A 274,866-nucleotide genomic window follows, 5' to 3' on the forward strand; every position below is an offset into this window, starting at 1 on the left:
ACCAGTAACTTTGGATCAGGTTTACATGTCAATAATATTATTTATGCTATCAGTATACTATTACGAATTTGATAACTTTATATTCACAACATGTATGCATATATTTTTCGCGTCTTAGTTCTCATGATGGGGCCTCTGTAGAGATATGCTCATGAGTACGGATCAAGGGTACTTAGATGTAGCAGTATACCCTACTTGTTTCTACACGATCTGTGAAACTCGGTAACCTGTACTAGCCCTATAGAAGAAGAAGGCGCTGTTCAGGTCCCATCGTATAAATTTACCTCTAGATCATGTATGGCTCCTAGTCGAGACGGAACCGTGGCCTTAGCAAGATATCATTTGTTGTACATCACGGGTAGAAGTTTCTATCAGAGCGCTTGAGCTTTTACATGCACCGGTTACTAGACTTAGAACGAGCCTGCCATCATCAATCACAGACATTCGGAGAGGATCTCTTCAGATGTCACTATCTCAGGTGACAGGTTTTTGGTGACGGGAGTTTTCCTTCTCCCTGAATAGATAACAAGTACCTAAGCTAAGGGTAAACATGACGAGCTTTTTTGTTTTCGAGGAGTTTTCCTCTCTCCCCGCCAGATATGCACCCCCGTTAAGCATCACTATCGTGGTGTGACCGGTTTCCTGCGCCAACGAGAGTATCCTTCTCTCAAAAGGTTTTTTACCCAAGGGAGTTTTCCAACTCTCCCTTATACCACCATCCAAACGACATCCACCAACCAACAAACGAAACCAGGGCTTTTTTATTTTCGAGGAGTTTTTCCTCTCTCCCCGCCAGATATGCACCCCCTTAAGCATCACTATCCTGGTGTGACCGGTTTAACGCGCCAACGAGAGTATCCTTCTCTCAAGAAGTTCTGTTTGGGACCAGAGCGAAGGTTTTTTGTCTTCAGGGAGTTTATCCTACTCTCCCCGCCAGATATGCATCCCCATTAAGCATCACTATCATGGTGTGACCGGTTTGACGCGCCAACGAGAGTTTTCCTTCTCTCAAAAGAGGTTTTTTATTATCGAGGAGTTTTCCACTTCTCCCCGCCAGATAGGCACCCCCTGTGAGCATCACTATCTTGGTGTGACCGGTTTGATGCGCCAACGAGAGTTTTCCTTCTCTCAGGGAGGTTTTTTTTTCACACAGGGGAGTTTTCCACCTCTCCCCTACACCACACCGCACCCGCACCTCACCGAGATAAATAAAGGTTTTTTGATGAAGGGGAGTTTCCTACTCTCCCCTGTGTCAGAGGACCAAAGTTTTCCGGGGCACTGGACAACTTCAACCGTGACAAAAAGGGCTTTTTTGTTTTCGGGGAGTTTTTCCTCTCTCCCCGCCAGATATGCACCCCCGTTAAGCATCACTATCATGGTGTGACCGGTTTAATGCGCCATCGAGAGTTTTCCTTCTCTCAAAGAGGTTTTTTGATAGAGAGGAGTTTCCTGCTCTCCCCTATGCTCTCCCCACGCCCCTTCCTCCCGCCATCACACCACAAGTTCCTCCTCTTCCTCACCCGCCATCTACTGCCTTCCAAACACTCCTAACCTGTGGTTTATTAACGAAAGGGAGTTTTCCTTCTCCCCGTGCCCAACTCCAACCTCAGACATCCGCTTAGCGTCACTGTCTGCTGTGACGTGGTTTTTTTGTAAACATGAAGGGAGTGATCCTTCTCCCTTAGCCCACCTCCAACCTCAGACAATATTTTAACGTCACTACCTGCTGCGACGGGTTTTTTTGTCGGTAAAAGGGGAGTTTTCCATCTCCCCGAGCCCAACTCCAACCTCAGACATCTGTTTAACGTCACTGCCTGCTGTGACAAAAATTCATCCCCTACGAAGCCCACTGCTTCAACCGACTGCGACTCAGAACTGGCCTTCCGCCATCCCATCTCGTAATCAATCCTTCATCCCCAAGACAAGTAAGAATATCGTCCGACAATATCCCAGTTGTCTTGGAGAGATCCCCCAAGCTGATGGTCTGAGTGCCACGAGTGTCGGTTACCCCGATCGAGATGTCGCCGGGTCGGACCCGGCTGTTCGGGGGCTGTGCCTTGGTCGAGTCCTTGCGAGTTCTCGACGCCGCTCGTTTACTCGAGCGAGCGTCTGTCTTGCGGGGGGCCGTCTTCCCCAAAATGGCCGCCGCGACCGACTTTCTCCAATACCGATCGTAGCCCCTCTGGCCAAGTTTCGAAATTGGCTTTTCGGGACCACCGATCCTCCCAGTTGCCTGGGAGATGTAATAGGAGAAGTCGATCAACGCGCCTCCTAGCCCCCCACTCCTATACTGCGGAAACAGTATAATGCAAGACAGGTTGTTCTGGTCCCAAGAGACCTTCTCTTTCGAGAAGAATCCCGCAACCGAGAACTCGTGCTCTTTGCCTTGCGAGCCCTCCCGCTTCTCGACAAGGACATAGAACATGTAATTGTCGAACTCGTACCAGATGAACTTGTTCTGTATAAAGAACTTTCCAAAAAGGCACATGGACTGGAGGAACAAATGCTCACTCTCGTCCGCCCCGTCCACCTCGTAAATCTGGTAGCGGCCGCCCTCGAACTCGTGAACGAGGGTGCCCCGCGGCCGCTCTTCATCCCCAGACAGACGCTAAAGGAAAAATGTCAGCTTCCGGGGTTTCGTTGTCGGGGAACAAAGAGCCAAAAAGAAAAAAGAAAAAAAAGGGTACACTCACCTCATGCTGATAGAGCTCTGCCGGGTTACAGGTGTACTTAAAACACCTGTCACACACAAACAAACGGTCGGCCTGATGCCCCGAGGCCGTGAAAACATCGGCTGGGTAGCCGGTGTTCTCATGCTCGGCCTGGATTATCAGGCCACCGTATACCACCTGCAGGCCCGGCCCCTGCTCACACCCTGTAAAAGTAGCCCTGTGTCAGCAACGTATATTTGTGTTGTTTTTGGAAATCTGCAACAGGATGATAATGTGTTGTGGAGGTCCGAAAATACTCAATCGGGAAGGCAACACAGGGTTCAGGGACAAACAAATTGGGCGATAAGTAAGAAACAAACAGAGCAAACCACGAGGCCCAGCATCACGAAACTAGCCCTGGAATGGCTAAACGAAACCAGTAAGAAAGACTAGGAGGGGAAATGCTGTGTAACTTACCGGCAGAATGCCTGGGATCCTTCGAACGCGTCGCCACTCCCGAACGGGAGGGTTCGGCGGAAGGATCCCTGGGTGCAGCGTCCGGCACCTGCAAATTTGCTCCATGCTGGGAGCCCGAACTCCTCGTCTGTCGACCGGCCCCCTCCGGCGACTTCGACTTCGATCCGTCCCGTCGCCTGCTTGCCCCACTGGCACCAACAGGAGGGGTTCGACGGCTGCTCCTCTCTGTACGCGTCGGCGGCATTGTGATAATGGTGATGGTGATGGTAATAATGATAATGATGATGATGGCGATGGTGAGGTGATGAGGTGGAGTGAGGATGAAAAATGATGGTTGTCGGTGGTGGTCGTGAGGGAGGTCGACAACACAGAACAGTGATGAAATCAAAACCTTCTGGGATCCAGACTGGACCACTCATACTAGTCTGGGGGTCACTTCCTGGCGTTCACAGAGTACGCATATAATACATGGTGACCAATAGGCGCTAGTCTTGTGCTATTGATACGATGTTACTTTTGTAATACGAACTTCTACTACAATACGATATATCGATATTCCTATGTATATATGTTATGTCTGAAGTCTGTGTGATAATGGTATATGAGAAGAGGTCTCCTGGCAACTTGAATTGACCAGTCTATAGATCTATAAATTACTATCGAAAGAGTCCGTTCCCGAGGCGCAATAGAGAGCACTTAGGCCGTTAAGTATACTAGGCAGCTACACAGTTTTTCAATCTCGTCACTAGAATTATATAGTACGTAATACGAATGTTCGGTCCAAATACCAGGTTTTTAGTTTCGTAAGGAGCAATCCATTGATAATCCAAGTACTCAGATCACGAAGTTGAAGTGTAGACGGCATATACATTATATAAGGATATCGACAATTTTGAATTTGGCCAGACAATGTCAAAGATATGGAGGCCCGCAAGGGAGCAATGGATCAACCGGTTAGAAAACTGGAGAGAGAGAAACTTCCGTACTATAGTTTGTTTATTATCATACGCCTTTCCTCTCCTCCTCCTCCTCCTCTCTTCTCTAACTCCATTATTCTATATTAAGCTCGATCATAGCTTTCGTTCGAATAAAAAGAGTAGGAACAATGGCAGAAAGACAAACAGCAGAAACCTCGATCCAAGGGAGCAACAGACTACAGGCCACAACGGAGTGTCTATCAACACAGGTCAGTCCTCCTCTTCTTTTCCCTTGGTCTCGTGACTGGGACAACCTATTTAATCTCCTCCTGTTCCTGCTCCTTCTCTTTCTTTTCCCATCATCCTCTTCCAAACCCACTAACCACCAGCCACCAACCACTAACCACCAACCTCTCCCATCATCTCCATCATCTCCATCATCTCTATCTTTTCTACCTTCTCCATCTTCGTCATATCCCTTATCTTCTTACTCTTTCTCCCCAATTATCTTTTTTATATTCGACATCTTCATTTTCCCCTTCGTCTTCCTCCCTCTGTCTTCTTCTGGATCCAGCATCTGGATTTAAATATTGAAGTAGGTACAATCTCAAGTCTTCACCCTACTCACGTCCTTCATCCTATTCATCTTCAGCCTGTTCAGTTTCATGATTCTGCTTCACCTTCTCATTCATCTTCTTCTTGTTCATCTTCACCATCCCACCCCACCACCCTCGTACTTCACCCACCTCTTGCTTCAGCTTGCTCGTTGTCTTCTTCCCCTTCCTTCCTTCTTTTCGTCTCTTTTCTTCATCTTACCTATGTTCTTCATCTCTCTTCTTCATCTTGTTCGTGTTCCCCATCTCTTCTTCAACTCTCTACCTCACCTCCCTTCTCCTCCCGCCTTATCATTCCTACTACTTTCATTCACCTCCTCTTCATTTCTTCTTCTCTTCCTTAATACATACCTGTCATCGATCTCGAAAGTCTTCCATCACCGACTACCAAACTCAATGGATCGGGCTTATCCTCTCATGTGACACTAGGCTCGCTCTCATTCTCTTCGACCCTCGAAGCACCGATTCTCTCGACTCTCGCATACGAGATTTGAAAGTAGCAGATCACAGACAATATTCCCATTGAACCCTCGTGTAAGCTAAGTTTCTTTTACTCCATTCTCTTTATACCTTTCCAGTCTCGAAACTAGAACAGCCGAGCAAAGATACCTTTCTCCCACAGTTTGGTTACGAGACTGCCTTTCTCCCTCCATCTTCCATACAAATTTACAACACTTCGCCTTCCATACATCGATACCACTCCATTCTAAAATGCAACAGTTACCGTACGAGATGGTATCAAGCTTCGGCTTCGTCGGCTCATCATCGAGGACCCAGACCTTTCTATACTCATCAATGGCAATGGACCGCTTCTTTTTATTTTTGACACTCGCTAATTGATACTTAGAGACCTTAGAGATCGATTTATGTGCCGAGCATGCATACGCAGCAACGAGAAATTTGTCCACCAAAGAGGTGGTGCGCAACACATCCTACCAAAGGGGTAGTGTACGAACAAGAGCATCCTACCAAAGAGGTAGCGGACGGACGAACGAACAAACGTATACCACGTGATAATTTTCGACATCAAAATCCACCAATTCGAGGTAACTATGATAATTGTGGGATGCTAACGAAACTAATGACGGTGCCTAGCTAGATTTTCCCGATGACTGTCTGGATGTTCGACACCAGCTTGCCGGCCCTGGTATCTATGGCAAGTCACCCGACCGAACCGAGACTACCTAGATGTTCGGCACTAGTTTGGCGACACTAGTATCTATGGTTAGTCACCCGAACGCGAACGAGTTGAACCTGGATGTCCAACACTAGTTTTTCGGCAACTGGTATCCATGGTTATCGAGGTCACCCTTGGGCAGTGGGGGATTGGTGAGGCCGCGGGCCGGTTTAGGTAGCCTTCGGGCAGCGGAGGATTGGTAAGGCCTTCGGGCCGGGTTAGGGGGTGGCCTTCGGGCGGGGGAAGAGAGAGGCCCTACCACGGGTCGGGGAGTGAGGCCTTCGGGCCGGGGGCCTGCGGGCCAGGTGAGGGGAGGGGCCGGAGGCCAGGGGAAGGGGGAGGGGGAGGGGAAGGGGAGGTGAGACACAAGGTGGGAGAAGGGGGTGAACTTACGAGGGAGGGGGGGACCATATCAACTACCGCAGCGTCCAGGAGGGTGCAGGTGCCCTACCATTCTGACCCACAGTGCCCAACGCGCTGCCTGGGCGGGGCTAATTAACACCTGCACCCGAGGCCTCCTGGACCTGTGTCGCAATAAACCAACTTTGCAACTTGTGACATCTTAGTCACTATGCGATCAACATGAACAAACGATCGCGCCTCCAACGGCCAGTGGTGCTCCAAGCACTATCACACATACTATACACACCATTAAATTGGGTCTGTCCCACCCCATCCCGAGTACCTATATCCAACCCGATCACCTTTCGAACCAGAATATCGCCGTTTACGGCAGATTGATCCTCAAGAGACCCGGGCCCGTTATAGCAGCGTGGATGAAGAGAGCTCGCTATAAAAAGAAATCATATACTAGCCTTGGCTAGCTATATATGGTTGGTGAACGAAATTATCGTCACCAACAAATTTTTGATTTGAAAAAAGTCGATCAATTCGACATCAAAGCTTAAATATAAATGATTTTATGGTCCTAACACCGTGAAATTGTGGATTGGAGAGTCTACAACCGAGATGCATGTATTTTCTTTTTTTTAAAATAAAAAATATATAAAAAATCATTGAGTAAATTTTTTGTGGACCCGTACAGGTGCTAAATGTTATCGATAAGGATAATATACGATGAAATGTGTTTTCTATACATATGAGTATCGGTGAGCCATTCTAGGTGATATGGATATCATGGTCGAGCTTGAGATTCACCGATATAAGAATACAGAAGTCGCCTGATGAATCGACCTAACAAAGTCATGCTCAAGTAGGTATCTATCAATATACTCCGGTTTAAACCTACTTTGATAATGGAGGTTTCAAAACGATCTGTGATTCTAGAAAATTATTGGTACACGTTACCGGCAGCATGGGTATTCCGCCTGTGGTTCACTCATTCATCTGTGGCCTAAGGTGGATACAAACGAATGCCCCTCTGGTAGAATAGCAGCTATAAGACATAAACGCCCTCCCAAAAGAACTACCATACGAGACAACCCTAGTCCCATTGACTCCGAAAGTCCTAATCCGATCGATCTCGACAGAAACCAAAAAAAAAAAACAAGGCGATCGAGTTCCAGCTAGCTAAAGGACGAAAAGCAACCAAAGAAAAAACGGATAATGATAATACACCTATTCAACATTTCAGTTGATGCCCTTAATCCGTACTTATGATCATGTTTTAAATCAAATTAACGCCAGCCCTTCCATGATTATCCGCATGTGCTCGTTGAAACTGTCGTAGCAGATCAATCACACCTCCACCTTGTAAATCATCTTCATCGTCTATTCGTTCGATTTGTAAATTGTCGTTCTCAAGGGTGGTTGATACAAACGATTCGCCCAAGTTACTGATATACCGTCCGTCCGGACTATCTACCTCATCTTCCTCTTCTCGTAGAATACTTTCTTGACGAGGGAATCCCGGATTATGGTATACCGATTGACGAAGTGTTCTTGCGTGTGAGGGTGCAGGGTGGTGATGGCGGTCTAGGAGGCCAGATGCCTGTCCACGGTACATCGAATGGCTGATTTGTTGAGATTGTTGGACTCCAGGGTTGGTTCTATTTCGGCGTTGGGTTATTGTGCCGGTCATGTTCTCTGGTGCTGCGACTGGTGATGCTAGAGGATTTGTGTAGCCCGGTGCATATGCGATTCGCGAGGCGGTACCAGCTTGTCGATTTCCATAACTGTCGAGAAATCCCATCATAGAGGCTTTCATCTTGTTATCTCGTGAATCGTAGTATTCCTCGCGGCCGGTAATACTCGTAGACTTGATTTTCTAGTTAGCAAGGATATCCCTTCCGCACCCAACAATTCTAGGAAGAAATGGGATTACACGTCTCACCTTCTTAGGTCCAGTCATATTGAAATCAAATTCTGCAAAGCTACAGACGTACCCGATCCCATCAACATGTACCGTAAACTCACGAAAGAAATCAATGATCCGGTCACTACACTTCGGCAGAGAAAACCACATTACAAACGGCGTCAAGATGATACTCGCAACTTCCCAGAAAAAGATTACTATCTTAAGTTCATAAAGTTTCGAGAATTCCTTCTTGACTTCGTCAGAGTGTAAGCGACCTTTCCATTCTGGCGGGCTGTAGCGTGTGTGGTACATAACCCAGGAAAGTTCGTATGTAGGGTCGAAGACGTCTGTTTCTGCGGGAATGATTCCTCTTGCTACCGCAGTGATGGATCCGAATAAAGTAATATAGAATAGGACAGTTCGATCCTTTGTGATTTCGAACTGGAGTAGCTCTGTGTCGAGCAGAGATGCAATTGCTAGAACTGCGGCAAAGGATCCAAAGATGAATGTAACAAACCTATGGATATCCGGCAAGTATATTAGCGTCACTGCTACTTCTGGAAGAGAACATTCAACTCAAGCCAACTTACTTAGCTGCCTGAACGAACTTTTCCTTCGGGAACTGCTCGAGGTACTTAACCGCAAATGGATAGCTTATATTCATTCTGCGATGGAAAAGATGAACTAGCTCATTGAACTCTCGGAACTTCCACTCTGCGAGGGGAGTGTATCGACGAGAGCCAATTGCGCTTGGGTTTGTTTGGTATTCCTGGTTTCAAGAGATTAGTATCCAGTGCGCCTAGACGGTTTAGAAAGAACCCTACATTGAAATATTGGAAGAAATAGTGGATCACAAGATAGGCGACAATGAATGGGGCAAATAGGAGATTGAAGAACCCGAAAACGACAAATCGTGTTCGTAACCTGGAGTTAACGGTCAGCCTTTGAGCATAATATACGTGTAGGGGTATTAGTTCATACGCTTGTGAGAGGCCTTTCCGAGACGACTCTTTAAGAAAAACAGGGTTGAAATTATCGCCATCATGGAAGACAAAATCTAATATGGCTAGCCCAAGGTTCCACTCCACAGTTTTCGTTAATAATTGATGGTCCCTCAGGAATGGTAGCGGGATTGATAGATCGAGAATATCCTTGTTGAACAAAGCGATAAGATAATTTTCTTTTCTCATCAATCGATTTGCGATGTCGTGGGCATCCATGCGCTGTTTGGAGCTATGATTCCGAATGTATTTTCTCGTGGTGGCTAAAGAAGTGACGGGATTCGAGTCTCGCAAAGCCATCAATTTTTGAACAACGTCTTGCCATTGGATAGTTTGCATATCCAGCTATAATTTCGATAAAATTAGATAATATAAACAGGGCCCACCGGAGACGGGGTCTTACATCTGGGATATCTAATAGATAATGGTAGAATTGGTGGATTTCCCACAGTCTCCATATATCATAAACGTATGATACCAGCTTTATCATCCATACCAGGCAGAAGATCCACAAAATCAATGTTGACCCGAGAGACATTCTAACGATATGTTAGCTCTAGCCCTAACCTCTAAACTTATATAGAACGATCGGAGTTTAGGGGTGTATTACTTCGCCATGCAGTGCCCAATAGTAATTTCACCAAGCGCTTTACTGGTCCTTAACTTAGTAAAATCAATACAGTTGAAAATATATGTCGAAAACCCAACGACAAAGGCAACAGTCCTAGACCAAGAACAGTCAGTATATGCTAGCAAGGCTTTGGACGGCGGATTCACTGATCTTACAGCAACCCGATGAACCTTTCCAGGCAGATACAATATATCCCCTTTCCAAGATAGTACTCATAGACCTGAATACTGGTTAGCATCCAAACCACACCCAACACATGAAACTACGAACGCCCCATACCCTGTGGAGAAAACAATCCAAATCCTCAACATTCGCCCATTTATACATAGCGCGCTGCTTGGGGTCAATAAACCCAGGCGGGAGCCTTTGGGCGGCCGGTGGTGGCCTTGATTCAACTTGTGGAGCTATATTGTTTTGAACTGCAGCCCAGCGTTCTTCTAGCACTCTTGATGGAGGTGGTGGGAGATTCCCGAGTTGCTGGTCAAAAGTAGTCGGCTGGTCATGAAAGCGAGAGAATTCTGGAGGAGGGGGGCTTGAAATATCCGAACTACCCGTTCCGACCATTCTCTCGTGACGGTTGCCTTCGATAATTAAGGACTCAGGAACATCGCTATCATTTCGGTCCCTCGGGGAAAGAAAGGCTCGGGTAGGGCCATCAGACTCCTCACTCGTCCTAACAGCATCGTGATCACTAGCTGAAGGTTTTCGAAGTCCAAATCCACTACCGAGGCCATACGGCTGGGTACCAGTTGTATCGCCGCGGGAGATCCCGCCTCTACCGGCTTCTAGGTTTGCGTGAAAGTCGGCCTCATCTTCGAAGGGCTCAGCTTCATCGTTGTAACCGTCATCAGATCTTCGGTCGTGCTGCCGGAGGCTTTCATAGATGCTCTGTCCTCCGAAGAAGCGACTGACTAGGTTACTAGCCATATTGCTCTGCACCAGAGGCCAGTCACAAATACAAGCTCATCGAAGGTGCAAACAGAACGTAATTTCGGGTCTATCGGGTATCGTGTAGCTGGAGTGTATAATTCCTTATCGATCCAAGTTACTCGGTGCTAATTTCGGGAATACAGACGGTGGTTGGGAGCTATAGAGGATAGGATGAATGTTTAGGAATGATAGTCCGAACTGGGCTAATAGTGTCTGGAGCTTGTTTGTCGTCAGCGCCATTAGCGAAGTCAGTCACGTCGCACTAGTCCACACAGCTAAAAACAGGCACGTGTGGCCACATCGGAGCTTATCATCTGGACATGAGAATTCATACGAGATGGAGGTGCTTTATGGTAATGCAAGTTAAAAGGCCCGAGATACTATCACCTGGGCGCGTCCTGGAGTGTCACGAAAGTTCCGATGTCTTGAACATCTCGTAATCCAAGTTGTGCTTTGCTTTGTCTTATCGCACTGCATCGGTTGGTATCTGCACCCTTGACAGGGCGACAGGGGTATGTCATCGGAATTGTTGCATTATTGAAGCTGTCTGTGTTGCTGCCCCGGTCTCGCTTTTTCCTAGTCTGCTAGGTCAGGGCTGCATTGCAGGGCCTTCGAATTCATGATTACTTATTCCGCTTTTACCGGTCTTAAATCGGACTTCATTACTTTAACTCGTTCATTATTTCTATAATATATATATCTTCCATTCGACTGAATTGACTTCGCCGATATCCGTGACCGGTTTCTATATCCAAAATGTTGATCAAAGAGTCTTTCGAGGATGTCAAGACCTCCGGAGGCACCTCCATGAGTAAGTTATAGCCCCACTATATATATGGAGTGGACATCGATACGGAAAAAAACTATCCTGCTCCTCATATAGGCAAGAAATTAATCCATATTGCATAGGAGTGTTTCTCTTCGAGCCCTCGATCCCCAATTACCCAAATGCGAAATTCCCAGGTGGGTAGCTAGCTTCCCTGTCACCATAGGCTCCCAGTCATACATGTACAGGATTGTCAGAAAATACGAGACTAATGAAGCATATGGTAGGGGTTGTTGTTTTTTCCGAAATTTATCAAGGTAGTATTCATTAACATTCCAATGGCGTTATATTAATGACGCTTCTATGTCCGTTGTACTAAATCTGCTACAACGTGGTAGTAACCGGACCGGTCGCACGGTTTGCAAGGCAGATATGTAGCCAAGGGTTCGTACTAAAAATGTCCTACATCGACAGTATAGTTCATACTAACGGTGCTTAACCACTAGCTATGTGTGCGCAGCCCCATCGTCCTACCATGATTTCGAGGGGCCAGAGCCTGTACGTTCCACAAACAAGTACAACTAGTACCGTCTTTTCATAGATAGGCACTAAATATTTTAGTTCCCCTATGATGAGCCTGGAACAGACCTAGGCAACAAATTGAAAATCACGAAAACAGTGGAAAGCTATGATGAAGACGCCCGGCTGTGCGTCGACCTCCTCTTGTCAAAGAAGAATTCGAACGGCAAGGTTGGGGCGACTGGGTAAGCTTCATGGAAATGCGACCTGCAGGAAAATATAACTCCAGAATTTAGCTAATAGTTTAAAGTATGTGCTTGGGTGGTCACCTCGCGCTACGTTGCGCATTCGACACGAGAGTAACCGCTAGCGTTTGCTATTTCCCCACTGATATCCATTCTTCGTCGTTGGGGTTGGGTAAGAACGATAACTCCCTTTCCGTCATGACGACTATTAAAGGTGAAGTTATCCTTATTTTCGGAAAGAAGGATAACCACGTTAGTCCGGAAGGCAGGGTATGTATACTTTCGACACAAGCGAATAGAATTGAGCGTATCAAATATTAACTGGGTTCGAATCTAGGACTTGATTCGCAAAACACTACATGATGCTGGTGTCGATTTCACTTTCTTAGAAATCTCTGGGGCAGCCCACGCATTTATCCGCGATGAGAGTAGCAAGGGACGATATGATGCTGCGACAACCAAGTACTGCTTTGAACTCCTCTCGGAGCTGTTCAATCGGAAATTGAAATTGGATCTTGGAGAGTATGAGGATAAAGTACATCCTATCAAAGATGTTTGTTAAACCTCCAGCAACTCGGGAAGACCTACTCTATGGATTCTCTTGGGTGTACATGTATATGTATACCTGTAACAGATAGAAAGACTGCCTGTATGAGCGATTGGGCGATATTGCCGAAAAAGCGAAGTGGTATTTAAAAACTTGGTGGTACAGACTCCTAGCATACCCTGAAAAAGAAAAAAGCAAGCCAAAGGAAAGTACAAAGCTGCTCCATCGATCCTGACCCAGTTTTCGGCTCTCATTTATTGTATGATTCGAAAATTTCAACGAATGAATCCGGCTCCTGCGCGCCCCCCAACTCATGTTTCCCATTGATTGTGAAGTGAGGAACTCCTTGAATGAATCGCAGCTGTGCATCCGCAACTTCTTTGTCGACTTGAGGTCCTCCCAAATCACTTGTCAGATAATTGTCAACATCCTCTGGTTTAAGGCCTCCCTTGACGGCTGCTTCCTTGAGAACTGTGTCATCGGTAATATCCTTTTCATCCTCAAAGTATGAAATAAAGAGCTGTTCCACAACCTCATTCTGCACACCCTTCTCGCCAGCGAGGTGTATGATTCTATGAGACTTTCTGGTATTTCCAGTTTTTCCTAAAAAGTTACATTAATTGTTAGTAGACGTCCATGATTCTGTCAGATTAGTATATGTAATATTAGAGAAATAAATCGAACTCACCTCCGAATGCGAACTTGATTCCATCTTGAAGACCAACCGCTGCAAGGCGCCTCTGCATCATAGCGACTCGATCACGTCCAAACTTTTCTTCATAGACCTTTTGTTTGTCCACACTAACTTTGGGAGCGCTAGGATTGAGGTAGTATGGATGCCATTTTATCTCGAATGTAGCATCGGAATGCCTCTGCTTGAAAATGGCAATGGCTTTATTTAGTCTTTTGAAGCCTACATAGCACCTGTATCATTGTATCGATTTTCAATTATTAGTTCGCAGCTCTGACATTCATCTAGTCTGGTTGTAGGCGTGTGGCTAGTTTTTCTGTACTAACCATGGGCAAACAGTGTCGGAAACAATATCAATGGAGAATTTCGCCATTCTGAGTGTCGGGATTCCTAGCATGAACCTTTCGAGAATTGTAATTTGAAACTACCAGTTATAAATTTATGTTTGAAGAAACTGCATTAAAAGCTGGGGGAGGGGTATTGAGGTTTAAATTGATCGTTCATAGACATACAAAGTGCCTAGATGTGGTTATTTAATTAACCTGCCATGGCGGCGAAATTAACTTCCGAGGCAGTTAAGAGCATCAAATCCAAGATCAAGCTGACTAAGTAATCTATATAATCTACAAAACCCGTCCTATCTGAGAGCTCATAGACCAAGCCGGGCGAAGGAGCTTAAATTCGGCAAGCAGGGAAGCTTCTTACAAATCCACCTAATTCCATATCGCGTGCTACTTTTCGGCCGAACTTCCGCACGTTACCCGGAAACCCAAAACCTGGTTTAAACCCACACCCACGCGGATGCTAAATGTTCACCGCACACCGACGCGATGACCGGACCTCTAGAGTCCCTCAACGCCCGTTTTCCCTGCCGTGAGCGTCAGATAGACGGCCTTGCTGCTCTTCTTGGCCAGGTATGGACTTATAAACATTTTCTCGAAGAAGTAGCAATATTAGATCATTATATCGTTACTTACATGTTTTCGCGGTAGCTAGGATGACATCCCGGCGCCCCCAGTACTAGTGTTATATGGCACGGAAGCCACTGGAAAATCAACAATCGTCAAAGCAGTCCTAGAAGAATTCGAAATTCCATATGCATACGTATCATGCAAGGAGTGCATTACTGCTCGACATGTTTTCGAAAAGGCGTATACGAGCTGCGATGCTCTAATCTCCAATGGCGAGGAAAAGGGGAGACAAATTCGGCCAGATTCGGTAAATGCCTTAGCAGGCCAGCTTCAAAAGTTAATACCCAGCTCTGGAAAAATCGTACTAGTACTTGATGCTATTGATAAACAGAGGGAGGTGACACCGACAATGCTGTCGGGATTAGCAAGGATAGGGGAAGTCGTAGGTTGTCCCTTTGCATAGCGACACCCAACTCTGCAATGATACTGATTCTCCTATAGATTAGAAACCTTACTGTCATCATGATTGTTACCGTGTCCAGTACCCGTCTGTTGAACATCTCAGAACCTCCATCAATCTACTTCCCAGCTTACAATAAGGAGGAATGCGTCAAGATCCTCTCCCTCAACCCGAAATCCATCTTCGAAGTGGACGAAGAAGACGAATACTCCGAAGAAATGGAGCAAGAAGACCGATGGTTATGGGCGCAGTGCTGCTCCGCCGTATGGGATATCATGGGCAAATACGCAGCCAGAAATTTGAATGCATTGAAGGATGTAGTGGATGAACTATGGCCTTCTTTGATCCAGCCGATCGTGGACAATGAATACGGGACCCGCGATTTCCCAAAGCTATTTAACAGGTTGAAGAATGAGAAGCTACGGAATAGCGAGGAGTCATATGTTAGCATGCAAATTACGAGGGCGCCCGTAGACACAGCTACCGACGCGACACCCTTAGTACCAAATCGTAAGTTCCAAATGACTATTTGAATTGAAGATACTCGAGCAAGTGAGCCTAGATATTAATGAGTCGAGTAGGTGCCCATGATCTTCCATATTTCTCGAAGTATTTACTTTGCGCAGCTTACTTGGCATCTTTCAATACTGCACGTTATGATGCAAGATATTTTTCAAAGCTTGCTGAGGGTCTGAGCAAGCGAAAGCGTGGAAGAAAGAAGAAAAATACATCCCGCCAGGTACGTGGTATAGAATGAATCTGGTTCGAACTTAACCCAAAACTAAACATAATAATTTGCTCCAAAGTTGAATCGCAAACACCTTGGTCCCCGACCCTTCCAGCTAGAGCGTATGATGGCTATCTTCCAGTCCATACTACCCTCGTCTGTCCTTTCATCGGTGGACATCGGGAGCCAGGTTGGTAGTATCCTCTTTCCTAGTTCTGATAAATTCATTAACCCTTCCGGATATTTAGATTGCGACACTGAATTCCTTACGACTCATCCGTAAGGTTTCCAACGTTGCTTCTGCAACCGACGCATCATCAAAGTGGCGGGTTAATGTTGGGTACGAATATGTGAAGGTTGTTGGAAGAAGCGTAAAATTTGATCTTGAGACTCATCTTGAAGAGTGATGTGTATGATACGGCGATACCCCTCAAATAATCCGAATACCCTATATGATAGATCTACACAGCATGAATTTTCATCGGTTTCTACTGATTCCGATCCCCAAATTTTTTTTAGATTCGTCTAGTTTCGTGAACCAGGTTCGCCATCGCTCGCTATCATACACTCAGAGATAATACAATGACCAATACTGGAGTTACTGGAGCTTATTCGGAAACTCATCCTCCAAAACAATTCTCGCAAGCACGTTCATAGACAATAGTTCTTGTAGCAGCAGTTTTGCGGCATAAGGAATCTTCATCCTTGTTACAAACTTGCTGCTTTCGCAAGTCGTACACCAACTTGAATACCCCATCAGTCCACAGTTTTCGCAAAGATCTATTTCGTGGACATCCGACGACAACATTAGACGCTCCAACAATAATTGAGAAGCTAGGCGGTTATGAAGTGTTAGCGTTTTTCTTTTGCCACTTATGGTGGTGAGCTCTGTGGGGAATTTACCTCCGTATGCAATTAAACAATCTCTCTCCATCTCTCCCAATCTCAGACCACCATCACGAGATCTACCTTCCGTCGGCTGTCGAGTCAAAACCTGTAGGTGCAGCATCATTAGTATAATGGCATGGAAATCACACAAACATATATACGCTAGACGCCACTTACAGCTCTCGGACCCCTTGCTCTGCTGTGCATTTTGTCTTGGACCATATGCTTCAACTTCTGGTAATAAATTGGCCCAAAGAATATGTACGCCTGTAGCGACTCTCCTGTAATCCCTGACGTGACAAAATCTTTCCCAGAGTAGTTGAACCCGTGGGATATCAATATTTCGCTCATGTCTTGTACTTTGCTGCCACCGAATGCAGTTCCATATTGCAAATTTCCGCTTAGGACACCCGCTTTACCCGCTAACAATTCAATCATTTTGCCAACCGTCATTCGAGAGGGGAAACCATGCGGGTTCATGATAATATCGGGACAAGTGCCAAAATCATTAAAAGGCATGTCCTCCTGTTGCACAATGATACCGCAGACACCCTTCTGTCCGTGACGGGACGAGAACTTGTCACCAAGTTCAGGTCGCCTCGTCTGACGTGTCAAAACTTTGATGATTGTTTGTTCAGACTCCGAGCATGATATCATGACTTTGTCGATATATGCAGGGTCGGTGAGCTTGTAGTTCATTGCAGCATCTTTATAGTCGCCGAGGCGATTTTGTGGGCCTTCGGCAGGATTATTCGCGGTATGGGTGGGGACCTGTTTGAGAATATAGGATTCGCCTTGTTCTATTCGTTCACCAACTGCAGCTAAACCGTCGCCTTCGATGATGCGATGCTTCTTAATGGGATTGCCCTCTTCGTCCGACTTACGGTCTCCGATCCGATCCATTCTTTAAAGTTGTTAATGCAACATTCTCAGTCGATTTGATAGGACGTACTCACGTTTGGTTAGGATGCTTTTTGAGCGTGGTGACATATTTACGTAGAACTTGGCATCTTCCGAACCCACGATCCACGGATGATTTGTTCAGAACTAAAGCGTCCTCAATATCGTACCCAGAATAACTCATGACAGCTACAACCGCATTCTGTCCTGCTGGAAGCTATATTTGGTGTAAGAATGTATTGTAAATCTAGTAATGGGTATCTCTTACCTTATCGTATTTGATAAGTTCAATTGTTCTTGTTTTAACCATTGGTTGTTGAGGGTATACCATCAAGTACAATAGGGTGTCGATGCGCAAGAATTGGTTATATGCAATAGCTCCAATTGCTTGCTTACCCATAGCACATTGATAGGTGTTTCGAGGGGATTGGTTATGGTGGGGGAAGGGAATTAATCCGGCGACAGCTCCGAGGATTGTAAACGGTTCAATTTCAAGATGTGTCGTTGAGGCTGATATTTCATGTTCATATATCGCGATGTGGGCATCATTCTCCTCGTTCACATCGACATACTCTACTAACCCTTTCTTCAAAAAGTCCTCGAAGGTCATCTTGCCAGCTTTTAATGACTATTTAGAAGAGTTAGATTGCTTAGCCACACCCTATCAGCGCTTTGTGAGAGTATTACCTTGATATGTCTGAGTGTGACCTTCGATTTCTTATTTTCAACAATAATCAAAGGTCTGCAAATTCTTCCACCATCGGTCGCAATATGTACACCGCCCTGGTGATGATTGATGAATATACTAACAAACTCGCTAATTTTGCCCATTCTTCTCATTTTACGAAATCTTGTAAGGAATCTTGCGGGATACCTCGTTATTCCGAAAGGTGTACCATTCATAAAAATGACATAAGCACCCGGTGCGTATAGCTCCTGCCCGCTGACCGCGAGGACATCTATACCGGTGTTAGCATATGATTCAAAAAATACACCGTGGAATAACAAGTACCTTCCGCCCCGAGCACCATCGCAAGCCTAATAACATGTTCTTCATCGTCATCGGTTGTAATGTGGGTCATAAGAGCTAAATTCTTGACAAGACCGCAAGCTTCACCTTCGGGCGTGTCGGACGGACAAACTATAATAATTATCGATGATGAGTAAGAACATCTCGGTGAGAAGAGCCATCGTGGAACTTACGCATGCCAAATTGGGAGGGCTAGGAAGTTATGAATTAATCAGCGCGTTCATATTAACGAGGCAGGGCAGTTTAAACTCACCTGAAGCGCTCTAGGACCGCTGACTTTTCTTGTCTTTTCAAACTGACTGGATATTCTAGTCATCATTCCGAGAGCGCTTATATAACTAAGCCGGCTAAGAACGTGAGTGACACCAGCTCTCTCCATCTTAAAACGCTTGAGGGACCAGTTTCCTGTCGATATAGCACGGTTCATTCCCTGCGTTATGGTATGGCCGTGACCACTCAAGATATTGTATGCATCAAACTCTTCTGTCCTGTTGGGCTTCTTAAGGATCTTATCAATGTTCATTTTCAATTCGCCGTTGAATCTTTTAAATAAGTCCTCAAACAGTAAAGAGAGTAATTGGCCAGCTCTAATAAGTTGTTAGCAACAATGTCTATGCATAATTTAACATCAAGCTACTACTTACAATTCCAGACGCTTATTGCCGACGTAATCCCTATCGTCAACAAGTTGCGGATTCGCCATAGCCATGAGAATTCTCCTTGTCATCACCGCGATATACAGAGCCTTTGGTCTGAAGTTCAGATTTTTCACGGGTACATGAGCCAAAACGATAGTTGCCAACGCTTCAAGGGCTTCATGGGCATATGATTTCCGGGTTGTGAGGATCTTTCGACTAGTTCTTACCCTAGCTCCAAAGTAATCTAGAGCTTGCTGTTGAGTAAAAACACCAAGTTTCGAGCACTCTTCAAAATTGACAGAAAATGTGTCTTGATAAACGCTATCTGTTCCAGCTACCATCAGGAGGATCTCGTGGTCAGATTGGATACCAAGGGCCTTCAATACTAGCACGATAGGAACGTCTTCAGAAACAGAGTTGTGTCGCAGATATATAGCACCCTTTTTACTGAGAACGTAGGTATTTGATTTGCGCTCATGTGTAGAACTGTCCACACAAGTAGTTAGACGCATATACCGGAGGAGTAGCTCGATCCCAAACTTACCTGGTGACTGATGCCTGAACAATCTGTTTCTTTGTATCCGCCTCAACGATTATACGATTCTTGCTTAGCTGCTCTTGAACTAAGATAACCTTCTCTGTCCCGTTGATAATGAAATAGCCACCGGGGTCTAGTGGACATTCTTTTAAGACTGCCATCTCATGTTCGCTTTTATTTGTGAGCACGCACTTGTTGCTCCTCAACATAATCGGCAAGCGACCAATGTTAACACCATTTCTTGCGATTACAGCTTTCCCTCGAACATATTGAATATCGACGAAAACCGGAGCAGCGTATGTCATATCGCGGAGACGGCATTCGTTGGGGGTAATGTCTGCGTCGCTGTCGCTGTCCTGCCTCTCGGGTAGCCCAACTCGGATGTCCACATATCTAGAAGACGTATAGTAGCCTTAGTCCTGCTGTTCCGTCCATGCCATCCTTCTTAGAATGTAAAATAGTTCTTCGTAGTACCTGAGAAAGAAATTCGGGTCCACCTCGCTAACCACCATCTCGTTCGCCTTGATGATTTGTTTGAGTTCGACATCGCAGAAGTAATTAAACGAGTCGAGATGCTGTTTTACGAGTCCCTTGACCTTGAGGAAAGCCGGTAGAAGAGCCCATTTATCCTTGGTAAAAGAAAAGATCCATTAGATGAGGTGTCAAGGGCCGGTGACGATAATTATAACCGGAGAACGCACTTTAGCAGTTGTGATCGGGTCTGTCAACTTTTTGCCTTGATAGATCGGTTCGAGGAGCTTTGCGAAAGCCTGGAAGAGCATTAACGTAAGATGCTGTCCTATTGAGAGTAAATAGCGAATGATGATTATACCTCATCCTGTGCTGAATGATGGTGGTGAGAGGACTTCGCACTCTCCTAGATTTCATAATTGAATATATGGGTTAGATTGGACGATGCAATGATCATGAACGAAGGCTTCAATCGAGAACATAGGCATACTGTTACAGCCATTGCTTAATTGGTTGACTACCGCTGTCTTCCGACTTAATATCACTTAGGATATATTCGGCAGGGTATTAGGAATGAAAGGTAGATCAAAGCTACCGAGAATGTTCTAAGGATGAGCGACACATGTTCTGCCGCAGACGAGTCTTGATGTCGAGTTTTGTTTTAGCTTTAGTCATAGCAGAGCGGAAGGTCTGTCTCCAATAAAAAAATTCGCTACTTAGGTGGTTCGCTTGAGGACGCAGCTTTCGGTGCGACGCGATTTGACAAGGTTTGCATCTGAGACAATTTCCTTTTCGGGGGAAACAACACCACCCGCAACACATCTTGTCTGGTGGTCCCCACACCTGACTGCACCACCAGGCACCATCCGAGTGAATAGCTCGCAATGACGACCTTAATTGAGTGAAATACTCTGGTCTTACCGAGCCAGTGGAGTGCCCGGGAAATGCTGCCAGGAGAATAAGCCGCTGCTAGCGCCTGTATCCCGCTGTCGTTCGATACCGATAACATGCACGAAAGCCCAATGCTATCCCGCCAAAGATAGACTGAAATTGGTGATGCTGATGATGTGGTAGCTGTGCGTTGTTGCGTCTCCCCTCCACCCCGCTCGCCGTACTGTACCGTACCGTACTGTTCTGGAGTGTCGAGCCTCTCCGCCGCCATCACCAAGTTAACCCCTCCGCCATCGTCGCCTTATCCTCAACATCCTCTCCCCTCTCCCCTCTCCCCTCTCCCCTCTCACCATCACCCTCTCCTCCCCCCATCCTCAACCTAATCCTTCGTCTTCTCCAGCATCTCTCTCTACTATATCTCCATTGTCTCTGCCGTCGCTGCCTCGCCACTGCGGTCACTATCACCAACAGCCTAGCCTGCTTGAGGGTCGACAGCATCGATATCCCGCTCTCCTCGTTATTCAACCCGGCCATCCGACACCATTCAAGTCCTAGCTGGCAGAGGCTCATATCCTCAAGCTATTCGTTTTATACTCTATACTGTATTAGATATAACTGGCATTTTTCAAGAAGGATCACGCCAACAGCATCCATAACTCTCGCTCTTTCTCCAAATTACAACAACTGTCATCCGCCTTTTGGTAAGTTGTCTCCTGCTTTCCTTGGGCGTGCAAGTGTACCCCGCTGCCGTAGTCCAGTGAGCGAGCGAAATAATCATCCGCCCCGTCATCCCGCGTTCCACGCTGTGGGTTTGGCCCTCCTGACTACTTGCCTACTTACTTACACCTCCTCTTTATTCCTGTCTTTGCCTTTCTTATATCTCTTTGATATCTGCTCTTCTCCTTCATTTTTCTTCTCTTTTTTTTTGTCATTTTTCCATTTTTTGATCCCGATTACCCTGTAAATCAGAACTCGCTCCACTGCCTCACCCCGATCGTTGGGATGGTCTCATCGTTTCTCTGATCCGTACCCCACTTTGCCTGCAGGTGGCATATCTTTGAATAGCAGCTTGGAAACCCTCGCTTCTGATCAAACAAGAGCAACACACCACTTCGCACAACATCTTGCATCTTGCATTTGTGGATGCAAGTTATCCGACATCTACCATCCACATTTAGTAAAACGTCTGGACTAATATTTTTTATTTTTTATCTTCATTCTCTAAAGACCCACAAAACCGGCTTGGATGACATTGTCTCCGACTTCTGGATATATTCAATCTGAGAGGAAACTCTTTGGTCCAGCAATGAATGACCCCAAGTTCGGCCACTATGGCCACGAAGCCCCCACATCTGCCGACTCGTCCCCTATTACATCGCCCGGTGCTGCGAGAACGACCCTCCACCGTCGTTTTACCAGTGAAACCATACGTCCGACATACCCTCAAGCTCCTATGGTCCCTCAAACTTTGGGGCCTCCAACTTTGGTGCCGGCTTCTATTCTACCTCCAACGCTTGGAAACCCGATTCCTTATAATGTGCCAACCGACGTAAGATCCATTTCGAATGTCAGTCTATCTACTCCCAATAATTCAAACTATGGTATCATTGCTAAATTCTAGTATTTAGGACGAAAAGCACCGTCAACTCCAAAATGAACAGCGGGACCTCGCACATCAAATCCAAAAGCTACAGCTTCTCTCACAGCAGAATGAGCTAGCTTTGAGAGGCCTGAGTATTCAAGATTCCACAGGATCTGTGTTCCAGGGTGCTCGAAACTTTGGAGAGCCTACAACCCCTCCAGAACATGACTATATGTATGGAAGTGGGTATGGGAATAAAGCCAACGGTGGATCCTTCAAATCGGGCGATGGGAAAACTGGAGCGAACTATCAACTGATGACTCCTCCTGCTGATGATATTATCCCGTCTATGTCCTCATCTCGTAATGTATCCGATCAGAGGCGAGACACGGAAGATGGGAAGCGATCATCTCATTGGGGTGGCTCTGCTAAACAAAGGTATACTTTCATCCTTATCCCCCTTCTCCTCTAAAGCGCCCTAACTCATAACACTTATTAAATGAAAAATTAGGGGTGTCCTGCCGTTCCTTGATAGTTCTCCTATCTTAGGAGTATCCGACCGAAAGGGTTTCTCGAACCTAGGAGCTCTAAACCAAGGGAGCTTTGGTTTCGAGTCAACTCCTGGGCCTTTGCCATCTCGTGATGCTTTGGCATCATCCCCATCGGATTCTACCCAAGTTTTCCAAATGAACACGGCTACGGATGACTTCCCTGTCCTTCTTCGTCGTGATGACTTGGCTTCTAAGGTTAGTACTCCCATTGATGGAATTTTCTAAGATGATGTTGTACTTATTCTCATAGCGAACCGTTTCCTCCTCAAAGGCTATGGAGGCCATTCATGGCTCCGGAATCAAGACTTCAGAAGATAGCCAGGGCTGGCCAAGTTTCCCTCGCCATAGACCAGGACAACAAAGCCTCCCAGCCAATACTCTACCTTTCAATCCTTCCAGCACTTTCTCTTCAAAGTATCAGGTTGGTCCAGCCGAGTCTGTCGGGACTTATCATCAAGATGATTTGTTTCTTGCCCAAAAGAAGGCGGTTGCCACTTTGGAAGATGAAGGCTTTGGGAACTTGTCCTCCTTAGCGGCATCGACCCACGGATTGAATAGCATGGCGCCAAAACTTCAATCTTCGCTTTCGACTTCCGATATTCCAACCGTTCGAACCTTTAACTTCAACGCTGCTTCACCAAACGCTGGGAAACCCGTCCTTGGCGGGGCAGGACGCCGTGACTCGGCGACTGACTTCGGCGTATGGCTTCCAAACCATCTTATTATGAAAAATTACCATTAACTAAGTGCCTAATTAAATAGGTTACGGGAACTCCATTTGGGCCTCCATTGTACAATGTTGGCCATTCTCATTCGCCAATATCTCCCGTTGGGATGTCGCCTCTCCCATCCCCTAGGTTTCCTACCTACAACCAAATGAGCATCGCCAACAAAATCTATGCTGTCCCGACCAACCAGTTCCATGGTCTAGGACAAGTAAGTGCACCGGCGAAGACGACTGACTTTTTTCATCCCACCTCTCCTGGCCGAGGACACTCGCGTCGTGGGTTTGAATCTGACGGTAACTACTATAAAAAACACATATCCTACAGGTTCCTTTTAATCTAACTCATTCATAGGAAATCGCTTCTCAAACCTCGACATTGAGGCTTTGGGCAACGAGATTTATCTTCTGTGCAAGGACCAGCACGGGTGCCGTTTCCTACAGCGAAAGCTGGAAGAGCAAAATCCCAAGGATATCGAAATAATATTCCGGGAGACGCAGGCATTCATCGTTGAACTCATGACAGATCCCTTTGGTAATTATCTTTGCCAAAAACTCCTTGAGCATACCAACAATGAACAGCGATCGAAGCTCGTAAATAATGCCGCGCCGCACCTCGTTGAAATTGCTCTCAATCAGCATGGTACCCGAGCCTTGCAGAAGATGATCGAATTTCTTTCGACTCCTGATCAAGTATGTATTTTACACTCCAAATATGTTTATTCCTTTGCTAATAATGATGTGCAGATTCAAACAGTCATCAATGCGCTCCGAGGCAAAGTAGTAGAGCTCATCCAGGACTTGAATGGTAACCACGTCATTCAGAAGTGCCTGAACCGCCTAAAGCCAGAAGATGCCCAGGTAATACTCCAGACATTGCAATTGAGATTCCATATCATTAACCGGCTCGCTAGTTTATCTTCGATGCTGTTGGCAAAAATAGTGTCACCGTTGGAACCCATCGCCATGGCTGCTGTGTGCTCCAGAGATGCATTGACCATGCTTCGACCCCCCAGCGTGCTCAGTTAATCGCCCATATCACAGAAAATGCTTTTGCTTTAGTTCGAGATCCCTTCGGGAACTACGTTGTTCAATATATCTGTAAGATTTTCACAGACCCTTATTCTATACTCCCTATCTAACGAGCTTTTTTAGTGGACCTTGGAGAGCCTGAGCTTGCGGAGCCTATGATTCATAAGTTTTTGGGCCGCATCATTGAACTCTCTATGCAAAAGTTCAGTTCTAATGTCATCGAAAAGGTTTGTCCCTTCCAAATTCAACGGCCGATTCCTTCAGGTCTAACTTTGGCACAGTGTATTCGTGTCTCTTCAAAGGAGACTAGAGCTTTGATGGTGAAAGAAATAGTCAATCCTCCAGAACTCGAAAAGTTGATCCGAGATTCATATGCCAACTATGTTATCCAAACTGCTGTATGTCATAAGTTTCCATCCTGCCCCCCAAGCTCACAACTAATTTACCCTCTTCCAGTTGGACTACGCAGAAGCGGACAGCAGGACGATGCTAGTGGATAACCTTCGACCCATTATGCCATCTATCCGCATGACGCCATACGGCCGCCGAATTCAATCGAAAATTCAGGCTCTCTCGGGTATGTCACCTGACGGGCTTGGTGCCGTTTTCGAGACAAGTTATCGTTTGGGACCCATTCCACCCCTCCAAACGCAACCACGCATGCCATCCGCCACCTATGGGCACTACACCCCCCAGGTTTCCCGCTCCCACAACATCCCAAATCAAAGCGGTTTCCCGATCGCCTACCAACCTGATATGGTTTCTAACAATTTCATTCTCTAAATCTACACTCCGCCAATGTTCGGTCCGAGATATATCCTTTTCGGGACCCACAACCCCTCATCGCCTTCCCCTAGTGTTCTAGAACCATTTGTGGGACACGATTTAATCGGTAGATTTCACAGCATTGTCAACTTTCCTCGAAGCAAAATGTATTTATAGAAGCAAAAGGAGTTGGTTATGCGGGTCAGGGTGTTCATCGTATTTTGTCTTTTCCTTTCTCTTTCCCAATTCTCTATCGTTCTTTTCCTGGATGGGTTTTTCGTTTTTCAAGTCGGGTCTCATGGTTCAATTTCGGTATTCGCATCTCCATCTACTTCTCGCTCTTCATTGCATACAGCTGGGTTGTCTTTGTCTTTCCCTTTCCCTTCCTTCTCTTTCATTCCAATGTATCAAATCACTCTGCCTGTTTGTTGGATGATCGCATTGCTCATTTGGCACTTCCTTTCCCATTCCCATATCCACATGTAGAGCAAACCGACTACCCCTAGATCGCAGTCCTCGTCTCTGTTTTGCTATCGTTCGTCTTGATATCCCCAATACACTAACCCCACAAAGCATGTATTATGAAAAAACCATTACTACCCCATTGGGATCTCGGTCGACGAGGACCCTTCAGTGTCTACACTCCTAATCACCTACTCGGGTGCACTACCCTAGCTCCTTCGCGCATTATTCTTACTCCATGTTCGCATGCTGCATGTAAATGACTTTTTATTCTTCTTCTTTCTTCTGTGTTTAACATTAATCCCTCCTTGATTTTTCTGTGCTCGCCGGATGCTTTACAAATAATGTTATCATGTTCGGCCCTACGAAACCTGTAACTCTTAGTACCTCCCCTTTCACGCTGCAAGCTTCATGGTTATACCTTTCTTTCCTTCTTTCCTTCTTTCCCCTCTTCTTATTTGTACTCTGCCTTTTATGTGGGTTTCTCCACTTTCTTGCTCTGCTGTTTCGTTTTTCTCTCTTTCACTTTTGTTTAGTTTCGGGGTTCCCTTCCTGTACTATATCTTTTTCTTGCCATGCTTACATTTTTTCTTTATTCTCTAACAATGGTGTAGTAGTCTTCTTTTATATTACTTCTCCCTTTCTTTTTTCTCTTTCTTCCCTTTTCCTACTCCCCTCCGTGACACAGACCCACCTTTCTTCTGTAAGCACTACTGTGACATACCTACTTATACCCCTTCTTCCCATTCCTCTCCTGGCAGGCTGTATTGTAGAGATGCACGATATCATATTTTCCCCCATAACGAAGACGAAAAAAAATGCCGAAAAAATACCAAAAAAAAATACACACGATACCGTATTATAGTTTCCTTTTTCTCTCCGCCCTCCTTCTCTGTCTCTGGGTTGTATTTATTCAGTTTTTACTATTCCTGTGTACTAGCTAACTTACCACCACAAAAAAAAAAACCTCTAATAGAACTTCATGATTTTTTGGGGCCAAATAACAAAAAATATCTGACTTAATATATATAAAGTACTCGGATTGTTCAGATAATTTAGAATAATTGGGTATAGATATCTGTTCCCGCTTATATACATAGTTAAATTATAACATAACCTGTGCATGTGCGGGTCTAGATGATAGAACACCCCCCTTATATTGTTAATTATACCTGAATCCGATGTACCAGTACTGCGTAAAATACAGGTAAGTACATTCTAAATTTAGATATGCATATACGGGTAGATAATATGCTTAAAGCTGCCTAAGTTGCCTAAGTACCTAAGTATCTACGAAAGACTTCAAAGGGCTGAGTTACTAACGGTGTAAAAAAAAATGAATGAAAAGAAAAGAAAAGATATTTTGGTTCGCATTAAGTTATATTTATATCAAAAATAGATCCCTCACGTGCATACCCTTTAGTAAAGACGATAATAAAAAAAAGAAGGGGGGGTGGCACGATAAAATAATAATAATAATAATAATAGTAAAGAAAGGGACATTCGAAGTTATCTCGTAAACCAGATTCAAAGAAGGGATAAGATAGAGAGGAAAAGAAATAGAAACCATCCCAACCTGTGGTACAAGATTCAGGCTGAGTATTTTTGATTTAGGAAGACAACGAGAAGAAGAGAAGAAGAAAAAGGTAAATATATGAAGGAAAACAAATGCAGGTTAAGTAAGGCATTAGCGCTGATATTAGTAGAAAAGATAAAAAAAGAAAACAGGATTGGCAAGCAAGCCGTTATAGACGGAGAAAAAAAAAAAACTTTAATAGAAATAAATCAGAAGAAATCAGAGAAAAAAGACTGATATCGTAAATAAAAAAAACATATTACCCTTGATAGAATCGCTGAAACCCATAGCTATAAAGTGAGGAAAGGCAGAGAAACAGGGCGTACTATGCGACAGCCGTTTATGCAAGAAAATTTTTAGAGCATGTTAAAAGACAACAAAAATCAATTGTTAATACGCCGCCGTTCTGTCGTAAATGATCAGTAAAAACATGATCATGGAAAAGCAAGACTATCGCCCCATTTTTGACTAGAATTGATTATGCGTTACGGCTGTCCTTCTTTGGCCAAGTAAGAGCGAGCCCAGTGTCAAGCGAGAAGTCCGCCTTATATGCCCACTCCTGGGTAACCATCCAAGCAAAGCTAGCTGCCTCAAAAGCAGAGCTGCCGGAGTATAAGGGTAAATAATATGGTGTCAAGTAGTGACTAGGAACCAACGATTTACTCCCGGGAACACGCGGCGAGCGTTTGGACCATGTCTTCCTGTAATCCGCTTCGATTTTGGACCAGGGTAGTCGTTGATGACCTAGTTTCCACCAATCCTGGTTTTTTTGTAGAATCTGAATAAGGCCGTTCCTGCTCCGTTTGATAGAGTCTAAGAATTCCTTTCTGTTGCCGTCAGTCAGACGTGTTGGGTCTGCAAGCGATATTGACATAAAACGCTGTTGTTCATACGCCGATACTCGTTCACTGCAGACGCCACCCATTTGATAACTATATGCTGGTTAGAGTAATACTTTAATATGGGTAATTCGGGAGTCTCGTACAGTAGCGCATGTAGTTCCGTATTAGCCCTGAGCCTGCTGTTAAGGAGAAATTCTATGTAGGCTAGTACCCCCCTCCAGCCCTCGGATGTACTGGAACGGTTGTCTCTCCTCCGAGCTTCGTCCTCGAGTCCGAACGAAAGAAAGTATGCACTGCAAAATATCATTGATTAGTTATAATTGTCCACTGCTAACAGATGGCGCAAACTTACATTACAGAATGGCATGCGTATATTGATGCATTTCTAAGATTCTGCTCTTCACTGGAAGTTTTAACTCCGAGGGCGCCATCCGCTTTGTGTTTGAGTTTGATACCAAGGTCCAAAAATCTGGCGGCCTCTTTCTTGAGCACGTCATAATCACCAGATCCACCAGATTCTGGGCCTTCGGGCGATTCTACTGACTGCCGGGGTTTTGGTTCCCGTTCGGTGGACCTTGGTCGTTCAGAAGATGAAGCAAGTCGTCTAGTCGGGGTCGCGATCTTTCCATTCACAGCGTTCTTAACACCGGGTGCCGATTTCAGATTATTGATGGATACCCGTGTCGGGAGGTGGGGCGATCTGTCCCTAGCTGTCCCCCTCTCTGATGTTTGGTCCGTAAGATAGCTGTCTTCCCTCACGTACTTGGAGCCTCTCCCTTGGTCGACATCTGATTCCAGTATATCCGTAACCCTGTCCACATTATGAACACCGTATTGAAGACGGACCACATGCCGTTTAGGTTTTGGTAGCACCATGTCTGCCGGGGGACGTTTTGCTGGGACCTTGAAACCAATTCTCGGGGACCGACTTCGAGTTTCTGTATCCCGTTCACTCGGTTCTAGTCTGTCCACCCTACGGTCGGCCTTTGAAGGTCGGCTATCACTATCCAGCTTGGAGCTTTTTGATGAGGCATGTGAAAGCGACTTCTCCAGACCCTTTTTCGAATGCTTCGGCGGTTCGTCGTCCATGGAATTCCAGTCTGTGTCCTTCTTCCTTTCCTGCTCCCACTCGTCAACAAGCCGATTGATCTCTTCGGGGAGAGGGCTAAGCATCTTTGGTAGTACGGGTGGCCGAGGATTGTCTTTAGCGGCATGCCGTTCGGGTTTCCGTGATTCACGCTCCTCTTTCTTAGTCGGCCTTCCACGAGGCCTATCTGGGGGGCTCGGTGAACGTCGATGCTTGACATTGTCTTTGGAGGTTACCGGAGGGGATTTATGGCGGGGATTTGCAGCTTCCCTTTTGAGTGCTTGTGTTTTCGAGGTTTTTTTCTCGGGATTTGGTACAGGTTCGTCATTCGTCGGTGGTCGCTTCGACGGAGATCGAGGGTGTGTGTTTTTGGAAGATACGTTCAAGGCTGGCGAATCGGCGTTATTTGAAGTTTTTAGCTTCTTGGTCGGTCTGTCATTGTCAGGGTGGCCACCTAGAGAGTCAGAGAGGGTATGAGTGTTGGATTGAGTAGGTTTGGATTTGGCGGATTGGTCTTTGGATCTGTCACGAAAAAAAAAAGAACAGGTCAATACACTACTATGGGGAAGTGACATTTGGAGGAATATCTCGTACATGGTAGCTTCGGCCGGTGATGGAGCATCTTTGGGCGTCGAAGAATGGCCGGCACCGGGGGCCCCATCTTGCATTCGCTTTTTATTCTTATATTCGCTCAAGGTGAGCTTTTTTCCGGTACGCGACGCTGGTGTGGCGCCCAGTAACGAAGCGGGAGCGGCTCCTTGCTTGGAGGAAGTTGATTTAGAAGGAAGGGCATTGTCCAAGCTCGTGGCCCTGTCCGGGTAGGTTGTCATCTCCTCTCGTGATAAGAACGTGTGGTGGGCATAACAAAAGCAGGTGTCTTTGTTTTGATAGCAATATTTACAGGTACCCTGGTGTCTTCTAGCATCCGTGTTTTCGTTTGCCTGGGTGAGACGGAGGGGATAATCTGGAAGGAATTTTTGTTTGAGTTCTTTGAGGCGAGTGTCGACAGCGGAGTGAGTTTGTGAGGAGGCCGACGCGGTTGTAGCATGCGCCATTACGCTGCTAAGCGGCGGCCGTTGTGTAGGGAACGAATCCCAAACAGAATCGGCAGGGGAGAGCTTTAAACGGAGGAAGAAGAGGGCGCCAGAGTGGATTCACGAGAGAGGCGAGAAAAAAAAAAAAAAAAAAAGAGGAAACGGGCCGAATGGAGGAAGGGATGGAAGGGAAGGATAGTGGGACGGCCGGCGCCGTAGGAAGGGGGTGATGTTAGCGGTGGAGGTGGAGGTGGAGGTGGAGGTGGGAGAGAGGGTGTGACGAGAGGGGCGATATTGTGCGAGTTCGACTCGAATCGTGAGAGGCACTCTGTGTTTGGGTCGGAAGGAGCGCCGATGGTTGAGGACTTAGACCGCGAAAAAGGGAAGGATAGGAGTGAGGCGAGACCAGTCGGAGACACTGATGAGGATTGGTGAAGGATAAGTTGGAGGGTGGCAGAAGAGGGAGAAAAGCGGAGGATGTTGATGGTTGGCGATGGTTGATGATGATGGTTGACGATGGTTGGTCGGCTGGTTGGTAGTGGTATAATATAATATAATCTAATGGAAGGAAGGAAGAAAGGAATGATGTTTGGTTGGTTGGTTGATGATGGCAGTGTATGGGTGAGGTGGGTGATTGGCTGGTGGAGATGCGATGTTTGGGTGCTGGTGCCAGCGGTGGGGAAGGGGGGCCTTGTGTTGTGTGGCATTACCGGTATCCCCCATGCTATGTAGGTACTTAGTATGTATGCTATGCTGCCCTGGCTAGTCCATTTTCATTCTAATTCTCATTCTACGATAGATAATACTTTACTCTACTCTACTTTAACACTGGAGGAGCACGTATGATAAGTGATTACTTAGGTAAGTACATACATACACTGAGTAATTATAACTCTTCGTCGTCATCATCGGTCGTGCCGCCTAGAGTGTCTTCGTCCGTGGTCTGGCGGTCCTCCGCCTCTGCATCAAATCCACCACCTGAATATTTATATTTGAGGCTATCCTCCTCAAGACTATCCCGGTCAATAACCATTTCGTCCCCAGTAGCATCGTCGTCGTTGTCGTCGTCGCCCTCCTCAGATGGGGGCTTTTCCTCGGGTTGCTTTCTTTTCCTCCCAGTGATTGTTTTTGACACTGTTGCCTTCTTCTTTGGTTTCGATTCCGCCAGCCTGGGTTTCGGATTCGATTCCATAGGTTCATCTTCCTCCGCTTCTTCATCTGAAACATGCGCTCCCGGTACTGCTGTTGCTGCAACGCTACGTTGGCCTATATGTGCATATTAGACGTCAGAGTTGCACAATCGAATAGAGCAGAAAGAAAGAGAGAAGGGAAATTTTACCCTGTGACAATTCTCTGATTTTCTTCTTTTTCTCATTTAGCAGGCGTTGAAACTGCAGGATAAGAGTATCCTCGTGCTTCTTCTTCGCCGAAGACAAATCCTGGATCTGCCTCTCTAGCTTTTCCAACTTGGCCCGAGCTTCTGTGGCTTCTTTCTCTGCCTTGGCTGATCTCACCTAGTATTTTTTAAAAATCAAAATTAATATTAATATCAATTAGTGTTCAATCCAGTCCTCTTTCGAGAGTGGGTATAAAAACGTGGGTATAAAACATACGAGGGCGTCATCCTTCTCTTTACAAACAGCATCCAGCCAATCCCAGAGCTCGATTTCCACATCCTGGGGTGTAAATTGGAGGACACCCAGTCTCCTCTGCACAGCTTTTTTGTTAGAAAGGAAACGTATATATATAAAGATCATTATGCAGGAGATAAAACATACTCGGATGCCTCCGACATCTTCCCTCACGCTGACCTAAATTAAATAATAAAAAAATAAATCGAATAGCTTAGCACATTTTCAACTCTCTTTTTAATTGGTACGGGGTGGAGAGAGACATACAGATATGGAGTCCTTCTTGACGAGAGCCGAGAGTTGAATGTTATTGAGCAGATGGAGCTCTTCTAGAGGAGCATCAGCTAGCAGAACAGCTCTAAGAACAGCTTTCCAATCATCGTCGCTTTGTTCAGACGAAGGGTCCTTGAGTGCCTTCGTCTTGCTGTCCTTTACTATATCCTCATAGAAAAAATTAGCTTCATCTAAAAAATAGTATGTACTTACCTGAGTAAGTAAGTAAAGTAAAAGTAAATAATAGATGGGGAAACATACGCGTCAAACCATAACCTTCGGAGCCGTCGGTGGCGGTTATGGAGACATTGAGGGGAATGGTGGCAGCTGTTGGCTGGACGTGGAGAATTACGGCTGATTCTTCCTTCTCATCGGACCGGGCGACACGGAGGATCTTTGACGGACGCATTTTCTTTACACTACCATCCCTTCGATAGTAATTGAGTAGAACGGAATCTGGCGATGCGGTTTATATATATTTGTACAAATCGGTATTTTATAATATAATGATAATAATAATAGGGTAGAGTCATGGGCATGGAAGTGCAGTGCATATACCATGAGATGGCCATCGAATCAGACACTAGTACAGGTCAACACCAAACCGGCCAGGCCAAAGTGGCAGTCAGTTCCTTCTAGCGGCCTTCTCTGCAGGTGTTTTTTTTTTTTCTCCCTTCGGTTGAAGCTCGGATTCAGCCCAAGCCCAAGCTGCTGGGTTTTTATTCATGCAACCTTTGGAAGTTAAAAAAAAAAAAAGAAGAGAGAGAGAAAGAGAAAAAAGAGAGAGGAGGAGAGAGGAAGAAGTGCCCGTCGTCTGCAGGGAAAGGGGCCCATTCTCTCACACATAGAGACAGAGTCCCTCCCTCCGGTGGGTGGATGCTGTCCTGTCCTGTCCTGTTCGGTCAACAAGCTAGCAACTGGGCTGCACTGCACGTTACTGCAACTACTGCACATTCTTCTCTCTTCTCTTCTCTCTTCCTTCTTCTCCTTCTTCCCTCTTCCTTCTCCTCAACATCATCATCACCATCATCATCACCATCGACATCATCATCACCGGCTTCATCAACTTCAACTTCAATTTCGACGTTTTATGCTCAGACGATAATCGACCATTATAATCACGACCATACTACCACTAATAATACTCTTGCTTTTTCAAACTCCGACATTCTCCTCCATCGTCTAGCGGTATCAAAAATTAAATACCAGGCACAGAATATATTAACTCCGACTAATACCATTCTGGCCTTTCCATTTCACCTTCAACATTTGTACCAATCTCGACTTCAACTCCGAATATAGCTTCAGTTTCAGCTTCTCCTGGATCTGGCATCCACCGACCAACTATTTAATTACTAAAAAGCGAGAAATACAAAAGACAAAATTCGGAGAAAGGGAGACTTTGTCGAATTTTTTACCAGCTTGAAGGACCATTTTCCACGAACCTAACCGCCAAGCTGCCCCGGACAATTCACTCTCCCGAGGGATGGAAACATCACCTCTGAAGAAAAAAGGTGCTTCTCCGAGCTTCGCTATCGAATCATGGGACGATGACGATGACTTCAAAGATGTCGGCGACCTTCGCATGTCGAAACCTTCCTCTCGCTTCAGCGACCGTGGCTCGACTCCTTCCCGTCTCTCGGTCGCCAGCGATACTCTCCACGACCTCGCATTCATGGATGATATGGAGAAGGACTTTGTATTGCCTCATTTGGCGTCTATAATCTCACCTGAGGATGCCATCCGTTCTGCCAACAAAGCCGGCATCCCCTTGCCTAAGGATATTCCTGCTTCAGCTCTCACCGGGGGTTCTATCAGAAAAATTGGTGCTTCCTCTAAGCGCGTAGTCAAGGTCGACTGGACCGAGGATCTGGAAATCGACACTTCTGTTCCCAAGTTTTTAACCGTCAAAAAGGTTCGAAGCAGCGAGTTTCCTCTTGACGCCTTCCAAACCTCCTCTGAGGATGAAAGGAGCCAATTCCATGACGAAGATGACATTCCAACTATCAGGGCCCACAAAAGATCCCCTAGGAGAAGTCCCCTCATCGATGCTTTCAGATTACCAACTCCCGAAATCCCGTCTGAACAGGAACTCGCCGCTAAGTTGCCGCCTCCCACCGATCCTTTCGATGCCTTCGATGCTATTGACGACCTCCCGACCGATCTACCGGTTGTTCCAAGTAGCGAAAGGAAGTCCGAAATTCAAGCAAATCTCTCAAATTTCATGGATAGCGATACCGATGAACTGGCAGAGGGCAGCTTGGGTACCAGGCACGGTGGAAGATACCGATCCAACTCCATCATGTCCACAATGAGTCCGAGTTTGGCAAGCACTTTTACAGTAGAAAGCGAAGACGAGAGTTTCAACTGCATCGAGCTGCCCCAAGCCGATTTCGATTTCCAATACGCGCTTGAGGAAAAACGGAAATCCAGATTGCTCGCTAGAACCGCATCCGACCTTCGAAATGCTGGCGAACAATCCAAAGATGATTTCTTAGATGACATTGAAATCGGAGAAGGTGGTCTTCTGAGTTCAAAAATCAACCGCAACAAAAATATTCTCTTAAAAGCCACTCCCACGAGTCCAAGGAGGAGCGCTGTCACGTTAACGTTTACGAGAATTGGGGAACAGAAAATGAAGAAATCCCACGCGCGGAGGCTCTCCATCAGCTCCAATCATAGCACGCTAGAATCGGTTGACGAGGGCACACCGGGCCGCCCAGCTTCCCTGGAAATTAGCATCGAATCCCAGAAAGGAGATAACCAAAAACGGCCCCAACCCACTCTCAAGCGTACCGATCCCAGCAAGCAATCACGACTTCTTCGACCCCAGAGATCAACACCCAACCTCAAAGCCCAGAACTCGGCCCCTATGAAACTCCCCCAGGCGCTTCCTCCTCCCGTGCCCCCAATCCCTCGAAGTTTCTTCACCGAGAATGACACAATCCCTACCATACCGACAATGCTACCAGTTCGAGCAGGATACAAGGGTTTACCAATTAATAGACCTCCTTCCCGTACTATGCCCAACCGGCCACCGTCCCGAAACAACAGTCGCGCTGCGTCTAGATCAAGCAATCGGTCAGAGTCTCGCGGACCGCCTCCGAAATCACCATCCGCGGAGCATAGTCATTCGATAAACAGATACATGAATACGTCCCGACCTTCTTCCCGCGCTAGCATTGGTAGTCGTTCCAAGTCTCCAGGCCGACCATCAACACCCTCACAAAGGCCACCGTTCCTTCCAGCAGGCGCGTCTCAGTCGCAATCACAACATGTTCTCAGTAAACTCCAGCGAAAGTCGTCTGCAAAAGCCCTACGGCCTCCGTCCGCCCAAGATTCCCGTCCTCCAAGTAGGTCGTCAAGGATTAGGGAACGTTCCCCGCTTCGTAATGCTCAACCGGTGGCAGTTACAGCTTCACCCTCATCTGCATCCGGAGTTATAGCACCGGAACCTCTCCGAAAGGAAGCTGCCTCAACAAATTTCATGCTAGCACCAGTAAAAAAACGGCACTACGGCATTGGTAACGAGCTCGATGCTTTCGATGATCTTCCGACAAGCCTCAAACTCGAAAGCAAATTCACTGTGAAACCTGTTGGTCAAGGAGCTCCGCGAGCCCTAAGGTCCACCAAAAGGGCAACTCTCAACACCGTTGCTCCTCCTGAGGGAACTCTACCCGTCAAGGAAACTAAGCTACCGCGCTCCAACCGTCGTAAGTTTTTTTTCTTTTCTTTTCTTTTTTTACCCTTTTATCCCTGCCTAAATTCTCTAGGGTTCGGCTTGGTGCTAACTAAATACTAGGCCTAATAACTCCCCCTTCAGCACAGCGAGGAGCCCTTCCGCTCGTAGGCGAAATCGAGCAGAAGAGGCCATCCTGGCGAACCAAAGCTCCTAAGCGCCTTAATCATGATATGCCACAAAGACCACAGCTCATTACCGCCGCAACCTTACCAAATCAAGCAAAGGGTAGGTAGAAGTCTTGTTTAATGTTCTGCTTGCTTAAACTAATGTTTGGTATTTATAGCCGTCAACGATATGGTTTACAATCCAACAACCTTCCGATGGGAAGGAAACGAACACGCAGTCCGCGGATTTGAAAAAGAAGAATTTCTCCCCACCGCTCTCCCACGCCCAGCTCTCATCTCCAGCGTCAAGTCATCTAAAAACATCCAGGTTGTTGGGAAGATGGTGTTTGATCCCAATCATATGTGCTGGCTCAAGGTGGATGACACCGGTTCGGACGACGAAGCCAACGCTTTAGCCGACATCGACGATCTGAAGGATACGAACTCTATGACTGAAAGAAGCACCCGAGATAGTGCACATGGCGCATCTCTTAACGATCTAATGACGGCGGAGGAGTTTGATGTCGGACCGGAGTTTACTAGAAGACAGAGGGAGGAAGAGCAGCGATGGCGAAGGAAAGTTAGTGGCTGGATATCCTCTAATGACGCCCGAGATCCCAATCGGTCTTGGGAGCTACGCGACATTGCTCTCTCGAAGACCGACTCCGACTACAACTGAGACGTTGATGCCATCCTTTCCATTTTTTGCCTCGCCCAGCTTTCCAGCATGCCATCTATTCTTTTTCTATTCTTTCCACCTTCATCCTTTTTATTTTTTCCTTTTTTTTATAACATTTCTTCATATCTTTTCTTTGGCCTGATATATACTACTGCTTTTCGCACCCGCCCTAGATTCCCAAAAAAGTTTCTTTTCCCAGATCTTGTTATCTACCCGCACGACAAATACCCCAACTAACGAATATAGAGTTTACGACCCCTTTTTCTGATGTTATTTTCTTCTGAGTTCTACGGTATCTTCTCTTTCTTTGTTTCTGTTTTACACTTCACGAATCTGGTTTTATTTTTGGAGCGATCATTTTGTATGGGGTTTCAATGCTGCAAGAGACCGACGCAAGAAGGATTTCGATTGGCGACAGCTCCTGCAGGTACCAACGACCATCCGACCCGCGTCAGGGACATAGCACCGATGGGCATGAAGGATAAGGTAAACGAAAATTGGCGTTTACACTCCCATGCAACCCATATCTTTTCTTTTTGAACTTTTTCTTTCGGATTTTTTTATATATTTGGAACGGTTTCAGGAATTTGGAAGGCTTAAAAAAGTTTCTATGCAATGATAGAGAGGGACCTATTCTTGGAAAGGGAGCATATCCCGACGGCGTCACACCAGTCTTTCCGCCCAAAAGGTAATTGTATTTTTTCATCCACTATTATTTCCATTTGATAAATTTTGCTGTTACTTCTCTATTACACATCATTGGGCCTGTGGTTTTTCGAAAGATTTTTTTTTTTTTTTTTTTTTTTTTAATCAGAAGCGACTGGTCACCTTTGAAAGGGCTGTTCCTGGAGAATAGTCGTTGTGGATGCCAGCGCTTGTAATATCACTTGCATACCTTCACTCACATATTGATATATTCTTTTTCTCCCCTTCTTTTAAATTTAAAATTTCACCTCAAAGTCTTCGAATTTGCGAATTGAAATTCGAAATCCACAGTCCCTCTGTTGATACCGAACTGCAAGTATTGTATCCTTTTTTTTTATATCTTATTATTTTTATCCTCTGTACATGCATGAATCCCCCTCTCCCATCCCCCCAGCGTAATGATTGTTATTCATTATAATTCGTTATAATGATAAGAAAATAGAAGCCGTCGATTAGACTAGACTCAAACCAAACCAAACCAAACTAAACTGTAAGCTATTTGCTTAAATACCTGATCGAGAACTCGAAACCTCCTTAATTCTCTGCATGAATACTTAGGTAGTACTTAGCAATAGTCGAAGTATGCAACATTCCACGAGGGAGTTTCCGTGCGTTGCGTGAGCGAGGGTATAGTTCCTACTTAGTTACCTGCAATTGATGTACCGGCCAGGTAATGAAGATGAAGCTTGGCTGTCCCAAAACGTGTCCTCATTGCAGATTGAATGATATTACCTCCCGTCCCTTTCTTCCTCTCCTTCAATCCACCAAATCGAGCTCCTTCATGACCCTTTAAAACCCTCTCCAGGCCGTAGCGGTAATCGAATAACCTCCGTTCGGTTTTACAGTCTGTCCATGTCGAATCTGCCGTAATTGCCAGCCAGCAATCCGTCGACCTTTCAATTCGTTTTCTGCGCGACAGGAGATAGGCACACAGCTTACCCATTCGACAATCTAGAGAAAAAAGATTCCGCCTCCCAACGAACCAGGTCGCAAGGAAACCGACTACCCCCTCGAAAGTAACGTTTTTGGCTCTGATCGCGTGCAACCTTCAAGTTCATCCATTGAACGACATCATCTATATCATCTACACCTCGAAGCTCTACCATCACGATCGGTGTGGGTTTCTTTTGTCCACAACAAGGGGAATCCAGGAGGAAGGGATATTATCGAACATTAGGAGGGAATCTGTCGCCTTTCTCGGGCTGAATCTCGTTCAAGATGAATATCTTCCGACTTGCTGGTGGGTTATTCATCCTATTCGACTTTTTCAGGCTCTAGATGAGAGGCTCATGCTGACGGGTTTCAATCGTTAGGTGATCTATTTCACCTGATAAGTATCTTCATACTTATCCACAAGATGTCGACGAGCAAGGTAGCTTCACGCCCTCTCGACTCCCTGCGGAAATGATCCCAATAACTAACTCGCCTCTCAGAGCTGCGCAGGCATATCCTTCAAATCACAAGCTCTGTACCTTCTAGTATACGTCACAAGATATTTAGGTACCTACTTATCATCCTCTTATAGCTTACCCCTGGAAGAAACTCATAAATTGCGTCATCATACAGATCTCTTCTGGACTTTCGCCTTATACAACTCCACTATGAAGATCATATTCATTGGTTCATCGGCCTATGTCCTTCATCTTATGACTGGTCCCTTCAAGCCCACTCATGATCCTAACATCGACACTTTCAAGGTCCGGTACCTGATTGGAGGTGCTGCGCTTCTGGCATTGTTGTTCCCTTATAAGTGGACTCCTGCTGAGGTACTTCATACCCTTGCCCCTCTCCCCGTTTTCTTTCTAAATAATTTAAAAGTCGACCGGTTTCTAATGTTCTTTACGCGGCGTCTCTCCGTGAATTAGGTTCTCTGGACTTTCAGCATCTGGCTTGAAAGTGTCGCCATCCTGCCACAGTTGTTTATGGTACAACGGACCGGAGCTGCCGAAACTATCACTACCCACTATATCTTTGCCTTGGGAGCGTACAGAGCTTTGTACATCCCCAATTGGATTTATAGATACTTGACCTCGACCTTTTGGGATCCATTGTCGGTTATTGCAGGTGTTATTCAGACGATTCTATATTCTGATTTCTTTTACATTTATTATACCAAGTAAGTTACTTTCCTCCCCTTTTAAAACTGTTTCATTCGCATGTTGGCAGACTATTTGGGTTACTTTTTTTTTGTTGGGAGGTGCTAATGGTTGGGGGGTGTAGGGTTCTACAGGGAAGGAAGTTTGAGCTTCCAGTTTAAGTGGGCGGGATAGTTTGGTTCCTGGAATTGTTAAGAACATAACTCGGAGACGGGAATGCCATGTGGCAAACTTCCAACCACCACCACCACCAAAAACGTCTCTTTTACGACGGAGAGTATCATTATCCTAAATTCTCAAGAACAACCTTTCTCATCCTTGGTGTTTTTATTCCTCTTTTTTGTGTGTGAGGATGGCGGAATGAAAAAAATGAAATATCTGAAGACACAGAAAATGAACAACGAAAAAAGTTTCTTTGAAAGAGAGAAGGAAAAAAAAAAAACACAAAAACCCCTTTCGTAATTACAACTTTCATTGTAGGTATTTAAATACTTCTTTTCTCTTTTCTGTTTTTTTTGCTTTTAGTGGGATGGGGATTTATTATATAGGATGGCAAGTGTATGATCGGGATGAAAATGAATTCAAAAGGCCTTAAGGATGAGAGAAAATAGAGGACTTTTTAATTTTTCTATATCCAATCCAAAAGTAATACTATCGATAATCTTAATATTCTGTCGAACGAAAGTTATTTTTATAGACATTCAACCTCCATTTATTTATTTATTATGCTCTTAACGATGAAACCTCCCTCTGTTTAACAATATATAATATAAAGTGGAAAAAAAAAAAGAAATCAAGAACTACAAGAACATTGCATCCCAGCATCTTGAGGTGGTACATCCCCACAAAGTCTATCCTCTTCTGCCCATTCACTCTCGGGCCCCCAGTGGTCTTCAAAGGGACGTAACGACATATCTAGGATTTTATGCAGAATATCTCTTTCTCCGTTTCTTTGGACGCGGTTGATTAATTCTATCGTTTGACCTTTTCGTTAGTATGATCTTCTGGAAATGTATGTATGAATTCACAGTAACTCAAGTAAGCAGAATAAGTAGAAGAAGAAGAAGCGCAGTGGGGTTCCATACCATCCAACACCCAATTCTTTGGCAAAAACCTAGGATTAACCTTCTTCATCTCCCTCTGCCTCCGTTCATCATCCAACCCCCCATCCTCCTCCGCAAGTCTCTCCCTCCACTTCCCCAACCACTCCGCAATCTCCTTCTTCGCCTTCTCCTTCTCCTTAAGCTTATCCCTCGCCGCCAGACCCGGCATATTAACCGCCGAATTCTCATTAAAAAAATGTTCAGCAGCCATAACCCTACTATCTTCATCTCCCATATGACTGATAGGTAAATCCGCCAACCTCCTAAAGAAATGATTAAAATCCAACCCCAACTTCTCCATCAAATCCAAGGCGGTAGTAAAATGATTTTCCATGTCGATTTCTTTGTTAGTTTGGAATCCCAGACGTTGGGACATGAGGGTTTGGTAGGTTGATATGAAGGTTGTTTTGTATTCTATACCCGCGCGGTCGATTATGGATTCTGCGCGTTTCGTTAGGGGTTCGACTTGCGAGGGTTGTAGGCCCGAGGAGAGGTATTGCGGGGAGTCGACGAGAGAACCTAAGCCGAAGAGTTCGGCGAGGGATTCGCCGAGTCGGACCATGTTCCACCAGATTATTGTGGGTTGGTTGCGGTAGGAGTAGCGGAGGGAGGAGTCGTCGTGGTTTGGGGTGAAACTTGGGTCGAAGTTCTGGATGATTTTTGATATTGTTAGTTGATTATTTTACCCTTATAATATAGATTTGAAAGAGAAAAAAAGGAATCTCACATCCATAAAACTGAACGGTCCGAAATCCAGACTCAATCCCAAGATACTCGTGTTATCTGTATTCAAAACCCCGTTCATAAACCCATACGCCTGCCAATACGCCACCGTCCTTGCATTCCTCCTCACCACTTCTCTATAAAACAGTTCATATCTATTAGGTTCTCCATCCGGTTCTCCACCGTCGCTTTCCTCCCTAGGACCTCCCAAATTCTTAACCCCACCATAGACTTCTTCAATAGCGTAATCAGCAAGTTTTCTAGTGAGGTTTCTGTCGTTCCTACTATAAGGTAAATCAAAAGTTCCGACTCTTAGCCATGATTGTGCGAAACGAGTTACTATGGCGCAGGACTCGATGGTTTCCCTTTGTGCCTTCTTTTTGGGTAGGAGGGTTAAGGAGAGTGCTCTAGTGGTGGGGATTTTTAGACCGTGGAGGGCTTCGGAGACTATGAATTCGCGGATTGAAGAGCGGAGAACTGCTTTGCCGTCTCTGTATATGTATTTATCAATATAAAGTCTTTTTAACTTCAGAAGGAAGAGTATGTGAAAGAAACCTACGCAAATCGAGAATAGGGGGTTGTTCCGGCACCTTTGAGCTGCCATTCATATCGTACACCGGTGGAAGGGTTTGTACTCTCGAAGAGGCTTATTGCTCTCTGTTATTTCTGTTAGCTCATATACTATGTATTAGCTAGTATTGGGAAAGAGACATACCCCATCACCAAGTTGGCCTGCCCAGTGGCCACTAAGAATAAGTATCCCATTAGCTATCAGTCCCCTAAGAAAAGAAGCACCCTTCATTCCCTCACGAAAAGGAAGAAATCGTACAATTGATACCCTAATAAAAGCCTATCAACAATCAAACTCCCTCGCCATACCATACCAACAAGAATTATATGAAAGAGAAAACATACCCCCATAACACTGAGCCCAAGGATAATGTTCCTCAAAGATTTTATTCCCACTAACCAACTTCCCAAACCCTTCTTCTTTTTCCTCCCCTCTCTTCAATCCAATACTGTCAAATGCAGCAGGACTAACCGCGAGTAATTCATAATCCGGCGTTTCTTCGGGTTTAATCCATGTGAACGCTGCATTTTTTACCAATCCCGGTTTGGGGCGCTGGTTCGAATCCGCGACTTGTGGGGTTGGTACGTTCGGGTCCGCTGTATTATCATAACAAGTAAACATAAAACATCATTACCAAAATAGGTTTTTTTAAAATATATATATAATGGGATGGGGACACTTACGAGGTAATTTATCAGTGAAAACATGTGACTTTGGAAGTTCATCTAATGTAACTCCACCCTTAGAACTCATACCCGAATACCCAGTATTGATATCCATCAAACTCGAGAAATTCCTAGAAAGTAATAATAACCGCGGTAAAGCCCGAAGAACCCCCCTGTTCGAATGTGTTGCTGCCTGTTGGAATATCTGCTGCGGCGGGAACATGCAGCTTTTTTTTTTTCTTCTTTTCGTGTCCGCAGTTTCGGGATTGTGAAGCTCCGATTTAACTATTTTGTTCCTGCTCTTGTTCAAAAGACTAGATTAAGACACTATGGGATTGGTTGGAAGGGAGGGGGGGGGTTATTATGCATGTGCGATTTTGGAAGGGGGGAAAGCTGCAGGATATCATATGTCAGGCGCAGGTTCACTTTATAGCATGCATCGGATAGGTTTGCGGGTTTATAAGCTGTCGGTTCTCGCCAAGGCGGGTTTGGTAATGACGTTAACTTAACTTCCGCGCGCCGGTGTCTAAGCTAATATAATGCATGGGTGAGTGCATGGGTGGCGCAGACGCAGGCGAAAGAGAGCTCGAGTACATCGTATCAGACGACTTGATTCAATCCTCGCTACAAAAAAACTTAACAAGGTTGAATCTGTACTTGCGATTTGATTTATCCTTGCCGGGTACCGACAGAGTAGCTGCCTATCTAATTAGCCGCAAGTTACTCTATAGATCTATCGCCTATGAGAGGCGGGATGGATAATCATATGACATGCAGTTTTCATGCACGAACTTGTTGGCATACCAAATCCGAGGACCATGCATAGAGGAGTGTCGGCGTCTGTTAACGCTTAGCTTCCGACATTAATTCCCCCCGACTTCTCTTTCAGTGGTCTTTAATGCAATGTCGATATCATATATCATGTTGAGAATCCAAATGTTTATATAAAGCCAGCCTTTGAGCCTTCAACATACCATCTTCATTACTATAATACCTCCCATCAGTCTAGAGCCTCAATTTGATGCATCTTATGAACTCTTGCATATCCATCCACTTAGGAATCCCACTCTGATATACCTACTTACTTGAGTACTTACTTAAGTACTTACTTAGTATATAATACAATATGGAAATGCCCACCTTCACCACCTTCCAAGGCAACAAAGTCACCTCTCCAAACCCCTCCACGACCCTCACAGTCGGCAAACCCTTCCTCATAACCTGGACCAACATAACCGGTCCCCCCACCACCCCTCAAGTCACCATCTACCTCCTAAACTCCCTCAACCCCGCCGCCAAAAGACCCTCAGACCTAAGCCGGGCTCGTCGAATAGCCACCGTCGAAAACACGGGAAGTTACAGATGGATGGTACCGGGGTCTCTTGCCGATAAAGAAACATATGTCATCGAGATGAGTTATGATTCTTGGATGGGGAATTATAGTTACTCCCAACCGTTTGCGATTATGGGCGCCGGTGCGAATCCGCCTACTTTGCCGGATTATGATACGAATGTAGGGCTTAATTGGGAGAATTCGAAGGCTGCGGTGGCGGCGATTTTGGCCGGGGTGGGATTGTTGGTTGCGGCTGGGACGGGGTATTGGATTGTGAATAGGAGGAGGAATAGGGCGGCTGAGAAGAGGAGAGAGGAGGAGAGACGGGTGCGAGAGGTTAAGTTGGGAGAGGTGGAGATGGGAGGGGTGTCCGGGCGGACCAGTGTGGATGGGACCGTTTAGTTTAACTTCGAAGCTTCGAATCGGTCAGAGGTTCAATTCGATATATTCGTGGATATGGTTTTCGATTGCTCTTTTATTCACCATTTTAATTAACCCGCTTGCAGTAATATTGATTGTTTAGTCATATGTTTGATTCATGAATGAAAGTATCGTTAATATTATAATGCATGTTCGTTTGCAAGACTCGATTGAATCTCTTTGGAATTATATTATTTATTCACAATACAATCCTTACTAGATGATATAATTAATATATACACTTGATCTATCTAGCCCTTCTCTCCTGTGTGTCTCCCAATATAATATTCAACTTATGTGACTGGGAATACAACGTTAACATACTGACACCCAGTCTTTACAGAGCTTAAGCATACCCGTATATAATAGGCTAGGATTGAACGTAGAATTAATTAATTTATGAATGAATGTATCGAACATCCGCGCAACACGTTTAACTTGTTGGATATTTTCGAGTTCCAAACTCGACTCGACTCAATCGATTGCATTTTGTTTGAAATCGATACAAAGCACCTTCTTGATTCAATCTGTTGACACTTACTTACTATTTACTTACTCACGTTCGGCAATCGGCATCGAAACTCGGCCTCGGCAAAGCCCTATCATTTTTTTAAAAAGTAGATTAGTAATTACAAGGTCAAACGCGAATCTCCGGACAAGTGACGTGATAGCTAGTTTCCAGCTTAGCTACTAGCTATAGCTAGCAAGCCCACAGCCGAACCGCATTCGAAAGTCTGTTGTTGCATTAATGTATTGGAAGATTAACTTGCATATAAAAGAACACTGCCAGACCTCTAGGATTCAGCTTTTTCTCTCTCTCTCTCTACAGACCATTCAAAAAAAGATCTAGATTCTCCCAAGTTTTTCTTCGTCCGTGCTTGGTTTGACATTGGCGCTTCAAAATCGAGATCTAGGCTGTGCTTGAGAAGACGGATATAGAAGTTTAAGGCGTTCCCGCTAACTATTATTTCTGTGTCTTCCAGCCCTTTTTTTTGTTGTTGTTGTTGTTGTTGTTGAGACGAACTACGAATCTACAACATATATTTCTACAAGCTCTCCCACTTCTCACGTTCTGACAATCTTCAAATTTAACACAAAAGGAATTGGATATTTAAATACAAAACTCGAATATTCCTTCAAAGAAATAACCAATTCATCTACTAGCGGAGAAAGAAAGAAAAAAAATGGCAACCGTTCCAACTATCAAATTGAACCATGGCGGGGTTGAAATCCCAGTTATCGGATACGGCCTCGGAACCGCTCGTAAGTACCTACCTACTCTACCCTCCAAAATACATATATATAAGTATCTTCAAAAAATATTAATATAAACCCTATTCATAACAAAACCAGACTTCAAAAGAGCCGGCGACGAAACCTTAGACCCAGCCATCACCACTGCCACCCAAACCGCCTTAACCGTCGGTTTCACCCACCTCGACGGCGCCGAAGCCTACGGCAACGAACCCGAACTCGGCCTCGCCCTCTCTTCTTCCTCTTCCTCTCCAAAAACCCCACGTTCATCCCTCTTCATCACCACAAAACTCTACAAATCCATCTCCTCCCCCTCGGAAGCTCTCTCCACATCTCTCAAAAAGCTAGGAGTCGATTACGTAGATTTATACCTAATCCACGCGCCATTTTGGGATGAAAAGGAAAAGGGTATAACAATCGAACAAGCTTGGGGGGAATTGGAAGGATTGTACGAGAAAGGATTGGTGAAGGCTATCGGGGTTAGTAATTTTGGAGTCGAGGAGTTGGAGAGGATTAGAAAGGTTGCTAGGGTGCTGCCGGCGGTTAATCAGGTGGAGTATCATCCTTAGTATGTATTCCCCCCCCTCACCTTTATAAATATATACACTACTGGCGTTCCTTGCTAATGATATATTGTCCGTGTAACAAAAAATATAGTCTACAAAACCCAGAACTTAAGGAATACCATAACAAACATGGAATAGTAACGGCAGCCTACGGCCCTCTGATCCCGATTACGAAGGGTGCACCGGGTCCTTTGGATAGTGTTATCGAGGATCTCAGCAAGAAGTATAATAAATCAGCGACACAGATACTTCTGCGCTGGGCTGTCGATGATGGGAATGTAGTCATCACTACCTCCTCGAAGGAATGGAGAATGAAGGAAGCGCTTGCGATCACGGAGTTCAAACTTGAGGATGAAGATGTGGAGAAGATTAGAACTGTGGGGAAGGAGAAGAGGCATAGGGTTTTTTGGAACAAGGAGTATAAGGAATAAGATAATATTGTTATTGTATTGGGGTTGAAGCTTAGAGCGTCACTTATAAGGCCTTAACTCGTAGGGTCCCTTGATTATGCAAGGTAGTTGGTTGCTGTTCAGGAATAGACAGGTTTTTTTTCTTCTACTTTTTGGACCCAGATCGGTAGAGCTACGATAATTAATCGAATAATCATGCAAACGTCGACTGAGTCTATTCGTAACTAATTTCTGCAAAATGATAAAGTGAAATGAAAGAAAATGCCAATATTAATACATCCTCCAGAATCAAGTCCAAACCATCCAAAATGCCACCGCCCAAGCCATTTTTGAGTCTCTAATATCTCATACACTCCATTTACGACCCTCCTCTTAGGCTCATGAATGTATCTTCCTTTATTTAATCCTCACCGGTAATCAATGGTCTATAATCACTTGAACGCCGTTCTTCCCTTCTAAATATTCCCTTAACCCACCCAAATATACCGGACTCCTCATCCCTATTCTTCCCGTTATGCGGGAACGGGTTGTTGATATCCAGAGTAGGCACCGGGCTCGTCCTACCCTCAGTATTCAACAACGATCGTCCCGAAGGAGTCGGGGCAGCCGATCCATCGTTAAACAATACTCCCATATCTTCTAGTGTAAGACCCTTAGTCTCAGGGTAGAAAAAGTAAACTATCAAACCGAGTTAGTACAGAAAATCCAAGGAACTAAAAATCGTTTTTAGACCAACCTAAAATAAAACTGCAAACGCAGAAAAATGCATGAATAAGGTATAATCGCCACTCCACCACTTCCTGGAGGATGGGAGTCAACTCCCCAACCAACCAATTAAACGCCCAGTTAGTAGCAGTTGACAACGATGCTCCCTTGGCTCTAATCGATAGCGGCAGGATCTCTGGTGGGTACAGCCATGGGATGGGACCCCATGAGTACCCAAAGAACGCATTGTAAATGACCACGAAGACCACTACCAGCGTTGGAGTCGACGGAATACGAAGGTACATGAAGTACGATATGAGCGAAAGGGATATCGCCATAATGATTGCTCCGGAGAGGAGAATTTTTCGTCTTCCCCATCGATCTACAAGGACCCACGGTGGTATCGAGGCAGCCACGTATACTAGCGCGTTGATGCCCGTCATTAGGAGGGCGTCTTTCCCTTCCCAGCCAGCTTGTTCGAATACTAGCGGGGCATAGTATGAGATAACATTGATGCCGTTTAGTTGGGCGAATGCTTGGGCCGACATGGCGATGAATACCCTTCGACGGTAACGGGCGAACATATCCTTGTACGATCGTTCTCCTTCTTGTCGTTGGATGATAACCGATTCTTTGATGTCTCTGAACTCATCTCGCACCCGCTCGTTATAGACGTCACCACCGCCGTGGAGATTAGCTAGCACCGTGAGACCATCTTCGTCGTGGTCGTTGTCCAACAGCCATCTACAATCAAAATGTTAAAGCTAGTCGAAATCATATATTTTGCCTGTCTTACCTCGGCGATTCGCATATGGCCAAAGAGCCAACGGCTAGTAACGTGCCCATGGCAATTTGCATCGAGAGTGGTAATCTCCAAGACCAGTCGTTCGGAATCGAGTAACAGAAGTAATCCATCCACACGCTCGAACAATAACCAACAATGTTGCCTGTGAATTCGATACAAGCAAGTAGGCCTCTATTGTGCGACGGTGATATCTCAGATTGGTAGACGGGGACGATAGTTGATAGCAGACCAACACCAACACCAGCTATGATTCTTCCGATAATCATCGTGCCGATACCGATCGAGAAGGTTTGGAAAGCGCCTCCGATGACGAATATTATAGCACCATATAAGATCGTTCGTCTTCTTCCGATGATATCTCCAATTTTTCCAACCAACAGGGATGAAAAGAATGCGCCAACCTAAGTAGCAAGTAAGCAAAAGTAGATAAATAAATCTAGCTAATATTGTTGGATTTTTACCTCAAGAATTGCGACCATAGTCCCGATTTGGGCGGCCGTGGGGTAGTTAAAGTATGCCTTGAAATTTTCTCCACTGGATAGACATATCAGCACTAGAATATGGAGACGTAGACGTCGCGTGACCTACGTTAGGAGACCGCTCATAACTCCTTGATCATATCCAAAGAGAAATACCCCTAGACTCACAAATATACTTGTGAAGTATAGAAGCGGTTTCCCCGTTAACCCATACATTTTGTCGGATTGCCTCCCTCCAGTTAAGGAAAATGATATTAATCTTCCAATAGCCGTAGGCCTCCTCGGTTCCGGTTCAGGGATCGGTATGTCCTTCCTTCGAATTCGTTTCCTCCGGCTCTCTGTGTGCTCTTCGCTGTTGCCGTCGTCGCCGCCGTCGTCGGCGTACCTGACCTTTTTAGTTTTCTTCGACTTTCCGTCCTTTGTGAGATGCTGCTTGACCGGATCCTCGTCGTCTGGCGCTTGATCCGCTATGTCACCGGTATCACTCCAAGAATCCGAATCATTGGATTCAGCTGTGTATTCTGAGTCTCGGTCGCCGTGGCGGTACTGACTGCCTCCTCCGGCGACAGACGACCGGCCAAGTAACGAAGTCTCCTGCTCACGAGCTTCGGCGTGTTTGTCGCCAGCTTGACTTCTGGATAAACCACTTGTTGAGAGTTGTTGGAGGGGGATGGTAGACGGGGGGTTACGTGAGGACGCAATCTTGTCGGTTGTGGAAAGTTAAAGGGTGGTGAGGGTATATATAATCTGATCGCCGGAGCGTTACCGGATGAGAGTGTTATGTGGTCGATGAGGTCCTTTTTCGACGGGAACTCTATAGCTCTAAGCTGGATCCCACCCCTTTCTCGGCCAGGGGAAGAGATGTCCTCCGAACAAATTGACCGCCCTGATTATGTGGCAAGCTGCAGCCACGTTTTTGTCGATGTAGTGCAAAAATTTAGAAAGCCGAGGGAGGGTTCCTGCGCGAGTGGGTTTGTATGTGTATTTATATTGTTGTGTCTCTCTGGAGGAGTATAGTCTACCTTGATAGTGTATAGTTAAGTTCCGTTGGACAACAGTCATGTAAGTACATACATGTATACGTACACCTGACCGAGGCGGCGAGTATTCCGAGGAATGTCTTTAAGTTTGTCTTAGTTGTCCTTGTCTCTTACTACTAGTGAGTATTGTATTTGTTTGATTCTCTCGGGTTCGGCAGAGATGGGCGCATGTCTTGATCAGATGTATCAACAGCTTGTGTAGATCGGAATCCACTCGGGACAATGCTCGGGCTCCACTAATGCAATGTCAAGTGCTACTTATTAAAGAGCCAAGATCTCGACAAAGACGACTCATGATGCATGGTTTTATGTATGTTATGCATTTTGTTTCTCGACTATGATATCTCGGTATTGATGGTTAACGAGAAAATGGGATGGTCGTTAATTTGACGCGCGACGGGACGAACATCCTCCTACGTAATTGTGCAGAGCTCGTCCACGCCAGTGCACAGGAGCAGCTCGGACCCTGACCATCGTGACTGTGGCTGGTGAACCATCAAGCCACATACATAACACCCACACCATCACTAGCCACATATCTCCGCGAGGAATGGTGAGCAACCACTCAGATACCACAGCTCCAAGGTCTCGCCGACGGGTTGAAACCGCTATCTCTTCACAAGCGCTTATAATTCATACTACAAGCCCAGGCGACTTTTTTTTATTGTTTTTTTCCCCCTTCTCCCTCCTTTCATACCTCCCCGCTACCCGAGGAAGGGATTCAATACGCAGTAGTATAATACAATACTATAAAACTTGCTGATATAGGAGTAATTAATATACGAAGAGATGCAAAATGCAAAAAATTCAAATGGCCTCATCCCTGCGAGTTGTATACTTGTAACAAACTCACCCGCCCAATGAACCTATATTTGGGCGTCCGTGAGGGAACGATTCCCGACAGAAGGGAAAAAAGGATTGATTCTAGACGTCTTGTGTTAGATTGCAATGTATTGGACGTGTACAGTACTTCATCCATGTGCAATTCTAGCCTGCAGTGGAAGTATTTTGTTTTATAATACCGGAACAATAGACGTTGTCATCCTGCGGCTTTCGAGCGCCAGGCCCGTTCTCCCCTGCTCGTCCACTATATTACATATGTACTTACTCGGGTACCCTTCTCTTGTATGTCAGTACCTAGGTAAGAGGAAAGTACTTGGCCACGGTTATGCGTATTTCTGCCACAATCCAACGGTGCGGTGTGCTGCCTGGGCATCTGTTCGTGATACTGAGCAGGGTTCTTGTTCGCTTCAAACAAAGCCGCCCCCTCCGTCCTCATTTCCCGTGCGGGAGTCGTGAGATATGCCTGATGACCGCTCGAACCTGTGAATCTGCTTCATCTGGTCTTTTGACCATGGTTAATTTCACGATATGGATAATAATGACCCCATTTCCCGATAATGTTAATAGGTATTGACTCGAAGTCTTGAATTGGATTGAATCGAATTCAACCTGTCCGCACATGTGGGCGTCCACTCATTAATTATTAAACCTCTCATTCGAAATTCCCCAAATTCCCCAAATTCCCACCCGTTCGTTTCTTTAGCAGCCGTATATTATCGATCTTTGAAAGATTGCTGGATAACAAAATACCAACTATTACAATACTACTCCGTCCTTCAGGGTCAGAAATTCCTCGGTTTGTGCTATTGAATAGTCTCCGCGAGCCGTTGGACGCAGCACAACCGGTGTGTCAGGTCGATTTTTAATTGGAGCGCCCTTCGAGTCCATTCCTTTCGATCTTGCACGATACCTATTGCCTTGACGGCCACCCATACGACTGTTTTCTATTTGATCAAAAGAGAGTAAGTATAATATAAATCGATCGCATATACATACATATACAGACAAACATACCGTGGGTACGGAGAAGAGTCGAGTCCTTGTGGTTGATCTTCTCTTCCAAAAAAAACAAATTCCGTTATCGTATTGTTGAAATCGATCAAAATCCCCAGCCCTTCGAATATTCCCGTTCGTTTGTTCGTTTGTTCTTGCACCCGCACTTGCACTCGCACTTGCACGTTAGTTCAGTTCAGCGCTGCAGTTAGTTAAGAGTAATTGTGCCAGCCGACAAACGGTCGCATCAGGTTCGTCTCACCATTGCAGACTGACAGTAAGTGCTGCTGCTTGCATCTCTTCCCTCTCTCACACTCCTCTCTCTCCTCTTTTCTCTTTTTTCTCTTTCCCCTCCTCCCCACACCTTTAGAGTTTCTTCACAGTTTCCGACTCTTTTCGAGAAGTTCGCTCTTCTTGATCCAATTGGTGGAGATCGCAGATTTTCGTGGACTACGGGTCACCGCCTCGCTTTTCCAGCACCGGTCATTGCATCGCTGTTGGTCCTGTGCTGTCTGCACCGTACCTGTTTTCGCCCCTTAAGTCGAAAACTCGGGACAAACCTTGCATACGTCCGACAGGGCCGACGTAGACACGACCCCATCATCGACGTTGAGAAGAAATAGAAGAAGCTTGAAGAAGAAGCAGAAGAAGAACAAGAAGGTATTTTTCTTTCTGATCTTGGTACATCGAGTACCTACATTATACCTATACACCTATTCCTGTGGCGGTGGATCTGGATATCACAGCCAGTCTTCTAGCTTGATCCCGGGAAGCTGTTTCTATTAATATAGAGAGTTTTTTTTCTTGTTCTCGTTCTTGCATTTGCCGTTTGGTGTCTGTCGTTCTGTCGTTCGTCGTTCGTAGACATCTCTCGTTATTCGAACAGGAACTCGAAGTGGAAGCGACTGTGATGAACCAGATTGACAGCGCAGAGCAACCACACACTCTATATTATATTAACAACTACAACTACATCTACATCTACAACGACTTGGTATCATCTTATCATATCATATCATATCACACGCGTCAACCTGTTTCTCAAGATCCCTCACTCTCACACACTCTCTCACTCACGTGGAGACAGTTTAGCTCTTTGCCAGACTGTTGAGGCTGGCCGACAACGTGGAAACCATCCATCAATCCCAGCGCTCCCGATTCAAAAGAGCGAATTTTTACCACCTCCTCGCTTTTCCCCTGCTGCCTCCCGCCCTCTTTCTCCGCATCGCATCGCCATTGTTACTTTATATCTATTGCTCCCATCTGTTTGAGAATCATTTCTCTTTTCCCATTAGTGCATTGCATTTTGATATTATTATTGTATTTTATTTCGCTTTTGGTGTCCAAATTGTTAATATCATATCAGCGCCAGTAAGACATCTGACAGTTGCACAGTACAGCCTCTTCGCTCCTTCCTCTTCGCCTTCCACCAGCCAAAACCAGCTCGAAAATTATTCGCCCAATTTTCTTCTTCGAATATAATTTAATTCCCAACACCATCTCTGCTCTCTCAAATACCCTCTGTCAGCAGCAGCAGCAGCAGAAGCAGCATCATCATCATCATTATAGTGTTCCGACCTTACTCCTGCCACCCTGCAAATTACCTTTTCATCCCGACATTTTATCAAAAAGGTCCATTGTTCGTCTGAGCTTCCGCTGGAGTCCTCGATCGGGCCGGCGAAGGTACAATGTCCCAATTCGGAAAGTTCCATGTACGTAGCCCGATGCCCTTCACTGCATTCCACTGCATTCCATTCCATTACTGTTGCTATTGCTGTCTCTATCGCAATCGCCGAACATTACTAACAATCATCTCTTTTTTTTTCCTCCATAGGATTTTTGTCGCGATTCAACACTACCAGTAAGTAAATTTAAAGTATTCCTTTGTTTTTTTGTTTAATCTGCGACAATCACTAACTGTTGTGTTTCTAGGTGTGTAATGTAAGCCAACATCTCAGACACGGAACAAATCTCCCTACCCGTCCGGACATTAGCTAATCTATACATTTTATAGTTATTCTTCTTGACTAGCGACAACAGCACTGCCGGGCCCATCGACCGTAGCTGCGAGCTGAGGGGCTTCATAGCCAATGGTGAACCTTTAAGAAACCTTGGTTCGATAATATTGTGCGGCTTCGCACTCGTTGCTGTTGTCTACTTAGTATGGAGATCGGAGAGAAAACAAGCTGCCGTCGGTCGGCGAGAAATGCAAACTTTCCTGTTGATGTACGGGATCGTTTCGCTTGCTGAAATATTCTCTGTGGGAGGATTTTTGAACAATGCTACAGTTCTGAAAGTATGCTGCCAACAACCTTAGGTCTTTTTTTTAGTCATATTGCTAATTTTTTCTCTCTCCTTTGCCTCTAGTGGTTTTCGTCAATACATATCGCAGCGATCGCAACCACGTGCTGGATACTTCTCTTGAATGCAATCGTTGGATACCAGCTTCTAGATGATGGAACTATATTATCACTGAGTCTTTTCTTCGTTTCGGGGGCCATGATATTCATTGGCACAGGTATGTTCGGTCTTTTCTTTTAGATACTTATATATAGTATATATATATATAAATCAAAGGTCGATACTCACAATTTTAACCTAGGCTATATTGCTCTCGATACTGGATTCGGCTACACCGACACATTTAAACCCGATGCCGACTACAAAAACTATGGACTCTATGTCCTGTATCTACTCTTCCCGATCGTCTGCTTAGCCGGCTACTTTATTCTCGAGAGCATACTCGTTCTCAGAGTCTTGGGTGAAACTCGGCCCATGCGTATGTTCCCCTTGAAAGCAACAATATGATGTTCAATACTAACTTATACAATAGTGCTACTAGGAGGGGCGGCCGTACTCTTCGCCATCGGACAAGTTTTCACATTCGTCATCAGCGTGCACCTCTGCAATGCCGCAGACGGAAGAATCGACGGTGCCCTATTCGAAACCCTATTCACATTATTGGCAGTGATCACACTGTGGGCTTTCTGGTCGAGCATTACAGAAGACACATGGGTAGACGAACCCCTAAATCCATCGATGTCAGATGCAGATTACAGCACACATCGCTCCGGGCGATTCGATTCTCAATACGCCTGAGAAACCAACCTAAAAGTGCGCGCTTGTAATTGATATGGCATGATTGCGCTTCCTTATGAATTCTTGTTTATTAATTGTATCATCTTTCTGACTCTCATTTACATATACCCCTATTGTTTGTTCCCTTTTCCTTTTCTCATCGCGGGCTCTTCTGCATCGTTTCCTTTGCAATTTTGCAAATGAAGCATTACCCGTGTTTTTTTTCTTTCTCTTTTCTTTTTCTTCCTTCCCCCTTTTTCTATTTTACCTTTGATTCGGGATCCTTTCCTTTCACGAAGGATATTCGGATTCGCCTCTATCTAGATGACGGATGCGAGAATAGACCTGGGTTTTTTTCTTATTTTATACACCAGATTCCAGGATCATATGTTTTCGAAAATAACTTCCGCCTCTCTGACACTCACTTACTTCTACTCACCGACCCATACACTCATTTCTACACAACAGTCAAAAATCACACTAGCTTTACGGGTAGATATATATATCCTACTGCCCTCATCAGCGTCAAACACCAGCGTTGAGCATCCAAAAGAAAAAGAAGAAGAAGAAATAGCATAGGAAATAAGAGAAAGAAGGAGCAGAGGTGGGCTCAGACGAATTGATAATGTTAATGAAATATTCGCATTTTATTCCCGTTCCCGTTTTTTTTATTTTTTATTTTTTGAAGCATCGGTATAAGATAGCTGTTGGCTCATACAGAGTATGTACATATACATAGTGTTTATATATCAGTAATCTACTATTATCAAGAACATCTTTAATTACTTACTTACTACTTGAATTAACCGAACCCATTTCATCTTAATAAATTTTGGTGCCAATCAATCACATGGTTGTAATGCGGTGCATGTTGACGAAACCCCCCATGTGAAATGAAATGAAATGAATCTCGTTGTTGTTCCACAGATACACGACAGATCCTTTTTGCGCCTCACCCGGTCTATCTTGAAGATGATTCGACATTCACAGCCACCAACCATTCAACCTCACCTGTGGCATAAAACAACACCAAAAACCCGCCAACGAATTCCAACCTTTCTTTCTCTCTCTCTTAAGATAACATAACCCCCCCACCACACGTGCCCACAAAAATAAAAATAAAAAATAAAATAAAAAGAAACTCCACAAAGAAAGGAGGAAGGGGAGAAAAGGGAAGAAGCAGAAGAAGAAACAATGGCCGACTCAGACGAGGACTTCGTCCTCTCAAGCTCTGGTGATGACCGGCCAAAAGCTAGAGGAGCAGGGGGAGGTGGTGGTGGTGGTGGTGGTGCGGCAGGTTCCTCCCGTCGCTCGACGCGTAAGTCGAAAAGAGCAGACGGTGCACCGGCACCTGGCGCGACTAAACGTGAGAAGTGGGAGGATATCCAAAGATCTTGGGATAATGTTGTTGAAGGTGCCGATGGGAGTATTGCCGGTACGGTTATTGGATTACTCGAGGCTACGAAACGGAAGAGGTATGCTTTCTCTCTCTTTCTCTCTCTCTCTCTTTGTGCAGTTCCATATGCATGAAAAAGATCCCATATGTATTAAAAAAAAAAAAAAAACTACCTTGACTAACTTTCAACCTCTCTATGATATCCACATCTACATGTTATAAACAAAAAGACTCTTAAGAGACACAACTCCAATCCAGCGCGGAATAATCCGTCATCTGGTCTTAATCCTCGACCTCTCCTCCGCCATGTTAGAAAAGGATCTCAGACCGACTAGGTTCCTCTTAACCCTTCGTTACGCTCGCGACTTCGTAACAGAATACTTTGAGCAAAACCCTATAAGTCAATTGAGTATTATTGGCATGCACGATGGGTTGGCATTAAGAATCAGCGATATGGGTGGAAACCCTGCGGATCATTTGACGGCGTTGCAGGAGAAGGCGTTTACGGTTGAACCGAAGGGGGCGAGTAGTTTGCAGAATGCATTGGAGATGGGGAGGGCGGAGTTATTGTAGGTTTCTTTCTTCTCCCTCAATACCTTCATGACCATGGAGGTCTTCACATATGATGGCTTGGAAGAAGGGGCTAACCATAAGATCCCTCATGGGGATCAATATAGCCACACACCAACCCACGGAACCCGTGAAATCCTTCTAATCTTTGGTGCATTATCATCATCCGACCCCGGTGATATCCACGACACAATAAACTCTCTCATAGAAGACAGGATCCAAGTACGAATCGTAGGATTGGCCGCACAAGTCGCAGTATGCAGGGAACTAGTAATGAAAACTAACGATGGAGATGACTGTAAGCAACCTTCCCCCCATTTATCCTCTACTTTTCATACATCTGTTGTTGTCAAAAGAATTTGTCGATATTTTTTTTCTAACAAAAAGATAATGCAATGAAATACAGCCGCCTACGGTGTCATCCTCGACGAAGGTCACTACCGCGAACTCATGATGGCAGCTACAACCCCACCGGTAACAAAAACCGAGGAAAAAAGCGTTCCAAGTCTCCTCATGATGGGGTTCCCATCAAGAACGGTTGAAAAACATGAATCGCTTTGCTCGTGGTATGAAGAAATCATCCATCTATCCATCTATCACTTTACATAAAATAAACATCACTAACTTAAAAAAATTGTCCCTAACCAGCCACTCAAACCTCACAAAAGGCGGCTACATCTGTCCTAGATGTACCGCAAAAGTCTGCTTCTTACCCACGGAATGTCCTTGCTGCGGGTTGACTTTGATCTTATCCACACATCTGGCAAGATCTTATCACCACCTATTCCCACTAAAGAATTGGGTAGAGGTCCCCTGGTCAGAGTACGTACCAATCCCTCTTCCACATATTCACCTAGTACCATATCCCTCTGCCGCCCTTATTTTTTTTTTTTAAAAAAAACCGAATCCAAAACTAATAAAACGTAACCCCGAAAACAGAGCACACACATCAACCCACTGCTGGTCCTGCCAATCCCCATTCCCAACAAACCAATCCCAAACTTCATCCATAAAAATAAAAATCAGAAACCCAAGTACCACCGCCGCCACCGCAACAGCAAGTAGATCAAACGGCGCTACTACTACCTCCACCGCCCCAAAAAACGATCATCAACAACAACAACAACAACCGCCCCAACCGCCAACCCAACGCTACGCCTGCACAGACTGTAAAACCCACTTTTGTATCGACTGCGACATCTTCACTCACGAATCATTACATAACTGTCCCGGCTGCCAGTCCCTCTCCGAGGAAAGGGTAAAAGCCCGTGCGAATATGTGGCCGCCGAGTATTGGAGATGGAACTGCGGATGCGGCCGGTGAGCCGACATCATCGAGTATGAGGACACAAGTGGCCGAAGCTACGAAGATGTTGGAAAATTCAAAGATTGCGCCGGGCTCGTCGATGGAGGTCGAAAACTAAAATTTGCCCATCTTCATCAATATCACGGCATCTCATATCTATATATGATACAACCGAAGGCAAAAGCAATGAATAGTAATATGCCATGGCAGATTGCGTAGCATACGGAGGAGTTGCATATTATGGCGTTCCGGTAGAATTACGACAGGATTTTGTTATGGCTATGTTTTACGAACCCAGATTTCAGACATATTAGACCCACCTTGCCCACTTACGAATTTAGACTGATACAATTTCTACGAGTATTTACCTAATCGACTACAGGATATATCTTCAAACTAAACGCATCTATGGTGTATCCCATTCCATTTGTTGTATTCCATAAGCTAAAAGACATGTCGACGATTATGTCGAATTGGCCTCGCCTTTTGGTAAAGGTAAAAAAAAACATAATAACAGAGCATTCAGAGGATGTTGAGGGGTGCGATGGGCAGACAGGGCTGAGATACAGGAAAACAGGTAAGGTAGTCGCAGAAGAACAAAACCGTATATGGTTGGATATCCAGCATATTCGTGGATAGTGGTGATAGCCGCGAAAAGAAACAACAGAAACGAAATAGGTGCTGGTTAGGCTTGTGTGTAAAGCAGAGTGAAAAAGTCGCTGGAGTCGATGGATGAAAAATGCGGTATAGTTGGATATAAGAATCCCAGCATGAGTAAAGAATAAACGTATGCGACGCTCCCTTATCAGAAACATTATACTAGGTTAATAGCAGCACAACGAAAAGTAATTTAACGATACCCTTTCCAATGGCTCCGATGACCACCGCCGCCAGAGTGCATATGACCTCCATGACCAGCCCCACTGCGGTTGGGATTGGGGCTTGGTTGGCTGGAGAAGTTGGCAAAGTTGTTGTTGATGCAGAGCATTCCGACACGGGATCCGAATTTGCTCCCGCGAAGAGACACCATGTGCTTTCGAATATGGCCGGCTACGAACTCTCTCTGATGCATTGGAGCCGTTCCAAGGATCAACTGAATCAGGTAGTTGCCATATTGATCGCTAGCGACTAAAGAGATCCCTGTTAGCAACACAAGCCTGTTGCCAGAATCCAACAAATGCATATAGCTAGAAGGCAGTAAGACATACTATCGATGATAGGAAGGCGTGGGCGATCAGGGCGTCCCTCACAAACACGCTCGAGATAACGTTCAAGGAACCCTGGAGCGACACTAGACTTCAGGCACTTCTCAACGACCTTACTGGCGTATTGGTCCATGCTATATTCGACAGCATTGTGAAGAACCATATCGAGAGCAAGGCTTTGATCCCTTGGGGCACCGTGCTCGCTATTACAGATACTTAGCATCGGTGACTGAGGGGTGAAGAAAGAGTATGATGGACCTTACCATATGTGCTGAATACACCAGTTTCCAAATTGTCCTCGGGCGATCATGTCAAGGTTGGCGAGAACTTCATTGACACAAGGTCGCTAAGATAGTAGTGTTAGTGGGGCACACCCACCTAGGGCTCCTAAAGCAGAAAACGAGATAGAGTATTAAAGTACCTTGTCCTCTTCTAGGCAGTTCTCGAAAATGTTCTGGACCACCAAGCTACCGGTTTCACCCATAGCGATCTCAGGCCACATACCTGCCAAAGCTTCGTTCATGAATTTCATGACTTGGGGTGGGTTTCCAACCCATCGAACCTCGAACAGCTTTTGCCAGACGTGGCAGGCATCTAGGTCGACTATATTAGCTCCAGGCCTATGATGGCAGACCAGGGAATTGGTAACTTACATCGATGCATGACAGTCTCGGGGATGCGATGCAAGAGCTCCTGGATGATCATAACTTTGAAAGGTTCTGGGACAGTGTCCAAAGCACGCTGGATCACATGGCATCCGAAAGCATCCATGCTTAGTTGAACGACTCGGTTCTTTATCAGTTTCATCATGGCCTCAACATGATAAGGTTCGCCGTATTCAAAACAACGTTGAACAAGGAAGTTACCAAAACGGTTGGTCATGAGGGGAAATGCCTTGTCAACAATAGCGTTGATGATTTCAATTTTGTGTTCAGGGTGATCAAAATCTTTAAGCTTATGTTGAAGGAACACGGATGCTCCTTGGTCATTCTGCATGACGACCCTGTCGACAAGATAGCCCCAATCGCAGGCCACGCCTCGTTCCATCAATCTCTTCCAGTTAGGAGACTCCGTAGAGTTTCCGTACAGATTAGCACCTAATGGTTGGGTCTATATGCTTGTTAGCTTTGAAAATGTGGGAAGAACATTCAAGAGAACTATGGAGCCTACCGGCGATGAATTGGAAGACTTCGACCAGTTATTGTGGTTTCCTCTGAACCCGGACGAATAATCTCCGTGGCTGGGCTGGGGATACCCACCGGTATATGGCATTGATCCTCCATAGCCACTGGACAAGGAGATACTGTTCATCGAGCTGGATGGAGTGTTTGGGCCAGGGGCCGAGTTCCAGGTCGCGGCTGAGCCATTCGGAACAAACGGCGGGGAAAGAGGACTCGGAGAGAACCCTTGACGGACGGGCGTGGTATGGAAACCGCTGGGTGGTCCAGAAGGACCTCGACGATAGTCGTTACTACCAGCCTTCCAGTCTTGAACAGGATCTTGTTCTGGAGCTGGTCGGTTATAACCCTGGCCGGGGTTCGGTTGCCAGTATGGAGGAGCAAGAAGCCCGTTTGATCCTGTCGGAACAGATTTTGGCTTTTGGTCCCACATAGGAGAGCTAGAGTAACCTTGACCACGGGGGAGGGGAGAGTGGCGGAAGAAATTCGGGGCATTATTACCTCCATCATTTGGTAACTGAAGGGAGACTCCTTCATCATTGTAGAAATCGGCATCAACTGCTTGGGCAAAGGTATGCTTATTGACCTGTTCCTGAATGAAGTCGTCATCACCCGACTCATACAAACCAACACGGTTTCCTGGAGAGCTGTTCATGCCTCCGTGACGTCCGTCGAAGGCCGACGAATAATCGCGATTCATATTGACAGAGCCTGATTGAATAGTACTTGATTTATCACCAACGGATCGGAGATCAGTAACCTCTTTTTGTTTGGAGGCGAGTTCCACTTTTTGTTCCTGGATGATTTGCTCTTGAACCTCGAGCCGAGCAAGCAATGTATCTAGATCTTCGGGGCGTTGGGCCTTTCTTGAACGGTCAGAATCATCCATTACTATTGATTTAAAGTCAGTAACTTGTTTAGAAATCTTGGGTTTATGAAGCAAGGTTCGCATTTAAGAGAAAATTAGAAAAGAAGGGTGCAACTTGGAATTTCAATGGTGGTGTTGGGTTGGGATTAGTTGAGAAGCAGAAGAGACGGAATCAATTGAATGAAGAGAGATTGGATTATGTAAGAACTCGCAGAAACGTACCTTGCTTCAAGTTAGGGCAAAGTAAGTTTGGTAATCTTTGATATTACCTATCATATATATACTAAGAGATACAACCTAGCATCAATCAAGCACCATCAACGTTAGTATCGAGAAAATTCGAAATGTAACCAAGACAACTATACACGAAGGACAGTATGAGGAGGAGGAGGGTAAGATCAAATAACGGTAAGAGTAAAACTATCGGAGAATTTGAGATAGCATCAAGCTAATGCTGATGATTTTTACGTAGGGTTCGTTTCCCGGCAGGTTGCTCTGAAGCCCATCAAACCATCTAGAGAAGCTCCAAACGGAACACCTAGAAAGAATTGGGGGTATACAAGCTACCTGCAGCTCCTCCGAGCCGAGATGGGAAGTAAAAAAGAGTACAAGATGCTACCCACACCCAGGCAACTGGAAAGAAATGATGGAAACAACTTACGTAGAGTAGCTAGAAGAGAGGTTTTAAGGAATTGAGAATAGATGGGAGCAACTGGAGCAATTGACCAGAGCAGAGGAGCACCGAAGTACCCTTGCGGTCGGATTAGACGAGAGAAAGAGGTAGCAGGGTAATTGATGAGAGAACGGTGATGGTAGATGATGACTTGGGATGGGGAGATGATAGGTGAAGGAGGGGATTCGGAGAAGGTGGTAAAGAGATAGAGGAGGGAAGAGACAAGAAAGGAAATTATCGAGAGGCCTCAGGGAATGTGGGTTAAATAATCAACTCGACAGTCGCTTAGTAACTGCCTGATGACCTAAGGTGTAATTATGGACGTATTTAGGGCTTGGAGACGGAGCGTCTACTGTTCAACGCGGTCGTCATAAGGACTAGGACATAGCCCCTGCATGTCTTATGAGCTATAGGAGCGTATATTAGCACTTCTACAATGTGGCTCTATGGCTGAGAAACCACAATCTATCAATGGCAAAGGGTGGTGATATTAGGCATTACTTGCAGGTTATCTTAGATATCTTTAGCAAAGAAGGTAATGCAGCCATTCTTGATTGCTGGAGGTCTCTTAGCTTAGTTGTGATGTGGTATTATATTTGTAGCATAAAAATCACTATTATCCATCATACACCGCATTCCTAAATTTCTATTACTAAGGAATTATAACAGTGTATACACCCAAATCCCGCTTTAAACCTCCCTTGTTTCTCATCTTGATAACATTTTCCAGCCAATTCATCTCGAATCCCGGCTTCAAATTGTTGTTGCTTGTTGCATATTTTAGCCATGCAAACCTTAAGCCTTGTTGGGCGGTCCTCCAACGCGAGGACGCCCTTCACGCCAAGGTGGCGCACACATGATGCACATCAGCGACATCACAGATAAGGTACCCGATGCCGCTAGCGTGTGCACATGCCTAACCATGCAGGCGAGGGCTTGTGGATCATTGGTCTATCGATCTACAGTCTTTTTTACCATTACAATGCTAGTTGATAAATTCATGAATCAAAAGTTGTATATTATAAGACATACTAAATAATAACCGACTCTCGTTACACAAGCAGATCGACTCTATATCGATAGTGATATAGATATAGAAAGATAGGACGATTAGATCCCGCCAAATCTGCTTTGTCACACAGAGAGTATAGTAGAAGAAGAAACACTAAATACTATTTTCTTTCCCAGGTACCCCCAGGTATAAAACTTTTTTTTCAGAGGGCAAATCCCAAAGAACGAAATCTAAAAAAACCACCAAAAAAAACCATGTTAAATATCCTCTGTTGCATCCTGTATAGAACGATGACTCGGAGGCAAAATTAAGAAAATCGTAAATCCGAAATATCAAAACGCTCGGAAATATGCAAAAGGGTCCGTTAAAAAAAAAAGAGCATACTCAACCCCGACACATGCAACTGTATCAGGAGGTCATTAAAAAAACTCGCTTGCTTTATTTCAATCTTATTACCCCCCCAAGTGCTTTTCACACAGCGTCGTCAGCGGGTACTTGTGCTTGCTCATTCTTCTTCTTCTGCTGCTCTCCCTTTGCTGCTGCTTCCTCACGTTCATCTTCTTCTCTCTGCCTCTTATCGAGGTCATGGTCTCGATCTCTCAGCTCCGATTGACGGATCTCACGTGCCAAAGCTGGGTTGGCATGACGAAGTGGCTTCTGCTTAAGTTCTGAGCGAATCTTCTCGATACCCTTGGCCTTCCATGCCTTGTAACCCTCGTTCATGTTGGGGAACATGACGTAGTTGTCATCACGCTGAATGAAGTCCGAAGGCTTTGGTGGAGCAACAGAGAGGATCATATCGAGTTCGAGGGCGATAGAGTCGCAATAACGGTCAAGGTTCAAATCGTTAACATCATCACCGAAGGGGTCTTCGATTTCACGACCGATGGCAGCGAATCCGAGAATGATGTAAGCACCGATCAAGGTACCAGGGATGGAAACCCAGCCCAACTTGGAAACGAGCTGGAATGGCAAGAAGAGAACCTGTTTCGAGAGAGAAAAAATCCGAGGTTAGTTTGTGAACATGTTTCATATTTAAGGTTTTTGAGGTGAGCACATACGTAGAGCCAAGTGATTTGACTGATCACAATGTTGTAAGCAAGTGGGAGAGGAGTCTGAGAGATACGTTCGCAGTTGGTGAGGGAGTCCATCATTCCACCGAGATAAGTCATAGCCATGCTCTGGTAAGCGGGAACCTTAAGCTGCTCGCCCTGGACAGCTGAATCAAGGTAAGAGCTCAAATAAGTCATAATCTCAAGTGGCAAATTTCCATGGTTCTTTCCAGCCTTCTTATAGGCCTTGTAACGTCTGATGGGGTTCTTCTCGAAAAAGGTGATTCCGAGGTAGGCTGAGATTCTCTGTGGGGTGGTAAGAGCCTTGCGTGGTGGGATATCACCGTCCCGATGAGCTTGCTTGGCGAAACTTTGAATGTTGACAATGAGACCTTGGAGATCCTTGTAGTCGTACTCAGGCTGGTGGCGGAGCTTATGCTTGAGGGCGACGCAGAAGGCCAATAGCAAGTTCATAGCGGTCAATTTGGCGAGAACGTCATCTTCTTTAGAGTCGTCACGTTCGCGGACATGAATCCAGATAAGACGAGCGATGTTTCTGTTATTAGAAAAGAAAAATACTTGATTAGTGATCATTCACATCTGAGTCAAAAAAGCGCGCTACTCACCGAACGTTCAATGTAAGATTGGCCCAGCATTTTCTACCGTCGTTGTATCGCTCATATGCTGTCGATGATCTGAAAGACAGTGCCAAACCGACCAGGAAACCCAAAACCGTAAGCAGGAGGGAGTCGATAGCCAACGGACGGACGAGCTTGTGAACGCATGTAATCCAAACACACCATGCTGCCACGAAGAGCATAGGTAGAATCAGTCCCGGAAGAACCGAACCGCGAACACGCATAAAGTATGGAAGCTTGGAAGATTTGGTGGCATCGATAGGACCAGTCTATTATATATGTGCCGTCAGCAAACTGCCATCTGCGGGATATATATGCAGTAAAATATAATACTTACGAAATAACTATCTAGATCACTGCTCAAATCATCAAAGAAGCTCTCTCGAGCGGTGCTGCCCGCCATTTTGTCGGAATTGATTATGGATTATATATTCGTTCTTTGAATTATCTGGCGGGTAAATATTTACTTCGGAAGTACCATGCACTGGGTATATCGATAATGTCGTTCAGTGTATTGGAGGCCAATCGACAAAGCAAAGAGAAAAGGCTTTCACTCAATGCTCAAAGAGTATGAATGATTATTACGACTACAATGGGCCGGCCCAAAAAGAATGTTGATTAGGAGGAGGAGGAAAGGGTTAACGGAGAAAAAAGATGATGCGAGAGCACTGGTTTTATGAGCTCTATTGGGGATATATATATACATTGGGCAAGTATCCGCTCCCCCCAGAAAAACTGAGATTCGCAAACAAGGTTCCAAATTTATTTCAGGGAGAAGTAATAGTCATGGGCTGACGTGCATGGGAGGAAGAGGACCCGCTCGTTTAGTCCGTGTACATACAATGAGGAAAAGCAAATCCTCGAAGGTTAAAAAGCCTTTTAGCTTTCTGCTGCGACGCTATTACCATACACTAAAAGGACGGGTTCTCTTTTGACGTGTCCACCGATTCCTAAAAATCGAACTACCTGGCGGCATCGTGAACAGTAAAGCCTCATGCAAACTTTGCTTGCATATGTATTAGTGGAGTGGGCTTGCGAAGTCCAGTTAACTGGTTTTCGTTGCTTTTGTGAGCATAAAATTGCGCTAAGAACTTGGCTACGGTAAGCACTTGCTCCCGAACTGGTAGATCCCCCTGTTTCGCAGTCTTTGACCCATCGTTTCAATGGAAGGCCATCCCAATGAAACCTTGCTGGGCGGTTCATAAGTGTCCAAGAATCTTGGCTAATGCGGACGGTCTGGCCTGCTTTTGTCAATTCTCACAATTTCGAGAACAAGCACCCTGCAAGCCAGTAAGAAAGTTAGTTCCCGCAGGAGGTGCCGTCAGAAAACGGGAGTGAAGGCTTAACTGTTTAGCGCATGCCTCTTAACTTCCCATATAATATAGGACAATCAAAGGTATTTCCAACCGATCATATACATACTTAGATAACAGTGTTGAAACAATGTAGCCTTTCATGTATATGCCGCAGAGAAAATCTCTTCGCGTCCACCAAGATATGTATTGTATGTATGCACCATATCGCCTCCAGAACGTGAGACAGGGGAACCGCTTGCGGGAAGCCTAGCCGGAAGATGGACTCAACGGCCCTGGTTTTTTTACTTCGCTGCCCTTGAAACAGGGCAAAAGGCTTGAGGGGGCGCGGTGCAGTGCAGGTGGAGCGATGGGCTAGCGTACCAATCAATGGAACCTTCCAACAGGTACTTCTATTTTCAGGCCCCTCCTATTTCGATATTTCGCACTTGTTCAAAAGAAGGATAGAAGGTCATTGGCGGAAAAGCGTAATTCGCAGTTTGCGAAGTTGATGTAGTAAGCTGGCACAGTCGCACAGATGTCTACTACAAAAGTGCTTAAGTGCCGACCATCATGGCCACTACCACATTCCCGCCATCGCGAATTCGGACTGAGGCACAGCCAGCTGGCGGTAAATTCGACGAGGTTGGAACAATCTCAAGGTCAAAATTTAGAAGCATTAACACATGTCTAGACGGAAGTGGCTAACGTTAACTTAACTTTGGATTAAATTTGATCAAGTGGAGCCTATGGATCCATGGAGCTCCGAGGTTGATTTTGAAGGTTGAAGCCCCGACACAACACAGACACACGCGAACAACATGCCACATTATCGCCACAAACGTTGTTGACTTCAGAATCAAATCAAGAACCAACTGTGTCTAAATTTGAGCATCTCACGTTCGCAGCGCACGAACAATCACATTAATTAACAAAGAAGATCCTTCGATCAAAATGCAAATACCGTGGTCACCTGCGTGGGACCTCCCCGGTAAAATCCCAACTAGCTCTTACTCTCACAGCTTGGAGAGCTTGTATGTGCAGCCGCAGCGCAGGAGCTAGAGCCTCCTATTAGTAATACCCAACATAACAAATACCTACACCACCAAGCTATCGGATCGGAATGTCCCAAAAATATCCAACAAAGCCTCGATATGAAAGCTTACATGCCTACAGATATGTAAGTGGATAACCACAATCGATAAGAGATAAAAAAACAAAAACAAAAAATAACAATCGATTGTCGCGTGCCAAACATGCCAGCATTGCCTAACAAACATCATAGCGTGCTTCAAGACTTTCCCCCCTCAAATGGCGAAACAAGTATTATATCGGCTAACCAACACTCTCAAATGCACCAACCCCTTGCTAGTACATAACTACTACAGTAAGTACGTAGTCTTGAAGCCAGACTAATCCCCCCTCATATGTGTTAAACGTGTTGGATGTTGCATTTCTGCAACGAACGAATGAGCATCCATTAATTCGTCAGCCCCCTCGTCTTCCCAAGACCTTCCTAAACATAGCGTAACACACACCCAAAAACGAAAGAAAAACGTGATCTGAGATCGGAATATGCCATCAAACATGCCTTGAAATGATCGGATGCCCCATACTCCGCACGTGGGAAAGCTTCAGCTCGTTGACCTAAATTGACTCTCCGCATTAAGGCCAGAGAGTCTTATGTAGTAGAACAGAGTAAAACGTAAGAGAGGCTGAAAAAGTAAATGGATATTTCCACCTCCATAACATACTTATCCCGCTCATACATGCACATGTAATATCTATATACATCGATACATAAGAACAAGTACCCCCCCTGCAGATCGAAAGGATCCAAAAATATTATGGCTTCAAAGCTCAAAAAACTGTTCAATAAGAGCCCCTCTGCAACCGACAGCAGCAGCAATAGCAGCAGCAACAGCACGGCAGAACCCGCCCCTCAAAATGCAACACCGACAACCCAACCCACACAGCAACCAGTATCAGAAGAACCCCCTTACGACCCCTCCCTCCGCCCTCGCTTTCTAATCATAGGAGCCGGCCACCGCGGAAACGCCTACGCCCGTGCCATAAAATCCTCAACCAACGGAATCGTCGCAGCAGTCGCAGACATCCACACTTACAAACGAGAATCCCTCGCAGAACGCTACGGGATCCCCGAGAACCTATGCTTCTCGGATTGGCGTGACATTTTGAAACCCGAATCTCAAGAAATTATCAAGTCCTCGGGTGGCATAGACGGCGTCTTAATTTGTACTCTGGACCAAACTCACGCTGAAATCGCAACAGCGTTGATTCCATTCGGTTGGCATGTCTTGATCGAAAAACCCCTTGCCACTACTTACCTCGATTGTCTGAAAATTCAGTCTGCAATTCAATCTACTAATGTAGTCTTTGCAATTGGCCATGTTCTTCGCTATTCCCCTCACAATCGACTTCTTCACCGTCTTCTAACACAAGACAAAATAGTCGGCGAAATAGTGGCAATAGAACATAAAGAGCCAATAGGATGGTACCACTTCTCTCATTCATACGTCAGAGGGAACTGGCACAAGGAATCCGAATCCGGTCCATCTATTCTTACAAAGTGCTGCCATGATTTAGATATCCTACTATGGTTTCTATGTTCTCCTCAGCCATTTGATCCAGATGATACAACTACTAGGCCAGATGAGCCGAGTAATGTCTATTCGACGGGTAAACTAACATATTTCCACAAGAGAAACAAACCGCAAAATGCGACAGACAACTGCATTACCTGCCCGGAAAGTGTCGAAAGGGCGTGCATGTATTCTGCCAAAAAGATATACTATGAAAACCCATCTGGTCTAAGGGGAGGATTTAATACCGGGTGGCCCGTCGATATAGTGTATCCAGAGATAGAAGATGATCCGGGGAATTTCGAGACGAAAACAAATAACCTGCTGAAGAGATTGGAAGAAGGCCCATATGGCAGATGTGTATACGACGGACATAATGACGTGGTAGACAATCAAGTGGTAGTAATGAGTTGGGATGGAGACGACAATGATACTAAAGACTCAGGAAGAGGTCCAAAAACAGCTACTCTCACAATGACAGCAGTATGTCTCCTTAACTTCCTTTTTTTTGTCTGATACGATCGCAATTAACTAACAAAAACCATAGTTTACACACGCGATCTGTCAAAGAAAAACAGTAATTTATGGCACCAAAGGTGAACTCCACTCGGACACCTCTTGGCCCGCCGCCCCCGCCAGCCAAACAAAACGCCCAATGGGACAGCCACAAACATCACTCCACTCGATCTCATTTACAGATCCATATGCCCAATGGGTATCCCACACACCGGATGAAGCCGACAGATTTAGCGGTCACGGCGGTGGTGATACAGGCCTGGCTAAGGCGTTTGTTAGCGCCGTGGAAGCTGTCAAGGTTCATGGTTGGGACGTGGGAAAGGCGCAAAGGGTGCATATCGGGGCGGGTATAGACGAGGCGGTCAGGGCCCACGGGATGGCGTGGTGTGCCGAGGACAGCAGGGCATCTGGGGAACGGAAGGGTTGGGCCTCGTGGGATGCAGAGCAGCGGGAGATGCTGTAATTTTGTAGATCTGTACAACTTTGCAAATTTGGCTTTGTGCGACCATGTTTACTTTTCCTGGGCCGTGCGGTGGCTGTCTAATTTTCACGACGGAGCTCTCTCTCTCTCTCCCTCTCTCCCTCTCTCCCTCTCTCCCTCTACCCCCTCACCTTCTTCAGAAATGGCAATAGAAAATAGAAAAATCCAGACCTGACGGGAAGTCAAATTACGCGTAATATTGATGCAGCAAGGAACTTTTTGTGTATTGTCCGATTGACTCAATGATATCTTCTCGTACACAGTTTTTCCGAATAATATCCAAGAAAAAGAGCAATCAAACAGTATACTAGCCGATGGTATTGTGTACCCAACCCTTCCCATCCCAAATGATATCCATAAAACCCTCCATTAATTTACCCATTCCATATCCCAAATCCAACCTGGTACCCAAAAATCCATTGAAAACCCCCCCTAGTCCGTAACCCAAAAGGAATGTAAAAGATTAAATAATAAGTAATACAAATAATGAGAGAAAAGAATAGCTCTGCACGCTAGAAACTTCATCAAACAAAGCGTTCGCTCAGTGAAAATTTATGCATGGCTCGATGAATTATCGGTCGAGTTGGTGTGCATTGCAACGATTGGCATTGGTGGGCTTTTCGGTGGGATGGAGGAACCCATCTCGACATCCGATTCTTTCGACCTCGACCAAGTAGGACGAGGAATCTCCTTGCCCTCAAGTCCCATTCGCTGAGCGGTGCAAGCGATACGGCTCGAGTCCTCTTGAGCCGAGCAGCTAAGATCGACATCCTGGTCTGGATTGGCACCCTCATACTGCAAGAACTTGAGGAGTCTGTAGAAGCCGGCCGCGAGGAAGGAGCCCAAAAATGGACCAGCCCCTAGTATATCGTTAGAATACCGTTTTAGACCCAAGAATTCCTTGGCGAAGCTATCAACTTACAGTAAACCCACTGATCGCTATAAAATTGACCAGCAGCAACGGCGGGTCCGAAAGATCTGGCCGGGTTCAATGATGCACCGGTATAGTAGATTCCGACAAGATGCCCAACAAACAAAGCAGCGCCAATACCCAACGGCGCGAGGAATGTAGCCTTGGTTTTCTGCGGTCGTGGGAATAAGGTTAGGAATGCTCCGTAAATGTTCGGTAAGGGGCCGATGATTCGGTTTCTTACCTCAACGGCTAGCATGAAAATGGTTATGATGAGCTGAGCGGTCAAAAACATCTCAAGGAACATGCCTTCGACGTTTGACATCCCGTCTAGAACATTGGTTCGGTTAGTTTTTTTTCTTATTCGGCGTATAAAAGCATTCCAACGGGTAAGCAGCGACATACGTTCAACAGTGGTTTGAGCGTTCAACGGGCCCGGGAAAAGACCTTCAGCTACTCCAGCGGCCGCAATGCCACCCAAAATCTGTGCCAAAAAGCAAAATAAGGCCCTAAGAAGAAAAAAAACCGCTAGTTAGAATGGCGGGGCACTTTTGGGAATTTGTTGTTGGCCGTTTTAGGAAACTAACCTTGGAATGGGCATGCCGTTACCCAACACCAGAGCAAGTGTAACCTATCTCTAAAGTCAGTATCATGTGTCTTTTTTTTTATCATTCATTTAGAGCTTGGGCAAGGGAGAGGGTTGTAGGAATGTGGGGGAATTTAAAGGTGAAACATACAGCAGGGTTGAACATTCCACCGCTGACCCGATAGAAGATCCAAACATTAACTCCCAAACTGACAGCAAACCCAAGGGCGATATATACTATCAAGGCGGGGTCGGATCCACCAGCTGGTGAGGCTCCTTCTTGAGTATATAGAGCTCGGTGACCAGTAACCGATACAACACCTAAGCTTTAGTGTTAGAAGTGGTATTCTAGAAAAAGTGGCTATCCGAGTACGTATGGCATGGGGCCTATATTTGGGATGGGTATTCTTACTAAAGGCCATGAAAAGAAATAAAAAGGTTCCTAGTTGCGCAATAAGATTAGCGATATGTCCGATCATGCAAGCATGGTATCCATAAGGGGAATTTCGTACCGACAAATTCACCGGTCTTAAGACATAGGAGATTTCCGTTAGATATCGGTCCAAACAAAACGATTGATAAAGCCGAACATGTGACGAAGGGGTTGGTTTGATATCGAGGGTACTCACAGCAGCTACCAGATCTACAAAGAAACAGAAACCCTTGTTAGAATATGTCTACTCCAAGTTATGTAATATAACTAGGGGTGGGATCCACTTACGATTCTTCACCTTTGCAGGCATGTAGTTTTCCCAAGATACCATCTTGTCGTATTATGTATATGTATGCCAATATCGACTAATATAAATCGAAATCTGATCCCTTCAAGTCCACCACTGGGGATAATAATAACAATAATAACAATAATAATATATAAAGATATCGATACAAGAGAAAAGAAAAAAGGATATGGAAGAGCCGGGTGGGCTTGCTTTATATAAAGAAGAAAGAGATCCCAAGTGAACAGATATTTTCCGGATGGAACAATTGTATGTATAGTAAAGTAACGGGCAGACCGAATCAGAGACTAATCGACAATGGCGGGGAGGGTATGGATGTCTAATATAAACAACTACCGTGGGTCCTTCGTTCTGGTGTGCATTAGTGGTCGGAGTAGGACGAGCCACGGTGAAACAGAGAGCGTAGTAAAAGTATTATGATATCCTATTAGCATTATACCTTGGGGCCCGGACCACGCCATATGGATATACGGGTCAGCCTCTTTTCGTCGAAATCTAGTTCAGGCTATACACCTTAAAAGACCCCCAATTTTAAGGTTATGGTCAGCTGGAGGGCACCGTGAAGAGACGGAACCTTGCATTTACCTTCTTCCTGAGAATTCTCGTTCTTTTCTTTCTTTTCTTTTTCTTTTTCCCTTTCCTTTTACCGATTATTTCAGATTTTTATGTTTTATTTTTTAGGCTTTTCCTGCATAACTTTTTTCTTCTCTCTCTCCTCCTGTCCCGGATTCTGTTAAATTTTTTTTTTGGCTGTGCCCCGACTGCAGAACAGGAGGAGGAGGGTTTTCTCTTTTCTCTTTCTCTTACATATCCCAATCCGATGTTGGGGGATGTCAAGAAGTTGCGTGTTGGATTAAGCAACAGGTTGACCAATCAGTCCGAGCCGGGGTTGTTGCACAGTGCAGAGCAGTGCATGCATCCAGGGTCAAAACAAGCGGTACATGCGTGCATGTAATTGCAATGTCGACGTGATCAATGGCAACCTGAACTCGGACAGAACAGGACTCCTGTGTGCGCATGGGTGGGCATGGGACATGGTGGGATGTCCCGCGGTGGGCGATGAAAATGGAAACGACGGCAAGGATGGGATGCAAGCAATCAAGCAATTGGGAACGTATGTAAGTACTTACATAGGTAGAGTACGGAACCAAGGGACTCACTGATAGCATGATGCATCTATTCTGTCTGACGGACAAGGGTGCGGACCGCCAGACGGCCGATGGACGAATAATTTTTGCCATTACGGCTTTTGGAGTAGAGACCATCGGTGTTCGACGATACTAAGAAGTAGTTATTCTGGCGAAATGACCGGATCCACAATGGTCACAGCGCCGTCGGTTCCACCGTCGTCGATAGTGCCCACATTAGTATCTGGATGCGGTGGCTGCAGACGCAGAGTCTGATTGTAAAGCTATGCATTCAGCCAGTTTCGCCATTCCCATTCTCGTTCATTCATTCATCCATTCATTCATTTATTTCGTTAGCTCCGGCCGTTGGGGATTGTACTATGTATGTTTGTACGTATGGGTAAAGTCAGTCCTGGAATGTTTTGATTGATCCCTTTTTTCCCCCGTTTTTTTTTCTGTCCTTTTCTTTCTTACAAAAAATCCAACAGTCATTTTACCCTGCACTGCAACCAGGTGATACCTTGCTTGCCCCAGCATTCTTAAAAAAAGAAGAAGAAGAAGAAGAAAAGAAAAGAAAAAGCTTGAGCCTTTCGAAAAGAAAAGAAAGTAAGTAGACCCTTGCCGTCCGTCAACCAAAGACAAAAATACCAAAAGTACCCTGAGGGTAATCCTGTAATTTGATGATAAGCGAGACCCGATAACGTCTAAACAAAAAAAAGGGTTCAAGCTTAAACTCTTCGAATGCGGAACGGATCCTCCACAACCTGGAGCATTCTAGCCTTGAAGCGGTCGTCGTCGGTGTTAACATGCAAAATGTTCTTTTCTTGTCTGCGTCTGCCCTCTCTCGTGAGGGTACCGTGAGGGTACATGTGTTTGGGTAGCCTTCCTCGATGACGGGATCCAGGCAGCGCTGTCTGCATCAGGTAAGGTTCGAATTCGGGTTCTTGTTCGAGCTGGGTTCCCGACGGTCAGGCAGCTGTAAGATCGGTAGCGGCAGGGATTGCTGCCAAAGATTGCTTGGATGCCATCACTTCAATATCATCATATCGATCATCGATTCCCTCTAGCTCTGGCCGTGGGTCCCAGCGGCATCGTCACGATATTTGCCCACGGCCCTCACAGATTCTTTAAGATACTAAATATTTTAATCTCTACTAGCATCGGAATCGAGCGGCAACATTAACATCATCAGTCTATCATATCGTCACTATCACAGTATACGTATATCCTTTCGATCACCGCGATCGCGTCGGGAAAAGCCCAATCGCTTCGGAAAAAATAATCTTATGCTTCTATACTTATATATTCACTAAGACTAATTCACTTCATTGTCACTGGGTATGTTTTTTTTTTTCTCCCAAAAAATAAGAATAATATCACGATCACACAAGACACGAATAATAATTAGACTTCTCCCGCATATGTATCATGCCGCATGTGATTGCCTGGAGCCCGCACGGCAAGTTAACCCTCGAAGGGGGTGCGTGTGTGTCTCCACAAACCATCTTCCCCAATCAACGCCCTTACTTCCCGCAAATCATCGTCTGCCAGATTGCACAGACAATCCGTGCTGTGCCTAATGTTAATGTTAATGTTAATTTTTAATGATAAATGATAATACATCTTAAATTTTAAGGTGTTCAATATATTTCTGGTGTATCACAATTGCCGTCCCTGCAGTTCTACCACCAAATTTACCACAGTTTTGATTTACTTCCAAGATTAATTCCCAATTCTAAAATTCATTCCGCCCGGGACCTCAGATATGGTTACCTGAAACATAAATCTTTTTTCTTCTTTTCTCTCTCTCTTTTTTTTTTTTTTTTTTATTTCAAAAAGAAATAGAAATAAAAATAAAAGAAAAGATTAAAGCCGATTGCAACTTTGTATTCAAGACCCCTCCGAACCAAAACGGTTCCCGGAACAATCTAGGCCCAACACCTGTCACACCACATAACTAACCCGCCAAAATGTTGTATTCACGATCAATTAACATGACATTCTGTCTCTTCTTCTTCTTCAATTCTTCCTTATCAAAAAAAATAAAAATTTAAAAAATTTAAAAAAAAATAAGAAATGTTGCAAATTTAGATCAGCTCGCAGTTAGCCTTACAGCCCATCTTTTCTTATTCCCCCTCCATTCCCATCAAATCCACATTTATTCCTACTTCAAACCGAAGCTGCAAAGAAAGAAAAAAAATAATCATCAAAAAACGCTACCGTCGCTTCAATTTACCCGAGGCCATTAACCAAAAAAAAAAAAAAAAAACGATCAAAAACTAACAACCTTTCCAGCCGACCGACCGGAAAACAAAGCCACAGCTAATCAAGGCAATTACCCAGCTGCTGCTGTCATGTTACAGCGCCTATGTATGCACGCAGGAAAACCTCACAGGGTCTATAATCTCGCACTTCGCAATGGCTGTCGCTACGGAACCGAATACAACGGTCCAAAAGATCCCAAAAAGGGTTTAAACTTTGCGGGACCCCTACTGCGTACAGACGTGCGGGTCTCAGCTTTCAGCTTGGTTCACCTCACATCACATATTTTCACCAGCTGCCAGGCCAGGGTTCCTCGGGGACCCTCTTTTTTTGGCTTTCCCAATCATGTCATCTTTGTGAAATACGTCAAGCCACGCGGAGCTCCCGAGTAGATATGTAGTGTGTAAGTATAAAACCTCATCACCTTACATTCCATCCATAAACCCGCGCGCATACCGGGGTCGCGATCGGAAGCGGTTCAGCCTTCCTCGAGCTCTAGAAGTTTCTCGGGATCCCGAAAGCCACCAGGACCCCGAAACCGAGAAAGAGAAAAAAAAACTTCCAGGCTAGATAATCGCCATCTCATTTAATCCCGTGAACTCTTACGTTGATCGTATGATCAAACTTATCTTCGGGATAATTTTCTCTCTCTTTCTTCTTGTTTTCCTTCGTTTTTCAAGAATGAAAATTTTTCTTTGAAAAACTCTAGATATCTAAAGCGAGCTTTTGCTTCATGAAACCGTTTTGTTCGCCACCACCGCAGCTAGCTATGCAAATCTCTTTTTTTTTATCTTCCCCGATTTCCAACGCCCGCGACTTTTAATGGTGATGCATGCATTGCTTTTAGTTATGCTAGAATACTCAATGGCAACGATAAACCCTCAACCTTCTAACAACTAACAAGCTATCACCCATCCCCACGTTGGAGTCGAAAACGTACTACGACCCCATTCCACCCCTTTTTTTTTCATCCCTTCATCTGAATTGCCAATCACTCAAAAAAACAGACGCCATAAAATCGCTGTGCCAACACCGTGTTTTCCCCAAAGTACTCTAAACCCGATCCTGACCCAAACGCCAGGTAAAGTTGTGATGTGATCGTGATAGTGGGTGACTGTGCGTGTGTTATATAATACCGGCTCCCAGGCGGGGGGGATAGATGGAACGAGCTCCTATGAAGTATAGTATCTGTACGTTCTATCCCCCAAGCGGCCTGCTGCCAAACCCGCTAATGAGCTGGCGAAGATCCCGAGCCACGATTTAAAAATGGAGAAATATCCAAAAAAAAAAAAAAAAAAAAAAAAAAAAAGGCCCCGCAAAATGATCTGAAAGAGTCCACTGCAGGGCCACTTCATTTTTGTTAACTCCCGGTTGTTTTACGGTTTGCCTGTCGGATCCCAGAACTGCTAGATGAGTCTTCCGTCTTCCAAATGCTTCCATCGGAATTGTCGTTTATTTTTTGCTCATCGAGTGATAAATTATCGTTTTGGACGTTCGCTTGGGCTTCTTCAAGAGGGTGTTCAGATAGAGATTGTGTGAGTAGACTTCCGTCTGGGTCGCTATGGAAGGGGACGCCGTTATGTCCTCCGTGAGTCAGGCAGCCGATACACTGACAGCCGTCGCCGCACATGCACCCTCCGTTGTGCTGAGAGCAATTTCCTAGGTTGTAATCAAGTTGAATAAATGCAGAAGGTGAGAGCTGGTTCCCCTGCATGCTTAGCATATCTTTGTCATCCAATATATTATCTAGCACAGCATCACCAAACATGCCGACACCTCCAGTAGATGGGAACTCGGCCCCGGAAACGGAGTGCGAAAACCCTATGGTAGAAGGAGAATGCTCTTCTGAGCTTTGCTCCGGTGTTTGCATGGTTTGATGTATATTTCTAATATACTCGACAGTGGCGTTATTATACGGATGCGTGATACACATGACGCAGCTGCAATTGGGACCACAACCACAGTCTTGACCATGAGGTAGAGCGTATGGCATTGCGGGATCAGGGGGAGCGCAGCAACCCCCGCTTATCTTCCTTGCATGCTCACTAGCCTGACTGGCTCTTCGAGCATTGTCTGCCTCCTCCTGTAGTTGCCTTTCATGCGCCTCCCTTATAGCGTTCATATAATTAACTTGTCGTTGATTGAATCGGCGAGTCGAGTAAATCGTGTAATCCGGGTCCTGAGTGTCAAGTGATATGGGATCACCTTGTTGTGGTCCGTACTGCATACCGGGGACCATCTGAGCGCCCATTAAAGGGACATTTGGAACACTAGTACTGCGTCCATCCGGCCCGTGGGGCCCAAACTGCCTCATATCGCCGTCGGGGTATGTTCCAACGGATGCTCGTTTACGAGGGTACATTTCAGTAGTATGGCGACGGGTCTTTTGCTCTTTTGGTATTTGGAAATCCCCATATTGATTATTTGGAGGTAACTGCGTAGGTTGAAGACCAGGAAATCCGGCCGCTGCGGCGTCCATGAAGCTCTGTGGATCCATACTCCCAGGTTCAGGCTTGCAACAACTCTTTTTCGATGATGGGGCCTTGACGATGGGAACTGACGGAAGACCAGTTGGTTGTGGTGGGCCGGGTGGGAAGAATTGCGGGGTACCGAGGTCTAATGGTGCTGCAAAAGGGTCTAGAGGGTTCATGCCATTAAAACCTCCCGGTGGCCACATCTGAGGATCTATACCAGACATAAAATCGTTCGGGTTTTCGATGCCGGGCGATAAAAAACCACCCGGGAAACCAAAGCTTGGGGCCATAGGAGCCTGCTGGACCGGCGTAGAGGGAATGGATGAGAGGTGTGAAACACCCCTCACCTTCGGGCCTTTGTCCTCTTTTTTTACTCTTCCGTCAGGTGTTCCACAAGGACAACTATTTGATGATTTCGGAATAGCCACACTGGCAATTTCGCAACTGCAGGTGCCGGCCTCATGCGGACATGAGGATAATGGTCGGCCCGGTTTGCGGACTTTTATTAAAATTCGGTCCGAATGGGTACATTTTGACGATCTGTGGCCCCTCATGCACGGCTCACTAGATTGTGTCACAGCCAATTTAGTATCTATGCTTTTTATATGATTTCGTTCGAATAATTGATGAAGAACAAAGAGGGAGGGCACGTACCAGGCAAATTTGACACCATTTAAGATAGGCATTTCTGAATAGAGACTGTTTATACAGGCTACAACTATATACGTATATATATATATATATATATATGATTAGCCGGTAGTATACAAGCCCGAAGGCTTGTATCGTGGGGTAGGGAGTGGACCTCGCAGAGGCTAGAGGTTGATTCCGGTATAGAATGGGCGAACTTGAACGGTACGGAGTACCGTGTTCGTGGTTCTAAATAGTTCTATAAAGAGAACAAGAAGAATAAATGATGCCAAATAAAGCGGGTGTGTGGCTTTATAAAAATAGAACGATGTAACTGGATAAAGCAATATTCAATATTGCAATGCAATGAACTCAATTGTGATTGCTGGGCGATCAGAGAAAACCAGTAACGGTAATCGGACAGGCCGATCACAACGCCCCGGAGGTCAAAGGAGGATCGGTGCGTCGATTTCGTGATATATATAAAGCTACCGACTAGACGTAGGGAAAAGTCGATGAGACAGTAAATTGAGCTGGTTAAGAGAATGTTTCTACTGCGCTACGAGGCGTTTGTTCGGCGCGAGGCTCCCACGAGGGTTGTTACACGCCGCCGGAGTCAGCAGCAGCGAGATCGTCGAGTGTCCGAAATGCTACGAGGCAAACGGGGTCTGGATGAGAAGAAAAGTAGGAGAAAAAGTGCTCTGGCGACTGAGCAGGTTGACAGGTTGGTGAGCTTGGCGCAAGAGAAACCTGCTCCCAATTGGACCAATCACAGGCGGTCCAGGCTCAAGATTTGGGGGAGGGGTAAGCGGCAGAAGGAGTGAAGTCGAGAGCGTTAGTTCGAGCAGAGTGGTTGTTAAATATAACACGACGAGGTATTAGCTATACTGTAGCGTGAGCTTGAAGCCGCCCTATCACTCGGCCCCGATGTCGATCTGTTCGAGGGATCAATGTACTTCTAGGAAGCTCTCGAGATAGGTTGTATTCTGGCTGAGGGGATCGATCTTTGGAGTCGCAGATATAATTGGAGAGAAAGAAACTTAAGAAAGAAAGCAAGTAAGAAAAAAAAAGGAAAAAGAAAAACACCAAGTGGTATTTTCGGAAGGGCCACGGTTAGGTCAGATGGAAAGTGCAGTGAAGTGAGCAGCAAATATACATATGCAGTCTAGCGTCTAGGATTGTTCAGCCCTTGCGTCTAGCAGATGCTGGTACCGGGAATCGGATGTCTAGGCTGGTCCTGGGAGGGAAGAGCCTCGTCGGATGCGATGGATGTATTTCACTGCCAATGATCGAGTATACCGCTGTTGTATACTATAGCCAGTTGGTGGGAACCAGCCGTGGGGGGGCACTGTTTATTTATCCTGCGATTGTCTGGCCATCCCGCCCCTCTCAGCGACGATGACAGTCTTATATATCAATCAATCAATCTATGCGAAAAAGATTAAAAGTTAATTCAAAAGAGGCATCGTCAGAGTGAACGTATTTGCGTATACAAACACTGCACTGCAAGTTGCAGAGTCGTCGGGTGTTTGGAAGGGCTCTGAAACATCACCCGCCTATTGACGGTGGCTTGGCAGATATTAAAAAAATAATCTGAACCACTCTGAACGCTATTTGAACTGGACAACATGGATAGTTCGAAGTGCCTTGCAAAGCGCCATCTTTTGTGTCTTTAGTGAGAAACAGAGAGACACACACACAGAAAAAAGAGAGAGGGAGGTAGATGATGCTAGTACTAGAGTACTAGAATGTTCTGTTGTGTGGTGTGTGGTGTAGCTGTGTAGGAAAGTGTACTTACTTACTATACTAGACCCGAGATATCTAGATCAATACCATTCATCGATCTAGACAGATCTCAACGGATTTGTCGTGGCTGGGCTAATTATAAGTTATAGCGCGGGCACATGAGGCTATTTCTGCAAGTATTCGCATCCTAATTAGCCAATTAATATAATCAGTACCATTCAGTGCCGTCCGACTGCTTGTATACACGTATACTTACTACCTAACTATCGGATTCTTGCTTTGGTTCGCTTTGATGACATATTTCCTTGCTCTCATAGGATCTCTCGTATACTTCTTATATAAGGAGCTGTTGTAAAGATGTAATCCAACCGCTATTACTGGACCTCTCGATGGATCCAATATCAGGAGATATCAAGATGATCCCGTTGGTATTGGTAATTGTGGCCGGGTGCAGCCAGCCCTCCTCGAGCTTGGCCAAGCTTAGCTTCCAAAGCTGGCTAAACGGAACTTTCCTGCGTTTCCGCCACGCCGTTTTATCGATAACTCCGCCAAGGAATCCCACCACAAAGAAATAATATTTTTTTTTACAGAAATAAATAACCACACTTCGTAAAAATACATATCACCATTCACCTCACAGTCATATTCTGTTGTTAATTCTGTCTTTTTTTTATATTCTCTCTTCTACGCGCTTCTATCTTTCCAAAATCAAAATATATCATAAAATGCTACTCTCTCCTCATATTCAGCAAGCAGCGGGACGTTTCCGTTCCTGCCTTGCACGCGACTTCAGATCATGAAGGTCAAAAAATCTTGACCGAGACACAAATAGATGTTGACTCGCCGCAGGTCACGAGGATATGTCACGATGATGTTTCGATTGTTCTTTGAACATTGATGATTCATCCTAAACAAAGCCGATGGACATGATGGACGACATAAGGGAAAACAAAAAACAGTTTCAGCCACCGCACTGATCAAAGAAAAACGTGGCACGACTGTGGCAATATGAATTGTCTAAGACCTTTCAATCAGCATGCAATGTCGATTGGCAATGTTTTGAATCTTAAATGAATAAAACGTCGCCGGTCCGAATTGCCATAACTCAATCTTTTGGGAGCCGCAAAAATCAGATATATGATGTTGACGATGCTTCTGGAAGTATCTTGGTCATCAGAAAGCTATCTTTTGCAATGTATCATCAAAGTTCTCTTCCACCCTTCGCAAGGCCCTCTCCGTTGAGGCCAAGTCAGGATGGCAACAGAGTTCTTCGACCAATATTCCCTCAGCATGACAACATGCCCGACCCATCAGCCAAGATCGGTCCGTCCAAACTTCTGAGCGCGTACTTGGATCTACCGGCAGCAGGGCCTCGATCAAGAAGAGACTTCGAAGTCTACAATGATGGGCAATTCGATGCTGCTGAAACTTTACATTCGAAGGAAATCTTTGCCGGCAACCAAATTAAGCTTTGCGTGGGCGTAGATCCTGCCGTAACCGAAGCACTTCGGTTATCCAAGGAAGGTGGCGAACTTAATCGGCGGCTCTTGAGAGACAGGGAAGAATACCTTACGAGGCATCCTGGCGAGGAAAATGTGGCGCGGAGCGTCTACAAACAAGTGGAGTATCAAGTCATTGACTTGCTCCAGAAGCAAGATTTCCATTGTCTATGGCCTTTTGCTATGGTGTTCAGTTGCTACGAGTTTACGAGTCACAGACGTAACTTTCAACATGGACATTGTCTCTACTTGATGGTAACGGTGCCATCGCAGGAGTCATGGAATTCCGTGGAAGCACTCCGCAAGCTAGTGATAGACCTGATACGCTGCAAAGGCCCAGCATATCCTCTGCACGTTATTATCCAAGAAATATCTCAGCACGGTATGTTGAGTGATGAGCGGCCACGACTTCTAGAATCACAACGAGGACGATGTTTGCCCAAAAACATTGATTACCATGTTCGACCGCCAATGGGCTCCTCTATAGGACCCCCGGGCGCAGATCTAAGTGGTACAATTGGCGGCTATGTGACGACCCAATCCGGGAAAGTTTACGCCGTGACAGCAAGTCACACCGTTGGAGATCAGCACGAGGCAGTTGTTTCACCGTCGACTGTAGATCTTGATACCTGTTATATGCAGGCTTCTGCCAAAGAACAGCTGGCATTGCAGGAATTGGAGTTCCACCTCAGGAGCATCGGCCCAAACTGCAAAGAAACTTTCGATTCCCGTCGGAAGTGGGAAATAGCGCAGGAAGAACTACTTGTCTTCGCGGATGCCGGCAAGGCTACCGGAACTGTCTGTGAGTTCGGTACCGTTCACAAAAAAAGTCAAGGAGCGTTATATGTGTCACACGAAGGCACGACAATCAAGAGTTACTTGGATCTCGCCCTCGTGGAATGCCACGGGCTGCGAACAGGGTTTAACACGGTTCCGTGTACTTTGTGGAACGGTTCTTCTGCAGTATATGAGGTTAATGCGGCTCGGAGTCCCCTCCATGGCGAACGTGTCGTCAAGAACGGACGTAAGTCTTAGCCCGTCGATCCGAATTCCCCTGCGATTCCGCCAGACTAACAGGGGCAGCTAGGATCGACGGGTTTGACACATGGCAATATTTTGTCAGAGTTGGCTGTCGTTGGGTACTTTGAGACTGAGCTAGTAACGGTAATATGGAGTGGTGTTACAGCATCTGTTGAGCCTCGGATCATCAAAAATTGGTGCATAACTTCAAGCCGTTGTACTCCAGAAGACAATATCTTCGCAGGCCCCGGCGACAGCGGTGCCTGGGTTCTCTCAGAGCCCCAAGTTTCCGGAGAACGGCATGGCCCGGAGGTGCTTGTCAGTCAGATTCCTGTACTTGGTGCAGTTTTACACGGATTCGTGTCCGTGGAAGGTGTTGACTTGGTGATGTTCCAACCCTGGGAATTTATGGCAGAGGGCTTTAGACAGCTTACAGGAGAAGAATGTGTACCATGTCTTCCGCTGTCAGACAACGTAGCTCTTTTTCGTGAGCTTCAGGGCACTGTCAATGGCTGTGGGGTCTGCCTTCTAGAGGGCCAGGTTGACCATTCCATTGACCAATGCCCGGAACGCTTTCAACCAGAAGGCTCTCGGGCCCTTTTCGTGAGAACGAACGGAGGCGTTAGAGTGCTAGACCAGGCCGAGGATTCGAATGACCAGTATCGGCCACATAAGTTGTCCAGGGTACCGTTCAGAACCCAGCAAGCCGCTCCACTGACAGCTCCTGCACAAGAAAATACCCTGTCATCACCCTTCACCATGTCGCCAATTCCGGCGCTAATTGACATCGACGCGCTAAGCAGCTATTTCATTCCAGTCAGCGACGACAACTTGGAAATGTAGAATACTTCGGTAAGCACCTCAAAGCTCCATGACCTTTATTCTGCCTACCCGTCTCTCCTCTTGCTTGCCAATTTCATGATGATTCAAAATTTTCAATGCATAGTTCACCTGAGGGCCCAAAGCCTAATGAACGAAGCAAAATTATCCATCTTTCGCTCCTATCTGATTTCAAACAAGCAAGCCTGTTACATTTACCAATGTTATAAATACACACTCCTATATTTGGATTGAAGCTAACTTTGGTATTCAAAGACTATCTAGGGATGTACAGCCGCGACACGGTGTTAATAATGTCTGAGATTATTGAGTTCTAAATACTACCCTAATTCTAGATAGAAGTTGAACTTAATGATGATTTAGAGATTGCAGCAAGAAATATATACAGAAGTGCAGCGCTTTTCAAAGAGTAATATTGACAAGTAGTAATAGTAGTATGACGTAGTATTTTTCATCAAAGTGAAGAATTCAACCTTCTAAAGCCACTTTTATTAAAAATCCTCTGAGAATCTCACCCCCTAAATTATATACTGTAACCCCCACCCCCCTCCTAGCTTACAATACGATAAAAAAAAAGTGTGTGGGATTATCGAGAATTATTCGTGGTATGTCTGGCTACGTGTGTGTGTGTATGCTCGCGGGCATAGTGGAAGCGAGAGACGGAAAATTTTTGAAGTCCCCTTATGCCCGAACACTCCTCGAACCAGCAGCACTCTTGAAGCTGGCATCACACTCCGCATATCCCCTACCAGCACCGAATCCAAGACCGATCCATGCAGGGAATGCTCTTCGCTTGAACAAAAGGACCGAGAAAACGATGCCGAATCCGAGGCCGAGGCCGGATTTTATGATGGCGTTGGAGAGGCAGAGATCCCACTATACCGAAGAATTTTAAGCATATTAGCCTTCTGTTTTTTTCTTTCTTCTAGCTCCTGTTATGTAATAATCCACCGGGTGCATTCATCAATGCCAATTGGGTCTAACGAACCTTATCATTGAGAAGAGTCTCTGAGACAGGAGCAGATACTCGGCTGACGACCTGCGATGAGGAAGTCGATGGTGTGGAAGTCTCGGATGTGCCTGTGGTTGTCGTCATTGTGGCGGATTAGATTATTTTCGGAGGGGTTTTACGAAGGGATATGATATCGGATTAACGGGAGTTCGTGAAGAGTTCGAGGATCAATTGTTCGAGAATGTTTCGACAATCGATTAGGTTCTGGCCTGTTCTCGGCGCTTAGGTGGCTCTGAGGTCGGAAAAAGGTGGGATGGTGGGAGCGGTTGAGGTTCGAAAGAACGGATTTTGAGGTTTAGCACGAGCGTGATTTAATAATCTCTGTCTCCGAGCCGAACTGGACGCTGCAGTGTGTCTAATTTTTTATTTTTCGCCTGCGGCCAGACTTGGAACCCGCATTGGCAACTCATCCCAAAGAAAAACCCGTCCTGTAAAAAAAATACGAACTACAACAGGACGAACAAAAAACATCGAATTCTATCGCGCAGCTCGGCACCATGGTGCTTTCAACGGCAAATTTCACGAAATCCCTTCGCGACAAGTCAAAACCGTTATTGGGGTTATTACCTACTGCGCAATCGGTTTGTAGGGGCGAGGTTGCTTTATTTTTTCCTGGGAAGGAAGAATGGCTGGTGGAATGGCTGGTTGAGCGGTTGGAGGATGGGACATCGTCGGAGTATGTCTTTTTCACTCTACATTCTTTCAAAATGACACTGTTGATAAGAATATGAGAATGCTAACCCATTGTGGTGTTTCGTAGTGGTCGATTATCCCCAGATGCCTGGAATACCCTCTACGACCTATTGAACACCCCAGACCTAAGCCTGACTGCTGCTTCCACGACACTGCGAAAGCACAAGTTCGCCGGAATAATAGCGAAAACTTTGTTAGATGCTGTCGCGACATACTCAAGTGAAGAAGAAGAACCGATATCAAGCAACAATGACGCTGAAGACATCGAAATGCGAGATTCTGCGTCTTCGACAAGCTCGTCAGCTACCGAACCTGGAAGTCCCCTCCTTCGCACGACATATGCCCGCGCCAATCGTCATAGGATAAAACGAGAATGGACAAGGCGAGGTCAGCAAGTTGAGGTCTTACTTTCTGCTATGTTTAGAGTTGTGGAATACCTGAAAGTACGGTTCGAAGGAGGGTCGGGTCGAGATCAGACGAATCCGAAAAGAAGAAGACTGGATTTGACGACACCGATTTTCAAGTTTTCGCCAGAGACAGCCGCTGAGCTCTGTGAATCGTACTTCAAGCTACTATTTATCGTGGTCCAAGGCCTTGGTTGGGTCGATGGTGTGGTCAACTGGACGGTTTTGTGTCAAATGATCTGGAAGTCGTGCTCCTATGGGGTGTCTGATACCTCTAAGGTAATATCAAACACTTTCGATTTTTTTTATAAAAAAAAAGATATAATGCTAATAAGGAATATAGCTCGCGTCTCTCGTATCAGGAAAACTACTACAGCCTATGTCCATGATCCTCAGTGTACCCTCCTTGCCTCACGATATCAGAGAAATAATCGCCGGGTTTCTAAGCAACTACATCTTCCAACCTATCTCAGCACCGAAAGAGAAACGATCTGAATTTCTTAATACTTTTAAACCTCTTGCAGATGCATTTGCAGACCAAAAATCTGCGTCAATCCCGGAATCTATCGCTTTGTCGCTGCCTGTCATTTTGGAATTGGCAATTGAGAAGGCAGATAGGGACTATTCGGTTAAGCAACGGCGGCATGCTGATGGATTCGTCAGTATCTTGTTGTCCTGGATGCTATCCACCACGAAAAACCATCTGACGGTTCATACCGAAATTTTGGATATCGCCATCAGAAATAAGGTCACCGTGGAGGAAGCAGCATTGAAGAATTCAATCAAGTTGGCATTACGACAACCCTCTAATGTGGATTGGGCGGTTCTACAAGCAGTTGCTAAGATCGATTTAGACGTCCTACTGTCTACGGAAGGGGATACGGTATTTGATATGATCTCAGGGATAGATACGAAAGTCTATGGAGAGGGTGTTTGGCGATTTATCCAACAAATCGTCACTGTTTCGGTGGAAGCCCGAGACCTAGAGAGCCTTTTCGAGAGATGGTTCACATTACTTGGCCGGGATGCAGAAAATCAAACGACAGTCTGGCGGTATGATCGGTTTCAATTGCTTATGGCATCTAATGTAGAAATCGGTTTGACACAGAGCCAGATCCAGAACGTCTTCAAGAAGTACTCGTCGTCTGAAACTATCAAGATTTCTTTGCCGATAGTTGATAGTATTCTACGGGGGGTCACTCGGATAGAGACGATTGATAAACTCGGGTCCGAAGGGTTGGTTATATCATTATTCAACGATCTCAGCATTATTCCACCGAAAATTGATGAGAGTAAAAGTCAATGGCAATATTGGAGGGTGCTACTAAGAGTATTAGATATGTGGCCAGGGCTAGAGTTCTCCAGCAAGATTGGAGAAATCAAAGATATATTGATTAAACGTACAACGACACTCTTATCTGGACCCAAGCTTAAAACAGACATGGCTAAAGAACTATCAATTCTCCTTACGCTTGTCTTGGTATTCCGAGAGCACGAGTATATAGACGTTGAGGAGCTCGAAGGGGTCCTAAAAGGAATCACACCCCGAATCAAATCAACCAAAAAGGTTTCGTGGGATGGCAACTTTGACAAAATATCTAGCTTCCCTGATGTTGCTGTGTCTTTTGTCCATACAATAACGTCTCGGTTCGTGACTTTGCTAAGGTAACACCCCCTGTGTTTTCCTCGATACTACTTAAACTCTAACTAGCAGCAGACAGTTAGATGATAATCTCTTGCGGGAATTCTTCTTGTCTTTCTTAAGGAAATCTTCCGAGGCAACCGTCGAAAGCAATGTCGTGAGCCTAAAATCGGCTTGGAGTTCTTTTGTTAGAGGAGACTCGAAAGTCTATGAGGACGTAAAGGTCAAAGGTAATCAATGGAACTTGATACTAGAAGCCACATTTTGAATACTAATCACCGGAACTAGATGTATTCTTCACAGCGATACTAGAAGTTCTACGGGTGGAAAAGCCTTCGGGCCGCCAGCTTTCCGCTATCCTCGATGTTTTCACTGAATGCCCCCTAGCTACACTCAGGAAATCGCAACGAGAAGGTATTATTGACGAATTATTCTTGGTCATAAAGCAAACGATAGACCCTGAGGAGCGGCGAAAGGTTCTGGAGGTTATGGTTCGGCTAGCTCGGTTATCGACCAACTCTTCAGCTCTAGCAACATCAATAGGTAGTCCAGACGGACTCTATGGGCTATTTATAGCTAGTGATACAAACCTCAATGCTATTACTGACCTTGCTAAGACGGTGATAAGGTATGCATGTTATCTTTAGTGTGGGCGTTATCAGAGATTCTAACTGGATACTAGACATCTTGCAGAATCTCGACATCATGAGAAGGCAGAGACGCAGCTGTTAGAAGCGATCGTTCTTGCCGATACCATGCTAGATAAAACTGGGGCAGCTGATATTAGAATTCGCGCTTGGTCGCATGCGGTCGTGCAAGGAGTCATACATATTGCAAATGATGACAAGGAAGATGCCGTCAAGGAAAAGATATACTCGTTGATAGACAAACTATCCGCAATCTTGATACGGCTGATCACGGACCCGGCGAAGGATTCGGAGACTGAGGGCGGTTTACAACAACGGAGCCTAGATCTAGAGTTTTTGGAGCCTTTGGTTCTCCTGGTCAAGAACCGTGGTGAAAAGGGTATAACTGACTTTGTACCGGCGAATAAGGTCGCAGGGCTTCGGTCCCGATTCGATTCCATGCTTTTGGGTCATAGAAAATCTTCTTCGGATCAGTCTTTAATATTTTATGCCCGTGCCATTTCGACAATTGCGAGCGATGATGGGAGGCAGGCTACCGATATAGCGTTCCTACTCGCTCATAAAGGTCAGTTCCTCACTATACTTTGGGGGACCCGAGACATAAAATCTAACATTCATATTTGGTGTAGGCTTGTATGAACCCTTCCGCTCCAGTTATACGTCCACCATCTCCAGACTAGAGCCCTTAGCCATATTTGATCTCCTCAAATATGCCAGCGATGCTGTTTTCCCAGCATCTTCACAAATACCGTCCTCCTTCTATCTGATTTTACAGGATATATTGGGTATTGCAGTCGGTGAGTTTTCGAAAAACATCAAATCTTGCGATACCAAGGAGCATGGCTAACATTTCCCCTGAAGCCAAAAAATCCAGTGACGCACAACTTGACTCTCAAATCTCGTTCATTTTCTCTCAGTTGGCATTAGCAGGTCCTGCTTGCGATGATTTTGAAAGTCTACGTGTCCTTCTAAATACCACCAGTATACTCATTAAAGACAAGGTGAGTTCCTCTTACCCCATTGAGAAATCTCCGAATCTAACAGTTTCTCTAGGGGCTCTCAATCTCACAATTAAATATAGAGGAAACTCTTGCAAGTATTTCTATCACGGTTTCATCACACGGCCCGCAATTCACTTGCACCATGGCTAGCACGGACCAAATCTTCATTCCCACTTGTGGTATTATGGCAAGCATTCTCAGCGGCCAAAGATTTAGAATCAAAAACCGACATGGTCTTGTTACTGCCACTCTAGAAGCCCTCATGAGTCTCCTCTTCATTCCACGAGTTACGGGCAGGAAGAAGTCAGATACCGAAATCCACCCCCCTTGGCTAGCCAACGCCAAGAGCTGGACGGTAACCAAGGAAGCCGCAGTCTCATACTGTCGACTACTAACGATGCTTTGCGATCCGTCTACTTCAAGCGTTAGGATGAATCGCAAATCTGATAATCTTTCCTCAGCCACAGTGGCAGCAAGGAAAGCGGTAGAGCCGCATGTCCCTGGGATATTGAAACGATATATCAACTTGAATCTTACACACCATTTAACGCCAGATGTCAGGGCAGCTTTGACGCCAGGCTTGTATGCTATGTTTGACGTTATGCAAGAGTCTACCCTGAGATCTTTGAATATGAGCCTGGACAATCCAGGGAGGGTAGTATTCAAGGCTTTGTACGAGGATTGGAATAAGTTTGGAAAGTGGGTTGATTAGAACCCAAGGTACTCAGGTATATATTTACTCTATAAACTTGAGCTCCTGTAGTATATATGTGTACAATAAATCAGATACCCAGAGCACCAAAAAGCCGATTCCATGATCTTCAAAATACTTGTGTTTAGAGCTTCGCCTTGTGATCTCCGGTGTCTGTTACTTCCTTTGCTGCTCTCTCCCTCAGCAATTTCCTTAAGATCTTACCCGATGGATTCTTCGGAATTTCATCTACCCAAACGATACCCCCGGTAAGCTGCTTATAGCTCGAAACGACCTTTGACATATATTTCTTTATGTCTTCGCTTGTTACTTTAGAACCCGCATTTCTAACAATGTAGGCTCTAGGACGTTCGTTATCCGCCCATTTGATGCCGATGACGCCGACATCTGCGACATCTGGGTGCTCCAGGAGTACTGCTTCCAGTTCAGCTGGTGCTACTTGATAACCTGAAGACTTGATGAGTTCCTGTACCGTAACCCAATTAGCATATACAACCTTCCAAAACAAAGTAAACGCAAGAAATCTCTTTACCTTCTTCCTATCTACAATATACCATAGGCCTTCGTCATCGACGTATGCAACATCACCAGTCTTCAACCACCCGTCTGGAGTAATTGTATCCGCTGTCGCTTCCGGCTTGTTATAATACCCCTTCATAACATTGGGTCCGCGAACCCATAGTTCTCCTGGTTGGTTCCTTCCTAGTTCTTTCCCATCTGCATCGACGAGTTTTGCTCGACAGTTTGGTGCAATGTGGCCAACGGTCCCTCGTTTGGGATTAACATTTAACTTGTTCTCTCTTTGCACAATAACCGCACAGGTTACTTCGCTCAATCCGTATCCTTTTTTCCGAAATTTTTTAAAAATCGTACATTTTTAGCTTAGTTTTCCCCTTTGACATAGAGTTTTTGAATGTCGAAAGTTTATGGAAATTTAAAACTCACCTTGGAGAATCCTCACATTGTTGAATTTGGCTTCGGCGGCGATAGCTGTCTCTGCACTCAGAGGCGCAGCACCACAGCCAATAGACTTAACGGATGATAAATCCGTCTTATCGACAGCTGGATGCTTCGCGAATGCCACGATAATAGGCGGTACAGCGGCAATCGACGTAACTCCATACTTCTCGATGCATCTATACACATTTTCACCTCATTATATTAGCATAAAATCGCCCACCTAAATCCACACGTTTCCCCATTTAACGGAGAATTAGAGCATAAAAAAGGGGGGAGGAACCACATACTTTAAATACTCCACAAAGTCAAACTTCGGCATAACATAAACCTTAGTCCCCTGTTTCGCAGACTGGAGCACAAAGGCCGCCATACCATACGCATGGTACATCGGAATCGCCGCCAGATTCACGGGTGTATAATCTGGCACATCCTCATCCATAGTGATCGATTGCGTAGTATTCGATACAAAATTCTTATGCGTAATCTCCACTCCCTTCGGCATACCCGTTGTACCGCTGGAATAATTAATAGCAACGGTAGTATTTAATTCATCCTTGCTTAACTGTCGCCATCTGAAATCTTCTCTGTCGGAGAGAATATCTGTCCAATATCCTCCAATGGGGTATTGAGCCCAAGCGGAACGATTGGGGTTCTTGATGTTATCGTCAAAGACAAATATCTTCCTCGTATCTAATCCGGTTACCTTCGCTGCTTCTAACGCTGTAGGTACTGCATCTGGCGCCACGAAAAGTACTTTTGCGTGAGCGTCTTTGATTTGGTACGCCAGTTCTCTAGCTGTGAATGTGGGATTTGCGCCTGTGAATACACATTCAGAGCCCACGATTCCCATGAGCAAAACGGGGAAATATATGTTATTGCTCGAGAAGACGAGAAGTTTGTCTTGCGGCTGTAACCGGAGTTTAGTCTGGATGCCGCTAGCGACTCGGCGAGCCAATGATCGGTATTCGTGGAGGGAGATATGTTTCTCCTCGGGGTTGATGGAGTCTAGGTATATTGGCTCTTTGGAGAGCGGCGCATCAGGCGACCCGAAGAGCCAGGTGAGAAGGTCTACTTCTGGAATGTTAATTTCTGGAAATGGTGAATCGAATGGCATCTTTTCTATATATAAAAGAGGCTACTCTTATACGCAGGTTTTATCAAGGTAAAAAAAAGTATATTGAGACGAAGTTATAGGCCTAGCTAGATACCCCAGGATTCAAGATATATATAATAAATGAAGCCGGATATTAACAAGAACCGATACCGACGACACGGAGTGAGGAGGAGGAAGCGTAGAATATATAAGCACGAAGAACCGAGGGTATGGAACATGGAAACGCACGGAGCGGGTCATCATCTTGCTTTTACATGCTTTATTAGTGTGCTCACTACATTCTTAATTGGTTTTGAGTCGGGAAATACTCAGAGTGCGACACTGTTGAGGGGCATATGTGGATCTCTTGATGCCCTTTTAAGCCGTGGCTTCCCCGCAAAAACGCCTAAAAGAATAATACTGGGCGCCAATATATTTCGTCTCGAGACCCGGGTTCGTCTAGACCCAACCGAAAGTGGGTAAAAGATATCGGAAGGAGCCATCTGGAAGCATATCCGTGGGGGGTTGAATGCAGTCTTGCATTTTGTCACAGACCCAAAAAGTTTAATGTTTTTTTTGAATAGGCCAACAAAAGGATCTGGCACAGCAAGCTTTGCTCGCAATTTTTTATAGGTAGCTTAAGCGGCTTCGTTCTTAGCTTAGGATTAATTTCCTGGCCTCAAACTTGATCTGCTTTCCACTTTTGTGGTGGCGAAATTATCAAACCGAAACCCGCGATCCCGAGCTATTGATATAATTGATAATGGAAAGGGCCAGAGCATGGAAAGAGCATTCCTCGTGGACGAAAACAGGAGTTGTTCAAGCGAATCCAAAGATATCGAGCATTTTGAAAATGCAACTACCCGACGGAATATTTACCTTGCGCATTCTTTGAGAAGCAGCCTCAAAGTGCCCGTAAATACACGTGGTTAGTGCTGCAGCTCTTGCATGGCAGTGGCACACCTAGCCCGTGTTGATATTTGTTGCATTTTTTGCCCCCTATCATACGCCTCAAGCCGAAACGACAGCGGCTCGACAACCACGTGAAATCCAATATGTAGCCTCTACGCATGGCATTCATGCAATCATCTTCTGTGTAACGTAGGGACAACCTTCGGCCTTCTCCAAAGTAATGCATAATGTTACTTAGGCTTGAGGGTATAAGTAGGGTTTTGACATGATAGTAGCGGCTGACAAGAATGAAAGAAAAGAAAAAAAAAAATAAGGAAACGAGAGTCTTAGCAAGTTATCACTCTGTCGAGGATAAACCAGCTATCCTTTGTAACCCTTTCAAAGAAAAGCCCCTGGCCTTCGAATTCTAGCTTCTGACAAAAACGAAAGAAAGAGAAGATACCCCAAAGCGCAATGTTTCATGCAAAACGCCAATCAATAGGGACTCGGCCCTTCGCAGGATCCGCAATCATGTTAAACGCCGCTGGTGATAAATCTAGATCATACTCGGCACACCCTCCACACCTGTCAACAACAGTAATGACGACCTCCTGCCGCTTTTTCAAGGCGTGATCATATTCATCCCGAACAGCCAGTTTTCCTCTGCGCTACAAAGGAACTTCGCCTGGATAATTATGGATTTTCACGCCCCGTGTGCTATTGGAAGAAGTTGTAGCTTCCAAAACGCCAGCCCTCGTCCTTGTTCTTGTTGCAAACGTCGTAACAGGATCATTTATAGGGCGAGTGTCATTGAGTTCAGTCCATCTTCGGCTTAGAGTTCCAGTATTGGAGCGTCGACTGAAGCCTCCCTTTGGCCGCACAACTATCTGTCGTCCGCAGAACGGATTGTTGTTGCTGTTGGCAGTTGCCATCGAATCAAACAAAGCATGTCCGATTGCTGCAATGAGATCGGAAGCTGAATTCGTAATCCCACAGGAACCCAGCCCTGGGTCATAGTAAGTTGCATCACCAGAGTAAGTCTGTCCGCTGCCTCCGCCCCTGCCTCCCCCACCGCCTCCACTGCTTGATGTTGGTGCAGGAGCTGACGAACGTGAGCTTGCCGGAGTGGAACTCTCAGAGCGTGAACTAGCAACTTGGCTGCTTTCAGCGCTAGCAGAGCTTGACGAGGTGGATGCTTGTGTAGAGGATGTACTGGATAAAGTAATGATTCTCCGAGAAGATGAACTGTTCAAAATACCAAAAATAAGTATGCATATATATTATCTATGGTCATTGTTACCCTTAAGTTTTTCACATGAACTTACCTTTGCTCAGCCGGAACAACAATTACACCTCCACCGGGGTCGTTATAGATTAACACTCTCACAGAGGAACTTGGAGCACCAGACGAAGCCGTATTTGTGACTGTATACGGAACACTCGTATAAGTTGTACGAGTACTCCCGCCAGAAATCCTTGTTGAAGCCCCAACGACAGTTGTCAAAGAACCCAGAGTGACTACTCGCCCGCGCGAAGTTACAGTAGCCGTAGGACTAACGACGGACGTAGTCCCACCGGTAACCGACGTGGTTCCTCCCTCGACTGTAGTAATGACACGACCGAATGTAAAAGTTGCCGGACCAACAGTACTCAGAGGTAAATAAGAAGTGGCAGGTATAATAGAGCCTCTCGAGAGCTGATACGTGATACCTTCCGGCTGCTCGTATTGAATAGTAAAAACTCGATCACCGACTCGAGTAATTTCTGTAATGGTGCGAGTGGTAGTAGGGACAAAGATCTTGCCTCCGGCAAGAGTGATACCCGGTCGAGACCCATTGGCACCGACGACTCCATTTCTTTGAGCGCGAATACGTCTAACTCGTTTTGAAACACCGATTCCGATGCCTAGAGCGATGCCCAATACAACCAAGAACAGAAGGGCCATTAATTTGTAAAAGTTTTTGCGGCGGAATCCACATATATAGAGGCTATGAGGTTTAGAGGTGCCAGCGAAGGTTCGTGACCGAGCATATTGCCGCAGCCCAGCGTTTGGGTGGAACTTTTCGAGAATACCGAACCCCATCTTTGATTTGACCGATTGCGCGAGGGTGTCTATAGTAGGAGCGATAGATAAAGCGAACTGGTGGCCTTTTCCTACCAGCTGGGGGCAGGCTGGAATGAAGACTGAAGAACTTTCTGACAAATAACATACAGACATAATGACGATTCCCGCGCGGCGTGGTATTATTCTCGCAATTGCAAGTCTTATTGTCTCATATGGTTGACTCAGAACGGAGGGTCGGGGTAATCCCCAAAAGAACATGATAATTCACGTTCATCTTGTCTCGTATCTAGACCTAGAAGACGTTCATCCAAAAATTGAATTTTATAATTGACCCGAACGGAGTACAGAACAAAGAGGGACGCCAATATATGTATTATTGGAATTTCAAGGGCATCTCTCCGTTGTCACACTTCCCACTACCCGCAAATCTAAGAACAATTGCCCCTACCCAGTTGGACACGACCGACTAACATGCATTTCCCAGACCTGTGTACAGAACCATAATATTGCTCTGATTTATACTACAGGCCTCCTACGACAGTATCGGAATTATGGAGGTCATTAATCTCCATAGCCAATTTATTTCCCGCCTAAGCCGAGCCCCTTTTGATGGAAGGCTTGAAATATCATATCCACCCTTCGCGTTGCAAATGAAGTCAATATGTTGTATTTGTTCGGGCTGGGTGAGAGGCCAACCCTCCCATACCAGCTATACTACCATCCCGTTACCATGGGACATGATTGGTCGATCCAACTTCATGAATTCAGAGTCGACTGGTATCATATAGTTCGAGGCGTTGGGGTATCCTTTGCATCTTGAAAGGCTCCAGGTCCTAAGTTCTCAACCTAAGTTAAGAGGAAGCCAATCACAAAATTTTGGCTGATCCGCGCGTGTTTCCAAAAAGAATTCGGATGAGAGGTCCTCAATAGTTTTATGGGATGGTACCATCAAACTAGCGCCTGGTTTGCAACGTTTGAGGAAGCTTCCGAACTAGCGATTGGCGGCCCCTTCAAACCCAGCTTGTATGCAGATCATTGTGTCCAGTAAAGACTTGCTAGACATCCAAGGTAGAAAATCTGGATCTAGATTTTGCTCTTGGGAAATGGAAAAAGGTTTGGACTTACGCCAAGCATCGGCTCCAGCTTGTTAATTCAAAAACCCACGGTATCCACTGATTGATCACAATTCGGAAGCATAAGAGGAAGGTTGCATTCTCTTCCACATCGGCTGTTGAGACAAAGTGGTTCGATAATATCGCATGAAATAAGCCAGTTAAACATTAACTTTTTGAGGCTTTGCTTTCGAGCTCACAAGGTACTCCGGGCATTCGTATGTTGTTGGAAGCCCACGCGTTCACGACAGCGTCATTATTTTTGTACAGAATCGGTGCGCACGTAGAATATCAGCCGGACCGGTCCACGTCGTGCCCATTATTAGTCAAGATGCTTTAAAGTGCGTGCCCCTCGCTTCGACGACAACGTAGCACGGATTGTTGACTAGTCAGGTAGCCCAACGGTGGTACGTACCACAGCGGTGTCAACTCTGCCATGCTCGTTCACACTTTATAACGCCAAGCTGGGCTGCAAGGCGGTTGCTAGCCATTAATGCATTTTCCTTTCGCAGCTCGGTGGCGCAGGTACCATCCTTCTCGAATCCTCGAAGGCGTTCGTTCACTCTGTTCTGATCTGGATCGATATCTGTCATAAAACGTAGCTAAGGAAGTTCCGTCGACGTACAGGCTGTCCATTCTGTTAGGCTTTCCCGTTTGCATAAAGTCTGCAAAGACTAGTGCACATGACAAGGATTACTCGAAAGGATCGAATAATGATCGAGTAAGAAACGGTCAACCTGCGTAATCCTTAACCAATTTGTCGAACTAAGAAGCTTGTTTTGATCTTGAGTCTGTACGAGCTCTCCTGTGTCCGTCCCGTCACGCTTAATTAAGCTCTAGCTTCTTTTTCGTTTGCCGCCTTCTTGTCTTTGACAGACTGACAATGTTGGGGATGTCGACCTATATATAAAAACCTCGGTCGGTAGTTTATGCGCCATCCTGTTTTATTCGAGCCAACAGAGCACGAAACACCCAATCGTTCGCCTGCCATCCCACTTGGCCGGGGTTCTTGTAACAAGCTTCCCGTTAAATTTCTCTGATCTGGTTCTTCATCGGGTTGGGTCCATTTTTGGCTCGGGTCTTTGGAGTTGGCTACTTACATACTTTTTACTTGACTAACCACTTGGTTAATTAAGTAACTGACTGTTGGCATCTTCCTGCCTCCTCACTATTATTAATAATAATAATTTCCCATCACTTTTTTTTTTTTTTTTCGGTTCCGCAATTTCTTCGACTATTAAATAATTCAGCATCGACTAGTCCAGTATAATATTATTTTTATGTGTCCTCAACAGCTTCTGAGTCCCATCTGTCCGATCGAGTCTCTCCGAACTTCCAGCTTCCAGTAACGATTCTATACAAACCTCAAAGAATAACCCCAATATAATTATAATACGAAACAGTTGGTTGGTTGACCCGACACAGACTTCTACGCAATTTTATATCAATCGACGTCGTCGCCATCGCAAGCGGAGTGAGAGGTCTTGGGTCTGGTCTTCTCCCCGCCAACCACGTTTCCCAGCTCATCTCTAGCGCGCCCTCTGATTTCCAATGCTCATTCCTCCCGCATAATTAAACCCCATCTCATCAACCTCCCGATTATCGATATCTCTTCCTCCCTTTCGACCATATCAATATCTTCGACAAACCATCTACCCCTGGACGCCCACTAATAGGACTTCTCCTCTTCCTCCTCATATCAATCACAGAGGCCTTCTCCGAAATAATACTCCAGGCTCTACAAGACCCCAATTGGGTTTTTCCTACTCTTGCAAACATGGCTCAAGTACTTTCTCCTATCCCTTCCGTCTCTACAACCAACGGCATGCGAACCGAAAACCGTTCCCTCTCCATCGATATCGCGACAGCATTCTCCCCTGTCGACGAAAGAGGTGCCTTCATGCACGACAAAATCTTCAAAGAAGGTTGGTTGCATCAAAGGACGCGAAAGACAAAGGTATGTTATCACTTTCGATATCTAACATTTGTAAATACCGTTGCTAATATCCTCTTTTTTTTTCGTTGCTAGAACTGGAAACGCCGTTGGTACGTGCTCAGGGGATCAGCTATTAGCATCTACAAAGACGACAATGAAAAGAAACTGCACCGCCAGATTCAACTCAGCGACCTCACAGCATGTGCTCCACTCAAAAACGACAAACGTCCTCACATATTTGGTTTATTTTCACCTACCAGAAACTTCCATTTGCAAGCTTCAAGCGATGTAGAAATGAACGAATGGGTCAAACTAGTTCGTGAAATGACGGCATTGGAGGAATCAGATGAGCCGTTGGTTATGAGCCCGATCTCAGAGTCACATCCGATCATAATCCCCAGAAGGGCTTCACAACCTCTCGGTCCATCGAGTCCTACCGCTAGACCACAAGATGGCCATGTTGGTTCATTTACCCTCGACTATTCTGGTGCCTCCATGTCATCAACCTCTGAACTCGGTGGAGTAATATCGCAGACATCACTTGCAATTCCCACAGGTGAACCCAGTACGTCTGCATTGAGACCAACATCACCACCAACAACTGCTGCCAGCGGTGCAACTGGAGCCTCAATGGTTTCCCCTATCTCAACAAATGACCATCAAAACGCCCCGTCAACAACCGGCTTCAAACGCCAAGAATCGGAACTTTCCAACTTAGAAGGACAATTAAATGAATCTAGGGTTGTCTGGCACGGGTATCTGTACGTCCTAAAATCCAAGTCGGGAATTCGACAATGGAAGAAAATATGGGTTGTCCTTCGACCGCGAAATATCACATTCTATAAAAACGATGACGAATACCGAGCCCTCAAGTTGATCCCTCTCGAGACAGTTGTCGATGCTGTCGAAATTGACCCGGTTTCGAAAAGCAAGAAACACTGCATGCAATTGATATTAGAAAATAAATCATATCGATTTGCTGCTGGAAACGACGAGGGTCTCACAAAGTGGCTCGGCGCAATTAAGAGTACACTTTCAAAGAGCCGGCGGTAATAGCACGGGTTTCTTTCGGTTCCTTTTATTTCATTTTCTCCTTCTCTACTAGGTGTTTTCTTTTTATGTTACAAAATTCTACGGGAAGCCTCTTTTCTATTAGTAATTCACGAAAACTGCTTTTTTTTTCATAACGACATTCACTACGATACATGACATACGGCCGCCTTCCTAACTCTGCTTTCCCATGAGCCTTTTTATCTCTTTTTTTTCTTCAGACGACTATCACGAATCAACATGAGCGGGGTTTTGGTAATTTTTTCTTCACTGGTTTATTTTACTCCCGTGCGAGGGGCATCGACTTTCTTAATCGCAACCTCTTTCCTCATTTTTGTTTCTGTTCCTTCCATTCCCTTTCTAGCGTCGGCTACGACCTTCTTTCCCTAACGCTTCCCGCCGGTCGAACCTGGGTATGGATGGGAACCCCTGTACTACTACACACTGAGCATTCAAACCACTTTTTTTTTGTTTCCTGTTAGTGGCATTACCGACTCGACTTCAAATAACAGCGACTGGTTTCCTTTGTTTTTTGTTTTTGTTTTTTTCCTGTTGAGGAGGACATATTTACTCGATGAGCGGAAAACGCAGGCCTTTTCGTGTTTGGCGATTGTACTTCTACGGTCTTATTGGAAGCACATTTCACTATTTCATCGGATTCACTTGTAGCCAACTGTTTTATCAGTACTTGGTCAAAATATTAAAATGAGGGGTGGATGCAAATACGTCAGAGATGGGAGCATCCGGAAGCTATCTTTAGTTCTATACCTATATATATACCTGAAATCTTCGTGTATATGGTTTGCTCATCATTATGTCGGTAGTCGACCTTTAGATCCATGATCTATACATGTACATACATACTTCTTATTTTTAACACTTTGGAAGAAATTTATGCTTATTAACGCCTTCCTTTATATTATAAGCCTGCAGATTACATCCTGTTCGATCGTGAATCGAATCTAAGCCAAGTACGGACCTTTTATATATGATAACGACAGTGCAGGTCCACTATTACTTACATCAAGAGATTCTAATTCGTCGAATGAAATTTAGCGTCGACGCCTGTAAAGGAGCAGTCAGCAGTTCGGGTATCTGCCGGTCATGAATTTCTACTAGAATCCCTATTAACGAATCTAGATTTTTTCTTCTTTCTTTTCTAATTCATGTGCGCAATATTATCGATCTTTATAACTCCCTTTCTAGCTAATTCTGTATAAGATCGATGATCTGTCATTAGCTTGCATCGCATCATAGTATATATAGGTATTTAACTAGTAGCTATAGTATCCCCAGAAATCTAAAACCACTGAACTACATACTAAGTAATTGCTGGAAAAGTTACGAGTCCAACCCCTTTCGTTTCTTCCTATGACATCGATATGACGTTAGTATCCAAAAAAAAAAAAATCTGAGAACATCTTTCGGTTCGGGTCCGATATATATTGCGGCTGGCCAATCCGGAGCTATTGATTTATAGATGCTCCGTGACCCGGTCGATCAACTTGGTTTGTCTTTAGCTATTTGTATCAAGATACCAAATATGCAAGCTCGATCGACTACGGGGTCCTGATACTTCAAGATAAAAATAAGGATACAAATGCTAAATAAGTAAGATTAAGAATGAGAATGAGAATGCAGCAAGAATTATAGTAACAAGCCTAGCTGGAGGTACCGGCACTATATCGTGCCATCATGATTATTACACCCTTAGAAGGAATAGAAAAGGCCGATAAAAAAAGAGGATGGCACTGCAATATCTAGCTGATCGACCCCGTGGAAGTTCCCATCATGATATCAGCCCATCGACCTCGATCGTAAAGAAAGTTCCTAGGTGGAATGGATGATCTAATATCACATCCCATAGCTGGGCGAGGAAGTATGTAAGTATTCACCTACCACATACCGCAAGCTTAAGATCCTCCAAGATCGATCTTGATTAAATGTCGCCATCGAATCTTTATGGAGTCATCCAAACGACCCTATAGGATTGATTTCCGGACGGGAAAAAAGAAAGAGAAGACATATCTTAAGCGACTAGTTAAAATAAGTATGAGCGAGATTCTTTTTCTTTGCCGGGATTGAAGCCTCTCAAGCCCATCTATATATATCTAGTAAACTAGACCCGTTCACACAAGATATCTAGATGGATGTGAGGATTTAGTTATATAAGCCATAAAGGATCAATTTAAATTCGCCTGATATTATGACTTAATCTCGCAAATCGGAGGAAATTACTTCTACTTCTACTGATCCTGCTGTGATGTCGTGAAGAATGTTGGATCTCAAAACATGCATTGCATATAGATAGCCAATGCAATCTCGGCCCGCCACATACTACATATACATACTAGTATATATGCACACTAGAAGAAGAAGAAGAAGAAAAAGAAAGAAAAGAAAAGAAAAGAAAAAAGAAAGCCACAAAAACGGCGCCTTTGAGAGGAAATATCAGCCCTGGCCGAGATAAGTGTGCTAAAATCTTGGGATATCGCGTGGGAGGAGAGAGAGTTCTACATATTAGTGCTTCTCACGTTATTTCCACACATGCACACACGCGCACATCCACTCAAATCCAACATCGCAATCAAAAAGAAAGAAAACCACATAGTACATAGTGGCGGCAACCATTTTTAGAAAAAAAAGGGAATCGGGTTGCTGAAGAAGTAACAACTGCATGAATTGTTGAACTTCAACCCTTCGTGAGTGCATACATACACAGTACATACGACAAGATGGCGTTCTAACGCCCGGATCCGTGCACCGCCGCCATTCACATGAAGACTTCCAAGGAAGCCAAAAAGAATTCAAGATATCTAAAAGGAAAAAAAGTGTTGAGTCTATGGGTGTCCAGAACGTTTAACTCCTTCTTATCGTCCGTTTCGAGACCTCGGGGCGGCCAGTTTCGGGACGGTGTGGCCCTTGCTTCGGGGCGCGAACCTCGAACAGAGTCAGTTCGTCCCGGGCGACTTTTTGACTTTAACTACTAACTAGCTTCAGGGAAGGGGGGAAAAAGAACGCCACGCAGTCTCTGAAACTTTAATATAACTGTATCAATTATCGAAAGTCCGAAATTCGCCTGAAAGGAAAAAAAGCTTCAAGGGCAAAAAAAAAGAAGAAAAAGAAGAAGAATTAAAATTCTCCATCCGAGAGTGCCGTTTAGGCTGCTATTTCTTCCAGACCATTGTGGGGCGATGTCGCTGTCAATACTGCAAGTAAGGCGATATCACGCACGATGACTACCTCGGTCGCCCGTCTGCGTTCGATACATCGAAAGTCATATAGCTGGTATACGGAAAAGGAATATCAAGATACTCCTACTTGAGCACATGCATATATAGATATCCAATTCAAACGCTATGATATCAATGAAATGAATATAAAGAAAGAACGGAAATCAATACATCACCTGATGATCATAAATCAATATACAATCCCTCCGCGATATCGGCATCCCGGACTATATCATACATGCCCTACAATTATAATACACAAACCACATTACCTCTCTTTGACAAGCGACTTTAGCCAATGCAAGGGGGCGCGAAAAAAAAAAAAATAAACCGAACGGAAGGGGTCAAAGCATTGCGTGGAGCCACTATTACTAGTTAGTAGTAGTAGAATGCAGTAGAAACAATCTAACCTCGGGGTTTTAGATAAGTTTTTAATCCATTACCAGAGTGTGTCAAGCGATACGAATGTTTGCATCAAAACATCCATCCCGCTCGTTGTCTCGTCCCATGGATACCCTTGGTTACAGATATATTACATACTCTGTACGCTGAAAGAAAAAGGGAAGGTTTAGGGGTGATATTATATATTATTCTTAATATACCCTGAAGATTTGATTGACAGTGATCATGTGCAGCCGACTAGCTACTAGTTCACGTATTTTATATGTTACATTCGAACGCGGTTGGGAAACTCGAATCTGGATTTAAAGTTAGATGGGAGATATGTATTTTGTGATATAATACTAGTCACAATGTAATTTTATCAATTATCAAGATAAGACTTTCTATTATACATGATATCGGGGTTGCCTTCTCCAATGCAAGCTTTACCCCAGCTTGAAAAGAAAGAAAAAGATAATTATACGAGTACGTACTCGAGTTATAATATCTGCTTTAGACAGCAAAGACATTTGGAATTAAAGGACTTTTTTTTTTGGGTCGGCGTATGGGTCTTTGTAGATGTGAAATACGACGGGAGGAGACAACAGGTTGGGCTCTGAGCGGGAAGCAAAGCTAGGATAAAAATGAAAAATATTCCTCTAATAATTATAACTCCACTTGCAACGTCATCAAAAGAGCAAAAGGTAACTTGGGAAAGGGGACGGGGTATAGGTTTGTTATCAGAAAATCGAAAAACCCAAGACTACAAACAGAATTCAAAGGAAAACACAGACGGGAATGATATTAATAATACAAAGTGATGTGAAACGAAAAGAAAAAAAAAAAAAAAAAAAAAGGAAATAAACATTGCAAGGAAAAGTTCAAGTATGAAAGGAGTGTGACTTTGAATCAAGGAAAGTGACTATCGCTAAATAAACCACATATTCATGACGGACATGAAAGGAGCGTAAGAAAAGAAAATTATATTTTTTATAGTTTTTGCATTTATTTTTTTATTATTATTCGAAGACCGCTAAGCAGCGGCGATCGAGGCCGGGAAACTCAATTGCTGGAGCTTGAACGAGCGAATCTGGGTCTGTATGTCGAGTAGGACTTCGCCGCGATCTTCTGAAGACTTGGTAGTGCTGGTATACGCGGCCTCTGCCTTCTTCAAAGCTTCAACGTAATCGGCTTCGGCCATAGAACCTTCCTTTGCAGTAGAAGGCTCAAATGTTGGCTCGAAGGTCGGCTCAAAGCTGGGTTCATGAAGAGGCATTGACCTGATGCTGCCACCAGACGAAGCCGATCGCGCGGTTGTTAAACTCGGCGAAACATCTGTGATAGGCGTAGACACATCTCCAAGGAAGCACGGGGTGCGCGGGGTACCAATGAATGATGGCGAGCGCGGTGGTTCCCCAGACATGTTGACAAAATGGCGAACAAGGTTTTCTAGTTTGAAGAGAGCATTGATGTTGGTTTGGATGACCTCCTTATGGCGGGCTTCGAGTTCCTGTAGCTCGGCTTCATAGCCAAGTGAAATCGCTTGCTTGAGTTTCTCGCCAGCGGATTCTTTGTCTTCAACGCCAGCAGTGGCAATGGTGGCTAGCAGGGATTGTTTTTCATCATTCAGGGTTTTGATTTGGGATTGGAAATCTTTGGTGGCTTCACTTGCGGCCTCCTTCTGCTCCCATAGATTTTTTTCAAGTGAAACATTGCGTTCGAGGATATCCTTGAATTTGCCTTTTTCGGACTCGAGTTGAAGTTCAAGGTCAGCAATGATCCCGGCTTGGCGTTCAATCTCTGCATTCTTAGAACCAAGCTCTGTGGTCAATTCTGCGATCTTCTTCTCGTCCTCCGCGACCTGGGCATTGATCTTAGTCTGAAGCTTTTGGATGGCTTGAAGTTCAGCCTTTAGTATTGCTGTCTGTCGTTCATATTTTTCTGTCGAGTCCTTCTGCTGGGACTCGGAATAAGCGGTGACTTTTGCAACCTCTGCCGCAATCCGCTTCTCAGCCTCATCTTCTTCAGAAACCGGGGCACCGGATTCGCTAATGGTGTAGCTCCGGCGAGATCGAGTACTGGCACTACCAATGCTATCCCTCACCCTACGGTGTAGAAGCTCCTCGCAGTTGTTCGACATTCTCTTCAAGTCGGTCTCAAGGGCCTCCTTCTCAGCATTGGCGAGTTTTTTATCCCTCGTCTGTGCGGCTACTAGAATAAGCCTTTCCTGCGCAAATGCCTCCTTCTCCCTGTCATGAGCGGCTATAATATCCGCTTTCTCGCATTCGAACCGCTTGCGATCTTCTTTCCTAGAGGACTTCACAGTTTCTAGCAATGTGTCGTACTCTGCCATCTTGGCTTGTTCAGCTACAATCCTTTTTTCCATTTCCTGAAGATCCCTTTCGTGTAACTCAAAGATCGACTCCTTTTGCAGACGGAAAAGTTCTACTTGTTCCGCATTCTTCTGCTTGAGTTCCTTTAATTCGGACTCGTATCTGTCGGAAGCCGCTTTTCGTCGGATGTTTTCTTCACGAACTAGACGTTCGTACCGCGCTCGTTCGTGTTTTAAACACTCCTTGCGTTTTTCATCAGAGGCGGCTAATAGTTGGGCTCGGATTCGCTGTTCGTGTTTCTGAAAGTCTTCCCGCTTGGCGGATTCTTCCTGAACGGCATGTTCGAGTTTCTCTTTCTCGGTCTGACGGGAGAATTCGGAGGCATCGAGTGCAACTTGCAATTCCAAAGAACGTTCTCTTTCGGCCGTTAGTTCCTCGATATGCTCCGATAGCGAACTTTCAAGATCGGCGATCTTCTGCGCGACAATATCTCTGTCGACATCGTCGGATAAATCGAGAGGTCGTGTGATGATGGATTTTTTGAGTTCTGCGATTTCCTTCTCATGTTCCTCCCGTAGAGTTTCCAACTTTGCCTCGTAATTCTTTCGAAACTCGGCCTCAGTTGCAACAATACTTTCTCTCAGAGATGCGAGATCTTTCTCAAACAATTCCTCCCTCTCCTGCATCCCGATTTCATGGGATGCAATTAGATCCGCCTCCCTTCGTTTTAGAATGTCGATTTCCGACAGTAACTTTGACTTCTCGTGGTGGCTTTGCATCTCTTTGATCTTCATCTTCCCCTCCAGTTCATTTCGAAGATTTGTTATCTGCAAAAGATTCCTCTGATGCATTTCAGAAATCTCCTTCTGATAGGCCGTAACCATCTTCTGTATATCAGTTTTGGTAGCGGCATGGAATTCTTCGATCTGTGTGGCATGCGTCTGTTCGAGTTGACTTATGTGGGAGTTTCTTTGGAATAAAAGTTTCTCGCGGAGTTCAAGTTTCTTCTGGAGTTGTTCATTCATGACCCGCATGACATGTGCAACTCGGTGGCCCTAAATTCTCGGAGGGTTAATTTGGGTGTAAACAAAAAAAACCCACGAGGGGGGTTTGTTTGGGTAAATGGTTGAATACCTCGGTGGCCAGCTCTTCGGATGGGATGTCTTTGAATTTCGCCCTCGATAACCTATCACCGATGATTAAAGAAGAACGCCTCGAATTCGACGTTGGGGCCGGTGGTGTATGCTGGCTCATTTGTATGATTTTCTCCTGTAGAACTTCACACATCTACAGAAATCTATTAGCAATCTCTCCTATATATCCCACCGTTTGAACCCGCGCCATTTTTTAAAGATCATGTTTTTCTTTCTCTCTCGTACCTTTCGAAGCCGTATAACCTCAGCATCCGTCGACTCCTCCTTTAACAGGCCACTCTTCGATTCGGAGGGCATATTTTTCGGCGACATTTCGATATCACAGAGTTCTCGATTTAAGAGCGGTAGGTCGGTGTCGATGTGCTGTTTTTCTTTCCCCTTTTCTCTCTCTTTGCCTTTTCTTTCCTTTGTCGGTGTGTTAAGTGTGGTGCGGGATGATGCTCGAGAACTGGATCTTCGAGGGGGAGGAGGAGGAAGAACTGGAGGCATTGTTTTTCTGACTTCTTCAATCGGATGGAAATCTTCTGGGTTACCGGGGAACAGAATCTCCTGAGAGGGTTTCTCATCAAACCCGGTGGTAATACTGGTGGTTGTGGATTTGGTGGTGGCGGCGGCCGTTGTGGAGGAAGTCGAAGCCGCCGCGGCACCGTTCTCATACACTACCAATCCTGGGGTAGCCTCCTCTGGAATCGAATTTGCAAATTCATCAAATGAAGGGATAGGTCTGCGCAGGGTTTTACTACGAGTGGCTGACTTTAGTTTATTCTGCCGCTGAGAGTTGGAGTCGTATGAATTATGTTTGAGAGCCTTCCCGCTCTTTTCTTTAATAGCAGAGTTTACGATTTCATCATCATCATCATTATCACCATCTTGGTCGGAGTCGGGTTCAACCCAAGGCGAAAGGGATGCTGAACCAGGTGTAGTAGGGGTTTGGGGTTCTGCTGAAGGAGATCGAGACGACTCAAGGGATCGAGAAAGTCGAGGACTCCAGGGCCAGGACGGCATCTTGAATGGTGATAGGCCAGCGAGAGTGGTGAGCTGATACTGATATTGCGGCTTAATATTACGCTAGGATATCAAATATCAGATTTTTTTGGCAAGCCCGGATTTCGAATTTGTGAAAAAAGGCAAGACTGGGCTTGGAAGGGGGGGAAAACGAACGTCGGGGTGCCCAAAAGTGTATGGAGTGTCGAAGAGGGGGGCATATCGAGAGTTTTAATACCCTCTCAACGGCTCAAGCTGGTTAAGCCTATGGTGAAGTCTTTCGTTACCCCATTGGAGCATTTTGCAAGGTAAGGCAAGGCAGTCAGGTCGAATAATCCTTGGAAGTCCGTGGGACTGGCAAAGTCTAGCCTGCAAATATCCCTCCACAGGAACCTGTCCTCCCTCCTGGCCCCCAAGGTACTGCCGTTAACTCGCTGTTGTGCATCTTGAACTGTAAAACCCCCCAGTTTCAGTCGCACGGAACAGCAGAGAAACCCGGTCGAAGGTGATTTGATGGTGTGTGGGATGTTCAGATGTTTTCCTATCCGGCCCACCCATGCGATGAACCCATGCACCAGGGTGGGAGATCCGGGTCCCCTGCAGGCCAAGCTTCAGGAGAGGAAAAGCAACGATCCCATTTCCCACCTGTCAACCGGCCAATGATCCATCCTCCCGACGTCCAATTGCATGGATTTGGGGGAAACAGCGGCCGTTTCCCCACCTGGCACCCACACGCTTCGTTTTGCAAACGATACGTGCGGTGTAATATTAAAGTGGCGTATCGTTACGTTCCGTTGAGAGGAGTGCCTCTCAGAGAAAGGGACCATCGGTTGGAAAAGAGTGTTCGTGGTCAGATCGCAAAAAGGTACAATGGGTGATATATACTTCAATACGCAGTATATATATATATCGACGTGTGCCATTGCAATGCATGCATTGCATCTCGACCTGGGCTGGTAGATGCATGCGGAAAGCCACCCTTTTCCCTCTTTGAATGATATGTCTCCGATATTCGAATTCGTCAATGTCAATTTCCCCATTGTCAGCTCGCTCGCTTGCGGCTTTGTGACAGCCAATACAGCAGCAGTCTAGAAGTGTGCTGAGAATCTTGCATCTTGCATAAAATTATCCCGACGTTGATCCAGCTAGGTAGGCTCCGACGGGTTCCCCAATACCAGCACCCACTGGTAGGTACCTATCAATATTAATTCATATTAGCATCATCGACTTCGAGGGCTAGGCAAACTTTTCTGTTAAGATAATAAGTAAATAAATAGGACCAAAAAAATATTAATTCCATCATAGTTGCGCACTTTCGCATCCCGAACTAGGCGACGACATGGAGAACGTGACCAATTGAACTCCCCCTAGCTCTCGCAAGCATCTTCAATCCATGCAACATCGGTAACACTTGATTTTGTACCCGAAGGTAACTTTTTTTTTTTTTTTTTCGTCTTCATGGGGTGACTGGGTCCAGATAGATGTAGTGGCGTATCGGAGATCTGCCCCGAGGAGTGCGAGGGAACCGCTGACGGACCAGGTGGACTGCTGCATGTTAAAACTAGCTGCATGGCTAAGGACAAGCTGCAAGGAACCACCTTCCACGGGACTTTTTTTGCTGCATGGTACGATCGATAGCTGTGGTACCGGTAGAACTGTTTTGGTCGCTCAACAAGATTTGTCAAACCCTTCCCCTATAGCTAATAGGAGGGGACTCGGTAGGTAGGTTAGGTATTGTAGCTTGAAGTATACTTCTGTATACTGTATCAGTAGATCTGAATAGGATGTCGAGGGAAAGCGGGAGAGCCCCACATCAAGATCCATCAAAATCGAGCCGTCGATACACCTGTATGCACAGCCATCGACGCTGCAAACAAAGCACAAGGATCAACCCGTCGACTTTTGACCTGAAGATTCCTTGACAATCCGTGTACGCATACAAGTGCAAAAGCGCAGAGATTTTTGAGGAGTGGGTCTAATTCTAGACTCTTTTAGCTCTAAATCCATAGAGCACTCCGGGAAGCAGGCCGCCTACAGTATACTTCATACATATGACTTCATAGTTAACCAATTCCCCCCAAACCCATCGATCATAATAATAATATTATGTCCCCGACGCGGATTTGTTCGGTAAGCCGATCGCAAAGGCTCAATAAAGTGCCTTAATTCGGGTTTCAATCTAACAAGGCTATGAACCAGTCTGGCGATGATTTTCAGGGTTGCAACTGACAAAGCGGCAAGGTCTATGCAAGTAGAGATGCTTGAGTGCTTCGGAACTTCTTGGTTCTTTTCTTTCTTTATTTAATACAGGGACCATGTAGCATTCATTATATGTGTAGTATAGTTGCCTAGCTATCTCCAAGCTCATTCTGACCAGCTGGATCCATGGAGGTTATTCATAAAAGAAGCTTATACTTCGATACACAGTTGTATACACATATCAATATCAATATCAGATCCCAAACCCTTCCCCGCCGGTCCAATCCCGTACAGAAGAACCCTTTATTATGTATCAACCCTGCAGCCTTCCCAAAGAAAACCTAACTAAGGGTCTCAGAGTTACAAATAATAATAAACCAAGCCACGGAAGCAACCGAAAAACAAGCAAGCTAACAGAACGTTTCACTTAATTTCGGATAGATGGTCTTTCTAGCTAACGTACTAACATACTCAATACCCACTTCAGGACGTCCCTGTTTGTGCTCAGATAACAAAACTGTTACCGGGATCCCTCTTTTTTCCCTTTTCTTTCTTTTCTTTCTGCTAAGACAAAATAACAGAAATACCCTTTGTCTTTTGCCACAGCCACTAGCCAACCAACCTGAAGTTTTGAGCTCCACAGGGGGGTTGGAAGTGGTGGCAAAAATACTTGATATCTAACGGGGTAGTAAGCTAGCGAATCATACCAATCTAACGGAAAAGCAACAGGCTTGTACGGAGTATGAAGTACGGAGTACATACATACATACATACCCGTATACAGGTATATATAGATCTTTGGTCGTACACGCACATACATGAAAAAGGAACCAGGGAGGAGAGACGGGAGGATACGTTCGGGTTGGTTTCAGTTGGATATATCCCGTGTTACCAACTTTCTAGCTAGGGTCTCTCTTGTCTCCCGCTCGTCACGAGTGCCTTCCGTTCATTCCATTCCATTCATTGCATTCGATGGAGGGGGGGGGTTAAAAAAAAATGGGACGTAAGATATATGTACACCTATGTGCTTAGGTAGCTAGTCTCGAGGATGTACCACGGCATCAGATCTCAAAAGAGAGAAGGGGGGGCCTCTGGTCCATGACGAAAAACCCAATTATGCATGTACCCCACCCGGTGAGCTTTTAACCAAAAAGAAAGAGAAGTCCGGGTCGAAATTTTATACAAATCGAATGGATATTGAATAGAAGTCAAATCCCCACCTTCTAATAGCCAACATGAAAGAAAAGAAGAAGAAGAAAAAAATCTTCTAATTCGCCGGCGCAACCCTCGCATGTCTAAAATACTTCATCCCAACCCAAGCAATAATCACCCAAACCCACGCAACCACCCACGTCAATATCACCAACGCCGGATAATACCCAGGAATAGGTAAATCATCATCAGGATCATAGTCCTCTCCCCATAACCCTCCTCCCGTAGTAGCATTGGTAGCAGATCCATACCACGCCCAATCCCATATCCCAAGTACACTCCCCATCCCCACCACGAATACCACCCAAGTAGTTATAAGCATCACCCACCCCCACCACACCGTATCCGCATAATCCACATGACGCGACGAACTCGTCCGTCGGAAGGACCGTGATATCCTCGAAGAACTGCGGGATGCCACCGATGCATCCCTCATCATCAGGGGAGGGGGTGATAGATGATCGTCGTCTTCGGAGTTATTCAAGCTGGAAGACGCGCCGCCGCCGTTTACACCCGCGAGTCCGGGATTTCGACCATTACTACTACCACCACTACCATTGCCATTGCTGTTGCTGCCGCCGGCGGTAGTAGCAGCTATATCCGTAACATTTAGAGTTGAGCCGTTATTCTTGACGGCTGATTTTGTGAAGGACGAGGAAGAAGATGCGAATGTAAGCAGTGATTTTCGGAGAGATCGAGCTCGTTGCCTGGTCTTTCGGGGTAGCTGCTTGCTACCAGTATTGCCGCTACTGCTGATTGTTGGTCCACTCATCATCGCGTCATTGGGATCAAATATTGTAATTGTGATCGCTGTCGTATGTGCGCGGATATGTGTATGTGTGTGTGTGTGTGTGTGTGTGTGTGTGTATGCACTCGTGTAGTAGTAGAAGTGTGCTACATCGTCAGATCTAGATCGAAAGGTTTAAGGCAGGGAGTGTGGGAACAAGGCTGCTGTTGCCTCTTGACCGATGTGCGATGTATGCCTAATCCCAGCATCCGTCCCAATATTTTGATTCGTTTCCCGTGATTCTCCCCCCAAGTTTCCCGAAGAAAAAAGTTGGGACCTTTCTCGGATTCCGCTCGTTGGGCAGAAAAGGTCTGCTTGGATGATGTTAAGAAGCTAGTGTCGCAAGTTTGAAGTTGAAGAAAGGTGCGGTTCGCTAAACTTGGCACACATACACATACACAAGGTCGCTCGCTAACTTAAAAAACTTAATTAAAGAGGCTCTCGAATTTGATAGACAAAGCTTTAATCTCGCCAAACTTCGCTGCCTCGTGCATGGGAAAATATAGTTAGAGTGCCAATACTATCATATTCTAATGACAGGTCAAGATCGATTTCGACAACAACCCGATTGGAAGAATAATGGCAAATGTCACTCTTGTAATACTAATGCATCTCTGCTGCCTATTACCGGCACATGTTCAGCCCTGCAGCCTTGTCGCTTCCTACCGAAAATCATATCTCGATACCGTTATCTAGGATGCAACCTACTCTTCCCTAAATGGTGGGATATCCGGGTGTAATGTACAGAAGTACTTGTATATATACTACGCAAATTTAACGACTAGTCGACAATGGACCGGCTCACGAAGGTGACATATGCCTCTTAACGCTGTTTAAGGGATCTAGATCTAGCAAGACCCTTTAGCTTAAAGAGGGCTCTGTAATTTGAGATTTATGTTTCGATCGATCAATCTACAGTTAACAATAGCCGCCTACTTTCTATCCCGTACCGATGTCATAAGAGCGCTAGATTTGTATCGTAGCAAGAAATGAAGCCGCTAAGGTGACATTTGTGAGAAGCCGATCTCATGACAGGATGAACCCCAGAAAGAAAAAAGAAACCTATCTGCAGTGCAGTAACAAAAATAAAAAAACGGGAGTATGAGTGGAAGGGGGGTGTGTGTGAATGGGGGGGGGGGGGCTTTGGATATCGTTCCCCTATCCAGTTTCAAGCCATCAACCTAGATGTGCAATATTACGAACCTCAGCTAATGTAGTACCCTTTACTCATTGCTCCAGGTTCCGATAATAGTCAACGTAAGCATCGATGATGGAAGGATATGATCCTAATTTCAAACACAATATTAGTCTCCTCAAGTGTTCAACAGTAAATATCAACCAAGTGGCCTTCTCCTTACCATTTTCATCGTATCCCGTCAAAGTTGGATCGGCTTTCGCAGATAAAATGAACTCGTAGAACATATTCCAAGTATCCTTTGGAATACTCTTCTTCCACTTTTCATTCAAGAATTCCAACCATCTTTCCAAGTGCCCGTTGTCTCCAAACCTGCTCTGCAAAAGAAGTCTCCACCACTCTGTCGCACTATCGAGCGGCAAGGCCTTCGACCCCGCTGGCTTCGCCCAGCCAAATGCCCACTTGTAGACTTCCTTGAAGTATTCTTCATTAGTATCTAAAGATTGTCTGAGTTCTTGAAGCTTCTCCTGCATCTTAGGCAAGGAATCGGCGCTATATAAAGATATAGAACGTCAGCTACATATCGGAATCGGATGAACCATTCCAAAGGATTAGTATAGAGTACCCTAGCTGCATCCACCCATCTGTAAACCCCTTCCGGCTGATCTCTCCCATAGATTCGGAACCCAGTACTTTACTGAGTGGAACGAGGGTAACATCATCGAGTTGCAGTCCCAGTGCGTCAAAATAGGCCATCGTCGCATCTATCGAGAACTCATCGAGAGGATCACTAGGCTCTGTAAGAAAGAAAGAAAGGAGGTTGTCCAAATTTAGTGCCCCATTTTGTTTCTTGATTTTTATTTTTCCTTATAGAATCTATGATTTGAACGTACGTCTAAATTGATCGAAGACAGAATTGATCGCATTTTGGTTTGTTGGACCCGATGCCGAAGGTGTGCTTGGATTCTGATAGTAACTATTGAAAGAAGAAGAAGCCATAGGCATGTTATTCGTCTGCGGACTTTGAAACTGCGTAAGAGGATTTTGTGCTTGATAACGGGATGGTAGCCGAAGGTTTGGCAGTTCAACCTTCAGCGGAAGAAACTGTGCTCGCGCTTGGTAATAATTATATAATTGAGAACTCGGCGGCACCTGGTGGTATCCTTGAGGGGTGTGAAATTGAAAACCTTGCATTGGATTATAACCGGGAACTTGCGCTTGATAATATGAATAGGGAACCTGTGCTTGATAATACGGGTAAGAACCCTGCGCTTGCTGGTGCTGTGGAACGCCATAGCCTTGATAGTACGGATAGGTACCCTGCGCTTGCGCCCGTTGATTCTGTGCATAATTCCGCTGCGGAGCATAACGCGCTTGAGAAGATGGTTGACCACTCGGCCCTGGATAATGCTGCTGAGGACTTTGCGTCTGCGCTCGATGCTGCGCCTGAGGACCCTGCGCCTGATCTTGGTGCTGTACCTGAGAGCTCTGTGTCTGCCCTTGATACTGCGCCTGTGTTTGATACTGCGCCTGAGAACTTTGCGCCGGATCTTGGTACTGCGGCAGAGTATTCTGGCCTTGATCTTGACGGTGCGTCTGGGTACCCTGCTCTTGATACTGCGGCAGAGTATTCTGGCCTTGCTCTTGACGGTGCGTCTGGGTACCCTGCTCTTGCGTTTGGTAGGGATATTGAAAATAATCTTGCAAGGGATTTTGTGATTGATAAAACGGATAAGGGGTCTGCATTCGAAGCGCTTGACGATCTTCGAAGCTGTGTTCAGAAGGCAATTGTGGACGCGGATTTTGATAAGGCAAGTAGGTAGGTTGGTTATAATCCAGATTCAAGCTTTGAAACTGTTGATGTGTTTGGTGGGAACTACCACCTTCTGTGCTGGCCCCTTGCACTGGTCTTCCACGAGGGCGAGGGGTAGACCCGCTCGATGTGCTCGAGTTTTGATCAGGTTGGTCCCCCTCATTGTTAAACATTGCAGGCGATTGGGATGTTTATATAGATATAAACATATGTATAGGACTTGACCAAGGAAGTAAAAGGGGGAAAAAAGAGACAATAATAACGACGAAGGTGATGTTTATGGTGATAAGGATGATGACGGTGACGGTGATAATAGGTGACAATTGTAGTAGAGTTTATGATATGAAGGGAAGGGAAGGGGAGGAAATGGGAACATACGAGTCAATGGCAAGTTCCAGGTTCCAATTATTCGCCTGGAGGATCTATAGGGAAACGGAATCCGGTCAGCAGTTGCCGTATTTATATTTATGGCTTGATTCTTGACACGCCCGCCCGCCCGCACGCACGCACCTTCTTTGCTGTTCTTTCGGGTGTCTGTGTGAATTGCATAAACTGCGTGAGCGCAGCGCGCTGGGAAGATGAGCTACTCTATTAATGCATCCGACGTGGTATTATAGTCAGCCCCTCAGTTGTCCAGTTCGTAGTTAGGGTAGGTTGGCAAGATGGCAATCGAGATTCTCCCCCATCCCCCTCATGTGCCTCGTATCGATGTTGGAGATCGTACCATGCCAATAGTCCCCCCGGGTAAGTGACCACGTTTCCAAGTTGTGTGCGGAGGGAGAGAAAGAGAAAGTGTATGTATGTGCTAGCTTATCGAATCGATCGGGTCCGAAGCAGACGACGTCGAATGAATGTACTAGCTATTCGCAGCAGGGTCTGGAAGTGTCGAAAGTAATATAAAGCCAAGTCGTTAGCTCTGGTATAGATAGGTAGGTAGGGACCCGGATCCTTAACCATACCTGACAGCTAGCCCTGGTCCGTCCCAATATCTAAAAGGTTTCTGCGGGGTGCAACTTGAAAGCACGACAAACTGATGCGCGGGGAAATAAGAATGCAAACGATGCGAATAGAAATGAAAGGGGGGGAAAGATGACGATGACGATGACAGAAGATAGGTAGGTAGGTAGTCAGTGGACTCCTTTTCTACTATTCTGCTTTTTATTTCTTTATATAAGATATAAAAAATAAAAAATAAAAAAAGATAACAGGACAGTCATGCGATTTTGGTCGCGGGAAGCGGACTAACGTCAAGTGGGGGGTTTATGGGTTTAGGTTGAGTCGGAATCAACTGAACGTTAATTCCAACAAGGAGGGGCAGCCCCAAGCGGGTCGGCCTTTTCCTTTACTTTATACCAGCCCACCTTTCCCAATACAGCTCCAGCAATCCTAAGCTGTGGCTATATGCAAGGTCACGACATATATAGACACATCCAATAGTAGGTATATAGGTAACTACTTACCTCTACTTATCTGCTTGAATACTTAAGTAAATATTAAATATAAGCGCATCCAGTACCATAAAAGGCGACATCTTCAGATCCATGCTTTAAATTTACATATTAGCAGACTCGGAGCGACATGCCAGCTTCCCAACGAGCGAATATACCCCGTAACTCAGTACTAAACTGGGTGTTCCAAAATGGGTTATGATCCACGGTTGCGAGACATCTCTTTGTGTTGAGAAAAAGATGTTCGTTAATACTAACGTTAACATTTATCTTACTATTTTTATTTTCAACTTCTCGATTCCAAAGGTAACATAGGTTACACCCGGTAACGACAATGTCTACGGCCCGGATAGTACTCCGCCAACAACGGGGTCGATGGCTGCAGCCGACAATGCAGTCTACGGCCCGATCAATCCGAACCCACTCGACGCACGCACATCACCATAACCATACCCATACCCATAACCATCACCATCACCATCATACCCCCACAGGCGCCAATCTCGAGGCCGTCCGATCCTACTGCCGTGAACTTCTCAGGTGAGGAATCTACTTCGCCAAATCAATCATCACAACCGCACTGTATAATTACACCGAGGGCGCTCGCTGACACAGTAATTCTTCCCGGTCAGCTCAGAACCCACGATTACCCATCCTACATCCTCTCAACCTTCCACCCGCCACCCCTCCGAGACGCCCAACTCGTCATCCGCGCATTCAACGTCGACATCGCCCGAATAGCAGATCAAGTCTCAAACCTCACCGTCGGCCGTATGCGAATGCAATTCTGGCGCGATGTAATCGAAAAGACATATAATGGTCACCCACCCCAGGAACCCGTCGCACTACTTCTCTCGAAGGTCCTTCATGAAGACCGAATACCTTTCACAAAATCGTTCTGGATGAAAGTCATCGGCGCGAGGGAACAGTATTTGGCCAATCAGTCGTATACGACGTTAGATGCTTTGGAGGCATACTCTGAAGCTACTTATTCCTCATTACATTATCTCTCGCTCGAGGCTTTGAACTATAAATCCACGAATCTTGATCATGTGGCTTCGCATATCGGGAAGGCTTCCGGTATAACCGCCGTCTTGAGGGGAACTCCGTTGATGGCCGCCCCGGGACCGAATAGTACTCAAGCAGCAGTGCTGTTACCGGTAGATATGTGCGCTAAACACGGTCTTCGTCAGGAAGATGTTATAAGACACGGAGGGAGCGCCCAGGGACTAAAAGACGCGGTTTTTGAAATCGCAACAAGAGCAAATGATCATATGATCACTGCTCGGGAGATGTTGAACAGAGCTGGCGAAGAAGGTAAAGGGCCGGCATTTACGACATTCCTACATGCGGTAAGTTAGCAAAACCATCATTCAAAGGGTAGTAAAAGTGGATTTCACCAACTAACACCCCCAACTTAGGTACCAACTTCGTTATATCTCGGCCGTCTAGAAAAGGTTGACTTCGACGTCTTTGACTCTTCTTTGCAACGTAGAGAGTGGAGGTTACCGTGGAAGGCTTACATCGCCAATGCCAGACGGCAATTCTAAGTCTCATAATTATATATATCAAAAGAGATTGAAAGATAATCGCAATTCTTTTATGGTAATTGTATGTTATTAATACAATTCAAAATCGAAGGCAAAGAGAAGGGGGAGACCGGGTAAGAGAGTACGCATGCATGTACATATATTTGTAAATAAAATAAAAGCAACTTGCAAGACAATCAAAAAAAAAGGTTTTCGAGGGAAGGTCGGGGTATCCAAGGTTTAGAAAATTAATGAAAAGGAAGAAACAAAAATGAAGAAAATAAGACACTAGAGAAGGCACCGCCGCTAGCATATACGAAGGTGCCAATAGAAAGCCCGCAATGACTCCGTACCAGAGAAGACAAAGGGAAGAAGGAAATGGAAAATGGAAAAGGGAAAAGGAGAAATTTTTTTCGGTCAACAAAGTAAAGTGCAGAGAGCGAGGCAGATCGTAAGTCATGATGCTAGTATACAGAATTATAAGGGGGAAACAGACGACACACAAGGAAAACTGAAAGAAAAGAAGACTCGAGTAAAAAGGGCACAAATGCGAATCAACATTGCCAAAAACGCCAGCGAGATGGTCCCATATTGCAATCGACCCGGCCGAAGTGACTCCCAAGGAAACAGTGAGAGAAGGATGTAGGGAAATTACGAATAGAAGATATCTTTGTGTATATAAAATAAAAAAGGAGAGAGGGAGACCGAGCTTCGACGACTCGACAAGCCCGAGGGGCCTGTAGGGCCAAAGAGATCGGTATTCGTATGAGAAGACCGTCATATCGTTAGCCGAGATGGTTTTTTGGGGATAACGAGCGAGCGGTATCTCTGTAGAGGACGCGGTGAGAACGGGAGCTTTGTTTTTTCAGAGAACTTCGGTTCAGAACGCCTAGTATGAAGGGTAATTTCCGGAGGCCGGCGTGTCTACCGTCGCGACTTCATGTACCGTTCAAGAATTGAATCGAGGCGCTAAGGGAGCTATATTAGAACGAAATACGTGGAACAATATGATGCAAGGTGTGACTTACCGTATTCATGTCCTGAAGTTTCGAGTTTGCATCTGCAAACAAGGGGGTAATCCGCGGATGCGATTTGACAGTCGAAACTTCGGTCCGATGTCTAACTACAACCAAGAAGTCCCTGATGTCCTGATTATCGTCGTCTAGATAGGTTCTGAGGGCGGCTTCAGACCATATAAGCTCTCCTGGGGAGCCGGGTTGAGCAACAGGCGTATCGGGGTATGTAGCCTCAGTCGGGGAAGTATCGTGAGGATTGTTATCCTCGGATCCACTACCATTGTCAGGTATAAGCGAGGGTAGTTCATGCGGGGTGAGATCATCAGGAGTGTCCGAGTAATACCCATCAGCTCTTCCATCCACTGCATCCGTTTGAGTGATCACTGGCGTAGGTTCTTCGGTAGCCGGGCCAGAAGTTGATATAGAGGTTTGAATTGAAACCGGAGATGCCTCCATAGGTGTAATTTGCTGCACCACTGGAGCTGATTCATATGACTCCTGCTCCTGCTTAGAAACCATTTCTGCAGATGCAGGGATAACTGTGGATTGCTGCTTGTCGATGGGAAGAATCCTCGTGGCAAATCTCATCCCAAATGGTTGCTCCTCTTCCTCTTCGTCTACCTCTCGAACTGATTCTATCTTCCGGATTGGTGTTTTTACGAGTTTTGTGATTTCGGGCCCTTTCTTTGGTTGCTGGTTCGCTGGATTTTGCAGCAACTTTTCGTTTTGCTGTTGCTGTTGTGCGCGAGCATTTTGCTGCTGTTGAAGTTGTGGAGACGATTGCTCGAAGGAGTTCCCGCCCCTGCTACTACCAGGTCGACCTGAACTCGAGTCGTCTCGAAGCGACTCATTTGACTTCTTCTCGCTTGAGTGCAGAAATTCCTCGATCTCTTCATCCTTAGAGTTGTTCTTCCGTTTCTTGAACAAACTTCCCAATATCGATTTCTTCTCCTTCTTGGCTTTGTCGTTCTTACCGGTGGTGGGTGGCGGGGACAATGTTTCTTCCCTCTTTCCGATTCGATCGAAGGATGTTTTCGGTTTTACCGGTACTACTCCCGGGGGAGAAGTGATATCGTCGTCTCGGGCAAGTTTGGGTGTCAGGGTAATACGCCTGGGTTCTGAATCCGGGTCGCCAAACAAAACAGAATCCGTGTTCCTAACGGGTTTGGGCTTCGGCTCTGAGCTTCCATCGACTATAGTAGGGTCATTAGCTTGGTTGGTGTTAGGCGCATGCGATTCTAATTTACCCTTTGAGTCGAATAATTCGTCACTACCCCGGCTTTCTGGCTTGGTAGATGGTTTGGAGGCAGGCTGTTGCTGCTGTTGCGGCTGCTGCTGCTGCTGCGGCTTTTCGTCCTTCTTGTCCTTTGGTTTTTCCTCCAGCGCTTTGGGCCTATCTACTGTATCCGGTGCGTCGATCGGTGTTATCTCATCGTCTTCGCCAGCTAATCCACCGATTGGCTTTGAGTCGGCCTCCGCGGTATCTTCGTCCATCGCTGCGCCCTCATCATCGTTGCTATAGTATTCGCCATCTGGATCTTCCTCGTCTGAACTATACTCGTGATCCGAAGCCTCGTAATAGGTTGGAGGTGCGAACTGAACCGTTTTTGCCGCTCGTCTGCGAATCGCCTTCTTGAGAATATTCTTGGACTTCTCCTGATTATCACCAAGCATCGGTGTAGACAACTAAAAATAGATAAAAAAAAGACTTGTTAGCGGGCGCAGAAAACCTAAAGTCTCGTAGGGGTATTCGTACGTCTACGTTCCGATGTTTGTTCAACCGAGCTAGCCTTTCGGATGGGGTTTCAATATGTTCGGCAGGAAGATAACCTGTTTTGATCGAATGTCAGTTAACAACTTCCCTTAAGATATGCTGATACCCGGAGTTGCGTACCAATTGAGGAGTCCTTCACAACACGAACCAGCCACCAATACGAATTCGAATCGTCGAGCAGAACCATGGTATCGCCTTTCGTAGCATTCGCCTGGCCTTCGACGGTAGCGATAAAAGTATGTAGCGCGTAGACAAATTCGAAATCTATATCCTCGTCCGAGATCGAGGGACTCGAGGACATCCTGTCCAACATCTCCTCATCCATTTCATCCTCATCGTTCATATCATCGTCATGACCATTTGCATAGTGAGGGTCGTGATTGTAAGGGCTTATCGAGTCTGGGATGTACGGCTCCCCATTCAAGTCCCCCCCGTGAATTCTGCTGTTGTTGACCGTCATCAAGTCGTGCTGGTCATGAATTTGCTCCTGAGCAACGTTCATGAGCGCGTTCGCCTGCGAGGGTGCAATGGAGCCTGCCTTTGTCGCGAACCCGTTTGACGAATGATCCTTGGCTGACGGATGATCTTGGTCGTGTTGGAGATCGATCGTATCTGTGTGAAGAACAATGGAAGAAGAAGAGAAACAGGCGATGTTAGTCGAGATCCAAACAACGACAGTAGTAAAGTGGTATGTAGCGGCGAAGGTGCAGGTGCCTAGTCCCCTCAGACTAGACTAGGCCTCAACAACAAGAAGAAAAAAAAAGAATTCCAAATCCACCCAAGTTTAGAAACACGACAGAGAGGTGAGAACGGAAACAAACTAAAATAAAATCGAAGAAAATAAAATAAAATCGAAGAAAAATAAAGTTAAAGAAACAACAAAACGACAGTGATCTATCGAAGGGGGGGGGCCGAGGAATGTAAAATATGGATAATGAAGAAGATCGAGAAAAGCTGAACCACGTTTGCGGAAATAAGGGTCTGTCGTTTCAGGACAACTTTCTTGACTGGTGCTCGAAAAAAGGGGACAACCAATTTCGAGACGAGGACAGCCACACCACCCACAGATTCTCTCACAGAACAAGCATCATCCAGCCGAAAGGCGCTCTAACAGTCCTCTCAAACGACTAAAAAAGAACTGGCTGAAGGGGAAAAAAAAGGCAGAGAAACAATGGGGACAACTAGTGCGAACGGGTTTGTGCGACAAATGGAGGGGTTTGAAGATATCAGCTTGATTTTGGACCTACCAGCTCGAATTATCTGAGGCCGAGGCATACCTCTTGACTAGGTAATTAAGAGGATTGGGTAGAAAGTTGGGGAATTGGGGAAAGATCGAAAATGCTGTTTCGGCAATGCAGGTACCTTATTGACTGGACGTATGGACGTATGGATGTAAGACCGATAAAACAAGGGACCGGACGAACGAACTCTCTGAGGATCTGAAATCGATGGTCGCGGAATGCCAATATTTGGGAGAAAGATCCTGGGTAGGTTGACGTAAAAAAAAGGATAGAAAGTCAAAAAACGAGTCCCGTCAGGTCGCAAGAGGGATGAAAATGATATGACGAAAACCCCGAGGTGAGGGACCCAGTTACAGACAATGGTTGATGGTGAGCGTCAGTCCAGGCATTGTTGAGGAGGTCCGTAGTGCAAGTAATGTCCGTATGTAACAGTCCCAATTGGAGCTAGGATATGTCTGTATGTGCGTCCTCCTGGATGGAGAATAACTCGATGCAATGCCACAAACGGAAGCACCAACGGTTTCTGTGAACCTGTCCAAACTCTTGGGCGGCTATCTAGCGAACGGTTTTTTTGCCCTTTGTTTGAAAAAAGGGATGACGTTGGATTGTCTTTTTTTTCTTTCTTTCTCTCTTCTGGTTCAGAGCTGAGAGGAATCGCGCAAAAATGATGCGGTCGTCTAATTGCTGGTGATTGCTGAATTTGACGGGTGATCGGAGTGGTTGGTTTGGAAGAAGCAAAATACCTGTGAAGGCCGGGTATAGTTGAGAAGGATAATAAGTATTGGTATTGATCTTGATCGAAGTATGGGATTAATATTAATAACACCACAAAACACGTTTAAGGCACTGTCTGATAATTGAGAAAATAGGAAGTCATGGGATTTCTTTTCCGCCACCGGTCTCCTCTTAGAAAGTTACCAGGAAGGAAGAAAGGAAGGAAGGGAAGGTTGGGGAGTGGTGATAACGGTGGTTGTGATGGTGGGGGGAGGCAGCGCTGCAGACAGGAACGAACTGCCTGTGCAGCTGTGCTACGATTGTTTTGGCAGTGTAAAGGAGAAATTAGAGACTCCGTACGCACATATTACCTTCTTACCTTCTATCGCGATTCTTCTGATTGCCCTGGTAGTGCTTAGGCACCCTAAACCCTGTGTAATAAGCTGAAACAAGAGGTTGAAGACCCAGACCAGCCAATGGAAACAGTTGGGTCAGGCCGGGGGGGTTCGAGTCTTCAATCCGGGTGGCGTAGATGCCAAAATACCCGCAGTCCTGTGTATGAAAGTTTGTGACTAAGGCTTCCGGAAGCCAGTGCAGAACAATTCTTTGGTGGTTTATTTCCCTTCTTGCTTGTGAAGATGCGGTAACAGACGGAGGATAGATCGGTGGAGATCGAGATATCCAGACCACAGACGGTCTTGAGTCCTTTTTCGGTGCGATGTTAGACGGAAGTCGTGCGAAAGGGGCAAAACCGACCTTAAAACCTCAGCTACTCCGTGCTATCGCTGTGCATAAGAAAGATATATCTAATGCAAATGCACAGGCCAAGTAGGTAGGTATGTACATGTAAGTACGTACTATGTACTCACTTTGTGCCTGAGGCTAGCCTTGAATTTGATCAATCTGTTGAATCATAAACTAGAATCGCGAGCTAAGGCGGAGAATGCACTAGCATTCTCCACACCTGTCCATTGAACGTGCAGAGTACTAGTATAGTACGATCACGATCACGATATCGAATTGTATTAATTAATATACCCCAATCAAACAAGAGGCCGAGCGATTTACCTGATCACCAACATACTATGGCTATATTTGGGTGGGGGGGAGTCGACAATCGACCAGGTTCAACTGTGAAATCAAGACTTCGCACCGACTCCACCAGAACGAATCAGACCTGCAGATAGGCACTTACATCGAAGACGTCTCCTATTTTGGCAGCATGGCCGTCCGCATTTTCTGCATGATGCCTGCCGGCGCACGCGAACCAACCCCAGCCTTTATTATCCAACCGCAGACGACTCTAAGACATACAAATGTGGCTCAGCAGCCATTCGAACGAATAAACAGCCACCTCGAAAGAATTCCAGTTTTTTAAACGCTTGGTTTCTCAGCTATTCTAGGTCGGTTACCTAAAGTCGAGACCCGAGTCGAAATTCCAGTTGGATTCTATTCCCCAGCTAAGAAACGTCATCATTATGCGCTATCGATGTTTCCGTGCGCCTACGGGGTACTTGGTCCCCTTTTTAACACCCCGTGACTCGCTATATCTACAAGATTTCGAGATAGCTTACATACTTTCACTAGAACTACGACTAATTTACAACCAATTGAAGAGGAATATATACACTAAGAGAACAGACAGAACCTTAACTGCCTAGGCATACGACTCGAATTGACGGGTAGTATTATAGTATCATCTTGGAACGATTCCTGACCTAACATATCGGAACAAGATCAACTCCCACCTCCTTCGGGTGCAGGCTTACCTCGCCGACATGGCAAGGCCTACAGAATACTAGACAAGGCCTAAATCTTGGGAGCGAATACGATCCCTCAATCCATGATCGATGCTATTACCATGATCTAGGACCCTAGATAACCTTAAATCCCAGCGAATATAATCCTTCCATGTCTCGAAAAGGCAGCTGTCTAAGATGTTGTGCTGCGGGAATCGCCTACCTTAGTGGCGAGATAATCGCATGGTAGACGGTCGATTCGGGGATTAGTTACGAGTACGAGAATAGTTTCGGGATTAGGGCCGATAAGTAGATCTAGAGTATTTACCTAGGTAGTACATTAGGTACCCACCTAGTATATAATTTCGAGTGTACGATATAATATGTACAATCATATGATATGAAGATTCATAACGTTTATATGCTATACTTGAAGCTTAAGTAAGCACGTTTATATCCGCAGTGGGGCACAGACCCCGCTCAGAACAATACGAATATGCATAATACCGTATTCTTAAGATCTTAAAAATAGACTGATATAGGAGAACATACATCTAGGTATGCTTCGTACGTGTATGTAATGTACATACTGGTAGGAGGGGTACACCAGGTACTTAGGTACCTAAGTACACACACATATAAGTATTCTAGATCTACAAGTTATTATATATAAGCAGGACTCTGCTGTCAATAATGTCGTGTAACCAAACCAAAACCGTCGACACACCATACTAAGTATCTAAGTTCAAGACCTTCGAGCTACCTAGAAGCCCGCGTGGTTAGAACCAGGCATCATCAATGACACCCCTCCCGCTCTAGTTACCCCAAATAATTATGATCCGAACTCTTCCATTAGCGTGTCTTATCCAACCGTTAACCTGAAGTTGACAACTAGAGGCTCATATATAAATATATATAATCACACCCATATCTCTTAGCCCGTCGTGAACACAATTGCAAACGTCGTATCACGGACTAGCCCCTCAGATCATGCCGTCTACTAATACCGCTTCGATTCGCACGATGATATCACTAGTCTGATTAGGCTGTAGAAACATGAATAAAATGGAATTTCATGGCCGATATGTGACGTGTTTGCCGGTGTATACTTTTTATATCACCGTCGACTGGATCCAATTCTTAAAGGGCTTTCGGGTTATGGGTATTCGAACAAAGTTGCTCACGTACCCTAGTTGGATTGAAATATATATTAAAATATCCAATTTCGGCCCGCTAGGACCTTAGCATAGGGGGACATGAGATGCATGTATTTATATCTATAAAAGTTGGATAAATATGAATCAGTCGAGGTCATACAAACTGATTAAGAGCGACTTACTTACCTAAGTAAATACTGTATAGTTATACGTAACTGTATTCCACGATATCTGAGATTCCTGCAAAACCTTACGGGTTTACCGACAGGAGCTTGTCCTCAATGAATGATCACCTAGCTCGTTCATAAATTCAACGAGACAACTAGCTAAAATGCAAACCCCTCCGAAACTCAATTAATCTGCGACCATCACGATGAATCAATAATATCAAACTCCATCTGTCCGTACGCTTCCCAACAAGGACCCCTACCTCCCAAGAGGTCTTGATTTACGTAATTCCATCGACTAGCCGCACCCTCTAACCTCAAACTCAAAAGTTGTAAAAGAATTCACCAACCAATCGCAACCCTCCCAAAAGAATGAAAGAAACTGCGATAAGGCTTTTTGTCATTGTTACCTACTATCTTTACGAGAAAGATTCGTGTATTTTTATTTGGTACTGGATTACTCGGATCTATTACCGAGATGCATAATATAAAATTGTCACAAAGCTTAGCGACTCACCCCGCCGCGATACTATGAAGTCTTCCATCAAAATCATTGGAAAAGAGAACAACCGTGAGAATATACACCAGAACAGATTAATTTTTAGAAAACAAATATGGTTAAACGTTTTCTCGAATTATCTTCAATGAAAGAACCCACCCGCCGCATTTGTGCCTCACGAATCGTTAGTAGCCGCATTTCAGGTGGACGCACCGTGACGAAATACGCAAGCACGACGATGTCATATGATCAAAGAGACATCGAAATCCAAGTTCGCAGGCAAACCACCGTGGCCTCCTCCTCGCTTCACCACGAGATTCATAAGAGCCTTGTCGGCCACACTCCGTTTGAGAATTCTGCTTCAGATTTTTTGATGGGGTTAACAAGTACTGATCTTCTGATCCAGGCTGAAAGCATATGTAACCGCCAGTGGCCAGTGGCCAGATTCGCCGTATCCAATCGATGGTGGTGTGGATGAATGAATTAGAAGGAAAGAAACAAAAAAAACTAAAAAGCGAGGTCCCAAGATTGATTCTTTTTTTTTTCCTTCCAAAATTTTTCCAAGTAAGAGCTCTTCCAGTTCCTTGATTTGGTGTTTTCTCTTCGGGGGTTGTAGTTTCTTTTTCGTTTTAGCTTGCTACCCTTTTGCTTCGTGCCGAAGCCCGGGGTTGATGCTAAAGCGTCTAAAGCTTCTCCGCAGAATAAGTCCGTCCAAGTTTGGGGTTTGAAGCCCAGACGCCTGGTAGTGCCTGTCCCTGCTGCCAGATCAGTTTACAAGGGAAAATCTTCAGCTTGAGACTTTTGAGTTCCGTAATCGCCCGATACCAAGAATTTATGACCTTCTCTATGCCGAAGGTAAGCTGGTGTCAAACCTAGCACGATGATGTTTCTAATGCATCAAGGCAATAATGCAGCATATCATGGGAATCAAAATGAAAGAGAAAAAATATGACGAAGTGGCCCTTAAGCTTCAGTTGGTGGAATGGGTGAAGGAGACCCGTGTTCTTGTTGGCTGCCCAGGCCGGTGTGCAAACAACCATTTCTGTTGGCTAATAGACGGCGACTTCGCCAGTCTCGAGTCATCCGTTCCACCGTCGATGCAGCATCTAAGAAAATCATACCTGCATATATTCGAAAGCGGAATAAAAAAAAAAGATGGGCTTTTTCTTTTCTTCTTTTCCATTTCGCTTCATTGTGTGGATACGGGGTTTATTTCCCCACATCTTGGCTGAAGTGCTCCCGCTGGATGCGCAATGCCATGATCGTGACTCCGAACGGTTCAGATACCGGACCGGCAAATTCCTCATGTCAGACGACATCCCTAAAAGATGTCCTTTCGTCAAGGGCAAGTCCTTGATCTGCAATGGGACTGCAATTGGACGGCAATGCCTCCTGCCTTTACCCCAGATTGACCTGTTGTTTCTGGGGTAGGACATGGGAAGGTCAATTTGCATTAAGCCTCGCGGCCGGCAGGCTACGATTTGCCGTTCCTCGCCTTTTAGTCTTGTTTCTGAGTAACGTTGGTCAATAACAGTTGCCAGTGCAATCAAAATGTTGTTCGTCTGAATATGACGCAGGCCGTCATTTCAAAGGAATGCGTGGTTGTTTTCCCGAAATAGGATTTCTCCACGGACCCTTCAGCCATGTTGATCGCTGGGTCAAGCCTCAATTCTGTTCCGACGATGCAACTGGGCCAGGGATATTTCCTGTCAAGCAGCAGCTTAACCTCGACTTTGTTGTTTCCCCGTTTCAAATGGCATGGATTGGTCTGGATTTCGACGAATAAGTGAAAAATCTTACGTACGAAAAACGGTTATTCCGGCGCAATAGCGTCATGTAGGGGCACCGCAGTCTAAAAGCTATTTTCTATCAGATTTCCTTAGCGGTGAAGAATGTGGCTTCTAAAATTTCCTTGTGATATTCATTAGCTAGTCCCGATTTTACGCCTTAGAGCAGGTTGTAAGTAGACCGGATTAGATGGGAAGATAAACAAAACGGAATCAGGCTTCAGCCCGTCGAAGAGAGGAGGTTGAAATCTTACCCAAGTCACCGGTTCGGTGGGAAATTTCATGAATTGACGAAGCTAGTAATACCCCCTCGCCGCAGACCACGATCGGGCAGCCAGGGTTTTCGAGAGGGGAATAGGAAGGGATATCCCCCACACTGCAGCTCCTGCCAACCCTGCACACCACTACAGTTCTGTTCCGTGGCATTTTCGTGTGCACCCGGTACCCATAATCATCAACACCACAGCCTGATCAGCTTGTTTTACAGACACGCTCGCCGGGGTGGTGTTCCACTAGTCCTTGCATTAAGGTTGTCGGCAAATCTCCTGGTGTGTATAATAGCAGCAGGGCTCCCCACCATTTGACGCATTTTTGTGATTTCCAATATTTTGCTTGCATATATTATATCCATCTTCCATCCTCTCTTTTTTCTCCCCGCTGTCTCAACATCTCCAGAATATTAGAAAAGTGTAAAACACCAAACTTAAAGGGAGGATTTCGAACTTTCTTTGGATCAGAATTCACATACCAATACGCCTTTCTCTTACAAAGTATTTCGAACTCTAAGAAGCGAAGGTACTCTGTCGTCAGACTTCATTGTCGCCCCCACTGAGAATTTCCAGAAACGGCGATTTCGACTATCAGCCCGTTCTTGCCTAGAAGCAATCTGCCTCTCAGCTGATATCCCAGAGTCACGGTGCTGGCCGACAAACTCTTCTCATTGAGTCAAACTTTATTCCGCCTGTACTGGTGATCAAACCCGAAACATTACCCTAAAAGATAAGAGACAACCGTTTGGAGGAAGAAATATATATTTTTTTCTCTTCTCAACTTCATACCGTCGAATTCCGCGGAGGCGAGCCTTTTTGCGAAGGATATATCTCCTACTCGCACTCGCACTTCTCGCATGATACAGCTAGGCGGATTAGAACGGTCGACGTAACTATATATATAATATATCATCAGCCGAAACTCAATATAAATACCGAAGGAAACCACAGGATTCCATATATAAACCTACCTTCCGCTATCTCCAAACCGCGCCCACTTGTTCCACTATTAACAGGACGAATTACGTCCAATGGATACTGTAGATCTCGGACAACGACGATTCCACAATCTCAGGATCGCAACTCCAGCTACTCCTCCTCAGACATCTCGACTTTCAGAGGGGCTTGCCGCTCAATCGCTACAGCGGAGGATCTCTTCGACCCCTCCGATTTCCGAGAATGCGTCAACCCCTCCGATTTCCGTTACGCCGACGAGCAGTGCAACAGTATCAAGGACAGATGTGAGCGTGCATGGTGCGTTTGGCCGGTCGGCAGGCCAGGCTGAGCCGAAGAAAAGTGTTAATGGTGTTAATGGTACTAAGAACGGTATGGGTGTGAGGAGAAAGTCGATAACTTTTGCCCCAAATGTCAGACTAGATTCGGGACAGTCGCTGCCTTTGCAGCAGCCGCTACCTCGGATCAAAGCTGATGAAGAAGAAGAGTGTGCTATTTCGGAAAGCCCAATATCTTTACAGATTTATGGATCATCTCCGCCAAATGGTTCTCGCAAATTTTCTTTAACCGAAATGCGACGAGGGCCGACTTTTGACCTGTATGACACTAGGTCTGAAGATGGGGATGATAGCCAGTCTTCGAGGGGCGGATATGGGTCTTCTGTTGGCTCACCGATTCGTGAGGATAGTGTTGATGGAATGAGCGATAGACTATATGAAAAAGATCGAATTGGATCTCTGACATCAGCAAGCACTGCATCACCTCTTCTCGATGAAGTCAAAACACCTCCAAATACCATCGACTCCTACCTCTCTCCAATGAACCGTCATAACCGAAGCCCCTCGTCCTTACAGGACGAGTCTACGCTCTCTCCTTGGCCATGGATGAATTCCGGGAATGTTCAGAGATCTAAGAGCTTCTCTGTCGACAAGCCGAGGACCACTAGAGCTCAACGGAAAGCTTCCTGTCCAACTACAAACTCTCCAGCTTCACAGTTCCTCAGGGGCTGGAAGCAAACCAAAAAACCACAACCTGACGATGAAGGTCAGTCGATCGGCGATTACATTATTGGAAAGACCATTGGGTTTGGTGGTTACAGCGTTGTTAAAGAAGCACACACCCTCGAAGAAGGAAAGAAGGTCGTTCGTGCCGTCAAGATTGTCAAGAAGAAAGTTAGAGATTCGGAAACCGAGAACGATGCCATCCAGGCCGAATTCGAGCATGAAGTCAATCTTTGGCGCCATCTCGCTCACCATCATATCCTTGGTCTCTTGGGTGTCTACGATACCCCCTTTGCTTTCTTCTGTATCACCCGCTACAACATTGGCGGTACTCTCTTCGACCTAGTTAAGAAGAACAGAGGTGGACTGAAGCTCGATCTCGTCCGCAAATACGCCTTTCAGATTTCATCTGCTCTCCGATACCTTCACCAAGATATGAGGGTTGTCCACCGTGATGTCAAACTTGAAAACATCCTTGTTAACACTGAAGAGGATCCTTCTGGCCATATCCTTCTTTGCGACTTTGGAATGGCCGAGTTTCTCCAAAGTTTTAACCCGGACGGCGATAGTGATGACGACGGGTTCGACAATCACCGCAACCGACCACCAATCCAACGTCATGGCCCAGCCGGCTCTTCTACCGCCATTGCCGCCACTTCTGAATCTCCAGTCACAGGATCTCTCCAATACGCCGCTCCGGAGCTTCTTCAGTCCGACGTCCCTGTCATTCAGACCCATGTTGACATGTGGGCTCTTGGTGTCACAATCTACACGATGACAACTGGTTCACTTCCCTTCCATCACAGCATGTCAGCCATGATTCAAGAATTGATCACCAAGGGAGACTACGATAGAGAGCTTCTACGAGCCAAAGGCGCCGGGCCTGAGCTTATTGAGGTTGTTGAGGGGTGTCTCGACATGAATATTCATCGCAGATGGGACATCACTCGAGTTCTCGAGAGCCGATGGCTTCATGGACTTGGTGGATTCAACTTCTAAACCATCCACTCTTTATCATCCGCCATACCTCTTTCGCTTTATCATTTTTTTTCTTTTTGGGTTTCCGGGAACACACAGCATGATTTTTGTCTTGTCTTGTCTTTTCTTCGATTTTGCATTCGTTTTTTTTTGAATGGCACACCTGCCATTCATTCATTTTTGATTCTCGCCTTTGAAATCATGCAGTTGAAAGATATTTATACAACCTTTCATCATAGCATCTGGTTTCCCTTTCTTCGGCTTCACAATACTTTCTCACTTTAACATTCAAAAATAAATGGGAAGGATTTATTGATTTCGGCATCATTTCTGCGCATCGATTTTTGCTTTCCTTGCGTGTTCCAGATTCCCCAGTCCATTATTTGCAGTTCATCCTTTTTTTTCTTTGATGTTGATGACAACTCTCCAAGCTGCTATTCTTTTTATCTCCAACCGGCGTTCTTATTTTTCTTTCCTCCAAAAAAAAAGCATATCCCATTAATCTCTATTCCTGCTTCATGCTTAATATTTCTTTTCCACAGCTTTTTTAGGGTATGGGAGGGGGGAAAAAATAACGGAGTTTTTGATATTGTGGGATATTTTTCTTCTCTTTCTTTTCTCGATTTGATTTCGCTGCAATCTTTCTTTCTCTTCTTCCTCTTTTTCGTCTTCTTGCAGAAAGCGGATCTCGCCGTTAACCGAGTTGTCTGGTTATTATTTCATGATCCTTTATTTACTTCAGTACTTCAAATCTTTCTTTTCCAAAGTTTGATATCAACTTGCGGGCGGTTCTATCTCTTCTGGGAAACATTTTTTTTTTTTCCCCCTGAAGGACATCATTGTTTTTTTTTTTTGTACGATAGTGGCATGAGGATACCATATAAAGAAAGAATTGATTTCAAAAAAAGAATACAAAAACACCGAATTAAATTATAGTATACCTACGTACCTCTTACCTAGTGTATACCTCGAGGCTGTGAGACTCTTTTCCCTGTAAAATAAGGAAGAGAGAGAGCTCTTAACATTGGAGTTTCTGATTCCTGTCATTTATAAAGGTATTCTTATGATCTTTATTTTTCCATTCCGTGGAGTTCTGGAAACCCCACGTTTTTTAACCAGACATCTGGAGGGTCGCATGGCCTGATATCATACCTGTAGAACCCAGTGGGTCCACGACGTCCGGTCTTTCCCCAGCCTCGCCAGGTCTTAAACAAGTCGATCTCGAAGCCTTGCATGTAGGGGAGAAAAACTGACAGTTGACATGACAAGCAACACAAAAAACCACTCCCATCGCAAGTCTCGTAACCAGACTTTTTCCCCATCGCAACAACAACCATCCAAAACTTCTCATCCTTCCACCGACCTCAATTCTTTACCAAAAGTCTTAATTTTAGTCTCAATCGAACAGCCGCATGAATATCTACATTTAGTGTACCAGTCTCAAAAAAATCCCATAGATTTTGAAATCAAAAGTGATCACGTGTTATAACCTTCTTGCACGCCGGTTTTCTTGATAATAATAAACTCTTGCAACAACACCAACAACCAAAACCGAATATACCAGGAAGATAGGAGAAAAAAGAAACGAAGAGAGACAAAAAAAGAGAGAGAGATAGAGAGAGCCGAAAAGTAAGGGGCGCAAAAACGTCAGGATACATTATCTTTTCGTTACACAAAGATTGCTTTTAAACGACCTCTAAACCTCATTAGAAAAAACCCTTATACTCGGGAGATATAAATATTCAATTCCTGACAACTTTTTATACTACCAAATCCGGTTTGAAAGTGCTGTTTAGCTGTCAAATCGAGCTACACAAGCCCATTACCCGAACCGAAAAATAAAGAATGTCGGAAGCCGGTAGGTAGGTAGGTAGGTAAATTCGCTAAGTAGAGTTTTTCACATTTCTATCTACTATCAATCTGCAATGATTCGATGTATATCGCGATTCAATGCTAAAAAGAAGGGGACATGGACACAAGAGTAGGGGGACATGTATCTCTATTTCAAGCAATTCGATCACTCTCACCACGAATAAAAAAAAACAAAAAATAAAAGTGTCAATCTTTTTCCTCCCGATAAAAAAAAAGTCCTCTTCTTTCATCCCCAGTCACCGCTCGATAGGTAAACAAATTTCGCATAAAAGGGTAGGTGGTAGTAAGGTACCGAAAAAAAGCGCTTCCCATTAAGATCCAGCTGGAAACAGTAAAACATACATGAAGAGAATAAAAATGACATTATTCCAAAGGGGAGGGGTTGTTGTTCCGCAAAAAGAAAAAAAAAAAGACCATTGCGTATCATGACAGTATAATGAAAAGGGGAACGGAAACCGAGACCAAAATATCCTGTTAAGGGTGTTTTTGTGTATATGTGTGTGTGTATAATAATTGTGGTATTATGCCGATTAGTGGTAGACCAAGATGTAATGCTCATAAGAGGGACGCAGGCAAAAACGGCCAATGCTGCTCTTGCACCTTCGATTTCGAGGAGGGGTAAAATGTGACATTGAAACACGCTCTTGTAGTCAACATATGGGGATCGTTCGCATGAATTGGTAAAAAGCGCTTCAAAAAATTCAGTAGGGGGCGTTGGGTTTACAAAAAGATGACATCCGCTTCTTTTCAACATTAAAAAAGGGCTGGACATCAAAGTAAATTATCATCAAGGGTTTGCCTTTGGGATCACATTTTCTTTTCCAGTTGGAGGTACGAAGTGGGCAGGTGTACAGCGAGGACGTTTTTTATACTTTGAACCACAGTGGAGTGATTCAACGGTAGTCACTCTTGGAGTAGTAGGAGTCCTTGTGGTGCTCCTTACCATATTGTGAGTTCTGTATTTCAGGCGAAATGTTAGACGAATCAAGTACACTTGGAGGGGTGGTATAGATGTGGGGATTTCCCGTCAGGCTATAGACACCCGGGGTTTAGGATCAACTTACCTTCTTCTTCTCGAGAGCGGCCATCCTTTTCTTCTTGGTGAGAGCATTAACATAGGTTCCAATAATGAAACCGATGAGGTTGAAGAATGGAACTATTTGATACTCTTGTCAGCGGTGTTCTAATTGTTTAGTTTAAGACGAAAATAGGGGATAACATACCCCAAGCGTGCTCAGGCAAGAACTTCTGGGCGAAGGCCAAAGCCAACGGGCTGGTAATCCAGCTGACCTTCATGACGGGGAAGAAACCCGTCCTGACCATAGCCTTGACATTCTCCTTCTTCCTAGCACCGGCAATGATGGCCATGCTGGCAAGATAGACAACATTCTGGATTGGAGCAACAATGAAGTTGCTGACCAAAATTTGGAGGATCTTGGCACGGGTGGAAGAGCGATTTCGGAAAGCGCGCTGAAGAACATTGATGAGCAAGTGACCGAGTGGGGCCGAGATGAAGGCGCCGTAGATGGCCATCATCGGCACACGTGGGGTCAAATAGCTGCCATGCTTCTTGTCGCCAGCAATGAGCGATGCAAGAAGTTCCTGAAGAGCAGACAGGGTACCAGACGTTACCATCTTCGTCTGACTGTGCGATTCGGGTATACATTGTTAGTATCATCAACGGTATTTCGAGGGGGATATCTGATGGGGTTTCCGTACAGAGGGTTCGTCTGGAGCAACGACAGGTACGACTGAATGTACGTCTGTCCGGGGGTCTTTCCTTTGACAGGCATGATGGGCGATTTAATTTGATATTCTTCTTAAATCTGTAATGTGTTTAAACTGCAGGTTAGTTTCACCGTCGTAACAATAAGAGCAATAGTAATAGTAGAAGTAAAAGAAGAAGAAGAAGAAGTAGAAGAAGATAGTGATGCAAAGTAACAAGAATAAAAACAAATAATAGTAATGTGATTGGAATTTAGAACCTGGTGGAGTCGCCGGCAGCGACAATGAATAGATGAGAATTCAAAAGCGACACACACACACAGACAGAGTCCCTCAACCAAAACAGGACAAGAAAGTATTGAAACAAATACTTTTCACCGATTGAATATTCGGCATAAAACAAAAAATAAAAAAGGGACTTGGAACGGAAGAGTCGGATACGGCAGAAAAGGACTACGGACCAAGGATATGTATTATCTAACAAAGTTCCTAGAGCAGCGCGACAAGAACCCTCCAGAAGTCAGAGAGGTGTGTGTGTTGACGCGTTGTGGTAGGAGCAAGAAGATTGTTGTCGGGAAAAGGTCGACAATGAACTCGAGCAGGCGATTTCTTAGCAAAGTAAAAAATCGCGGGGTCGAGAGGGCGTGAAATCGTCAAGACTTCAACAGAGGTCGAGTGGTTTTGTTATCGTGGAGAGGATAGGATAGGACAGGACAGGATGAGATGTGATGACGGCGGTGGAGGGTGGAAATGGATGAGAAGGGAAAGGGAAGGGAAAGTGAGAGTGTGAAACGACGGTCGGTCTTGAGAGGAAAGAAGGGAGGCTGGGGGGACGCCCTGCTCTACTTTGCTTGTGCGTTCGGGTTCAGGTTCAGATTCAGGTGCAGGTTCAGGTTCAAGGTCAGGTTGCTGCTCTCTGTCTGATCCAGGCTGGCTGGCTGGTTGCTCGCTTTCTCTCTGTCGGGCTGGCTGGCTGTTCGTTCGTTCTGACCAGTCATTGGCTGCCAATGCGAGCGTAAACAAATAAGGGAAGTCCGGATCCCCACCACTCTTCGATCTTACATACGAAACTACCTACACAGTAAAGCAAGTAAGTAAGTACCCAGGTATGGATGGCTATGGGCTATGGGCTATGGGCTATGGGATGGGGCATGGAAATGCAATTTTCAATTTGAACCTCGGTCGGTACCGCCGTGCCGCCATGTTCCTTCCATACCTTCGACCTTTTACCGAGGGCATTAATTTAAATCTTCGGGGGGCCATGGCGCTGGCTGTCTCGAAATTTCCCTGTTTGACTTCAACAGCTTATGATTCCGATCTGTTTTAATTCCTTTTCCAGAAGCTATGCTATCTAAAAGGCTAAAATCTCTGTCTTACATACTTTAGTCCTGGACTAAAAACTACTTACGTCTTTCTGTCGTCCTTCGTGGGCTCGAAAAGGTGGAGCTGCCATGCTCCAAGTCCGCCGCCTGCCGGACCAACTCGACCACCTCCATTCCCCCATTGGTTGCAACTACCCGATTCTCCGTCCCAGACATCTACTCTTTTTTCCTCCGCGAATGTGATAAACATGTATGCATTGTCCATGTCCGTCTGCACGTTAGCTTAGCTTAACCATACTATCCGATACCGTCTACTTCTTCCTCGTGCTCTGCTTCTCCGCACCAGCCAGCATCTTCTTCGCCACAAATAGCCCTTTCCTCACCCTCACCCCGTCCATGTATCTCTTCGCAACATTCTCCCGATCTGCTAGCTCTCCTAAATCTTCAAGCTCATCCTCTGTGTGCGGGACCCAAAACGGATCCTCGTCGAGGATATTTTCAAACCCGCTAAAGATCAATTGCGGTGACGCCGCTCCCGACGTTTTCGTCCTAATCTCATCTGCAAACCCGAATGACTCCACCACGGGTAACAGTGAATTTATCGTGTAAAACGGAGTCCCCTCCTTCATTTCTTCAGCTACTATGCGCCCGCGTCGACGCGTGATGACGCCGTAAACCTTGCCTAGTACCTCACCTACAATTCGTATTGTCGCAATCGCACAAAAGTTAGCCAAAATACAAAATACCTGGCTTGCAAACATCCCTGTCACTTTGGGATCTGGGGGATAATGTAGGAATGTGTTGTCTTGTGCTTACTGGATGCTTGGATTTCACACGAATACATGGCCAATAACAGTCTGGGTGACCAGTCTAGAAAGCCTTGTCGTATGGCAGATGTCATGCCCGTGATGACTTCACCAATTAGTTGCCCTATCTTCATTCGCAGAGCCTCGACTTCCTCGTCCGCAATCTCCACTTTTACTTCGTCCAGGAAAACTGCGACACCCTGCATGGGTTCGTTGCATAGCGGACCCTGAAATGTTGCATTCTGGAATGCTGTTATAATCTTGTCACGAAAGTCCTTGATTGTGATCTGTAACGACGCCGATTCGTGGCCTTCGTCTGCATTACCGTCATTCTGAGGCGTTTCCGACTCATCATTCTCCCGCAATATCCTACGCAGGATATTGGCATTATCAATCAGAATATTTGGCCCTGCTCTTCGTGGTCCGAACGAGGATATCTTGCTGACGACATCTGTCCATACATTTTTGGTATCCTTTGTTGCCCCGGCTATCAGTACCGCCTGGAAGCCTTTCTCGAATTCTTCGATAGGAAGACAGTCCTTTGCATCTGCGCCAGCTGTCAATAACATTAAATCGTCCGCGTCGCGTTCAGTTTGTTTTTCAGCGAAGAACTTCTTAAGAGTCCCAACATTTTCTTCCAGATATTCAACTGCTTTTGATGGCAACGGTCGTACCCGTAATTTAAATGTCACATGTTTGCCGGGCGTGCTTATGACAACGGTACCTCGGGGCAAATTCTGATTCTTCGGTGGCGGCATTTCAGGCACGGAAAGTATTGTCTCTCGGTATGGCACAATGGGTTTGGATGCCTCAATTTCGATTTTTGCAAACCGTTCTCGAAGATCTTTCAGGCACCTCTAAAAAAATACGTTAGTAATTAGTAATTTGAGAGTGTGTGTCTAAGAATCTCACCTCAAGATGCAATTCTCCCGCCGTCAAGATTACATGCTCTCCATTCGACTGAACGAGGTACTCCATACATGGATCTGACTGTTCCAAGAGCTTCAAACCTCTGATCATCTGCTGTAATTGACCTGGATTTTTTGGTTCCAAAGCAACCCTGACAATTGGAGCAGCCCCCATACTAGCTACACTCGCAAGATTGACTCCGCCAGTTACAGTCGAACACAGCGTTGCATTTTTTAAGACTTTCCCTTCCAGTCCACCTATTCCGAAGACATTGCCAGCAGGGACCTTTTCCAACGAAACAAGCTCTCTGCCCATCATTAGGTAAAGATCTGTGACTGTGATTGATGAAACATGCTGGTCTGGTTGTCGAGGGTCGTATTTCGGTCCTAGGACGTGAAGGGTCTGACCAACGGATATTGTGCCGCTGTACAATCTCGCAAACCCTATAAGGTTCTCCTTGTCGGGGTCCACAGGCGCTGCAGTTTTGCCGTCGGTATCTGTTGTCTCGAGATTGGAATTACCCATATCTAAAACAACCTGTTCGAGATCGGAATCTGCTGTAGACTGCCCACCAAGAGAGGCAGTCTCACTAGCTGCCGCTGCCGCGAGGGCTCTTGCCATTTCCTGTCGCTTGATTCGTCCTAATTCTCGTAGTTGTTCCGCCGTTAGTTTCTCCCGTTGGTTCCTAGGCAGATCTTTCTCAGGAACCGATATCATCTTGCTGACATAGGCGACAATCGCTTCCTCGTTTACGTTCAGGTTCTCCATTGCATTCTTTATCTCGGGAGCAATCAATTCCGCACCACCGGGACTGTTTTCGATTAAATTCGTTACCCTCTGTTTCTGAGCGGCTGGCGGCGAGGGCAGTTGGCTGACCACAGTCCCAAGAACGGCCCGCGACAAAGGCAACCATTGCATAAGTATTGTTGATAGTAATGCTCGAGAATCCTTTGATTTCAAGTCTCTGGGGAGTACTTTGATCCCGAGAGTCTGCACAATCTTCTCTACCTTCTCTTGATCCCGGTCCTTCCTGAGTATATTGTCGTAGATTGCCCAAATATTGTCGAGTGCAAATTGTACAAACATCGGCTTCAGATTTCGTCCCTTGAGATGTCTCTTTTTTAGCACCCTCTTCGTCTTCGGATCCAGATAGAAATCGCCCCATAAGATCTTCTCTAGAACCGATCTCTTGACTCCGAGTTTCTTTTCGTGAATCGCTGCAAAATCCTTGACCGTAAACGCCCAACCGTCTATCGCGCTTGCAAAGATGACATTAAACTTCTCCGGCGAGAAATATAAGTCCTCATCGTCCTTCTCTTCATAACCGTCTTCTAGGCCTAACTTCTCCGCTTCCGCTTCTTCTGCCGTTTTTGATGCAGACTCCCTCCTCGCCGCTCTCTGCCTCTGCCTTAATTCCATCTGTTCCCTCCATTTCAAATCATCCTCCATCCTCTCACCAGCAAAGAAACTCCCCATAACCGCATTGACCTGCTCCAACAACTTCCCCAAATGCACATTCGCCTCTGTCGGCGACATCTTCCACTCCGTAATCAACCTATCGATCTTATTAATCACCAAAACCGGTCTTAAATGCTCAAGCCACGTCTGTCTCAACACCGTCACAGTCTGCGAACACACTCCTTCCACCGCATCAACCAACACCAAAGCTCCATCGCACAATCTCGATGCCGTCGATACTTCAGACGAGAAATCAATATGTCCAGGCGAATCGATCAAATTGATGAGGTAATCCTGTAACGAAGGCGTCGTACTCGGTGGTACCGGTGGTTTCAAACTTTGGAAGTAAAGCGATATGGCCGAAGATTCCATTGTGATACCGCGGATCTGTTCATCGGGCCGGGAATCGAGGAAGCGGACTTTGCCCGCGAGTTTAGGACTGATGATGCCATTTGACGAGAGGAGACAATCGCTAAGACTAGTTTTTCCGTGGTCCTAATTAAGCTCCGTTATTCCGAGAGTTATAGAGGGTAACTTAGATATTTTTGGGAGTGGGTGCGATGCGATGCGGTGGGGTATTCATGGAGGGGTAGATGGGATGGCGGGGTAGTAGTTTGGTGGTGGAGATGCTTACGACGTGAGCTAATATACAAATCTAAAAAGTAATACTTGGTTAGCTACTTATGCTACTACTTTAAGTAAGTGAGATCTGATGGCATAATTCTTACATTTCGTACGAACTCGCTGTCGCTCTGAAGAGCAATCAGCTGCTGTGAGGATATCACCGGCATTACTGCGGTTTTGTATCAATGTCGCGCGCTGAAAAACTTATCACTGAGGAACCCAAAAAAAGACTTGTCGTTGAGAAGGTAACGGATGACCGAAGATTAAAAAAAAAATAAACTGAGAGAATTCTAGTTGAATTTAAGGTAAAGAACTTCCGAGTCTGGTGACTCACGGAGTTGGAGATTACCTACTCTGAATCAGTCTGACGAAGATATGGAAGATGTCTTGACACGACGAACCTTGCATACAGGGACGGGAATATTTTAGTTCGAGAGGATTAGCTTCGTCAACACATATATTACAACAAACTTAGGCCTCAATCCATGGCCATGATTCATGCATGATCTTTCGAACTATTTAGGATTAATAATGATAAATTTCTATCTATGAATAATTAATAATTATGGCACTAGAAAATCTCTGCAGCTCCAGTAGATACAAGGAGATCCAAACACGATCGATAGTAGGACAATATAACATCAGAATAATATACATGTCTTTTGCAATTTGATTAGACAATTATTTGTAACTTGGTTGCGTACAATTATACAATCGCGTAATGGTAACGTAACCGAACATACAATATTAAAATTATCTCGATATATGACTCCTACGTAGGGACTCCGGTCAGTACTTGGGGTATAGGATGCTCCTAAGGTGGGTGGTACCTACAGTCCTTCAGTTGGTATCATCAAGGGATACCGTCTTAAAAGCTTCCACCTAGCTAAATCACCATCAAAGTGTATGGTCCGTATATCAGACGGCGACAATGTCATGACTTCTCCCGTTGGGAAGGGATATACGGTTTTTAGAATCATGGGATCCAGAGGAAAGTCAGCATCCGCCTCCAGTTTCCCAATCCCAAGTGTGACAACCTTTAGTTTTTTGGATGGCGCCGGTCCGCCCGCGTACTGTCCGCAGAACCCATACCCGTTAAGACATTCCACAATATCACGTAAAACACGCTTTTTAAAGGGCGGCTCGGTCAAATTGTCTCTTCGAATATTATTACCATTATGATCTTTGGGATCCGGGAGCGAGATGTAAAGCAGTTCGAGATTGAGGAATAAATGTCTAGGGAACACCATGGGCGTAGTGATGGGGTATATGAGTCCATGGAGCGCCGCTTCCCGGCTTCCGCCCCGCGTTATATCTTTATTGATAAAGTTCCTATGATCTCTGCCGTAGTATGATTGACACATCCCAAGCTCTACAAGGTTGGGGCATTTGGAACCTAGTTCCGCGAGGTTCGCTGTCGACCATGTCTCTGGGAGATCTCGTCCCTTGCAGCTATCACATACGGACAATACTTTAAGAGTCTCCCCATGGCGTGTGATAGCCTTAATTGAAGGGATGTTGGTCCGGTATATGACATTGATCTCCACGAGACCTTCGAAAGACAGAAGTAGGTCTTCTAAAACCCTTTCGTCGACCACTTCAGTTAGGTAGAGTCGCTGGATTTGTGAGAATGGTAGCGATTTATGTAGGAACATTTGTGTTCCTGGCGCTTGATACTCGGCAAGAGAGGCTAGTTTAACCCCTTCAAGTCCCAATGAGTGATCTAATTGCTTGAATTTCTTTGTGATTTCGGGAACGGAGCTCTCTCCAATGTATAAGCCGTACGCATTTGCATAACGGTAGGTCCTGGTAGGTTTATCATCTATACTGACGCTGAAGGTTTCCAAAGTCGCCGCAGAGGCTCGCAGAATGTTAAACGCCATATCTACCTCATCGGTATCACGAATTCCGTGCCAGGAGAAACCCTTTAAGGAAGAAAACATGCTGAATACGCTCTTGGTCCAGTTTTTTAGCTCGTTTTTTTGGCTTATCCTTTGAATGTAGAGATTTTGGATCGAGGGGTGATAAATGGCCAGGAGGCTAAGAAGCACTGGGTCCATATCAAAATTGCACCGCCATCTATTAATAGTTATTGAGTATCCGAAGTTAGATTATTTGCGTTTTATATGTTTAGTGATACCACCACTGGGTTTGGCCTTATATGGGAACCCTAGCCACACTTAACATTTGTATACGGACGTGGGATCCGAGAGTAGGAGGTTAAGTAGGTATGTAAGTATGTACTTACACAAAGGTCCGTAGCTGACCGATTTTAAGATGTCGAATAAAGAAAATGAGCATCTCATTCGCCATAGAGGCAGACTCGGTCCTCCAATTCCTAAAAAGTCGGCTCTCCTGTTCAACCGAGTCAAATTTCGCAACGATTCCCAACTCCTTAACGAGATGGGCCTTGGGATGCTGGGGATTTAACAGTAGGTACCGTGTCTTTGCCGGGCTTGGGGCTATCAATATGTCATCTTGTAACTCGAGGATTATAGTTTTGTAAAGGGAGGGCGTTGATATCAAATTCAGCTGTCTGCAGGTGAGACTTGATGACCAGAGATCGCGGCGCCTAGGTAGCTATGAATATGTTTGGAAAGTTAGAGTGTCCGCAGGAGAGATACTAGGGAATTCTAGTCAACTGATATCGATTTGAGAGTGAACTTACAAATCCTACCACCATTTCGACTAATTCTGGGGGGAGAGGAAGACCCACGAAAGCCATTTCGATTGCTTCTGGGTTTCGGTGCTATATAAGTGCGTAGCGGAAGGCTATGTCTTGTTTCATCGCCAGACTCCTCAACCGTGGTTATACAAGCTAATTCTCTATGAGGTGCCAAGAACCTAATACCATACGGATAGGTAAGATTATGAGTATTTTCTTTATCTCTCAGGTATGGGACGAGTATTTTTTATCGATGTTGTGATCTATATAATATAATCGGTATGAGTATTGATGAAAGAGGACTCGGGGCATCTAAGCTTATATATAAGGATCCAGAACGCAACGTGGATCAATCGAGTATATCGTAAGGCTACCAAGATTCCTTTACCACCTGAATGTATTAATACAGGATCTTTGTACGACTGTAATTTATCTGAACATGGCCCCGGATCGGCTTGCCAGGCCAATGTTTTGATTGCCCTCAGCCTGTTTGCCAGCATCATTGCTTTCCTGTAGTAGTCTGGTGTGAGTTCATAGAAAGATCTATACCAATCTTCGAAGCCTGTTGTTTCTATACATTATATTAATATTGTCGGTTAAGGTTTACGCGCTATCAATAATTTCGACAAGCTTTAAATCTATCGGCCACGCGCAACCCCCTAAATTGCCATACGTACCTATAGTTAGTATCCCATAAATTATAGACCTAACCGTGCGTGCAGCCTCGACTTGAGAGGCAACTCAGCCTGCACGGTTTGGCTACGAGACTGGTCATGCTGCTAGCGTATACGACCGGTTCGGTTTAGAAATTACAACACCCAACACCATACATAGATGTACTCTATCCCGTAACGGTCAGTATCTGAGTGACGCTACACCGATATATACTTAAGTATATATTTACCGGGGAGAAAAGGGGCTTGACCTTTATAACAACAAACTACGGGCCCAGACTGGCTAAAGGAGTCATATCACTTTTCTAATTCTTAGGGTTACCTTGAACAGGACCAAGATATATTTAAGATTTAGTGAACTGTCCAGGCATCTGTATAGTTATGTCCGTAGAATTTGGATGGGATATATATCATACTAGAACCATTTAGACAAGGTAGATGTGGTCTTATTAACAGCCTGTCATTGCTAGACCAGGGATATATACAGATGGCAGATATAATGTACATAAAATGATTTTAAAGAGAGTCCCTCATCCGAGGAGCCTCCGCTTTCAAAAATCCACCAACCTACCGCCAGAAAGCGAAACCAGATTTCTTTGGCTCCTCTGGCACAGCTTCAGGCTTAGCTTCTGGTATGCTCTCAACCTTAGGCGCTTCGATCTGAGCTTCAGCCTTAACGCCTTCTTCAACCTGCGGTACTGCTTCCGAAGCTGTTATCTGTGCCTCCTTCTCATCGCCCATAAATTTCCCCATCCTCCTAGCATGGAACCTAATTCCCTTTTGTGTCTCCACATCGTGTACTACACAATCCGGCCATTCCTTCGCATACTCGGCATCATAAATATTCATCCACCTAACCCTAACCTTCTCCTTCTCTTTAACATCCCTCTTGATTATCGCTGCCAAATCCGCAATTGAGTTCCCCCGTTGATCTTGTAAGATCTTACTCCTCTCCTTCATCTTTTTAGATTTCAATTCGACATCCCATTGGGTTTCGTGGAGTTTTCGGAGTTCGCGAAGATGTTGGAAAGCTTTTAGGCCTGTCGATGGGTTTGTGAAGGAGGCGGTGAGGAAGGGAGTCCAGTGGTCTTTACGGAGGGCTTCCGGGACGGATTTTTTGCCCATGAACGTTACTTGTTTCATGGCCTTGTTGTTCTATATCTCATTATCCTACCCGTTAGCCCTTTCCAATACATGACAAGGTTGTTGTGGCGGACGGAGAGAGGGCAATGGAACGTACGTATAAATTCTGGTAAAGCGAGTAAATAACTCTCTTGCTCGTGATATGTGTGTAGAAGTATATATGGCTCCCCAGCGGATTGGCCTCACGGGACATATCCCCTACATCATCTTGAACAGGTTTCTCACGACGAAATGGTTCCTTCGTTTTCCGTTTCGTTTTGTCGGGGACTGTGAGGACGAGAGATTCGGCAGTGATGACTTTGGGTAGGGGGACGAATCTCGCCCACAATGCTATTTGGGTACGCATTGTGACGGCGGCGGCGGCGGCGGGGAGGTTGCTTGGGGGGGTGGTCACTCGAGCTCGAACGGAGGGAAAGGTTTCGGGCGATAAAAGATCGAATCTCGTCTCGAGATGTGTTGCGAATGATGTTGGAGATCACGTGAAACTGTGATCTTCTGTGGTGACACAACGCAGAATATGCAACAGTTCAACACTTTCCAGTTCAGCAGCCTGTGGGAATCTGGACGACGGGAAGCTGAGGATACGGTGATACGGATGGCAGGATTGCATGAGGGGTGAATCAAAAGCCACCCCCGCACTAATTAGGCGGGTTTGTTATCGTGGATTATAAGAATCTGGTGCTAGATTATAGTGTTAGGTCATACATGCTGAATATCTCTTGCTTTGCTTCACATCGCCTGCAAGCAATTTGGTCTACTTCCCCAGCCTAGAGAATCCCATACTTATCTCAAAGAAGCCCTTTATCTCGGGATCTATATCATATTATTCCGTATCTACTTTTTTCTCAAGAAATTTATCTCAGCCTGAACTTATCCTAAACCCTTTCTAATACAAATCCTCCCCCTGCGAACTGCCCTATCGATAAATATCCTGTAGCCGTCAGTGTAACTTTTTTTTTGTACCTCGGCTGAACGGCGACGGCATTCACGTTCACTCTGACTGGTCCCCCAAAAGTCAGTTGTGTTGTTCGTGCGCCTCTCCATATTTCCCAAGCCTTACATTAGACGCACACACCTTCAAACCATCACAACCATCATCTCCATCACTCCAATATCGCCGACTGGAAATACCAACCTGCAATGCTGTCCTAGAGCACATAAAAAGCGCTTTATATACAAATTGAACCCCTAGATTCTAAATCCCAACTACTCAGACACCTCCAGCATTTCCAACCATGGCAGACGGCGGACCCGGTTTCGAGGGTGTTCCCATGCAAGGACCGGACCCCTACGGTAACCAAAACAATGCCGAAGGCTCGTATAAGCCGATAGCACCATACGGCGCCGCAAACTATACAAGACCTAGGCCGACCACCGCGGGTCATATATCGAGATGGCTCCAATTCATAATCAAGCACCGAAGGGGTCGCGATAACCTGGCGCATATCAATAGGTATGGTTACCCTAAACAGCTATCCGTTATAAACAGCTGTAAACATTCCAGAGAGCGAAAGCTTCAGAAAAAGAACAAAAAGGAAAGGAAAAAGAAAAATGCTAATAACAATATTACCTATAGAATCCTCTCTACAACATCAGGCACAGACAAACTCCTTATGCTGGCAGGTTACACCTTAATGGCCCTGACTGCTGCCCTTGAACGCGTAAACGGTCCCATACCAGCCGGCGTCGACCTCCTCAAAGCCGCAACAACCTTTCCCCTCCCCGCCTTCCCAGCAATCCGTTCCCTAGAAGTCCGTCTAAGAGCTCTATCCGGCATAATCTCCGACTTCCGTATTTTCTCCCGTCTCTGGGGTCTCTTCGGAATCGCCGAATGGGCCGTCCAAGTCTACGAAGCCCCTCCAAAGGACCAACAACTCCGGCAAATAGCCTACGCTCAAGTCTGCGTAAACATTATCTACCAATCCCTCGAGAATGTTGCCTATTTATCCCAACATAAGATCTTACGGTATTCCAATGCCACGCAGAACAAACTTTGGGCATGGAGCTGTAGGTTTTGGGCGGCTCATGTGGCATTAGACTTTTGTAGGTTGTGGAGGATTAGGATGTTACGGCATAATTATAAGGGTGTGACGGATGCCGAGGATCATGAGTGGTGGAGACAGATTAGTAGTAATCTGTGCTGGGCGCCGTTGACGATTCATTGGAGTATAGAGAATGGCGGGTTGCTAGATGGGTTTACGACTGGAGCATTGGGTACCGCGGCTGGTATTTTGAGCGTACAGCACGTCTGGAGGCAGACAAGGACTTAAGAAGGGGATGAGAAAGGATAATGAGGAATAAGGACTGGTTAAGGAAAGTCGGCTTCAGTCGCGAGACTAGCAAAGGGTAGGCAGGCAGGCAAATGTAGGATAGATGGAATCTTGGATATCATGGGCATATATTATTTGGAACAGGTTTTCCCTTATCATGTCGGTTTCTCGGGGTTCAGCGGCTATGTTTTCCTTTCATTATTTTATAATTTATGTATTTAGTTGCACTTTTTGATAAGATTTATTACCATCTCATCTCTGGCAGGTACCATTAATTAATACTAGGGCTCGACAGAAACCTTGAGACTTGAATACAAAATGCTAAGCGCCGCAACGCCCAGACCGATTAGAAGAAACGTGGAATTTGAATGGAAAAGGCTCTATATACAATGCCCACCCAAAACCGTGTTCGAAAAACGTGCTTTACCGCTCAAAAAGTGAAAAGGAAAAATGGAAAAAGAAGAATAAAAGGATGGAGGATGGAATGAGTATCACAGCACATCCTGAGTCTTCCGAAAATCACGCTTGAATGAAATCGTGGATCGCGAAATAGTCCCATTAGGACTGATCGTCGCCGTAAAGTTCTTCGTGGTCTTCGGCAGTGACTTAGACAGCAATGACGACGAGCTCTTCCCATTGGCATTTTCGCCACTTCCAGGACTCCCACTCCCGCCGTGCGCACCATTAGCGTTGCCATCAGCTAGCGCAGCAGCTGCTCTCCGACTTCTTGGGAAATTGAATGGTCTCGAGGGCCTCTCGTCGATTCTGAATTGAGCAATGAGGTGTTAGTATGATGGGAATAGGTAATGATGGTGATGTTGACGCTGGACTAGTGGCATCAGCAAAACAGAGGTTTAAATCTGTGACAACATGTGGGCCGCAAGGGTGGATAGATGGGGGGTACGACATTGGAGTTTGGCTCGCCGTTGTTACGTAGAGGAGATACTTGAGGTTTGGGAGTGTCTGTCGGATATCTAGAACGATGCATTTTTGGGATTCCATTAACTAAGGATATTATTTGTCAGTGACGATAAAATGATAGATGGGAGTAGGGAAATTTACCTGCTCGATATTCTTGTTTAATAAAAATATTGCGTATTCGAAACGGAAATATGGGACGCCCTTTGCCCACAACGGGAAACTAACTAAGTTAGGATCTGGTTGCCCGGAAGAAGAAAGTTGAACTTATAAGCTTACTATCGTGAACCCTGGATGACGCTGATGGGATCCTGAACCATCGACGAACTGCCTTTGGGAATAACAGGGTATCTAAGATAGACACTAAGGTAGAATGATAGCATATAGACGAGGTGCGCTGTGTAACCAAGGGCAGCAGCAATCACATCCTCGTTATGGCCCTCTGGAGGCTCGTTAGGCAAGTGGAGGTTGCATATTGTGAAGTTTAGAGGCTGTTCAGGAATCTGACCGAAGACTGAGGTAAGTACAAATACCTCCCACACTGCGTATAAGGGCAACTCACATGTTCGATGGGGTATATCTTTGTTAGATAATCCAAAATAACCTTCTTCCGTGTCGCCATCGCAGTCACAGTGTTGCCCGCCTCGACAGCGCGTTGATGGAGCAGTTGTTTAGCATTTTGCAAATGCAGCTTGGCAACTGCGCGGTTCTCAATACCGGCATCAATAGCGGCCTTCCTACCACTGATACTTTGCTTGAGGGAATCACGATGCTTTCTCAAAGCCTCCAATCGCTTCCTCTCTCGTGAAACGATTTTCCGTGCATCCTTGAGTTCTAGGTTCTCCTCATCTAAAGCTCTAACGTGGGACAAGTACTCTGCTTTCGAGGACGCTATCGAATCCATTTGCTGTTCCACATGCGCCTGTGTCTCCATAGCATCATAAATGCATTCCTCCAGGTTCTTCAACTTTAGTATTGCATCGAAGGAGCATGATTCTGCCGCCTCTGCCAACACCCTCTTGGTGGGCCGTGGCGCAACATACTTCTTGATTATTTTGGGATCCAGTTCGCTAAAGACTGTATAACAACCGTCTGAAAGGATTATGACGACACAGTTCTCCGGGAACGTGAAGTTGAAGTTTTCGAGCTATACTGAACATTAGCAAGAAGCAAAATATTTGGGGATAATGGAATACGGACACTCCGCCCAATAAACTGAAGATAAGATAATCCTATGTTTAGCTCTACCAGTAAACCAAAATCACTGCTTTGTTCTTTCCGTGCCCAAATCCGTATTATAAGGGAATCTAGTCGTGTTATCGCAGGACCGCACTCCCCCAACTCGAAACTTTGGAATGTAGGGTTCTAGATATCGTCAGAAACAAATCCGAAAAAAGGGATAGTTGGCAGGGTACAGCATACGATAGACGACGGTACTGTTTCGCTGATATAAAACGGGTCATCTGATAACGTCGTCAGCCCCAACTCTATTCCCCAATAGTGCACACACCGAATGACGCACCCCCAACGGAGTCATGATGTAAAGTGAAGAAAGTATCGACTAATTTCCCTAGCGTTGCATCAACCAATTTCCTTTGCCTCGTTGTCGCATTTTCGAATATCGTCCCCGCTAGTATCGAGTTCGACCGAGTATTCCGCCGTCTAATCGGTATTGGTCGTCCACCCTCACTAACACTATCATCGGGAAGGTGGTGTTTACTACTCGAAGCACCAACAGCAGTAGAACTCTCCGCCGCTAATGTCGACAAATCAATAGCAGACCGGGAGTGTGTTAGGGTTCGTTCCTCCTGATGCACAGCGAGCTTCCCAGGTGACCTCCAAGTGGTAAGTAGATTTTCGTCATCGTTAGACCGTCGATGCACCCTGGCCGGTTTCGAAGATATATTTCGAACAGCGATTCCCTTAAGATGGCGTAAATGACGGCCCTACACTCAGGATATTTAGTTTTTGTTTACTATAGTGTATGGTATGTACGGTATGTATGTGGGGTTTATGCATGGCTTCGTGGGCCACTTACGTTTGGCGAAAGTAGCGGGCGTTCGCGTGTCGCCCGAACGGGAGTCGCAGTGCCGCTGCTAGTTCTGAGATGACCATCGGGAATGTTGAGCCTTGCGCCGGTAGTCGATGTAGACATCGCATTGAGCGACCGCTGGTGCGGGAATGTGATTCCTTTTTTTATGTGTAATTGGCCATACAGAAGTGTCGCAAGATTACGGGATGGCGGGAGCGGAGAGATGAGATCGCGCAAGGTGTTGCGGGAACGCAGGATGACGTTCGTTTCGCTTAGTTACACAAGCATTACCCAGTAACTAGGCCTTTGACCTGATTTGGTAGATTGATGTTGATATATCGATATACCTTATACTGAAGTATAAGTAAGTAGAGTACTTAGTATATATATAAGGTATTGGTATAAAGTATGGACTTGCATCTGAAGGTGATGATCATGAATTACAAAGACTCGGGTCTAGATATAGAGATCCTCAAGCATACGAGTAAAGTTACAGTATCAACTATATGACAGCCCAATCGATCACCAATACAACAGGAAAAGCAAACCGGAACTCCAGCCCGCTAGTACATTTAGTATAACTTGTAGTACTCTCGCCCAAACAAGAACCAAATCAAAATCCATATGCCTATTACTATATGCAGCCTCGGAATTATTACATGCCATGCTGAAAGAGAGACAGACTATCTCCCCAAGTTATTGAACCTGGCTTGGAGATCATCATCGCCGCCTCCGATGGCCTGTGCGACTCGGTCTTCTTTCTGACCCTCCGGCTCCCCTAGGCCTAGCGGTGTAGTCCCGAGCTATGGGTACCGAGTTAGTATCTGGTAGAGCAATGATATATAAGCATCGTAAACCTACCGCCATTTCTCTATCGACACCAATTTCGTCTAAAACTTGGTTTAGTACTTCGTCTGTCTCTTCCTCGTCTTCTAGTCCATTAACATCGTCGATAGCTTCCGACATAACCTCTTCCCGGAACTCCATCATGTCGCTTTCCTTTTGGAAATCCATCATTATCTTTTGCAGGGCAGGTAGGTTAGTCGTAGCATTCATTGTCCTTAGCAGGCCGGTAGCTCCTTTCATGGATTCCATCATCTGTTGGTTGGACCGGACGGTTTGGATTCGGAGGGATATCGCCTGGAGTTCGGTGCGCATTCTGTAGAACCGTGTGATGTAGCTATAATAGGTGTAAGTACTTGAATCATTCCGTCCTAGGTAATCGGTCACAGAGAAATCCCATACCCTCGAGTTCGGACAAGATCTTTCGCCTGCGGGAATGCATTCATTAGTATTTTTTGTGGAGGTTTCTGGGGATGTAGAGTACTGCCGTACCTGGATCTTAGCAGCTCCCATCTGGTTATTTTTCGCAGATTTTTTGATATCTTGGATCAACTTTTTCTCTTGCTGTTCTAGTTTGGTTCTCTCCCGGTCCAGCTCCCTCTGCGCCTTCTCAAGCGCCCGTTGGTTCTGAAGGGTACAATGTCAGTCCAATCATCACAATCTCGAGGCACTGGCTACAACGGAAATGTCGGATGCCTTACTTTTCGCAGACGCTCTAATTCATAACTAGGTTAGTTATATGTTCATTGCAATTTAGAAGCCTCTAAGGAGAGAGGGGTGGCCTACCAGCCGGCGTCAGGCGTTTCCCGAATGCCCATTCCACTACCATAACCTAGTCAGCATACCTCCAAGGATCCAACAGCTTGTACTATGTCGAGCATACCGATATTCATGATGGCAAGAAAGGTAGTAACCAAGATTGCTATAGAGCAGTTATTGAGTACCGATGACCGGCGGAAGTTGTGTGACGGGATGGTATTGGACAGCGATGGAATGGGGTTTTAGGTAAAGAATGATGGGGACTGTGACAAAGACGAAGCTAGCGGAAGAGCATCGTCATCCGAACAGGCTTGGTCGCGTTTGGCATGCCACCACCACCACTCTCAAGATCAACTAACTCACTTACACTTACACTAAACTATGAATACCCACGCTACACTACCGATATACTACCAAGAACAGGAACAGCATGGTGGCACGATGGATATACATCGTACAACAGGGGAGCCCTGGGACATCTGATACGAGGCTGGAATGCTTTCACATGAATACTCGTATATGCGTTGTCCTCGGGCGTACACCTCAGACCAAACCTCAGCCATGGCAAAACAAGGCCCAGAGCTCAGACTCCGAACTAGCTCCCCGGAACGTCAAATCAGAGATCAAATCAGCGACCGCCAGTTGTATGTGCATGAAGTCGACAGGAAAAAAAGAGATCATATGAACCGACGAGATTCTGCTTTAGTCCAGACGGGCTGACCTCGCCAGAAACATCGAAGAGCATTGCTGTGGCGCCATCATCACAGTTCCCCTCCTCCTCTTTTTGTCAGTCTGTATGTCTGTCTGCTCTAAAGCCAATCTGTGATATCAATCACCCTCACTCGCTTTCTTTGCCCCCCTCCTCTGCCTCTGCCTCGTTTATCTACAGTAGTTAGTACGTGCTGGGTTGCACTAGCTCCAGTTCTAGTTCCGAGGAAGGGTGTGCAAATTTTTATTATTATTTTTTGCAGTGAAGTAACTAACCAATTAATAAGTCTGTCCGTCCAGACCTGTCAGTCGCCCAGTAAAATTGCCCGTACTGACGTTGTTGATAATTTTTTTGATTTCTCCCTCCACTTCTCCCTCTCCTCCACCACAACTCTCACAATTAAACTTCATAAACCTCGTATATCCCCCCCCCCCCCAATTACCTCCACCCACTCGGTCGTCTGCCCCTCCAATCGCCAGACGCTCTCTTCTTTTGCTCTGCCAGGCCGAGCTAGTCCTTTCCGATAACCGTCCTTTCCGTCTTTTTGCGGTCGTAGCACCGCCGACAACCCACCAAAATGTCGCAGCGATACTATCCAGCAGAAAGCTCCTCAAGGGGGGCTCGAAGACCCTTTGGCAGAGCTGCCACCACTCCATCGACACCCTCCGAGCCGGCCTTCTCGGATTCTGGTTATGGAGGTTCTATCTCTGAAGATGTTCGAAACTTCGATCTCAGTGAGCTTTCCGAACTCAATGAAGATATGCCGATGCCACCTAGGATATCTTTGCCTGCACTAGGAGCAGATGCTAGTATGTCAACCATATCTCCCATACATACAACCGGATCAACCTACTGACCTTTCTTACCTCTAGCTGATGGCGACCGACGTCAGCATCAGATGCATGTCCAGCAAATGCACTAGTAAGATGCTTCCGTGATGCTTTCATGATGCTTCCGTGTTTCCGAGAACTAATAAAAATACTGCAGTAACCAAAACAGAGTTGCTCTAAGCCGATCTATCTACAGAACGATCGATACTCTAGAGGTATGAATTTTATTGTTCTATAATATCAAATATATACAGTTATGAAAGATGACTGATTTTTTTTTGTCAACAGGGTCTTCAAAATATGAACCAAACATGGCCGATTCACTATCCCGCTGTCCAAAGAACCGAATCGTCTCCAATGCAGCGCAAGACCTCAGTGACAGATGATTTCTTTACACCTGATACTACCGGCTCACCCTCGAGGGAACGATTCGCACCACCTCGAAGGGCCCTTACTAGCTTCGATCGTCAACCAACCCGGAACAGCAGATCTGGAACACCGGAACCTCGATTGATGTCCCCACAGATCTCTCAAGAGTTCAATATTCTTAAACTCGACCTCCGAATAGGCTCGTTGTCTCAAAGCGAACTAGTTCACTCCCTCGAGAAGGAGTCTATAGCGTCTCTTTTGGACAATAAATTAACACAGGCCATCAAGCATTTACGCTCCCTCCGCGACCGTATTGAAGATACTGCATCCAAGGTCCTTGTTACTGGTGATCTCAACGCTGGAAAATCAACGTTCTGTAATGCCCTGCTAAGGAAGAAAATATTGCCTGAGGACCAACAACCGTGCACCGAAATTTTCTGCGAGGTCTTGGATTGCCGTATCAACAATGGAGTCGAGGAAGTTCACGCTATTTTTAAGGGAGCAACATACGATCGAATGGATGAACGAACTTTCGAAGCCCGACCTTTGAAGGATTTGGAGGATATTGTTATTATGGTCGACAAATATTCACAGGCCAAGGTTTACGTCGAAGATTCTCGACCAATCGAACAAAGCCTTCTTAGAAATGGCGTCGTTGATATTGCTCTCATCGATGCTCCTGGTCTCAACATGGATTCCGTTCAGACTACGGCTGTCTTTGCTCGGCAGGAAGAAATCGACGTTGTTGTTTTCGTTGTTAGTGCGGAAAATCACTTCACTCTTTCGGCCAAGGAGTTCTTGTGGAATGCTGCGAACGAGAAGGCGTACCTATTCATTGTCGTCAATCGTTTCGATAATATCCGCGACAAGGTGCGATGCCAGCGTATGATCTTGGAGCAGATCGCCAACATCTCCCCACAAACTTTCAACGACAGCCAGGATCTCGTACATTTCGTCTCCTCCAATGCGGTGATTGATGGAAAGGACCCGGACAAGAGTCACGACTTTGATAACCTTGAAAACTCCCTTCGAGGCTTTGTCCTAGATAAGCGTGCGCGTTCCAAGCTCGGCCCAGCCAAGAGCTACCTGCTCAACTTGCTCCAGGATATTGAGCAACTTGCTCTTATCAACAACAATATTGCTGGTAGAGAGTTGGATTCTTTGAGATCTGACCTTGCTCGTCTCATGCCCAAGTATGACGAATCTGTGAAGGCTAGAATCGCTGTCTCTGATGAATGCGACCGACAAATCGAAGATACCTGCAATGCTGTCTACCGTAACTCCCGCCGTGAGATCTCTCGAACAATTGAAGATGTTGATAAGGCACACCAAATTCCTTGGCGCGGCGTCTTCAACTCCTTCAAGTTCGCGGAAGAAACCCGTCGCGCCATGTTGGAGAGCATTACCCGAGCGGTTGTTGAAGCTGAAAATGGCGCTCGCAGATCTACAGTTTCTGGTGTAGGAGCTATAAACGCCTTGGGAGTCTTGCACCTGAATCAGGAATATGTGGAAAAGACTTTCCGTCCTGACTTTATGTTCAAAAAGAAGAGAGACGCTCTCGGACGTAACATCAAGACCCAGCTCGATGCCTTCGACTTCTTCGATTTCGACCGTCAGGAGAAGGTTGCGGGTATGAGCATGTCCCTTACGGTCCTTTCCGTCGCTGGCTCTCGCATGTTCAACATTAGCTCTTGGGTTGACGGTGTCGTCCAGGCTACAAATATCGTTGGTATTCGTAACGCCAAGCGCCTTATTATCCCGGCTATCATCGCTGGTGTCGGTGCTGCGGCTTACTGGATCATTAGCGATGTTCAGCGTGCCATTCCTAAGAAATTGGCTAAGAAGATCAAGAGAGAGTTAGCGGAGATGGATTATGTCCACCAGAACTCCGAGCGTATCTCTAAGGAAGTGCGCAAGGTGCTTCGGTTCCCTGCTGAGGAACTCCGAAGCGGGTTCCAGAAGAACATCGAGGGTCTTAAGGTTAAGAAGGAGGAAGCTACGAAGAGGAAGGGTGAATGTGAAGTTGCCGTCAAATACTTCGGAAACCTTTTGCGTGAATCTCGCGAGCACGCAGGCGTTGTTCGTCGGTATGACTTGGAAGCTGCTTCTAACCATTAGGATGTTTACTTAATGCCACAGCAAGCACGAGAAAGAGGAGGATGATGAATCTCAGGTAATGGCAGATTTCAAGATACGATTCCCTTTTTCTTCTTTTTCTTTTTCTTCTTCTTATTCTATTCAACTGTAAAAAATGAATTTGGGATGGTTGGAGTACTTTTATAATTCATTCAAGCGGCTCTCTCGTTTTCAAAGCCCCGTTTCCCTCCCCATTCCAACCATACCCTCGTAAAAGCATCTCCTTTCTTGCCCTTTTCTTGTTTTCCCTTTTCAAAGTATGAGCAATGAGTTTATTGCGTCTTTATGATAAATTTCCACGGCCCCCTAACCCCCAAAATCTAGCCATCCCTCTCCACCTTTTATGTTAGCACGACTCGCGTATTACTTTCCTCCCTTTATTCAATAACCTTTTTTTTTTGTCGGGTCCGAACTATATGTCGGCGATGACTTTTGATGCATACTTTTTTCTTCTTCAAAGCTTCTTGGGCTGCAGACTGCCGGAACGAGATGTGGAGGAAATGCTGCAGTTTTTTCATGGATAGATATTTTGCCTTTTTCTTTCTCTTTATGAGTGTGTATTTACAACTTACCAGAATCCGTCCAATTGAGCCAGTCTCGGATCAACCTAAACCTAGATGGCTAGAAAATGCTTTTTGTAATATATATAGATATGAATAATGCCTCTCCACTCTGAATATGCAGGTTGATGCTTTGAGCCCTTGCCAGAAATTTCGGCTGTCATCCGAACCCGACTTTAAGATACTTTATATAAGGTATCTTGGGCGACAACATCTCCAACCTCACCCCACCTCATTACTTACTTAGTTAACCTTCGGCCCTCCTCCTAAGCTTGCTCCACCGCAATGGCTCTCCGACAAATAACCAGAGCCACATGTCGCCATCTTAACCGGCCAACCCTCTCCCTCCTCTCGATCTACACCCAAACCCCCGCCTCCACCCCACCATCCTTCCTCCTCCCGTCCTCCCACAGCCATGGACTCCACCCCACCACATGCACAACAACAATCCAACGTCGAAACGCCGTAACCAACGCCCGTTTCCCCGTAGCGCCAAATCTAGGACCTCAATTCATCAACGAAGCCCGGGTTAGATTCCCCTACGACGATGAAATTACAGCTTACAATCCCACGTATATCGACGAAACCGGGGCGTTAGTGGGGGTCTATCCAATCGATCAAATCCTCCGTGCTTACGATCGGAATAAATATCATCTAATCCATATCTCTGGTGTCGACCGATTAACCGACGAAAGCGAGGGACATATCGTTCGACTTTTCCCAAAGAGTTTATTACTTGAACGACTTGAAGCGGAACGACGTGCCGAACGTGAAGCTTCCAATGCGGAGGATGCAGACCTTCCTGGGTTTAAAAAGAAGAAGAAGAAGTCGGGGAAGGATATTACTAAGGAAGTACAGATATCTTGGGGGATAGATAAGAATGATCTAAATACGCATTTAAAGAAGATTGGGAAGTTTTTGGAAAAGGGGAATACGGTGGAGGTTATGATTGCTAGGAAGAAGAAACAGGCTAAACCTCCACAGGCGAAGTTGGATGAGATGATGGAGATTATTGAGGAGTTTATGTATTATAATGGTGGGGTGGATTTGAAGAAACGGAGTGGGGAGGTTGGTACGCAGCTTACTATGGTGGTTCAGAGGCCCGATGATTGGGTGCTGCCGCCGCCGAGACCGAAGAAGGAGGTAAAAGAGGATGAGCCGATTGACGAGGTGGAGTTTGAGAAGCTGCAGAAGGAGAGGCAGGAGAGGATTGAAATCGAACAGGGTGGACGGGTTCAAGAAGGGACGGGGGAGAAGAAACATGTTCCAGCGTGGCAGGCGAGAGGGGAGGTTTCTTAAGTGAGAAACTTTTGTATATAGGCAAACTCATTATAATTGTGGGATTTGGAAAATTTAAAGGCTCATCATACGAGCATTGTATATTATGAGTAATGGCAACCGTGCCGGCCATTTTTGTTCTTTTTCGTCATTAAATTCCCCTCTCCTAGTATACAGTCGTTCTGAAGACGCGAAAAAATAAACGTGGTATATATTTGTGCGTAGTTTTCTTCCTTTTCTCCGCGTCGTTCATCTATCTGAAAGGATCCAAACGCCATGGTCGATATTTGATTGTTGAACCTTGCATTACTTCCAATATGCATAGTCAAGGGCAGGCAAAAAGGCAAATAATCGCTTCGGGAAATCTAACTAAGAAGCACAAGGATCACAGAATCACCTCGTAGGAACCTATAAAGCAATTCACAAAAATAAGTTAACCTCCCCTTCCACTACTACTATACCGGACTCAATTGGGCCAATCCTATCGTTCACATACATCTTACTGATAAATCGATCCTTGTTCACCGGCCGTCCCTTCTTGCCCTGTGCGTTTCTGGGTGTTTCAGTCCACATCTCCTTTACGTTCTCGAGCACCATATTGCTGTGTCTATCGAAGGCTTTAACTCTGGCGAGGAGTTTTCGGTTGTTTCGACACGAGATCAGAACTTGATTGTGTGTTCTGACGGCAGTCTGTAGAATTGAGAGGGGCCCATTGGCGAACTCGTATTCTTCGAGCTGAGCGATCTCGTACTCGCTAAGGAAGAGGTTAGTAAATGTTGATCAGAGGGAAGGAAGGAGGGTGTGTATGTGGAAAAAGAATGCGTGGAATGGCACGTACGTGAGTTCGGATCGGGGTTTGTTTAGGAGTTCACTGTTCGCATTGTTAGTATTTGTTATAAATGATCAATAAGACAATGCGTACTCACGCCATGGCAATGGTGGTTAGTAGGTGGTGGTTGGTGGTGATGGTGGTGGGGAATCGTCGGGGTATAAGAGAGGAAGAAGAGGTGTCGATGCAATGAAGCTGCTTTCTTGCAGTGAGTCGCGTTTGCTAAAGAGAAGCTTTGCTGTTGTACAATTCCCGATCTTATCAAGATTAGATCTTATCCCTGTTTGATACATTAGTCCTAATGGGGTAATAGCGACAAACATTCCTGATCGGGAGAACCAACACGCGATGTGAGACATCCAACGTCAAAACAACGCATCGAACAAAGGTATCGTGCACTTCGAACCTGTCCGACTCCGACCAGGCCTTCAGAACTCCACATCCATCCCGACCACCACGACCACCACCCGCACCACCGTTGCAGACCCTCGTCCTATGTCCGTCTGTGAGATATTGGCAGGTCCATTCGCTGTTTATTAGCCGAAAGCATATATGCATGCATCCCATTCAAGTCAGCGTCACGTCTTCAGCAGCTCTGATTGGACCGTCCAAGCAAGGAGCTAAGCATGCTAGCAGCAGCCCATACTTAATTGATTGATGGTATCGTTGGTTAACCTCCCAACCTCTCTTCTTTCAATCACGATTCCCGTTCAAGCCCATCTCCAAATAAACTTCCCCAAATAGCCATGTAATGGACCAGCCTTGACTAACAACCAACAAGCCCACCGAAGAAAAAAATTAAAAATTAAAAATTCCTTGACTCTTTACCTTACTTTCTCTAATTATCCCTTCGTCGTCGTCTTTTTTTTCTTTCTGTCTTTCTAGCCCCGTCCCAAAGAGAATTACAACAAAAAGTTCTGTTACATCCATTCTTCACTCTCATTTCAGCATTCTCTACGTGTGTTTACTTTGTGTGTGTCTCTCTGTGCCTGTGCCTGTGTCTGTGCCTTCCTGTGCCCTTCCTGTGCCTTTTAACTGGGTGGGTGGTGTTCTTTCAGCGTTCCTGGTTCACGTTCCATATGACAGTGATAGACGACGACGACCAAAACATCGCCTGCCTCTCCGACCGACGCTCCTTGACGACTGGATTGCTTGCTCTCGACTATCTTTATTGTCAGCAGAAGAAGAAGAAGGAAAGAAGAAGGAAGGCTCTGTAGCTCTGGACTGCTAGTCAGCTTGGACTCCTGGGAATAAGTTGGTAGAAGGGTTCTATCCGATCGATCATCATCCAAGATAGACACGACAAAGACTTCTGCCCTGTAACTGGACCGCTTCATTGCGATTCTTGCCCATAGGAAAAAAAGAGACCGCTACGGACACATCACCCGTCGATATCCTCACGCTTTTCAACCCGTCTGACATCGATCCAAAAAGGAATACGGATAACTTGGACTTTCAGTGGTGTTCCTTGATCCCTCCTCGATATTCTCTCATACAACACAAACCGGAAACAAGTACCTCCTTTCTCGTGCAGTAACATCGGCAACTTCGATCTTTTCGATACTTTTCGACCGTCAAGAATATATAAATACTTTATAGATATATAGAAGAGGGAATTCTCACAAAACGGCACTGAACTCGGCGAATACGGCTGGCCTCACAAGAGGCCATGGCTAAGAAATCTTCAAAAATATCGGTGCAGGCTGGCCCGGACTCAGAAGCAGACCCCGTCTCAGCTGCAACACCCAGCATAAACCCGCCCGAAAGCCATGATACTTCTGGACGAAATGGGCACCCTGCCCTAATGCCTATGCGATGTGAGGAGAACCTGAGCACCCGTTGTCAAGATCTAGAATTGCCTTATTAATTTCCATTGTGTGATCAACCAGTGAAAGTACTATATAGCATTGACGACCTGTTACCCAACTGTCTCGCCCGAGCGAAAGATGTCGTCCACGTCCGTGTCGCCCATCTCGACGAGAACACCCCAATTGGATTCGTGGACCTCAAGACCTGCGTCCTCAATATCGTTTATTCGAGGTTTGTGCCATAACTTTTTTTGAGACCGGATCAAGGATGTGAATTATAAGAACCTAATCGTCTTACTTTTTCTTTCGATGTCTGAATAATACAGTCCCGAGATTATGCATCACCAAGGTTGCGACTACTCTGTCTATACATACGACTACTCGGAGCCGGATACCCCCATGACAGGATTAGGCCTTCTCTCCTGGGTTCTTTCGTTACCGACACTCAATGGACAACAACCAGATCCCGATGCCATCGATCCTGCGCAGGCGAATCGGTTAGTTACTGGACGGGTTCAGAAGAATTTGCTGGGGATATATGCTGGAGATGTTAGGGAGACTCTGGAGGTTAGGATGAGGCTGTGTAGGGTGCCCACGCTTCGACAGGTGGATTACATCAATCACATGAACCAGTATTCACAGCTGGCTCAGAATATCCCGCCTGGTGTTGACCCGGCAAGTGTATGGACGAATGCCATGGGACAGAATGGGATAGGTGGCCAATATGCTCAGCAGCAACAGCACGGGGTGCCCGGGGGTATGCCATACCCGTATGTACCCCAGGGGGTAGGCTCATACCAGCCAATGGGGCAGTTCCAGCAACCCCCACCCGGCCATATAAGCCAACCCCCCCAAGGGTACCCCCAACCATATCCTCAAACCCTCCAGCAACCTTACCAGAACCAACCCTCCGCACCTCTTCAACAATCTCACGGGACGCAGGCCCCCAGCCCGGCGAATACCCAACCCCAGGGCACCCAGCAGACTGATACACCAGAGGGTGGAGCTCCGGTAGCACCTTCAATTGCTGAAGGACAATCACCGGCGCCATCATCATCACAGGTCCCACAGGCTCTAGATAGCCCTGCACTAGCCATTGGCAGCGGGGAACAGCAAAAGGCCGAGCCAAACACCGACTCCACCCAACCCGCAGCAAAGAAGCGCCGAGTTTCCACCAAGAAACCCACAGGCAAGCCCAGGGGGCGCCCCAGGCTAACGGACATAAAAAAGTCAAACACCGATGTTCAACCCCCGTCTCGGGAGGGGCTTCCGCAGGATCCAGCTGCAGCCGATGCTGCACCAGTAGCTATAAAACAGGCGCCCACCCCTTCCTCGGTTGCACCCTCTCCTAGTCTAACTTCCGTTTCCACATCCAACCTTAATCTCACTTCTGGACCTAACACATTACCTCCAGACTCTAATGCTGGTTCTCCTCATCCTTCTTTGTCTCAAGCTACACCCCTGCCACCTCTTTCGTCAGCAGCACCTTCACCAGCTACGCTTGTCACTGCCGTCTCCGAAGCTGGCGATATGACGGCACGACTTACAACCATGTCACCACTCAATGAGGATATTGAAATGACACAAGATGTTTATAATGATGCTGATACTGAGATCGCAGAGTCACCACGTGACAGTGATGTTGATTCACTCTTCATTGGATCTTCGCCACCACCCTCTCACTCTGAATCCGCAGAAAACAATGAAACGTCACCAGCCCTAGAAACTTCACCAGTTCTCCCTCGACAACCTAGCAAGGGTTTCTTCCCTAGTCAGCCACGCCAATCGAGTTTCGCCCTCCAAGAGGCCCTTGGTCGTGATGAAGCTTCCGAGGACGAGCTAGCCCTTCCATCCGGTGGTGGGCTTTTGTTCCCAACTATCAAAGCATCTGACAAGCAGGAACGAGATAAGAGTTCGCCACCTGAGAAAGTGGAGTCGCCCAAGGATTCCCCCAAGGATTCCCCCAAGGATTCTCCCAAGGATTCTCCCAAGGATTCTCCCAAGGATATCGACGAGTCGGCGTCTTCGACATCGCAAACGGTTCTACCAAGGAAGCGAGGACGGCCACCAAAGAATCCCGATCTCAAAGCCGACCCATCGAAGAAACAGAAGGAAAAGAAATCTGTACTCAAGACAGATCCTTTACCATCCGATGGTCCGATCCCAACTTCACCTGTGGAGCAGAAACTGGAAAACAAGTCGAAATCGAAGAAATCGTCATCAGTGCCCATGTTAGTTGTACCTACAACGAACCTGCCGTCAGGGTTAATTCTCCCAACACCCCTGCCGAAAGAGAATGAGAATTCGCGAAAACGAAGAGCTAGCGATGCTGGTTCTGATAATGATGTCGCCCCCGCGAAACGAGGCTCGACTACTGCTCTAGTCCGTGCACGGATCGAACGTCAAATGCTTGAGAAGATTGCCGCTGGTGAGATGCCTACATACTGTATGCACTGCGGAGCCATTGAAACGCCAACATGGAGGAAGGCGAAGGTTATCATGACAGATCCTGACTCCGGCGCCGAGGTCGAGAGGGAAGTCACATTGTGCAATCCCTGCGGACTATGGCATCACAATCATGGGACCATGCGACCCGACCAGTACTGGGATAAGAAGGAAGGGGACGACAAACCTCCGAAGCCGAAGAAAAAGAAACAGAAGAAAAGAGTTTGCTTGGCCCCCGAAGGGTCAACAGTCGGGAGCGGGATGGTTGTAGCACGCCATCATCCGTGTCCGTCGTCGCCACCGGCTCGGAATATCGGAGGCCACAGGGCGACAAGCCCTCCCGGTCCAGATAGGGATGGAGAATGGGACCAAGTTGTCAATAAGAATCTTAGACGGATTCAGTCAAGTCCCTGCGGACTTGGAACAATTTCAGAACCCATCAGCTTACTCAGCCCCGACCAGAAGACGCGGAGGAAACTCTTCCCGGAAGCGAAGAAGTCGCCTACTGGGCTCGATGGGGTGCTGACCCCTGGGACTGAAGCAGGAAGTGAGATGCGAGACCCCAAAAACGAGTCTATGTCCCCGGTCTCACCAGAAGAACCCGTCGGCAGTCCTGAGATGGAGAAGGAGAACAATCCACCTCCAGTTGATAACGCCCTCATGGAACTTGACTGGGAACGGGAGCTCGAGAGGACATTGATGGAGGTGAACGCGGAAGTGGAGTCGGAAACACAAGATACGCCTAATGAAGAGACCGAGGACGTCGGGACTCAGAGCCCCGACGATGATGACGCACAAACACCAAGACCACGAACACCTGTTAGCCAGATGACACCGGCTAACCCTGATTTTAAGACACCAATCAGGCTCACGCCGCTCCTCGCGAGCATTAACGTTGATAGCCCGTCGTTCTGGAAGTCTGGGATGTTAGGAGTCGCAACGCCTTCTGGTAAGCTCGTTAGCGGACATCCGACGCCTACACCCAGCAAACTTTTAATGAATATGAATATGAACATCGTCAGCCCAGCTACCGGGGAGATTATGCTCGAGTTCCTCAACGAATGGAATAAAACCGAAGAAGCCATGAGAGCTATGTCCCCGACCCCTGCTAACGGAGCAGAAGATGATAATGACGATGTATTTTTCTCGGAGGTCAATTTGCAAGCGGTTGAGCAGGAATTAGGGTTGACGTCCGAAGGGAATGCCATGCCAAGTAGCCCACCGGCAATGTTCAACCTTTACGATGAAGAGCCAGCTTCGCTGGCCGATGGAATCAGTTCGAGTCTTCTCAGCGATGTTTTGCCGACAAGCCCGGGGAACGCAACAACATATACTCTGGATGTCGGAGACGCGCCTGCAGATAAGGAAGTTGCCGATAAGGATAACCTTGAGGCTATCGATTTGAATTTCGACTTTGATTCTGCGCTTGTTGTTGACTTTTCGGACTTGGTCGCCAGCGGAGCAGCTGCGAAGGTCGCCGCTATTACGAGCGCCAATGCAGCCGCAGGTGGCACGGAAGGTGGTGCAATAGTTGCTAGCGAAAAGAAGGAGTCTTCAGAGGACGATAGTTCGTCTAGTGAAGGCAAGTAGCTACTTCGCAAGCCCACGTTCCTACCCACGCATACGTATATCTATTCATCTCGGTTTCTTGTATACCCTAGTTGAAGAAGGGGGGCAGCTGAGACCACAATTTTCACTCTCAAGATCATAGGCTCCACATCCATTCCTCCTTTTTTCTTCTTCTCCCTTTCTTGATTGTCATGGCGTTTATGACGGTGGTTTCTCTTTGGTCAGATTCATTTTAAGCCTGTGATTCACCATGTATTGCGAATACCCATTCTTCTTTCTTCTTTTCCCTCTTCACTTTTCTTTTCCATGTACTAAATAAAAGCGTGTACTGCTTCTTTATTCCTCTACATATTTTTTTATGTTTTTTTTACGCATTCACGCAGGCATAGACTTTATCCTCTTCTTTTTTTTCCTTTCTTGTTTTATTCTTCTTTTTCCTTTCTTCGTTAACTACGCAAGAATCATGTACTATAGCGGCAGTACAGTCCAGCTGAAGGGTCTGTTGCACCATTCTATTTTCCCTCCTCTTTCAGCTTTCTTTCGTTTTCTGCCCTTTTTTTTTTTTTTTTAATGATGGGTTTTAAACTTCAAGTCCAAAGGGAAGGGCTACATCGGGGCAGTCGAAACGGTTATATTGCATGTATATTATTACTTTACTCTTTCAGGTTGGGAGAAATAGTCTTCCTTCTATACAACTTACTAAAAAAACCGGCCTTCGATAGGAAGGGTCCGGTTGCAATTGAGAGAATTCTAATGAGAGAAAAAAAAAAAAAAGTAAAAGAAATATATTATATTGTTTGAGAGTCAAGGGAAAAGATGCCTGGTATCCACGATTGTGCGATTCCCCTCTCCGCCTTGCATGCCCACGTTTTATTCCAATTCGTGTATAGTAATAATCATAATACAAAAAAACAAGGCTATCCAGAAATTTATGCCAAAAACTTCAGAATAAAAAAAAAGGGAAACAAAGAAAGAGGCTATAGATTATTGTTTTGCATCATAGAATAGCTCTCGATATGTGTGGGTAGCTTGAACGACGGCTTCGATTGCACTTAGTTCTGGAAGGGTTTGTTAGTATATATAGAAGTACTTAGTATATATTATATTATATGACGAAAAACATACCGACATTAGGACCGAAGTCCGAAGAAAATAATTCTTTTATGGATTGGTCGCCATTTACTTTACCGATGACTTCGACGACGTTTCCGACTGTTTTGATGTGTGTGCCCTGTATACATAGTTAAGTAAGTAAGTATCCATTATATTATTATTTTTGGTTTGAGTAAGTTATTTAAGTAGATAGGTAAGTATTATATATGGATTTTGGTGGTATATAAGAGTACTTGGTATATAAGGGGATGTTGACTTACGGCGTCCAGTTGGATAGCTACTGTTCCCTGTGCATCGATTGTAGCAGAGTTGCCGTGGATTTGGAGGACCTTTCCGGCGATACGGACGTTTTGACCGGTGAAGTTTGATACGTAACTGGCGTTCACGCGCGGGGTTTGGTGGTCGGACATTGTGGTGTCTGTGTATCTATCTGTCTTTGAGGATGGTGTATAATGTAAGGTAGTGTAATGTAGTGAAGTGTGGTGAAGTGAATGTGGTGGTGGGGAGCTGATAGTTGTAGCTGTAGCTTGCCTGCACAAGCAATTAACAACCTGGGAAGACGCGACTTGCTCCCATTCGATATTCGTTTAATGGAGAAAAAAAAGTCGGCAACTGGGCGCGTGAGAATGTCTTATAACTTATAGCTTAGCTACAACGATAATATATTGATACAAAGATTGAATTGAACATCCATCATCAAATATCATATTGTCATCATCACCATCATAATCATAACCACCATCATACATACATATATTCATAAAAAAAAACCCCCTTCAATATACACACATGGATAATAAAAAAGTATCTTACAAAACCGCCAAAGGATGACAGCGATGCGACCCTCCAACCAGGGATTCCAGCTCCCCCGGGTACAACTGATTCAAACACCTGAAATACGCTCCATACCTATTCACCAAGAAGTATATCAACCTCAACCTCAGCTCGTTATCCATATCATAACTATCCCTACTAATCCCCTTCAACTTCGTCACAGCGACCATGATAAGATGGTCGCTATCCGGCAGTAATGATAGATGACCTAGTCTTCCCACACTGGCGGTTATGACCAACTGTCCCAGACGCTTGAAGTCGCCGATGGGGAGTGTGTCGAGGAATATGGCAATATGTTCGGCGGCGATGAAACGGGCGGGGACGGCGTATCCGTGGATTGAGATTTGGTCGTAAAAACCCCCATTGGTTGTCGTACCTGTTGTACCTGTTGTACCTGTACCTGTAACCGTGTTTGAGAAGTCGCGGTAAGGGTGGTAGATTGGATCGAGCTGTGGGAGGGAGATGGATAACTTTTTTTTGATCTTCAATTTGGGACCGGATATTATTGTGGTGAATGTTGATGGGATATCGATTGAGAACTTGGGTGGTTTGAAGGAGAAGAGGCGACTGATGCGGCCCATCTTTTGAGGTCTTCTACATTTGATACTTGATCAGGTATATATCATATCGATATCATACGGTCATGATATTTAAATTTGTATAAGAGTATTATGTATAGTGCAGATGAAATGAATAAATGTGAAGAAGCTAACAAGAACCAGCTTGGACATTCCATTTTTAACCCAAATCCCTCTTTTTGGTGGTTATATAATATCCCGCTCTTTCTTTATAATGGCTTAGTATATTTTCTTCATGGCTGATATGATCCAATTGAAAAAAATAAAATACACGCGGAGAGAAAGGGAGGGAAGGGAAGGGGGGGTGGTCGCGAGTAATTGGGTATTTGTTATCAATCGAGATATTTCCTGGTCTGAATTAATCCCAATCGATCCGTTTCTTCTTCTACTTCTTCCTTCCTTCCTTCTTTCTTTCCTTCTTTCCTTTTTGTTTTGTTCTTCTTCCCAGCCAAACGGATTGATCTTCGGCAAGCAAAAGGCAAGCAATCACAACCGAAACGGCCATCCATTGGCTATTTACGTTTAATCCTTTCTGCTATAGGAGGGCCGTTCTATAGCTACAGGACCAGACATTCGTCAGTCAGGACCGGACGGAGGACGGGTGCAGGGGTTAGAAGGAAAGAGAAACGAAGAGATATGCACGACGGCATATAACGGTCATGTACCGCCTCCTCTCACGCCACCACCATCGTCATCATGGCCGTATGTTGCCATTGATATCCCGTGGTTATATCCTACCGTCGCAGACGACGTCAATACTTCATTCCAACCCGCAGCTTAAGCTTCAAGTCCGTCGCAATGGCACAGTAGCAGCATCTCCAAATGGAGGAACCACAGGAGGAGGAGGAGGAGGAGAAGGCAGTGGAGGAAGTGGAGGAGCTACCCCAGAAGACGACCTCCCATGGTACCACCCCCGCTGGCGCCGAGCTCTAACCTCCCTCATAATCGGTATAAAGCTCCTAGCATTCACCCACCTGGTAGTCTCCAAAGTCTTCATAATCAGCCAGTGCGAAGGTCCCTCCATGCTACCGACCTTACCAACCTCTGGCTCCGTCATCGTGAACAACCTACATTCTAGAGGAAGATGTATCAAAGTCGGTGACTTGATTGCAGCTCACAGGCCAGATGATATGGATGTTATGCTATTGAAGAGGGTTATCGGTATGCCTGGGGATTATGTAGTTACCGATCCTATGGCTGCTGGGAGCGGGGAGGAGACTATGATGGTTAAGGTCCCTGAGGGACATTGCTGGATTGCTGGGGATAATTTGTCCCATTCGATTGATTCGAGGTTTTATGGACCTGTGCCGTTGGCGTTGGTTATGGGGAAAGTGGTGGCACAGGTTGCGGGGGGTAGGAGGTGGTTTTCGGGACCTTTTACTGAGGTTTCGAAGGACGAGTGAACTCTTTCTAGAGGCGTGATATAGTATTGGGAGTATTTTTTTTATATTCTTTTTTTTTTGAGAAGCTAGTGCAGCTTTCTTATTCTTTGTATTCGATATGTACATATAACAAAACTCCCAGGTAGATAGGTATACAACTAATATATACAAAAAAAGAGGAAGTATTATGCTTGACAGATTCTACTTTAGATATGCTCTGGGTGTTTTAGGTACTTCATATCCCAGTCAGTTCTTCCGAGCTGCTTCATGACATCGATCATGGTGTTATCGAACTCGACACGCCAGATGTCTGCTCCGATGACCTTTAGGTCGTGCTTGGCAATGAAGGAGCGGAGGTTGAAGCCCAGTCTTTGAACCCGTGATTCTTTTGATTTCACAGCTGGTGATGTCGTCGAGACGGTTTCCTCTGTCTTCGGAGTCTCGACTGGTGCTGCCTCTCCTTCCTTAGCTTCGGGTGTTTCTCCTTCCTTGGTTTCAGCCTTCTTGAAATTCATGGGTCGCTCCGGCTTTCCTGGGATTTCTATCGTGCCGTTCTGTTCGAGGATGAACAGACAGTATCTGTGGTAGCCCTCTCCCTTATGGACGTATGGTACTTCATACGGCGCGACCTCATCTCGGGCGTTATGTGAGGTGCTCACACCGACGACCATAGGGTTCTCGATGGATATGTCACAGTTTGTGACCATCCACTGAAGGTAGTAATCAAATCCGTTCTTCTCCAGATTTGGCTTGTCTAGTTCCCATGAAAGAACACCACATTAGCTTCAACGTTCTCCGGATATTATTTAGATATATATATATATATATATATAAAGATTAAGACCTACCCGGATCGACAACTAGCACCGTAACCAATCTCTTTTTCGAATCGAATTGCTTGACTTGGACGGATGGATATCTCGTCGCATTCTTCGCCAGGACTTTAGCTCCGTGCGGAACATTCTTCCGTCTGAACCGCAACGAAACGTCGACGATCGGGTCGATTGAAGGTAGAATATCCGGCACGACATTCATCTGTTCGACTCTTTGCATCAAAAGCTTTCGCTTTAGAGATCGCCATTTTTGGTCATCCCAGTGTTGGTAGATTTTCTTGTACGGGTCGACTATTCCCCACCACCGTTGATATTAGCATTCTACTCACTATAACATATATAGGTAGGTATAGAAACATACTCTTAAGCTTATTTTCATAAGTATACTTTATCCTCGGATTATTCTTATCCATATTAAGCTTCAATTCGTCAATATACTCCTGCATCTTCACAATCCTCGGACTACTATCCGTAAGATTATGCAGCTTCTTCAACCCCGCGATGGACTTCTCCTGCTCCGCGATCTTTACCAACTTCTCCTCTCGGTCTTCACGAAGAATCTTTAACGCCTCTTGGTAGCATTTATACGGCATCGTCTCCAACGTGTGGAGGAGACCATCTTCATGCTTTGATTTGATTTTTCTCCGGCTAGTAGATTGTGCCGGCGCATCTTGTGGTGTAGATGATGATGAGGCGGTATCTACTGGAGGAGGCGGGGAAGATGGTGATTCGTGGAACGGCGGAGTAGGGGATTGGACTTCGGTGGATAATTGACGTCTGAGGTAGAGTAAGGCGGGTTTGGAGACGGCTCGAGGTCTACCTGCCTGCAGGACGGCGCGAGAGCAGAGCGACATTGTTGAAACTTATTTTTATTTTTTTTTATATTCGGGACAAATTATAGCCAGCTACCTCATCTCAGGTGTATCAAGGCCGGTCGAACTATCTTTCTTTCCTTCGTCTCCTCCTCCTTCTCCTTCAATTGATCCCCTTCCTTTTTTTTTCTTGGTCGTGAAGTTTATCGAATCCGCGCCTGGGATATAAAAAGAAAGGTAAGTTAAGAGGTCTCAAGAGTGCAGTGTAAAATTTTGGAGAGAGGAGGATGTTGCTTTATTTGCGTTGATAAGATAAATCTTTTTTCGCTTCTTTAACTTAACAAACGACGACGATTGCTTTCAACGTCAACTCTTCAAAAAAAAGTACCCCGCGACAACCAACTTAACCCCCACCACGAACGCCAATCCGGCTTACGACCACAATCGGGTTATAATCGAAACGGAAGAGAAGGAAAGGAAAGAGGGGGGTGGGCATACACCGACTTTTTTTTTTTTTTTTTGAAGTTGTAGGGAAACAATGGCGTCGAGTTCGAGTTCGTCGGCGAGGTTGTTGCGCAGGTCGGGTGCTTCGTTCCAGCGGGCTTGGAGCAGGACGGATGGGAGTATACCGACGGTACGAGAGCCATTCGATCGGTTATTATATCATATACACCGATCCAGAAGACTAAAACAGGTGTTAATTCTAGAGCTACAATGTCCTCTCGCGACGGTTCATGGCCACAGAAGCCACAATCCCTACAGAATCGACCAATGAATCCGATTCCTGCGTCAAAGTCTTCGAGAGCAGATTACGACCTGCAAGGACCAGACAGCAGATTCTACTAGATCGTATGTTATTCCTTCAATACTCCTTATATAGTATATATGGTAAATACGTATATTAAAGAATATAGCTAATTGAATACGTTCTATCCGATATACAGCCTCCCCAGTAACCACAACCCTCTACAAATTCCCCACCCTCGAACCCATTCAATTCGTCAAATACGACGCCAAATTCCTCCACTTACCTCTCCGTCGCGACATCCTCCACCGAGCCATAGTCTACGAAGGTAACGCCCACCGTCTCGGCCGAGCAAAGACCAAATACCGTTCCGAAATCGTCGGTTCCAACAAGAAACTCCGTCCGCAGAAAGGTACAGGTCGTGCCCGTCTAGGCGACGTATCATCCCCCATGCTCCGAGGAGGTGCGAAAGCCCACGGTCCCAAACCCAGGGACTTTAGAACCGACCTACCGAAGAAAATCTACGACCTGGCGTTTAGAACGGCGTTGAGTTATAGGTATCGACAAGGGCAGCTGATCGTTATTGGAGAGGCTATACATCCTCAACATTCGAAGACGAGATATATGAGACAGATCATGTTGTTGAACAAATGGGGTGCGCCGAATGGGAAGACGTTGTTTATCACTATGACTAGGAGGAACAACCTTTGGTGTGGGTTGAATATGTTGGGTCAGCATGGCAGGGCGATGAAGGTGCAAGATGTGGATGTGAAGGATCTGTTGGAGACTGGCAGGATTGTGATTGAACAGCATGCGCTGGAGTGGTTGGGTGAGAGACATGGGGTTTCGTTCCCGCCGAGGGTGAAGAAGTCGAAGAAGGGGAAGAAGGGGGCTGTAGTCGAAGGAGAGAGTGAGGCAGCAGCAGCGGTGGTAGAGGAAGGTGATGCTGCGGCTATTGCAGCTGTTGCTACTGCTTCTGAAGCTGAGGCAGCTGTTGAGGCTCTTGCTGCAGAATCATCGACTGAAGCCGAGGCCGAAGCATCCCCAGAATCCGATTCTCAAACGGCATCGGAAGTCACATCTGCGCCACCAACTAGTTCTACCACTGCCACCGCACCGGCTTCTTAAGATAACGATATTGTAAATATAGAGAGAGTACTGAATTGTAAATATACTATTTTCCAGAAGCTGGATCCATTATCAAAGTTATCTAAATTAACGTCTTCAATACCAATATATCCAGCATCCAAGTAAAAAAAATACCACATTAACAACAACTGTGCACCAAGTATATCCGAGTGTACTTATATAACAATATAAATGATCACGACCCCCTCCACGCCCCTTCAACGCCCTCCGCCCACCTCTTTCCCTTATCCCTCAAAAGGCGAGCAAACCTTACATCGTCGCCAGTCACAAAACATACATACTCCCCCTTCAAATCCCACGACCACCAACCATTCTCAGTCCTGATGACCTGTACAAGTTCAGCATCATCCTCAACTATAAACTCACTGGTAGGTTTATACCCCCTCCCCTCGAACATCTGACGAGTAAGCGGCGACATAGGGTGGATACGAAAATTCTCATGAATAAAAGTGATTTCGTTGAATAATAAGGAGAGGGATGCATCCGGGAGTAGGTTAGCTGATGTCGTTGTTAATATTGACGCTGAATTTTGGCTGGTATGTTCTACACTCGGTGCGTGCATTCCGAATGTTAGGCTGGAAGGTAGATAACATTCTTGACGTCTTTTTTCCGCGAATTCTTCTTTTTCTGCTGCTTTTTGACTTTTAATACAATGAGGATGATGAGGATGATGAAGATGAGGAGGAGGATGATCTTCCACCCGAAGCTTTGCAAAATCCCTATCTAATCCATTATTATTATCATCAGTCCTAAAACCCGACCTTGTTACCCGTCGATCCCAAGCAGATTCCTTATAACGAGTATCATTAGGATCCGACGTTTTTCCCGAAACTAGTTTGTAAAACTGGTTCGCATCGATATTAGGATTACTACTAGTATTATTACTACTACTACTAATAATGCTGCTGCTGTTATTAAGTGGACTAGTACCGGGTGTTCTGGATCTGGATCTGGAAGGAAAATCGTTATAATTATTGGATATATACCCATCCGCCGTTGAAAATCCGTGTAGATTCGTTTCGGAGCGACCTATCCCCCGTGGGAATCTGATTTCGTTTTTTAGTGCTTCGATGACTTCTTCGGATGTTAAGGGCGGTGGGAGTTTTATGGAGGGATATGGACGTTGGGATTCGGCCATTGTGAATTACGATATGTAAGCTTAAAGTATATATCTTGATTCGAATATTGAAGGTTATATATAGCGTAGAGAGAATGTGTAATTCATATAAAAGTTAGTGAATAGGTGTAACATGTATATATAATGTAGATGAATGATTTCTAATTAACCCGGCCGGAACTCGCCCTTTTTAGTTATGAGATTGAGGTAATTGGGCCTCTAGAGTCCCCTCTCAAGATCTCCTCGAAGCCTCCTCGACGATCCCCTTCTTCCATTTTGCCTCTCGCGCACGCGTGAGCTATTCATGGCCAAAAAAAAAAAACCTAAACGACCTCACCGGATAATCGTCCTAACTTGAGCAGATTTGACGACCTAAAAAAAACCCTATATAGCTATTTTAATGTGATTTTCTTTTGCACAATTCGAAAGTTTCCGGAAGCCATGTGATAAAAGTTTATTATGCTTGGGGGAAAGAAAAAAAAGAAGAGGGAAAATACCAAACAGCAAGGGAAAAAAAAAGAAAAGTCTATCGAAAACAACATGAGTGATTTTATCGTACAGATTCCGTCTACGCGAGCTTGAGATAGTAATAAGTGTAGGGAAGTAGAAGATGTGATGTGAATGATCAAAAAGCAAGAACCGGCCACCGTAAACGCCTCGCTATATGCTAAAGGATTTTGAAAGCATTGCAGAATAGCCAGAGATGTAAAATGAAAGAGAAAACGGAAGTCTTTTTGCTCGCATGAGGGATGAACCCCTCTATGTATTATGCGCAGGTCATTATAACGTGAGAAATTGTGGTTCTTGTAAAGAAGCTCTGTCGTGGAAGGGGAGAGACGATAGATGGTAGCGTTTCAATAGCATCTCCACCTCGTATCCCCCTTCACCGCTGGAGAACTACCTACAAAAGGACGCAAAGCTAGAAAGCCAGGCGATCAATTGTAATCGCGAAGCATGCCAGCAAGATGGGTGTTTGTTATTCTACCCCTCCTTGGCTTCTTCTGTTTCTTGCCTTGGTCCTTCTGCATGGCTTTCTTGATCGTGGCTGGATCCACACTAGTAGGTTTTAGACCAGCGCGCTCAAGTTCGCCGGGCAGTTCGGCAGCCGGTGGGATCACGATTTTCTCCCAGATCGTTTTGAATTCTGTACGCATCGAACGAATTATATTAGTAAACCGAATTAGACATGATCACCTTTCTAGAGAATAACCTACCGTCATCAATAGTAACGTTCAAACTCTTATCGTTAATCCAGACCATTCGAGCCTGTCCATCCTTCTTGGTTCTAGTGACCAAAATCGACCCATCGGCCTCCAACTCATCAATGGTGGCGAGAGCGCCAGACCATCCATCCTTCAGTTCCTTGACGCTCAACCCCTGGGCGGTGGTAGACGCTTGGAGGTGGGTAAGAAGCTGTTGAGCACTACGAATATTGTGCAACGGCTTGAAAGCATATGTATCCGTGACATGATCAAAAACCAGCTTATCATGCGACCTAAGGATCTCGATCATAGTAGAATCGAGAGGCTTGGCGAGGAACCTCTCAAGGTCTGCTCTGGTGAGAGGCTTTTCAACTTCCTTCAGGTGTTCAACGAGGTGAAGAACCTGAGTCATGATGTATAGACCCATCCCAGTATCGGCCGGTTGAGAGTAGACCACATTGTTCTTGACCGGCTTCTTTCGTTTGGCGATGGCTGCTGCATTTGAAGAGGAGTTCCCACCGCTGCCACTTGCTCCTGGCGTTGAAGCTGGAGAGACCTGGGCGGCTGGAGCGGGTGAAGCAATGTGGCGACGAGCTTGGACGAAGTTGCCTTGGTTGACAACGCCGGACTTGAAGCCCTTCAGCTGGGAGTTGAGAGACGACATCGTGGCGGGATAGTACGGTATGGGGGTGGATAGAACGTCAGAAGGGTGATGTCGTGATGGTTGGTGATGGAGGTTCTTGATCGTGAAGAGGTTGAGGTTGATGGGAAATCGAAGAAGTTCTTGTTCGTGTTTATGCGCGACGGCACGCGGCTGCAACACCAAAGATTTAACTAATTCCAGCACAAGGATTCAGGCCCTCTCTAAGCCCGACCACATGCAGTACAACAGCCTAACCTGGCTCAGGCCTGACTAAAATCACGAGGACACTGAGATACACCAAATAACACGTACATATGTATATAAGTAAGTACACACTAAAGTACCTCCTCATATACATGTACATGTACGTGTGTATGTGGTCCTGGTAGCAAATATAAAACCTATGTAGCCAATTGCAAGGACCAGACCTGTTCAGCGACGAGCGAATTATCGAGGTTGGTCTATTTTTGACCATCCTATTTCATGCAGGGTCGCTGCAGCCCCGGAAACCTGCCACACGCCAGCAGCCGCCCAGACCTGGCTGTCGGGTTCACATAAATTCCCATGTTATCTAGAAAATCAGTTTGCATTATGACATGTCTACATGTCTACGTTTCTTTGGTCGAGAGCCGAATTCGAATCCCATTTCTACAAGTAATTATAAATTTAAAGTTTTATACAATGCATCTGATATATATGGTTAGGGAAGCGATAGAATTGTACGTATGTATGTAGGTATGTATCTGTATATTCGCGATTGAGTATCAAATTGTCCGCCAGCTACCTCGCGAGGAGGGGGATATCATCCAGTAACGAAATGCAAAAAAAAGAGAAGACCAAAAATCAATTGCGTGCAAGTTCAAATCGCAAAAAGTTTCCATTGCAGAAGGGCCGGACACTGAAAGGAGAAAAGGAAGGAAACATGTTCCCAAAATGCTAGTAGTATATTACAGAATCCATCAACCTTACCCCCGTGGTATAGAGAGAAGTTCCGGTATTCAAGTACATGGTCAGGTAGATGGGATGGGATGCAATAGATCAAAGGAGGGAAAAAAAGCAAATTGGTATAATATATTACTGTGGTGCCGGATAACAAAAAAATAGAGCCAAAAAAGATGACAGGATAGATTGGAAAAGCTACAAAGATACAATCAGGATTCTTGCCCAGTACTCCAAAGATGATGCCCTTTTGGTTTTTGTTTTGAGTGCTCGAAAAGTTGCTTGGTGGTTTAAGAGAGATGCCGTGGAATATGAGATGGAAGTGAGGGGGGGATATATGATGCAGTTTAACATAGAATATGGATCTGAATGATATGATAAAGAAGACATAGAATTTCCGGTAGAGCGCGGGATTGACTTATAAGTCAACCTACATGAATAACACTCGCTAAACGAGAGACAAGAAAAGAATAAGAAGGTACATCGGTTGCTTTATGACAGGAAGCCAAAATGCTAGATAAGAGACAAGAGAAGAGGTGGGGTGGGGATGGGGGTGATGGGAGCTTTCATTAAAATCGATTTCGAGAAACGGTGTAGCGGAGTGTTGACCGCGGCCACTGACCGGTAAATGCTGTGCATGGTTTTTGTTCGCCAGGAAGTAGAAACACCAGATGCCCCAAGTGCTGTGGAAAGGAACATGCGCTGAAAAGAAATATAAACAAGACAAAAGTTCGTAATCGTCGTATCATAGTACACACATTCAAAAGAGAATGAAGATCAAACAAATTCGAGCTACTGCTGGGCAGCCACGACGCACCAGTGCCTGTGATACACCCAAGCATTCTTTTGACAATCCTTGCTGCAGTACTTGGTTCGTCGGCAGCGCCTGCACTTCGCGAATTGTCGTGTGAATTCCTCCCATTTTCCACACTGGAAATAAGCACACTGCCGGATGCCACCACGGGAATCGTCTTTCCTACAGAGATTCCTCATGACGACGCCGGCCCAGTATTGCATATCCTGTGGGTGGTGACGAACGGTGAATTTCTCGACGAGTGGGAAGATATTAAAATCATCTGGGACCAGATATTCTTCCATTGGCGGTTCAGGAGCTCGGATAGGAGTCTTCCCATCGGCTTCGTCGAGAAGGTGAATTTCCGAGTTGATAGAAAGATTTGGCACGAGATGCGATTTCTGGAAGTAAGTGCGAAGATACGTATACTTCGAGACATACGCAAGCAGCTGAAGCGACATAAGAACATCATCCTCACGTGGCATAGACGGGAGGACGATTTGTTGAGAGGATGGGTTATTTGGAACAAGCCCGGCGAGCTGAGTCGGTGGTTGGATGGTCATCGGGTTTGGACTGGTACGGTTGATGAGCTGGGAGAATCCGGGTGTTTCAGTGGCGTCATTGGAAGGATCCATGATACTGCCGTCAATTGGCGATCTATGTGTAATGTTGAATGTTTCGGCATCTGGTCCGTCGGCACCGGCTTGTGTATCCATGGTCATGGGAGTATCATCTGTCTCGACAAGCATTTCGGTGGAGCGGATGGAGACGGTGACGCCGGATTGGAGGCCTACTATCGGTTCGTTTCCACTCTCTATGCCACCAGAGATGTTGGACGAAACCTCGTCCGAATTTGCCTCGATCTCGTCAGATTCATCCGACATCGACCGGGTATGTCTAATGGAGGGTCGATTGGTAGATCTGGACATTCTAGTTCCACCTGTGGAGATAGGGGCAGAGACACCTGTAGAAAGAGGATTCGGGGTTGTTGGCGACTCTGGCTGTGAGGCTGTTCCTTGACCAAATAGCATTGATGGGAGTCTATCCGCATCTCTAACCGGACGGAACCCGAAGGTCTCTGACATATCAGCAACTTGCGATGCGTTACTGCTGCTAGGGAAACCCTGTGCTGGTGTTGGTGCGATAGAGGTAATTTGTGGGAAATTTGCATGGTATCGAAGTTCGGAGACGCTCCTGTGGTGATGTGGTCGGAGCGGTCGGTCGGCTGTTATAGCTGGTGCAGTGAGAGGTACTGAGGAGTCGGAGTTCAGTGTGGCATGATCATTAGGAAGAGCGTTGGGGAAAGGCACTGGGATTTCAATAGATGGAGGAGGAGGCTGTCTACGAGCCGCTCGCTCTGTGGATGTAGAACCAGCGCGCTCGTTAGTACGCTCGAAGTAAGAAGCAGAGGATGCTCTGGCTTCCCGTGGTCTCAGCGAGGGTGCTGTATTATGGTTGTGTCCGGCACCCAGACCTCTCCTAACTCCAGATTCATTTCTCATCCGGTACCGCTCCATGACCTGGATGTAGTTGTCTAGGATGGTCGCGATCACGGGGACCATATCCGCTTCAACTACACGCTTCCTAACATCTTCCGATCCCCGAACGCCGATATTAACGACGCATTGAAACGCAAGATTCCATTTCCACATGTTCATCAAATCTTTGCTGCGACCCTCTTTGAGGATGCAGACCAGCCGTTCGACACCTCCATCGACGGTGAGGATGTCACGAATACGAGCAGAGGATGTAGTGAGGTATGCGAGGTGGTTTAATGAGTTGATTAGGGGTAAAGTGGAGGTGCAGTCCAATGCCCGGCGATCGTAAAGGGCAGTGGTGATTCCAACGGAGGCCTTGTTGACATTTGGAATGCTAAAATTGACCTCTCTCATGATTTAATAGGCTTGGTGGAGATGATGGGTAAAGACGAGGTTGGTGAGGCGAAGAAGTTGAGAGTTTTATCGGACGGAGAAGCCGGGACAACGAGGGAGCGAGATGAGTAGTGTCTGATCTTGCTCGTCTACTTCCGGGGGCTTTCAAAAAGATGGAATATCAACGTCGACATCCAACAACAGCGAAAACGAGAAGGGGGGGGGAAATCGATTCGAAAGGATGCGAAGATAATCTGGAGGTATTCCTAAATTTGAAGAAGTATCGTTGAGGATTGGTCGAATGGATTTAATGGAAAGGGTCCTGTTGAGAAGCTACCGAGTTAGGATTTTCCCGCTTTCTTCCTGCCTCGTGGCAGCAGGTGATGTTGTTTGACTTGATGCTGACTGATAGCGAAACAATCAAATAGGAAAGCGAAGCAAGCAACAGCAAAGAGGGAAAAAAATAAATAAAATAAAGTAAAATAAAATAAAATAAAAGATAGGCGAGGACGGACGAGATTATCTGGTTCAGAAGGAAGCTGGTGACAATAATAAGGACGATAGCGAAGTAAAGCAAGTAAGTACAAACGCAAGCAAAGGCAGCTTGTACTTAGGGGGCTAAGAATGATATTAACTAAGGAGAGGATGACAGTTGAAAATGAAGGATGAGTAAGTCGAGACAGGTTGGTTCTGGAAGTTCGGGCAAAAGAAGCAGAATGTTAACAGAAAGAAGGAAAAACGGAGAGGCAAGACCAGCAGGCACAGCAGCACCAGCAGAGTTTTTTCTTTCTTTTTTCTTCTTCTCTCGGGGAGGGGGTATGTAGGGAGGTAGGAGGTGGTGGACCAGTGATTGAACTAACCTCGACTCGGTACAATGGAGTCAATGCTGCGAGCTAACAGACAAACAAGCAAAGTCAGAAGGACAGACCAAGTTTGATGCCAGCGATGTTGGTAATGAAAACGACAGATGAAGGTTGGAAATGGAGACGGAGATGGAAGAGAGAAGGAATAAAAGAAGAAGATGGTGGTGATGATGATGATGGTATGATGGGGGAGTGTGTGAGTGTGCGAGTGAGTGGTTATAGTCCACCAAGTACTTCGACCGAAGAAAGTACTTAAGGGAGGAAGAGGTTGAAATGAACCCAAAAAAAAAAAAAAGGAAGCAATATGGCTGGACCAAGCGGCGGTACGAATAAAGAACAGACCGGGGCAGAAATTAAGGTGCTGTTAACTGCTAATGAGAGAACTGGCTGGGCTGGACGACGGATGGCTGCAATGGGAAATAAAATAATCAATCCAATCCAATCCAGTCCAATCCAATCTTGCCAGACGCCAAACCGCCAATGACAGTAAGACCCAGACCTAGCTGCCCAGACAGACACCACAGACAGACACCCGCCGGATATAAACGAGCGAGCGGGCCTCTTTCGAAATTAATTTATCAGGGAGAGGGATAGAGCCGATAGATAACGGGTACGTCTATTTATCTCTATATCTGTTATACCTCTTTCCCAGCAGATTCGACAGAAAGAGTGAATGAAGGAGGAGGAGGAAGAGGAGGAGGGAGGGGCTCGGATATTGTACAGCTGACAATATACATCAATGCAGAGCAGAGACTAATTAGATTCGACTCGTAGACGAAGACCTTGGCCCTGGGGTGGATTGTTTCTTCATTTTCATAATGGCCCTCTGCTGGGACGATGGCGAAACTCCCTGCATCAGCTGTTCCAATGCGTGATTTTCCCGCTAAACAGGTTTCATAATACACCGCTGTGCAGGTACGTACCTTCTCCTTGTTGTCTTAGCGGGATGACATGTGTGCCGGTGGCTTTCGAAGCTGATGATACGGTCGATGTTGATTCGGTCTAGTAACCTATAATTACTTTATACTTTGATATCAAAAAGTAATGGTTGGCTTGGGTGGTTATCGATCTAAAAGCCTGCCTGCCGACCGAAGGAAATGCAATCCGGGAAACCGATGCTGAAGATCGTTTTTATATATTACAGCCTCGAGTATGCAAAGCAAGCCTTTTGAGTGTGCAGCTGTCAAAAGAAGGGGTGGGCAAGCAAGCCTGGCTCATGCACTCCGACCCAGCTTTAAGCTTTTCAACGTGGGTGAACGTTTAAACATTAAACACCTCTCTGCCGCTTTCCGAGTTAAGACGCCCAAGGGAAAAAACCACTCGGGGATGGCCAGAATGAATGTCTCGTAAAGAATGACAGAATGGCCCTCCCAAGAAAAAAAGTCGTCGCTGGCATGCAGGCCCTTCCTTCCACCTTCACAAAAACAAACTAATTATGGATGCGCCTATACAACTTGCTTTCTATCTCACACTGATGGCAGGCATATGGTTATTCCGGAATCGAGGTTTTCCGCAAGGAAAGGGGTGATGCCTGAAGCCCCAGCGCAACGGAACGGGTTTAGATATCGATGTCATGAACGCCGGAGCGGAACAAAAAGGTCTACTCCAGCTAGTTCGGTGTGGCGGTGGTGACTGGAATTTCAGCTGAATGGGGATGGTACTAATGTCTAAAGGAACTCCAGCATCGGCAATTCCGCACCATTCAGTGCACTCCCCTCGATGTGAAAGCGGAAACCCAAGAGTTCCTTCCCTAACATTCACTAACTAACAAACATTTTCTCCTTTAGCTAAAGCTAATGCTCGCCATATGCAATCCGTCGCCTCTTCGCTTGACAGTGATAGGCAACCTTTAGCTGGAAGGCGGATCTGTTTGCCTGATATCGCACAATTGACTAGTCCCGTCGCCACTGCTGCTTTGACAATGCTCTGACTGCAGATCTGTCTGTGTTCTATGGACAAGGAAACGGGATGCTCGTTAGATGCTACGGTTTTGGGTCGTGATGGTCACCTCATTCCGTCTATGTAATATTATCAAAAGCGCACGCGGCATTTTCGAACTATGCATGACCTTATTTTATTTCCTTTTACAACTTCAAACCGAAGCCTTGGTTCTTTAACTATCCCGACCACCCCGAACTCCCCTAGCTCATCTTTCCCTATCGACTTTGCTCCGTATTGACTACTAAAGTTATCATCGGCTAAGCCTTTATATACCGGTAGTCTATAGCAAGGTATGCGGGCTTAGAATTGAGCTATCAGAATGGAATGTTAAAGCCAAAAAAGCACCCGTACACGGCTCGTCATACCCTCAAGACTCCAAATAGACCCAAAGGTCAGAAAATAAGGGTCCTTAACCCCCATATACGAGCTGAGGCATGGAGCATACAAAACTTGTCCTGATTATTCCCCGAACAAGCGAGTGGAATGCGGAGAGGAACGCAGAAACGTGGCTGCTAGCAGTCAATAAACCAACGGCGGAGCATATCGAACCGAGGGAATAATTTTGAATTTGGTCCCTCGCCTTTTGCTATGACTTTCGCTTTTACTTTTGCTTTTACTTTTCGCCTTTGCCCTTGCTTTTCACTCATATCAAGTGTGGTCGGCTAGGAAATTCGGGGAGGGTTTTTTACATAATATATGAACTTATCCTTGGATTTTATATCCTGGTAAGCGAAAGGAGCGTTGGTATCATCAAAGTGCACGCGAGCTGAATAAAAAATAAAAATAAAAAATAAAAAGATCCGAACGGCTACAAGGCATCGATTGGATGGCGACTGCCACAAATGGAGCGCATAAAGTAGCCGCCTCGGACGCAACCTCCGCAAGACAGGTAAACATGCGCATATGCGTTGACGAAGTCAGGCTTCGACTATTACTCGCATGACTTTGATTCCGACTATATGACCTGAATATGCGCTGATGGGTGTTTGTAAGCCCAAGGTTTGGTCTCAGCTGGGTTCAGTTGGACCCTAGAAATGGAGTATCCGAACCGATCTGACATATTCACGACAATCGATCGTCGATTGCTTCCCAAAGACCTTAACTATGACTTTCTATGTCGCTATCGTATAACACATTCCTCGCATAATGCAAGTACGCTCATATGCATATCCATAATAAGCCACAGATGCCGATGCCTATAGGGTGTACTACATAGATTCTTTGGAGAAATGCGAACGACAAAGCAAATAACAGAGCATGGGAATGCAAGACCCGGCCCAGAGTTGATGATCTATGTCTACAGCTGGTACATCGGGCCCAGACCTAGAAGGAGAAGAAGGGAAATAACCAATGGTTGTAGTATCGTACATACCTCTGACATACCTTAAAAACGTATATCATTAATCATGCGGAGGAAGCCAAAAATAGGTTTAACCAAAGGTACACTTATACGCCTTGTGAACATGTGGACAGCATTCCAAAGAAAGCCTCCTCTTTAACCCACCGCGGATGAAGGTCGAAACGGGAGAATTTTAATTCCACGCATTCAAAAAAAGAGCAACCAGGAAGGGTTACTCAGCTGGATAATATGGGTAATTTTCCCAATCTTTTAGAGGAAGTGGCTTTTGTAAAGCCGGATCGGACCGATGTGTTCAGAGATTAGCTAGGTCGTCTAACCGATCGATAGACGAATTGATATCGGCCATCTTGAAAACTAAACCATCTGCGGCTGACTGTTAATTCCAGCTATGCTCTAGAATATCTGACAGCTTCGAAGCTGCCGCCGGGTGTAGTTAACGTTCCTGACCAAAACCGCCATATGCGGCCAGGGACAACACAGATCGAATTCCAGGCTGTCGTCATGGTGCATCTGATATTGATATGCTGTATTCCGTATGCATAAGTATGCTCGAGCCTGCCGATTTGGTAAGGGTTGTTGCATCATTACGAGCTATGGGGTTGTTGGATTTGTTGCGTGGTGACTACAGTCTGACGAAGCTCCTACGAAAGCAAAGGGATTTTCTAGGTGTCTACGCCGTAGACGGTGATAATCGATTCCAGCGGTTATTCCACTCGGCATTTTGAGGCCCCACCTGGAAGAGTGAAAAGAATGATAACATCAGCGGCTCGGAGGGTCGAAGTCAGAGTGCTGCGTCGGAATGGAGGTTGAAGAGATCTTAAAATCGATCGGATCAGCGGTGGCTCATGACCAGTCCCTTCCTCCCTCCCGCCCTTCCCCTCAAACCTACGCTCTTCGTGCAACACTCTCTCGCTTGACCAAGCATTGCCGACCGAGATCTGTCCAGTTGGTTGAAGATCCGGGACGGCTGGATGTGATAGGAATGCGGAGATGGGCGATAAACCAGATAGCGGAAGGAGGTTTGAAATGAAATATGGGAAAGGAGCGACTTGGCTTTCTCAGCCGTAGATACCAATATAGCTACAGGAAGTTAATTCGATCGATTTCATTCCAACGGGGCGAGGGCTAAAAGTAAAACTGCAACAACTTTAAGACAAGATGCGGAGATGTGCATTGCCGTAAGAGGGAGGCGGTGATATATAAGAGGGAGGCAATACGGTCCCACGTAATCCCTAGCGCTCGATTCTGCAGGCCTATACGCCTAGTAGAAGGCACTGCATTTAACTCGTGCCACATAGTCGTCGTATTCACATCATTGTGGTGTGAACAGACTATGTTGTATAAACTTATTTTATTTCGTGGTCGGTCGGAGATTATGAACGCCGTGGCCGCGTGGTATCCACGGCACCAGCTGGAATTTCGTTCGGTCCAAGCATGCAATGATACTTGCAAATGCTCTAGAATCTGGTGGAAAACCAGTTTATATCAGATCGCCCGGGCCTCGTCGGGATCGATAGATATCGATTGAGGCTTCGCAATCGTCCAAACGGTTTTTCTTTGTCGTCATCATTGAATGATAGATGTGTAACCAAGGCTAGCCAGCTCTGAGCCAGCTTCGCAAACGCGGTACATAAGGGGCAAGGTGTGGACAAGCCCGACGGCCTTATTGGGCCGACCTCGTGCCAAGCAGTACCCTGCACGATGATTTCAAACCCAAGGCACCGAAATGGGCGTTTGGGTCGCGGCGATATTGGTATCATGTGGGCCTGCAGTAGTCTCGAGATAATCTAATTCACACCAAACTGCCGTGCGATTCTCGGTTCCAATGCAACCAAGAATTGGGAAATATCCCCTTTCATGGAATGACCTTGTTCTGAACTTCCTATGTGAACGAGCGAACGAATGGAAGTTTGAAAACGCACGAACGAACTCAAATTCTCGCGCATTCGCAGTCGCCCAGTTTGGTTGTTATTTGGGATGCGTGGTAGGGGAGGCGCAGCATTATATCTCACCGAAACAGCCCGAAATGCGAGACCACATGCTAGCTTTCCAACTGCTCATCTAATTTCCGTTGTCGAATCTGTCTTCCTTCTTCTTTAGCTTCTTCTCTCGAATGATGTCGAAACTTATTAGGTCCCGATGAGCCGCGACGTTTTAGGTTGTTTTAATTTTTTTTGTTTTTGAACTGTTAACAGCTCTTCGTTTTCCCCCCTTCCCCGGCCTGTCGGCGACAAGCTGGAATATAACGACGTCACTTCTTTCTTTTCGCACTTTTTTTCAACTGGGCCTTTCTTTTGGTTTCTCCGCACATTGTCCGGGGTTGAGAGATGACGGGGAGAAACCACCATGCTTCAGGACCGCCGGTAACAGGATTTGATATGGGCGATGAAAGGAATGGGATGCAGTATGGGAACGCTGATGTTGGAGCTGAGAATGGAGTTGGTAGTACAGCAGGATGGCAGGAGAACTCATCAAACGACGATATGAGGAAAACACTAGGAACACGCGATGGGAAACCTCGACGGAAAAACTACGACTACAAGAAACAGCACATGTCGAATATGGATAGAGTAAGGGAACCCTTCATCAATGCCATGAAGTTCGTGCTGCGGATGCAAGACTTGCCACCTTCGAAGGACGGCCGAAAGATCCCCTTTACCGTCTACAAAAACCGAAAATCCAACAAACTGACGGACGAGCGTCGCGGGAACAAACACTACATCGACAATACCATCCGATCGAGCCGATATTCCATATGGAGTTTCTTACCCAAACAGCTGATATACCAATTCAGCAAACTCGCCAATTTTTACTTTCTGATAATTGCTATATTACAATTAATTCCCTCGCTCAGTACAACTGGTCGATTGACCACAATCGTTCCATTGTCGCTGTTCGTCGCATTTTCTATGGCAAAGGAAGGTTTCGATGATTTTCGCAGATATAGGCAGGATAGAAAAGAGAACAGGCGAAAAGTAAAGGTTTTGTCATTATCAGGATCCGGTCCTGATGCCCGAGAAGATTATGAGGAAATCGAGTGGGAGAATGTGCGAGTTGGAGATATCGTCAAACTTGAAAGAGACGATATGGTTCCAGCTGATATTTTGCTCATTCATGCACAATCAGAAACGGGAATCGCCTATGTGGAGACCGCAGCTTTGGATGGTGAAACCAACCTCAAGGGCAAGCAAGCTCTGCCGAATGTTACCGATCACTTCTACGGACGATTTGCGGAAGCGAAGGATGAGCTAGCAACTGTTGAAGATCCGAATTCCGATCTTTACAATTTTGAAGGAAAGATTCAGATTGGAGGCGAGATTAAACCTTTGACCAACTCTCAGATTTTATATCGTGGGAGTGTTCTAAGAAATACTCCAGGTGCGCTTGGTCTTGTCATTTTCACTGGAGAAGAGACAAAGATCCGTATGAAGTACGCCCGGAATATTAAACTTCAAAATATCCACGTTCAATGCTAATTGAAATATAGTGCCAACAAGAGACCCCGTGCTAAAACGCCCACTCTTCAGACATCCGTCAACTACATCATCGTGTTTATTATGTGCGTCGTCATATTCATCTCTGGGATCTCACTTCTCGGGTACAAATTGTGGCAGCGATCCACTGAGCGAAATTCTTGGTACCTCGAAGGTTTGGCAGTCGGGACTTTCCCGATCTTAGCCTCATTTATCATCATGTTCAATACCCTGATTCCACTATCCCTATATGTCAGTTTGGAAATCATCAAAATTGGGCAGCATATTCTCTTTCTCGACCGAGATATGTATGATGAAAAGAGCGATACCCCCATGGAGGCCCGTACTACGACTATCAACGAAGAATTGGGACAAATTGGATTCATCTTTTCCGACAAAACTGGAACGCTTACCGATAATACTATGATATTTCGCAAGATGACAGTCGCTGGGTATCCATGGACTCACGTTACTAAGGCCGAGAAGGAGCAAGAGGCTCACGCCGGCGAACCCAAAACCACTGACAACGAGGACCAGGAAAAGGGAAAGAGCAAGGCGCCTCGTCCGAAATCATGGCTACCTGCCGATTACGCATCACTACGCTCGGTTGCTTCAGGCATCAAGAACCACACTATTGGAGATGGACAATGGCCACATGCACGACCCTCGGAGCCAGGAAGAAGAGCTTCTATGGTCCTTAGCGAGGGCGAATTATCGACAGAAGACCTACTGACCTATATCCAAATGCATCCTGAGACAGCATACTCTCAAAGAGCGAAAATGTTCCTCCTCTGTCTAGCTCTTTGCCATACTTGTCTCCCAGAAACTGATGAGAACGGGAAGATTACTTATCAGGCATCATCGCCTGATGAAGTTGCTTTGGTCCAAGCTGCCCAGGAACTCGGATACGTGAACGTCGACCGCCAGGTTGGGAGTGTTACGGTAAATACGTACCCGAATGGTTCGGGGACCCGCCCCGTGACCGAGAGGTACGAAATCCTGGAGGTCCTCGAGTTCACCAGCAAGCGGAAACGTATGTCTATCATCCTTAGATGTCCCGATGGTAGAATATGCCTATTCTCGAAAGGCGCAGATTCCACCATGACCGAACTCCTCCGACTCAAGGAAATGGCACTTCGATCTTCAAAAGACGTCGAAAAGCGGAATCGCGAACGAAAAAGCCAGGAAGTATTTGAATTTGTACGCAGAACTAGTATGCCTCCTCAGAGCCCCACACACAATCGATTTAGCATGAGTAGCCCCAGACACAGCTGGACGGCTCCCCGAAAAAGCTATACTGGCCGGCGGAGCTTTGGAACCGATACGCACTCACCGGCCGCGGAGAAGAACCCAGGCCACTCATTCGAATTACCACGTACTGATACCCCAAGCCGGCCACGGAGGCTTGACACATACATCAACGAAAGCGCTGTCACTAATGACGGCTTTGTATTTGATCAGTCTTACAGCCAGATTCACGACTTTGCAGTTGAAGGATTGCGAACTCTTATTTACGGCTACCGATTCCTTGATGAACGGCATTATCGAGAGTGGGCTAGAACATATAACGAAGCCACAACTAGTCTTGTAGATCGGCAGGCTATGATTGATAAGGCAGCTGATGAGATCGAGCGGGACTTCGAATTTGCCGGTGCAACTGCAATTGAGGATAAATTGCAAGATGGTGTCCCAGATGCTATTGATAGGCTACGAAGGGCAGGTATCAAGATGTGGATGCTTACTGGCGACAAGAAGGAAACAGCTATCAATATTGGATATTCTTGTCGTCTCATCACGGATGTCTCTGAGGTTATGATTGTTGATCAAGACGCCGGTGATCTTGGATCACAGATTCGGGATTACATTGATATACTCAAGAAACATAACCTGGCGCACTCAGTAGGTGTCGTTGATGGGAGTACTCTAAGTGCAATTGAGGATGATGAGACTCTTAGCAATTTATTCTTCGAGTTTACGATCATTGTCGACTCAGTCGTTTGCTGCAGAGCGAGCCCTAACCAGAAAGCCGGTCTTGTGCGATCAATTAGAAAAAGGGTTAAAAAGGCTGTTACCCTCGCTATCGGTGATGGTGCCAACGATATTGCCATGATTCAGGAGGCCCAGGTTGGTGTGGGTATTACTGGCAAAGAGGGTTTGGCCGCCGCTAGAAGTTCCGATTATTCGATTGCCCAGTTCAGGTTCTTGTTGAAGCTCTTGCTTTGCCATGGAAGATGGAATTATGTCCGGACTTGCAAATATATCCTCGGAACCTTTTGGAAGGTAAGTCTTAGGATCGGCGCCGTTATCAATACCGGATCATTCTAACATGAGTATCATAGGAAATGATGTTCTTTATTATCCAAGCCATGTACCAACCAAATAACGGCTTCAGCGGGACTTCTCTTTACGAAGAGTGGAGTTTGGCTCTGTACAACGTTTTCTTCACCTCACTCGCCATCATCTTCCTCGGTATCATGGAAAAGGACCTTGAGCAGGAGACCCTTCTTGCCGTCCCTGAGCTTTACGTCTACAACAAGCGAACCATCTTCAACATGTATTCCTACCTCGCTTGGATCGTCCTCGCTGTTGGAGAGGCTGCTATGATCTGGTATACCGTAAACGCACTGTATAACACTATTACTATAGTGCCAAACCAGGGACTCTACTCAATTGGCGCCTTGGTTTACACTATTGTTGTGATATTTGTCAATACGAAACTTCAGTAAGTCCAACCTAAACTCGATTTTGCGCATAGCATGGAGGTTCCAATCTAACTGTTTCGCTTTTTACCTCATATAGATTTTTAGAACAGCACAACAAGACAATAGTAGCACTCATTGTATTTGTTATATCCGTGGGTGGCTGGTTCCTTTGGAACGTTGTAATTCTTGGGTTCGGGTTCCACACATGGACGATTTATTTTCTTCCACGGGAATTCGTGCTGCACATTGGCCGAGATTTATTGTGGTGGACGGTGGTCCTTTTGGTTCTCGGGTGCTGTATCGTCTTCGAGGTCTCCGTCAAATCCATCAAAACCAGTTTCTTCCCTAATGAAGTGGATCACTTCCAAGCTATTCAGAAGGATCCTATATTGAAGAAGAAACTGGAGTACGCAGCGTACACGCAAAACGTTAATTTCTTTGAAGAACTAAATTCTTCAGCTCTGGAGGGTAATAATAATGGGGAGGTATTGAAGGAGATTATCCAGAGAAGACGAGAGTCGAGGTTTGCGTACGTACGGCTGGGAAGCCGAAAGACCCGGAAGATGGGAGAGACCATAAGGGAAGAAAATGATAATGGTAATGATAGTTATGAGCTTGAGAATAGGAGGGCGAGGGGGGACGAAGAAAACGGGTATCCGGAACAAGAGGAACCGGAGGCAGTCTCATACCCAGACCGGGAGTCAGGAAGGGCCGAACGCAATTCATGGTTTAGGCGGTCTTGAATATAGTTTTTACAAACCAATTCTTTTTCAAATTCTTGTATGCATTATTAGGTCTTACTACCTTTTTTTATATTATCACACCGCTTCTTTTATTATATCCAGGCTTCTCTTTCGATGTTCTATTTTTTCTTCTTGCTTATTTGTTTATTTTTATTTTTTATCGCTTCTCTTCGATCGGGTCCAAAAGAACGAGCGGGTTTACTGTCTCTACTCCTTTTCGCTGTCTGTCTGTTTCTCTAACGAGCTTCGCAGCTATTACTGTATGATCACAAAAATATATATTTCCTAGACGGTATCAGACAGGAAAGAAGAATAATCGAAACAGAATATACTTTCTATTCCAGTCCACATGCATTAGACATGGGGGCGGCTGTTCTGCTATGGGATGGTTAGGCTTATTCCGGCGTCAGATCTGAAATAAATACAGAGGAGAGTTTTTTTTAAAAAAAAAAAAAACTAGAGAAGAAAAAATAGCTGGAGAGCGCCTTGCAAAGCCCGTGTCAACTTGATTGAGCTCGTCATATCGGACGATGGATAGTCGTGGCGAGGAATGGAAGGGCAGGTGGAAGAATTAGATAATATGCATGTCGAGGATTGAAAACGATCGAGCATGCTCCTTAACTCATATAACTTGAATCTTTTGTATCGCATCGTCCCTTTTTGCTTATGCTACAGTAGTATACATACATGGATATACATGTACATACATACAGACATACATATATGTACATGTAAGTACATACATATAATCATCCGAAAAGGATAAAATAAAAATAAACTGTGCATATGTCATGTCAGGCCGCTAGCTAACTAACCGATAAACTACGCGGGGTGTGTGTGTGTGTGTGTGTGTGTGTATATCGACATCGACTGAGTGGTTCTAGGATACGGGCTGGCTTGGCAGTGGTATCTTTTTTTTTCTCTCTTTACAAATTTACATCTCCTGGTTTAAGACTTTTTGATATCAATCATAACTATAGTACCGTGGCTAGCGGTCCGCCATTACCTATTCTTAGAATTCCGATGGGCTGGGGTATGTGTGTGGTAGGGTGTCCATGTATCAGGTATACCGATGCTGACGAAGAAACCAGTTACCGAGACGGGTCGGTAGATTATTTATCAGAATCGAGATATACGCTGTCACAGGCATGTGGTATTTCCATATTTTGGGTACTTACTCCCATACATGAGGAAGTAAGTAAGTAAATATGTATGTTTGATATCGATGGGCTGGAATGTCGCCCTGCAGCAGGCCAGGATTGCGGTTTACACAGTAAACTGCCAGGAGAAGACATGGGAATATTTGGATCTTCCTTCCTTTGAATTCAGATCCATTGCATTACACATGACATGTTACCCGTCGTTTCAGGTACCGGTAAGAACATATCAGAGGGATCTTAAGAATGGTTCGAGAAGTTCGAAAGGTATGGAGAAAAGACTTCACATTCGATAGCATGCTGATTATCCCGAATCGATCAAGGATGTAAAATCGAAACAAAGGGAAGAAGAAAAATGCTCGACAAGAATTTCCCTTCCGCGAACATTTTCCCTTTGGTCAACGGAAATTTGGAAGAGGAAGGGGAGGGAAAAAAGAGAAGACGGTACGGAGTACATGTGTACTATCACCATCACTATGGATAAAAAATATTTAAAAAAAAGCAAGAATCGGTGTAGACAAAAACAGGCACAAAAAGGTACCGATCGAGTCACAAGCGGATTAGGGCACAAGAGATGTCAATGCAAGGAGAAAGGGACTCGCAGGATGCCCAGCTCTGTTCTGTACGTATCTAGACATACATACATATGGACAAACATTAGCGTCACTGTCGAGGCACAGCTTTTCCGACACCGGGTCTCGGGGACGGAAAGGGGACGCGAGTCGACCTCTGGCATTGATGGGGACAGAATGGGAAAGGCCAATGTACAGCAAGGGCTTTCCCTCTCTATGTAAGTCCATATGTACATATGTAAGTATGTGTAGTATGTAAGTAATTGTGAGAGAGCTGAATGGGTGCAGGTTCCTGCATCGAACCTTCTTTGTCACAAGTCAAGGGGGCGCGATGCATTGTTTGGAAACGGTTGTTTTGGATGTTCCTGGGAACGGTGAGGGTGTTTTGGAGGGAGACATCAAGACGATATCAGGACAAGGTTAACCCGCTACTATAACGTATTAATGTCACAGCCAGCCAGCTTCGGATGCACGAAATAATAGTTGAGAGGAAAACCACGTGCGATTGCAGGCTTCGTTTGTGTATTTTTAGAAGAACGAGACGGGTTGGAGAAAAGTAAAGCCAAAGTGGAACTCGCTCGTTTTCGTGAGTTTAATTTGTGGGGGGATAAGCAAGTCTCACAGCAGAGGGAAACCTAAGAGAGCCACTTACTTACTTACTTACATCCTACGATGTATGAAGTATGTACGTAGTATGTAGTATTGAGGCTAATTGCTGACCTGCAGATGTTAAGATTTAACTTGCCAGCGCGAATGGTATCCATCCAAAGCTGGTGAACTCGCTCGTTCCGCTTACAAGCCTCATCGCTATCGACGGAAGCGCCTCTGATTGCCGGATTATAATTATTCACGAGAGCTAGAGGACGCTTTCCCTCTGTCTGACCCGACTCTCCTACATGATGTTTCGGCGCAAGGATGATATGGGACATACGTCTATCGACCCCCTTTAAATCCTCGATTGGGTCAAGCGCCGCCGAATTCGTGAACGAACACACAAGAGCCAAAACCAACTCGGCCATGGGCTTCTTCCCCCGGCCGTCTTGCTTAATGCCGACAAGACTTTCACCTCATGCAAAAGAAAAGTTTGCCATCGGTGAAGGACCAGGTCTGTTCGATCGATGGCCTGATTGGCTGAACCTGCGTGGGGACGGTTTGGTTGGACCACCGCCCTTGCCCAGCCGGAGAGCCTGGACCATCATGATCCGGCGTCTGCCAATCACGAACCCGGTCCTCCTTATCCTGCGGCTTTCACACAAACCCTCGAGGGAAAACTCCGTTGAATGAACAGATTGCTATTCGTCCCTTTGAACTGCGACGCAGCTTGGGCTGGAATGGCACCTCTTGATTTCTCCCCAAGGAGAGTATAGCATTTTTCCACCATGCCTTTAGTGACGACATTTCTGGCATGAGGAAGTTTTAGACCTCTTCAACGATGCTAGAAGTAAATGGCAGCGTTTGGGATATGTTACTACGCTCAATATGGCTGCACATCGAGGGACTTTTTTTTGTTCTTTCCCTCTTTCTTCCGCGCCGTTGGCTATGACTAATGGGAATGAATTCTTCGTGTGAACAAAGCAGAGGAACCATCAACAATAAGGATGCACACACACACACACATATTACAAAAATTTCACTACAACCTATCCCGATGTTTAGCGGGGGAGCTGCAAACAGGCAGGCAACCTTGTTAGGAGCGCACGCGCTCTGTCAAAAAAGTCGCAACAAACAACAATCAACAGTCGAAGAAATGCAACAGGTACAGGATCCCTGGGTTGCTTAATTCCAGCGGCTGTTAGGCATGTTTCTCTGCTTCAGAGTATTGAAGTATCTCCAAGAGGATTGCGCCATGACGGCGTTACGAACAACCGCATGCATGAGAACGGTTGTCTGTTTCTCTTCTCATCATTGTGTGTTTCTCGGTGAGCGTGAACACGAATCTCGAACCAACCAGGCGAAGCAACCGGCTCGTAATATTGAAAATCTGCAAGGCTCAATGACCGGAGAGGAAGAGATCACACGCGGTACACAAGAACTCAAAAGAAAACCCACCTCGCCCGGCTATCACCATTGGGGGAAAGGCCCTCCGGAAGAGACAGGCCAGAAAGAAGAAAACATGGGCAACAAAAACAGGCGTCCCCACGCCTGCCCAATTCTTCGCAGTCCTCCAAAGATTCCGACAGGGGTAACTTAACGCAGGTCAGCGAAAGGGAGGATTTTTGCATGGAGCGAGCTGTACCACCTTGCCCAAAAAGATGTCGGAGTCGATGGGATGTGTGTGGGAGGGTCTCTCGTTAGCGTGTGTAGAATCTGTCGGTCTGTTTTGGATCCCCCTTTTTGCCCAGTCATGGCGAAGGGCTCGTTTGGTGGAGTCGTTCCCTCCTCTGCACGAAAGAAGCCAGCCTCGACAAGGCCCCTTCCCTCCTCCCGTGGGACCTGTCGTTACTTTTTCCTGGCGTACATCCGCTCGCTCTCTTCCTACAATTATTCCTTCCCTTTCCCTCCCTCCTTCTGTTTTCCTTTTAATTCCCTTTCATCTCCCCCAATTTCTCCTCGTAATCAAACCTCGAAGAGACATAACACTCATTCGTTCATTCTTGATTTTTTGCCAAAAAAACCCTAGGATATAGCCTCACTCATTCGGCTGATCCCATCACGCTCCTTATTTTAATATTGAATTTCGCTTCGTTATTTTATTTTATCTTATCGAAAGGCCTTTAATCGGACGACGGGCTTACACTACGCTACTACTGCTACTACTACTCTACAAGGGAAATTATTATTCAAGGTGGAAAGTAATACACAAGGCCTCAAGATTCAACGCGTTCAGATTCTCATTACGAATAATTGATCGATCCACTTAACCCAACTACTACTGCTTGCTTCAATAACCCAGCCCAAAAAAGAATACGTTTTATTACTACACTTGCACTTTGCAATTTTAACGACATCATACGCCGAGACCCCATATCAATCAGAGTGCATCTGCGCCTTGAGAGAGGAAGTTGGTTGATAGACCACGTTGCGCGGACCAATAAGTCCCGAAGAAGATATCCACTCTCATCTGATCGAGATATAAAAATATATAATATTCAGTAATGTTTGCTACACCTCATCAAGAGCTACTGGAAGGTTTGTCAAAACAACATATACCCTGCTCTACCTCGATGTGATTTGATTTGATATGAGGTATCTTGACGGGTTAGACATGTACTAAAATTATATAATCTTAAATAGCGTCCCAGATGTTCCAGTCTGGAGACCACAGGCTGTCATTCGCCTCGGTGTCGTCTGCTGCCTCGAGTTCACCCCCACTTCAACCCCAACAACATGGCGGCTCCAATACCTCGTCGGGAGCTGTCCGACGGCCTCCAAGGAAGAGCACCCTGACGCAACAACAGAAGAACCAGAAGCGTCAGCGAGCTACTCAGGATCAGCTAGTCACACTAGAGCGCGAGTTCAGCAAGAACCCCACTCCAACTGCTGTTGTCAGGGATAGAATAGCTCAGGAAATCAATATGACAGAGAGATCTGTTCAGATTTGGTTCCAGAACAGGTGCGATATAATCTTATGTTCCGGGAATTAAGTAAAGCTTAACTAACACTATATATAAATAGACGTGCGAAGATCAAGTTGATTGCAAAGAAGTCTTTGGAGAATGGTGGCGAGGATATCGACTCGATACCAGAGAGTGTCAGACTATACCTTGCAAACCAGAACCCTGAGATGAAGGCTCTTGCTTACGGCACAAGTGGTGCATTGAATGGCTTTGGAGGCGGCTTCTCGGCTCCTGGTGAAGCTTCTACAGGAAAGATTGTCATCCACCACTTCACATGCCGTTCGTTGAACATTGGTACATGGAGACGTATCGGACAGAATGCTATGGATCTCGTGGTTTTCTACTCGCCCGAGAAGGCTTGCATCACATACTACATCAACAACGACTCTGCAGGTTACAAGATTGAATATCCATTCAGGAATATCAAGAGCATTGAACTCGAGACTTTGAACGTTCCAATGGCTCCACCAAGCACGCACGGTGGACAGATGCAGGGTCAGCTTGTCATTCAATTGCTCAAGCCCCCACACTTCTTCATGGATACATCGGGCTCTGGTGGCTTCGTCCAATGTGGCGACTTCACTGAAGACCAACAGGCTACCCAGATCTTCACTCACACACTCGGAGGCAATGCTAAGTCTCTGCAGGGTCAGCTTGCCAAACTTTTGAACCTCGATGTTTTCCAAAACCGACACAGACAACCACAGCCATTCATGTTCGAAGCCACATTCGCTAGCCCACCATCCCCTCCAATGCGTCCTTCGTCTGCTTCTGGAATGATGGCCCCACCATCACTTGTCCAGCAGGAAGCTAGAGGACACATTGCCAACCCATACAGACACAAGAGGCAGAGGAGTCGTTCCGTCCCCAACATTAACGACTTCGCAAACTTTGGTCCCATGCCTTCATTCCAGTTCGACGATGTTATCATCGAACCAGAGAACGAAGACTCCTTCTTCCTTGGCACTTCTGTCAGCCCCAAGCTCAAGATGGAGGAAAACTCCAACAACCATTTGTTCGCTCCAGCTCCCCAGCATCCCCATGCCATGTCGAACAACCTCAGAATCGATACCTCTGCACCAGGCTTCTTGGATTACAGACCGGCTTATCCTCTCTCTGCAGCTACCACAGTTTCTGAATATGCTGCCAGCCCCGGTATGCCAGGTGAACTAGCCATGACACCGGGCCTCCATTCCCCCTTCTTGGACCAGCCATGGTTGTCCCCAATGATCCACCCCAATGGCTTGATTCCACAGTCTGTGTCCCCTCTGTCGGCGCTGAGCAATGGTGACCCAATCATCGCATCCGGATCGCCTCCATTCATTGACCGAACCGGATCAGCCGAGCTGTTCCCGCTCAGCCATGAACAAGCCCTCTACGGCAACGATGAATTGACAGACCTGTACGCCAAACAATCGCTAGGAATGCACCAGAGCCCGCCAGCCCTTGAGGACATTGAAGAAGTTGACAGCCATCTCTCGCCGTACAACTTGAGCCCAATGGGTCACCATGTCACACTCTCTCCGGAACATCATTCGACACCGCATCCGCACGCCCAGCAACACCCTCTGTAATGATGCTAGCGTCTCCAGAAAAAAAACTTAAGTTTCTCTTTGATATCTCTATTTTCAACACCTTTATCTCTCTTTTAGTCATATCAGTCATCTATCTGCATGCATAACAACATAACAAACTTAATGGGTCCAAACAATCTCTCCGATCATGATGTCTAGCGAAATCGAATTCACTTGGTGTGGTAACAAAACGTCTTTTTTTTCTTTTATCATTCTCTATCTTTTTTTGTTCCTTTCATTTTTTATTGCAAGCTGCAAATCATTTGAAGTTTTTAATAGTTTGGGTATAACTTGTTTTTTTTATCATCATGCATTCGTTCTTGGGATCTGAAATCTTTTTGTCCGCGCTTTTTTCTGAAAGAAAGTCATGTAAAGCATATTGTATTCTTTCTCTCTCACTCGCATTGTGTTTTTACATCACTCACTCACTCACTCATCATCGTAATGGCCTTCGTTTATTGCTTCAACTTTTCCTTACTTACATCTCCACCATCAACGTCGCCCCGAGGCCGAATTATCCCTTTCGAAATGGATAAAATAGAAGAGAACAGCCCCCTTTCCTAGCAAAGCGCAAATATCAATTGCCCGCCTCATCTCTCTTATCTCCCTTGTCAGATATCAAAACAGAAAATAGCTAGGTAGAAAAGATAGCTACAAAGGGAAATAAAAAACCAAAAAACTCCAAAGCATGCCTCCTCCTCCTCCTCCTCCTCTTCTTGTTCATTGTAATGCCCCCGTAGTTATCTTTTAATATAATTACCTTTTCTTTTTGGAAGTATCACAGCTAATGACCCCCCTACAAACTCCCACCCGACAGACCATCACACATTTCCTTATATTGTCATATCTGTCTTTTTGTTAATTTTCTATTATTTTCTTTATTCCGAAAGTTCGTGTACGGAACTCGCCAGCGAGTTTTCCGCCTTTTTTTTTCTTTTTTCCTTTTACTTTCATGTAGTAATAATATTTAGTCCAGAGATCTTTTTACTTATTATTATTGTTTTTTTAATTAATGAAAAACCTTTCGCCTTAAAACCAAGGTTGTGCAAACTGTAAATTTGTGATATGCTTCCTTCTCTTTCTTTTTTTCTTCTTCTCTCAAGTAAAATAATATATAATGCATGGCAACGGAAAAATAAGAACAAAGGTAATGTTTTATGGAAATCCCCGGTGTAATGTGATTCAACGGTTACACGGTTCCTGCAATATGTAAGTTCGTTACGACCCGCGCGACGGGGCAAAAGAAAATGATCGGTTGGAAAACCGGTCGATAAACCCTCTCGAAGTCGAACGCCTCTAAGCTGGTGTCTAGGAGGGATCGATACGGGCTAGTTATTCTGGAGAGTTCCGAACGGGTGCACAGACGAAAGGACGGAGACACTATATGCTGGTATCCGTGGATACCCAAGTATATATTTTCCAGCCCCCTTGCCTTCCCATGTTGGTAAATTTCCCGGGAATTCCCCCAGCCTCAGTTATAAACGTTAGATTCTATTTACTGACTGACTCAATTGCTGAACGTATGTGCTGATCACTCTTTGGCCCCCACCCTTTTCTGGATCGTCGCCATTTTTATATTCGTCGTTATTATTACTGTATGTATATACTACTGGTTGGGTGTTTATCTATGATGAGTACAAGCACGGGTGCTACTAGAGTATAATCGTCCCTGCTCCTCCTATAATGTACACATCATGATTTCGATAGCGGCGACGGCGGTTGGTACCCCCGTTTCACAAGAAAATCATGAAGACCTTTCTCGAAACCCGAGAACTGTATAACATTGAAATTCAGATATCAGCCATCTTGTATTCATCACATTATAAAATTACCGCCAGCCCCCCGAAATAATAACGGGCTTCACATAAAAATCAAAAACAAAAGAAAAATCACCTTGCAGCAGCTGAGAAAACATCGGAGAAGAATACAATAATTTAAAGCATAAGAGAAAAGGGATTACAAAGGGGACACTTACAGCACTAGAATACTTGACATCTACGCCATCTCGAACCCACACACCCCAAGCGCCCATCATGTTGGCCATCATGACATCGGTGAACAAACGATCTCCAACAACGGCGATTTGGGAAGGTGATTCTAGTTGAACGTCTGGACAGGCGCGCAGATATGCTAGGATTTCGTCCAGACAACCTGGCTTTTTAACATTGTGGCGGAGAACTGGTATTGAAAGAGTTTGTGATAGAAGAGCCGCCTTTTTTTCTCATATAAGCATATATTTATTTGTATCAGAGTTGTGGCGTTGATGTTAGTTATAAGTGATATTTTTGTTTGTTAGAAAAGTTGGGAAGGGTTGTGAAAATGTTGATTATAAAGGGCTCTTTTACCTCTTTACCGTCTTTGTCGTCCTGGGTGCCCGAGGAATTGGAGACTATCAGGAGACGGTTCCCTGGGTAGGCTGCTTTGAGGGCTTCGAATTTGTCCTGATTGTTTGTGAAGCAATATGTTAATATCCTTGATCACAACCATGGTATCAAATGCATAGATTTTATAAACTTATATGAATTCAGAAAGTCACATAATCGAAATGGAAATCGAACCTTGTAAGGCCCGTAAACCTCTAGTGCATAATTCTCGGATATGCAATTATCTTTATCCAATATCACAGCTCTGATTTCCGACTTTTGCCCGGGAAACCTCAAGGGCACAGGTAAATGTGCAAAAGTCGGGATGACCATATGAGGTAAACATAATGATGGATCATAAAGGACCCGTAGGGCGTTAAATGTGGCGGACAAATTACCGCCTATCATTGCGCCACTCACACGCACTCACACGCACGCGAGCTAGATTGCTCTTTTGTGACGGGAGTGTATCAAGATGGTTTCGAAACAGAGTGGGTTTTGTTGAATGTAAATAAGAAAAAAGTCGAGATGTTGGATTTTGTGTAGTTTGCTTTCTTCGGATTAAGGAAAGGCCAAGAGCTAAGGATGGGTTAACATTCGGTGTATACGTAAACCGGAAGGCTGCCGGGTACCTACCTTCCTTGCGGGCTTGTCTTGCCTTGTCTTTGTTTGCCCGAATGGACCGTACATGTAAGTAAGTAAGTACGTGAGCTATTCTTGTCTTGTCTTGATTGAATTTGAAGTTCTTGTCAATGTTACTACCAACATGACAGCCAAGTGATTTTTATATGTCGGGCCAGATCGCATGATACGGTTGGTCGGAGTATCTCAGCTCTCCTGTCTTTGACCCCCAACACTCGAACTGTGGTCTCATCTCATCGCCATCGATTAATTAAATTTAATTCTCTCGATCTTTTTTCCTTTAAAAAAAAAGTTCCTTTGAAGCGATAAACAAAAGGCTTTCGTTTTATTCTGGTGCTTATTTTATTTTAATTTAATTTATTTGGATGTTTTTTTGAGCTTAGCTGTGCTAAAATCGGGGTTTTTACGTTACGCATTTCGCCTTCTCCAAAAAGCGCGGGTCCTGTCGAGTTCTATCAACGGTCAACGTCACCTCTCCAAATCCCTCCTAGCTCCCGCAGCTGGTCCGAAAAACCCTCGCACCGGCCATATATCATCCCTCAAACCCTTCCCTCCTACCTCTCTACCTTTTCCTCCTGATCTCATACCACGATGAGGTCTTCAAATTCAATAATATTAACAGTCCTGCTGTTATTCGCGGCGCTAGTTAGAGCTGCCGAATATGCCCTCGTATGTCCTCCCTCCGAGGCTTCGTAAGCTCTGTTTTACCTGCTCCAGCGCATCCCCAACCGCTGTCGCATCGTGTTCTCAGGACTATATCTAATCCAATTGTTCTATTCAATAGCATAATACCGACGACGACCGACAGCGATGTTCGGGAATGTACGGACCTGGTGCTTGGGGTGGGAAGGTGGCGCCGTATATCCTAGTCAAGTTCGTTGGAGATAAACCGGAAACACCAGAAGAAGAGAAGGATTTCGAGGACTGGGCAGTTAGTATGTTTATTACCAGACTCAAAAGAGAGAAGGGATGCCGCAAGAGTTAGAACGCGTTTTATTGACTCGGAGTTTATAGGTCTTTTAATATTTGAATATAAGGATGAGCACCTGATCGGTGTGGAAGGCCGCGATGAGAAAGGAGAAGTAACTGTAAGTCAAAGCACCCCCCGATAGCCTGCTCGTAATATTTCAGGCTAGCTAACACGATGTTCCCTTCTAGCCTATTGTAACCTGCTCCGATGAAGCTATCAAAAACAAATACTGCAAGCAATCCCAGCTCGGCCAATTCATTCTCGACCCTAAAGCCAACAAGACCGCCCAGACCCAGATGCTCACCACCACTGTTAAGCTCAAGGGTGGCCAGCCGATAAAGTACGATATCAAAAAGACCGGGTTCTACTGTGTAGCTACTTGGGGTTATGCTGCGAGACATTACACTGGAGTCGTGGAATTTAGGAATGCCTACGGAGAGTTGCCAGCATCGCAGATCCCCAAACTACCATTCTACGGAGGGATTACTATTATCTATGCGCTGATTGGAGTATTTTGGGGATTTTTGTACGTGCAGCATAGGAGGGATATCTGTAAGCACTCGCAATCAGGGTTGGGTTGGCTGGATTGGATGTCGATGATGTACTAATTGGGTGTGAACAGTGCCGGTTCAAAACTACATTACGGCGATCATCATCTTCCTGATAATCGAGATGTTGATGACCTGGGGATTCTATGGTACGAACGGCAATTCTATTGCACATCGAGCTTTTATTAATTATTTTTTTTATAGATTACATGAACATTCACGGCTCTAACATTGTCTCAAAGGTGTTCATGGTCATCGTGGCGGTCCTCAATGCTGGAAGAAACTCCTTTTCTTTCTTCTTGCTGTTGATTGTGTGCATGGGGTATGGTGTCGTCAAGCCATCACTCGGCAGCCTCATGTGGTACTGCAGAGCCCTTGCTCTAGCTCACTTCATCTTTGGTGTCATCTACTCCGTCGCCTCCCTTGCCATTGTCAGCCCCGAAACCGCCGGCCCTCTCGTCCTCTTCGTCATCCTCCCCCTCGCAGCTACTCTTACCGCCTTCTACGTCTGGACCCTCAATTCCCTCAACTTGACGATGAAAGAACTTCTCGACCGCAAGCAAAACGTCAAAGCCCTGATGTACCGCCGCCTCTGGTGGGTTCTTCTCGGCAGCATCATTGTCATCTTTGGATTCTTCTTCATCAATTCGTTGACGTTCGCTGGCACCGGATCCCCAGACTTTGTTCCGACTCACTGGCAAACACGTTGGTTCGTGCTTGATGGATGGTTAAATTTGGTTTATCTTGTTGATTTGGCTGTTATTGCGTTCTTGTGGAGGCCGACATTGAATAACAGACGCTTTGCAATGTCTGATGAGGTTAGTTGCACTATTTGCAAGGGTGAAAGAGATGGCAGTAATGCTAGCTCTAATACCCAATTTCAGAACCGCGCAGGGTATCATTTGGATCGTTGTTCAAGAATTCTAACGAAATATTATTTTTTTTGCTATATAGATTGCCCAAGACGACGACGGATTTGAGATTGCATCCCTTGCAGGATCCGACGAGGAGGAACATATTGGCAATGAACCACCACCGCATACTCACCAGCCGTTGCCAAGGGACTCCTTCGACCAACCTAGACATTCCGGAGAAGGGGAGGCGATCTTCTCGGTAGGGGATGATTTGGATAAGTGGTCGGATGACGAGTCGAGGAGTTCCGAAGACGGAGAAAGCAAGAAGCTCGCCAAGGGTAAAGGTAAAGATAAATGATCTAGCTCCATGAAAAAGAAATAAAGGAAGAACTTTTGGAAAGTAATGCTGTTTGATATCTTTTATCGAAGAGGGTGGTACCGGCAGGAGGTATGACAAAAAAAAAGAAACTGGTTATTTTCGACAAAATACCTAATTCATAGACATCATTTCATGCGGGGTTTCTCTTTGGTTTCTCTTCGGTTTCTCTTTTCGTTCAAATTTTTTTTTTGAGGGCTTACGCTTGTTTCTTCTATTCGGCTGGCTTGCAGTGATGGATGGATGACTATGCGATGCTGGTGGGAGAAGTTTGCGACTTTCGTATATCATTTTGGGGGGGGGTGTGCATTTCCTTATGGATATCTTGTATGGGGATCTCTTTGTTCTTCTCCACTTCTTTATGTTTTACTCACGTTTGGATTCCGAAAAACTTTTTTTTTTTTTTGGCGATGAGCATGTATTTTAGGTATGCGTACAAAATAATGAAAAACGAGGACTCGATATGCAATTTCTGGATGATGGTTTTGACGTAAGCGCTGGTAGGACGAGACAACCCTGCAGCTCTGATCGACCACCTTTTAGCTCGATCGGACCAATGCACGAAAAGAACACACGAAGCAACACATACACCACCCTTTTTTTTTTACTTGCATGACCAATCGGTACGGTGAGCTGGTGGACAGCCCTCAAAAAGACCGGATGGAGGAGGATTGCAAAGCACTTGGATGATTACATTGATCCACCCCCCCCTTAGATTTGAATTATTTATATAATTCCCATTACTGTCCCTTCTCTCTTAGCTTCAAATCTACGACATTGCCTACATTCCATTCTAATATATCTTACCAACGTTCTCTTAATCTTGTCGCCATAGTATATAATATTACATAATTACATATCTATACTTCCTCCTCTACAATGTTACTTAGATACTTTTCACTGTTTCCTGTTTTTTTTGAGAGCTATTGTATACAAGTTCGACCTTGTTGACACTACGCAATTTCTCGGTCCAGGAGATATCGACAATACACACAAGAAGATAAAGGCTTTGTTGGGTGGAATAGACAAAACCCGGTACCGTTGATGGCTGGCATCTCTAACGAAATTTATCTTAGTTTTCCGTCACTCACATCCTTTGTTTCTTCCTTCCTTTCATTTAGGCTTGCTATTTGTCTGTTTTTTGAAGAAAAAATACCCAGATGCTCAACCACCATCCCTTGTTTAATATTATATTATCAGCTAACAGTGTTCCATTGGTCGTCAGCTGGGCCCAGACCTATCTGTACTTTTCTTTTATCACAGTTTCGTATGCCCCGGCGCATTGCTACCCTTATTTTGTTGCGATTGTGTTCAATAGCAGGTCTATAATGCATCCTGAGTGGTTACTGCAATACAAGACTAGTGTTTGGAATAAACCGAACGTATTCAATATATTAAAAACTAAAAGTGAACTATCGCCACCTATTAATAACAGTCATTTCACCCCTCCACCAAAATATCCGTCCCCTTCTTCATCTTTCCAACCAGACTCCTAGCAATAGCCAACAAATGTACCTTTGGCCCCGCATCATCGTCTCTGATTCTATTCTCCTCCACGAGCCATTCCAATCTCTTCACCACACTACCATTGGTAGTCACAATAGTAATCCCCATCTCCCAAGCCGTAAACAACGAACTCCTGTTCACAACCGACAACTCCGGCCCAATCTTTGCGGCAACGGGGTTATGAGACATGATTTGAGATTCCAGGGAATCGACTACTGTGATCGGAAGGTTTAGAGTTCTTGGAACTTGGTGTCTGGAGAGAGATTGAAGAGTCGAAATGAGGGAGGTACGGGTGCGGCCGTCGGGGAGGACAGGTTCACCTTCCTCAGTGAAAGTGATACCTGTATCCTTATTACCACCGTTGGTGATATTAGGACCCGACTTCGAAGGCGACTTCGAAGGCAAAGGATGTCTCCAATCCCTCCCAGTACCACCCCAAACCAATGCATTGGCCCTCACTTTCTCATTCTCGCTCCCCACAATGTCTACGATCTCTTTAAACCGTTTATAAGCATCAAAAGTACAAACCATCTCCCTCCCCTCGATACTAGGAAAAATCCAATGCGGCAACAACGGTTCTTCGTTTTCCGCACGAACTTGTTGGAGGATATGACGGTGAAAGATTGGTTGTTCAGCTACCGACTCATGAGAGAGATCTGAAACTAATGCTAGTAGGATTGTACAATCCAGAAGGATCTTGGGTGTGATGAGGGTTATCGGATCGGAGGTTATGGAGAGACTTGTTAATGCCGCCTCTGCGACGGACTCTGGTGATGTTTGTGTGGATGAAGAAGAAGAGGCAAGTGGTGGGTGGTTCGGATGGAGAGATTGAGAGCGGTTTGTTATTGTGTTTCCGTAGTTATCTGTCAAAGTTGATTCGTCTCCTGGAGGAGGTGTAGGGCTGATAATATTACTATTTGAAGTCTGAACCCTAGCGCCCGTTGAGAGGATTGCAGTTATTAGGGTGTGGATGGCTGATCCCAGTTGAGGGTTCTGAGGATCGTAATGGATGTTTGGGAGGACGATGGTGATTTCTGGATGGAGGTATTGGACTCTTGTCTGCTGAGCCGCAAGAACCATTGATCTGGCGGATTTGACGAGTGAGAAGGCGTCTGAATCGTGTTGGAACTCGAGGATGGTTTGGTTAATATCTTTTCCTCCATTCTCTTCGTGATCGAGCTTATCACCATTTTCAGATTGCCCATCTTCGTCGTCGTCTTCATCTTTAAAACCTTCGGCCTCCCACCTCGCCTTCGCAAATTCTGTCTCCAATCTTTTCTCCGACAGACCTGCGACTTTGATCCATTCCAATCCGTTTTGTGCAATAATATCAACCTGCACTGGAGTTTTCTTCCTTTTCAATTCCTTCTTTTCTTTACCACGGAGTTTTGCAGCATTATCAGTTGGATGGTCGAAAAGCTGGACAGTCCGGAAGATTACTTGTAGCCCGCTACACGTCTTTGCGATGGACCAGACTGATTCTAGGAATTTTAGGTTGGAAGAGCGAAGGGAATGCTGGGTTTTTGGGGTTGGAGGAGAATATGATAGCTATTACATATACAAAATATCGACGTATTAGTATGTATTTATTTATAAGTGGAAAAAGAAGAAGATAAAAGAGCAAAAGGAAAGGAAAACATACATTCTCCAAAAGTCTCTGCTCAACCAGGATGGCATTTTTAAAATGACGAAGTTCGATGGGTAGATTACCCTTCTTCGAACGTTGCTTTGGCGGAAGTCTTTGGAGCAACTTCTTTTCCAGAAGTGTTATCTCATCCGAGACTTTTAGACAGCGGGTTAATAGCTCATCTGCTAGCGGATTTGGGATTTTTGAGGCTGAATTTGAAGTTGGAGATGATGGCGAAGAAGGCGAGGACGGGATGTCATCACAAGATATGATTTTGGGAATGGCTGTGGTGTTGACCTGTGTGGTATTTTTTCGGTTAGCTTGCTGGCGTGCGGGACCAGGGTTGAGCGGTCAATGACATACCTCCATCTTTTTCGATGATAAAAAAATACTTTATCTACCAATTGGATGATAATATGTAGACAAGTAGCTATTATAGATAGATAAATAGAAAAGAGGGAAAGACAGAGAGCTAGATGGAAGCTCCTTATTTATATAAAATAACCTCCCTTATATTTTTAGCAGAGCGTGCAATTTAAATATAACGGCGAGAGAGCGTGGAGGTGCAGGGAAGATGGTAGGTGTATGAAGGATCTGCCAAACGGCATTTTATATCTGTTCTCGGCTCAACTAAGTAGCTACTCGCTCGACTTCCCATCTCCCCCCCGAACCCACAATCACCTAACTACCACCTTCGGATTATTCCAAATAGCAACCAACCTCATCGATACCCCGCCAGTGCGCCTCCCTCCCTGCTCTCAACCACTATCCCGACCCATCCAGAGATACTCAAATCGCGTCTAGAGCGCCGACGTGGCCACAATGGTCCTCGTCAAAACCCCCCTCGACTTCATCGAGCGTTCGGTCCAGCTGTTACAGGCACATCCAGCTACCGTATATACCCCCCCCGCCTACCATTGCTATAGCACCGCTTTGCTAACCAATACCACAGACAAGAATAACAACAACCTACAACATCTCACCAGCCCCGACAACCCCCTCCCGCCGTCCAAAACCCACATCATCTAAATCCACCACCACCACCGCCACACAAACAGAAGAAAAACCAAAACTCCCCCGCGGGACATTAACTCTGAAAACTTACGACCCAATCTCCGGCTCCCTTATAAAACTCCGTACCGACAAAATCGCAGATGTTGGAAGAATTGTTACGGGTTTACATAGGCTGGCTAGGTCTATGGCTGGGTTGAAAGATTTGGGAAGCGGTGAAGTCACTGCTGCTGCTGCTACGGCTGGAGGTACGGCAGAAACGGCAGGTCCGAGTGTGACTAAAGATGCGGTTGCGGGTGCAGTTGCAGCGACCGAGGGTGGAGAGGCTGCGGCTGGAGGGTCGAAAGGTGGAAAGAAGAAGAATAAGAAGAAGAAATGAAGGGATGTATAGCTCGGGGTGGGGGTATTGTGGGGCTTACATGTATGTATGTATATAGGGTGGATGATAGAGGTAAGATAATATATGAATTGATATCATTACTGCTAGCAATCTTGGAACAGGTGTTATTGCCTGTTGTAGAATATATCAAGCTCATGTCACGCACCTACCATCAATGGCCTCTAGCTTTGAGTTCAATGAGGTTCACCGAACTAAAGATGGAATTCCCTTCCTAGACATCTATTTGGGTCAACAGTATTTAATAAATTCAATGTCGAAGGCACAATTACGAAATAATCAAATGTCAAAATTGACTTTCAAAATCTTGTTAATATGGAATATGAATATGAACTATTCTTTTCTTTTTTTTGTAACTATCCTAGTAGTATATTTTTCTCGCACCGGTGTGGAGAGAGTTCTTCGATAACGAAAGTACAATGTGCCATGCATGAATTATGTTATACAATAGCTGTGGGGACTTGTATCCCATCTTTCAAAAGCGTGCCTATTAGCACGCCTTTATAATGTAAAAAGTAAGAAAAAAGACTCCAAAGAAACAGACAGTAAAAACAAACGCCAATGCACTCCTTACCACCATAGCCATAGCGACATACAAAACATTAATATTTACCGTGGCATAGAAAAAGCCAGCCCCGTTTATCTTGCCATTTATTTATTCAACCAAAGCAATTCGCTCAAAATCAAAACATTACCCTTATTTTATTCAAATCCCGAGGGGAAAGCACAGCGCCGTACAGAGTAGAAACGATTAGAAGTCATCGTCGAAGGAGATACCAGCCATGTTGGTATTCTGTGGCTCGCTAGCAGTATTGGGAGAGGCAGATGAGGAGAGTGGAGATGTGGTTTCAGCCTTCTGCTGAGTCTTGGCCATGACACCGGCCTTCTGGTAGTCGCTGACACGCTTCTCGAAGAAGTTGGTCTTGCCAGCAAGGGAGATGGTCTCCATGAAGTCGAAGGGGTTGGTGGAGTGGTAGACCTTGGGGTTACCAAGAGCGATAAGAAGTCTGTCGGCGACGAACTCAATATATTGCTTCATCAACTTAGCATTGATACCAAGAAGTGGGCAAGGAAGAGCTTCGGTCAAGAATTCTTGCTCAATGGTAACAGCTTCGGTGATTACAGCTTCAACATCGGCCTTGGATGGTCGGTTGTTCAAGTGGCTGAACAAGAGGCAAGCAAAGTCGGTGTGGAGACCCTCATCACGGGAGATGAGTTCGTTGGAGAAAGTGAGACCGGGCATGAGACCACGCTTCTTGAGCCAGAAGATGGCGGCAAAGGAACCAGAGAAGAAGATACCCTCAACGGCGGCGAAGGCGACAAGACGCTGGGCGAATGTGGACTGTTCGTCTTCGATCCATCGGATAGCCCAGTCGGCCTTCTTCTTGATGCATGGGATGGTATCGATGGCGTCAAAGAGGTAAGTTCGCTGGCTGCTATCTTTGATGTAGGTGTCGATAAGGAGAGAGTAAGTCTCGGAGTGGATGTTCTCCATCATGATCTGGAAACCGTAGAAGCATCGAGCTTCTGGGATCTGAACCTCATTGCTGAATCGCTGGACAAGGTTTTCGTTGACAATACCGTCGGAAGCAGCGAAGAAGGCGAGAACGTGGGAGATGAAGTAACGCTCATCGTCGTTGAGACGGTTGTGCCAGTCGTGAAGGTCCTTGCTGAGATCGATTTCCTCAGCGGTCCAGAAGGAAGCCTCAGCCTTCTTGTACATTTGCCAGACCTATATGGAAAATTCAATTAGTATTCCGGATTAGGAAGTGTGATTGGATTTTGGGACTAACCTCATGGTAGTTAATAGGGAAGAGGACAAATCTCTTCTTGTTCTCGACGAGGAGAGGTTCGTCGGCTTCCTCTGGCTTGAGGTTGTTGAAGGCTGGAGCATCAGGTGTTGGTTCAACCTTGACGACGGCCTTAGCTTCAACAGGCTTGATGTTCTCGACACCCTCTTTCATCTTGAGGTTATTGAAGGCGGCGATGGCCTTTCGTGTTTCGGTCATGAAGTCAGACATTGTGAATGATGTGAAGTTATAGAAAAAGCTTGATCAACAAGGAGAGGTATGAAGTGGTGATGATGATGATAATGCTGATAAGATGCAAGAACTGATGATGATAGTGGGTGATGATAAGAATTAATCAATATGGTTTCCGTTAATGGAGATGTGATTGATGCTTGAGGTCTGCTGATGATGAGAGAAGAGAAAGAAATTTCGTGAACAGAAGTCGAGAGGATGAAGTCTCTTTTATGTATCAAAAGCTCTGCCAAAGCTATTTGTTTTCGTTCACGAAAAAGTCTGCGTTGGACTGAGTTTTAGCTTCAAAAACCATGTCAACCAGGCTGGGAAGACGCGACTTGGGGCAACGCGAATGGTTGGAATCCCTTCCTTGAAGACGCGTCACAACGGAAATTGAATGGGGCTGCTGCCATCGCGACCGGAGTTCTTTGTGGTGTTAGTGAGCTATTCAACAGGGGGCTGACGCCATCACACAGTGGAGTACATAAAAAGGGCAGGCCCCAGCGCCCAGTTGCCACTCGGATTGGTTGGAGTTTGTTAGCGTACGACTCATCAGATCAGATAAATCTTATCAGATCACGCACCTGCAAGGGGCAACTGGACCTGCCAATCAAACACGCTGCATGGACCCCCTAAATTCACTTTACGCGACTGATACTACAATAAACACCGCGTCCACGCAAAGTTTCTTAAGTAACTCTTGGTAACGATTACTAACAGTTTGTCAGGGAGGAAAAAAACAGTGATCCGATCCGCTCGAGGTGTGGAATGACCTTCTTCCACCTCGGTCACGTGATCGACCCTTTTCGTGATTCCATACAACTTCTCGTGACGTGACTGCTCTCAATCAATTGAGAAGAAATTGAAAGGCGGCTTGTGATCCGGACCTGGTCCCTTTGTGACATATAACCCCCAGTTAAGATTTATCTTCATTTTCGATTACCTATCTGCGGCTGCTTGTCTATTATAAGGCCCTATATGCTGCCGGCCTTCCGCAGCTATGGCTCTTGCTTAGGGACGTCAACGTGTCGTATGGAGGGAGACATAGCTTATCACCTGACCAATGAATGATATTAGGATACACCTTCATAATATACAGTGGAAAGATGCAATGGTCTATGAGCTCAACTAAAAGATAGACTTGTGAATTATTCATTAGCACAGCGAACTTGGGAGCCTACCCACAAGGCAGGTGAAATCAACTGGGTATCCAGGTTCTTGCGATATAACGCCCTAGATTGAACTACATACCTTTCACATACATGGTCCTAAAAGGATGCCGTTTATACAGTTAAGTACTTCAATCCGTTTATACACAGGTTTACTCCAGCCACTTTCCCCAGCCACACCGCCCCTGGATTCTCTTTATGTTAGAAATATCCAACAGCCGCAACGCATCTTGGGCAATATCATATATTACGAGATCGGCCTGCGCCATAAACCTAATAAGAACAAATATAAACCTCAGAAAGCATTCCTGATAGACATTTCGCTCTGAAAATGCAGTGCCCCTTTTAAGCACTTACTGAAGTGTAGTTTCTGATGGCAATGATAGGTGTATTATAGCCTCAGTTTATTTCTTCAAGCAGGCGTCTTGATTACAATATTGACATCCGAATCGATCGATATCACGGGCCCGCCCAGGGTCAATTAACGCTGTAATTACCTACTTAGGTAGTATGCATGTGCGTATATATATTTACTATGTTCGATTCCATGGGTCCAAGAGGGGTTAACCCCGATACTATATCGGCCACTCACCTAGTACCGATTCAGCTCTTAAGCCAATACTTGTTTGGGCCTTTTTGATTGTGGGTCGTTTAATTATAAGCCTGTAAACTCCTTCTTAGCCATACGGTAAGGATACTAACTTATCTATTGTAAAGCTTGGTATTCGATTCGGTGGAGTTCAAATTGCGCAATTATATATATAACCGTATGAGCCGGTTAGAATGAGCAGCAGCAACCCTACCTCAAAACTCCAAAGCTGCAGTTACGGGGCCCGGGATTGATATCATAATATCAATTGGATTTCCAAAAATTTAATAGCGTAGCTTGAGATTACGATGTGGTGGTAAGGGAAAAATTTTCAGTTCCTGTCCAAAAGTAGCATTGTAATTGACCCCTCGACTTTTAACGCCATGATAAATTCCACCTTGTCCGAACACACCCCCTTCCACCAAAACAAAAAAATCGAATCAATCGCTTTTACAATACCTATAGACAGAATTAAAAAAAGAATTATGAAACCTAACAAAATATGAGATAATAAAAAACCGCACATGCAATTAAAATAAAACAGACTAGTGGAAAAACAAAAAGAAAGAAAGAAAAAAAAAAAACGAAAGCAAAATATGAAGCACTGATTTCAGTGCTCGCTCCCATAATCCATTAATATATGTGCGTGCGCGTAATGAGTGAAAGTATGTGCAAAGAATACATCACCATGAGTCCTTACTTCCTCGTTGTCGGAGGTGAACTCGGCGTGGCAGTCTGATACTTCATCTTCTCACTCTTCCCGTGCAAATCCGCCTTCTGCTCCTTCGTCAACTTCTCGTCATCTGATCCGTCCTCTATTGTCATTTCATCAACTTTCAAGCCCGGGTTGAGGGGCTTGTTCTCGTCATAGTCGATTTCTTTGACGACACCCAAACCTTTTGTTCGGCCTTCTCGGAATAGAAGTTTGTCACCTGGAAGGATATATTCCCTATATGACCGGTCAGCCAAAGATCAGGAACTAAGAGTGAGGAAAGAAGATGGTTAAAAAACTTACGGTCTCTGGACGAACTTAAATGCAACTAATGCTCGATCACCAGTTCGCACGGTTTCTATCAAATATCATTAGCTTGCTTTCTTTAGGGGACGCACACATGTAATTTGATACATACCACGATCGAGGTCAATGATACTACAAGTCTGCGAAACCGGCCCAACATGCAACATGGCCTGGTAGCGTTTCCTGATAGTCGTAGCGTGACTTAAGATCATCACCTCAGCGACAAACTGTCTAGAAGCTTTTGGTGGTGGGTCATCCGTCTTCGGGAGGACCACCATGCCTTTCCTGACATCACGTCGTCGTACCCGCCTCAAAGCGAATGAAGCACTCTGTCCAGCCGTGACAAGTGGAACACTTATTCGTTTCCTCTCGATAGATCGAATTTGTGTCGAGATGAAATTCCCTAGGCTGTCTGGTCCAATCAAAATAGGATCCCCGGTATGAATAATGCCGCTTTTGACGACACCAGACACGACGGTTCCAACGAACGGCACTGAGAAAGTGTCATTAACGTAGAACTCGAATGGTGCGTTTTGGTCGAATTGTCCGTGGTAGGGGAGGATATTCAAAAAAGTTCTGACAAAATCCAATCCTTCACCCGTGACGTTCGAAACTTGGAAGATAGGGCAAATCCTATCGCTGACGAAGTGAGTAGCGGTAGAGATAGCCTCATCTTTCGACTTGATGAAGATGGGGATTTTACGGGCACCGCCGGACTTGAGGATTTTAGTGATCTGGTTGACGGTCTGGGCGAGAATGTTTGGTGGAGTCATGTCAATTTTGGTGATGACTACCATGATGGGGACGTTCAAAGCGACGGCGATACCCAAGTGCTCTTTACTCATTCCGATCAAACCGTTATTGGCTGCCACCATGAGCAAGCAGTAGTCCGGGGAGGTTCCTAGAAGACCGAAGACTGTAGTTCGTAGGTACTTCTCGTGTCCAGCAAGATCGGTGAAGGCGATGACTTTGGCCTGTGTAAGTAATTAGCCTTCTCATCCGCCATATCTAAACAACCGGTCTGAGATCCATACGGATTTCTTTCCTATTTCTTCCCAAGTCAACTTCCTGCCAGCCTGACTTGTTACAATCTGAGACTGAGAATCGAATCCCATAATCTCCATTCCAACACTGGAAGTTCTTCCGCTCTCGATTTCGTGCTTGTGTCGGAACAGGTTAACTCGAGCCTTCCCACGTCCATCATCAAGCTGTCCCTTGACCAGAACACCCAACATTGTGGATTTTCCAGCATCGACTAGACAACCACCAGTCAGAAACCTCTGCCCAAGTCCACTAGATATTTTTCCAAAATCAAAAAAATCCACTCACCATTCCCAACAACAGCCACTCTAATCTCCAACAGCTCTTCCATACTTTTCGGAACAATTCTGACCATCAATTTACTCCTAGCTCCCTTCCCATCACCTGGAACCTCCTCAGCCTTCTCATCAACATTTGCTGTCTGCAAAACCGCACACTGGGCGCTCAGTCCTCCCAAACACCCTACAACATTCTCATAGGCTTTCTCATACTCTTCCTTCGAAAACCCCATTGAATCTCCATTATCCTCATATCCAACTTCAAACAACGCCTCTCCCCTTCCTTCCTCCAATCGTCTTCTTAACAAACCATCAAGTCCTGGTTCGTTCCCCAACAGCTGATCTCGAAGCTTCACTCTAGGACCGTCGTCAGTGTTAAGACCTAGGTCATCGATGAAACTTAATTCGTCAACCGCTTCCTCTAGTGACTTGTTTGTACCCGTGGAAGTGAGCTTCGGTGGGGCAGTTCCAGCGGGTTTGGAAGTTGAGCCGGCTCGGGTGCGATGTCGGGCTGCTGCTTGATTGGCGACGTGCTCGACAAAGTCGCTAAGGGCGTTGCCGGCAGCGCCGCGAGATGGGCCTGACATCTGTGGCTACTTCCTCGTGTCTCTTTTAGAAAGCGGATTCTTCCTGTTCGCAAGCTCCCGAGAGCAGTTTCCGTGGGATTTTTTGCTTGATAAATAGATAAATAGATAACTGAGTAGGTTGTTTTTTGTTGACAGAGACAGTTCAGCAGTGAGCGTGATGGCTTCTTTGTGGACAGAGTAGGTTGTTTTTGTAGAAAAGTAATATATGCTAGCTCGCTGGTTAAAAGCGCAATGCGAAAGCCTCAACGTTTTAATCGGTGCCGGTTCGACGTGTTAAAATCGTGACGGGAAACCAGCAGGAGACGATTCATTGGCCGGTTTCCAATGCAATGCTAGACCCACAATGAATTAGGCTGACTTGAAGCTAGCTCGAGGAAAGAGCTTTGTTAGCTGGATATATTCCGGGACAAATGCAATGGGGAGTTAGAGAGGAATACCAATGTCAATCAGCGAATGTTGGAAGCAACAGCTATAGCTATGAGCGTATATAGGCAAGAACTTAAGATATATACTTATATAAGTAGTACATATACCCAAGCTGTGATGTCGTTGTGAATTGCAATGCAATGGGGGGAGGTGGAGGTGACGAGAATGGGGTTTTTATGGGCACAGGGAGCAGCAGCAACAGCTGGGGAACAAGCTCTGGCTGACTGGTCTGCTCCGTTTGCTTGACTCATCTGATACGGTCATCGATTTCCAGGCGTAGCGGGTGCCCAACACAATTTGGGGCATGGGGGCCAGCCCGTTTACGTTAACATCCAACAGCTGACTTCAACACCACTACTATACTACCGGTACCATAATCATTAGGTTTCTTCTAACTACCTAGCTTCAAATCGTGTGTATTATTTAATGTGAAGGATCAGCTTTTGGGAAATATGCATGGTCCCTGAACTGGGGATAGTCTCTAGAATCTACCTGGAACAGGTTCATTATGCGCGTTAACGTCAAATTTGATCAAATGGCTTCCGGGGATAAGCGAAAGCTGATGGCAATACAAAAGTGCAAGTGCGATTGAGGCATTTCGATTTATCGTCCGAACTACAATTGACAACGGTATTTGTCATTGAAAGATCCATAGCATGACCACCAATTGGATTCTATGTCACCAACCCAAGTGATAGAGGGTAGAAGAGATATTCTCCTTTGTACATTCTGTTTCATTGTTTAAGCTGAGGGGGATATAAAGTAACTACTATACACAAGAAATATAAAATAGTAAAGGTTATAAAAAGAGAGTATCTATATGCACAATTGAAAGAAGAAAAAAGGGAAAGGGAGAGAGTTATCATGAGTTAAAGTAGAGAGTTTCTCAATCGATACTGTAGGTGCGGCGATAGACTCCTTCCTCTTCATCCTTCTCGCCCCCCTTCTCATTCATTTTTCTCTCTTTTTTCTTCGAAAGCTTTTGGTCGTTATGGGTAGATGGGGTGGGTTTCCTTCCCGCACTCAAATATTCACAATGAAAACTAGTGGAGATTCCTCTTTCCCTATTCTTCCTCTATTTTCATAAATAGCTAATCGCTTTACAAGATCTGGGTAACCAGACCTGTGGCGACTGTCCTTCCACCCTCACCTATAGATTTAGTTAGTTCGCTGTTGTTGTTCCGATGACTCAGATTGTTATATATAGATGAAGTTGGGTTACTCACGGATGTTGAAACGAAGACCAGGCTCAATGGCCATTGGAACGTGCAAATCAGCAACCATCTCAATATTGTCACCAGGCATGACCATCTTTCCATCGGCGTCCTCGGTTCCAGGAGGGAACTGAAGACCGACAGCAACATCTGCGGAAAAAGTTACAACATTAGTCTTTTCGCTTACCACAACCCAATAATTCTGCTAGGAAAGACGTATAAAACTTACCAGCAGTTCGGATGTACATCTGCGGCCTGTAGTGATTTCCGAATCCAGTGTGTCGTCCACCTTCCTCCTTGCTCAAAACGTACATCGAGCACATGAACTTGTTGGCTGCCTTGATAGTTCCTGGCTTAGCAATAACCATCCCCCTCTTGACATCCTCCCTCTTAACACCACGGAGCAACAATCCAGAGTTATCACCAGCTTGTGCAGAATCCAACTCCTTCTTGAAAGTCTCCATACCGGTAACAGTAGTCTTGATAGGTTCCTTCTGCATACCGACAAGTTCGACTTCCTCTCCCTTCTTCAACTGACCACGGTCAACTCTTCCGGTAGCCACAGTTCCACGTCCAGAAATGGAGAAAACATCTTCAACGGAAAGAAGGAAAGGCTTGTCGAGGTCACGTTCGGGAGTTGGGATCCAGGTGTCAACGGCTTCCATCAATTGACCGATTCTGGATTCACCAATATCGGGCTTTGTACCGTTGAGAGCGCAGAGAGCGGAACCCATGATGATAGGAGTCTCATCGCCGTCAAAACCGTAAGTACCGAGGAGTTCACGCATTTCCATTTCGACGAGTTCCAACATTTCGGGGTCTTCTACGGCATCGATTTTGTTGACGAAGACGACGATCTTTTGGACACCAACTTGACGGGCGAGGAGAAGATGTTCTCGGGTTTGAGGCCTAAGAGGGAAAGGCAAAGAATCCCATGTTAGTATAAACCCGACAGATGCATATCTTTTTTCCTCCTGAAGGGTATGTTGTTTTCAATCACATACATCTGACCATCGGAAGCGGCAACGACAATAATAGCACCATCCATACTCGCGGCACCAGTAATCATGTTCTTGATGTAATCGGCGTGACCGGGACAGTCGACGTGGGAGTAATGGCGAGAAGGAGTTTCGTATTCCAAATGTGCAGTCGAGATTGTGATACCACGGGCCTTTTCTTCGGGTGCTTTATCGATCGAGGCATAATCCAAGAAATTGGCGAGACCTTTGCTGGCCTGAACTTTTGTGATGGCAGCTGTCAAAGTTGTCTAAATTTCCATATAAAATAATAAGTTATGAAAGTTCCCAGAAAATAATATATCCTATAAGATTCTCGAAGTTTACCTTTCCGTGATCGACGTGTCCAATGGTACCTATGTTGAAAAATCATGGTTAGAAACCAACCCCCACCAAGTGCCCCGCGATGTTACGAAGAGAGAAAAAAAATTCAACACCCACCGATGTTAACGTGCGGCTTCTTTCTCTCGAAAGTAGCCATCTGTCTGATATTCCCATAAACATTCTGAACACCACTGCTACCCCTTCCGGGCCTCACAGCGCTAGTAATGAATGGCGATAGTGTGGCTCCATTCTGTCGAATCGAAGACTGTGCGGACTGACGGAGTCCTCGAAGGACAGCGCCGGCGAGTTTCCACGAGGCCATTGGAAGAGGAAAAAAAGAGGGGAGATTTCCTTTTTTTGGTCTTTGCTAACTACTCAATAGATTACAAAGGATGTGAAGCCCAGCCGTGAGTGTCGGGGGGAAGAATTGGGTAACAAGTTTTGAAGGGAAAGGAAAAAAAAACAATACGAGGTGAGGTCGAAGGAGAACGGCGTTTGCGGCTCTTATTTTGGGGTCATGGAAAAATTTCATAGGCGAGATTTTGATAGTGCGAGGTTTGTACCACAACGCCGATAATTATCACGTGACACCACGTTCCCGTATATCTTAATAAAATCCGAAGCATACTGGTCTTCACGGTAGAAATAAACTAAAACAAAGATACCAGACATTCATGAATTCAATAGTTCCCCAGTTCCACCTCTTTAGTTTAATTTTAATTAAAAAGGGCATAATATAATGTTGACATATGTTGCAATTGGGATGCTGTATCACTAAGTAAATTTCAAAGCGTTTTAATACAAGACCTGGCCAGCTGCTAGGCTAGTATACTAGTATTGAACTCGCACCGTCTTAAGTTACCGCCAGACCATACTACATAAGTATTAAAGTTAGCTAATACAATCTATGTACACCAGCACCCACATGGTATGTAGGATATATATCCCGTATCGAAATGATATAATATACTATGTGATGGCCCCGGCCGGCGCGAGCGCCACAGTTGCACGGCATCGCATCGAGGAGATCCATGAGCCGATGAACTGAAACTGATAAAGGTATATAAGCCAATCACGCAACATCTGATAATGCATTCCGTACGCTGCAGGCCCGCAGGGTTTCAAAGAGTAAACGTCTAATCTGACTTCTAGGTAAACTACGCTCTCCCTGGCTACTCACCCCGATCTCCGATCTCCATGATATCCATCTCGACATACCGAGGAATGTATGCATGGACGTATAGTAAAATAACACCATACCAAACCTCGGCTCAAGAGGGTGTCCCGAATGAGCGATTGGTTTCTGGTCGTTAAATCTCACAGATCGGTTCTATATATATCGATCGCTAGTAGAGGAAATACGAAAGAAGAAAAAAACTGTTTCTTGACTTTAAGTTCGGATTCCCCTCACGTTGCATGGTGCATATTGGGTACATAGATATCATGCAAGGTGCACGAGCGGAGCTTGGGAAGCGGAACAGATGAACAGGCCGCGCAGGCGAAGGCAGACCTCTAACTGGCCAGCTGGGGAATATCTCCTGCGAGCGGGCAGAAACTCTCAGTCTCTTGACAGACAACCGTCAGATCCTAGACTAAGCCTGTGCGAAGGGGGGGGGGGGGGGAACAGAATGTTGATTCTGACTCAATCGAACCGAGCGTGTCAGTTCCGTAACCAAAACTGGATGCTAGTAATGCGGCAGGCCCACATGCCATAAGATCTTAAGACGAAATCAACGCATTATCAAATATCAAAATCTTCATGATGTTAACATATGTACTCCGGGCGAGATAAAGATATCATTCCCGCAACTTATGGTAAAATATTTGGAACTAAAAATATATGACACATTCATGGTATTCATAAAGGGGGTATTTTTGAATGATTAAAATAAAATAATTTGTTCCTAGAATTTGATATAATTAAGTAGCTGCTTTTTTGTGTGAAAAACGGCAGCTCTGCACATATTATGACCATCCAAAGCCGGGTCCCGAAAGACTTCCCGTCCCAGCCCTTACAGGTGGATGGCCGTTTCCTCCTAAGTTGCTTATGCAGGACGTTCAAGGCACATAAGAAAGGGACCTAGCCAAGTTCAAGGGAAAAAACCCTCTCGCGATCGTGAAATTGCGCAAGACGGCAGGCGATAGCAAATAGATTAAAGTTCAAGCCTCTATAGTTAGACTTCTCGCCATATGGTTCCCAACATTGTTTCCGACAAAGCAAGGACGAAACCGAGCATGGCATGTAAAGCATTCCAGGTGCCGCCTCGGAAGAAGGAAGCCGGGTGACGGGGTGAGGTGATTGGCAGACAAATTTAAAGGGTGCGCTGGCATGAGGGATCGAAAGGATACCGATGAAAACGGGATCTTACGAGAATGAAGGACATGAATCAATCTTTCGCCAAGGCAGAGGTGAGCGTCCCCCTCGAGAAGATTCGAAAATATCTTCTGAGTCTAGGGAGGGGGCTTATGCAAAGTAAGGTTAATGTGTCGATCAAGGATAGGTTAAAAAAGTACATATGTCAGCAGAAATCAAATCGGTTGGGTCTGGGGGCTGGAAGCCTGGGGGGAAGTATTTTTCCGGGTCAATGCTCTATCCGTAACAAAACGAAAAAAGAAGCACTGAGGGCTATGACAGCATCCCGCTGGCGATTTGTTTCGTCTCCTGCCCAAAGGGTGGGTGCAAAGTGGAGCGTATGACGCTGTAGGTTGAATTCCTAGTTTGTTGGAACCAGGTATCGCACATGGGAAAGAGGATATTGTTTGATCTCATTCGTCAGCCCTAATGAGAATTGCATTAATGCGAGCCCTCTTTTCCATATAACGGCCGGTTGACGGGATATATTAAAAAGGCTATTATGGGGCCAGGTGATATTGCGTCAAAGATCATGGCCCAGAAAGACCAGAGATGAGAAAAGATTATCGGAAAGCCCCGAGCTTGGTTGGTCAAGGTGTGGCAAAAAGGGAAGGGAAAAAAAAAAAAGGAAAGAAGGTTCGAGGAAGCTTAGGAAGGAAGGAGAAAGGTCTTCCAGTGCCGCGGGATTTCGAGGGTTTCAAGATACCAGATGCCAGCCCAAGCCGACTCGATCGAGCTTGAGAGTCGTGTAGACATGCATCGTATTTACAGCGGATTCACAAGTGGATGCAAGCGGTCAAAGCAAGGAATCTTGGGGGGGACTGTGGCTATGTTAGTAAATCCGTGGGTAGCAGCAAGAAGAAGAAGAGGATGATACTGTGTATACTAGCGATGTATGTGCGGATGTACATACAAAGTAGGAGTACCCTTGGAGGCAGGCAGAATTCCTTCTAGTGCAGAGGCAAAATACAATTGAATGTTCGATCAGCGTTGAAAACCCAGATCCTGTTTTCCACCAGGCGAGGTGCCAGTTCTTATAAGCGAGAGCACTGGCCGATGCCCCGCGTCATAGCCGATGGGGTGACCCCTGCCAGTACTTCTGAAATCTACCAGCATATTGACTAAATGCATGTACCCTCTGTGCGTGTGCTCAACATCCATCCAGACATCCATCATCCAGACATCCATCCATACCTTCTCAATACACTACTATGTACATACCTACTTCTGACTGTGACTGTGGAAGTACATCCATCCATCCCATCCAACCAATACATGGCCTGGACTCAATCAGCCTAGATATGGCCGTATGTAGACCGGAAATTCCATGCTTGACAGGAACCGTTCCATATTCAGCCAGACGCCCAAATGATTGGAATATCAATGATGTCAGGGAAGCCTCCTGACCGGATACCGGTGCGACTTCTGGCAAATGTGTAGCCACACCTTGGTACGACCATCTTCTCGCGCGAGGTCTAAATTGCTTTCAAACCACGCAAGCAGCCATCAAGGCCCGTTTCCCGGATCATCTCGCCTGCCCAATCAAATCCAACCTCCAGCCACATTAGCTCTGGAACTCAACAGGTTTTAGTTTTACTTCGGGCTATCGACGGGACTGTGATGGAAAAACCTTGAAAGTGGTTTCCCACTCGCAATTGGGGGGAATTTCGCATGGTCATTGCTTTTTGGGCAGATTTTCGCATGAGATTTTCTTTTTCCCACCACGCCAGCGCTCGATCTTTCGATCTTTTCGATCCCGGCCAAATATCCAAGGAAACAACCATATGTAACGCCCTCAAAGGTCTCCGTCTGTGCTTTCTATTTGTTTCCTATGCGCGTGTGTGCTACTTGCTGGTTCATTTTGTATATATAAACTCTGTATGCCGTGCATTTTTAATTCTTAACTATCCACCTCAAGTCTGCAGAGAAAGGAATAGAAGACTCAAAGGGAAGAAAGAAAGAAAGAAAGAAAGAAAGAAAGGTTTCGATAAGGCAATCAATCAACCAATCAATCAATCAATCAACCCTCAATCTGCGCTCGCTCGCTTGCTTGCTTGCTTTACTTGCTTGCTCAACGTTCACGTCGTTTCGGAATTGATACACCACAGCGCCTTGCCAACGTCGGAATAGATATCAAGGCCATATCGTCTGAGAACAGCATCATATCTATCTCTAACTACAAAAGGCTTGCCGGTTGCCGACAATAGACTCCAACAGGCAATACTTACCTTGTTCACTGAAGATCCTGACGTTTGTTTGTGCCTCGATCGCCAGTATTTCGCGCCGGGGTGTTCTCACAGACGTATTTATACCAGCCGGATCCATCAACATTCATCAATTTATTCCAGACGACTCTTGTTCTAACAAAGAACTTCATTCATCCAAATCAAATCGAGAGAAAAAGGCGGGTTTCAAAAATAAAATATAAAAAAAAGAATAAAAGGAAGACACTTTATTCCAAGTTGTTAACTCCGACAAACAAAGCCGATTAGAAGGGTTTGTTCGAAAAGAGGAAGTAGCGGAAGCTATTTGGACGTTTGCGAATTACATTTTCATTCCACCCCGGAACAAGCCGTACGAAGACAGTAAAACAGTCGACGGTCTCTTTCGAAGTCCGTTATTGATATTTTTTAAGAGTGTTTAAACAAAAGAAGACTCAAAGGCGGGCTGCCTAGCAGCTTAGACCTGATCCGATCCACACCGTTGCATCGGTCATCTAACGTCAACTAATATTCATCACCAAGTACCCGTTTTTTTCGTGACGGTATCCACAGTGCCGCCGGAACTTGGGTCTACCCGCCAGCGAAGACATCCATCGATGGCTTGAGAGTTAATTCCAAAAGAAAAATTCGCTCTCAATTGCAAGTTGACCAACCCGAATCCAACGTAAGTCCACGCTCCCCTGTCAGTTAGGTTTTCGAGACTGTATTTCCCGATTCCCCACCAATGCCTGCCTGCTTGCCTGCCTGCCTGCACTTCAATGCCAATCAGAAGGGGGGTTTTCATCCTTCTCGAATATGGAATTTCCTTGTCGAGTTTAGAGATAGCAGACCTAAAAATGGCTTGCAACCAAGCCATTCTGAAAAATGCCGCTAGCTACAGTGTGAATTTTGGGTCCGGCTCTGTACGACGAAGCTACTTTTGCGCACGTCGACATTCCTGAACCGCATCTAGACCCGCGTCCCACCCCCAAGCTGGCTAGTTTGGTTTCGTTGCTGTCAATTGATATCGCCCTGTCTGCTTTAGTTCACTAATCCCACCTGGTACTGCTTGTTCCGTGAAATGCCCGACTTTATATGGGACCTGTCTGCAGCTGCTCCATGGCATGTTGCTTTCTTATCTTCCGATCGTTTCTTCAATTTAAATACCTGACCTGTTTAACCGACTTGATTTTGATTTGATTTGATTTGATTTGATTTAAATCCCTTAAGCTGTTACAGAGCTAACAAGCTATCGACATACAGCCCCTCTCCCGATACCATCTTATAACTGCCTGAAAACATCTTCGGCAACGCAACCACGTCAATAAATAATACTCCCTCGTCCTGGAGAAGGAAGAATCCAATATAAGATATATAATCAGATCCTCCTAAGATCTCGAGCCGGGAAGCCCCGAATCTGCTCGACCGACTGACGTATTTAATATCGATATATCACAATTCCTTTTTGTTTCTTTTTATATTTCCAGTTGCTCCTACAGTACAATTCCATTCAAAATGGCTGCCGTTGCAAAACAACCGACAATTGCAGGCGGTGCCCTCACCGTGGAAGCCCTCCCTTCCAGCACGCTCACTCCTAACTTTTTTAACTCAATTTTCAATGACGGCATGAATCCGTTTGATGAATTCTTTGCCGGCTCACCTACTCCAGGTAACCTTGCCGCTCTATCTGCATCTACGCGGAAAGAACATCTTCATCCCGACAAGCCCAGACTCATCAGGGACGAAACTCTGCCTGCGATAAATACTAAACTCGATCAAACTCTTACACCCGAACAGTCACCAAAATCTTTAAATGCTACAGGCTCTTCACTTCTCTCACATCTAAGACTATCTCGTAGTCCGAGTCCGTTCGCTTTCGACTCGATTGCAACTACATTTCCTGATAGTCCTGTTTCATCGATAACACCCATCACTAGTCCGGAAGAACTAACACCGAACACCATCATGGCGAGGGAACAGTTCATCATTTCGACACCTGCCGAACATGTGGCTACTCGGAAGAACTCGAATATTCAAAACCTTGATAACTCACAGACCAATTTGAAAAGAAATCTGTCCTTGCCTCAGACTTGGAATTCGAATACTATGGGAGTCCCAATCACTGAACAAAGAACAGAGAGTATAAGAACAAGGAGACAAACCCTTCCCCGAGGTGTCGAATGCTTAGCGAAGCCCGCCACTAGGTCGAGGCAGAGATTGCTCTCGGATACACCAGCCACTACACCGTTTTCACGAATGGATGGAATCTTTGTTACTGAAAATATCCCATCGGCTGAGATCAAGGCAGAGCCTACTAGTCCTACAACGCCTAACTTTCAATTACTCAACTCTACAGCTGGCCGAAAGAGGAAGAAGTCATCCGTAGAAGTCGAAGACGACGGCGATGATGATCTTGATGGCAGACTCAATGAATCAGACAAGCGAGCGCGCTTCTTAGAGCGCAACCGAATTGCTGCCAGCAAGTGCCGAAAGAAGAAGAAGATCATGAACCAGCGTTTGGAGGAGAAGAGTCGACTTCTAGTCCAACAGAACCGATTTTTGAATGCTACTCTTGTGAAGTTGCGTGGCGACGTCCTAAGACTCAAGCAAATGGTACTGACCCACCACGGATGCGGGAACCCAGCAATTGAGCAATATCTGCAACATGAATCAGAAAAGTACCTGGTAGCAGACAGCGAAGAAGCCGCCAAGAAGAGGGAGGATGCTCGCCTAGCCAATAGCCTTGCGAAATCCGCCGGAATCAACGGAATCGTTAAAACGGATGAGAGCTTCCATACAAACATGGGTAGTAGCAGCTCTGCCTGGCTCAACGAGTTCCACAGCTTCCAGGAAGTCGAATCGGAGGTCCTGAAACAGTCACAGCTCCTCGACTTCAACGACGATGACTTCCAGAAGCTCCTTCTTGGTGACCAGCTCACCGTCCTTCACGACGACTTCGCGGCATCTCCACCTGCTTACGACTAGTTTGGTTTAACTTCCAGGCTGTTTTCAGGTACCACCATCACGCTATGTGGTATTGGACAAGGTCCTTGGTGGGGCTAAACACGGCAGAGAGATCTACCCCGCACTCAGTCGCCTAGCTACCTCTACCACATCAACGCAAAGTCGCTCGCTCGTATCGACATGCCCCTCCTACACCATAAGACCAACCATGCATTGGTCGACACCATCACCCTTCTTGCATATTGATTGGACAAACGCCTCTCGGATATTAAGGAAGTTTAACATTTAGTTGACAGGTTTTTCTTCTTCGTTTTCCTCTTTTTTTTCTTTTTCTTCCACCTCGCAAATTTCTTTTTTTTTTTTTCCCCTTCTCTCCCCTCCTCGCTTCACTTCTCCAAAATACATTTGGTCGTTATAAAATTTTAGTGATGATTTATTTGGCTGAAAGACAGAAAAAAGCCCTTTGGTTGATTTATCCATGTTCTTATCTGCTTTATCGAAAACTCATGGGTGGCTTGGTGTGTTCTTTCCTCCCTTCTTATTCAGTCTAGTATATCTTGTTTTTTGTTTTTTTGGCGCTGGCGGTATCGATATCTGGGAGTTTTCTTTTTCGGTGTGTTAAAAAACTTTGTATTTCTACTTAACGGACACCTTCTTCTTCTTCTTCTCTTTTGTTGGCAGGAAAAACTCGGGAGTTCCACACCCGGAGATACCATTTGGCTGTTACTTCTTTACTACTGTCTCCTTCCTTTCTGTTTTTATGCAGTTGCCTTTGCATTTGTTTCATTTTTATCACACTCGCCACCCCCCAACTGGTACGCTTGTCTATCTCTTCCCCTAAAGACGGGGGGGAGGGATAGGTCGAAGCTTCATTCAAAAACACTTGAAAATCAATCACACCTCGATAAATGGGGTATTGGACGAAACACTTTGGTCGACAATTTCTCTATTGCAATTGGATCTTTGGCAGAAAAAACAAACGAATATACGGAGATAACCACATTAACTACTGATTCCCCTCTTCTTATTCTTTTTCTTTTCTTGAATTCACGTTTTATTCTTTTTTTTTTTTTTTCATTTCCTGCCTGCAGTGAATGCTTTGGAAGCCTTTTTATGCGGCGATCGGAATCCTTTCTGGTTCGGTTCCTTACTTTCCTTTCTAGTACACACATTTTGACGATGATTTACGATGGATTATGAACGATGTTCTCTTTTTTTTTGTATAATTTTTTTTATCTTAAATTTTTTTTTTTTTTTACGACATGAGATGAACCCCAGGAGAATTAGAACAAAAAGTCTGGGACCATGTGAAAGGGGATGATGAAAAAAATGAAAAAAAGATAAAAAACAGGAATTTCAAAGGGAAAAGAAAGATTATAGAGGGATAGCTTTAGCAAAACAAATGTGGATTAACTCAAAAAAATGAAACTTACAAAGATATTTTCATACTTCATTACTTTTTACTTTTCTCTCTACTACCAGTATGCATGTGCACGTGAACGTTATCTTTATAACTTTTTTTTTTTTTTGAAAAGAAAAACTTACTAACTAGCTTGTCCCGCACCCAGACCTGGAAGCTAGCTATAACTAAGATACTCGGTAGGTTTTTGAGAGATGTATTCGATTAGTATCTAGTACCTTTCGAATTACTTTTTTCTATATCTATTCAGTGTATACATGCATGTATATATTTCGTTTTTCCTTGGAAAGCGCAAACCTGTCATCCCTCTTTATCCGAAACATATATCCCCGGTTACCGTTTTAACGAAAATTTAATTTTCGTGTGCATGTGGCTGAAGATCACTAGTCATAGTCGATGGCAAGCTCAAAAGCCCCCGTTGACGCGGCTTTGGTAAGGCCAGACCTAGCTATACCTACTTACCTACTTAGCTAGCTAGGTTCCAAGCTCTTTTTTGGTGGGAGAATACTCGGGGCAAAAAGGGAAAAAAGGAAGTCTGATAAGCTTTTTTTTCCTTGCTTGTACAGGATCACGAAACGCTAGCACTTTCATACATTTTGACTTTTTTTTCCTTTCTAGATCTCTGGACCGGTTCTGGGTCTGGGTAGACGGCCGGCCGGCTAGGTTAAGCAGCTGATGCATGTATATGATGCGTATGGTGGTTAAAATCGATGGAAAACCCCGAGATAACACTAGTGATCTCTAGCTCATCATTGAACGGAGGTGTTCTCCGATCCTTCTTAAGCTTTGCACGGCTGTGCATGGGTCATACTTACTAAGCTTGGCTGCGAGTAGTGAAGATGTGATTTTATGTAAATATCATTGAATGTTAGGTATATCATCAATTGTATTTATCAATATTTATCAATTGGCATCTGTCTGTCCGTGTGGATTATTTTATATCGTGATAGTCGGGTGGTACAGATATTTATGCATTTCATACAATCTCGATATTTATTATGCAAACTCAATCGTGTAGAGGAAAGCTATAGCTCATTCGCCAGTAAACATCATATTGTATATAATCGTACATCGAACTGATCATAACATCTACAACCCCAGTGCTTGTATATATACAAACCCTATCGACATATAACAAAAGTAGGTACCTCCCTCCACATCTATATCTGACCTCTACTACGCCTCAACCTTCCACTCCACAATCCCATCAGCGCCCTCTTGAATCTTCCTCTGGAATACATCCTTCAACTTCTCTTTCACACCCAACTTATCATCCCATTGTTTCAAGACCGCCTTCTCCAACTCCCCGGCCGTCTTCCTCTCCCCTTTACCCAACATGACCTTAACCGCATCCTCCGACGGCAAACCCAACCATGCATGCGGATAATTCGAAAAATCGGTTTCTCTATGAACCGTAACCAAATCTAGTGCTGGAGCTCCATCCTCGATCTCAAGGTACTTCAGAGCCATCGCATCCGTTGACTCCTCAATACTAGCTGGTCTCCAAACAGGGGGTTGCTTAAACCCTTCTACAGGTTTTGCTAGTTGCTTTTCTACACCTTCGACAAAGTCAGGGTGGAGGCCGTGGTTCATGAACTTTCGGGCCATGTGGAATTCTCGCATGAAGGCTGTGTTGATAGTCCAGGCTGCACCGTAACGCATTTCGAGGAGGGTTACGCGGAGGGCTATGGGGGAACGGCTGCGGAGGGTGTTGATTGTTCTGTTCGCCCATTCTGAGTCTTCATCTCTAAGGGCTTGCATTATTTCATCGATGGTGTTGTAACGGAAGCATCTTTATATTTCCCAGGTGTTAGCCTTTTTATACACCCTTTTTTTATACAAGGTAAAATCATATGGAGGGGAGTGGCATACCGATCAATAGCCTCCCTCGTCTCTCCAGCAAGTTTGAATGGCTCGTTATGCGGTAATCCGGTCGTATACTCCTCGATCGTAGAATTTATATGCTCCAACCTCCATTGTAAATCATCATGGTCGTTGAACTCCAATTCCGCAAGTCTGTCCTGTAAATCCTGCAAACTCGAGGAATGGATATAATGCGTCGCCACACCGGCCCAATAGGCTTGTACGCCCTTAAGTCGTTCGCTGGTCAATGCCAAATAGGTACCTAGATATCCATCAAGACGAGGGAGGAAAAAACTAGCACCGACGTCCGGGAAGAAACCGATGGTGGTTTCCGGCATGGAGAATAGTGTACGTTCTGTTGCGATTCTGAAGTGGCCGTGGAGGGAGAGACCGACACCACCACCCATGGTTATGCCGTCCATGAAGGCGACGTAGGGTTTTGTGTATTTGGCGATGAGGTTGTCGAGTTTGTATTCTAGGGCGAAGTAGTCGATTGAAGCTTGTTGACCTGCGGGTCCCATACGATTTTGTTCGGCGAGGACGGCGACGTCACCGCCGGCGCAGAATGCACGGTCTCCGGTGCCTTTGATGACTACTACGTTTGCCATTTGAGATTTTTGCCATTCCTGTTTTATTCAATATCATCATTGAGGTTAGCTGGGTAAAAATGAAATGGGGGATTTGGGATGGTGAAGGTGAAGAGGTGCCGTACGAGTAATCTAGGCAGTATCTTGCCAGCCATGGATGCACTAAGAGCATTGAGCTTCTGGGGTCTATTGAGAGTGATTGTTCTAACACCCTTTATGGAATCGAAGAGGACATCGTCTTCTGTATTCTCTGTTTCAGCAGGAGCTGTAGCAGTGGCAGCCGTCGATTGGGAACGGGAAGTCTGTGATTTTGAACACCAAAGCACTTAGTATTTCGGACCGCAAGGTCAGAGGATATTGAAGTAGAAATACCTGCGCCATAGCATTCACTCCGATTCTCGCGCGGAGGGGCATCGCAATCGTCGATCTCGCGTGCGAAGAAATTGATAGAGCCCGGCTTGCGGTGCGTGCCGTGCAGAACTGTCGTAGGACCATGCCCGGTTTTTATTTTTTTTTTTTTTTGAAAAGGATCCAGTAGCCGGCTTGGAAGGTTAGGGATTGGTAGAAGGGAGAGTGCGTGGGAAGGGGTGGTGTATGTACAATTGGAGCGGGTGGATGGTGTGGGGCGGGCTTTGGTGGGGGATCCGAGGTTGAGGGTTGGAAAGGTTGAAGTTCTAGAAGCGGAATTTTGGTGTGAAACGACGATAGCCGAAAGTTTACATCATACGAGCTGCAGGGTTTCAACCGATTGGCTGCATGGGCACCATGGCCTCAAATGAATTCACAATTTATTTACACATTCAATGAGGGTATTCGAGTTAAGCATCATTGTCTTTGGATTCTGTCAAATTCAGTGGTATACTGGCTGTAAAAGTATATGAGGGGAACCAAAAAAAAAAAAAAAAGTGATTGTGTATCAAAAGTGTCTATTGGAACGATCGTAGAACCCCTGCATGTACATAATATATCAAAATTAATATAGGTAAGTATGTGAGTATCTAATCTCTCGACGGGGATGGCAACGACACGTGCTGGTCTGGAAGCCAAAAGGACTATAGGAGTAGTTGGTTAGCTATAAAAATATCAAGAGAATAAGGATACCAGTAGGATGAACTCACGACTTCCTTGTGCGCCGTCGCAAAGATATGATTTCTCGGATTGAAGGCCACTACACTAGCCGGTCCTTTCGGACTCTCCAACTCCATGAATGGCATCAAATTCCTATCCTTATCCAGTTTTCTCATGCTCAAATCCCACATGGCCAGTCCCTTATCCTGGCCACCGACGACGAATCCAGCATCGGGCGAAAAACAAACGTCTCCGCTCGCCTTCAACATATCCCACTTCCCATCTCTGCCTACAGGTGTCGGACCCTTCCGTTGGAGTCTACACTTTATTTCACCTTTGAAACTGTCAATGATGTAGTGGACCTTGGCGTTAGTACCGATCATGATTAGACGGCCGTCGTTACTAAATTCGACCTTCGTCCATTCAGGCATCATGGGAGGGTAGCTGAATTGCTTGAGGTATTCGTCGTCTAAGATTGGAAACATGGCGAAAGGTTCTTTATCGAACATTCGGATATCGTAGAGGAAGAGATGGGAATGGTGGTGCGAGGCGACAGCGAATGAGACGCCGGTTGGGTCATGGGCGATCTGGGCAGGAGCATCGATGTTGAGGCAACCGGCACAGTTTGAGGATCGCAGGTCCCAGAAGCGAACGGTGTTATCGAGCGATGAAGAGAGAAAGAGGTCATTTAAGGGCGAGATCTCAAGGTTATTGACAGGCTGCTTGTGACCTCTGAAATATCGGATGAAAGAATTGTCATGCAGGGAAAGGTAGCGTATTGTGTCTGTATCATCATCATCGTCACCACCATTAATCAGCCTATTTCCAACCGAATCTCAAAAAGGAAGAAAGAAAGAAATAACAAAGACAAGAAGAGATATACAAAAGGCATACCATCCTGCTTGGTACTGGCATAGATGCAATTTGTGTGATTATGGGTGAACTTGGCGAGGTGGACGCCGTACTTCTTGCTGAAGAGTTCCTTTGAGTGTTTCCCTAGCTTGCAATCGTACAGCTGGATGGACTCATCATCACAGGCAGCCAGCAACCACTCTCCCGTATCGTCGAAGTCGAGTGATGTGATGACAGAGTTCGGAGAAGAATTACGAAGAGACTTTGCAGGACGATAGGACTGGATCACGTCGGCGAGGCGTTTTGCAGAGGGTTGAGCGGTGGAGGAATACATGTCTGGGTTTCTTTGGATGTCGCGCTAACTTGCAATTCCGACGCTTCGAGTTTGTATTGCAATCCAGACAACCTCCACGCCAAGCAGCGCTCCAAGCATCCCCAGCACCAAGCATCCCAAGCATCCCAAGCACATCCACCTTCCATGCAGGACATCGGTACATCTCGAACCCCCAATTACTCAGCTGCTCAAGGCTCAAGAATATGCCCCACAGGTATGATATCGGGGGGTTTTGATTGGTGATTATAGAGCTACAGTCTGTGTATGGAAGTATGTACTTACATACATAAGTTTGTGCTAGTATGTTCGAATCACTTTCTTCTTCATTCCGATCTCGGATTCGATTGCTACCTTGAATGAAGAGTATAGGATAGACTCGGATATCGATTTAACGATAACCCCACCGCGGAATGGAGATCTATCGCATCTCGCAACCTTCTTGAGCATCGCCATCGCATATTCCACCGAAAATTCGGAATAGCGAAGTCTCATCGAACCCGGAGCAAGTTAAGCTCGTACCGCTTGCCGCAGGGGTACCTGCCCGGTCGGTTTTTCCCTGCTTAAATTAAAACGAGAGAAGATTCTGGTTTAGTTTCGAGTAAAGGTACCCGCATTTACCCGTGCTACTCCTTCAAAGAGGTCGTGTCCGGTTCGGCCAAATTTGTAAAACCTTTGGACTGTTTAGTTCAACCACTTTATTTCGTTCCTGCGGAATATTGATGTAATGTAATCTTCCTCGGAACCGCGGTGCTCATGACGATGATGCAGATTGGCTGGCTTTAAACTATGACCTCGAAGTTTCCTTTTCCTTTTCCTTTGTGACTTAGCGAGCTCAAAAATGCTCCAAATCTGCGACAGCTCTTAAAATACTCAGCGGCGACAGTGTCCTTATATATAAACACTTTCTACCTTCTAACTCAAGACAAAAATAATATTGACAACAGGGCAAACCCAAAAGATTTTTTCTTCATCCTCTTCATCCTCTCCTCTATCTTCATTACCGACATATCGCTGCCACAATCGCGGTCGCAAGAGGGATATCGTTAGTAGGCTTCGAGGGGTTGCACTGTCGCCATGCCGCAGACGACAATTGGTGGATTCATTGCCGGCGGGCTGGCTGCCTGTGGTGCCGTTACGGTTACAAATCCCTTCGAGGTCGTCAAGACAAGGTAGAATCCTTTTTTCTTCTTCCTTCGATTCGTAATGCGCATATTCCTCCAACAATCCTCCAGAGATCCGGATGGAATATAGTACTGTTTAGTTCGCAAATTTCCACAGTATATTGCCGTTGCGGTTCGCTGACAGCTCGGCATCAATCGTATCTAAAGGTTACAGCTTCAGGGCGAACTAGCATCGAGAGCACACGTTAAGAAGATCTACACCGGTATCTTTCAGGCACTTCATCTTATCTATAAGACTGAGGGGGTGCGGGGCACTCAGAAGGGACTCGGTTGTGCTGTATGCCTCCCCGCCCCCACCATAAAATATATAAAATAGAAGGAGAAGAAGTTTTCTAATTGGAATTGTAGTATATCTACCAGATTCTCCTCAACGGTACGCCTCCGACGATGTGCACAATATTGTCATCCCGTTATATGTTATTGGAACATCAAGTGCTGACTTAGAACACCATATAGGCTGCCGTCTCGGTTTCTACGAACCAATCCGCTCCACGGCCACACGCCTCTTCACCGGCGACTCCAGGCACCAAATCCCTTATATCAATGTTTTCGCTGGTGCAACATCCGGTATAATCGGTGGAATCGCGGGATCTCCGTTTTTCCTCTTCAAAACCCGTTTACAATCCTACTCTCCCGCCTTCCCAGTCGGTACTCAGCACCCTTACAAAAACTTCGTTGAAGCAGGTAGAACAATATATTCTGCCGAAGGGTTTAAAGGATTATACCGTGGTGTCACCAGTGCCATTGTCAGGACTGGTGCCGGGAGCAGTGTTCAATTGCCTACATACTTTTTCGCGAAAAGACAGATAGAAAAGTATGGGTTACTAGAAGAAGGGCCGCTGAAACATATTGCCGCTAGTAGTTGTAGTGGCGTGGCGGTTTGTATCGTTATGCATCCGCCGGATACCGTCATGTCGAGGATGTATAACCAGAATGGGAATTTGTACTCGAGTTTGGCGGATTGTTTTGTCAAGACTATTAAGACTGAGGGAGTGTTTGCACTTTACAAGGTATGTTGCCGTATTACTGAACGATATATGGACTTATTAGCTAACATGTTATAATTACAGGGTGTCACGGCTCATTTGGCCAGGATATTACCGCATACGGTCCTGACCTTGTCGTTAGCAGAGCAAACTAACAAGCTTATCGAGTCTATCGAGAGGAGGGTATTATAATGACCAAAGTCTTCATATACTTTTTTTTTAAGCTTGGGAAGCTACTTTTTAATTTCGGGGTTTTATTTCCAGAGAGTACATATTATTACTGGTATCTACCTGTAAATAAATGATCCGAAGTCTGATACTTTAACCGGTAAAGTTTTTTGATTCGGAGTGAAAGCGATGGGGTTTAATATTTTACGGTGGAAATTAAACTAGCATTGAGTCTCCTTTATGTTTAGGAGCTCCATGATGCCTCCGGCTCAGAGTTATCCCCAGGCATCGGTTTTTTTTCTTGGCCGAAGAGTACTAGTATATTCACTATTAGACAATAGAAATAGAATGGTTTACTTTTTCCAACCATATGTAGCTGCCAATCTACCCTTGAGATGTTCTGCAGCTGTGATTATTTTCCCTTGGGATTCTGCTTCCATTGCACCTCGTTTTTTACCTCTCTCTTGAAGGAATGTACTGGGTACCGGCACAAGAAGCGCCGTATCAACGGGATGACAGAAGAATGCCATCGAGTACCTATCTTCTCCGCTAATGCTTGCGGTGGGTGGTACTACTACCCGGTGAACTGTACTCCTGAGATACCCACCGGTCCAGTATGCTAGGTTGCAACCAGTTAGCTCTATATTAATGATCGAAGAATGTTCAAAGAGGAACGTACACAATAAATCACCGATGTTAACCAAAATCGGTGGTGGACGGGACGTATCCACGGACTCTGGATGAACCGGAACTGGTTGCCATCCTTTCGATAGAATCTCCAATCCTTCCTGCCCTGGTCTTTGGAAAAGAAGTGTTATACTTCCATAGTCTGAATGGGCACCTGCTCGGATATCTTTTCCTGGGACGTAATTTGCGTCGGAGGGGATGATGGGGTACTAACATCGCCGCCACTTGCCGGTCAATATATATCAAATAAAACTAACCAAAGGAATGGGAAGCACAAACGTGTAATAATCGTAATATGCTCCCAGAAGGACCAGATTGATCATGTCGTGATGAGAACCAGTCTTTACCGCCTGCTTCTTCATCTATTTTTAAACCCATGGCGAATAGCTGAAGGAGGCGGACGCATAGGTTATGGCATGATGTGAAGAAATCGTTAAGGGTTGATTCATCTGCGACTAGAGAATCTGGGAGAGGTTGTTGGGCGTGACCATCTTTGAATTCGCCAAAATTAAGAGCTCTACATGTTATATAAGTTATTTAGCCAAATATCCAATTCGATATTTTGAGGGTTAGATGGGATATCGATGGACGGCCGTACTCTTTGAAGTCTCCTCGCTATGGAGTGATGTTAGTATCGCATGCTAGTTACCGCGCAATCTAGACGATTAGATAGAACAAAACAACTTACTGATTGGTTCTCCGGATCTAAAGTCTCGGAGAGCATAGAACTCCATCCTTTATTCTATACATATTCCATTTCATACCTTTAATTACAACTCTAGTTTCGAGACAGACATGCATATTATGTTGCTGGACGGGGGAGAAGGATGTTTAACATACGTTTTCCGATATCGCGCACTTCTCCTTCTCCGCTCTTGGAGAACTAAAGAACTTCTTCGACTAAAAATATATTAAACACCACTATTAAAACCGGTTCCCTGGAATGCTTCGAAAAGAGTAATGCATTTTACAAGTTTTGCCACTATGCAATGGAGAGAGATTTGATATTATATGATCATACCAACTGGAACATGTGTTGCACACTGTTGTAATCGATGTTCGTGCTTTCGAGCTCGACAAAGATGAACCCGAACGTGGCTGCCGCATCAACTAGGCGGTCTGCCGTTTCAATGTCGATTTGGGAAACATTGATGACGGGGATTTGAGCTGTCGCTGGAGTTGGTTCTGCGGTAGACATAGTTTGAGACAAGGTATTATAGCTATAGTATAGATGATTTCGTTTGTTTGTAGGGCAATACGATACAGATTGAAGGTTATTTTATAGGCACATACGACCTTATCGGTGAAAATACAGCGCTAGAACCGGGATTCGATATCAAGGAGATTAATGGATTGGGAAGGTTGTAAGACAGTTTATACGATTAACTTGATATTGATACACCCGGTACCCGATACATATACATGTATACTAGAGAGCTATCCATAATCGAATCAAGATGCGCATGCCCAATGCAATGATATCGACATATCGATATCCCTGCTATTCGCTATTCGCTACCTTAGCTTAGCTAAACTTTATGAGTGTCCTATACGGGAGGCACTAAAAATAGGAGGAACGTTGCAGTTTATCGTGTTGAAACGTGCACGTTGTGTGGTTTGCAGGTTGTAAGTACCAATTTGTGGCGGATTGGCATTGACCGAAGCTGGGCTGCCATCCGTCTGGTCTGTCTGTGGGGATGTTGTGACCTTCATTCGACATTCACCTTCAACCTTCAACCTTCAACCTCCACCTTCCTCGAAGACATCCTATCGACTACCCATCATCATCGGCATCATCGGCACCATCCGGGGGTTTACTGTTTCTTCCAATCTTCCTAATAGCCTTATTTTTTCTCTTTCTTGTTTCTATCCCTTCCTGTAATACTAACCACCTTATATACCATAGCGACGTGCTAGCTTCGTCTTTAAACTTAAACAGCGCCCTCCCTCAACCGCTTCAACAACCACAAAAATGCCTGCGCCGGGACCACCAAGGACCGTAACTCCCCTTTCGATAGGTGGATCAAGTAAGCACATCTTCAAATAGAGCTTCTAAAAGCCATACCCCCCAATGACATATCTAACTTCTTCCCCCCTCCTTTACAGTCCGAAACTTCGATGCCTGGTCTAGTAACCGCCTCCAAACCCTCCCAATATCCGTCCTCAAAGATGCAGTCGTCGGAATCGACGCTGGAAACTATTTAAAGAAGATAATTGATGGCCCCGGCACGAAAGAACCCCTCGTTCCGGCCCTCGGCGGGTTTCCATTCAGTCTTAAAAACAAAATCGAAGATGACCTCTCACAATGGCACCAGGCCGGTATCAAACCATTATTTGTTTTCAGTGGCATCCAATTCCTCAGAACCGACAAGGCATCGTCGACATCCGAGGTAGCTGCTAAGAACCGCAGCGTGGCCTGGCAGCTTTATGATATTGGACACGCGACTCAGGCCGTTGAGGCGTTTGGCGACTCTGGTTCTCTACAACCCGTCGAGGTATATAGGTTCCTAAGGCAGATCCTCGTCGAGAATAATGTAGAATTCCAGGTCGCGCCTTATGCTGCTTGGGCGCAACTTGTGTATCTCGAACGCCACCCAAAGCAATTCATCGATGCCATCTTCGGCCCTGCTGAAGTATTCTTCTACGATGTCGATAAGGTCATCACGGGATTTAGCTTCGCGCGTAACTCATTTTCGTGTCTCAACAAAAAGGCCATCATGCAGGACCTAGGAGGACTCAATCACGAACAATTCATCGATGCCTGCATCCTCTCCGGGTTCGATTTCTGTCCCACACTACCCATCCTCGAGAAGCAAAACTCGTCTTTGTTCAAGACTTGCCTGGATTTCCTTAAGACATGCCGCAGCGCCACTGGTATAGTAAACCAGTACAGCGAATCGCCGGCGATCAAGGACTCCGGTTACCTCGACAAATATAGACGAGCAAGGCTAGCTATCAAGCACCAACCCATTCTTACTGATGAAGGTTACATTGAGCCGATGAGCATTGATGATGCTCCAGGTGATATGCATGAATTCATGGGCAACCGCCTCCCAGAAGAAGTTTACTTCTACCTCTCCCGTGGCGTTATTGGGTCTTCCGTCCTCGATATGATCGTTAGCGGCGAGCTGCATGAGCTCCCACCTCTCGATGCCGGAGAAAATGAGTCCTACAGAGTATTTCTAGAAGGCCTACAAACCGTGCGCGCCCAATCCCTCGCCCTCCTTTCCCAACCCCTCCAACACTGGTGGAACAGCAGAAAGATCTCTGTTATCTACTGGTACGACAAGCCGAATCCCCGACTAGTACAATACAAGGACCTCAGCGCCGGCCTTTACGAATCTACTAGCTCGTGGAATGTTAAGGAAAGCGTCTTTGCATCTGCATTGGCCGCAAACCCCGGAAATTCGTTGCTAGGATTCGCTATTACAGGCTTGAGTAATAGAGATCTGGCTGCGAAAACATACACCACAAAGTCAAACGAGAATCTTCTAAAGACAACCAATGAGGTGATTCTGAATGTATTCTGGAGGACCCTTCGTCTTCGTGAATTTATCGACAAGGATCACCTCCTTACTCCATGGGGTAAAGTACTTTCGGCAGCGCTGGGTACCCTTGATCACAACGACGAGCTTGAAGAAGCTTGCTACCTTGGTATCGAGTTACTCAAAGCCAAGATGCTCCGCGCAGATCCGAATACACTTAACCAATACTCCGGCCGTGACGCGGATAGGCGATATTGCAGCTTGATCTCCCGCGTCGCCTCCCTTGGAAAACTGAGGCACAACAGCATCGGGTACACCGGCCCATTGAGCAGAACCCTCCTAACCTATAACTCAATAATCAGACTGATGTCCAAGAACCTCGAGAACTTGATGCAAATGGTTCTAACGTCACTATTGATGAACGGGGACGCTGATAGGAATGATAGAAGCGATTGGAAGCAGATCGGGCTGGCTATCCCATTTGTGGAGGATGTTAATGCTGGACTGGGGATTGCAGTTAAGACTTACCTGGACGAATTGACGAATACGGAAGATCCGACGAGTTACGAGACACGATTGAAGATCCAGAAGGAACAATTGATTCCACAGATGTTCGTACAAAGTGTGGATGTCATGGAGGATGTTGGTAAGGCGTTTAGGTTGTGGGATGCTGTAAGTTTCTTTTCCCCATTCCTAATTTTGTTAAAATATGGAGGATCTTAACTAACCCTTATGATTCGGTAGATTATGTCGGGCATTAAGGCTGCACCTGAGGGTTTGATTCAGGACGCTCCGAAGTTTGCAGAGGCGGACGCTTGGTTGAAGGCTAGACGGCCTGTATCGTGAGCAGTTGCATTGCGGCCTACTCACACTTAGTTATCTCTCTCTCTCCCCCTCCCTCTCCCCCCCTCCTCCTCTATTTTCCTTTCTTTGTTTTACTTATTATTATTCAACTACCTGGGCGTTATCAATACGGATTCTTTCGAAGTACTCTACTATAACTCGGAAAGATCAAGGCGGTGGGATGTGGCAAACGTGGGTGTGAGTTCTGCCAGAACAATCAGTTGACCTAGTTTTAACTTGCGAGACCATGAAAAAAACCAACCAACTAAGAGCTGAAAGGGAAAAATAAAAGAACTGAAATTAATTATATTATCAAAATCATAAAACATCGAATCCTGGGAGTTGAATTCTAGATACTCGACTGTAAAATATAAGACTAGGTCTAGTATCTGTGTAGGCAGGTAGTACTAACCCCCCCAAAGACAATATACATCTTGATGTAATATATATATTTCTTTCGTAAAGCTATTGATATCGGGGAACTTTAATGGGTATGTGAGACTCGAAGTCACTGCATGCATAAGTGATTGAACTTGATAACATACTCTTCCTCTCGATTACAACGCCTACGATAGGTAACATTCCACCTATGAAGTATTATATTAATTATTATACTATTCCATGAAGTATTAGAGATATAGGATGGAAGTACACACATATATCCCAGAATCAAAGAAGATAACAAAACTAGCTACTTACTTAGCTAACGTTAACTGGTAACCTGCAAGCCCCATCCCATAATGATTAATTTTATAATTTGATATCATAACATGCTCCCAGACCGTATGTAGGTCAGTACATACACACATACATACACACATATGCCATGTTCAATATCCAAAAACTGTCGTTCCTCATACGCGTATATACGAAAAGCCATATAAAACGATCCAGCCAAAAAAAAGACTTCAGAAAGAAAGAAAAAAAGGGTACTACCGAAAACCCCCCTCGTCTTGAATTAACGCCTCTCTCTCCTTCAAATCGTGCTTCGTTAGGTAATAAAAATGCTATAAAAACTGAAAACAAGGGGGGGGGGGACATAACATAGGTGAATTAAAAAAAAAGGGAATTATATATACGAAAAATTATAATTAACCCCAGACGACGATACTCGACAGCTAAGGGAACATTCCGTAATGCGTACCCACTGACAAGATATCTTCGAACAAAAAATCTCGAATATAGGTCGCTAATACGCACTTGACAAAAAAGAAATTACAAAAGGAAAGGAGAAGGAAAGAAAAGAAGAAAAAAAAAGGGAGGACTCTGCGAGATGAAACCTGCATAAAAAAAAGCCTTTGACGTTTCCTCGCATCTATCGATACCAAAAGCTCCCAGCTGCAAGCCAAGATTTCCAAGGAAGAAAAGAAAAGAAAACAGACAGAACAAAAAACCACTCAGCCTGCAGCCCACAGAAGCATCATGCATTGCATTTCATTAATTCCTGTCGAAGATATATTAAAGAGACTAGAACTTTTGTTGATTCATAATCAAACTGGTAACTCGGTGAAATCGTTTTCATTGCTTTTTGTTGAAGCTGTTCATTGGGAAAGAAAGGGATATGGCCGGACATTTTCTTGCAGAATTGGCTCATCGAATGGATGTAGGTCATGACTCTAGCATGGCGTATTGCAACTAAATGTTTGATATCAGAAAAATGACCACGATCACGCAATTAACAGCTAGTATCACGCAATCGTTGAAGCTTTGATGCGATTGGATAATAGCGAGAAGCAGGAGAGGAGATGCTCAGAAGACCACTTACTTTGCGCAGACAAGTCTAGCTTCTCCCCGTCGATTCGACTTCTTCGCCCTGAAAGATGTTCCTCCACATCTATTTCCCCCTAGTTAGCCACCCCCGAACTTCCCCCAGGACTCCGGATAGAAACATCGATCCTCACCTCTTGCACTTCAGCGCCTCGTCATTATCACTCTCACTGCTGAATCCATCATCCGTATTATCTGCCGAACTGATAATAGAGGGCCGGCGGTCTGATCCGTCTGCCATCAGGTATCCCACGGAGGTACTCGGGGCCGCTGCCAAATTATAGAACGCCAACGATCTCCCACTCTCCTGCAGCATTAAATCTGCGGGATCGTTTGAGATTGTTTTCGCCAAAGGGCTAGTCATGGATGGCAAATGATCTTTGGCCAGCTTCCCGCGCATATTCAAATTACTACTTGAAATCGAGTTAATCGACGTAGCTCGTGACCTTGTCGCCACAGGCCCATTTCCATTTCCAGAGACTACTTCCGAAACAGCAATCTTGGGTATAACATTCGAGGAAGCAGTACCGAAACTTTGGGTTGACATGGTGGATATACTTTTCTTCGGTGATAAACTTCTGTTTCTGGACGATACGACGCTGGTATCCTTATCATCTGTTGACTCCCTTGTGGCAGCGGAATCACGACCTGCAGACTCCCGACCGCCTTGCATTGAGGTTCTTCCAATCCTTGAGTCGTAGCTATACTGACTCTGCACGCTGTTCCTCCATGATAGGATGCTATCACGAGGGTTATGGGTTGAAAATTGACCTGATACACGTTTGTTCCCTCCGCTACCAAACATCTGAACTTTCTTCGAAAAGGTCGAGGATGTTTCCCAGGACTCGTTCTTTCTTTTGATATGTGCACAGTCCTGCCTGAAAACCTTAATCTTGCCATTGTAGTCTGCAGTTACGATAATATTTCCGTCCAGGTGGAGGGAACGAGCGACATATGCAGGTGATTCCTCGGCTGGTTTGGACTTGGAGGCCTTTATTCTTTCGGATATGTATGCGTTGGGATCACGCCCGATTTTCGCCGAGGTTTCAGGTGCTCTGACTGGTGATTTGATAGATGAAGTGAATGATTCAGAACGGCTGATTAATGTGACAGGAGGAGGGTTGCAGAGATCATAGATTGGATCCCCAGAATGGCCGAGCAATTGACGAGTCTTCGTAGGTGCGATTAAGGCACATGTGACGATCGAGTTATGTGCTTCGAAGTACTCGACTGGGATCTTGGTTTTTTTCTCGCCAATCCCAGCGTGAACGTCCCAAATATAGACTTTACGGTCTTCGCTGCCGCAAATAATATACTTCATATCATCGCTGAAAGTTGCATGTATCTGGCTGCATGTATTCTCATTTCCGCGGAACTTGATTTCAAGGCTTTTGTCGCGGAAGTTATACATTCGGACTCGAGAATCGTTGCTTGTGATGAGAAGCTTGATCTCCCCGCCATTGGGATCATCTGGGGGGTAATTGAGGGCTTCAATGCCTGTGATCTTGCTACCTCTGGCGTTTCTTCCATGTGAAGAACGAACGTGAACTTGTGTGTGATACCGTAGTCCTTCGGTTTCGTAGAATATACAAAGTCCAGACAGACAGCCCGCAATGGCGTGCTTTCCATCGGGTGTAAAGGCTACGGCAGTAATCAGGTCAGGCAGCTCCACGGAGAAAGCCACACTCTTGTCTGGAATACTCCACAATCGTAATTTGGAATCCAATGAACCTGCAAGGAAGAACCTATCATCTTTTGGATGAAACAGAATTGATGTGACAAAGTCAGAGTGTTGGAAAGCGCATAGGCATTCCGCCCTGCTGACGTGCCACAGCCGCACAGTCTTGTCCATTGACGAGGACAGCAGGAAATTATTCTTACTCCAGCTAAGGTCAAGGATGTCCGCTGTATGGCCAGTATATTCTCTCAGAGGCTCCGCGCGGAAGACTGGGGCGTTCAAGCGGACACCCCCACTGTTGCCCCCATCGAATCCCTGCGTATTCTCCTCTTCTTCATGTTCCCTACGATCATCTTCGGAACATAGAACCTCCCACACAGTTACAATCTTATCCTGCCCGGCCACTGCAAGGTATTTTCCGTCCTTACTGAATTTCATGGACCATATAGCACCGCTCTTATGCTTCGCCATGGGTATCGATGGTAATGTCGGTGCCGATCCATTCTCCCCTTCCCCGACGACATTCCTTGCATCTTTTATCGGATTGGGGTTCTTGAACAACTCCTGTGCGAGGAAAACGTGATTAAAGTCTTTGGTATGCTTGTTGTGCGAGCGTATACGGATGTACTTTGGAGGAGGCGGGAACTTCGGTGTGAAGCCGATAGGTTGAGAAAATACAGCTGCATCGAGCCCTTCAGTTCGCTGCTCAATGACTGATTCACTATCATCTTCTTCGTTGACTGTAGGTTCTTTTCGTTTGCCACCTCCAATGAAACGGCTGAGGAACGATACTCCTTTCCTGTGAATGAAAATGGATGTTAGCTTATCGAGGAGGATTAACAAAAAAAGAAAGAAAGAAAGGATGCTGTGCGACGACAGAAATATGCACTTATGCACGGAACATACTTCTTGTCCTTGCTTCCCATTTGCAGAGATGGTAAGTTCAAGTCCATCTTTCGAACAGGAGGCGTGGCTGTCCCACTACCCTTGAACGAGTTCGCTGAGTCCTCGCCAAGAGATCCATGGGTGCTATCATTGGTATCCTGACGTCGTAACCTCTGTTGGTACGTAAACTGGCTCCCTGTTCTTTTTAAGATATGCTGCGATAAAGGGTCGATGGCGATATCGTTGAAGGGCTTGTCTTGAGGTCTGGGTGATAGTCTATTCGAATTGGGCGAGTTCAGAGAGTCGGTTGTTTGGCGTGAAAGATCACTGGTTTGGAGGGTGGGACGCGATACAACTGAACCAGAGCGTGTGGATGTGACAGGCGGTACTTCGACTTCAACTAAAGACAGCACAGTTATGCCGGAGAAATTATAACAAATAAGCAACCTTAGCCAAAAAAGCACGTATACGTATACGATATATATCGCCCGTGTGGATCTTCAGGCCTGGCTTTCTTTCTTTCTTTCTTTCTTTCTTTCTTTCTTTCCCGCACCGTCAAGCCTGGATAAAATCGCAAAAAGTCTTGGGATTCATGGAATCGACTGGCCGAGAGGCTTAGACGAGACCTGGTGGAGGGGCAGCTGCCTTACCTTCGGCTGCGTCGGATTCACTCTGGGTAGGTCGAATGTCTTCCTGAAGCCTGTCAGTGTCGTCTGGCGCATCTGCGCTTGGGTTCCGCGCCCGAATTTTAGGTATAGATATCGACATTGGTGGTGAATTATCGAAATGGTTAGTGCCAGTCGCAGATTTCCCTTCGAGATGGTCAAATACGTCAAGACGTTTCCGATGGATCGAATCGAAACAATCACGAGGAATGGTCCCAAGGCACCGAAATTGGAAAGGGAAAAAAATAAAAATGATAACTGATCAAAGAAAGGGAATAAAAAAAATTAAATCAAAAAGGATAGAAATTCACAACTAGCGGATAAAATTTCTTCAAAGACGGATTAAAGTCGCAATCGGTCGAAGGGCTTGATTTCAATGGTGGGATGTGGGACCTCCTCCGGACCATGCTGGTGCCGTTGTCGATGCGATAGTAATATTACTGACAGTGTTAATGTTGATGTTGGGGCAATGAACTAAAATAATCCTTCGTATTCGAGGTTTCGCTGGCAAAATCCAGATGGGACACGACAGGTAAGTAAGTACCTAAGTACATACATGTACAGCGTGGAATTGTTCCGGAATCGACAAGCTCCGATGGTTAATGCAGGCTGATATACCCAGGTTACTACGGACGCACATACATACACCACCCAGGTTCGCGGTCGTGAAAGAGTTTGAGGTGAGATTGGTTGGTTGGTTGATGGTTGGTTGATCGATCGATGATGATTATCTTGGAGGTTTTGTATGATCAAAGAAAGTTGAGCTGAGTTGGAACTCAGAGAAAATATCAATTCGAACTCTCTCTCTCTGCAGAATAGAAGTTCTAGAAAAGGCAATATGATCCCTCTTCCCATGATTTTTTTTTCTTTCTCTCTCATATGGCATGGGCATGGCATAGCATAGCATGGCGTAGCATGGCATGGCATGGCAGATATTTATCAAACCAGTAGTTTCTGCAGTTGCATTCACGAGCACAGTCAAGTCAAGTCAAGTCAAGTCAAAGTCACAAGCTTCTCAAACAGCATCAACTTCGCCACCCGTATTAAAATAAAATATCTCCAACTGCCATTTTACTGCTTCAAGACCCATATCATATGTAAAAACATACCTGCGCATGAACGTTTGAAGGAAAACGGTATTGGTTTTTCCGATGACGTCAAAGCGAATCGCATATCGGACCGTAATCGCCTGGGCTGGGCCTGGCTGGGTTGCAACCTGCAAATTAATGCTTGTTTGCAGCAACCGGTCCTGATCTTAAGCTTCTTACGGAGTAGTTCTGAGGAATTTTCAACAGCTTCTAATTAATTGACACTATCCTCTATCGGTGCTAAGTTAACTATTTCTCTAATTATAACTACTTACTTAACCTCCTCAACCGTTTTATTTATATTAAGTCAAGTCTACTGATTAATTAATAAATGTTGGCTGTTGAATTAACGTTGGCTACTTGTTAATAGTCTGTGCGACAGCCCTACAGGCCTATCGATATCTAAGACCTAAGCTAATACATAAATACTTATACCAACTAATGTAAGGAGGTGCTCACAATTGCAGGGAATTGGTTATTTTCTCAGATCTATTCGAATTCCTCAACCGATATTTAAAGCAAGTACTGAAGTAGTAAAGTATTTGATTCTTGAACTATCCCCATCTTAGTGTGTCGACCCGGTCCGTGCTGCGGCTTTTGACTGCTGTAACCCGAACTAGCAGCTCCCAAACCGTTGACCTCGAGCCATAAATATATTTACTTAGCTTCGTACTTAACTATGGAATCCTCATGCGACGGACTTCTAGATCGATGTATACGGACTGTATGTACATACATGTGTACTGACAACGTTACCACATGCTGCATTCGACTAGTTCCGTAAAGGACATGTGAATACCTTCCGCACTCGCTATTGGAGGGTCTTGACTCTTCTTGAAGCTCAAAATCGAGGTGCACGCTACCAAGGAAAGCCACCCATCTTGCATCCAATCAAGATGGCATGGTAAATACCGTTACCCGTTGGCTGTTTTTTTCCTGTATGATAACCAAAGGATAGAATTCTATTTGTTAAAAGTCGATCGATCGAGACCTCGTTATGTAATCTGCGGTGTTCGCTGCATGCAATAGTTGTCGCTCTTAAGATTTAAGGATTGCTCTTTTGATCCAGAACCTCCTCCTCGAGGCCTCCCACGACCACGACCACGACCACGACCACGCCCAGGCGCCTCTCCCCCATCCTAAAAGTTCTGATGTTTTATACATCCATACCATCGTTGGTGGCCTAGAATCGGTTAGTGTGGCTGGATACTAACTAGTTCTATTCATTCTTCGTTCGGGACGTTAGTAATATACTAACTAAGTACTTAACTAGTGCTATGCAGAGCCCCAAACGGAGCCGATTATCCTTGAAAGGGGCCATTTCGTGCAAAATATGATATAAAAAATGTCACTCGCAAAATGTAACCCGCCTATTAGCTACGCCCGTGTGGCTCACGAGGCATCCGGAGCCTATGGACCATTTACAGTCGCATTCATAGTCTTCCCGCGGGTCTCCTCACCCCTATATCCTAGCACCATGGCTGACTGCATCAATCAAGGAAGCCTGGCAAGAACACCAACTTATTGGCAACCATTTCGTCAAAGATGCGTGTATGCAAGTGCATGTATGTATGTATGTACATAAGTACGTATGTATGTCTGGGTGTGTGTAAGTAAGTAAGTAAGTAATGTATGCACTCGCATAAAATGTCCAGTATACTTCAAACTCTCGGGACCCAATTCGAAAAGCTAAGCTGCAAGTTTAAATAAACTTTTACAGGCAAGCAAGCCATCGATGGATCGATAACCCCCTCTGCAAAGTCGAGAGTCGAGAGAACGAACTGGACATGCGATCTTATAAGGCTGCCAAGTCATTTTATCCCTCGTCCACAGCGCCAGTGGCAAGCCATACATTACATACATCCACTAACTATTGAGGTACTTTTTCCCTCTTCTCCACTTTTCTTCAACCGCAATGCATTCGATTTTTTTGGAAAAAAGCCGCGATGTGCGAGATGATGGGCCACATGCCTGCATGCGAGAAGCATGATGAACTATGGGTCGGGTGCTTTTTGATTGGTCCTCGACCGAACGACGGTTGGACAGGTTCGCCGCAGCTCGCTGTATGTCTTGTGCACCGGACGCCCGTGCATTCTTGATCTTCGTCCCCTTAGCAGCTTTGTCCTCCCTGGGATTAAAACGCTTGGTTTTATGGGTTCCACCCAGCTGTAAATCCCATCGAAGAAAGAAGAAACTTGAAGTTTCCGCATATCGCCGTGTTACAGCGCTGTAAAAGTATCGATTTATAGGTGCCCCAGTGTGCACCCTGGTCGAATACTTGCATTCCTACCCCATACTTTCCCATTCGTGTACGAACCCCAAAAGGAAAAATTTGCGGAGAAGCTGCTCGCTGCAGAGTTGACGAGGGCTTTGGCTGGGATCTTGGCTTGCCCCCCAGGAGAGCGACAAGAGGTCCCAGGTTCCAGTTTCTCTCTGTGGGGAGGTTCAGTCGAGGGTGAATTCGTAAGGTTTCCCCAGACCGTCCCGTCCTTCGGCTCCCTTTTTAAATACGACCTGTCACCTTTCCGCAGTTATGGTCATGCATCCATCTCTTCCCCAGAAAATCCTCGAAAATGACTTCGGCCTTATTTTTAGCCTCTCATAAAACATATAATTCCGTCTTGGACCCTTGAACACAACAAAAAAATTTTCTGTCCCTGCGAATCCCGTTCTTTCTTCTTCTTCAACCTCTTATTGCGAGTTGGGAGTTGGAAAGTCGGTCGACCCTTTCACGACGATACATCATTGTATCCTATCAGTGTAAATGTGTGTGGACGAAGTGGTTGGGGCTGAAGTGAACGTTATCCTGGATATCTACGAAGACTCTTCCCGTCCCTTTTTGTCGGTTCAGACGCCGTACGTCTTTGTCAAATTCACATATCCGGCACACGACCGTTTCAACTTCACAAATATAGTGCCAAAATGCACAACGACAACCCCGCCGTCTGGCTTCGAGGGGTGTAGCAGGAAGAGGAGTCGTCCGTTTTCTGAATACGATGATTACGAACGACCTGAAAAGCGACGACGGTTACGGCTCCAGGTTGCCTTCTCAGCTCTAAGTTCGCCATATTCATACCCTCCTGCGAAGAAAGGGTTTCCCAGTCGGCAAAATGCTGTCGGCCGACCTGGGTTTCAAGTTCTAGGGAAGGGTAAATTGCCAAAGATGAAGGGAGATTTAATCAGAAAAACGGCGATATTGAATAAAATTCGTCGGGACGGTTTGTTTCGGGACCAGGAGCTACAGAAGTCCGCCGAAGACAAGAAGGAGGATATCCTAAGGTACGTATCGGTTTTGACATGTTATGCAAGTATAAATCCTAACGGGTAAACAGACAACATCGTATGCAGTTTGAAGGTTATCATGCCGACCCGCTTCACAACCCACCCCCCTCCGCGGAAATACTTGAGGAACGGTGGGAGGCCGACGACATCCCCAGATACGAAGAAGAACAGTACGAAGAGGAAGAGGATTTTCCATGGCAGTTCTTCCAGTAATACAATACCTTTTCGCCGCCCGTCCACCTGCAAGTTGATCTCGCATCACATCTACACAAATACCATTAAAAGATACCCAAAATCCATGCATTTGCTATATTCGAGCGTCAGGCGAGGGAAAAGCTTGTTCCTTCATTTCAGCAATTCCTACCCCCCATCATCATCACTGGAGTTTCGGCCTTTGTTCAGGGATTGTTTTGTCTCTATTTTTACTTCAACTTGTTTTATTTTTCACCTATATCCCATATCTTATTCGAATTTGCATATCCTCCACTTGGCCTTTTTTTTTTTTTTTTCCCACATACGGACTGTCGCTATATTCTGCATGAATCATGATGTTTACGAACACTGTTTTCACAATCCATATTACACCCGGGTTCACCCGCGGCCCGAACGGCCTCTTTTAATGTCTTGTTTTATGTTTATTATATCTGTATTGGAATCGGCTGCTACTTGCCCTGTCTGATATCATACCATATTTTCAATTTTCTGCAATTTTCTGTTCCGATCCCTCTTCGCCACCCCAGCTTCTATCCAAGGGCCTCCCCTCTCACCTGGCGGCTAACATCCAACAACCTACTCGACCTGCATCAACTTCTTTGCTCTATCATTGGCAATAGCTGCCATCGCCTGTGTTCAACACCCACCCAAAGGAAAGGGAATTCGTCAGCATGGCTTGCATTTCGCAATTTAGGCAGTATGTATAAGTATATATATAACCAACAAAAAAAGAGAGAGATATAAGGCTCGCTTTTAACAAGCGAGAAGGGAAAAGAAAAATTAAAACTACTACAATTATTGATTTTTTTGTTTCTTTCTTTCTTTCGAGAATATGGAAAAGAGATGTATGGGCAAACAACAAAAAAAGTGATCCAGTGGAGCTATAGACGTATGTAAGAACAGAGGGAGGGAGAGGGAGGAGGAGCTCACATTAATTGCCTCAAGTTTCTCCGCCTCAATATCGCCTCGAGCAATTCTTGTCTCCATATCGTTCATAATGGCCTGTCTGCTGCGTCCGGCAACGAATACCCTATAGAATCCAGAAAATATTACGAAGAAAAATAGATTAGTCTTCCAATGAGCTTGAAGATATTTTTACACACTTTTTTTCCACTCGTTTTCTTATGTGTTTTTTTTTTTTTTTTTGCGTCGCTTGACCAGTTTCCTTGAATGTCACACACACAGACTCCACTCCACCGACGTAGACAAACATAGAAAGAGGCACGCGCGCCGAAAAAAATCGAGGGAGGCTTGCTTTGTCTGGAAAAATTTTCCTCGTCCCCTCGTTCGTCGGTTGAGCTTTTCATATGTGAGGTAGTGGAGCAGGGTAGGTAGGTAAGGGAAAGACAGCGCACAAAAATGCAACATTCCCTAGTTCTTTTGCATGGTTTGCTGCGACTGCTGCTGCTGCTCTGATCCTCCCTTTTCCATTTCTTGTCCTTAATCCATGAACAGAAACTTGATTGATCATCCAAGATCGTAGGTCTGTGTGTTCGGGAACGTCTGACGAAAATGCGGGGGAAGGAAGGGAAAAAAAAAAGATGGCAGCTAGGATGCGTGGAAAAGGAACGAACTTACACAAATCTCATCCCTGTATCCCAGAACATCCCCCCAGTTTGTTTTTTTTCGGGGGGAGGCGAAATAATTAGCAATTAAGTTATTTTCATTCGAGAAGAAGAATTGGAAGCATCACAAGGCCTCTTTTCCTCTGTTGTTAAAAAGGGCATGCAGAGCAGAAAATTCACGCAACGTAACAAAAAAAAAGGTCAAGGAGATCTGGGGTTTTTTGGATACTACTGCATTTGCCTGCCCTGTCCTAGTTGATTGTCTTCTGATAACCGAGCATGATGGAACAGCGATTCGAAAGCAGAAATATCGATGGTACGGGACATTGGATAATAAGACCATGCCCCTATGCCCAGAAGTTTCAGGCTTTCAACAAAATATGGGGAAACATGGTATATCAAAGTGTAATATATTATAACAATGCACAGCTAATAGAAAAGCAAGACAAGGAAAGTTGCAACTGCATTAAATGCTAGAAGGCGAGGGATTCTTAGGCAAGGGAGCCTTTTGGCCGTGATGGGTAATTTCAAAGCTCAATTCCCTCTACTGCAGCAATAACCATGTGTAACATGTGCAACAATAACTGTTCACGACTGGAATGAAAAGAGCTATAATTTTCCTCCAAATGACAACAGATTCACAAGGTTGAAAGCACCTTTATGCAGCCTACCATGAGGTTTCTCTTAAAGACAAAAAAAAAAAAAAGAAAGTTTCAAGAAAAGGAAAAGTAGTTGTATTGCGCATGCGTACCTGGAAACTTCTCTTCATATTCATTATTCAACCTCTCGAGTTCAGCTGCCTCCGTCGGCCCGCCCAGGCTCGCCTGCTCACTCCTTGAATGTGCAGAGTCAACCTTCTTAGCACCTAGGCGCGGATGAGCGGATAGAATCTTCAAGAGCCATTCCGTATCCGATGTTGACGGGGAATCCTTGAGTCTTAATAATTCATTATGAACGTGTGATATCAAATCACTGTATGATGTGAATGTAGTGTTCCCAAGTTGGGAGACGACTAAAGTGTTTAAGGCGTCACATGGTTCAAAGAGGTGGGACAGAACTTCGGCTCGTTCGTCTGTGGAAAGCGAGGGGATGGAGGATATTTGCGGGAGGGTGTACTGAGCCATTTTTTTTTTAAAGCTTGGTCGGGAAGAGGGTCGACGGTACAATTGGCCGGGTCTCGTGCTTTGTGGTTTGATTGATGGTTTACAAGTGTGGGAGTTTATATAGGGTAGATTTCGCTTGGGGGATTTCTTGCATGAGGTTGTTAGCTGCCTGTTGTAGACGGAGGCACGCACACACACGCCAACGCAAAGGCGAACTGTTCCCCGGCGACTAGTTCGGGGTTCTCCTAGTGTAGGATTTCATGACTCGCAAATTCGGATTTCTAGAAGACTTCAAAGAAAATTTGAAAAGAGCGTTATCGGAGTGATACTATGTAATTTTTATATATTTTTGGTTGGGTTGATAAGCTCGGAATTGCCCTGTCGGAAAACGGATGATTTCAAGATATCGGAACTGGCCGACCATAGGTCCCCGAATTAAACTACCCAAGAGGACCCTCACATTTTGGAATTAAAGATTCCTTTGGTGTATTGGTACATAGCATATTAATACCATGGAAAGAGCAGCTGACAGCCTCAATGCATGCGGGCTCATAAATCGACGTCATCAATCACGGGCAACCTTCGGGGTCAAGTGTCTAGTCTTCGGGCTAGAACATACGGAGACGATAACCATCCTTGATGTACTTGGAGCTAAAGTCGACTACCTATCATTTAAAACTCGCTAATCTGGACGGGACTAGTACAAATTGAATTATACAGTGCGACTAGAGGCGTAACGGATGTACATGCTCACAACTAGTTTTTGCAGGGAGGCCTATGATATATTGACGACCGTATTGGTTCAGTTAATGGTTAGCTGTAGATATGTACCTCATACTTTAAGCCTATATAATGGAAGAATACTTCATATCTACTAGCTATATATATAGCATTGATACTTTATTCAAATTTGCGCCATGGGAAGAGATAAAGTTAGACACCTAAATTATAAATCTCGCTTTAACACATAAATTAACGGGAACTCCATTTAATGGACTGTCATATCTAGGCAGAAACTAGTACCTACTTTGAATCACTGTTGCGGCCTGGCTTCACTGGATTGGTACCTCGCTGCCTCCCAACTTATGGAAATCCCTTGAATCCTCCACATTCTCTTTTTTACGGGTGATTCCTAGTAATATGGTAGCTTCCGAATGCAAGGGTTTCGATTAGCATAGCGTTAACAGGTGCATACCCGCGATATTAATATTTCTTTGATATCTGTTTAAATTGAGGGTATTGTGTGGCTGGGCGATGCCGATGCGAGGTTTTAGGATATTAGTTGTGCATCCCCGGTAGATACCTTGGAGTTTATAAAAGCCAAAAAATGCTGAAATCTCTGCCGGAGGATATATGGGTCCATGGAGTAATAAGGGTTGAGTATATGTGTGAAGGCCTGTACGCGCTCCTAGCTATATTTGAATTGTGGCCTATAGTAGAAGTTGAATTGTATAGTTTTCGATAAGTACATATGTACATATGTACTTAAGTATACTTCTAGATGAGGATTATACCCGCGATGTATAATATTAATAGTCGACTACTCGCGTACTCGTTAATAGATCCATTCGATCAAGACATGTAAACGAAGGATCAGGTGGAGCCACCGTATTTGAAGGCTATAAATATTAATATATGCGGCTCTCCTACTAGGGGCGACGTTAGAAAATCATAAAATGATATCAAAAATTTCAAACCATCGAGAAGCACAATGGCGTGTATGCCGATCGATCCACATGGGTCCTAAATCATTGGTCTTATAAGGTAATCACAAATAGAAACTGTTAATCTTGCTGAATCCCAGATACCCAGTTTAGATTTATTTAGCTATCTCCTATCCGCCCTGCTAAATTATAAATAGCATAAATACATTCTGAGATATAGAGCCGAGGGAATCGAGGTCGAGACAATCTTAAATTGGCCACAGCCTTTAAGTTATAAAGCTTATTCTCAGTGGGCTGGGCCCTTGGTATCACGGGAGGAGAACTTATATCTAGAATAAAATAAGGCTGTATATACACATAGCGTTTGGGACCTAAAGAATTCCTGGGTTTATAGTAATATTCATCCTTATGTTAACTTAATTAAGTACGTATTTGTGCGAATACGTCTTGCTGATAATGTCACGGCAATTTAATTTGATAGTTTGTTTCATATTAGTGGAGAGGTCTAGGAGGCCGCCTATATAATCAAAATCCATAGTCTTTTTACACTAATTAACCAGCCTAGCTAAGTACCTAGTGCTACGACTGTAAACAGCCCTGCAACTCTCGATGTAGCCATTCTGTGTTGCAGATGGTTGCACACGCAAAATTACCACGTTAGTTCAACCCCTGCCCACGCTTGAGTCTTGGCACATTTACTGTCTAAGAAAAATTCGCGACCACTTGAAAAAAAAAAAAAGTCTCCAATGTTCTGCTTCTGTTAGCCCGTCGATCGATAAACAACCAATTCTTACCAACCTCCCCACGACCGACGCTTCACATAAGCCTACCATGGCGAACAAGCGGAAGGACTCGCCTTCTAAAGGCGCAGCAGATATTCCAAAATTTACAAAACGCCAAAAGACAGGTCCTAAGGAACCTACTGCTTCCAAGACCCCTGCACAGCAAGAACCTACCGAAGCATCGACAATGCAATCTTCGCTGCGCAAGTCGAATAAGGACGAACCGTCGTTCCCACGTGGTGGCGCATCGGCATTGACGCCTTTGGAGTATAAGGAAGTAGTTAACGAAGCTACTCGAGAAGCTTTATTTGAAACAAAGGCGGAGAAGGCGCCAACGGCGGCCGATAAGTCGCCTAAGAAGCGTCGCACATCTGCAGCTAAGGGGTCGTCTTCGAAGAAACATAAGAAGGGAGAAGTCGAAGATGAAGAGCCAGAGATTAAGATCGAACAGCTGTCTTATAAGGTGTGATTCGAAATGTGCTTTTTTTGGAGGGCATGTTCGCTGTACTAACATAGCGATGATAGAAACTCGTACAAGGGCAGCTAGTATTCGGGTTTATCTCGAAAATTACAAAGAAGGATGTTGCGATCGCCCTACCGAACAATCTTGTCGGATACGCCCCTCTTACATCCATTTCCGAGCAATACACCAACCAGCTCCAAGCCAGTCTAGAACAAGATGAAGATGGGATGGATATTGATAAAGACAACGCCGAAGAAACCGAGGCTGAAATCCCAGGACTGGATATGTTGTTTGAAGTAAACCAACCTGTCAGAGCCTATGTGATGAACGTCTCGACTGGCGGCACCGGTTCCGGTGAGAAGAAGCAGCGCAAACATATCGAACTTAGTCTTCTCCCAACTCTTACGAATCCTGGGATCACAAAGACCGAGATTGTCAAGGGAATCACTCTCCAAGCTTCCGTTAAAAGTATTGAAGACAATGGTTTCATTATGGACCTCGGGTTGGACTTTGTGTCAGGGTTTATGGGCAAGTCAGACTGTGGTGCGCCTCCAAACACCATCAAAGTTGGACGAACATTCCTCTGTCATGTCCTTGGTCTAGCTAGCGGTGGAAAGGTTGTACAATTGGCCTCTGATTTCCACAAGAGTATCAAGGGAAAATCTGGAAAGGATGCAGCTGTCGGTGATGGACCTACAATTGATTGTTTCCTGCCAGGTACCATGGCTTCTAAGGCTTTGGTCACAGACGTACAAGACAACGGACTCGTCTGTACGGTCATGGGATCAATCGATGTAACCGTCGACCTCTTCCATTCTGGTTGCTTCTCTAGTGAAGTCCTCCAAACCAAATACAAAGCAGGAAATCATCTCACTGTCCGTCTCTTGGCTTCAATCCCCGGATCAGATAACAAGAAGTTTGCTGGCTCGCTCTTAACCCATGTCAAGGAAATGGGACCACAAACTCAATCTGGCAAATTGGCACTATCGAAACTCCCTATCGGCGCGATAAAATCGGATGCCGCTGTGAAGCATATCATTCCTGGAGTTGGGTTGATTCTTAACATCGGGTTGGGAAATACGATGGTGTTCGTTCATATTTCGAGGATATCAGACAAGAAGATCGATTCGATATTGACAACCGGCCCTTACAAAGTGGGTAGCAAGCACGCGATCCGAATTCTGGATTATAACAGTATGGACGGGCTTCTGCTCGCTTCCATGGAGCCGAAAATCCTATCGCAAAGATATCTGAGGATGGAGGATGTTAAGCCAGGCGATGTGGTAAAAGGGAAAATTTCTAGATTTGTTGGAGGTGGTATGTTGGTCGAGGTTGAAGAAGGCTTAGAAGCATATGTACCAGAAATGCACATGTCCGATATTGTCCTTCAACACCCAGAAAAGAAGTTCAGGGAAGGAGCAGCTGTCAAAGGCAGGATTCTGCGCGTTGATACTGATTCGCGCAGGATCAAGATGACGCTGAAGAAGGCGATTGTCAACTCGGAAGGCCCCGTATTTGCGGACTACATCGATGTTGAAGAGGACGAGGAAACCCCTGGCACGATCGTCAAGTTGATGCCTACTGGTGCCATTCTTGAGTTCTATGGCGAGGTTAGAGGTTTCCTACCAGTTTCTGAGATGAGCGAGGCTTTCATCAAGGATCCTATGGAACACTTCAAAGTTGGACAAACCTTGAATGTCCATGTTATATCGAGCGACCCAATGGAAAAGAAGGTTCGACTATCGTGCCGAAGCAGCCAGGCCGATTCAAGCAAAGAGAAGGCAGAAGCGCTACAGAACATCGCTCTTGGAAGCATTGTTGAAGGTTCTATTATTGAAAAGTCCAACGACGATGTCGTCTTGAGTCTTCAAGATGGTATCAAGGGTTTGATCGTCCTTGGTCAACTAACCGACGGTTCCAAGGAGAAGAATCTAGCAACATTCAAAAAACTCAGAGCTGGCCAGAAACTCGTCGACCTCGTTGTTCTCCGCAAGGATGAAATGAGAAACATTGTATACTTATCTTCAAAGCCAAGTTTGGTCAAGGCTTCCAAATCTGATACTTTGATCAAGAGCTTTTTGGATGTTAAGATTGGAAGCGCCGTTGCTGGGTTTGTTAAGGAGATAACTCATTTCGGGGTCTTCGTCGCCTTTATCGATGGGATTACTGCTCTGCTGCCACGCAAGGTAAATCAAATTACTTCCTTTTTATCCAGGATTCAAAGCTAACGATTCTATAGGCTCTACCAAAGGAGGTCGAGGATTTGCCGGATTTTGGCTACCACAGACTGCAGTCTATTACATGCTATGTAACGGACATAATTCCTTCTAGGGAACAATTCACACTGTCTCTGCGCCCACAGCCTACAGTTGAAGCGCCAAAGCCAAAGCCAAAACCAGTCGAAAAGTCGCAGACTGCCATTTCTACAGCCCTTGTCAACCCTGTTGATACCGGAATCTCGACGATCGAAGACTTAGAAAGAGCTGATATTACTAAAGGCCGAATCACAGCTATCAAACCAACCCAAATAAACATTGATCTTGCCGATAATGTCAAAGGGCGGGTTGATGTTTCTGAATTCTTCAAAGATTGGGATTCCATCAAAAACAAGAAGCACCCTCTTCTGCGACAAGGCCTTGCTGTTGGACAGGAAATCGACGTCAAAGTTATTGGAATCCATGATGTCAAGAGCCACAAATATCTCCCCATCTCCCACCGTGTCTCCGGAAAGCTGCCGACATTTGAGCTATCAGCCAAGCAGGTCACTGGCAAAGCAAACAGTTTGGTTAAATACTCCGATCTAAAGAAGGAAGAGACATACCTCGCATTCGTCAATAATGTCCAACAGGATCATCTCTGGGTGAACCTCTCCCCTTCCGTTCGCGGCCGAGTCAAGCTTTTGGAAATCTCTGAGGATGTCTCTGCCCTTAGTGACTTGGAAAAGCATTACCCCGTCGGTACTGCACTTCGAGTCTCTGTCCTTGATGTCAACGTCGATACTGGAAAACTAGACCTCACCGCAAGATACCTGGGTGGCAATAAACCTCTCGATTGGTCAAGCATCAAAGAAGGAATGATGATCCCCGCCAAAGTCACCAAAATCTCCGAAGGCAAGGTTATCGTACAGCTCAGCGAAACCATATTAGGATCTATTAGTCTTGCGGACATGGCCGACGATTTCGATAAAGCCGATGTCAAGAATTTCAACACGGATAGCATCGTCCGTGTATGCGTCTTGAGCGTGGATCATTCGAATAAGAAGATTCGTTTGTCGACTCGTCCTTCTAGGATTCTTGATTCTTCAGCTAAGGTTCGTGATGTGGAAGTTAAGTCTGCAGCGGATTTGAGGGTTGGGGGTAAGTATCGTGGGTTTGTTACCAATGTCGCGGATAATGGAGTTTACATCCACCTTGGTGGCACCGCTGTTGCCCGTGCAAGGATATCTGATCTTAGCGACGAGTTCGTCAAGGACTGGAAGAAGGGTTTTACAGTTCATCAGTTGGTTAAGGGTAAAATCATGTCTGTTGATCTCGACACAAACCAGATCAGCATCAACTTGAAAAAGTCGGTCCTCTTAGGAACGGCGAAGAAGACGATTGCAGACTACAAGGATGGCGAATTTGTGGACGGACATGTTCGCAAGGTTACGGAATACGGATGTTTTATCGTTATAGATGGATCGGACAACGTCAGCGGGTTATGTCACAAATCCCAGATGTCAAATGAGAAGGCCGATGTAGATCCGTCGAAGCTCTTCGGGGAGGGTGATTTGGTCAAAGCAAAGATCTTGAGCGTGGACAGGAAAAAAGGAAGGATCTCATTCGGGTTGAAAGCCAGCTACTTCAGAAATCTGCCTGATGAAGAACTTGTTCCAAAGGAATCTACGGAGGAACAGTTAATCATTTCAGCGGACGAGGACGAAGAAATGGAAGATGAGGAAGAAGAGGAAGAAGAAGAAGGTGGTGTTAAGCTTGACAGCGCCTCCACCGCTGCAGACGGTGTAACAATCACCGGCATCGACCGCCCCTCTACTTCTTTCTTTTCCAAATTCAACAAACCAAACTGGACCGCCGACGCCGCGGTCTCCGCCATGGACGACTTGTTCCCCGATGACGCCCCCTCAGACTCCGAAGACGAAGGGGACTCCACCAAGAAGCAAAAGAAAAAGAAAAACGCCATCAAAGTCGATCTCACAGGTGACCTTGACACCCGTCAACCACAATCCGCATCAGACTACGAACGTCTCCTCCTCGCCGACCCTAACGACTCCCTCCTCTGGATGTCATACATGGCCTTCCTCGTCGCCAACGGGGACATCGTCACCGCCCGCGCCATCTCCGAACGTGCTGTGAAGAAAATCGACCACCGAAAAGAGGACTCGAAACTCAACGTCTGGCTCGCAAGACTCAACCTCGAACTAGAATTCGGTACCCCCGAGACCCTAGAAGTAGCCTTCAAATCCGCCTGTCAATACAACGACGGCAAGAAAATCCACCAAGGTCTCGTCAGCGTCTACATTCAAACGGGTAAACACGAACAAGCGGATGAATTATTCCAATCCATGATCAAGAAATTCTCTCAGGACGAAAAGATATGGATAAACTACATGACCTACATGATGGAAAAAAACCGCGGTGATGACGCAAGAATCATGTTATCGAGGGCTTTACAGGCTATTCAAGATACAAAGGTTCATCCCGGTTTAACCCTGAAATTCGCACAATTGGAATATAAATCCGGTGAGATCGAAAAGGGGAGGACGTTGTTTGAAAAATTGTTGTCGGCTTATCCCAAGCGATTGGATATTTGGAACGTATACATCGATATCGAAGCTAAACAGGAAGGAGGTATCGATGTGGTCCGACGACTATTCCCTAGAGTTTTGGCAACGGGCAAGTTGAATGCTAAGAAGGCTAATGGGGTGTTTAATAAGTGGATGGAGTTGGAAGAAAAATTCGCACCGGGTGATAAGAAGAGGAAGGATCATGTGATTGCTCAGGCGGTGGAGTATAAGAAGAAGTTGGTGGAGGAGAAGGAGGCGAGGGCGGAGGCCGGAGAGGATGAAGAAGAGGATGAGGATGATTATTGAGTAGAATAATCTTGGGGTGGTCGTTGGTTGGACGTATATATCTATTTGCTAACCATTCTAGCGAATTTTTTGTATAGTACTTCCTTGGAGAAAAAAAAGTAATTTGGATCATGGTATGAAAGGAGAGTGAGGAGAAAAAAAGCATCTTACGTGTACCATAGTATTGTATTAGGCGGATTCTGAACTCTTTGTTAGTTTTTTATTCCATTGCTTATTGAATAGGTAAAACATTGAAATTTATTTTTTGACATTTTAATTTTGTCCATAGGATTTTTTTTTGTAAGGATATATAGGTATATGTTAATGCTCTTTACAATTGATGAATACAGGAACGCTGAGTCTATCTACTCGCTCTATGAAGGTATACATACCAATAACACGAGAAGGTGCGAATGCTCGACGGGGCGCCGCGACTGGCTAGCTATGCTATTGCTGAATGCCAGTGTTTTATGTTTGGAGAAGAAGGGGGGTATATAATGATGACCAGAAAGAAAGCAAGGGGCCCAGACGGATAACCAAAGAAACAACCAACATTAAAATTCAAAAACCAGGAAAGAAAAATATAATCCCCAAAACTCCTGTCTTTTTCTTTTTTATAATCCCATTTCCCATCAATACTCAAACGAAAGAAAGAAGAAAGAAAGAAACTTGAACGCGTAGAGCTACTAGCATCTCTACTTTAAAAAATGCGTCCTCCACCATAGACAGTTGCCTCCCTCTCGAATACCCTGCTCCGTCGTCGATCCTCGTCACTCTCTTCGGGATCCATAACAGCCGCTGAGCCTGCTCCCGCTGCCGCCGCGACACCCGAAACCTCTAACAACTCATCATCCTTCACGCTATTGTTGACCACAAAGAATGCACCGAACACAAGACCGGCACCGATCCAATAGGACCATGACAATTTCAAACTGGAGATGAGAACATCACCGAATAGTGCCATGGGGATACTCAAGCTTAACCCGACTGTAACGATTACAGGGGTCGTATACATCATCGCAAAGACCCAGCAGAAGTCTGAGACGACAGTGATGCAGCAGTTGATCTATATGGATAGTTCAGTTAGTAAAGAAACAAAGCTTTGGATCGGAAAGATGTAAGATGATTTTTACTCACAAAGAGAATCCAATAGACACCGTTCGTTGGAGGAAGCTCGAATTTCTCGTAGCCGGTAAAGTGTAAGATTACGAGTCCAGGCCAGAGACATATGAAATTAAACAATCCCACGAACCCAAAGAAGAGTTGCATGCTGACTCTGCTCTCATGGCCAATTCTGACCTTGAGTAGGACGGTGTACAATCCGTAGACCAGGGCTCCAAATAGTGCCATGCCGTCCCCGAGTAAAGTTTGAGCAGCACTATGAGACTTTGTTGTATTACTTGGGGTTTCAGGCGTAGAAGCTCCATCACCTTTTGAAGCATCTGCCTTGGAGATTAAGACAACGCCACTCAGGGAAACAATGATAGAAGCGAGTTTGGCCCATGAGAACCGTTCGACCTGGTATAAAGCACCAAAAATTAAGGTGAAGATTGAAGAGGTGGCAGAGAGAATGGTAGTAGACGCGACGCTGGTATATTCCAGACATGCGCCAGCGAACCAATTCGCCTATCATTAATGGTAATTTAGTATCATATACCAAACAATATATCGACTAGGGGTCTAGGGTTGCATACCACAAACCAAAGCAGGCAGAATTGAGCACTCAACCGCATCGTTTCCCTGGTGCTCAACTTATCATCACCCGGGCCGTCGTCTATTTCGTCTTCGTCGTCGTATTCATCATCATCCAACCTCGTATACCTCGTATCCAGCCTTGACTTCCCACCCCTTAGAGGCATAAGTCTCAACCATCTCCGCACATTGGGGTTTCTATATAACTCCTTGAGACCCCACGGAATCAAATAAACCGTAAACGACGACGTACTAAGGTATACCACTAGGTATGGCTTAACGTATGCGTCGTCTGTAAAGATATGCTATTGAGGATTAATTTCCCATCAGCAATCAATATTTTCTTCTGTTGGAGCAATAGCACAGAAATTTAAAAAAATAAAATAAAAATTAAGCAATAATCCATCTCTTTTGAGTTGATACTCTCTATTTTGCTTGAAGTTCCCCTGAAGCTTTGCTTAACAAGCATTCCTCCCCCCCTCGCTCCTCAAAAAAAACATCCAAATCAGGCAGGTTAGGTCATCCATGTCTACTCACGCTAACCAAAAAGTTCGAGGTGACCCATAACGTAACCACCAGCAACAATAACGCAATCCCAAACGCCCGCCTAGAGAGTCCACCGAAGTACCGTCGTGGACCCTCGACTACGACTTCGCCAGAAGCAACCGATCGATCGTCCCGGACTAGTCGTTCTCGCTCATCCATGCCGGCGCTTTCTTCGTCTTCTTCGTAGCGGCCCATGGTCGAAGCTGAGTTTGTGGGTCCGTCTAGATTATGATTATTGTTACTGCGAGGTTTTGTTTTATGGTACTTGATGTACTCTAGCTCGACTTCTTCGGTTATCTGTGACGGAGGGGGCGGGAGCCTGAGTCTTCGGTCGTATGAGACGTCGCGGTACCTGTCATGGGACTGTGGGGCGAAACCGAAGATATGGGTTGGATTTTGTTGCTGCTGACGATGATGGTCTCTAGGAGGAGGAGGAGGAGGAGGGAGAGGTCGGACGTAGTTATTTTGGTGACCAGGCCTGGCACCACTACTCCCAACTACTACTCCAGCGAAAGCAGGCGGTCTGGAGGGAGGGTCGTCCTTTGGGGGTGGTGGAGGTGGTGGTGGTGAGTCCGGAACAGCTTTCCAACGGTAGTTGGAGGATGACGAGGGGGAAGGAGAAGTTGAGATGGGTGAGGGAGCCACCTTTATTTGAATTTATAAAGAAGATGGTTTGGGAAGTCAGAGGAGGCGGGATCGGAATAAATGACCTTAATGTTCCCTAATCTAGAATTAGAGCGCAGGGTGGGTCATTTGGGTTCGAGCTGGGCGGTGTGTTAAGCTCTTTGAATGGCGGACCAGCCGGTGTCGGGTGGGGTTGGTCGAAAGGGAGTGGAAGTAAGTACATGTACAGATAAAACAGGATTAAATATTCTTATCAAATCAGTACCACGTCCCACCCTCGTCGATGGAGCAGCAGTAGGATAGGTATAGCGTGGGGAATACCAAGAAGAGGAATTAGAAGGTGAAGAGGTAATAATAATGTTGTCGACGGTCCGTTTGGTCGTATGGCTAGGTCACAGCGAACGAGTGTTTTTTGGGGGACAGGGAAAAGCAAGGTTCGGGTAACCTAATCTCGAGATGTCTGAGATGGATATGCGCACGAGACCGGACGGGAATGGGAACAGATGTCGATGATAAAAAAGATGCCACCTCTTCGGAGTTCTAGTGCATGAAAAAAGTGACTACGGAAGAATGTGCAGCAGCGTCGAATGGCGGATGCAGATGACCCTTGCTGTCTTGTTTGGTTCGCTAGTTTTTATCTCGCGGATGACCTCTTTGAAATAATTCTGTGGCACCTACTCGGCCTAGGTATTTTGCGATTTCGAGTCCAAGCTATCGCTAGATCTAGATCTTGGTTGGGTTTGGTTTCTTGGTAGAGAGTGTGTGCTATATCTTATCAATGTAACATTGATATGATATCTGACCGGGGGGGTTTGTTCAGATCTGTATTCTTTAGCTCCCTTTTGACGGAGATGATGGAGAATGCAATGTTTATCCTATTGCGAAATGTTGATTATCGGTTGATTAAGATGATGAGGACGAGGATGAAGTCGAAGTTGAAGGTGGAGATGGAAACGAAGTTGATGAAGATGAAGATGAAGACGAAGATGAAGTTGTCGTAATGCAAAAGTTGGTTATATTGGATCCGTGGCTGGGCAATTCAAGCCGACAGGAACTAATTGGTAATTGGCACTAAGAACAGACCCCTTTTTGCCATGCCAATTAATTAATTAATCTGATTATAGCCAGACCACGATAAGAGCTTCTGACAATCGGCTCTGCAAGCCTCTCTGTTCGGATACCATGTCACGGAATCGAACGGTTGCCCGATCCGGGTTGACTAAAAAATAATCTGATACTATGCCAGTGTTGGTTTAGTCTGTATATAAGCTTGAAGTGGAGATGGGTTGCAACCTAGAACTTACCTAGCTGGCTAGCTGGTGATGTTGAAGATGATGTTGAAGTTGAATCAAATTAAAGGTCCTGCGATGGTTAGACTGTTGAACTTATCATTCAGCAGTGACGGTTCGATTCCGGACAGGACCTATTTACAATCTTTCTTCCCTTCTCTTCCCTTCCCTTCTACTTTTTGCCTCGATATTATCTCTGAAATGGTCATGTAATGGATGTAAAGTACTTCAGGATGTATAGTATTGTCAAGACAGCTCGGTACAACGGACGTGCGATGGTCAGATCCCTCGACTTCAAATTGAGGGAAGACGGTTCGATTCCGCCCGCGTCCATACAATGATACTATATCTGTCTAAGTACCCGACGGTGAATCTTTTTTATTTTTATTTTTATTTTGTTCTAGAGTTCTGAATTAGATCCTTTCCTAGATCATATCATATCTCCATTCCAAACAGGTAAGTACATGTAGGTACGTATACGTCGTGAGTCAAGCTTATATAGCTTCAATCGAAGAAGATTTTAAGACATCTCCGGATCTCAAGGGCTAGGCATGATTTGCAGCTATCCTACAAGAACTCACTTCCGTCTTGCCTGTTCTTTTATATATTATTACACTACACGCGCCGTTAAATTACATGTTGAATTAAAGTTCAACTAGTTCAGCTCGACCGACTAGTTCTAGCTAGAAGCGCGCTTTATAATTACAAGGAGTAGCTAGTAGTTAGCCCGCGAACATGCAGTTTATATAAGGATATTGATATATCCTAACTTACCAGGTAGGTACTTAAGTAGTTTATATAAACCGACATTCTACCAGCTTACGAATCAACATGCATGCATGGCCTCTCAAACTAACATCGTCCCCGGCCCCAAATCGAACCATCGCCCATCGATCGCGATATCATGTGGATCTGCAGTGATAGTCTACAACGAATTGATCACGATTGCAATCAGAGCGGTGCGTACCATAAGTATAATGGAAATGCCACTAGTCACACTCAACTGAACAGGTACGAGATAGGGTACACTTATTTGGTCCGTCCATTTTACTCGCCCTTCGATTCATAGAGCCATACATACTATAGCTATACTTGTACTTGACCTGCATGGCGCCTCCACAGCTGAACGGACACAGCCACAGGTCAGAGACGTGGTGTTTTGGGGCTGGTGCCTCTATATAGCTCGGCTCGGGCTCTTCGAAGACCAAAGGGTCGCTTTTTCATAACGAACCACCAGTGCCTACTCAATTCAATTACAATGGTTTGTTTAGGGTTCAGCAGTATAGTACCCATCAGCCCCAATATTAAATACATAACTATCAGAGATGAATAGCGATAAAGAGCTGGCATCTAGGGAGTCGACCAGGATCAGGATTGAACCTAACAAGGCTATCAATACCGATAGCGCCCATGATCTACGCCAACCTTCTCGATTGCAATGGAACAACTCACCACCGAGAGATCGAAGCGATTTTGAGATCGCCATCATATGCGCACTGCCCTTAGAGGCTAGCGTTGTCAGCGAATCGTTTGACCGTCGATACGATGAGCAGGCATATGGCAAGGCCCAAGGGGATTCCAATGCCTATTCCACAGGTGTCATCGGAAATCATAATGTTGTTTTGGTGCATATGCCGGATATGGGGAAAGTCGCTGCTGCGACTGCGGCGGCTTGCCTTCACTCCAGTTTTCAAAATATCCAGCTCGCTCTGACTGTTGGAATCTGCGGCGCCGCACCATTCGACCCACAGTCTGGGAAAGACATCCATATCGGTGATGTTGTCATCAGCGAAGGTCTGATCCAGTACGATCTTGGGAGGCAATACCCCAATAATATATTTATGCGAAAAGATACACCTCGCGATAACTTACCGAGACCAAGACCCAAAGTTCGTGCCATCTTGGCTAAATTGAAAACCAAGCAAGGTCTCTGCTGGCTTCAGAATAAATTATCTGAACATTTGAAGGTCTTACCTCAGAAGTTGAGTGAGACGGCACCACACCCAGGAGCAATAGAAGACGAACTCTTCACCAATGGGGGTGTGACCAATCCTACCACCCATTTTGGACTTATTGCTTCCGGTGACACTGTTATGAAATCTGAAGAAGACCGGGACTTCATTATTTCTCGAGATGGTGTCATTGCATTCGAAATGGAGGGTGCGGGCGTATGGGAGAAGTTCCCTTACTCGTTGGTGATCAAAGGCGTCTGCGACTACGCAGACAGCCATAAAATAAAAAAATGGCAAGATTATGCAGCAGCCGCCGCCGCCGCCGCTACAAAATCCTTTTTGGAGCATTGGAGTACAGGTGTGTACGCAACTCAAAACATTTACCTCCTTCTCCGCTCTCGATGTTAAGATGGAAACGAGCTATCTATCTATATATAAACTCTGACATTCGAACTCATGGATGTATCACAGATACCCCAAGAGCACCATCTTCCGATGCTAGGACCAAGGAGTCGGAGGGAGAACGAACTCATAGGGCGAAAGAAATAGAAATTCTAAAGATTCTCTACAGATCACCGTACCTCGACCAAAAAGACCGAAATCTAGATCGAATAAGCGGGACGTGCGAGTGGTTTGTTAGCCACAAACTTTTTAAAGAGTGGCAGAAGAAAAAGTCGACAAGAACCTTGTGGATATCTGCAGACCCTGGATGCGGCAAATCGGTTCTTGCGAAGTATCTAATCGACCACGTTCTCCCAAGCACTGATATCAGAACCACTTGTTACTTTTTCTTTAAAGATGATTTTGAGGATCAAAGGAGTATCATTATTGCTTTGTGCTGCATTTTACACCAACTTTTTACGCAGAAACCAGCCCTGCTTTCCAAAGCAATATTCGAACGGTTTCAGGCCACTGGGGAAGAGTTCGCTCGTTCATTTCGTGAACTTTGGGACGCCCTTCTCTGCGCCGCGGATGAGAATGCCGGCGAAATTGTGTGTGTTCTCGACGCAATCGATGAATGCGAAGATGATGGAAGATCCCGACTCTCCCGAGCGCTGCGCGAGCTATATAGCACAAGCACCAAGAGATGCTCCAATTTGAAGTTTCTCTTAACTAGTCGACCTTACGGCAAAATTCGGCAGGGCTTTTGGCCTTCAGAGCTTCCAGAGTCGCCCATTATTCATTTGAGCGGCGAGAGTGAGGATGAAATAAAAAAGATATCACTCGAAATCGATATTTTCATTAAGGCTAAGGTTAAAGATATTGGAAAGCAATTAAGGCTCGGAGATGACGAGGAAGACCTGTTATTACATGAACTGATGCGTGTTCCCAATAGAACATATTTATGGGTTCGCCTTACTCTGGATTTGATTGAAAGCGATGTCAACATCGATAAATCGAAAATAGTCAAAATTACATCCAATCTTCCGACGACCGTCGACGAGGCATATGAAAGGATTTTATCGAAAAGCCGCAACCTAGAAGAAGCAAGAAAATTATTGCAAATAGTAGTTGCAGCAGAACGACCGTTAACTTTGGAAGAAATGAACTTGGCCATGGTGTTAGCCCTCAGGGATGGTCACCAGTCGTACGACGACGTTGATCTCAAACCAGTGGAGCGATTTCGTGAGGAAATACGAGACCTGTGTGGCCTTATTGTGACAATTGTGAACTCAAAGATATACCTACTCCACCAAACCGTCAAAGAGTTTTTAGTTCCAGCCACACATCGTTCGGGAGATGCAGAGCTCGGGAGTCTCAATCAAATGAAATACTGTTATAAATGGAAACACTCGCTTCGCCCGCGCGATTCTCACTCAATTCTTGCCTCGATCTGCATCCAGCATTTACAATTTGCAGAATTCGACCTCGACCCCGAAGATAAAAACCTGTTAAACCCGTCTGGATACGCTAAGAACTATGTGTTTCTCGACTATTCCGCTAAAAACTGGGCCACCCATATCCACGAATCACAGATTGGGCTGGAAAATACGGAGAGACAATGGGGGCAAGATCGGACGAAATCTATTCTGAAGCTATGCGACGCAAAGACAAGGCGGTGCCAAACATGGTTAACGCTCTACTGGACGAGCACAAACATGGTCTTCCCAACAAAATTCGACACTTTTCTGATTATATCATATTTCGGATTTACAACTGCGATAGGATACTTGCCTGAGGCGGCTGGCCCCCGCATCAATGAGTGTGATGGTACCTATCGGCGGACTGCACTATCTTGGGCTGCAGGAAACGGGTTTACGCATACCGTCGATCGACTGATCTCGATTAACAATACCTGGTGGGGCACCATGATGTCTAGGAAGGCTGATATCGACGCCATAGACAGAAGTGGTAGAACGCCATTGTTTTACGCTATTTGGAATAGGCACATCCCCGTCGTTGAGCTACTGCTCAATGCAGGAGCCCGTGTCGATCTAGAAGACGATGTCGGGGGGACACCGCTATCTTATGCCATCTGTAGCGGGAATGACGATCTAGCAAACCTACTTCTGAAGGGAGGATCCAAGACCGAGTCTAAGGAGAGCATAGTCCAAACACTACTTTTTGCTAGTGCAAAGAAAGGCGATAGAGATGTCGTTGAGCTGCTACTCGAAACAGGGATTGTCCACTCAAATGTAAAAGATAGTCACTATCTAACGCCGTTGCTGTGGGCTACAATTTATAATCGTGAAGCAGTTATGGACTCACTTGTTAAGGCCGGCGCTCAACTAAATTTGAAAGGTATGGACGGATTCATACTGCTTTACCAAGCAGTATCGGAGGGTAATGAAAGCGTTGTGGAATCTTTATTCGAAGATGGTGTTCAGCTGGATTTTTTTAGAGTCTGGCCCAAAGGGCTCTGGGAACAAGAATCTGGTTTAGCGATTTTGGAACGAGTTCTTGACTCCTCGATGGTTTCGGGGTTTCGAAAGGACGGCGTACGGATACTGGACCCGATTGTATGGGCAGCAGATCAAGGCTATGAAGGAGTTGTAAAGCTCCTTATTAAAAATGGCTCTGCAACGGACCTTGAAATAGGGAGCGGATGGAGACCACTTTCACTAGCAATCGAGAATGGAAATGCGGCAATAGTGCGGCTCTTACTTGATCAGAAAGTGACAACGGATTTTCACTATAACCTTGTAAGTCACTTTGATCTATTGATATTCAAGTATTTACCTGGCTTTTAATGCTAACCTCGGTATATCCTTACTTTTGATCTAGATATTCAATGCTGATATTCCCAATCCACGATTATATAGAGTATGTCTTATCATTCATACGTTTGCTATAGCTTAATTCTAACTAATAGAACTTTTAAAACAGACGCCACTTTCGCGGGCAGCGGAAAGGGGTGATGAGGCTATTGTAGAGCTACTTCTTGAATACGGCGCTAGGCTAGACTTGAAGGATAGGGCAGGAGGGACTCCGCTGTCTCGCGCGGCCAACACGACTATCCGTAATATTATCAGGGTATACTACGGCTTTGAACGTTCTTGGAAAGATCAATCTGATCGAATTCAAACAAACTGGTGGGACTAAAATTGTTAATCTTTAATGTTCTTCGCTGCTCTATCTATGATAGATATCGATATATACACATAAGGGCGCAAGAGGTATAATAGGTACCGGTTTTAGCATGCCGCCGGACATGTTTTCGGATATATACCCACTAGCTATAGTAATGTAAATCGTTTGCCGATTTTTAGACATATAAATAGTAATTAATGTACATATGGATGGTTTCTATCTAGTAAGATTGCATACCAAAGGAGTTTATGCATGATTTAGAATAATTATTAAAATCAATACTAGTAGGTATCGATATCTTGACTTATAAGCTATAAGTAAGCATGTAAGCATGTAACGAATAAATGACCTTAGACCTTACGCTGCAACGTCAATACATTACTACATTGCATATTGCAATACCTCTTGTTTATAGGATTACTCAATTCTAGGCCTACCTGTTGTTGGTATAAATTTCGAGACCGGACTTCTGAGAATTAATAACTACAAAGACGCAAAAATAAAGATCTTCAATATATAAACCACATCCCCATTCCGTCTTTTACACCACCACCCCTCAAGTTCCTCAAATCCAACAGGTACAGCATTGGTAGGCCCGACTATGTGTGTCAAATGGCGACGGTTCGAATCCGTCCTGAACCATAATACTCAATTCCTCTATTTTTTTTATAAACCCAATATCCTTTTTTTTTCTTCCTCTTTTCTTTTGCCATCTAGTAAAATTTCAGTTGATAAGCATATATCTGTTCTAGCTTGTACATAAAATACCAAAGTGCAACAACTTATCGTGGCCGCAATGCGTGGTATCAACGTTATTATAACGATACACCCCATCTATTCGGCTAAGCTCAAGAGTTAAGAATACAGAAGTGTAATAAAAAGTCCAGGGAGCTAACGTATAACACCTCGTCATTCGAGCCAAAGGATAAACGGAGGATATAAATTAACTGACTAACACCCACGTCGACGTCAAGCACATGTATAGGCACGGTAAGGGCATGGCGGCAGGTCCTTCGAGCTAGCTATACACCCTAGAGCTAGTCGACAAGCCAGGATCCATATTAGCTTACCCATGGGATATCACAAGAGCCCTTTTTAATCATCTCCCACGGCCGAATCGATCACTAGTACTATATGGTAGCTTCTTACGTAACAGCTCAAGAGCTTCGTAGACGCCACCATTTATTAAAAAAACAAAAAAACAAAAAAAACAAAAAAAGAATAAAACCAAAGCAAAAAAAAAGTAGCATGGGGGTTATTCGATGTATAATTTGGTAAGAAGTTGTCGTAGTATATATAAAACATTAACACTAAGAAAACCTAAGTCTTGAGATTTTAAAGTGTATTCAAAAGCAAAAGAAGAGAACATCCAGATGACCAGTCGCAGGGGGAACCACAAAAAAGAAACGACAGAGAAAGGATAACATTGCAGGTGACGAGGGTATATACCGGAAAGAAAAAAAAGGCAGTTGAATGCAAACCGAACAAAAAAATGATAAAAAGTAGGAGATAATAAGGAAAGAAACAGCGTGCTTAAACCACCAGTATTCATTATTTCATCCAATCTTTCAGGGTTTCCTCCGGAGCCATCTCTACAACTCCTGAGAAAGTGCACTTCCAAGTAGATATAGCAGTCTACCATTCGCTAGCTTATAAAGCCTCTCGTTTGGATATCGGATTGGCATACGCCTAGATCCGCATATTTTGGTCCAAATATAACACGGTTTCTAACAAGCGCACCCATCTCTATCGGCATCAGCCCCGATATCAACAATAGTAGATGCTCCAAAATCGCCTGTATACTCCTCCGCCTCTTCCTGAGCCAAGGCATGCCTCGCAATCACTATTAGGATCCCCACCGTTAGCATCAATAAAATATCCCAAAGACCAAGGTCTTTAATGAAGAATCAAACTAAAGAAAGCTGCAACATACCTTCAAATGCCTGTTCAACATTAATCGCTTCCTTCGCACTAGTCTCAAAATATGGCAAATTGCCTTTACTCTGACAGAACGCCATAGCCCTTTTCTGAGGCACCTGCCTCTTTCCATCGTCCACATCGATTTTGTTACCAATTACAACAAAGGGGAATGAATCTGCATCTCTAGGAGAGGCTTGTATTAAGAACTCATCCCGCCAAGAATCGAGTGTTTCGAACGACTTTTGGTTGTTGACGTCGTAGACAAGGACGCAACAGTCGGCACCGCGATAGAAGGCTACGCCGAGAGATTGGAAACGTTCCTGGCCCGCTGTATCCCAGATCTGATTTTTAAAATAGGTTTTAGCCTGGGGTTTGATTTTGTGAGGGAGGGGAGAGAGTACTAACTTGCATGGTGACCAGCCTATCGTCTACCAGCACTTCCTTTGTGAGGAAATCTGCGCCAATGGTGGCTTTGTAAGAAGCGCTGAATTTCTTGTTGACCTGCATTCCATCAAAGAGGAGAAAAGGAAAAAGAAAAGAAAGAAAAAGTCAGCAATCGGACGGGTTTAAGGCTTCTCTGCGTAAAAAGATAAAAGATAAAGCCCTATAGATAAGCACTATAGGTGCATAATGAGAAAGAGTTCTTACATATTGATTCATCAATGAAGTCTTCCCTACACCGCTATCGCCTAGAATGATGACCTTCAACTTGTAGTCAGAATTCTTGTTCTGTAGGTGTTGTCACAAATGTCAAGAAGCAATTCGCACGGAGACGAATTCGTGATTGGTGAATACGTTAGTCCAGTTGAAGAAGAAGACGGCTAACAAGGAGAAGAAGAGGAGGAGGAGAGGAAGGTAAAAAGAGGAGAGTGGCCGAGGATTCCATAAATTCGTTTCGTTCCAGAGAGTATATATTATATATAAAACTTATATGTTTTTTTAGGCAATGAAGGGAGGAGGTAGGGAAAGACAAAGGAAGAAGCACGAGCTATGGATGTATCCTGGGGACTTTCGAATAAACGTGGTCGGGTGAGAGAGACTGCGGGACGAACGAAGGACGGGCATACCTTGAGTAAGACCTTCTTTCTCGAGGACATCTTGGGCGGACGAGGGATTCCCTTATCGGTAGTCTGTGAAGGGGGGACTTGTTCGGTCTTTCGGCCGTCTGCCGGTTCAGGATAGAATAGAAACGACGTTGGGAGAAGGTGAGGCAGAAGATGAAGATGGAAGAAGGAGGAGGAGGATATCGGCGACGAGGGTTCGAGTTCGGACGAAAAGAAGAGGAGCTATCGTATGGCCCTGCTTGCTTGCTTGTCCTGTCTTGACTTGACTTGTTGGCGGGTCAGAGGGAGGCAAAGGTGGCTGGGGAATGCGAGCAATGTTTGTTCCAGAACCAACGACAACTTAAAAGAGACCACGAGGACAAAGCTGACGACGAGTTCAAAAGCGAAGATAAGATGATGATGTTGTTTTCCCCGGGGCCTTGCTGTGATTGTAGTATAGTACGGTAGTACAGTAGTATATAGTGGTAGTAGTGATGCTGATGCTGATGTTGAGGTTGAAGAATGAAAGAGAAAAGAAGAGAGCCCGTCTGGTATCACATCAGATGACATGATGCCTGGATGACGGAGTTCCCTCCCAAACACGGCAACTACAACCTCAACCTCAACCTAACCACATACATCTCTCCACCACCACTACCACCATCACCATCACCATCACCTCCATCACTTCCACCATCGTCATCATCTCCATCGCCATCGCCATCGTCGCCAATGATGACTTCAGTCGCTTGGCGCTCCGACCTCCTCACTGCCTTTGCCGAACGGGACATCCGTGAGAAATCTCAAGCTTCCATAATCCTAGAATGTAAAGCTCTCCGAGACAAGCAGGTGCTAGCTACGAACCACTTATTAACCCACAACCACAGACTCCCGCCTCGCAGACCGCACAGCAATCCTAACATCCCCACCAATTACATCTACTCCCTCCACGGGCCAAGAACCCTCCAAAATATCTTCCGACATCCAAGCCCTGTATGCGACTATCGCGACCCTCCGTACCGACCTCGCAACCTCCCAGAAAGACCGAACAAACCTACAAACCCAACTGACAACCGCCACAAGCTCCCTAACCCTCCTTCAAAAATCCTCGTCTGCCAACTTCCGCGAGCTCGACAAGGTCAAGGTAGAACGTTACCATCTCGAACAAAAAGTGAAGTCAAAGGATGACGACTCAAAACTAAACCGTAAAATGATCGAAAACCTACAAGATGAAATCATTGCATTGAATATCCAGTTGAATATTGGCGAACAGACCAAGATGAGGTTGAAATCAGAGAACGAAGAGTTAATTTCCAGGTGGATGGCGTTGAAGAAGGATGAAGCCGAGGCTATGAATAATAATTCAAAATATTCATGATATCTATCCAACATATACAATGCGGATATCAACAATATATGACTACACAGCAGTCGATGGAAAGAGGGACATTCGATCGTCTATCAACTTTCTCTCCCTCTGATTCTCAACATTCCTCTCTCCTTCACGAAAACAGAAGAAAACCCCAGAAAGCGAACACGCTATTCTACTCTACAAAGATAATCCCAAGCGATAACAAGAGATGGATATCAAAAGGAGGCAGCAAAAAAAAAGGAAAGATCTACCAAGGAACCAAGCCATGGACAGTTTGAACGAAAAATAATGGGTAATAAAATGGGTCAAGGGATGTGAGGAGGAACCCGAAACCGCACTGGTAACCATGCACTCTTTTTCTTAAAAGGATGAAAACTCGAAACTTTCGCCAAAAACAAGGTGTACCACACGGTGGTTACCAAGAAGCTGAGGTAGAAGCAGAGAGAAAGAAAGAAAGAAAGATATAAGATGCCGAACCAAGAAAACAACCTGCCATCGCTGCCGAAAAGAAGAAAAAGAAAGGAATCCAAACTGGACACACTCTATGCATGCCCTCCAAACCCATGCTTCGCCATGTTGAAAAGGCAGTAAAGCAACAAAGAAAGAGAGAGAGAGATCCCTCCCGAAGTCTTAGAAGATATTATTACTATTATCATCTTCTTCGAGGTCTCTCGGCCTGTTTCCAATAACTCCTCACTGGTTCCCGATCAACGGTCGTAAGATACCACTTCAGACTACTATCAGTCCAACTGACGTTACCGCCACCGAATGCCTCAAACGTTTCGCTACGGAAATTATTCAGTGGATCCCCGCAATTGCGATCATTTATAACTCTTCCAGCTTCAACGAAGGGTTTGAGGGATATAATCTTTGCACCGTCTTTCAGATCGAGAAACTTCAGAACTAATTGATCGTTGGTCTTGGCTTGAAAGGCGAAGTTATTGACGAGCTGTAAATAATGTATCAGTTAGATGTGTAAAACAAGTAGGTAACAGTTTGTGGGAGAAACATACCAGCACGTCAGCACGCTTCATTGCTGCGTCTATCTCGTCGCAATTAAAGAACGATGCATGCTTCAGTGTCACACTGCCAGTGTTAATACCCCAGAGTCTTGTGCGATATTTAAACTCCTTCGCCTGATTCTCAGCGACTTTCGCCGCTCGAGCCATCATCTCGACACCCCAGCTTTCGCATCCGTATTCGAGAGCAGTATGGAGAACCGCATTACCAACACCGGACCCTAAATCGACAAAAACTGAGGATGGCCGAAGTCCAGCCTTCTGAAACATCTGTCGTAGAAGAGGTCCTAAGAGTTCGCCGTATACGTTATCCGTAAATGCTTCTATAAAAGTTAAAATAATGAATATTAGCGAATCCGTATCTCCACCGACATTGTGAGAATGAATGGGATACATACTCTCATCCTCCTTCACTAACTTAGCCTCTTTCGAGACTACTCTCTGATAACACTGTGTAAGGATGTAATCTACCAGGGTACTCGGCAAAGCTTCCAAATTCTCAATATTCTGCTTCATCATCCCGTTCTTCCTCATATCCCTCACCAAAACATTATATTCCTTCAAAACACACATGTAGTCCCTCTGCTTCTTCGTATTCTTGAATCGGTTGAGTCTTCGTAAGATACCGTTCTCCTCGTTAAGAATAGCTTCCGCTTGATCATTCGTCATAAGGCATTTGGCGACTGTTTCGACTGTGGAAGAGATATCATCAATAGGTCTGAATTCGTCGAGATCGTCTGGTATTACGAGGCTGTATTTCTCGGTCAAGGGACTACCGACGTGGTGTACTGAGACATCGGTGGGGAGTCCTAGATCCTGCGGGAAGTCTGTGGACAGGTGGAGCATTAGTACCTCCAGCTCTAAATGTCTTGCTTATGGCGTATCTGAAATAATGCAAGGGGAGAACGTACATAGTTTATACCCCCCGGTGCTAAGATTGGCGATACTCCGCGCATCCACAATCCTGAGCGGACGGTCCGTGAATGAGTCCGGATTTACCATGTTCCTCTTTTCACCGGAGTATATCGTGACATCGGACTCCAGCGACCGACTTGCCCGGCTCTTCCGTCGTAAATCCGACATCTCAGAGTTATTGTCCGACTCGTCCTCACTACTTGACAAGCGGTTTTCAAGTTCCGGTGTACGTTTAGCAAGAGTAGTCCTAGATTTCTGCTTCTTGATAGGTGTAGATGATGATGATCGGATATCAGTGGGGAAGTAAACACTGCTGCTACCACTACCACTGGAGTTTGGAGTATCGGCGCGCGATGATTGGAGCTTCCTCTTGCGGGACGGTTGGGAGTTATTCGTGAGGTTAGTGGCGGAGCCGTTACTACTGACGTAACGTGGCTCGCGAGGAGGAGGAGGGGATGGTTTCGCGGTTTTCGATGCAGGCACGATAGTTCTGGTGACTTTTATGGTTTCTGAGACTTTGGTGATATTGGTGCCCTTTTTATGGAACTGGTTGAAGAACGACATGCCGGGCAGCCAAACAAAAAACAAAATATTGGACGAAAAAAGGGGTGACAGTTAAGGCACGCGCACGAGGAGATGAGAGAGAGAGAGAGAGATCGGACGGGAGGGAGCCGAGTGGGTAGGTATGCGCTGTTGGCTTATCGGGATGCTGCAGAAGAAAAGAAACTGACAGGTACTAAAAAAACGGTCCAACGGTTTGTTGATGGGTTAAAAAAAAAAATGATAGTGTGACCGAATCGAGGTTGAGATGATGTAAGGGAATGGGATAAATTGAGGACGGCTGGGGGGTTTTCCTTGGGCTGAAGTTGCGCTTGATGGTGGAGATATTATATGATAGTATTATATTAGAGAAGATCGCATAGCTAGGAAAGGAAAGGTGAACGAGGGGTAGGAACAGGAGTATCGAAGAGAAGGGAAGGAAGGGAAGGAAGGGAAGAGGGAAATGGAACGAGACAAGACAAGACGAGGTGGGATGGGAGAGAATGAAAGTTGAGCAAAAGAAGGTTTTCGAGTTTTCGCCTCGCCTGGTTGGCCTTAAACCTTGGAAGGCACCCCAGCTCGTGGTACGAACAAGCTAGGTGAAAAAAGCTAAGCTGTGAGCAAGATAACTTCAAAGTCGGATGAAGAGTCTTTTTTTATGATATGAGTATTTTCAACCAGGGGAAATTCCAGAACGGGTGGAAGGGAGGGTGAGAAAGGACGGGAAGGGTGAGAAAGAAAGAAAGAAAGGAAGAAAGAGGAAGGTCCAGTCGAAAGTATTGAACATTATATGGCATATTCGCTGTTTGGTGGCGTTGAGTCGATGATGCCAAACACAGCTTTAACGGATCCTTAATATTTCAAACATCAGACTGCGGTCGGTCGGTCGGTCGGTCGGTTAGTCAGTCAGTCCCTTCCCTGGATTTATAAATCCGAGTGAGTAAGTAAGTGATGCAATGCATTGAGGAAGCAAGCAAAGATACAGAAAATACCTAGGTAAGAAGGAATAGTTGCCTGCTATAATAGGGAGAGTAAGAAGTAAGAAATAAAGAGTAAGAAATACTTCACTTACTCGAGCACTTCACATAAGTACCTCTTAGGTAAGTAAGTACCTCATGCATTCAGAGTTTATATTTATATTTATAAATTTATACTTGAGGATTTCAGCAAGCGAGTGGGAAAGACAGCACAGGATTGGACCGACTGGCTGTCTGTCTGTGTCTGTCTGTCAAATGCAGGAGAAAAATGCGGCTGTGAAGGCCTGACCGTTCACGTTTGTTCATGCCCATGCCATGCCATGTCATGTCCCTGGCATCAAATCGCTGGTACACCTCGTACTTGGTTATAGTTTGTATGTAGTGACACTATACGAGACTAGAGTATTAGCAAGTAGTATACTGGGAGTCTTCGGACACCATTCATTGATACATACATACCATTATCATGTCTACAAAAGAGAAGACAGGGAGGATGGACCGGAAGGAGAGATGAGAAGATGAGGTTTATATCCCATTGTTGGAATGTTTCCGAGAAGAGGTTGAACGAGGTTGGATGAATGCGGCATGTCCTGTGAATGTGTTGCGAATGCGTTGCGAATGCGCTGCGAATGCGTTACGAATGTGTTGAGGTGTCGTTGCAGATGGCCAACACATCTTCTTCCCAATCATCGCAACGTCACGAACAACACTTCCCTTCTCTCTTTCTTCCTTCTTCCAACTATTACAACTATCACAACCATCACAACCGACTTCCCCATCAGCCACAATCTACCTAATCTGTCCATATCGGACATCGGACACACCAGCCTAAAACTAGTACTAGTCAATCCGACTTCCGATAACAATAGCATGAATGCCGTCTCTCGTCCCCGACTCTGGTGACAATGCGCCATCCTCGAATCACATCTTCTGGTCAACCACTGACATTCCGCCCTCCTCAGATGTCATCCTCCAGATCAACGCCATCATCTCCGGTACACCTCTCGCTCCCGTCCGGTACCTCACCGACATAACTCCATCTCTCCTCCTTGACCTCTACGAACTTCTCTTCCATCTTAAACTTCCCTATGCTACCCCACGAGACCACTCCCCGGAGTCGCAATTGCGCAACATCCGGATCTTGATCGGTCATATCGCTCACGATATCCTCAAGATGGATCTGTCGTTCTTGGAACCTCATAAGATTATCAATGGCGACGATAAGGCTTTACGGGATTTCATGAGGATATTTCTCGGGGTTACGAAACTTAGGAAGGCGTACCTTGAGAAGAGGGAGAGATACCGACAACAGCAGGTGGCCGGAGCGACGAGTACGGTACGGGGTAATGGTGTGAGATGGGCAGGAGGCGATCATGGTGTAGAAGAGGAAGAGGAAGAGGAAGAGGAAGAGGAAGAGGGGGGAGAGCGCTCAGTGGATGGCTCGGAACATACTGTTCGTGCGACAAAGGACAGTCTCCCAAATAAACATCACGAAAGTATTCTCAAAAATCCGGTCGTTACACCCAGAAGGGCTATTACAGCTATCAAAAGGACACCTTCGACGAAAGCCTCTACAAATGACACTTATACACCTTCGGTATATAGGCCTCGTCGGGTCTCCATTACCGAAAACGAAGCCCCTCCTCTTCC

The 274,866-nt window shown here is 45.4% G+C and overlaps 80 protein-coding genes across 80 annotated transcripts in view; 34 read left to right on the top strand and 46 right to left on the bottom strand.

Annotated features, from left to right (window-relative positions):
- Positions 1–1,837: 1,837 nt before the first annotated feature.
- On the bottom strand, positions 1,838–3,372 carry AOL_s00054g370 (uncharacterized protein; the record flags this gene model as incomplete). Its single annotated transcript, XM_011121686.1, has 3 exons — positions 1,838–2,608; positions 2,694–2,875; positions 3,129–3,372. The coding sequence occupies 3 exons, from the start codon at positions 3,370–3,372 to the stop codon at positions 1,838–1,840; spliced, it is 1,197 nt and encodes a 398-aa protein (XP_011119988.1).
- A 4,091-nt stretch (positions 3,373–7,463) lies between these two features.
- AOL_s00054g371 (uncharacterized protein) lies at positions 7,464–10,652 on the bottom strand (the record flags this gene model as incomplete). Its single annotated transcript, XM_011121687.1, has 9 exons — positions 7,464–8,054; positions 8,130–8,610; positions 8,684–8,862; positions 8,918–9,017; positions 9,075–9,439; positions 9,498–9,633; positions 9,705–9,818; positions 9,881–9,945; positions 10,005–10,652. The coding sequence occupies 9 exons, from the start codon at positions 10,650–10,652 to the stop codon at positions 7,464–7,466; spliced, it is 2,679 nt and encodes an 892-aa protein (XP_011119989.1).
- Positions 10,653–11,411: 759 nt separating this feature from the next.
- On the top strand, positions 11,412–12,747 carry AOL_s00054g372 (uncharacterized protein; the record flags this gene model as incomplete). Its single annotated transcript, XM_011121688.1, has 7 exons — positions 11,412–11,466; positions 11,565–11,618; positions 11,820–11,865; positions 11,928–11,979; positions 12,043–12,185; positions 12,251–12,455; positions 12,523–12,747. The coding sequence occupies 7 exons, from the start codon at positions 11,412–11,414 to the stop codon at positions 12,745–12,747; spliced, it is 780 nt and encodes a 259-aa protein (XP_011119990.1).
- Positions 12,748–12,982: 235 nt separating this feature from the next.
- On the bottom strand, positions 12,983–13,796 carry AOL_s00054g373 (uncharacterized protein; the record flags this gene model as incomplete). The annotated part of the gene is made up of 3 exons (XM_011121689.1): positions 12,983–13,335; positions 13,421–13,656; positions 13,750–13,796. 3 exons carry the CDS (start codon positions 13,794–13,796, stop codon positions 12,983–12,985), a joined length of 636 nt encoding a protein of 211 aa, XP_011119991.1.
- Positions 13,797–14,253: 457 nt separating this feature from the next.
- Positions 14,254–15,928, top strand: AOL_s00054g374 (uncharacterized protein; the record flags this gene model as incomplete). The annotated part of the gene is made up of 6 exons (XM_011121690.1): positions 14,254–14,337; positions 14,420–14,776; positions 14,836–15,304; positions 15,376–15,533; positions 15,601–15,711; positions 15,770–15,928. 6 exons carry the CDS (start codon positions 14,254–14,256, stop codon positions 15,926–15,928), a joined length of 1,338 nt encoding a protein of 445 aa, XP_011119992.1.
- Positions 15,929–16,119: 191 nt separating this feature from the next.
- On the bottom strand, positions 16,120–20,488 carry AOL_s00054g375 (uncharacterized protein; the record flags this gene model as incomplete). Its single annotated transcript, XM_011121691.1, has 15 exons — positions 16,120–16,355; positions 16,425–16,515; positions 16,587–17,313; positions 17,366–17,526; positions 17,578–17,937; positions 17,997–18,268; positions 18,322–18,450; positions 18,513–18,531; positions 18,593–18,926; positions 18,984–19,463; positions 19,522–19,908; positions 19,990–20,144; positions 20,217–20,309; positions 20,348–20,392; positions 20,477–20,488. 15 exons carry the CDS (start codon positions 20,486–20,488, stop codon positions 16,120–16,122), a joined length of 3,501 nt encoding a protein of 1,166 aa, XP_011119993.1.
- Positions 20,489–22,123: 1,635 nt separating this feature from the next.
- AOL_s00054g376 (uncharacterized protein) lies at positions 22,124–25,549 on the top strand (the record flags this gene model as incomplete). The annotated part of the gene is made up of 10 exons (XM_011121692.1): positions 22,124–22,444; positions 22,506–22,897; positions 22,971–23,205; positions 23,261–23,710; positions 23,773–24,031; positions 24,090–24,427; positions 24,482–24,595; positions 24,649–24,835; positions 24,890–25,164; positions 25,223–25,549. 10 exons carry the CDS (start codon positions 22,124–22,126, stop codon positions 25,547–25,549), a joined length of 2,898 nt encoding a protein of 965 aa, XP_011119994.1.
- Positions 25,550–28,047: 2,498 nt separating this feature from the next.
- Positions 28,048–30,553, bottom strand: AOL_s00054g377 (uncharacterized protein; the record flags this gene model as incomplete). Its single annotated transcript, XM_011121693.1, has 4 exons — positions 28,048–28,501; positions 28,555–28,704; positions 28,764–30,020; positions 30,093–30,553. The coding sequence occupies 4 exons, from the start codon at positions 30,551–30,553 to the stop codon at positions 28,048–28,050; spliced, it is 2,322 nt and encodes a 773-aa protein (XP_011119995.1).
- An 865-nt stretch (positions 30,554–31,418) lies between these two features.
- Positions 31,419–32,845, bottom strand: AOL_s00054g378 (uncharacterized protein; the record flags this gene model as incomplete). The annotated part of the gene is made up of 6 exons (XM_011121694.1): positions 31,419–31,798; positions 31,872–32,046; positions 32,146–32,241; positions 32,311–32,343; positions 32,431–32,597; positions 32,698–32,845. The coding sequence occupies 6 exons, from the start codon at positions 32,843–32,845 to the stop codon at positions 31,419–31,421; spliced, it is 999 nt and encodes a 332-aa protein (XP_011119996.1).
- Positions 32,846–33,922: 1,077 nt separating this feature from the next.
- AOL_s00054g379 (uncharacterized protein) lies at positions 33,923–36,961 on the top strand (the record flags this gene model as incomplete). The annotated part of the gene is made up of 3 exons (XM_011121695.1): positions 33,923–36,149; positions 36,239–36,403; positions 36,462–36,961. The coding sequence occupies 3 exons, from the start codon at positions 33,923–33,925 to the stop codon at positions 36,959–36,961; spliced, it is 2,892 nt and encodes a 963-aa protein (XP_011119997.1).
- A 2,306-nt stretch (positions 36,962–39,267) lies between these two features.
- Positions 39,268–39,923, top strand: AOL_s00054g380 (uncharacterized protein; the record flags this gene model as incomplete). Its single annotated transcript, XM_011121696.1, has 3 exons — positions 39,268–39,432; positions 39,532–39,782; positions 39,887–39,923. 3 exons carry the CDS (start codon positions 39,268–39,270, stop codon positions 39,921–39,923), a joined length of 453 nt encoding a protein of 150 aa, XP_011119998.1.
- A 632-nt stretch (positions 39,924–40,555) lies between these two features.
- Positions 40,556–43,047, bottom strand: AOL_s00054g381 (uncharacterized protein; the record flags this gene model as incomplete). Its single annotated transcript, XM_011121697.1, has 8 exons — positions 40,556–40,734; positions 40,848–41,514; positions 41,593–42,079; positions 42,148–42,245; positions 42,304–42,334; positions 42,418–42,427; positions 42,504–42,755; positions 42,843–43,047. 8 exons carry the CDS (start codon positions 43,045–43,047, stop codon positions 40,556–40,558), a joined length of 1,929 nt encoding a protein of 642 aa, XP_011119999.1.
- Positions 43,048–43,950: 903 nt separating this feature from the next.
- On the top strand, positions 43,951–44,559 carry AOL_s00054g382 (uncharacterized protein; the record flags this gene model as incomplete). Its single annotated transcript, XM_011121698.1, has 1 exon — positions 43,951–44,559. The coding sequence occupies one exon, from the start codon at positions 43,951–43,953 to the stop codon at positions 44,557–44,559; it is 609 nt and encodes a 202-aa protein (XP_011120000.1).
- A 1,202-nt stretch (positions 44,560–45,761) lies between these two features.
- On the top strand, positions 45,762–46,828 carry AOL_s00054g383 (uncharacterized protein; the record flags this gene model as incomplete). Its single annotated transcript, XM_011121699.1, has 3 exons — positions 45,762–45,840; positions 45,931–46,399; positions 46,489–46,828. 3 exons carry the CDS (start codon positions 45,762–45,764, stop codon positions 46,826–46,828), a joined length of 888 nt encoding a protein of 295 aa, XP_011120001.1.
- Positions 46,829–47,207: 379 nt separating this feature from the next.
- AOL_s00054g384 (uncharacterized protein) lies at positions 47,208–51,192 on the bottom strand (the record flags this gene model as incomplete). The annotated part of the gene is made up of 6 exons (XM_011121700.1): positions 47,208–47,485; positions 47,544–48,256; positions 48,309–48,718; positions 48,779–48,851; positions 48,906–49,498; positions 51,160–51,192. 6 exons carry the CDS (start codon positions 51,190–51,192, stop codon positions 47,208–47,210), a joined length of 2,100 nt encoding a protein of 699 aa, XP_011120002.1.
- Positions 51,193–53,360: 2,168 nt separating this feature from the next.
- Positions 53,361–54,771, top strand: AOL_s00054g385 (uncharacterized protein; the record flags this gene model as incomplete). Its single annotated transcript, XM_011121701.1, has 7 exons — positions 53,361–53,384; positions 53,507–53,533; positions 53,605–53,613; positions 53,687–53,968; positions 54,040–54,190; positions 54,275–54,451; positions 54,506–54,771. The coding sequence occupies 7 exons, from the start codon at positions 53,361–53,363 to the stop codon at positions 54,769–54,771; spliced, it is 936 nt and encodes a 311-aa protein (XP_011120003.1).
- Positions 54,772–55,944: 1,173 nt separating this feature from the next.
- AOL_s00054g386 (uncharacterized protein) lies at positions 55,945–58,139 on the top strand (the record flags this gene model as incomplete). The annotated part of the gene is made up of 6 exons (XM_011121702.1): positions 55,945–56,225; positions 56,377–56,715; positions 56,824–57,014; positions 57,123–57,282; positions 57,365–57,538; positions 57,656–58,139. The coding sequence occupies 6 exons, from the start codon at positions 55,945–55,947 to the stop codon at positions 58,137–58,139; spliced, it is 1,629 nt and encodes a 542-aa protein (XP_011120004.1).
- A 732-nt stretch (positions 58,140–58,871) lies between these two features.
- Positions 58,872–61,293, bottom strand: AOL_s00054g387 (uncharacterized protein; the record flags this gene model as incomplete). Its single annotated transcript, XM_011121703.1, has 6 exons — positions 58,872–59,149; positions 59,230–59,429; positions 59,490–59,572; positions 59,648–59,820; positions 59,880–60,336; positions 60,397–61,293. 6 exons carry the CDS (start codon positions 61,291–61,293, stop codon positions 58,872–58,874), a joined length of 2,088 nt encoding a protein of 695 aa, XP_011120005.1.
- Positions 61,294–63,428: 2,135 nt separating this feature from the next.
- On the bottom strand, positions 63,429–65,050 carry AOL_s00054g388 (uncharacterized protein; the record flags this gene model as incomplete). The annotated part of the gene is made up of 4 exons (XM_011121704.1): positions 63,429–63,941; positions 64,019–64,565; positions 64,636–64,916; positions 64,985–65,050. The coding sequence occupies 4 exons, from the start codon at positions 65,048–65,050 to the stop codon at positions 63,429–63,431; spliced, it is 1,407 nt and encodes a 468-aa protein (XP_011120006.1).
- A 2,736-nt stretch (positions 65,051–67,786) lies between these two features.
- On the top strand, positions 67,787–69,521 carry AOL_s00054g389 (uncharacterized protein; the record flags this gene model as incomplete). The annotated part of the gene is made up of 2 exons (XM_011121705.1): positions 67,787–69,025; positions 69,090–69,521. The coding sequence occupies 2 exons, from the start codon at positions 67,787–67,789 to the stop codon at positions 69,519–69,521; spliced, it is 1,671 nt and encodes a 556-aa protein (XP_011120007.1).
- Positions 69,522–70,091: 570 nt separating this feature from the next.
- AOL_s00054g390 (uncharacterized protein) lies at positions 70,092–71,799 on the bottom strand (the record flags this gene model as incomplete). Its single annotated transcript, XM_011121706.1, has 8 exons — positions 70,092–70,399; positions 70,462–70,621; positions 70,694–70,779; positions 70,855–70,958; positions 71,037–71,080; positions 71,187–71,356; positions 71,448–71,678; positions 71,757–71,799. The coding sequence occupies 8 exons, from the start codon at positions 71,797–71,799 to the stop codon at positions 70,092–70,094; spliced, it is 1,146 nt and encodes a 381-aa protein (XP_011120008.1).
- A 4,725-nt stretch (positions 71,800–76,524) lies between these two features.
- Positions 76,525–78,324, bottom strand: AOL_s00054g391 (uncharacterized protein; the record flags this gene model as incomplete). The annotated part of the gene is made up of 2 exons (XM_011121707.1): positions 76,525–78,202; positions 78,293–78,324. 2 exons carry the CDS (start codon positions 78,322–78,324, stop codon positions 76,525–76,527), a joined length of 1,710 nt encoding a protein of 569 aa, XP_011120009.1.
- Positions 78,325–81,207: 2,883 nt separating this feature from the next.
- Positions 81,208–83,376, top strand: AOL_s00054g392 (uncharacterized protein; the record flags this gene model as incomplete). Its single annotated transcript, XM_011121708.1, has 2 exons — positions 81,208–82,537; positions 82,637–83,376. The coding sequence occupies 2 exons, from the start codon at positions 81,208–81,210 to the stop codon at positions 83,374–83,376; spliced, it is 2,070 nt and encodes a 689-aa protein (XP_011120010.1).
- A 678-nt stretch (positions 83,377–84,054) lies between these two features.
- On the bottom strand, positions 84,055–84,469 carry AOL_s00054g393 (uncharacterized protein; the record flags this gene model as incomplete). The annotated part of the gene is made up of 2 exons (XM_011121709.1): positions 84,055–84,249; positions 84,362–84,469. 2 exons carry the CDS (start codon positions 84,467–84,469, stop codon positions 84,055–84,057), a joined length of 303 nt encoding a protein of 100 aa, XP_011120011.1.
- Positions 84,470–84,882: 413 nt separating this feature from the next.
- On the top strand, positions 84,883–89,484 carry AOL_s00054g394 (uncharacterized protein; the record flags this gene model as incomplete). Its single annotated transcript, XM_011121710.1, has 9 exons — positions 84,883–85,061; positions 85,146–85,761; positions 85,826–87,129; positions 87,194–87,354; positions 87,413–87,752; positions 87,807–88,336; positions 88,401–88,568; positions 88,633–88,772; positions 88,825–89,484. 9 exons carry the CDS (start codon positions 84,883–84,885, stop codon positions 89,482–89,484), a joined length of 4,098 nt encoding a protein of 1,365 aa, XP_011120012.1.
- A 124-nt stretch (positions 89,485–89,608) lies between these two features.
- On the bottom strand, positions 89,609–91,558 carry AOL_s00054g395 (uncharacterized protein; the record flags this gene model as incomplete). Its single annotated transcript, XM_011121711.1, has 4 exons — positions 89,609–89,950; positions 90,017–90,327; positions 90,430–90,620; positions 90,732–91,558. The coding sequence occupies 4 exons, from the start codon at positions 91,556–91,558 to the stop codon at positions 89,609–89,611; spliced, it is 1,671 nt and encodes a 556-aa protein (XP_011120013.1).
- A 1,538-nt stretch (positions 91,559–93,096) lies between these two features.
- Positions 93,097–94,511, bottom strand: AOL_s00054g396 (uncharacterized protein; the record flags this gene model as incomplete). The annotated part of the gene is made up of 2 exons (XM_011121712.1): positions 93,097–93,673; positions 93,754–94,511. 2 exons carry the CDS (start codon positions 94,509–94,511, stop codon positions 93,097–93,099), a joined length of 1,335 nt encoding a protein of 444 aa, XP_011120014.1.
- A 2,871-nt stretch (positions 94,512–97,382) lies between these two features.
- On the top strand, positions 97,383–98,594 carry AOL_s00054g397 (uncharacterized protein; the record flags this gene model as incomplete). The annotated part of the gene is made up of 2 exons (XM_011121713.1): positions 97,383–97,562; positions 97,635–98,594. 2 exons carry the CDS (start codon positions 97,383–97,385, stop codon positions 98,592–98,594), a joined length of 1,140 nt encoding a protein of 379 aa, XP_011120015.1.
- A 4,644-nt stretch (positions 98,595–103,238) lies between these two features.
- On the bottom strand, positions 103,239–106,697 carry AOL_s00054g398 (uncharacterized protein; the record flags this gene model as incomplete). The annotated part of the gene is made up of 3 exons (XM_011121714.1): positions 103,239–105,593; positions 105,673–105,825; positions 105,918–106,697. The coding sequence occupies 3 exons, from the start codon at positions 106,695–106,697 to the stop codon at positions 103,239–103,241; spliced, it is 3,288 nt and encodes a 1,095-aa protein (XP_011120016.1).
- Positions 106,698–110,142: 3,445 nt separating this feature from the next.
- AOL_s00054g399 (uncharacterized protein) lies at positions 110,143–110,862 on the bottom strand (the record flags this gene model as incomplete). The annotated part of the gene is made up of 1 exon (XM_011121715.1): positions 110,143–110,862. The coding sequence occupies one exon, from the start codon at positions 110,860–110,862 to the stop codon at positions 110,143–110,145; it is 720 nt and encodes a 239-aa protein (XP_011120017.1).
- A 1,239-nt stretch (positions 110,863–112,101) lies between these two features.
- On the bottom strand, positions 112,102–113,014 carry AOL_s00054g400 (uncharacterized protein; the record flags this gene model as incomplete). Its single annotated transcript, XM_011121716.1, has 4 exons — positions 112,102–112,160; positions 112,233–112,561; positions 112,635–112,806; positions 112,903–113,014. 4 exons carry the CDS (start codon positions 113,012–113,014, stop codon positions 112,102–112,104), a joined length of 672 nt encoding a protein of 223 aa, XP_011120018.1.
- A 56-nt stretch (positions 113,015–113,070) lies between these two features.
- Positions 113,071–113,832, top strand: AOL_s00054g401 (uncharacterized protein; the record flags this gene model as incomplete). The annotated part of the gene is made up of 1 exon (XM_011121717.1): positions 113,071–113,832. The coding sequence occupies one exon, from the start codon at positions 113,071–113,073 to the stop codon at positions 113,830–113,832; it is 762 nt and encodes a 253-aa protein (XP_011120019.1).
- Positions 113,833–115,604: 1,772 nt separating this feature from the next.
- Positions 115,605–116,820, top strand: AOL_s00054g402 (uncharacterized protein; the record flags this gene model as incomplete). The annotated part of the gene is made up of 3 exons (XM_011121718.1): positions 115,605–115,810; positions 115,869–116,622; positions 116,692–116,820. The coding sequence occupies 3 exons, from the start codon at positions 115,605–115,607 to the stop codon at positions 116,818–116,820; spliced, it is 1,089 nt and encodes a 362-aa protein (XP_011120020.1).
- A 903-nt stretch (positions 116,821–117,723) lies between these two features.
- Positions 117,724–120,091, bottom strand: AOL_s00054g403 (uncharacterized protein; the record flags this gene model as incomplete). Its single annotated transcript, XM_011121719.1, has 4 exons — positions 117,724–117,768; positions 117,828–119,501; positions 119,572–119,645; positions 119,710–120,091. 4 exons carry the CDS (start codon positions 120,089–120,091, stop codon positions 117,724–117,726), a joined length of 2,175 nt encoding a protein of 724 aa, XP_011120021.1.
- Positions 120,092–128,193: 8,102 nt separating this feature from the next.
- AOL_s00054g404 (uncharacterized protein) lies at positions 128,194–130,116 on the top strand (the record flags this gene model as incomplete). The annotated part of the gene is made up of 1 exon (XM_011121720.1): positions 128,194–130,116. One exon carries the CDS (start codon positions 128,194–128,196, stop codon positions 130,114–130,116), a length of 1,923 nt encoding a protein of 640 aa, XP_011120022.1.
- Positions 130,117–132,860: 2,744 nt separating this feature from the next.
- Positions 132,861–133,760, bottom strand: AOL_s00054g405 (uncharacterized protein; the record flags this gene model as incomplete). The annotated part of the gene is made up of 4 exons (XM_011121721.1): positions 132,861–132,923; positions 133,032–133,123; positions 133,191–133,612; positions 133,687–133,760. The coding sequence occupies 4 exons, from the start codon at positions 133,758–133,760 to the stop codon at positions 132,861–132,863; spliced, it is 651 nt and encodes a 216-aa protein (XP_011120023.1).
- A 1,565-nt stretch (positions 133,761–135,325) lies between these two features.
- Positions 135,326–138,559, bottom strand: AOL_s00054g406 (uncharacterized protein; the record flags this gene model as incomplete). The annotated part of the gene is made up of 3 exons (XM_011121722.1): positions 135,326–135,708; positions 135,831–136,677; positions 136,733–138,559. The coding sequence occupies 3 exons, from the start codon at positions 138,557–138,559 to the stop codon at positions 135,326–135,328; spliced, it is 3,057 nt and encodes a 1,018-aa protein (XP_011120024.1).
- A 1,082-nt stretch (positions 138,560–139,641) lies between these two features.
- On the bottom strand, positions 139,642–140,754 carry AOL_s00054g407 (uncharacterized protein; the record flags this gene model as incomplete). Its single annotated transcript, XM_011121723.1, has 1 exon — positions 139,642–140,754. The coding sequence occupies one exon, from the start codon at positions 140,752–140,754 to the stop codon at positions 139,642–139,644; it is 1,113 nt and encodes a 370-aa protein (XP_011120025.1).
- A 301-nt stretch (positions 140,755–141,055) lies between these two features.
- Positions 141,056–141,536, bottom strand: AOL_s00054g408 (uncharacterized protein; the record flags this gene model as incomplete). The annotated part of the gene is made up of 2 exons (XM_011121724.1): positions 141,056–141,391; positions 141,480–141,536. The coding sequence occupies 2 exons, from the start codon at positions 141,534–141,536 to the stop codon at positions 141,056–141,058; spliced, it is 393 nt and encodes a 130-aa protein (XP_011120026.1).
- Positions 141,537–142,717: 1,181 nt separating this feature from the next.
- On the bottom strand, positions 142,718–143,639 carry AOL_s00054g409 (uncharacterized protein; the record flags this gene model as incomplete). Its single annotated transcript, XM_011121725.1, has 2 exons — positions 142,718–143,305; positions 143,391–143,639. The coding sequence occupies 2 exons, from the start codon at positions 143,637–143,639 to the stop codon at positions 142,718–142,720; spliced, it is 837 nt and encodes a 278-aa protein (XP_011120027.1).
- Positions 143,640–144,528: 889 nt separating this feature from the next.
- Positions 144,529–145,563, top strand: AOL_s00054g410 (uncharacterized protein; the record flags this gene model as incomplete). Its single annotated transcript, XM_011121726.1, has 2 exons — positions 144,529–144,746; positions 144,870–145,563. The coding sequence occupies 2 exons, from the start codon at positions 144,529–144,531 to the stop codon at positions 145,561–145,563; spliced, it is 912 nt and encodes a 303-aa protein (XP_011120028.1).
- A 491-nt stretch (positions 145,564–146,054) lies between these two features.
- Positions 146,055–148,636, bottom strand: AOL_s00054g411 (uncharacterized protein; the record flags this gene model as incomplete). The annotated part of the gene is made up of 9 exons (XM_011121727.1): positions 146,055–146,328; positions 146,387–146,568; positions 146,626–146,704; positions 146,761–146,984; positions 147,044–147,628; positions 147,682–147,846; positions 147,904–147,944; positions 148,004–148,427; positions 148,520–148,636. 9 exons carry the CDS (start codon positions 148,634–148,636, stop codon positions 146,055–146,057), a joined length of 2,091 nt encoding a protein of 696 aa, XP_011120029.1.
- A 560-nt stretch (positions 148,637–149,196) lies between these two features.
- AOL_s00054g412 (uncharacterized protein) lies at positions 149,197–150,249 on the bottom strand (the record flags this gene model as incomplete). The annotated part of the gene is made up of 7 exons (XM_011121728.1): positions 149,197–149,316; positions 149,375–149,693; positions 149,759–149,784; positions 149,849–149,983; positions 150,058–150,071; positions 150,143–150,178; positions 150,240–150,249. The coding sequence occupies 7 exons, from the start codon at positions 150,247–150,249 to the stop codon at positions 149,197–149,199; spliced, it is 660 nt and encodes a 219-aa protein (XP_011120030.1).
- Positions 150,250–151,401: 1,152 nt separating this feature from the next.
- On the top strand, positions 151,402–154,141 carry AOL_s00054g413 (uncharacterized protein; the record flags this gene model as incomplete). The annotated part of the gene is made up of 4 exons (XM_011121729.1): positions 151,402–151,633; positions 151,697–151,745; positions 151,812–151,869; positions 151,943–154,141. 4 exons carry the CDS (start codon positions 151,402–151,404, stop codon positions 154,139–154,141), a joined length of 2,538 nt encoding a protein of 845 aa, XP_011120031.1.
- Positions 154,142–155,004: 863 nt separating this feature from the next.
- On the top strand, positions 155,005–156,018 carry AOL_s00054g414 (uncharacterized protein; the record flags this gene model as incomplete). The annotated part of the gene is made up of 1 exon (XM_011121730.1): positions 155,005–156,018. The coding sequence occupies one exon, from the start codon at positions 155,005–155,007 to the stop codon at positions 156,016–156,018; it is 1,014 nt and encodes a 337-aa protein (XP_011120032.1).
- A 344-nt stretch (positions 156,019–156,362) lies between these two features.
- Positions 156,363–156,928, bottom strand: AOL_s00054g415 (uncharacterized protein; the record flags this gene model as incomplete). Its single annotated transcript, XM_011121731.1, has 4 exons — positions 156,363–156,405; positions 156,494–156,751; positions 156,836–156,868; positions 156,924–156,928. The coding sequence occupies 4 exons, from the start codon at positions 156,926–156,928 to the stop codon at positions 156,363–156,365; spliced, it is 339 nt and encodes a 112-aa protein (XP_011120033.1).
- A 1,567-nt stretch (positions 156,929–158,495) lies between these two features.
- AOL_s00054g416 (uncharacterized protein) lies at positions 158,496–162,669 on the top strand (the record flags this gene model as incomplete). The annotated part of the gene is made up of 3 exons (XM_011121732.1): positions 158,496–158,643; positions 158,716–158,866; positions 158,961–162,669. The coding sequence occupies 3 exons, from the start codon at positions 158,496–158,498 to the stop codon at positions 162,667–162,669; spliced, it is 4,008 nt and encodes a 1,335-aa protein (XP_011120034.1).
- A 963-nt stretch (positions 162,670–163,632) lies between these two features.
- AOL_s00054g417 (uncharacterized protein) lies at positions 163,633–164,171 on the bottom strand (the record flags this gene model as incomplete). Its single annotated transcript, XM_011121733.1, has 3 exons — positions 163,633–163,706; positions 163,774–163,879; positions 164,022–164,171. 3 exons carry the CDS (start codon positions 164,169–164,171, stop codon positions 163,633–163,635), a joined length of 330 nt encoding a protein of 109 aa, XP_011120035.1.
- A 399-nt stretch (positions 164,172–164,570) lies between these two features.
- On the bottom strand, positions 164,571–165,176 carry AOL_s00054g418 (uncharacterized protein; the record flags this gene model as incomplete). The annotated part of the gene is made up of 1 exon (XM_011121734.1): positions 164,571–165,176. One exon carries the CDS (start codon positions 165,174–165,176, stop codon positions 164,571–164,573), a length of 606 nt encoding a protein of 201 aa, XP_011120036.1.
- A 656-nt stretch (positions 165,177–165,832) lies between these two features.
- Positions 165,833–166,576, top strand: AOL_s00054g419 (uncharacterized protein; the record flags this gene model as incomplete). Its single annotated transcript, XM_011121735.1, has 1 exon — positions 165,833–166,576. One exon carries the CDS (start codon positions 165,833–165,835, stop codon positions 166,574–166,576), a length of 744 nt encoding a protein of 247 aa, XP_011120037.1.
- A 185-nt stretch (positions 166,577–166,761) lies between these two features.
- AOL_s00054g420 (uncharacterized protein) lies at positions 166,762–168,242 on the bottom strand (the record flags this gene model as incomplete). Its single annotated transcript, XM_011121736.1, has 3 exons — positions 166,762–167,309; positions 167,404–167,679; positions 167,750–168,242. 3 exons carry the CDS (start codon positions 168,240–168,242, stop codon positions 166,762–166,764), a joined length of 1,317 nt encoding a protein of 438 aa, XP_011120038.1.
- A 496-nt stretch (positions 168,243–168,738) lies between these two features.
- On the top strand, positions 168,739–170,073 carry AOL_s00054g421 (uncharacterized protein; the record flags this gene model as incomplete). The annotated part of the gene is made up of 3 exons (XM_011121737.1): positions 168,739–168,834; positions 168,908–169,049; positions 169,145–170,073. The coding sequence occupies 3 exons, from the start codon at positions 168,739–168,741 to the stop codon at positions 170,071–170,073; spliced, it is 1,167 nt and encodes a 388-aa protein (XP_011120039.1).
- A 196-nt stretch (positions 170,074–170,269) lies between these two features.
- AOL_s00054g422 (uncharacterized protein) lies at positions 170,270–171,232 on the bottom strand (the record flags this gene model as incomplete). The annotated part of the gene is made up of 1 exon (XM_011121738.1): positions 170,270–171,232. The coding sequence occupies one exon, from the start codon at positions 171,230–171,232 to the stop codon at positions 170,270–170,272; it is 963 nt and encodes a 320-aa protein (XP_011120040.1).
- A 914-nt stretch (positions 171,233–172,146) lies between these two features.
- On the bottom strand, positions 172,147–173,077 carry AOL_s00054g423 (uncharacterized protein; the record flags this gene model as incomplete). The annotated part of the gene is made up of 2 exons (XM_011121739.1): positions 172,147–172,355; positions 172,426–173,077. The coding sequence occupies 2 exons, from the start codon at positions 173,075–173,077 to the stop codon at positions 172,147–172,149; spliced, it is 861 nt and encodes a 286-aa protein (XP_011120041.1).
- A 1,710-nt stretch (positions 173,078–174,787) lies between these two features.
- Positions 174,788–176,680, bottom strand: AOL_s00054g424 (uncharacterized protein; the record flags this gene model as incomplete). Its single annotated transcript, XM_011121740.1, has 1 exon — positions 174,788–176,680. The coding sequence occupies one exon, from the start codon at positions 176,678–176,680 to the stop codon at positions 174,788–174,790; it is 1,893 nt and encodes a 630-aa protein (XP_011120042.1).
- A 6,470-nt stretch (positions 176,681–183,150) lies between these two features.
- Positions 183,151–187,741, top strand: AOL_s00054g425 (uncharacterized protein; the record flags this gene model as incomplete). The annotated part of the gene is made up of 4 exons (XM_011121741.1): positions 183,151–184,253; positions 184,311–186,576; positions 186,636–187,018; positions 187,096–187,741. 4 exons carry the CDS (start codon positions 183,151–183,153, stop codon positions 187,739–187,741), a joined length of 4,398 nt encoding a protein of 1,465 aa, XP_011120043.1.
- A 4,824-nt stretch (positions 187,742–192,565) lies between these two features.
- AOL_s00054g426 (uncharacterized protein) lies at positions 192,566–194,601 on the top strand (the record flags this gene model as incomplete). Its single annotated transcript, XM_011121742.1, has 3 exons — positions 192,566–192,599; positions 192,705–193,023; positions 193,086–194,601. 3 exons carry the CDS (start codon positions 192,566–192,568, stop codon positions 194,599–194,601), a joined length of 1,869 nt encoding a protein of 622 aa, XP_011120044.1.
- Positions 194,602–196,293: 1,692 nt separating this feature from the next.
- On the bottom strand, positions 196,294–197,372 carry AOL_s00054g427 (uncharacterized protein; the record flags this gene model as incomplete). Its single annotated transcript, XM_011121743.1, has 4 exons — positions 196,294–196,374; positions 196,577–196,813; positions 196,947–197,042; positions 197,160–197,372. 4 exons carry the CDS (start codon positions 197,370–197,372, stop codon positions 196,294–196,296), a joined length of 627 nt encoding a protein of 208 aa, XP_011120045.1.
- Positions 197,373–198,197: 825 nt separating this feature from the next.
- Positions 198,198–200,336, top strand: AOL_s00054g428 (uncharacterized protein; the record flags this gene model as incomplete). Its single annotated transcript, XM_011121744.1, has 7 exons — positions 198,198–198,275; positions 198,391–198,541; positions 198,621–198,694; positions 198,765–199,128; positions 199,199–199,273; positions 199,329–199,942; positions 200,079–200,336. The coding sequence occupies 7 exons, from the start codon at positions 198,198–198,200 to the stop codon at positions 200,334–200,336; spliced, it is 1,614 nt and encodes a 537-aa protein (XP_011120046.1).
- A 1,458-nt stretch (positions 200,337–201,794) lies between these two features.
- AOL_s00054g429 (uncharacterized protein) lies at positions 201,795–203,856 on the bottom strand (the record flags this gene model as incomplete). The annotated part of the gene is made up of 3 exons (XM_011121745.1): positions 201,795–203,408; positions 203,503–203,784; positions 203,851–203,856. 3 exons carry the CDS (start codon positions 203,854–203,856, stop codon positions 201,795–201,797), a joined length of 1,902 nt encoding a protein of 633 aa, XP_011120047.1.
- Positions 203,857–204,309: 453 nt separating this feature from the next.
- Positions 204,310–204,877, top strand: AOL_s00054g430 (uncharacterized protein; the record flags this gene model as incomplete). The annotated part of the gene is made up of 2 exons (XM_011121746.1): positions 204,310–204,381; positions 204,440–204,877. The coding sequence occupies 2 exons, from the start codon at positions 204,310–204,312 to the stop codon at positions 204,875–204,877; spliced, it is 510 nt and encodes a 169-aa protein (XP_011120048.1).
- A 769-nt stretch (positions 204,878–205,646) lies between these two features.
- On the bottom strand, positions 205,647–206,916 carry AOL_s00054g431 (uncharacterized protein; the record flags this gene model as incomplete). Its single annotated transcript, XM_011121747.1, has 2 exons — positions 205,647–206,627; positions 206,689–206,916. 2 exons carry the CDS (start codon positions 206,914–206,916, stop codon positions 205,647–205,649), a joined length of 1,209 nt encoding a protein of 402 aa, XP_011120049.1.
- Positions 206,917–209,373: 2,457 nt separating this feature from the next.
- On the bottom strand, positions 209,374–211,601 carry AOL_s00054g432 (uncharacterized protein; the record flags this gene model as incomplete). Its single annotated transcript, XM_011121748.1, has 5 exons — positions 209,374–209,626; positions 209,693–209,747; positions 209,808–210,669; positions 210,730–210,950; positions 211,025–211,601. The coding sequence occupies 5 exons, from the start codon at positions 211,599–211,601 to the stop codon at positions 209,374–209,376; spliced, it is 1,968 nt and encodes a 655-aa protein (XP_011120050.1).
- A 1,526-nt stretch (positions 211,602–213,127) lies between these two features.
- On the bottom strand, positions 213,128–214,903 carry AOL_s00054g433 (uncharacterized protein; the record flags this gene model as incomplete). Its single annotated transcript, XM_011121749.1, has 6 exons — positions 213,128–213,177; positions 213,254–213,391; positions 213,471–214,150; positions 214,246–214,508; positions 214,585–214,613; positions 214,699–214,903. 6 exons carry the CDS (start codon positions 214,901–214,903, stop codon positions 213,128–213,130), a joined length of 1,365 nt encoding a protein of 454 aa, XP_011120051.1.
- A 5,747-nt stretch (positions 214,904–220,650) lies between these two features.
- On the top strand, positions 220,651–222,120 carry AOL_s00054g434 (uncharacterized protein; the record flags this gene model as incomplete). The annotated part of the gene is made up of 1 exon (XM_011121750.1): positions 220,651–222,120. One exon carries the CDS (start codon positions 220,651–220,653, stop codon positions 222,118–222,120), a length of 1,470 nt encoding a protein of 489 aa, XP_011120052.1.
- Positions 222,121–224,695: 2,575 nt separating this feature from the next.
- AOL_s00054g435 (uncharacterized protein) lies at positions 224,696–226,464 on the bottom strand (the record flags this gene model as incomplete). The annotated part of the gene is made up of 4 exons (XM_011121751.1): positions 224,696–225,311; positions 225,392–226,008; positions 226,095–226,271; positions 226,342–226,464. The coding sequence occupies 4 exons, from the start codon at positions 226,462–226,464 to the stop codon at positions 224,696–224,698; spliced, it is 1,533 nt and encodes a 510-aa protein (XP_011120053.1).
- A 503-nt stretch (positions 226,465–226,967) lies between these two features.
- On the bottom strand, positions 226,968–228,223 carry AOL_s00054g436 (uncharacterized protein; the record flags this gene model as incomplete). The annotated part of the gene is made up of 3 exons (XM_011121752.1): positions 226,968–227,021; positions 227,088–227,821; positions 227,932–228,223. The coding sequence occupies 3 exons, from the start codon at positions 228,221–228,223 to the stop codon at positions 226,968–226,970; spliced, it is 1,080 nt and encodes a 359-aa protein (XP_011120054.1).
- Positions 228,224–229,297: 1,074 nt separating this feature from the next.
- AOL_s00054g437 (uncharacterized protein) lies at positions 229,298–230,582 on the top strand (the record flags this gene model as incomplete). The annotated part of the gene is made up of 5 exons (XM_011121753.1): positions 229,298–229,392; positions 229,552–229,681; positions 229,753–229,777; positions 229,861–230,414; positions 230,475–230,582. 5 exons carry the CDS (start codon positions 229,298–229,300, stop codon positions 230,580–230,582), a joined length of 912 nt encoding a protein of 303 aa, XP_011120055.1.
- A 329-nt stretch (positions 230,583–230,911) lies between these two features.
- AOL_s00054g438 (uncharacterized protein) lies at positions 230,912–232,443 on the bottom strand (the record flags this gene model as incomplete). The annotated part of the gene is made up of 7 exons (XM_011121754.1): positions 230,912–231,177; positions 231,238–231,454; positions 231,525–231,762; positions 231,844–231,860; positions 231,934–231,987; positions 232,086–232,145; positions 232,267–232,443. The coding sequence occupies 7 exons, from the start codon at positions 232,441–232,443 to the stop codon at positions 230,912–230,914; spliced, it is 1,029 nt and encodes a 342-aa protein (XP_011120056.1).
- Positions 232,444–233,217: 774 nt separating this feature from the next.
- Positions 233,218–235,576, top strand: AOL_s00054g439 (uncharacterized protein; the record flags this gene model as incomplete). Its single annotated transcript, XM_011121755.1, has 3 exons — positions 233,218–233,272; positions 233,352–235,402; positions 235,475–235,576. 3 exons carry the CDS (start codon positions 233,218–233,220, stop codon positions 235,574–235,576), a joined length of 2,208 nt encoding a protein of 735 aa, XP_011120057.1.
- A 1,758-nt stretch (positions 235,577–237,334) lies between these two features.
- AOL_s00054g440 (uncharacterized protein) lies at positions 237,335–240,671 on the bottom strand (the record flags this gene model as incomplete). Its single annotated transcript, XM_011121756.1, has 4 exons — positions 237,335–237,407; positions 237,475–239,817; positions 239,925–240,303; positions 240,554–240,671. The coding sequence occupies 4 exons, from the start codon at positions 240,669–240,671 to the stop codon at positions 237,335–237,337; spliced, it is 2,913 nt and encodes a 970-aa protein (XP_011120058.1).
- Positions 240,672–244,420: 3,749 nt separating this feature from the next.
- Positions 244,421–245,151, top strand: AOL_s00054g441 (uncharacterized protein; the record flags this gene model as incomplete). Its single annotated transcript, XM_011121757.1, has 2 exons — positions 244,421–244,935; positions 244,989–245,151. The coding sequence occupies 2 exons, from the start codon at positions 244,421–244,423 to the stop codon at positions 245,149–245,151; spliced, it is 678 nt and encodes a 225-aa protein (XP_011120059.1).
- A 2,278-nt stretch (positions 245,152–247,429) lies between these two features.
- AOL_s00054g442 (uncharacterized protein) lies at positions 247,430–247,840 on the bottom strand (the record flags this gene model as incomplete). The annotated part of the gene is made up of 1 exon (XM_011121758.1): positions 247,430–247,840. One exon carries the CDS (start codon positions 247,838–247,840, stop codon positions 247,430–247,432), a length of 411 nt encoding a protein of 136 aa, XP_011120060.1.
- Positions 247,841–250,314: 2,474 nt separating this feature from the next.
- Positions 250,315–255,817, top strand: AOL_s00054g443 (uncharacterized protein; the record flags this gene model as incomplete). The annotated part of the gene is made up of 3 exons (XM_011121759.1): positions 250,315–250,728; positions 250,791–252,914; positions 252,968–255,817. 3 exons carry the CDS (start codon positions 250,315–250,317, stop codon positions 255,815–255,817), a joined length of 5,388 nt encoding a protein of 1,795 aa, XP_011120061.1.
- Positions 255,818–256,496: 679 nt separating this feature from the next.
- On the bottom strand, positions 256,497–258,229 carry AOL_s00054g444 (uncharacterized protein; the record flags this gene model as incomplete). Its single annotated transcript, XM_011121760.1, has 4 exons — positions 256,497–256,862; positions 256,934–257,422; positions 257,491–257,793; positions 258,026–258,229. The coding sequence occupies 4 exons, from the start codon at positions 258,227–258,229 to the stop codon at positions 256,497–256,499; spliced, it is 1,362 nt and encodes a 453-aa protein (XP_011120062.1).
- A 3,043-nt stretch (positions 258,230–261,272) lies between these two features.
- Positions 261,273–265,442, top strand: AOL_s00054g445 (uncharacterized protein; the record flags this gene model as incomplete). The annotated part of the gene is made up of 4 exons (XM_011121761.1): positions 261,273–262,257; positions 262,371–265,042; positions 265,125–265,163; positions 265,227–265,442. 4 exons carry the CDS (start codon positions 261,273–261,275, stop codon positions 265,440–265,442), a joined length of 3,912 nt encoding a protein of 1,303 aa, XP_011120063.1.
- A 1,715-nt stretch (positions 265,443–267,157) lies between these two features.
- AOL_s00054g446 (uncharacterized protein) lies at positions 267,158–268,447 on the bottom strand (the record flags this gene model as incomplete). The annotated part of the gene is made up of 5 exons (XM_011121762.1): positions 267,158–267,273; positions 267,364–267,691; positions 267,756–267,851; positions 267,999–268,079; positions 268,418–268,447. The coding sequence occupies 5 exons, from the start codon at positions 268,445–268,447 to the stop codon at positions 267,158–267,160; spliced, it is 651 nt and encodes a 216-aa protein (XP_011120064.1).
- Positions 268,448–268,972: 525 nt separating this feature from the next.
- AOL_s00054g447 (uncharacterized protein) lies at positions 268,973–269,771 on the top strand (the record flags this gene model as incomplete). Its single annotated transcript, XM_011121763.1, has 2 exons — positions 268,973–269,219; positions 269,281–269,771. The coding sequence occupies 2 exons, from the start codon at positions 268,973–268,975 to the stop codon at positions 269,769–269,771; spliced, it is 738 nt and encodes a 245-aa protein (XP_011120065.1).
- A 646-nt stretch (positions 269,772–270,417) lies between these two features.
- AOL_s00054g448 (uncharacterized protein) lies at positions 270,418–272,263 on the bottom strand (the record flags this gene model as incomplete). The annotated part of the gene is made up of 4 exons (XM_011121764.1): positions 270,418–270,714; positions 270,779–271,107; positions 271,183–271,611; positions 271,696–272,263. 4 exons carry the CDS (start codon positions 272,261–272,263, stop codon positions 270,418–270,420), a joined length of 1,623 nt encoding a protein of 540 aa, XP_011120066.1.
- A 1,827-nt stretch (positions 272,264–274,090) lies between these two features.
- The window catches only part of AOL_s00054g449 (uncharacterized protein), a gene marked incomplete at both ends in the record, with an annotated part of 2,127 nt that continues 1,351 nt past the window's right edge, over positions 274,091–274,866 (top strand). Inside the window, one exon of the mRNA XM_011121765.1 lies at positions 274,091–274,866. This exon is cut by the window's right edge and continues 1,351 nt beyond it. Coding sequence (XP_011120067.1) covers positions 274,091–274,866 — 776 coding nt within the window.

Source organism: Orbilia oligospora (genome assembly GCF_000225545.1).
Source record: "Orbilia oligospora ATCC 24927 unplaced genomic scaffold scaffold00054, whole genome shotgun sequence".
NCBI lineage: Eukaryota > Fungi > Ascomycota > Orbiliomycetes > Orbiliales > Orbiliaceae > Orbilia > Orbilia oligospora.